The 230436-nt window shown below is 49.1% G+C and overlaps 1 protein-coding gene across 1 annotated transcript; it reads left to right on the top strand.

The window, feature by feature from the left end:
- The first annotated feature begins 52795 nt into the window (after positions 1-52795).
- On the top strand, positions 52796-227777 carry NRG2 (neuregulin 2). The gene is made up of 10 exons (XM_026508123.4): positions 52796-53680; positions 191323-191494; positions 196726-196844; positions 205978-206098; positions 212020-212096; positions 220892-220994; positions 222961-223084; positions 223414-223541; positions 224335-224562; positions 226666-227777. The coding sequence occupies exons 1-10, from the start codon at positions 52954-52956 to the stop codon at positions 227417-227419; spliced, it is 2553 nt and encodes an 850-aa protein (XP_026363908.2). The 5' UTR covers positions 52796-52953; the 3' UTR covers positions 227420-227777.
- Positions 227778-230436: the final 2659 nt, after the last annotated feature.

The raw sequence follows: 230436 nt of genomic DNA, 5'->3' as shown, positions 1-230436 counted from the left end.
GCCACGCACCCCTAACTACAATTTTAAAATTGGGGTGCAGTTTTCTTCATTAAACTGCATCAAGCTTGTGAGGACCCTGAATAGCACCTTATTGTTCACCCTCATGGAAGAGAAGAACTCTATTGGCTCCTTTCTTCACCTCCTAAATTGTTCATATACAAACTAAACCACCATTACTCAAACTCAGAGAAGTGACAATACAAGCTAAAGCATATATAAATTGATAGCAACTTACAGATATTCTGTATCTTAATTTCTGCCACAGTGTTTGAGGGTAATAAATTGTGCTGTATGGGGGCTATTTGGATCAAGTATTCTCTAAGTAGAACTTTGTCATAATTAATTTTATATATTTACAGTAATTCTCCTTGTACCCCTTTATCCAAGCAACCAAACAAAATTGAATTTACATGTATTTCAAAATAGACTGTGTTACATTTACAGTATAAACAAAACTACCAAAGAATGTAGAAGTATGACCATCAGGAGTGGGAAATCAAATTATTTCTGGGTAGAGGATGAAGTGTTAATAAAGTCTTTATTTATGGCAGCTTCCATCTTTCTCAGGTCAAACTTGGAGAAAGAGTCTCAAGCAAATTGGTAGAGCTCAAACTCAGCAGTATTAAGATTTTAAGCTCTCTGGTGCCAGCAAATCATGCAGCCTGGGGGCCTTTGCTCCAAACTTCTGCCAACTCCATTTTGGCAGTAAACTGTTCTGTTGAACAAAGTTTGCACGTGTTTGGGGTGTGAAGTGGTTCCTCAGGCATTTATCTGGTTTTATTCCAGTTTGGGGACTTGAAGACAAGAGTCAGAAGCATGAGACTTGTAGAGTTCGTATGTGCCCTGACAGACTACGTTAGTGATCTTGAATTTCCACCTAAGCAAGGGCAGCTTTTATTTTGTTAGTGTAGGATTTATTGAAGTGGATCATTTAGTTTACTCCTTAAATGTTAACATGATATTGAACCAGTTCTCAAAAGCAGGTAAGCAGGACCCTCTCTGTTGAGGGTCCAGAGCTGTGGCAAATCACTTCTGATCCTCCTACCTACAATACCACCACATACCACTTGACAGCAAAGAGGCCAGTAATTATTTAAACTTGATCTCACTGTCATACGTAACTATGAGTCTCTGATCTTTTTTGGTATTGGTTGTCTGGTTTTATCTTTTTTACCTACTTTTTCCCATCCTGGAGTCGTTGGTTAACAACACTTGGCCCAGTTATATGTGCTAATTTGTGTTATTTCAGAGGGTCCCTCTTCTTGTGGGAAATATATACATTCTCAATTTCCATTGTTTTTTCAAATAATTCTAGTAGCAAATCCTTGCATAATCCGGGGTAACAGTTTGAAAGCCACTAATCTGCTATTGGAATATTTTCTTTTTTTCGTTTTCTTCTTCCTGGTTTAAGAGTAATGGAAAGAAAAAAGTGCAAAAGTAAAAGTTACAGATGTTGAAATGATACTATTTTAACCATGATCAATGGAATGTCAGTTTGTGAGATACAGTATGGTAACTTGAAAATGGTAATTATTTTTGACACTTTTGCCAAGAGTGTGGCCTGACTTCCTATTTGCACCTGTCCTAAGTCAAAACTGACCTATGGATGAGGTTAGAAAGGAAGAAGAAACCTGGGCCGTTCCAAAGACTGAATCTATCTGGACTGAAAGTACTCTTGAACATTGTTGCACATTTTATGGTGACCCCAAAATTCCTTTGTTTGCTTACTTTAAAATATAAATCTGTTGTAATTTTACTATCTGGAGCAAGACTAAATACAGGCATACGTAGGTGAGTGTGTACATACAACCAGGTTGCTCTGCCCTCTGAAGCTAATTTAGACCATTTTTATAACCAAATGCAGCAGCACTTTGCGATTAGATGATCAGTTGGTTTCTTTCAGTGGTGAGTGAAATATGTCAGGGGAAAAATCAAGATAATCCTCCATGGGAAAAACACAAAGTAAGTTCTTTAATGTTTTGTGCTCTATTTTTATCTTTAAGTATTTTTATTTTTATCTTTAATATACTTTTAGTATACTTGTCTAAATCCTGAAAATTAAGTATTATACTTACTTTTATACTTTATTATTATTAAATAATTTTATACTTATCTTTAAGTTTACTCTAAGTATACTTTTTCTTCTTGTCTAAATACTGAAAATTAATTATTAAATGTAAATGTAAGTGTAATGATTAGTTTTTACTTCCTAGAGAGTAAATCAATATTTATTTGATATGTATAGAGAAGAAATGTTTTTATTTATTTTTAAAGTTTATTCTTTTTTAGTAATCTCTACATCCAACATGGGGCTCAAACTCATGACCCCAAGATCAAGAGTCACACGCTCTTCTGACTGAGCCAGCCAGACGCCCTGAGAAGAAATGTTCTTAAATTACTATTCTGGAATTCTATTTATATATATATATGTATATATATATATATATATATATAACATAAATGTATTACAGCTGATGTTTAGATGGCATTTTATGTATTTATTTTGCCTTGAATTTCCTTTTGGAAAGTAATTTCAGGACTAATTCTTAGAACCCACCACTGTTTATGAATCAGGCTTACTTTCTTAAATCACTTATTGGACACTGTCTATCAACCACCTGTTTGTCAACCATTGTTCCAGGTGCTTGAACATAACCAAGTCCCTGTTCCCAATGAGTTTCCAGTCTAGTAAGACAGATAACAGACAAATATATAATATAATGCTGGATAGTGATAAGTGCTAAAAAGAAAATGAAGTAAAGGGGCAAGAGTTCACTGTGTGATTGTGTGTGTGTGTGCCTCCCACCTGATATTTTAAATAGAGTGATCAAGGAATCCTTCTTGAGGAAGTAACTTTTGAGCAGAAACCTGAAATAGTCAGTCATGAGAATATCTAGGGAGATGTTCTAGGCATCATGAAAAATTTATGCCACATAAAGTCTCCCAACTCTAATCCAGGTACCATCCCATGTGATAACTATGTATATGTCTTTTTCTTTCTTAAGAGAGAAAAACTCATCAAGTTTCCTGGGTACACATTAGGTTTTCAGAAATGTTTATCATTTAATATCATTATTGCTCTATACTTCCCATGTTTAGTATTCCATTATTTAATACAGTAAGATTTATGTTAGACAAAGCTTCACAATTCCTTATCTGCAATTCCAAATTCCAAAACATTTTTTTCTTAATTTTTTGGTGTAAAAAAATCTGATCTGAACTGACATGACTCTATTTAAAGTCTTCATTATTCCATTTGGTGTGACTATTGATGCATTTCATTATGGAAATATGTGTTTGATTAGAGGCCACTGTCCAGGACAATATAGGCTACATAAAATATAGATGGCATAATATGTTACCTCCTAAAATATATTTAAAAAATTAATTCAGAAACCTATCTGGCCCCAAGGATTTTGGATAAAGGATTGCATATCTACCAGATTTCTTCTTGATTCTCTGATTAAATATCACTATTGATATTAATCTTTAGATATCTTTTATTCAAAGTGTAATGTTTATATAGTGCTCTTATTATGTACCTGGCACTATGTAAACACTCTGTATATTAGCTCATAAAATCCTTACAACAGCCTTATGAGTAAGTTTTATTTTCCTCATTTTACAAATGAGAAAAATGAGGTGCAGACAGATTGAGGAAACTGCAAAAATCACACAGCTACTAAGTGACAGAGCTAAGAATTGAACCTAGACAATTTTCCTTCCTAGCTTGCATTCTTTGCCAATAAACTAACTCTCCCTCTCTCTATTCCTCTCTCCCTTCCCTCTGCTTTGGGGAAGTTTTAAATATCAGCCCTTTCCAAGAACATGGGTTTTTACTTATACTCTGAAATATCGGACATCAAAATTTTACATTTTCTTTACGAATACCCTTCAACAATTTTTTTCATTTTATTTTATTTGCTCCTGGTATAATTTCAGCCATTTCTATTCTCAACTGAGATCACAGATTTACTTGTCCTTATTCTCAGTCTGATAGGTTTTCATGTTAACCTTATCTTTCACCTTTTCTTCACTGAATATCCTTGCATAATTATGAGACACCTCCCTTATTATTATGGCCTTGTCAGATGTCAGATCACATTTAAAAATTTGCATCTCGTTTATTGAGAAGTACCACCTGCTAAATAAAGCTCTGTCACCGATTTGTAGGTTTTTTGCACTCAATGAATTACATAACTGCCTCAGATAACTGTATTCTAAGCATATTAAATTCACATTTTTGAATTGGAACTGGCTTGGTTTTCATTACTGTGTCCTCAGGTAAGAATTCTCCGTAAGTAATTAGAAACCGAGATCATTTTTGTATTGATTCATTGACTGATTGCAAGATTGAGTATATTTTATGAAGTTGGGCAAAGACTATTATAACTGTATAACATATGTAGGGTCAGTTTGAGTAAGTATATCATATTGAACTTTCTTTCCAAGCATCTATTCTTGCTCATCCTAGAAATCCATTGTGAGACATTAAACAAGTCACTTTAGTTGTTCTCTGTGGAAATTAATGTGTTGCCCTTGAATACAAAGATGAAAGATCTGACACACACTCAGTAAAGTATTATCTTTTGTGTAATGTTGATAGACTTGTTCTGAGCCAAACATAATTTCTCAGGAGTCACTCAACAGCTCATGTTTGCTAAATTTAGGGGTGCAGTTCATGGCCACCAGAGCTAAAAAGGAATTAAACCCATCAATTTTACCTCATTAGCATCCTGTTGAACCAATTGAGCCACAAGTCAGTTATTAAATTGCTGAGAAGGAAAAAAGAGACTAAATACATACCTATGTGCATTGAGATTGGTTATAAAGTACATCGGTTTATTCTATGGAAAATCGAGGGCTTTGCTAAGGATTACCTTTCTGCCTCTATCTCCTGAGAGATAACGATGACATTTTCTCCTGAGACCATGTTTGGGAGACACAGCTTTTCTCCAACTAGTTCCTCTGCAATATTCTACATTGATAGTATCCAATACAAAACCTTTGAGGCATGCCATTAATATTTACCAAAGTGTAACAATGTCTTAGGGGTAAAAATTTCGTATATATAATTCACCTCAAGTGAATATAAACACACTTCAATGAATTCAAGTGATGAATAACTGTTTTAGCTCTTCTGCTTTTCCTAACCTTTAGTTAGGAGATCCCTCTATTCAATGTGGCAGTCAAGAACGTGGTCGGGGTAATCCAATCTTTCGGATTCAAAACTCTGCGTTCGAATTCCTAACTATGTGATTTTGGGCAAATTACTTCATTTCTATAGGTCTCTTTCCTCGTTTATCAAATAAGGATGCTAATGCCAGCAGCCACATAGGTATATTATGAGGATTAAATTAGTTAATTCATAAAAAGCATTTACAAGAGGATCGGGCACATAATAAGTGCTCAATAAATGTGAACTCCCACCCCCTGTGGCACTAATTTTCTTGCCCTCTCTCAAGAACCAAGCCAAGTTCTTTCTTTTCTTCAGATTTCAAGTTCACAGGTCTTGGCCTAAGATTAAAACTATCCTCTTCCTGAGGTGCTTAGTTGGCTCAGTTGGTTAAGCAGCTGCCTCTGGCTCAGGTCATGATCCCAGGGTCCTGGGATTGAGCCCCACAGGGCTACCTGCCCAACAAGGAGTCTGCTTCTCCCTCTGCCCCTCCCCGCTACTTATGTTTTCTCTCAAATAAATAAAATCTTTTAAAAAAATACCCCAAAACTGTCCTCTTCTTCACCACTAGATTCATCAACTGCATTGTTCTTAAAAACCTTCAAGAAAACTCTCCTTTTCTTGGTTTTAGACCATTATACTTGCTTTCTCTATCTGAGAAGGGCTTTTGTGGCTTCTCTAGGTAGTATGTCTTTCACGTACACATTGAAAGGTTTTTTCCTCATTACTACAATATTGGTTCCTTGAGAATACGGACTGTGTCTCAAATACTCTATTACTCCGGTCCTTTCCCCTTCCCTGCTGCATAGTTTACTCTATAGAGAAGTTAGTTGAATAAATAAATCAATTCATTTAGCCTTTGTATTTTTTTCCTATTTTATCCTGGGTGTTCTATTCTGAACCTTCAGTTTTCCTGAAAGTTCTCTTGCTCCTTTTATCTCTGGAAATTTTAAGTTCACCTGGTGATGCTGAGATTCCATCCTGGATCATCACAGTTTTCTGACTGACAGGTAAGAGGTTCATTTGGCCACACAATCCATGTGTTAGAATGAAAATTCCCATTTAATTCACCTAGATTTAATTTCACTTATAATCTTGTGGCTCTAGCTAAGCTGATTATTCTCTTAAAAATCTATCAGTATCTTTGAGAGAGGGGTTCTATTTTGCAGAACTCTTTGTCTCATTACTTATTTGAAGTTAGGGCTATACTACTTTCAGTTTCTTTACATGCAGAATAAGCATCAGCTCCGGGCGCCTGGTTGGTTCAGTTGCTGGAGCATGTAACTCTTGATCTCCGGGTTGTGAGTTCGAGTTCCACATTGGGTGTAGAGATTACTTTTTAAAAAATTTAAAAATCTTGAAGAAGCAGCAGCAGCAACAGCTCTCTCTCACTTGGAGTAAGTCAGGATGAACTAGATCAATCTCAAAACATTTTTCCTTTTAATACATACGAAGGACCTATGTAACACATGTATTAGCTATAAGTCTTGGTAATATCATTAACTACCCAATCAAGATCTAGAATCTTTCCCCTGTAACTTGTATCTACCTCTGCCTGGGCTCCCCTCTTATCTCTTCCCCCATCCTCAAGGGTACCCAGTATCCTGAATTTTATGCTTATCTTTCCATTGCTGTTTTCTTTTTAAAATTTAGTTTTATGACAAATGTATCTATGCTAAAACAATATGTTGTTTGATCTATATGTTTTTGAGCTTTAGAAAAATGCTGCAAGAATGGGAGAAGATATTTGCAAATGTCTTATTAGATAAAGGGCTAGTATTCAAAATCTATAAAGAACTTACCAAACTCAACACCCAAAGAACAAATAATCTAATCAAGAAATGGGCAGAAGACATGAACAGATATTTCTCTAAAGAAGACATACAAATGGCCAACAGACACATGAAAAAATGCTCCACATCACTCAGCATCAGGGATATACAAATCAAAACTGCAATGAGATACCACCTCACACCGGTCAGAATGGCTAAAGTTAACAAGTCAGGAAACAACAGATGTTGGCGAGGATGCAGAGAAAGGGGAACCCTCTTGCACTGTTGGTGGGAATGCAAGCTGGTGCAGCCACTCTGGAAAACAGTATGGAGGTTCCTCGAAAAGTTGAAAATAGAGCTACCCTACGACCCAACAATTGCACTACTAGGGATTTACCCCAAAGATAGAAATGTAATGATTCGAAGGGGCACCCGCACCCCAATGTTTGTAGCAGCAATGTCCACAATAGCCAAACTATGGAAAGAGCCCAGATGTCCATTAACAGATGAATGGATAAAGAAGATTATATATATATATATATATATATATATATATATATATATACACACACACACACACACAATGGAATGATGATATATATATATATATAATGGAATGAATATATATTTATAAATATATATAATGGAATGAATATATATATACATATATATATATAATGGAATATTACTCAGCTATCAAAAAATGAAATCTTGCCATTTCAATGACGTGGATGGGACTAGAGGGTATTATGCTAAGTGAAATAAGTCAATCAGAGAATGACAATTATCATGTGATTTCACCTGTATGTGGAATTTAAGAAACAAAACAGAGGAGCATAGGGGAAGGGAGGGAAAAATAAAACAAGATGAAACCAGAGAGGGAGACAAACCATAAGGGACTCTTAATCGTAGAAAACAAACTGAGGGTTGCTGAGGGTCGGGGAGATGGAGTAACTGGGTGATGGATACTAAGGACAGTACATGATGTAATGAGCACTGGGTGTATTATAAGACTGATGAATCACTGACCTCTACCTCTGAAGCTAATAATGCACTGTTAACTAATTGAAGTTAAATAAATAAAAAGAAAGAAAAATGCTGCCATCCAATATATAGTTTTCTGGGATTTGCCCTTTTTACTCAATACTATGTTGCCCAGATTCATTCATGTTGTTGTGTATAATGACTTCTTGATTTTCAGTACCATATATCATTCTGTTGTATGAATATATTGTAATTTACTCTCCTATTAATAAACAGTTGTGTTGTTTCTAGCCTTTTAAAAAATTATAAACACCATTGCTATAAAAATTCTTATGTATGCCTTCTGGTAACACATGCAAAATATTTTTCTTGGTTGTATACCTAGGAGTAGGACTGCTGGGTTGTGGAGTATACAAATATTCAACTTTGTTAGGTAATTAATGCCAAATGGTTTTCAATTCTCTGACAGTTTACAAGAATTCTACTTACTGTCAATATTTGGTATTATTACATGTAACTTTTGCCAATCTAGTGGGGGTAAAATGTTATATATATGCTTTTTATAAGATGGAAGAAGAAGTCATCTCTACTTAAAGCTTTTTAAATTCCCTCTTCCTTTCTATATGAGGAGCTTGGAGCCTCATTTGACATTACTGTGCCTGGGAGTTCCTTTGAGAGAAAGCATCTATTTGTGAGATAGTTTCTGCTAATGGTATAGAAACTGAAATGGGATGGAGGCTGTAACTGGGTAGTTTGCATGTTGCTTTTGAGTTGGTCTTGCACATACACAAACTAAAATTTCTCGTTAATGCTCTACAGAAATGGAAATTACATTCTTTACTATTGGCCCATCACAGACTAATCCGAGTGCGTTTACACCTATCTGCAAAACTATTTTAAATAAAAGCTTTCTTCATTCTGTTGATCTGGAATATTTCCACGGAATCAAGTTTAGTAAAGATATCTTTGTGTATTTCTCTGTATTTTAATTGTACCAAGGAGACCCAACTTACCTTCTTTTGATGTGGTTACATTTACATAATGTAACACAAATTAATCTCTCAAAGGAGTTTTAAAACTACAAATGATCATCTTACTACTGTTACCCACCGAACTGACCTCCACATGTCAGCCAGGGAAATAAGTCCAAACAGATGGTGTTGCAACACTGTGCCCTAAAATGTGCTTTTTTTTTTTAATTGAAAAAGTCATCTTGTATATAAACAGTTTCCATCAATAACTAAAAACATATGGAGATGAAAAAAGAGAATTAAAGGCAAATGGCAATATATGTGTATTTTAAAGAAGAACTTTTATAGCTCTTAGTGTTTATTATCTTTAAAAACAAATACCAGTTTTGTCATTTGTCTATTTTTTTTCCTTGCCTTTGAGTGAAAGATTTTTGAAGGAAGGGACTGTGTATTTGTTTTATGCGTCTTATGTTTTTTATTATATTGTTAAATATAGTGTCATATCCCAAAGGGGAACTCAGAATATTAATTGAGTGCAAAAGTCCCTGCTGTACCATTAATATTTTTTGACTAACAAAATGACTGAGTGAATATTCATGACCAAACTATAAGAAAGCTGCAGTTACTTTCTTACCTATGGTACAGTAGCTATTATTGGAAATAATCATTCACCAGGGTGAATACATTTATGCCAGGTGAGTGTTTTTCAACTTTATTTATATAGCTAACGCTGTATTTAGTCACGTTGCTATCAGCCATTGGTTTCTTTTAAAGCCAAGTGTTAAGCTTCATTTCCTCATTTCCATGGTGCCAGATATTCACTTTCTGTATTGATCAAGGGACCTCAGGTGCTGCTGAAGTAAGACTGACTTCCTGCCAAAGCTCCCTCTAAGTGAGGGCTTTTCTTTGTATCATGCAGCATACATGAGCTTTTTGTTGTGTTTTTTTTTTTTTTGCTTTTGTTATTTTGTAAGTGGTGATCTATAAGATGGGGCAAATCTAGAGGTTAAGTGTTTACTTCTCACATGGATTGCAACATGACGACATCCTCCCTGTGGTAGGCAGCCTCCAAGATGGCCCTCAGTGATTCCTGCTTTCTGGTATTCACACCCTTGTGAATGTTCTGTGTGGGTTGGTCTGTATAACCAACAGAATGTGGCAGGAGTAGTGGTGTGGCACTTGTAATATTAGGTTATAAAAGACTTTAAGAACCCAGGAACCACAACCAAATTAGAACCTCAGCTAGTTCTATAAGGCACTTTTTCTGAGACTGGGAAGTGCCAACCCAGATCCTGAGCCAAAAAGGCCCAAGTCTTTCTTGGATCTAGGAAAGTAAGAGACAGGAAAACATATATGTAACTAGAAGCAAGTAGGAATTTCACTAAAAGATAGTGGGAAAAAAGAAAGCACCTAATGTAAAGAAATGAAATACTGACAGAGGTTACCACATGGTTGAACCTTTAAAACATACTAAGTGAAAGAAACCAGTCACAGAAGACCAGATATTGTATGATTCTAATTGTCTGTAATGTCCCGAATAGGCAAATCTATAGACACGGATTGAGAGTTGCCTGGAGCTGCAGTGGTGGGGGTGCGGGGAGCTTGGGGTGTGAGAGCTTGGTTCAGGGTTTCTTTTGGAAGTAATGAAAATGTTTTAACATTGGTTGTGGTAATAACTGCACAACTCTGTAAATATACTAAAGCCATTCAACTGTACACTTTGAATGGGTCAATTGTATGGTATATGAATTATATCTCAATAAAGCTGTTTTAAAAAAGACTGCGGTTTCTGTCTTGGGCTTTCTATCTCTTCCATCACTTCCATCACCCTGGAGGAAGTCAGCTGCCATGTCTTGAGGACACTTAGACAACCCACTCATGGAAAGGCTTATGTGGTGAGGACATTTGTGAATGATGTTTGCTAGTTAATTTGTAGTTTCCTATTATGAGTGATATTAGGCATATTTAATATATATTTTTTAAATATTTATTTATTTTAGAGAGACAGAGCAGGGAGAGGGGGAGAAGGAGAGGGAGAGAGAGAATCCTCAAGGAGACTCCCCACTGAGCGTGGAGTCAGTCATAGGGATGACTGAGTTCATGTACCTGAGCTGAAATCAAGAGTTGGCTGCTTAATCGACTGAGCCACTCAGGTGCCCCACAGCATATTTAATGTGTTTAAAGGCATTTGTAGGAGGATAACAAGAAATATAAGCATGAAATCCATATTCAATGACACTGGGAGATGTCTCTAACCCCAAGATATAGTACGTGAAGGCTAAAAGTGCATGGAGAAATGATGAATGACTTAAGGAGTCAGGATGGTAAAACCTAGGAACTGCAGAGAAAGAAGACACCAGTAACAAGCACACAGATTTGTACCATGGAACCTGAGAAAGCCACAGGAATTGGAGGGGTGAAAACTATATGCAGGCATACCTTGGAGACATTGTGGGTTTGGTTCCAGACTGCTGCATTAAAGCAAGCATCCCAAGACTTTCTTAACCAGTGCCTATAAAAGTTATGTGTACCTTACACAGTAAATGTGCAATAGCATTATGTCTAAAAAAACAATGTACATACCTTATTTTAAAAATACTTGATTGCTAAAAAATGCTAACCATCATCTGAGCTTTCAGTGAGTCATAATCACTGATTACAGATCACCATAACAAATATAATAAGGAGAAAGTTTGAAATATTGCAAGAATTACCAAACACAGAGGCATGAAGTGAGCAAATGCTATCGGAAAAATGGTGCTGATAGACTTGCTCAACACAGGGTTGCCACAACCCCTTGATATGTAAAAAACACAGTATCTGCAAAGCACAATAAAGCAAAGTGCAATAAATCTGGGTTCTATCTGATTCCTAATCTATATAGGAATCTATACAGGTCTCGATCAGATTCCTATACAGATTAGGAATCAGATAGAACCCAGATACTCACCCCCCATTCTCACTCCCAAGTAGTCAGATGTTTCCTCTCCCTCACCAGGCAGGAGAAGGAAGTCATCTTCTTTGGAAAAACTGAATTGGGAAGGCTCTGGTCTTTGGTCTATCAGGCTCTGAGGACTGGGTATGAAAACAAGGGTATGGTATAAAGACATAAGTCTGTATCCTAAACAGGACATTCTGCTCTTTTCCCTACCCAGCTCCAGAAAGCGTGCAGCCAGACTGTTGTGATCTCCAGGGAGGAAACAGGAGGATTTTTCTCTGGAAAATTGAGCTGATACAGAGAAAATACATATACTGAGAATCCCTAATTTTAAAAAAAGCCAGCTTCATAGTATAATAGAATTCATAACATGTCTGGGGTATAACCCACCTTCGCTTACTATCATCCTGGGACTCGCTACTACCATTCCTTACTTGGATTCTTGCAGCATTTTCCTATCTGCTTGCTTACTTTCCTACCTTTACCCCTAGAGCTAATTTTCGTCCTAGTAGTCAGAAGAATCTTTTTATAATGGATGTCAGATCATGCCACTTTTCTATTCAAAACCTTCTAGTGATTACAGGTCTCGATCATAATAAAAACCAAATTTCTTACCATGGCTTACAGGTCATACATGATCTGTCTTCTCTGCCCTCTGCCTCTCTAACCTTGTGTTCTTCTAGTCTCCTTTTTGCTTATTCTATGCCCGCCATATTGGTATCCCCGAAAATATGGGCTCTCTCCAATTTTAGGACCTTTGTATTTGTTCTTTTCTCTACCCAGAACTCTCTTTCCCCAGACATTCTCTTGGCTAGCCCATTCACTTCTTTTAGGTTTTGCTCAAAAGTAATCTTAACTAGGGCACCTGGGTGGCTCAGTCCATTAAGCATCTGCCTTGGGCTCAGGTCATGATCCCAGGGTCCTGGGATTGAGTCCTGCATCTGGCTCCCTGCTCAGCGGGGAGCCTGCTTCTCCCTCTCCCTCTGCCTGCCACTCCCCTTGCTTGTGCTCTCTCTCTTTGTCAAATAAATATTTTTTAAAAAAGTAATCTTAACAGTGAGCCTTCCCTGATCACCCTATACTAAATAGCATCCTTCTTATCATCATCTTAACTTGCTTTATTTGAATCATAGCATATAATTATTACAGATGTTATATATTTATTTACTTAATTATTGTATATCTACCTTGACTAAAATGTAAGCTGTTGCCAGCAAACACTTTTGCTATTTATGCCCACTGCCATATCTTCAGCACCTGGTACACAGTGGATGCATAATGAAAATTTGTTGGCTGAATGAATCAATCAATAAATCACTCAAAAGTGATGATAATATGCTTTTTCTCTTTTGATTTGTTAATATGGGTGATTATCACAATAAATTCCCTGATGTTGAACTATTCTTGCATTCCTGATATGATCCTACTTAGGTGTTTAATTTTTTAAAAATGTTTTTGAATTTTATTTGCTAGTATTTTAGTTAATATTTTCTCAGTAGCTATTTAAAAATTGTGGCTTTGTCAGTTTTTGTTCTGGTATTTACTTTGGATTGAAACAAATGAATGTCTTTTTTTTTTCCCCTCAAGGCAGCCCAGATTTATTTTGCAAGCAGAAGAGAGAAGAGTTTGCTCCAATTTATAGAACCAGGATTATTTCAGCCCATATTTTTTTCCACTGTCTGAAGCTGAGGTTCCTCTCAACTTTTTAAAAATGTATTTCTTTTTTTTAAAGATTTTATTTATTTATTGAGACAGAGAGAGTGCATGAACAGGGAGAGAGGCAGAGGAGGAGAGGGGAAGAAAGAAAGAAAGGGAGAGAATCTCAAGCAGACTCCATGCAGAGCCCAACATGGGGCTGCATCTCACAACCTTCAGACCATGACCTGAGCCAAAACCAAGAGTTTGACACTAAACTGACTGAGCCACCCAGGCGCCCCTGAGGTTTCTCTCAATTTAAGTCACATTTCCTGATTGTGTCCATCAAAGATAGTAAAAAATTCCCTGAAAAGTTTATCTCCCTCAGAAGATTCTGGCCTTCCCATTTGCTTGGTTAGAAATAGTCTACATTGGGGCGCCTGGGTGGCACAGCGGTTAAAGCGTCTGCCTTCGGCTCAGGACGTGATCCCGGCGTTCCGGGTTCGAGCCCCACATCAGGCTCCTCCGCTGTGAGCCTGCTTCTTCCTCTCCCACTCCCCCTGCTTGTGTTCCCTCTCTCGCTGGCTGTCTCTATCTCTGTCAAATAAATAAATAAAAAATCTTTAAAAAAAAAAAAAAGAAATAGTCTACATTGCATCGAAAACTGGGGATGTACTGTATGGTGACTAATATAACAAAAAAAAAAGAAAGAAAGAAAGAAAGAAAGAAAGAAAGAAAGAAAGAAAGAAAGAAAGAAAGAAGGAAAGAAAGAGTCTTCTAGCTCTCTGTTAACTACAGAGAACAAACTGGTGGCTACCAGTGGGTAGCTGGCAGGTGGGGTGGGGGTGGGTGAAATAAGTGAAGGGGATGAAGAGTACATTTATGGTGATGAGCTCTGAATATAGAGTTGCTGAATCACTATGTTATACACCTGGAACTAAATAACACTGCAAGTTAATTATACTGGACATTAAAAAAAAAGGAAATAGTCTTCCTAGGACCTTAGGTTTCCTCTCATTAAAATCTTTCTCTGGGATAAAGTTCCTGGGAGAGGGGCCTCTGGTTTGAGGCTTGACCCTCTCTTAAACGGAGTGTTGACTGTAATTTAAGTTTTCTTTTTAAAGATTCATTAGTTTATTTTAGAGAGAGAGAGAGAGTGGAGGGGCAGGGTGGGGGGGCAAAGCAAGAGGGAGAGAGAGAAACTCAAGCAGACTCCGTGCTGAGTGCAGAGCCCAATGTGGGGCTTGATCTCACGACCCTGAGATCACAACCTGAGCCAAAACCAAGAGTAAGATGTTTAACCTGCGGCGCCATCCAGGCTCCCCCATAATTTGACTCTTAATTGATGACCCAGGATAATTATTAGGAATATCAGTTCTATGTGCTGGCACAGTGATACCCTCCTTGGCTGTTGTAGTATCTATGTGTGTTTGCTAGGACCTAAAAGATACCCAGACTTGCTGTGCATTTTAAATTTTAATCAGCATTCTCACTTTTTTGTTCCTTCTCGACTTTTCTCTCAGAAATCAGCGTGTTTATTTGTTCCTCACCATCCCCCATGGGTTTTAAAAATAACATGCTTATTAAAATTGTGCCTAAGATAAAAGTCAATAGGCCTTGAGCCTGAGGGAATCCCTTGTGGCAAAATGAAAGACATTAAAAAGTTTTGACATCTTTTTTGGCTGTTCAGTCTTTTCCTTCATGCTTACTATTCTATTCTAGGTTACTACAGTATTAGATAGAAGAAGATAAGAAGAAAGGCAATATAGAGTTGCTTGGGTTCAAATCAGGGCTAGCTGTGGGCTTTTGGGCAAGAATCATAACTTTTCTAAGCCTCAGCAAAATGGGGAGAATAATTATATTTACCTCGTATGGCTGTTGTAAGGCACAAGTGGTTTAATACGCGTAAAACACTTAGAATGGTGCCTAGAACAAGTAAGTACTCAATTTTAACTTTTATTATTATTCCTATATTCCCAGAGTGGCTTTGCCTGATGTTCTTCAAGTGCCTGATGAACGTGGATGAAGATGTTCAAGGCCCTGTTGAAATCTCTTTGTATCTTAAGTTTGGTATTATCATTTTACAGTATTAACAGTGTCCTTATCATATGACCACTAACCCTCTATAAATCTCCACTCAGCTAAGCCAGTCTATTTATTTCTCCTAATACATCATGCACATTTGCAACTTTCCCACTTAGGGGGATGTACTCTCCTCCAGTTTATCTCCAAATGCTACCCATTCTTTGAATTCTTCATGGAATGTATCCTGGATACATCATTCTTTCCCTCTTGAGAATTTGTAACTGAATCTCTCAAGTAAATATACAGAAGGATGCAAATAAATGAAAATGATGTTGTCTAAGAATTATCTTCAATTCTGTACATGTGCTTGTGTGTGTGAAATAGTGTGCAAACTCTGACATCTTAACTATTAAGGGTACACAGTGTCATGCTGCACAATTTATGGTTACATGCCACTGTACTGAGACACCATCACCGAGAACTGCTAATCTAGACTAATCATCTGGTTCTGGTCTTAGGTCAGAGCTCTTGTGCTGTTAACTCATACTGTATTATTTTTTCTAATGTATTCATTTTATATAATTTTAAAATGTATCACAAAATTGGAAAGTGTTATTGAGAGTTTTACAGCTACATAACTCAATCCCAACCAGATGAGAAATTTCTTTGCATCAAGTAGGCAATCAATAAATATTTGTAAATGAAGGGATTCAAAGATAAGCTGGTAATGGGGAAATACTATAACAAATAGTTTCCAGATAATTATAGTAGAAATTTAACAGATCCATTAAGGAAAAAAAGGAATATTCCTATTATTAAACTTGCTGCACTCTAGTGTTCCTATGGTGTTTTATTCATATTTTTATTATTGCACTTACAATGTTGGATTATAATTTATCTTTAAGAATAACTGTCTCCTTTTCTAAACTGCGAACAATTAGAGCACAGCATCTGAATCATATTCCTTCTTATAATCCTGGGACACATAATAGGCATCCAATTAGTGTGTGGAAAGAATAAATGACAGGTGACTTTGAGATTAAAATATTATTTTTACTCCCTGCTAAAAAGGATGTATCTCCTTACTCCTTTGTTCTTGAATATATTTTAGCTCAGTTTTCCTTCTAATCCATCTATTGTAGAAGCAATGGGTAAGGTTGGCTGATTATTTTACGCTAAGAGGCACTGATGACTGTAGTTTGGTGGGTAACTATGCTCTGAGGTCTAGTCACCAGTTAATACTTTAGTAGTAGTAATCTGATTCACTTGGAAAATGTTATTGAAAGTTTTACAGCTATATAACTCCATCCCAACCAGTTGAGAAACTTCTTTGTCTGCATCAAATAGGCAATCAATAAATATTTATAAATGAAGGAATTAATAACATGGTGGTAATAAAAAGATGTTCTGGGGTGCCGGGGTGTCTCAGTTGGTTAAGCATCCGACTCTAGATCTCAGCTCAGGTCTTGATCTCAGGGTCGTTAGTTCAAACCCCGAATTGGGCTCCATACTGGGTGTGGAGCCTACTTAAAACAAAACAAAACAAAACAAAACAAAACAAAACAAAACAAAACAACAAAAAGAGATATTACTCTGCTCTGTCACTGATAGGCAAGATAATTAGAAGACCATTACATCAATCTGAGTATGAGGGCATAAGAATCTAATGAAAAGTTGTAGAGAAGAAAAGAGGAAACACATTCTCACTCTACTTTTTTATTACTCTGGTTGTGTTTTCTGATCTTAAAGTGATACTTTGATTTTCAACAAGCATTCCAAAACGATTCAGTGGGGGAAAAGAATAGTCTTTTCAACAAATGTTGCTGGAAAAACTGGATATCCACACGCAAAAAAACAAAGTTGGATTCCTACCTCACACCATATGCAAAAACTAATTCAAAATGGATCAAAGAGGGGCACCAACTTTTGGTTTTGGCTCGGGTCATGATCTCAGGGTGATGAGATTGAGCTCTTGGTCGGGCTCCACATTGAGTGCAGAGTCTGCCTAAAGACTCTCTCTCCCTCTCCTTCTGCCTCTCCCCCTGCTCTCTCTCTTTCTCTCTCTCAAATAAATAAAGCTTTTTAAAAAATGGGCAAAAAACTTGAATAGACATTTCTCTAATGGGTATGTACAAATGGGCAACAAGAACATGACAAGATGCTCAACATCATTAGTCATTAGGGAAATGTGAATCAAAACCAAAATGAGTAATTACTTCACATTCACTGGGGTGATCAGTAAACAACAAAACAGCAAATTAAAAAGGAAGGGGCATCTGACTGGCTCACTCAGGAGAGTGTCCAACTCTTAATCTTGAGGTCATGAGTTCGAGCCCCATGTTGGATATAGAGATTACTTAAATGAATAAAAAACGAATTCAAAACAACAGTAACAGAAAAAAACAAGTGTTAATGAAGATGTGAAGAAATTGAAACTCTCCTACATTGCTGATGGGAACGTTAAGTGGGTGAAGCCTACTGTGGAAAACAGTTTGGCAGATCCTGAAAAATTAAATATAGAATTACATATGATCTGGTAATTCTACTCCTGGATATATATCCAAAAGAACAGAAAACAGAGGTTCAAACAAAGACTTGTACACGAATATTCAAAGCAGCCAAAAGGTAGAAACAACCCAAATGTCCACCAATAGATGAATTGATAAACAAAATATGACCTATCCCTATGAAATACTACTTAGTCATAAAAAGGAATAAAATACTATATATGCTACAACATGGATGAAGCTTGAGAACACTATGCTAAGTGAAAGCAGCTAAGCACAGAAGGCCAAATATTGTAGGATTCTATTTATATGAACTATCAAAAATAGGCAAATCTGGATACAGATGCAAGTCAGTCTGTATGGCCCAACAGAGACAGAAAGTAGATTAGTGGTTGCCAGGGACAAAGGGAAGGAGGGAATGGGAAATGACTGCTTGGGGCTCCCGGGTGGCTCAGTTGGTTGAGGTTCTAACTGTTGGCTTTGGCTTGGTCGTGATTTCGGGGTCATGGGATTGAGCTCCATGTTGGGTTCTGTCTCAACGTGGAGTCTGTGCATGCTCTCTCTCTCTCAAATAAATAAATAAAATATTATTTAAATAAGGAAATGAGGGGCACCTGGATGACTCAGTCAGTTAAGCCTCTACCTTTGGCTCAGGTCATGATCCCAGGGTCCAGGTATCAAGTCCTGCGTAGGGCTCCCTGCTCAGCGGGGAGCCTGCTTCTCCCTCTCCCTCTACCCTCCACTCATGCTGGCTCTCTCTTTGGTGCTCCTCTCTCAAATAAATAAATAAATAAAATCTAAAAAAAAAAAAAAAAGGAAATGACTGCTTAATGGGTACAAGATTTTTGTTAGCAATGATGAAAAAGTTCTGAAATTGGATGATGTTGATTGTTGCACAACTTTGTAAATGTACTTAATACCATTGAATTGTATAATTTTTTTGAAAAGATTTTGTTTTTTTATTTAGAAAGAGAGAGAGCGCACAAGTGGGGGGAGAGGCAGGCAGAAGGAGAAGCAGGTTCCCCGCTGAGCAAGGAGCCCAACGTGGGACTCGATCCCAGGATGCTGGGATCATGACCTGAGTGGAAGGCAGATGCTTAACCAACTGAGCCACCCAGGCATCCCTGAATTGTATACTTTAAAAGGTTTAATGGTAAATTGTATGTTATATATATTTTACCACAATAAGAAAAAGTAACACCTTACACTTTGACCCAGGAACTTCAATTTTAGGAATCCACCCTGAGGAAATAATGGGGTGGATATAAAGATATAGTCAAAAAAATGCCCAGTTGAGACAGTCCAGAAGTAGAGAGTTGACCTAGTAAATTATGATATCTCCATAAAATGGAATACTGTGAAGTTATCAAAAACCGTATTGGATAATACTTTATGTACCTAGGGGAATGTTCTGGATAATATGCCTAACAAACAGAAACACAGATCATGGAACAGATATAATGATCATCTTTTTATTTTTAAGATTTTATTTATCTGAGGGGGAGGGGCAGAGGGAAAGGGAGAGGGACAAGTAGACTCCATGCAGACCCTGACATGGGGCTGGACATGGGGCTAGATTCCAGGACCCTAAGATCATGACCTGAATTGAAACCAGGAGTCAGACGTTTTACCACCTGAGCCATCCAGGTGCCCCTATAATGATCATCTTTTCAACAAGATAAAAACCTGCAAAGGGTCTAGAAAGACATACACAAAAAGGTTAGCCATGGTTATTTTTGGCTGCTGAGATTATAGGTGAATTTTCATAGTGTTCCTTTAATTCTATGTGTATTTTCTAGGTTTTGTACTTTGGAAATGATTTACTTTTTTAACTTGAGTGCTATTTACAGCAAGGAAACTATTCCAGGATCATTATAAAAATCTAGAAAAAACATATGTAAGGAAGAAAATAAAAAGCACCTAGCATCCAACTACTTAATGAGAAATACTGTAATTGTTTGGCATGTTTTCCTTCATATGTATTAGTGCTCACACTTGCACTTACTTTGTGTGTGTGTGTATGTGTGAATTAGTAAATCATATAAATATAAAATATGTTAATATTCTATAAATATAAATCGTATAAATATAGGGTATATTAATATATAGAATATATTACTTCAGTTATAAATTAATCACTACAAATTAATATTCAATATAAAAGGACTGCATGACCATTGTAAACATGGTTACAGAAATACTTTATAAAAGTCTACTGGTCCTGCAATCCTTCCCAAGACCACTTTCAACAAGAAACTACTAATACTGATATTGTTCCAGAAAGTTTTGATCATAAACAAATATCATACACACACATACATGTATATACATATATATACTTCATTTTACATAAATTGGATCATAATACTTATACTATTCTGAAATGTAGATTATTTAATAATACATCTTAGAAGTATTTCCATATTGTTATATATAAATCTATCTTACTCTCTTTAGCAGTGTTGGGAGTTTCACATAGTATGAATTTACCATAATATATTTAACCAGTCTCCTAATGATGGACATTACATTACTTCCAAGATTTTTCTGGTGCCTATGAGCACAATGGCAAGAGAGCCCATCTGCTCCTCTATCCCTGCATGCTTGTCATAGTATTTCTGTAGATGCACGTGGCATTTTAAAGGAAGAAATGAGCAGGCTTAGTGACGGTTTGGTCAGAAGCTTGATTTGATCAATTCAACCAAGAGTTGAATTGGGCATCAATTCCTACGAACTAAATTTACAAAACCAAATTATAAACCAGGGCCACTACAGTCAATTATACAGAGGTGTATCTGTTTGAAAATAGAAATTCATTGTCCAAAGCACCCCTCTTCTTGGTTACAAATTTTCCAATAACCAGAAAATAGCTTCAAGAATTGGATATTTTAAAATAAGGCTAAATGAACTAATGGAATTTTTTTTTCAAGCTGTGAAGGGTTTGAGTCATGCTTCTTCACTGAACTCTCTGTCATACAGATTGCAAGGCTCACACCCTCTGGTTCTCTTAGACAGTGCTGGAGGCATGTTGATGTATTCTTACTTACCTGCTCTACTTTTTTAAACAACTGTGTAATGAACTTGCCCTTATTGCTTGTGATATCAATTTTCATCATTTTGAGCTCCATTTTATTTTGCACTCGTAGTCCCCAGTCCAGCGGTTTGTTTCTTTAGATGAAATTTTGTGCAGTGTTCACACCAGACTGCTCTTTTCCTTTCCTGCGTTCTTTCGCTCAGCTTCCAGAAGGAGGGAGGATGAAGAGCAAAAGTCCATCTTCCTTTTCTCCTTTGTAACTGGTTCTTCATCCACTTCACCCCAAATGGAGCAATCAGGGAAGTAGAACCATCAGGCTTCCCACCCTCTAAGTGGTGACTTGGAGAAGGAAAAGTAGTTTTAGCTTCTAGGGGCTCTTGGCCCAAATTTCTACAAGAATGGTAGTGGAAGGGGGTGGGGGGCTATTTCAGTCATGAGTGATTTCTCCAAGGCTAAACCCATAAATATTAAACGCCAATTTTATGGTGGTAAATGCCACCAAACTGAATTGCTTTTAAAACTACACATAACCCTGGCAAATATAATTTCAGCTCCTTCTCACACTGTGGTATCCTTTTACTTACGCCATACTTTGACAGAGGAAGAATGGAACAAGCTTCATTTTGATTCATGAATGTTGTTTTTATTCTAAATGCCCCATGTGAGGGGAATGCAAATGGACACAAGATATATGCAAATTCACTTGCATACCCAGAGAAGGCAAATGAGGCTTAGTTCTTAGATTCCTTGATCAGGCTCCCTGGGTGAGAAGGCTAAGGAAAGAGGTGTCTGTAACTGAATTACAGAGAACGTCATGTTTGAGAAGGGAGAGGAGAGATGTTGGCTGCCGTACAGCGCCCAGCATTCCAGGACCTGCATATAAAAGTGAGTGCAGCTGCCAAGCCAAGGGAAGGAGCTCAATGAAAGAACGGCCTTCACTGGCGCGAGGACGCCCAGGGCACAGAATGCATACAGCGCGATAAAATGGAGTCTCCCACTTTTCTGCTTTAGGTCTTGACCCCAAATCCCAGCATCAGTTTTTAAACCACTGTCTCTTCCTACTTCCTCTCTCTCTTTTACAACCCAGGCAGGACTAGGGGGTGGTGAGTGAGGCACAAAATTTAAGGGCAGCCCCAAACCCCAGCAATCAAAGTAAATCACGTGTTAATGCAATGTTCTTTAAAAATTCAAAATCAGTGCAAAAAGTCCACGATGCATAAAACGTCAACATTTTAAGTAAGGACGGAATTCTGTCTTGCTGAGTTCTACCTATCCTGCCTCAGTCAGTCACTTCACCCTGAACCTGACCCTGGTTCCAATAAAACTTTATTTGCAAAGCTGGCGGCTGGCTATAGTTCGCCAATTTGATTTTTTAAACTATTGCATTACAATATTACTTATTTGGTCGCTGAGTCTTGGGGGACACCTCTTCGACGTGGTGCCCAAGGGGAGCGTGTCACTCAGCTTATCCTAGCTCTGGCTCTGTTTCAGCCCCTCCTTTTTGCTTTTTTAACCTTATAATGATCGTATTTGTGAACGAGCTCCCTCCTGAACTTGGCTTAATATGAGAACTGGAAATATGCAGGAGGTACTGGTTTTTGCAGAAAGGTTTTCCCATTCTATCTTCTTTTTTGCCTTCTTTCTCTGAGATCAGTTCCCTGGGAGAACATTCTTAATTGTCCTTTCCTGTCCTCTTGTGGCTTTACTTTTCTTTTCCAGGCAGTGGTTCCTCAATTTCTTGATCCCAGCCATGTCCTGTCATCTGTTGTCTCCAAAAGCACCTCAGTTCCTGTACTGACTTTAGACAGCTAGAGGAGAGGGTAATTTGCCCTGCTTGTGATAGGGGTTCTTATGCCTGATTCGTGTCCATGCACACGGTGGGGTAAGGTGGCTAAGGAAAAATAGGCATTGTGTTTACACCATGACAGAGACACGTCAGAATACCCCGGAGGTACCTAACGCTTGTGCTATGTTTATACAAAAGAATTTATTAATGTTTTCACTTTGGTTACCTTAGCATTTATGTTCTGCTCTAGGTTTGTATTACAGTGGACTAACATCACACGTTTTTAAAAATTATGTACATTCAATTCTACAGAACCACAGAGAGGGAGGAAAGGAGAGAAAGGGAGGAGACAGATTCGAAGCTTTGAAGGGAACATTCCCCTGACTGAGGATACATCCCATAGTAAGCACGAGAAGGGAGATGTGAACCTGTTGTGTCTTCAGGAGACTATGTACTTCAGGAGCAAGTTTCAGGAACTTTGGAGTAATCCGTCTAGTTTAGTTTTTCCCTGGCACGTTCATTTAGGAACCACCCCCATTAGCTGCTACCCCACTGTGCGGTAATGAAGGATTGGTGCTATTGGGTTTTGTAAGGGTGATTTCCAATTGTTTAATGCATTTGAATTCTCTTCATTCAACAAAACTGACCTGCTCTGAAAGAAACTGTGAGGTCACAGCTATCACACAATGTTGCACTTAACCTTTTCTCCTCTGGGCTGGCGGAGGGCGCTGGGCAGGACCACGGGCTCCAGCAGTCAACTGCCAAGGGTCAAATTCTAGCTCGGCCACTTAGTAGCTGAGCGACTTTGGATGAGCTACGGACCGTCAGTTTTTTCCTCATCCGTGAGATGGGGATAATAACGCGGACCGCACAGAGTTATTAGGCGGATTCTGAAGGAGTGTGTGTAGCGTATTTACCGCAGCCCCTGGTGTTCAGCAGGTGTTCAGTAAATGTGAGCTATGATCGCAGTAGGTCCACGCTGGCAGGGCTGCGTGGGGAGCCTGCAGTGTGAGGAGTCGCCACTGAGAATAATGACTTCCGACTATGATGGTAAGACCCAGTTAGGCTTCCTTCTAACAGACATTTGGTTAGCTTGTGGTTCTGGTCAGATATGAGTTTTTTCATAATAATTTGTTTGGTACGGATGCCTGGGTGGCTCGGGGGGTTGAACGTCTGGGTCTTGATCTCAGCTCAGGTCTTAATCTTAGGGTCATGAGTTTGGACTCCGTGTTGGAGCCTACTTAAAATAATAAATACTACTACTACTACTAATAATAATAATAATAATGTGTTTGGTAAATTTACAGGTCCGAACAAGTCCTGACTTCTAAGGATCATAAAAAAGAATATGACATACTTTGAGCATAATGTTAAGAAATAGACTTAAGTAAGGTTTGGGTCCCTTTTTAATTTCCACTAACAGTTACTAGTCCCTTGTTCTTATTTCTAGTTGTTAATAGGAAATAATCTTCCTGCCACCCCAAATAAGCTTGTTTTGCATGTTTAAAACACCAGCTCTGGCACAGGTGCTCACAGGTTTTAGGAGGTTGGCAAAACCCAGAAGAGGAGATTTTTGTATTTTCTGGTTGGTGCTCAGTCCTCATTCTATCAGATTTCTTAGGGAAAAAGTCCCATCACCCTTGCAATTATTTTATGTCTATAACCTCTTGGCAAAAGCTAGCAGGGAAAGATAAAAGAGAATCGTGATGACATTGTGCACATTGCCTTTCCTAATCACGGGTTTCCCTGGTACTTGGCTTTGCAACCTGAAGCTGAAATTTCCCCCACTTTCTACCACTCTTTTCTAAACGCTACTTAATATCATTAAAATTGCTTTCTCTAGACCAGAGGATGGCAAACTGGCCTACAGGCCTGCCACCTGTTTTTGTAAATAAAGTTTTATTGGAACCCAGTCATGCTCATCTGTGTTGTGTGTGTCTGCTTTCCTGCTACAGCAGCAGAGGTGGGCCACTGCCATGAAGATCCTATGACCCCACAAGCCTAAAACATTCATTGTCTGGCCCTTTAAGGAAAAAGTCATGGACCCACCGCTCTAGAGGAGCTAAAGTTGTCAGCTTTGTATTAGTTATCTATTGATGGATCACAAATTACCCTCAAATTTAGTAGCTTAAAACAACATATTTACTGTTTCACAGTTTTTGTGGGTCAAGAATTCAGGAGTGGTTGGGATGCCTGGGTGGCTCAGAGGTTGGTTAAGCATCTGCCTTCGGCTCAGGTCATGATCCCAGGGTCCTGGAATTGAGCCCTGCATCGGGCTCCCTGCTCAGCGGGGAGCCTGCTTCTGCCTCTCCTCCCCATGCGTGCTCTCTCTCGCTATCTCTGTCCCTCTACCTCGCAAATAAATAAATAAAATCTTTATTAAAAAAAAGAATTCAGGAGTGGCTTAACTGGGTTATTCTGACTCAAGTTCTCTCATGAGGTTGTAGTCAAGCCTTGGCTAGGGCTCCAGTTATTTGAAGGCTTGACCGGAACTGAGGGATCCACTTCCCAGACGGTTCCCTCACGTGGCTGTTAGTAGAAGGCATTATTTCCTTGCTAGCTGTTGGCGAGAAGTTTCAGTTCCTTGACCCATGGACCTCTCCACGGAACTACTTGAGTGCCCTCACAACATAGCAACTGGCTTCCTCTCACCAAGTGATCTGAACAAGAGTGAAGAGGAGGCTGTAACATCTTTTATGATCTAATCTCAGAAGTCACACACCATTATTTATGCCATACTCTGTTTTTCAGAAGGAAGTCACCAAGTTTTGGTCCACACTCAAAGAGAGGAGAATTAAGCTTCCCCTTTTAAGGAAAAGTGTATCAAAAAATTTATGGACATATTTTAAAACCATCAAGCTTAATTCCAAACCATTTTTAAGATTTTTTGTTTTGTTTTTAAGTCCTATGACAGGAGGTGATAAACTTTTTCTGTAAAGGGACAGTTAGTACATATTTTTGGCTTTGGGCCAAGTGGTCTCTGTTGCAACTACTCAACTCTATATCAGGAAAGTAGACATAGACAATTGGTAAATGAATGTCCATGGCTGGGTTCCAATAAAATTTTATTTACAAAAATAGGCAAGGAGTTTGGATTATGCTCCATAAGTAGAGTTTGCCAACCCCTAGTCCGGAAGATTCTTTTTCTTATTTCTTATTTATTTTTTAAAAAGTAGGCTCCACAACCAACGTGGGGCTTGAACTCACAACCCTGAGATTAAGAGTTGCATGCTCTACCAGACACCCCTGGAAGATTATTTTTCAGGAACACAAATCAAAGAGTTGAGTCACACAGAAGACACAAAATTTAAAGCCAGAGACATGTGCATCTTTGACCTTTCCCAAGCAGGTCATATGCTCCTCCAGGATAAGACATGCTTTATGCTACTTTTTATTCTCCTTTATAATTTAATAAGGTTCTAGGAATGCAGCAGCTATTTAATTATTAATTGTTATTTATTTATTTTTAAAGATTTATTTATTTGAGAGAGAGTGAGAAAGAGAGTGAGAAAGAGAGAGGTGGGTGGAGAGAGACAGAGGGAGAGGGTCTTCAAGCAGACTCCCTGCTGAGCACAGAACCAGATGGGGGCCTTAATCTCACAACACATGAGTTCATGACCTGAGCTGAAACCAAGAGTCAGATGCTTAACTGACTGAGACACCCAGGCGCCCCAATTGTTTCTTATTTAATGAATTGATAACATTTCATCATATGAGTATGCAATAATATTGAACCAATTGTTTCTAGTCTTAGTACAAATAAGCTGCAATAAGCATACACACACACACACACACACACACACACGAGTATATTCTGGGACAGATTCCTAGAAGTATAATAGTCAAAGATCATGTGTAGTCTGTGACAAAAAAGAGTTTCAAGATAAAGTTAATTTACTTCACATAGTATATGTACAATATTTCAGGATAAAAAAAGATATAAAGTGCCTTGAACTTTCTTCACAGACTTGTAGTTGCTGTGTGATTTTAAAAAAGATTTTATTTATTTATAGAGAGAGTGAGCGGGAGGAGGGACAGTGGGGGAAGGAGAGAGAGAATCTTGAGCAGACTCTGTGCTAAGCATAGAGCCTGATGTGGGGCTTGATCCCATGACCCTGAGATAATGATCTGAACCAAAATCAAGAATTGGATGCTCAGGGACGCCTGTGTGGCTCAGTTGGTTAAGCATCTGCCTTCGGATCGGGTCATGATCCCAGAGTCCTGGGATCGAGTCCTACATTGGGCTTCCTGCTCAGTGGGGAGCCTGCTTCTCCCTTGTTCCCCCTGCTTGTGCTCTCTCTCTCTGTCAAATAAATAAATAAAAATCTTGGAAAAAAAAAAAAACTGAACGCTCAACTGACTGAGCCATCCAGGCACCCCAAAGAGTCATTCTTGATTAAAAGAATTATTGAGGGGGGGTGATGCCTGGGTTGAGTGTCCCACTCTTGATTTCAGCTTGGGTCATGGTCTTGGGGTCAGAGATTGAACCCCCTCATCTGGCTCTGCACTCAGCAAAGAGTTTGCTTGAGATTCTCTGACCCTCCCTCTGCTTTTCAGAGAAAAGATAAAAGATAAAGAAATCTTAAAAAAAGAAAAAAAATTATTGTGGGCAGGGGGAAGAAAGGGATGGAAATGTATTAGGTACTTTCTAAGTTTCTGATTCCTCGTGCTTCATGTTCAAATAGATGTTATTTTCTCTTTCACAGATGAGGAAACATGTTCAGAGGATTTATTGAGTTTCTGGTCAAAAAGCTAGTAAGCGGTGATCAGAATTTATTTGAATTGGGGTTTTCCTAACTCCAAAGCTCTTTCTCTCATGTGATGCTGTTTCCCAATGTGCTCAGAATGCATTGATATTCTCAAGATAGAAACAGAAGACTTCAGGGCACTGATTTGCCCAGACTGGCTTTGTGACACTAAGGAATTTCAGGAAAAGTTTAGTCATTGCTCTGTTTTGCTCCATCCAAGAAGAAAGAAGTAGGAGCTGTTCCTCAGAAAGCAGACTTCCCAGTAGGTGAAAGGAAGCTAGCAGAAGAGCTAGATGGGTTAACAAAAATAATTACTTCGACCTAGAGTTGAGAGAAACGGGGTGATTTAATTTAGCCACATTCTCTGGTCATTATACTAATTAGAAGGGAAAAAAGGAAAGAGAAGACAAAAGAAAGGTTAGGGTTAATGATTAGGGGGATAACCGAGAAGAGCAAAACTAGCTGCTATTTATGGTTCCAGCAAGGCAAAAATCAAATAAAACTGAAATTTCCTTGCTGTGCCCTCTTCATGATTTGACTTTAGAGGGGAAAATCTATTTTACTGTATTTCAGTTTCTCCACCCAATAAATAATAGAGAACAACGTTGTGATTCTAATAACAACTTTTCTTCCTGTCCTAGCAGATAGCCCCTGGATTGTATTTCTTCTTTATCCATGATATCAGGTAGATAAACATATACATTAAAATGAAAAAGCTAGGGTAGAACTTCACTCATGTGGACTCTAATAATTCAAATGCATAATAAAAATCACTACTGTAGGTTGTGCTGAAATTTACATCACTGGAAATATAGATTTTTTAAAAAGGCAATAAAGTCATTGAAAAAAAACAAATGGGGATATTCAGCTCATGGAAAGGAATTAGTTACCTGTGAACAATTTAACACCTATTTCATATTTATTACTTCGGTCTGAATTTGGAACAACAACAAAAAAAGTTGATTTTATTCAGTAAATAAGCTCTTGTTTACATGACATTAAATAAGGACTGAATTAATCCCTAAGGGAATACTATACAGCCTTCAATCAGTTTTTTGGGAATGTTGAAAGTAAGAGGTTGAAAAGTAATTTTTGGAAGGAAGGATTATCCCAAAAGGAAGTAGAGAATTAGGGTCTAGAAAATTCTTGAAATTGACATGTAAGAGGTTTTTTGGTGACATCCAGAGGTTAGTTTTGGTAGTGTGGTATGAAAGGATGCAAAATTTCAGAGATCTAAAGATGATGAGGTAGTAAGGAAATGGAGGCTTCCAGAGAATATCCATTCCATTCCGAATATCTGTCAGAGAAATAAAGAGAAAAAACCTACGGGAACAATGGGTGAACGGCAGGAAGTGCAAGTGAAGATTTTTGCAAAAAAGTGGGAGAATTCTGCATGATTGAATGCAATGAAAGGCGGCCACGTTTGAAAGGGGTGGGAAGGAACAGGATTAAAAGGCTGGGTAGAAAAAGAAAAAAATAATAAATCAGGTTTTGCAAGATAAAAACAAATCCTGATCTTTGAAAGACAGTCTGAGAAAAGGAAAAGACAAGCCACCCACTGGGAAGAACCACTTAAAAAGCACATATCTGAGGGGCACCTGGCTGGTACAGTGGGTTAAGCAACCGACTCTTCACTTGGGCTCAGGTCGTGATCTAGGAGTTGGGAGATTGAGCCTCCGTGTCATGCTCTGTGCTCAGCGCAGAGTCTGCTTAAGACTCTTTCTCCTTCTCCTTGTCCCCCTCCCCTCCGCGAGCGCGCTCTCTAAAATAAACAAATAAATCTTAAAAACAAACACATAACTGATAAAGGATTGGTAACCTGAATATGTAAAAGATTCTCTAAACTCAATAATAAGAAAACAATCGAAAGAAAAATAGGCAAAGCACTTGGACAGACACTTCACAAAAGAAGACAGATGGCAAATAAGTACATGAAAAGATGCTTGACGTTTGTAGTCAGTGGGAAAGCGCGAATTAAAGTAACAATGAGATACCCCTGCACACCTAGAAGAATGGCTTAAACTACTACGGCAGGAATTAACACAACTGATAATGCCAAGTGCTGGTGAGGATGCCGAGCAGCGGGGACTCTTACCCATCGCTGGTGGGAATGCATTGTGACACAGCCAATCTGGGGAACAGCTTGCCAATTTCCTATAAAGTCAAACTTGCATTCACTTTATGATCTAACAATCCCACTCCTAGGTGTTTACCCAAGAGAAACGAAGACCTGTACCCACACAAAAACCCTAATGGTAATATTTGTAGCAGCTTTTTCTGCATTTTCCAAAAACTGGAAACAAAGCATGGTACACCTATACAATGGAATACTGTTCAGCAATAAAAAGAAACAAACTAGTGATACATACAACATAAATCACTCCGAAAAGCATTATGTTCTGTGAAAGGAGCCAGACTGAAAAGGCTACATACTATATGATTCCATTTATGTGGTATTTGGAGAAGGAAAAACTATAGAGACGAAATCCAATCAGCAGTTGCCAGGGGTCTGAGCCTAGGAGGGGTAGAAGGAGGTAGGAGGGAACTTTGTAAGGTGGTAGAAATACTGTATGTCTTGATTGTTGTAATGGTTACATGCCTGTATAAGTTTGTCAAAATTCATAGAGCTATACACATTAAAAGAGTGATTTTGCTATTTTTAAATTATACCTCAATCAACTTAAAAAATCTTTTAAAGGGCCAGGTAAAGGTTATTTCCTTGACAAAAGTAGGAACACTTGAGCATGTAGGTTTTTTCTTGCTTTAAGGTTTTGCATACATGTTTCCTCTACCAAGGCGTCTCTCTTTACCTTACTTCCTGAATAACTCCTTATTCTCCTTGGGGTTTCAGGAAAGCATGACTTCCCCCTAGAAAGCTTTCTCTGACTCCACAGACTAGGTTAATTTTTCTTGCTATGTGCTCCTAATAGCACTCTTACCTAATCCCTCGGGCAGGGTGGGTCAGACTCTATTGTAACCGCATATTGAATTGTCTTTCTCCCCCTTTATGCTGTAAGCTTCGTGAGGGTATGGATGGCATCCTTCTTACTTAACTACTGTATCCCTGCATTCAGCACAGAGCCAGGAAGACTATTCGTTGAATGAATGAGGGCAAAGCAGAAAGTTTGAATGGCTCGATGAGAAATTGATAAGGGCTGACAAAAGTGTAAGTTTTCCCTCCAACTGCATCCCTGGTCCTGACCTCTAACTTACATCCCACCAGCATAATGCTGATTGTCCTTGTGACGTCTTCACATGGATGTCCTACTGTTAGTTTAGCCCTAATATTTCTAAGCAGAAGTCATTTTCCCCTTTCCTCAATTTCTTTCAAATGGAATTCTTTTCCCAATTACTCTTTCTGAAAGTAGCATCTCTATTCTTATAGACTTTCAAAGAAGAACCTTAGAATTGGATTTAAGTTTTCCTTCTATTTGCTCTCTTACCTAATTTGGTATAAAAATGTGTAATTCCTTCTTCTAAAATGTTTCTTATTTTCATTGGCTTTTCACTCCCAGTGTTGTTCCTATAGAGCCCAATCTGGGCAAGAGAGGCAGGCACCAAACAAGGAAACACATACTCAAATATGTAATTATGACTTGTGATTAGTACATGGAGGAACAGAGTGCTTCTATAGAATTATGAGATGGGAAGGACCTAATCTCTCTCGGTGGCAAAGGAAAACTTCTTTGAGAATATCATTTAAGATCATTACATTTCGGCTAAGAAGAAGGACAGAGAGCCAGCAATAGGAAGAACAGAGAGAACACCATGCTGAATTGAAGGAAAATAACGTGCCTAGGGTTTGAGGCGGGAAAGAAATTGGTGTTCAGTTATAGCCTGTTCCCGGGGCTGAAAGAGGACGATGGTAGCTGGAAGGCAGGGAGCAATGGAGAAGAGTGGCATGGGGGAGACCTGAGAAGCACGCAGGGACCAGATCATGCTGAGTATCTTAGGCTATGGCAGAGGACTTGGTTACTAGTCTTTCTACTGTGAAGCTACTGAAGGATTTTAATCAAGGGAATAACATAATCCAGAAAGTAATGCTAAGCAAGAAAATCGTTAAACACGACAGCATCTCTAAATAAGCATTGATTGTAAACAAGATTAACAGTGATACTAAAGCCTAACTTGAGAAGATGTTGAAACTAAAATACTAGATAACAGAAATTAACAAGATGAGAGGGAGCATGATTGGAGATAAAGCTTTCTAAGGCTTTTTTTAAAAAAAAGATTTTATTTACTTATTTGAGAGCAAGATCACAGAGCTCCATGCAGGGCTAGATCCCAGGACCTTGAGATCACAGCGTGAGCCAGAGGGCAGATGCTTAACTGACTGAGTCACCCAGGTGCCCCATCTAAGGCTCTTGATTATTCAAGGAAGAGAATAGATGAATTAACTTTAGACTTCTTAATATACGTGTTTAAAATATAAGGATAATTACCAAAAGGAGAAAAACATAATATGAAGACTCTAAAACAATGAGGGTAAAGAAAAAGAATAAAGAGAAACCACATCAACCCATTAGAAGGAATGCAAGAAGGGGGGGAAAAGACTCAGAGAAATAGCACTGTCAATTAAAAAAAAGCATCAGAATTGTCGTAATAAGTCCAAATGTGTCAGTAAGTTCAATATATAAATAGATGAAGCTTGTCACTTAAAAGTCAGAAGTGCTCATACTAGATAATAGTACAAAAAATGTAGCTATATACTGTTTGCCATAGACACAGCTAGAACATAAGCCAATGAATGGGAAAATATTACCCCAAAAGATGTTAGTATGGTAATATTAATGCCAGACAAAATAGCCTTTAAGGTGAAAAGTATTATTAAAAGTAAAGACTTTATTTTATTTTTAAAATATTTCATTTATTTATTTGACAGAGAGAGAGCACAAGCAGGGGGAGAGGCAGAGGGAGAAGCAGACTTCCCCACTGAGCAGGGACTCTGATGCGGGCTCAATCCCAGGACCCTGGGATCATGACCTGAGCGGAAGGCAGACACTTAACGACTGAGCCACCCAGGAGCCCCAAGAGTAAAGATTTTAAAAAATAAAAGGAATAATAAAACAATAAAGGAATAATACAGGAAGGAGCTACAGCAATTCTGAATCTGTATGTAACTTACCATATCTTTTCAATAGATATAAAGCAAAAATGCCATTGACAGCATTGCAAGAAATCAACAAATCTTTAACTGCACTGGGAGATTATTTTTTTAACTACATTTTGTATAGAAACAGAAAAAACGGACAAATTATTACTAAGAATAAAGAAGATACAAAAACACAATTAACAAGCTTGATTTAACGGAGATAGCCAGAATCCTTCACCTAAAAGAGAGTACATGTTCTTCTTAAGAACACATAGAGCACTTAAAAAATTTTTACTGCAAAGCCAGTCTCAAGAAATAACAAAAGAGTTGATATCATACAGGCTACTTTTTTTTTTTTTACCATAATATAACAAAACTAGAGATCACAACACAAAGCTCTCTGCCACAATAGAATGACTTTTAGTTTCTGTCGTCAGCAGTTAGGTGGGTGGTAGTGCTGTCCTGTTGTTTACTGAGGTGGGGAGGTCTGAAGGAGGAAAAGGTTTCTAAGCTGGGTTCAAATGAAGTTGGAACAACGATGAGTAAGTTCAGGGATGTCTGGCCAACCTAATGAGGTATTGGGATGGATGTACCTCAGCTGATTCACCAGCCATAGATGTAATGTGTCTGCTGTGACCACACTTCTTTTCAAAGAGCCCTCTTTCTATTTCGGGATTTTGTAAATTTGAGTTTGAAAATCACCTATTTACATTAATATTGCCAATTAATTGGTAATGCTGCCACCTTGTGGTATACTTTAGGATAGCAGGAGATGTCTTCTCGGATTGTGAGCTTTCTTTAAATTAAAGAAAGCAAGGAACGGGAAACCATTGGTGTCATTGTTCAGAATATCACCACCCCTATGTCTACATGATGAATTCTTTCCCATATTCAAAATATTAGCATTGCCTTTACATTAAACTGTTAATATTGCAAAAGGTTAGATTCCCCCCGAACATAAAAAGCTTAGTGCACAAAAATTATACAAATAGCCTATATTTGTTGCATGCTTACTATGTGCTAGGCACAGTTGTAAGTTCTTTACATGCACATCTCATTTAATACAATAACCCTGTGAATAGTGTTATGCTTACTTGAAGAAATTGGGGCATAGAAAAATAATTGACTCAAGCCTACATAGACAGTAAATAACAGAGTTGAGATTTCAAAATACATAATAAGATTCTGCAACTCTTAGGCTTAAGTACTGTAAACATGGTTGAAATCAGGAAAATTTTTAAATAATCTAAATATTTAACAATAAGGAAATGGCCCTCAAACTCTGAGTGCAATTTGATAGAATATTTATAAACATTTAAAAAATATATTTTTTACTTATTTGTCAGAGAGAGAGAGCACGTGCACAAGCAGGGGGGAGGAGCAGAGGGAGAAGCAGACTCCCCCACTGTGCAAGGAGCCCAATGTGGGACTAGATCCCAGGACCCTGGGATCATAACCTGAGCCGAAGGTAGATGCTTAACAAACTGAACCACCAGGGGCTGGATTTATTGTTACTACATTTATTTTTCTTTTGATTTTTTGTTTTAAGTAGGGTCCACACCCAGTGAGGACCCCAGCATGGTACTTGAAATCACAACTCTGAGATCAGGACCTGAGCTGATACCAAGAGTTGGACGCCTAACCAACTGAACCACCCGGCACCCCAATCTTCTGATTCCTTCTAAAAGAAATAAAAATTAAAACACTTTCGTGGGCCTTTAAAAGTATCCCAGGCTTTGGGGTGCCTGGCTGGTTCAGTCCGTGGAGCATGTGACTCTTGATCTCTGGGCTTTGAGTTTAAATCCCACGATGGGCATGGAGCCAACTTAAAAAAATAAGTATCATGGGCTTTGGACACTGTGCTTAATGGAAGAGAGGGCTCCCAGCATTCTGTTCTAAGTAAGAGTCCTCCCTTCTCCCTCATTTATCTATTAGTGATGTAGGCTCCTAGATTGTTATTTCTAAATAGTTTCTAATTCATTACTATTTTTACTTAGTTTGGTGCTTAAATTGTCCTAGATTTGGCCAGGGGGAGCCTCTTCAAATTAACCCCCAAGTCCTTGCAATGCAGTCCCATCATCTTTTCGCATTTATTTTCTGGCATAATAAGATGTTCTGGGTTCCAATTGTACTTACCTTGCCCCAGCCCTGGATTCAGCCATTTTTTGAAGGAGTCCAGGTTCTCTGGAGTGGGGAGTGGTATTGGTAACCAAGATCTGGGCAGTAGGCGTGCTCATTGCTATTGGGTTGTGTTGCTTCTTGGAACTTTGAACAGCCAGACCTGGGAGATACAGGCATGTAAATATACATACACACATATATACACATGCATGCTCATATTTTAGAAATCATGAGTTCACACCAATTGCCTTAATTCCAACCCATCTCCACAGGATTCTTTCTTGCCTTCCCCCATTCCATACTTCCATGCTTTTTCTACAGTGAGAAACTTGGCTCCTGAAAATAGCAACACATTTACTCATTTGTTCAATCCTAGACTACATCTAAAATAGTTTCAGAATGCTTTGCCCATACCAGGACAATGAACAGCCCTCCTAAAAAGACTTCAGGATTTGTTTGCACTTTTCTCTCTCTACCCTCTTTGAAACTGAGGCTATATTGTGTCCATAAATTCCTTGGATTAGTTCATTCTGTTTAATTTTTTCTCCATTCAGTGGGGTCATAGTAGTCATTTGAAATAAACTACGTTCATTTGTTTCATTTGGCTTTGATTTTAGTTTTGTCTTCCCTTCTTATTGATTTGATTTTTAAATATGTAAGATATTAACATGCTTTCCGAAGTCAGTACTATACAAAAAGTTACACTCAGAGAAGAGTGACTCCCTTCTGTGTCCCTTCCATTAACTCCCCTACCCTTACTCCTTGTGGGAAACACACTTCACTGATTTCTAGTTTATCCCTCCTGTGTTTCTTTTTGTAATGGTAATGGGTATTTTCTTATTGTTCCTTTTTCCTTATACAAAAGGTAACATATTATATATGCTCCTTTGCACATTGCCTTTTGGGGAAATATTTGGCCTGTTTGTTTATTTGAGGTGGGGGGGAGAGCAGGGGAGAGGAGCAGAGGGAGAGGGACGAGCAGGCTCCACGCCCATCACAGATCCCCATGCAGGGCTTGATTTCACAACCCTGCGATCATGACCTGAGTAGAAATCAAGAGCCGGATGCTTACCCAACTGAGCCACCCAGACGCCCCTGCATGTTGCTTTTTGCACTTAATATGTCCTGGAAATCATTCCAGATCAGTTCACGGAGCTCATCCTCATTCTTCTTCACAGCTGCATAGTACTCCAATATATGGATGTACTATCATTTTGAAATAACCTCCTTCACTTAGATATTTAGGTCCTTTTCAATATTTTGAAATTACAAATAATGCTGCAATGTTCATGTGCATTTTTATGTTCTTGTTCATGGATATTTTTATATTATTGAAGTTGTACTTCAGGATAAATTTCTACAAGTGGGATTGCTATGTTAAGGGGGAAATTTGTATGTGGTTTTGCCATATTTCCCCCCAGAAATCTATGAGAACACCTGTTTTCCTATATCCTTACCAACAGAGTGCCTTGTCAAACTTTTAATTTTTTTTGCCAATATAATGAGAAATATCTCAATATGCTTAAATAATTTACTTATCTCTTGTTATCTATGAAGTTGAACACATTTTATATGTTTAAAAGCCATCTTTGTGTGTTTCTTTGTGAATTTTCTGTTCCTGCCTCATGCCTATTTTCCTATAGTATTTTTGGTCATCTTTTTTCTCCATTTTTAGGAGGTTTTTAAGAAGTAAATTTAAAATATTAGCCCTTTATCTGTGATATATATTGTGAACATTATATCCCATTTTGTCATTTGTCTTTTGACTTTGTTCATAGTGTTTTGTCATATAAAACATTTTTGTGGGAGTACCTGGGTGGCTCAGTCAGTTAAGCATCTGCCTTCAGCTCAGGTCATGATCTCAGTGTCCTGGGATCGAGCCCCGCATTGGGCTCTCTGCTCAGCAGAGAATCTGCTTCTCCCTCTCACTCTCCCTCTGTGCTCTCCCTGCCCCTCTCTCTCTAAAATAAATAAGTAAAATCTAAAAAAACATTTTTATGTTTATGTGGTCAAATTTATTGATCTTTTATTTTTCTTGCTTCTAGATTTAAAACTATAGTTATAAAGCCTTTCCCTATACAGAAGTTAAAGAGGAATTCACCCAAATTTTCTTCTAGAACTTATATAGTATTTATTTATTTACAGTTAAAGCTCTGATCCATTTAGAGTTTATTCTTGTGCATTGTGTGAAGAATGGGTCTCATTTTACTTTTTTTTTAAATGGCTCTCATTAAAAAAAAAAAGACTTTATTTATTTATTTATTTGAGAGAGAGAAAGGAAGAGAGAGAGAGAGCATGGGGGGAGGGGCAGAGGGAGAGGGAGAGAAAGAATCCCAAGCTGACTCCACTCTAAGCACTGAGCCTGTCAAGGGGCTCAATCCCACGACCCCGAGATCATGACCAGAGCTAAAATCAAGAGTCAGATGCTTAACTGACTGAGCCACCCAGGTGCCCCATCAGATGCCGCTCATATTTAAAAAAAAAAAACAACAACACTTAGAAGATAATTCTTTGAAATACGAACAATCGGTTTTGTTTTTCTTTTCTCTTTTTCTCTATTTTCCAAGTTTTCCTTAACGAACTTTCTCTTTTTCTGAGAGAGGAGGAAAAATTTTTAAAAAGAAACACGAAGTTGTAACAAGGACCTTGGTGTTCTGGAGGTCATGAGTCCCACATCAGCATTGCTTTCATCCTGAGAACATGGAGAGTTTTTGTGGCATAGCTCAGGACTTCATTTACACTTTCTTGTTTTATTTCTATTGTGAATTTCTCGAGGTCAAAACTACTGATAAAAGTAACGGTGACCAAGTATCTCATAAGTGTGCTGGGCAAAATTCTCCAATTTTTCCTTGACTACATATGGTAACTATTTTTACACACGCTTGAACACTTCAGCGTATCTAACAGCGCCAGATAAATAGCGGTATACTTGTTAGTTGATTTAGATGTTCTACCTGGACCAGAGAGAGTGGCAGGATTTAACTTCATTTTTTTCCTTTGCCTGGGCTCCAAACAATATTTGTACATATGTATGTATTACAGCTTTAATAGAGAGATTGCACGTTCATTAATACGCTTTCACAGGTGAGAGAACACAGAGAGTTAGAAAGTGGAGGACATAGTTTTTAATGTGTTTTAAATTTGAGCCCTATCTTGCTTAAACTGAAATTTAAAAGTTTATTTATTACACGTTTCTTTATGCAAGAGGGCATTCTATAAAAGTTTTGTGTAGGTAATTTTTTAGTTAACTGTATCATAATCTCAGTATTGGCCGACTGGTGACAGACAAGAGTGTGCATGTATGTATTAGTACATAGAAGCTCACACACATACACACAACCCATCACCAAGACTAACTGTGCTGCTTTTTCTCCTCTGCAAACCTAACTTAAGTTTCATGTGTTGTTTATACTTTTTCTCCAGGGCTTTTGCTATTTCTTCAAAGGCAATGGCACCCATAAAAAATTTGAAGGAGGACACATAGCGTGATTTATCCAGGGACCTGCGCCCCTTTAGGAATGCCACTTTGAGGTTGTCTTTGCCTGATACACTTTTCTCCTTGTCCTCCTGATAAGATCCTGTTTATCCTCTAGAAACACTCCTCATCACCTCCTTTGTGTTTCTTGAGAGAATTAATTCATCTTCTGTACTGATGCCTGGGGAATGCTAACAATTTGAGTTTGATCAGAGGAGGAAAAACCAGAAAGGAGACTTTAAGCAAAATGGTGTGGAAAGAAACCCAGAGGGAGTTGGGGGCATAGATGAAAAATGGAGACAACTGGGGCGCCTGGGTGGCTCAGTCGGTTAAGCATCTGACTCGATTTCAGCTCCGGTCATGATCTTGGGGTCATGGGATTGAGCCCCACATTAGGCTCTGGGCTCAGCAAGAGTCCACTTGAGATTCTCTCTCTCCCTCTCCCTCTGCCCCTCCCCCTGCTCTCTCTCTCTTTCTCAAATAAACAAATAAATCATTTAAAAAAAGAAAAATGGAGACAACTGATTCAAGAAGTTTTGATGAACGGAAGCAAGAAAAGGGGACAATGGGTGAAGGGAATATGGAGTCAAAGAAGTTTGCTTGGTTTTTTTAAAAATAGGTGATATGAAGGCATGTTTGTCTACTGAGTCAAAAGATGGGGGAAAATAGATGATGTAGCAGAAGAAAGAACTGAGTGAGTCCTTGAGAAGGCGGGAAAGGAGGGGATCCGGAACACAACTGGCAGCGTTGGCTTTTGACAGCAACAAGAACAGGAACGGTTAGTAGTTCCCGAGTGAGAGAGGGAAGGCAGAGGGTGTGAGTCCAGCTGTGGAAAGGCTGGTATAGCTGGTAGTGGGAAGACGGGGGGTGGGGGGGGTGGGGGGGTGGGGGGGAAGGCCTGTCGGTTTTCTTCCTCCTGCCACAACACAGCTGAGTTCATCAATGCAAAACATATGCCTGCCATTACCTGTAAGGTACAGAAAGAAAGGAAGCGACCTAGGCTTCAAACTGTTATTTCTCACCATTCTGTGAATTGACCAGGTGGTTCTGCTTCACATGGTGCTGGCTGAGGTGCCAACAACGGTGCAGTGTCCCAAATGGCCTCGCTCTCGTGGTGGCTGTGCACGCCGGCTGCCGCTGGAAGCGCGCAGGCGGGGCCGTGGGCCGGGGGCCCCGCCTTTCCTGCCTGTGGGCCTTTGCACCTGTGTGGCTTCCTCACAGCGTGGCGGTCTTAAGGGGGAAGGACTTCTTATGTGTCGAACCGCTTGGCTGTTTGGAAGGCATTCAATATTGGGGTCGTTTCAGCTTTTGGGGCTGCATTTTAAAATTAAGCCATAAATCTATAGCTGGAAAGCCATATGCATATTTTGTCTGGCTAATTAAAACTGACTGATAAGAATTCTTTGTTTTAAAAATATTTATTGTTTGTTTGTTTATTTTAGAGAAAGTGAGAGAGAAAAAGAGCATGCCCGTTGGGGGTGGGGCAGAGGGAGAGAATCTCCAGGTAGACGCCCCGCCCAAGCATATAGCGCAGGGCTGGATCCCACTTCTCGTGAAGAGTCGGAGGCTTAACAGACTGAGCCACCCAGGTGCCCCACAAGTTCTTAACAGTAGCAACAACAGCTGTGATTTTTCTTAGACCCAGAAAATAAGCAAAGCTTCATATCTCCTTTGGTGACTTGCATTTCTTTTTTCAGGTAGAAAACTGCCACCTGTCACCAAGATTCCTCTTATTTTTCTGTGCACATGGCAGATTTATCCTGAATGAGGAATTTTAAAGTCTCATCCCCCCCCCCCATACTAGTAACAGCATTTTTTGGATGACTTGTCATATACAAAAAATAAGGGGAGCATTGAAAGAATGCACACAGGGGAAATGAAGGGCTCTTGCTTCTGACTCCACAGATAGAAACACAGTCAATGTGAAATTAGACTCAAAGCTTTGTGTTCCTGAGAGAATGGTGAAAAGGAAAGGTGAAAAAGTTGTATGTTCACGAGAAAGAAGCAGTGGAGTCAGGAAGATATGAAAGAGAGCTAAATGATAGATACAAAAAAATGTAGCTTCTGGGAAGAGCTACTTGGCACCAATAACTTTCCATTTCAAAAAACAAAACAAAACAAAATGCTGAATTGTAAGCATTATAATTCATTTTAAAGGGCATTCTGTTTTCCCCTGGATGTATATCACAAACTTAAAAATACCTGAAACTGAATATAAAGTTCCACTGTAAGCATGTCATTTTGGTGAGGAAGTGATTGGTAGGGGAGATAGTCCATGTGATACTGTAAACATTGTACGATAGTACAATTATGTACAGTTATGTTTACTAGAAATCATGGTTCAGACTTGGAAAACTTTATCCCTGCCACTGTTTCTATAATGTATAGCACTTTCCCTACTTTTGCCTGCAAAATCCCCTTTCCAGACTGTGTGAATTTCTTTCACATTTGAGGTCCCCAGCAGGGCATGTCCAATAAAACTTTCTACAGTGATGGAAATCTTAATTTTCACTGTTTAATATAGTAATCTCTAGTCATATATGGTGATTGAGCGCTTGAAATATGGCTAGTACAAATAAGGGACAGAATTTATAATTTTATTTAGTTTTAATTGCTTACAGTTACTTTTTAAATAGCCACATAGGGGGAGTGGCTACCATATCAGACAGGACAGCCTGGCGTGTCACTTGTTGCTCATAAAATTCTGCTTATCTCCTTTTTCTTAGAATCTGAAAAAACTGAGCTGTAATGTCATAATTCAGTCATGGACATTGCCCTATCATAGTTTTTATTTGTGGTAATTTGATTGATGTCTCTATCCCTCATTGGATCCCAAGCTCTTAGGGGCAAAGGCTAAGTTTGGTTTTTTCTCAGCTTTATGCTCAGCGCCTAGTCCAGTAGCTGGAACATAATAGATGTTCAATAAACAAATTAGTACATGAATGAATTCAAAGGATCCGTATACCTTTGGTATAAATGATGCCTCCACTATCTACCCGGTGTGTGTGTGTGTGTGTGTGTGTGTGTGTGTGTGTGTGTGAGAGAGAGAGACAGAGACAGAGACAGAGACAGCGACAGAGAGAGGTTTCTAGAGAAGGATCTAAAGATGTGGACAGGAGACCAAGGCCAGGTTATTACAGAGTTAGAGTTGGCCACAGGGTACTTTGGAATCAGAAACTTGGCTTTATTAATAACAAGACTCTTCTTAAGCGTTCACTACATGCCAGACAATATCCAAAGTACTTTACATGAAGTGTCTTATGTAATCCTTGTAAGATGACCCTATGGAATAAGTGCTATTGTTATCCCCATTTACAGATGGCACAGAGGAAAAGAGGAGTCACCTACCAAGGTAAGTAGCAGAGCAAGCATTTAAATCCAAGCCATCTGACTGCAGAGCCTACCTTCTTAATCACAATGCTGTATTGCTTTCTGTTTGATTGTGTCCATATGGTGACAGAAGCTTAGTGACCTCAAATGTCTGCATCAAGCCTTTGTCTAAAATTAAGTCTCAGTAAGCCGGTGTCTGCTGGAGGTTTAGGCCTCTTTCCAGTGGTGCAGGTGGAAGGAGGTGGGGGTAGTAGAACCGAGAATAGTAGGATATGAAAATCTGCCCAGGATTTCTTTGCTAAGCAATCAAACAAATATTTTTATTTTTAGGATTTTTTTGCCTTCTACATAATCAAGAGGAAATAAACCCCTTTCTGTAATTAAAAAAAAAGCACAAAATGATCAACCCCCCACCCTTCCAAATCTCTGTTCTATTTAGAAAGATCAACGGAGGCTTGAAACCTCAGAGTCAATACAGCCTGATTGTAAATTCCAGTTTTATTTAGCCTTCCCTCTGCCTCTCCCCTCACCTCTATCCCATACTTAGTGCTCCATACACCGTCCAGAGTTGATAGTCCTATTTAGTTGTTTAATTGTTTTGTGTAAGGATAGCTCCTCTTCCTGTGCTAATTATACTCTGCGTGCCCCCCCAACCATTTCCACCTACCACCCAACCCCCCACCAGATTCAGCCCTGCTCCAAACCCTGAGCACCAACTCTGTGGACTGTCACCTCTGGCCTCCTGGGGGCTCAGCGGAAGCTTGGCATAGGGGTAGGAAGAAGAGGAAGAAAAAAATAGGGGATTTCTTCTCCCCTTACCCCTTACTTTGGTGCCACGTTTTTGTCCTCGCTGCCAACAACACCCCCCACATTGTTCCAGCACTCCCTGGGATCCCGTGACCCCTTCCTCACCTCGCCCCTGCATGTCTAGGGAAGGGAAGGTTTTAACAAACTCTTGCCAGTCCCTGGGTGCCTCGACCTACCTGTTGTTTCTTTTAACTCTGCCCACATCCTTGTAAATAGTCCCTTTAGTAAATTATTTTCAGTAAACTGTTTCAAGTAGAATCTTATTTCCTGGTTGGGATCCTGCTTGATCTATTTCCCCCTTGGTAGTCTTTCAAATTTCTTCAAGGCATGGAGGAAGCCTGGACTTCCAAATGGGTGTAAGTTTAAATAGGCTTCAGGTAGACCGTCTCACAGAGTGGATCAGGAGATTTTATCCCTCTGTTTCCTACCCCGTTCAGGGGAGAGAGACTGAATATGACGGGCAGGCATAGCCTGTTACAGGTGTCAGAGAGAGCGCGTCTGCCTTTTTCACAGCGTGCTGAGATGACCTCGAGATGGCTCACTGCCCTGGGACGGATCATCAAGCAACCTTGCGATTACTAAATGGGTTTCCTGGGTAACTGGATCCAGAGACAGGGGTACCTTGCAAGGTGGATGCCAACATTCCAGACCCTGCAAAAGTATAGTCTTCTCTTCTATTCATCAAATTGTCATTTTCAAAGAGGGAAGGGAAAAAGAATACAGTTTTCCATCTTTCCCTCTCCACACGCATACTACCTTTTTACTTTCTGGCTTGCATTTCTCAAATATGTATCTTTTGCTGCTGTTGTTCTGTTTTGCTTACAGCTCGAGCCTTATGTTCAAATGAAGATTTCTGTTACCCAAATCGATATGCCAGTCTGTTTCTCTACTCTGACACCGTATCCACATTCCTGTCTTCATTCCGGTTATAGTAGACAGAGCGCTTTTCCTGTCAAAGAGCAGCCCCCCTCTCTGCGCTCTTATGCTCATCTTCTCTTGTCTTCTGAAGGACCTCCCTCTTCACTTATGCCCTTTCTTCCACAATTTCTTCCTTCTTACTGGAACATTCCCATCAGCGTACAAGCATCCAGTAGCATCTCCTGTTTTGGTAAAAACATTCCCTTGACTCCACATCCCCCTCCAACTAGTGCTTCATTTCTCTGTTTGTCTGCCCAGCAAAACTTTTTGAAAAAGTTGTTTTTACTGGCCGTCACCACTTCCTTACCTTTCATCGACTCCATCCTGGCTTCCTTCCAGGAAGCCATCACTCCACTGAAAAAACTTTAGTCAAGGTCACAAGTGAACTCCATGTTGGTGAATTCTATTGCTCTTTCTCATCCTCAGCCTCTGATAAACATTGGACACAGATGACCAGCCTGTCTTTAAAATACTTTCTTCTCTTGGCTTCTACGGCACCATTCTCTCTGTCTCCTTTCCTGACTCTTCCTCCTCTATTCAATCTCTAAATGTTGGGTTGCTCCAGGGCTAAGTTCTAGACTTGTACCACCCGCATGTGGCTAGTGTGAAATAAGATTTGCTGTAAACATAAAATGCACTCTGAACTTCAAAGACTTAATGTGAAAAAAAGTATATAAATTATCTCATTAAAATTTATTGTATCTATTGAAATAATATTTTGCATACACTTGAGTTTTTTTTTAATAGAGAGAGAGAGCAGGGGGAGGGGGGCAGGGAAAGAGAGAGTGAGAGAGAGAGAGAGAAAATCTCAAGCATGCTCCATGCCCAGCATAGAGCCCCATGCGGGGTTCAATCCCATGACCCCAAGGTCATGACCTGAGCCGAAATCAAAAGTATGCCCAAGTGACTGAGTCACCCAGGTGCCCCTGAATATATTGGGTTATTAAAATTCATTTCATGTGTTTCTTTCTACTTTTTAAATGGGGCTATAAGGAAATTCAGAACTACATAGTGCCTGACATATATGTCTATTGGACAGTAGTTCGAGATCATTTTCCCTACCAGATTTCTCATTTCATCATTACCCAGTCCCATAGCTTTACATAACATCTATATGTTGATCCCCCGGTTCAGACCTTTAACTCTGACCTCTCGTTTGAAGTCCAGACTCACCTGTGTAGCTGGTACTTGAACTTCCATCTGAAGGTCTAACAGGTGTCTGAGATGTTAGCATGTCAAAACTGGAATTTTCTACTTCCTCCAACTCCATTATGTTACTTGCTACGTTTCCCATCCCGATCTGTCCAGTTACTCAAGCCAAAATTTGAGTCATCCTCGATCACTTTATTTTCTGTACTCACTTCACCCGATCTTCTAGCAAGTCCTGTTGGTTCTACCTTCAAATTCCATTTTGAACTCCACGCATTTTTCACCTCCTCTGCCACTACCCCAGTCTAAGCCAGTGTCGCCTCCTACCCACAGTACTGCAACAGCTTCCTAACTGCTCTCTCTGCTTCCACTCTCGCCATCATTACAGTCTCTGCCCCATATCTGAGAATGATCCTTTTTTGCACATAAACCAGACCATGTCATTCCCCTTCCTTATGCTCCCCAGTGACTTCCCATTGTGCTTAGAATAAAATCCAAACCTATCATAGCATCCCAGGCTCAGCCTAAGTCTGATCCCTACCGATCTCCCTAACCTCGTTCCATGCCATGCTTTCCCCTTGCTGTAACAATTTCCAACGTCGCTGGCCTTCCTTCTATACTTTGATCGTGTCGAGTTAGTTATTACCTCGGGCCCTTTGTGAGGTGCTCTTCCCTCTGCCTCAAAGGCTCTGCTCCCAGAGTTTCGTGTGGCAACTGCTCTTCCTCCTTCAGATCTCAGCTCAGATACTGCCTCCTTAGAGAGGCCGTCCCTGCAAGCGGCAGTCTGTCCAAGTCACTTCCAATCGAGTCATACTCAAAAACTCTCTCTTCCTCTTGTCTTTCTCTTCCTAAAATGTTTTATGTCATTGTTTCCTTTTTAGCGTCTATCCCCCTTTAAGAGTCGAAGCACTTCAAGAACAGGGACCTTGTGTGTTAATCGAATGGATTTTTTAAAAGAAGGAGTGAACGAGACCTTTTTGGGAATAAGAAACTTCATTTGGAATGAATAACATGGTGTGTCTTAGAAACCAAGGCACTTAGGAAACTTAAGGAGATGATGCATTAGGCCTTAATAGATATTAACTCCTTAGTGGAATTGAGCTTGTCATGTCCAACAAATATTGAAGACCCAGCATTTGCATGGCAAACTCTTTCTGCCCTCAGAACTGGGAAAGCTGAAGGAATGGCAGGTCACTGAGCCTGTGAGGCAAAGAGGAGGGTGACATTATAGGAGAATAGTGTGTGTTTGTTGGCAGGGGCAGAGAGAGGACAAGGGCAAGTGCTAGCTCCTGACTTTATGCCTAGATTTTAGCTCTAGCTTAAAGGAGCCATGCTAATTATTTCTTTAGCGTCTGGGTCAGTACGCATAGTAGGTTTTCAATAAATGCTTTCTGGTAGAATGAATAAATGAGCTTAGGAATTGGCAAGAAAATTCAGGAAAGGTAAAGTCTTAACATTTCTGACCTGGAAATTATGGGGTAGAGACAAGGTTGAATTGGACACTCGAAGGCATACTAGCCTGAGGATTTGGGAATAAGAGAATACTTTCTTCTTCTCGTCCCGCTTCACGCCCCCAGAGTTGAATCAACCTCAGAGTTCCTGTTGACCCCAGGAGAGGATTCCAAATACACAAATCAGGAAAACAGAGGGAGGCAAATCTCTGAATGTTCACCGGTAAGAACGTGTAGCTGAAGACATCTCATTTTCCCCCAATCCCAGTTCGATATGCTCGGACATGTAAAAGAAAACCTCTGATGGTGTGAAGTGTGAATGTATTATCCGATAGTGATAACACAAACTCAATAGTCTGTGTCCAGATGATACCTCTGTTATGGTCTATTTTAGGGAGCTTCTGGATTTGAATCTAAAAGTGATCTCTGGAAAAGAGATAATAATTTGGGCTCACATAGCACTTTTCACGTAAAGGTCTCCAAGCACTTTACAGAGAAATAAGTATTATTATCCCAGATGGAAGAACTCAGACAGAGGGGTTGCTGCCCTTTTCAGCAAATTGGACAGTGGAAGCCCTTGGAGTCCTGACATAGCCCTAGGCTAGCAATGATTGAATCATGTGCTCTTCATTGGGAGCTGGGTCTATCAATGATGTGACTTCTTATAAATGCATCCATACATACATATAGAAAGTAGAACGTCAGCCTCTACTCTTGAGAACTTCAGCATGTGTTCAAAACATCTGAAAATGGGCGGTTTTAAAACTGGTGAGTTGGGGGTAAAGTCTAGCTACTTAAAATAAGAAAAGTGGTGAGTCTAGCTGGACTAATAATAGCTCACATGAGCCAGGCATTATTTTAAGTAGACTACAAGTATTATTATATTTAAGACTCACTACAGTTGTAATGAGGTAGAACCTATTATCACTCTACCCATTTTACAGTTGAGGCAACTGAGACACAGAGAAGTGAAGTAACTCGGCAAGTGGCAGAGCTGGAATTCAGACGTAGACAGGGTGAGCCCATCGCCCACACGCTTGGCCAGTGACTCTGCGCTGGGGACTGTAAAGCATGTTGCATGAATTGTCTCACTGAATCCTCACAAAACCCCTAAGAGGTAGATACACCGTTACCCCAGTATTATTGGGGGGAGGAAACAAAGGCTTAGAAAGGTGAAGTGATCTGCTCAAGCTCACATTCTAGAAGGGGCGGAGCCAAGATTTTGAACCGTGGCCAGAAAAGCACCAGGCAAGGAGTGGGGCTGTTAGTGCTGTTTCTGCCACTAACTAGGCTGCGTGACCTTGAGCAAATCAAACCACCCCTGTGGACTCTGTCCACCTCTGTGAAAGGAAGACATCGGACTACATGGACGCCAAAGTCCTTCCCAGTGCTAATATTCTCAGATTCTCAGTATCTGTTTTCTATTTAGTCCCTTGTTTGAAAATCCTTGGAGGAAAAGAAATTAACCACACAGAACCTGAGAGTGACTCTGGAAGCCAAATTTAGAAAACAGATCTCAAAAGGAGAAAAAAAGAAGTTTACAGAAATGTCTTTATTTAGAGAACGAGACTGTCCTGTCGTGTTGAGCTTGATTTGTGAGACTCGGTGACCACATAAAGGCCGTACATCTCCTTAACAAGCCAGTTCTCCTGGTCATAGCGACTCATGTAACCTGGTTCAGTGGCCATTTTTGGCCACTGAATCGACTAAAGCTGGAAGAAGCCCATCTTGTGTAGGAGGGATCTGGAAGAAGCAGCCAAGCTTTTCATGTGGGTGTTCTATCTTGAATTCAGAATGTCTATACCATTCTGTCTACTTCTGTTTTTATTCTCAGTGATTATTATATAGTGACACAGCCTACTGCTACCATGAACCAGTTTTTTCACAACCTGGTGGGGAGCCATGCTGTAGTCAACAGGTCTGGCTTTCCATTTCTCCGTGTTATTCTGTTCAAAAATGTGAGCTTGATCCAAAGGAAACACATTTATTATCTTTAAGACATATCTTTACTGCCGTGTTCATTGCAGTGTTGTTCACAATAGCCTCAGTATAGAAACAACCCAAGTGTCCATCAATGAATGAATGGTTAAAGATGGGCTATATCCCTCTCTACAAAGTTATTATCATTCAGCCTTAAAAAAGAAGAAAATGCTTGGATTTGCAACACCATGGGTGAATCTGGAGGGCATTATGCTAGGTGAAATGAGCCAGACAAAGACAAATACTGCATGGTGTCCTTTATGTGTGGAATCTTAAAACAAAACAAACCAAGACAAAATAAAACAATGAAATAAAATGAAATGCAAGTCAGACTCCTAGAAACAGAATAGAATGGTGCTTGCCAGGGGCTGGAGAGTGGGGGAAGGGAGAGAGATTGGTAAATGGGCACAAGCTTCCAGTTATAAAATGAATAAGCTCTTAGGATCTAATGTATACATGGCGACTATAGTTGATTACATGGTATTGTATAATGAAAATTCATTGATGGAATAGAATTTAAATATTCTTACCAGAGAAAGTAAATATATGAGGTGGCGAATGTGTCAATTAACTCGATTATAGGAATCCTTTTACAATGCATATGTGTATCGAATTACTGCCTTGTACACTTTAAATATCTTACAGTTTTGTCAATTATACCTCCATAAAGCTGAAAAAATAAAAACAAATAAAGAAGAGAAAAAATAAAACAAGCCAAAAAACCTCCCAAAAGTGTGAGCTTGAGTTTGTGATAATCCTTGGCCCTCTCCATGGCTTTTTGATCTTGGGAAAGTCACTTAAATTCTCTCAGTGTCTCAATTTTCCTCATCCTTTTTCGAAGTGATGCCTACACTCCTTGAGCTCCAGTGGTATAAATTTCAATAGTCTGCCACGGGCGGAAGTGGTTGGGAGAGATCGGAGACCTCTCCTCTCGGAGGACACGCGGTGACGCGGAGGGCCGGCGCGGTGCTGTGAGCAAAGCGTTTTGGCCATGGACAAGCCTGCGTGGCAATCCCAGCGCTGCCTGTCATTTGGGCAAGGTATTAAATCTCTAGAAGCCTCTTCAGTTTGTAAAATGCAACGTTGTTGAGGTACGGCTATATAAACATGAAGCCCCTGACAGTCAATAGGCCACTAATAAGTGGTGACCATTATTATTTTTATTATCAATTACTGAATTATGACGAATAGTTAGCAGGTTCAGAATACTCGAGATTTATTTTCTAAAACATGCGTACTCATTCACTTTGATCCCCAGGAAAGAGCCAATACAGAATTGGGCTGTCCTAGGAAATTGAATCTTGTGCTTATCTATACTAAATGCTTGAGGCTAATTCTGGAAGCTTATCCTCATACACAGCACACCTTGAGAAAACCTGGGCAGGTACTTCTCTTCCGCTTAGAAGTCTCTGCCTAAGTCCCCACTTCTGTGACCCAAGGAATTCTGGGAGTCTGTTTGGATCTCAAAACTTACCTTGCGTTCTAAAGAGGGCAAAATTATAATGCACTAATTCCCAATGCTTTTTAACATGAGAATCTCATTTTAAGGCAAAAATAATTTCAAGGAATCCCATAAAATAACGGTTCTATTTTAGGTAGCTTTTGAGTGAGAAGATATGTGATAAAAATTTAGCAATGGTAAGAAGTTAGAGAATCCTCTCAAACATTTTTTTTGAGTAGGTAGTATACGAGCCTGATAGAAAATTCACAAGGTACCGAAGGGAATAGTACTCTACCCGTCTGTCACTCAGTGTCCTTCCCAGAGCCAACCGTTGTTTCAATTTCTGCTGTGTCCTTTCAAAGGTAATCTATGCTTTACAAATAAATACAGATTTATCCTTCGAAAAAAGTAAAAAGCATAGCAGATCTTTCCACTGTTCTTCGTACTTAACAATGTCTTGTTATGCTTTAAATGGGCTATGTGAAACACAGAGAGAAGAATGTGTATTTTTATTCATCACAGTGGCATCTACTATTGAAAAGTTAGATTGTATTTATTAATATACAGAAAGTCCAAGTGTACCTCAACTACACACCGCCTAGAGAGTCTCAGCTCTAAGATTGGGAACCACCGGCATAAGAAAGTTATCAGTGATATTCAACATTAATTGCGGCCCCTACTCTGTACCAGGCATTGTTCTAAGCCCTTTGCACTGGTTATCTTACATAATCCACAGCCTTCAAATCCTTCTATTCTCGGCTTAAATGTTATCTCCTTAGAGAAGCTTTCTGTGATCCAAGTATACCTGCCCTCTCCCCTTTCCATTATTCTCTATCATTTCATCCTGTTTCTTTCCTTCAGGACACGAACCACTCTACGTAATTAGTCACCTATTTGTCTGCTTTTTTACTCTTGTCTTCCCAATAGTATGGGCTTTAAGAGCAAGGGCAGAATCAGTTTGGCTCCCTGCAGTCTATCCATTGGCCAGTACCGTGTCTCAGTGCTTGGCACAGAGGAGCCATTCATTGGATACTTATTAAGTAGATCACGAGCAAAAACCAACTTTATGAGGTAGACCCTATTATTATCTCTGTTATACAAATGAGGAAAGCAAGGCCTAGAGAGAAAAACAGCCTCATTCCAAAGTTAGTAAATTACAAAATTAGTTTGAAACCCAGCTCTGCTTGACCCCAGAGCACAAGCTCTTCACCACTACTCTGTTGTCAGCAACGGAAGACTGAGTACGGTCCTGGCCGTGTGTGATCTTGAGTAAGTCCCTTTTCCTCCCTAGGACTGTTTGCCCCATTGGAAAATAAGAGGGTGAAGTTAGCAATATTCCTCACAGTAGTGTTCTGTGATGGAGGAGATCGTGATCTATGAAAACGTAAAGGGGGACATTGAAGCGGCCAACAAGACTGGCCTGATGCCTTTAAGAGAGATGACCTTCGATTCTTTTCTTCCTTCCCCCCTTCCCTCACAGAAGATTTGCTGATCTTTATTCTGTGCCAGGCACTGTGTCGGACATCCCTTTGGATAGGGCTCCAAAGACTAATAGGACATAGTCTCTGCCGTTAAGGTGCCTGGTCTGATGGGTCTAGTGCAGACCCACTAACAGCTGCCTTTTAGTATAGTCAGTGCCATAATAGTAATACGTATGAGGCACATGGTTACACGGAAGAGGAAGGGATTAATTCCATGATGTTATATGTACAGTGTTCGGGATGGAGGTGGGTGTAAGGATGGGAAGGATGAGGTATAAGGCTGAGCTGGGTCTTGGGGAAAGAATAGTTTCCCAGATGGACAAGGCTGAGGTGAGGCTTCTGGGCACGAGAGACATTATATCGGCAGAAGCCCAGCAAGAACGGCACAGTGTGCTGGATTCCTAGGGTAGGCGGGTGGTTCCCACAGTATGGAGCTGGTTAGGTAGAGGAAGCCCAGGAGGAGTCAGCCGAAGAGTTTGGACTTGACTCCTGAGAGCAGTGGCATGGCCAACTCATATTTACATTTTATTTTTAGAAGGATGACTCTGACAGTGGTAGGACTGGAGGAGGCTGGCGAGGCACACAGTGGGAAACTAGTTAGGAGGCTTTGCAGTAGTCCGGGTGAGAGACGATGAGCACTCAGACCTGAGGCTTTCGCTGCAGGGTTGGAGAAGAGCTAGATACACTGCAGATTTTTAAAAGGCAGAGCAGAAGGACTTGGTGATTGATTGGATGAGGGCGAATAAGAGGAGACTAAGGGACTTCCTGGAATGGATCAGGTGGCCAAGCATAAAACGCTGCTATTAACAATTACAGGGAATTTGGAGAGGGGTGGGAGAAATAATGCTGTTGGCTTTGGATATATTAAGTTTGAGGTGTCTCTTAGACAGCCAGCAGGAAAGGTCTAGCTATGTCCTTCCTTTCCAGAATAGCAGTCCAAGCCTGAGCCAGACATCCCTGGGCCCATTTCCTGCGGGGCCCAGGCAGGGATAAAATTCTCCAAGACCTGAGTGGAATTCCTGAGTTCCACATCCTTCAAGGACCTAAGCTGGGAATTGAAAACTCCCTAGATCCTTATTGATGGGAGGAGAATGGATCCTGGATTTGCTTTTTAAAATGAGACATTGGCTCCAGTGGATCAAACTCTCCTGTCCCTTGCAAGGACCAGACTTTTTAAAAAGAAACCATTTCCTATGAAGCAGCCTCTGGCCCTGACAGGCTCAGGCTCTCAAGTTGGCTCCCAAGAAGCCCCCACTTCCCTTAGGGAACAGTTTTTTTAAAAGAAGACGAGGTTGTACGGCGTGTAGCCTGGTCCAGCCTGGCCGCTGCAGAAAGCACAGAGTCTTGGGGACTGGACCCTCTCCCAGCCACCACCCTTAGTTAGGTGTCCTCAATGCCGAGACAAGACTGCACGTAGCCCTCTTTCCAAAATGACGGGACTGGACTCCTTTCCCACCTCAACTGGAATGCCTAGAGCTCCCCAGGCGGTGGCAGGGCCGAACACGTGGGTTCCATTAGGGGCCGGCTTCTAGGGTCCTCCCGGGGAAGGGGACAACCTAGGAGGCGGAAGGCTGGCTCGCCACACGGAGCGTGGTAATCTCCCTGGCTGCTCCAGTCCATGGCCAAAGGCAGGGGCACGCCCTGTGTCCCACTCCCACGTTCATAGGACCGTGCCAGAATCCCTTTTCTCTACTCCGCCCTCTCCTCACGCACTGTCCCACTGTCCTGCCTAAAAATCGGAGGAGCAAAGGTAGCACGATTCCTCCCGCGCCCCTGCGGGCCGCGAAATCGGGCGCTAAAGCAGTGCAGTCCCCAGCTTCCCCTGCAGAAGCCGCGCTCCTCGCTCGGTCCGGGGGTAGAGGGGGCGCGAGAGAGCAAGTGGGCGGGCGTCCTATTCTCCGCATCCTCCTCCAGGTCCTGGCGCGCAGGGTGGGTGCGCCGCGCCGCTCCGCGCTGCGCATCGCGGCCCGCTTGCCGCCTGCCCCCTGCCCTAGCTGGGCCGCCTCCCCCGGCTGCCGGTGGAGGGCTACGAGGCGCTAACGTTACGCTGTTTCCGGTTTTCTAGCGGGCTCTGTTTCCCCTCCCAAGGCGGCGGCGGCGGAGCGGCGGAGCCCCCCAAATGGCCTGGCCAGATGCGGCAGGTTTGCTGCTCAGCGCTGCCGCCGCCGCCACTGGAGAAGGCTCGGTGCAGCAGCTACAGCGACAGCAGCAGCAGCAGCGGCAGCAGCAGCAGCAGCAGCAGCGAGAGGAGCAGCAGCAGCAGCAGCAGCAGCGGCAGCAGCAGCGAGAGCAGCAGCAGGAGCAGCAGCAGCAGCAACAGCAGCATCTCCCGTCCCGCTGCGCCCCCAGAGCCGCGGCCGCCGCAACAGCCGCAGCCCCGCAGCCCCGCAGCCCGGAGAGCCGCCGCCCGCTCTCGAGCCGCAGCCGCCGGCGGCATGAGGCGCGACCCGGCCCCCGGCTTCTCCATGCTGCTCTTCGGTGTGTCGCTCGCCTGCTACTCGCCTAGCCTCAAGTCGGTGCAGGACCAGGCATACAAGGCACCGGTGGTGGTGGAGGGCAAGGTACAGGGGCTGGCCCCAGCCGGCGGCTCCAGCTCCAACAGCACCCGCGAGCCGCCCGCCTCGGGTCGGGTGGCGCTGGTGAAGGTGCTGGACAAGTGGCCGCTCCGGAGCGGGGGGCTGCAGCGCGAGCAGGTGATCAGCGTGGGCTCCTGTGCGCCGCTCGAAAGGAACCAGCGCTACATCTTTTTCCTGGAGCCCACGGAGCAGCCCTTAGTCTTTAAGACGGCCTTTGCCCCCATCGACACCAACGGCAAAAACCTCAAGAAAGAGGTGGGCAAGATCCTGTGCACGGACTGCGGTGAGTCGCCCCCTCCCTCGGCTAGAGAAAGGGGGGAGGGGCGAGGTGGTGGAGAATGGGGGTGGGGCGGGGAGGTGCTGCAGGTGCCCAGGCCTGGCAGCGCCCGGCTGCTGGGGGGGTGGGGCCGCCCCTGGGCAGGGCACCTGGCACGGGTGGGTGAGCGGTTGGTGTTGGGGAGAAGGAGGATCAGGCCCAAAGTGTGCCAGGGGTGGGGGGCGGGGGAAGGCGCTGGCCTGTGCCAGCAGCGATCTGCGGCTGATGTACGGCATGTGGAGCTGGAAAGCTGCCATCATAGCCCAGTAGCGGCAGGAAAAACGGAGAAGTCCGGGTGGTGCTGGCCCGAGGCTCGGTGAGTCAGGAGTGACCCTCGGAGGCCTTGCCCGCTCTGCTCCCGTGGGCCTGCCTCACTCAGGCTGGCCAGGGTCTGCAGGAGCAGCTGGGCAGACACCCCGGCTGGGAAGGCCTCCGCTTACAAGTTCTCCTAGGGAATGATGGCCCCCGCCCCCTCCTTCCTCTCCTGGGCTCCGGGTTCTGCTCGTCCACACCGCTGGCGCAGGCAGAGTTGGACTTTTTCTGCTGTTTTCCGTCCTCCATGTGGCTCGGGGTGTTTTCTCCGTCGTGATTGCCTGTCTTTGCCAAGCGGTTAGCACAGCCTTCTCTTACCCTCCAGGATCCGGGAGCAGACGCCTCTTTTGGCCGTTTCTGGGAGATTTTACTAGGTCTGTTGATTGTGATGACAGTGAAATAGAGTAACTTACTTCTGCTGAATGCCAAGTTCAAGCTCTGACATCTTACTGGCAGGATGTGTTGACTGCATCGCTCCTCTTCATGATGTTGGGCGCTGCACGGGAATGCAGGTGATCAGAAACAGAACGGCTCAAGTCTGTAGACCTCTGCAGCCGGGAGTGGAGGGCTCCCATGTCCAGAGTCAAAGAAATAGCAGTTTACGAGCTTTTGTTTCTCCTCCCTCGACCCAGCACTTACTTCTCAGTGAGATATTTCAGACCAAATCGTCCCCACACTGGAGTATTTGGTGTGGGCTGGTCTTGTGCTTTTCCTATTGGGGTTTCCTTTTATCCCGGCTGAGGCTGAATTTGGTGCTTGCTGTGTAATCACTGAATTATGAGAGATGTTCTGGACGTCATCGAAATTGGCATATTTACCAGTTTACCAGTCGGTTCTAGCTAGGCTTTGGGAAGCAAAGAATGTGTAACAGCTCATAGGAAGTTTTGCTGCCCTCACCTTTTTAGATCGATGCCTTTGACTTTTGGAAGCTTTCCTCCTCTTACTCCCTCCCCCACCCCTGTCCTTCAAGAGACAGATTTTAATTTAGCAGTGGTAGTGTATCTAGGCATTATGTTAAACTGTGGCCACTTTAATCAAAAGAATCTTGAAGTATCTTAATGAGGAGGGAAAAACTTTGGTGGTAACAAGGATTTATCTCTCTGACATTGTTCTGAGGAATATTGTTGACCGCTCTTTAATGTTGCTTTTATGCTCTTAAATGTTTTATGATGACAAGTCGGGACCGGTTAAGAATTTCTAATTTTTTATTCTGTTTAGTGTTTTATCCGAGATCCCGTGGGGAGCTGTGGAACTGTATTGTGCAGTGGGAAATAGATAGTGAAAACATTTACTGAACCTTGTCCAAGGACAGCTTCTGTTTTGGTTTTCAGTGAGTTGCTCCTGACTGTGCACAGTGCACATCAGCACATAATCCCTAGTCTGGTCCACTGAGGCCCAATGGTCTTTGTCAGATAATCCCCCGTCTTCCTCCTCTTACTTTTCCCCTTGCCTCCTTCCATTATACCTTGTTTGTTTTGATGAGAGTTTAAGAGTTGAATAGTTGAATGTGGAGATCATGAGAGATGGGGACGTCAGAAATATTGTCTGCTTTCAGGTTATGATCACCTCATGTTATGGAAGTAGCATGTGTGGGTCTGGTTCTCGGGAAGTACTGCAATCCCTGCTAAAGGGAAGGCCCTCCCGCACCGCCAATTGTCAAGAAGCAGGACCGACTATGGAAGTAAACACTTCAGGATGCAAACAATTTGGCTTGGAGTTAATGGCCTCTAGATCTGTGTTAGTTGGGGGGGGGGGCTTTATATAAGGGGATTAGAAATTAAAGGACATATTTGTGGGAGGAAACTTGTGGAACTGCTGATTATATGCCGGAAGAGCATAACCTACATTTTCTTATTTTCTACTATGGGGTTAAGGAAAACACGCACTGGGGATGGCATATTAAACAAGGAAACAAAATCATCCTAACTAACCACAACACCTTCCTTGTGCTCAGCAGGAAATAACTAACAAATTCATTTTCTGTTTTCTATCTCTAAAGAAAGCCCTCTGGGCCACAGGGTCATTGGGAACATTTTCTCCTTGGAGCAGATTTGCCCATTGCAAAATAGGGAAACTGGCACTCAGAAACTGTCATCATGCCCGTTATATTGAGCAACTGTGGTTGAACTGTTACTTTGTTTAGCCAGTTTCAGCTCCAAATGTGTCTGGATTCAGAGAGCTGTGGTTCCTAGGGAGATCATCTAGAAAGGTGTATTTCGTGGGTTTAGGACTTTGGGACAATGTATCATATGGAGGGATATTGAGGTTAAAAGTTAACACTTGCCTCAGTAGCATCAGTGAGGGGTCATGCTGGACCCTTTCGAGAAGGTCCTCCTGAATGGCTAATTTCACTGCAACTGTCTAATATTGATTTGAAGCCTGTGAAGTCTGGCTGGAATAGCAATATCTGTCAGAGGGGTATTTTTACAGATCTCATGTGTATCATTCACCCAAAACTACTACCTCTGGTGGTAAAGAGTTGAGTAAAATCTTTCCATTTCTGAGAAGCTTGCATGCAGGGAGGTGTTTTCTGTGCCTTCTGTGGAAAGGAGAGGAAAAAGAGTGAGAAAGGAGTCTTAGGGATTAGCAACTCTGTACAATGCTATAAAAGCATCCTGTTCTGCAAATAGTCCTGCATTTTTAATGGTGGTTGCGTATATTTTGGTATAATCACACCCTATCTTGTTGCTTTACTATATATATGGTTTTTAGCCGTTTCCTTGTTGCATAGACACAGTAGATAGTGTAAAAAAAAATTATTCTTCCTTTGGGACTCCCTGATTTGCCATTTTCTTCCAGTGTATAGTGTTCTTTGTTGTTAAAGATGGAAAAGGTGTATTCCGGGGGGTCTTTACATCCTTCAGGATAGTTTTTAATTAATTTGACAACCAGATTCACATATTTGAGGAAGGTGGTTCACAAAATTCAGCATAGCAAAAGCGACTGCATATTTTTAAAATGCTGTTTATTTAAAGAATCTTTTCTTCCCCAGCCAGCTGGAAACCCAGCTGTGTTGCAGCTTGAAGATGGGAAAGTGAAACTAGTCTAGAAACTGACCATTCCTAGGGGGGAGGACGAGGCTTGGTTATAGATTTAGGGGAAGAATCACCATCATAATGTCAGTAGTTCTTTCGGTGGCTGCTTTCCTCAGCAGACTGCAATTCTTGGGGGCGGGAACCATATCTTATCTTTGAGGTCTTTTTCCTACCTCTCCAGGCCCCGGTTGTTGGTACTGGGCCTGGTGTCTACAGGGACTCTCCCTTAAGTGTCTTTTGAATGGATGAAGTCAAGTGAAGTTAAAAAAGCAAGCCTCCAGATTAATACTAAAACAATCTTAACTCTCGCATCTGTGACACCAAGTCGCGTTCTGAAAAGCTGAGTTTGATGATAGCCTTTACCTGTCGCTATGGGAACCTTTTTTCCAAAGGAGTCGTTATCAACTAGAGTACTTAACCACAATGTGCTTAATCATTGTGCTGATTAGTGTTAATGGGATTTGAGAAGCGGAGAATAAAGGTTTTGCTGGAGAGGACTTTTTTTTTTTTTTTTTTGAGAGTAGATTACCACTCCCTCATCCTCAAAACAAAAATAAACAAAAATAAAACAACTGTCCAGTTCGAATTAACAAATATTTTGGGAGCTAGAGAGGGTGGTATATTAACCAACTAGGTGACTAACTTCTTGGTCCCAATCCTCTTTTCCATCTTTTATCATCTAGGACATGTTCATTTTATTTCCTAATAGCAAATGCATCCTTAGGTTTTTCTTTTTCCTTTAGAAAATAGTATTTACTTTTTTGAATGTGTAATATAGTTATATGCCTCATTCAAAAAGTGCATACGAATATATGGTCAAAAGTCTCCCTCCCACCCCTGTCCTCCGCTAACATATTCTTGAAATGTGTACTTCTCTAAGAGCAAAATGTTTGTCAAAGTAGTCTTATGTTTTTCTCTTAACAGATGGAGAATGTTAATTTTGCCATTAAGTCAATTTTATGGTAAATTCTTCCCAAGTTTTGTGTATATATATATATATATATATATATATTTAACTTAACCCAAGATCTTAGTCACTACCCTGCCTCACAGATAAAACCCTAGGGTCAGGAATGAAAATACCAAGTTGTTTTTCAGATACTCTGCCTTTAAGAAGTTTTCTGTGACGGTGAATTTGGTGAGGAGTCTGCACTGCCATGCTCAAAGGAGAGATGCAAGGATTTGTCCCTGTGCTTTAGGGCAGCTGGGCCCGTACCACAAGTCCTACTGTTTCACCCTTTTGATAATCTCACAACAGAATCCATGTGGAAAATCACATGATTCCATATGTGCAAAGAGAAAACCCCACAGTGCGTGATTGCTTTGATTTTCATTAGAAGTCAAGCCGAAGACTCCAGTTGCGAAGAGTTTCATTTTGACCGCATTGCCATACAGCTGGTACAATTCTAGGGGGAATTATCCACTTGAAGACTACTTTGAAGTATGTTTAAGGTAACCGGTTTGAACACAGTGTTAAAATTTCAGAGTGTCAGGGAATTGCCACTTGAATACTTAGGGGGAAAAAAGCAAATATGGAAATCCAACAGTGGAGAGTTTTAACCCTCTAAATCCGGGTGGCTTCGTGGCGTCTGGCAATTTGCACATTGCTTTGGAAAAGGAATGACAGTATCAGTGAAGTTTCCCCTGTGCTGTCTTCAACAACTGGTTCTGGGGTCTTTCTTTTGAAGGTCTGAAGGGGTGGTAGTATAATTTGAACCAAAGGTGAAAGAAATTTCCCTCCAGATTTTGAGTTTGGATGGATATGTATGAAATGGGGACTTTGTCTTACTTGTTTCTAGAACTTAACCCTCCCTTCCTACTCACTTATTGGAATTAGCACATAGAAATAAAGTCAGTTTATGAATTTCAAGAGATGAAGTAGGGAACTGTTTAGAAAACTGGGGAAGGCAGGTGAATTGGCTGGTGGAACTGCTGAATTCTGACAAGTCTGTGAAATTAGACTCCTTTATTTTTTTTTAATTTTATTTATTTATTTGACGGAGGTGGGGGGAGAGAGAGAGAAAGCAGGGGGAGGGTCAGAGGGAGAGGGAGACGTGGGTTCCCCGCTGAGCAGGAAGCCCGATGTGGGGCTCGATCCCAGGACTCTGGGATCATGACCCGAGCCAAGGGCAGGTGCTTTACCAACTGAGCCACCCAGACGCACCCCTAGACTCCTTTAAAAACAACAGTGCGCACAGGTGAAGGTTGGTGAAGTAGAGCTCCATGTAAGGCTATAAGAACCGGAGCAAACCCAGAGGATGATTAAAAGGCGTTAGGGTGAAGTGCAAGAGACATCCTGTACTCAAAGAGGGAAGCTTTTGCCAATCTGGGGTCAAAAGACAGAGATTCACACTGATGGAAGGCATTTGTTGTTAATCAGCTGTGATATTTTCTGATAATTATGAAGTGAGGTTAAGTTAAGGAGCCTTCTTTCCCTGGCTAGTTGCAACTGGCCAAGTGTGGCATGTGAGCTCCGTTCTGCAGCAACATTCCCTTCCCACTCTGTGCTCAGAGTGAGATCCAGGGAGCCTCTCCAGGGACCTTCTCTGGGACAGAGCCGGTTAGCTCCTCCCTGTGCCTCCGCTCAGGACCTGATTGTGCCGCCCGCCTCCTGGGCTGGGCTGGGCTGGAGGTGGTTAATATTCCATTTCCCCTTGCAGATGTTTTCAGAGTGGCAGGGTATCCTAGAGGTTCCCGTCTTCTACTAGCAACACAGCCCCCCAAGGTGTGATGTTCAGGTTACTTTGTATTCTGTCTTCAGAAGCAAAATTGTTAATGCTTCTCTTCTGCTCTCATAGATTTCCTGCTTTGTGCTGATGACATTGACTTCCTGCTCCTCTTTCCCTCCCTGAGCTATTTATTCAAACTGAGGCTCTGTCTTTGTCCTTTAGGCTAGGGTGTTTTACTTGGTCCTGATCTTGATATTGGTCCAACTAACTGAAGTCAAACTGAGCTAACATTCCTCAGAACTGAGTGAGAGGGGAGTTACCACATGGCTAATACCGGGGCCAGCCCCTGGGAGAGTCAGGACATCATTATTTCGACTGTGACAATGATGCATTTTGGTATCCCTGAAGCTGTATTGCTAAAAGAGCTTTGCTTCAATGCCATCTTTCAAATCTTTGCTTCAACAAGTATTTCTATAGGTGCTCTGTTTAAAGAACTAGGTATTTCAGGGTAGTTGTATCAGACACAGTCCCTGTCATCAAGCAATTTACAATCTTGAAGTACAAAGGTAGAGCGGCACTTCAATCCAAAATGTGATAAACGCCATAAGATTTACCAGCACAGCGCTTTGGGGAGCAAGGGAAGCTGGAGGAAAAGAAGATCATATTTAGAGGATTAAAGGAAGTTTCTTGCAGAGGTAGTTTGAGATGGGATTCGAATATTCAGAGATAGTTGAGGTAGATGTGGTTTAAGGATAGAGAGAGATGAAATGATTGATTAAATTGATGGCATGCAGAGAGAGCGGCGTTCTGTTCAGCAGAGGGGCATACTTAAGAGTATACAAAATAACCAGGATGAAAGGGAGAACTGATAAGGAGTCTGGAGAAGTAGATGTGGGTAATATTTTCAACTGCCTCGAATGCTAGGCTGATGACTTTTTTTGTAATTAGGTAAGTAGTATTAAAAGCAATTCAGGTATGTTTTGTAGTTATCAGTGGATGGGTCCTCCACACATTTTCTTAAAGTTATCCCTAAGTATTTCCTGTTTTCTGGATGCTACTGTAAAGGGTATTTTTGTTTAATTTTGTTTTCCAGTTATTAATTGCTGGCATATAAAAAGATAATTTATAAAATACTGAGTTTGTATCCTGTGACCTTAATTAATTTGCTTATTAGTTCTAGTAACTCTTTTGGGTAGGTTTCTAAGGATTTTTTTCTATGACTAAGTTGTCAGTGAAAAAAAGACCGTTTTAGTTTTTCCTTTCTAATCTGTTTGCCCTTATTTCTTTTTCTTTCCTTATTGCACTGGCTAGGACTGCCAAGGACAGTGTTGAATAGAGTAGTGAGGACAAACATCCTTGATCCAGTCGTGGTGGAAAGCATTCAGACTTTCACTATTAAGTTTGACGTTAGCTGAAGGTTTTTCATACATGCCCTTCCTTTAAAAAAAAAAAAAAAAAAAGTCCGCTAAGTGTGGTGTAAAGACTAAGAATTTGGGCCTTACAGCCACATGGGCCTGGATTTGGAAGCCAGCTTATGCATTTTCTAGCTGGGCGATGTTGGGCAAATTACTTTCTGTGTCTTAGTTTCCTATAAAATGGGGATAATGATAGCATTTAATAGGATAGCTGTTCGTATTAAATGAGATAATACATGTAGAATGATTAACACAGAACCCAATAATAAATGTTTGAAAATAGCTAATTATTAACAAAATCTTACTAGACCAAAGTGAGCAAGAAGACTAGTAAGTGAAAATTTTAAGTTCTAGAAGGGGACTGCAGGCAGGCAAGGGGGGAAATTTTCACCAACCACTATATTTTTAACCAGATGTTCCTACTTATCTCAGCTTGAGAGTCCCTGGGCTGGGCTGGTGGAGGTGGTGATGAGAAGAGAGTGGGTTACGTGTGCAGTTTCAGTGTCGGGAAGTTCATTTGAGTTCAGGATCTGAATGCTGGTCCTCTGGAGGTCCCAAGTAGGCTCTCAATAATCATGGATCCCTGGGTCTCTGCTGGTCAATATTCCGAGAAGCCTACAGATGGATACTGCTTTTCTCTGTTTCACAAATGGAATGACTAAGATCCGTACTCCAAAGTGTCCCTTTCAAAATCTCAGCATGCTTGTGGGGTCAACCAAGGGTCCAAGATCTGGAATCCTGCCAGGCGTGCTCTTTGACTATCACTGGTCTCATCTGTTCTTAGGAGGAGCTGCTCAAAGTCCCTGGAAAATGGCTGAAAGTGTCCTTCTCTTCCTTCCTTCCTTCCTTCTCTTCCTTCCTTCCTTCCTCTCTCTCTCCTTCTCTCCTGCTTCCTCTCTTTCTCTCTTCTTTCTTTCTTTCTTTCTTTCTTTCTTTCTTTCTTTCTTTCTTTCTTTCAAGAAAGCAGGTCCCTGATTCATCCTGCTTTGATTTGGGGGTCTCCAGCATTGGGCATAGGTTCACGCTGCATCACTCATAGTCTCTCTTTCCTTGTTTCTATACTGGGTTGGTGTGGATCTCATGGCTGACCAAGGTCAGAGGGGTAAAGGTGTGGGCATATAACAGGTGGCATCTTTGGAGTTTGTGGGGCTGAATTTTAATTTTACTTAATTGATTGATGTGTGGAACCTGATGAAAGTATGAATCTTTGCTCCTAAAATGTTTGTAGGACAGAGACTCCTCGCTTTGGCTTCTTCCTCTAAATATTTGTCGGGTATTATTAACCCTTAGATCCTGGGCTGGACACGCATCCCCAAACTCAAGTTCTCCTTGTTATTTTCTTATTCTTAGAGTTTTAGTATTTATGGCCTATACCACGTATATGACACTTATCATTTAATGCCAATCATTGTTAGTTACCTTTTGATGGGTCCGTGTCTTATCTCCTTCACCTGATTGTAAGATCTTTAGGGGCAGTAACTTAACATATGATAAAGTAAATATTTGATTAATGGCTATTGCCAAGAAAGAAGGGAGTGAGAGGGCCTTTTTGCTTTCTCTACTGACTACTTTTGCCCTGGATAAATTTCAAGGTTCCTCAGATGACAGCCCACACTAAGGGACTAGAGCAATTGTAGAAAGTATCCTCAGACATTTTGATAAAGGGCAGAATCTGTTATGTTTCTGTTCAGTTTTTTTTTTCCCTTGATAATTCATAGCGTGTTACAGGTAATTCTTTTCTTTTCTCAAATTTTAGAATTATGACTGAGTGCTTTTCCTCACACATGTTAATATTTTGGCTTGTGTTTCCTTTCTGTCTTTTGGTTAGTTGGCATTCTGCAAAAAATTCTCCAGTTTCACTTTGCCATAGGAGCTTTCGGGGTGTTCCCCATTCGGGTTTCTCACCGGAGTGTCCCGTTGGACTTGGTTACTTTGCTGCAGGCTGAATACCTCGAGGGCTGAGACGTATGACCAGGTGTCTTCTGTAGTAAGCGGAGACCACAAATTAGGTGTTGTTGTACCCCGTTGCCCAGTAGGCAGCTTGGCGGCGTCTGAGGCCAGGACTGGTTGTTTCCTCAAAGGGTGGGGAGTGGGATCTTAGTCTTTCTTCCTGTCTCTCTTTGGCATTTTCCTCCTTTACCATATCCTTGAAATGAGGCATTTTCTTCTGTCTGCTTGGCTAATGTATTGGGGGAGGGTTGGGGGTGGCTTTCAAGAGGAGGTGCTCTTCTAGCTCAGAGTGCCTAAGGACCACTTGTCGCCACTTTGCACAAGGCTGTGGCACGCAGCTTCCTCGGCTCAGTCCCTTCCAGTGGTGCCTGTGGCCATGAGCGTAATCTCAGTACAGTGGCTCACTACAGTTCCTTAGGCCGGTGATGAACGTCACAAACGCTGCCCAATCGGGGACGGTCTTTTGGAGGAACTTTGTAAGGTTTTAGAGAGGAGAGTTTATTCATCAGTCAGGATGGAACAGGTAGGTTAAGGAGATCTGTCATTTCTGACTTCCCGTCTCTGAATGAGAAAAAGAACAGCAGGCCTGCGTGCAGTGCAGCTTTCCCAGTATTGTCATCGGTTGATTGGATTTCAGGGAACAAAATAATAAAAAGAAGAAGAAGTTTTTAAAAAGAAGAAATGAGTCTCAGACCACAACGTGATCCAGCTGTCATAGAGTGAAGCTAAGGCCCACCAAGTGAAGAGTTTCTTTCGAAGGACACTGGAGCTTCCAAAGGCAGCCTGTCTGACTGCTTACTCTTAGTTGGTTTCCTTTTCATAGTCTATTCATGTAGATTCACTTCTGAGAACCCTTTACCACGGGTTCCAATTCTCCTACCTTACCCCTCTGTACTCCCTACTTAGGTCTGCTGTCATACTTGCTTTTGTCACCATCGTAATAGCCGGTCCTCAGTCCCTAGTCCCAAGCACCAGAGAAGTTTCCAGAAATTTCTAATGCAAACTTTTCAACCCTTCCTTTGACTTTAGGTCTGATGGACCTGGTGGAAAGACAATGAACAAGGCCTGGGAGAGGGACCTGTGAGGCTAGAACCACATATGACAAATCTGGCTGAGTTTCTCTCAAGTCCAGTTCTTTTGGATAAAACATGGTGTTGTTTTTTTGGGGTTTTTTGTCTTTTTTTCCCAAGAAAGCCTCTCCCATACTTACAGGTTTCATTTGCAAAAGGAAATGCTTTCTCTAAAAGAGATAGTAACATTCACGGGATCCCCTAGTGACGTGCATGTTAAATTGTCTTGGCCAAGTACTGGTAGTAATCCTTTCGGATGGCACCTCCCAGGGCTCGACCCAAGTGATTCAGGCCATTACTGAGAAGATCCTAGGGTGTGGAGCCAGGGTAGAATCATCCTCTAGGCCAAGCAAAACATACCACCTCTGAGAGAAGCTTCTTGCTACTGGAAAAGAATCTAACTTGTAAGTTGAAGGGAGGCACATGGGTAGCCCCCAGATTGGGAGAGAGCTTCCTGTCTTTGTTTCTCATTATGCAAATTATCTGAGTAGGTTTCTGCTCTGCGTGGTATGCACTCTTCTACCTGAGAGGGCAAATGGGAGCTGGAGCTGAGACTAGTTCCCTTGGGAATATTGTTTTCACCTCTGCCAGTTTCCTCCCCCCTCCCCCCCACAGCTTCTGCTTTTCCCACACGGGATGTGGGCTCCCTGCTTCTTCTGTGTGGTGTCACAGCCTCACAGCCTCAGGTCAGTGAGCCTTAGGCCTAGAGCTTGCTGTACAGAGTAAGGATTAAAGACGTTGGTTTTAGATTCGTCTGTGAAGGGATCACATCAAGTGGATAAAAGGTCCCAGAGGTTTGATGGTCTTCACTGGGCCAAGCTCGCAAAGCATATATTTTTTAAAGTAAGTACAAGAGTTTACTTTTCTCATCTCTGAAGTTAAATAATAGCCTAGTCATTCCACAGGAGGAGTGCATGTTGTTATTGTTTTGTTTGTTTGTTTTTAAGATTTTACTTATTTATTTGAGAGCGCGAGAGAGCACAAGCGGGGAGGGAGGCATAAGGAGAGGGAGAAGCAGACTCCCCGCTGAGCAGGGACCCCCCCCCCCCCACACACACACAAGGGCTCCATCCCAGGACCCTGAGATCATGACCTGAGCTGAAGTCAGACATGTAACCAACTGAGCCCCTGATGCATGTTGTCATCTAAGAGGAAAGTGGACATGCGCAATAGTGCTGCTCTGGCCCCATGTCTCAGAGGGTAATCCTCTGTGGGTGCTACTCTTTCTTCTATGGGTCAAAGATTCCTTTCTCTGGAAGGGTTTGTGATGGACAGCTGTGAGCTTGGGGAAAGGGTTGTGGCTGAATTGCCGTGGACCCATTCACCCTTCAAGCCTGAAGCCGCTCTGTGCCTCCTGCCGTGGCTTCCTCAGTGATGTTGTGCGTGTTGTGTTTGGTTCTTTCCCCTCCCACTTCCTTCTGCCGTTCCATCCCTGGCTCTTCTTTTGACCACCTTGGAAAGGGTACAGTTCCTAAGGGTCCTTGGTTCTCCTCTCAACGTATGGAGGCTGTTCTGCCACTTCAACTGTGTGCTGCGTCGTGGTTACTCTGGAGGGCGAGCCTCGGCTCTGTGACTTACTAGCCATATAGCTTTGGGCAAGTTAATTAACCTCTTTTTTTTTTTTTTTTTAAGATTTTATTTATTTATGTGACAGAGAGACAGCCAGGGAGAGAGGGAACACAGCAGGGGAGAGGGAGAGGAAGAAGCAGGCTCATAGCCGAGGAGCCTGATGTGGGACTCGATCCCGGAACGCCGGGATCACGCCCTGAGCTGAAGGCAGATGCTCAACGACTGCGCTACCCAGGTGCCCCTAATTAACCTCTTTTTGCCTCAGGTTCCCCAACCAGAAAATGGGGCCACTAATAATACCTACTTCATGACATTGGGGTAGGGTTTCAGTGAGTTCCTCATGTAAAGTGCTCCAAAAAGCGCCCGCATGGAGAAAGAAGTGGGCAGGCTAGCTGCCATTAGTGTTATTGATGTGTCTGTTGTTTGGAAAGAAACTGGCTTTGGGTTCAGCCTGATAGTTATTAAAATCCTGGCTCTGTTCCTCACCAGCTCTGTGAACTTGGGAGAGTCGCTTGGTTTCCTGAGTCTCGGTTTCCAGCTGCCTGGGGCACCCCGTCTCGGGTATCTCTTGCTGCTTAACAAACCGCCCCCAAGTGCAGGGGCTTCAAACAGCAACAGTTCTGTGTCATTATCTCTCACAGGCCCGGGGATTGACTGGGCTCAGCCAGGAGGGTCGTATCTTTCATGCCGTTTCTGGTCACAGGGTGGCTGAGCAGTCAGACAGTAGCTGAGACCGGGTCACTTCAAAGTTGCCTCTTGACATGTCTAGAAGTTGTTGCTGGCTGTTCTCATCTGGGAGCTTAGCGGGGGTTAAGGGCCCGGGACCTTGCCTGGGAGTATCCCAGGAGCGGGCCAGGCAAACGCTGAGCTGTCTTCTATAATCTAGCCGCAGAAGTCACTTCTACCACGTTCTGTTTGTTAGAGGAGAATTAGTTACTAAGCCCTGACCTGGTTCAAGGGGAGCAGAATGAGACTACTTCTTGGTGGAGGGATTGTCGAAGACTTGGTGGATATGTTTTGAAACCATTACAGTCTGCTTTCTTTTTTTCTTTTCTTTTTAAAATTTATTTGAGACAGAGACAGAGAGACAGAGGGAGAGGGAGAGAAAAGAGAGAATTCCAAGCAGATTCTGCATTGAGCATGGAGCCCAAAGCGGGGCTCAATCTCATGACCCTGAGATCAGGATCTGAGCCGAAACCAAGAGTCAGAGGCTTAACCGACTGAGCCACCGAGGCGCCCCTACGGTGTGCTTTCTGGTCACAAGCTAGTGATATGAAACATACGCTCATCCTCACCCCAAATCTTCCTCCTTCAAAAAAGTCTCCTCTATTATGGCGCCAGGCTCAGGCTCAGCGGCCAGGGTCTCACCCTCTAAATCAGGTGTAGTTGCAGATGAGGCTTCTCCAAGTCACTTCCTTGGGGACAGTAACTTGAGTGTTGCTCCTCTTGACTCGAAGAAGTGAACTATAGAAACAAGTTATCTGACTCCCCCCCCCCAACACTTCACTGCCGTACAATGCTGGAATAGAGGTGGGGGAACTGCTATCGAGGCCCCTTTTTAAAAATTGGTAATACGTCAACATTTTGGAGTGGCTTAAGTTTTGAGATAATTTGAAACCTACAAGAAAGTTGCACAAGTAGTGCAAAGACACCCCTTTGCCAGCTTCCCCAAATTACACAACCCTGCGGACTTACCAAAACCAGGACGAGGATAATAGTATCCATGTACTACTAGTAACTAAGCTATAGACCTTATGCAGATTTTGCCAGTTGTCTTGCTAATGGCCTTTTCCTAGTCTAGGATCCAATCTAGAATCTCCCATCACATTTAGCTGTCATGTCTCCTTGCAGTAGATATTCCCACTTAGAAGGGGGGAAACAGCAGCCAGCCACTGTGCGTTAGCAGTTCTGAAATCCGGCCGGGCACGTGAATAGACTCAGTCCTACTGTCTGGGGATGATTCTCCACTCTTCTTGGTTGTACCCTGTGGGCTCCTGGTTTTGCCTTCTAAATCATCTTTCCTTTCTTTTTCTTTTCTTTTTCTTTCTTCTTCTTCTTCTTTTTTTTTTTTTTTAAGATTTTATTTATTTGACAGAGAGAGACACAGCGAGAGAGGGAACACAGCAGGGGGAGTAGGAGAGGGAGAAGCAGGCTTCCCGGTGAGCAGGGAGCCCGATGTGGGGCTCGATCCCAGAACTCTGGGATCATGACCTGAGCCAAAGGCAGACGCTTAACGACTGAGCCACGCAAGCACCCCTTCATTCCTTTTCCATAAGATAGGGACTGTGTTTGCAGCTAAGGACTTGTCTCAGTGTTCTGTGTTCTTTCAGGTGATGGTCAGTCTGGTGCAGCCCCAAGAGGAGACACGGGAAGGGCACAAAAAAACAAAGGTTACTATAGTCACAGGTCCTAGAGAAGGGGTCACCGCATGCCACACAGGGTGAAGAAGGAGTGCCACGTTTTGGTCAGGTGGCACAAGGCAGAAAAGCACAGACAGCAACAGGCCAGAGCCCTTATTGGGATTTCCCTGGGAACAGAGAGCCAGGGCAGGGTGAATTGTTTAGGATTGGCTAGTTTGAAGATTTCTGCAGGACGCTAAGCTATAGGGATGGTTGGTGCCTGCTTGCCTGGTCCCTGGTCCGGGGATGATTAAGGGGGAGATAGAAGAGGTGTGGCTCGGAGTTGGTTAGTTTGCATATCAAAGGCACGCTCCTGATTGAGTCCTTCACTATCTCTAAGAAGTGGCTGGCCCTGATGGTGCAGTCTGTCCATACAGAAGGGGTTTTTAAGATGTCAAAACATCATATTATATAGAAAATAAAAACTCTATACAGTACACTCAGCCTGCTTCCTACTCGTAGATGTTTGGCGGCCCAAAGGCTTTTCATTTGGTAGTGCGTGGTCCCTTTTAGACCGTGTTCCTGCTAGTACACTTCTTCTTAAAAATGTACGGATTGCCTAGGAATCTTATCGGGGTTCACTACCTTAGACAAAAGCCACACTCTCGAATCTGACCAAGATAAGCTCTTCTCTACCTTGAGCTCTCTGTGGGCTGCTGTTTGACAACACCCTTCAGTTTAGTGGAATCCCTGTTCTTGAATGGAAAGGACCTGGGAGATACGCCCTTAAGAGGGCCTTTTGTCTGTCTCAGAGGTTCTTTGAGACATTGCTTCTTGATTTTTCTGAGGTCTTAACAAAGGAGACAGTTCAAAATGCCTCACACTGAGTTCATTATCCCTTACCATATCCTGCGCTGGATAGGACACCCCCATCTTAGGGAGTGGCATTGATCTAGTCTTCCAAACCATTGGGAACCTCAAAATCCGTCGTCTATGGTTCCTTTCTTACCTTCATCCCCTGTGTCCTATACGTTGTCAAGTTCCTGACAGCTTTTACTACTGCAAAGCTTCTTCCATCCAATTCTTTCCATTCTTGTTGCTCTAGTTGAGTACTTGTGTGTCACCTAGACTGTCACAGTAGCCACTAAATGGAATTCCCCACTTTCAGAGTCTCTGCTCTCTTCTCTCTCTCTCCTGGAATTAGCTTTTGAAAACAAAGTGATTATGTCCACCGGATCCGGAAGTCTTCATTCGCTTCTTACTGCTTACAGAGTAAAGTGAAAATGCCTTCACATGGCATGCAGGGCCGTCCACAGTTGGAGCCCACCTGCCGTTAAGCCCGCAGCCCACTCTGCTACCCTTACGCTTCGCTGCAGCAGGATGGACTGTTTGGAAAATTTGGGAGACCTTTTCCATTTGTCTTCTTAGCGCTTTTGTGCATTCTGTTTCCTTGGCTTGGTATGCTTTTCCTTTCTTTCTCAGTCAGTTGCTAGCCCCTTCATCCTTCACAGTTCAGCTCAGACCCCACTTCTCCTCAATGCTTTTTCTGGTCCCCTTAGTCTGAATGAAACCGTGGCATCCTTTAGGTTTCTGTAGCGGTTCGTTGCTCTTCTGTCATTGTGATGGTCTGTTCTATCATTTAGCATAGTCAGATCGGGAAGCAGGGTTTGTGTGTGGGGTCCCTGGACTATGAGCTTCTTGTGAGATGGAACTGCAGCAAAGTCTGTATCTGACTTGGTTTTTTTGTGCCTTAGTTAAGTCAGATGGCCAACAACTGCCTGACGACTTGAAGAGAGAATGAATTTTACTTTAGGATTAGAACTGGCCATTTAATAAGCATCTGGTTCATGGAAGGAGATTGGCCTAGGTGTATTAGATGTTGGCGGAGATACACGAGAGAGGTAAATTGAGGCAGCTGCTTTAGATGAATAGGGGGTTGGTTTAGTTACAGAACCCTATGCTGGACTCTTTACTAGTATTGTTGCTGCTGTTTATAACAATAAAAACCAAATCTCTGAAATGTGGACTAGAGTCTGTATTTTATTAGCCTCTGTGGGAAACACCTTGATTATTCGGGGGTGCTGATGACTAAGTACCTAAGATTATTCAGGGATAGGAGAACTGGGCTGTTTTGTACGCCAGCGTACCCCATGGTTCTTGGGGTGTCATAGGATCTTAATAAATATTACTTGAGGGGAGAGTGAGTGAAGAAGTGATTTCTTCTCCTCCGTGACTCTAGGGTACCTCCATGTGCCATTCCCACGGATCCTAGCTTGGGGAGCCGGATCAAAGTCAGCCAAAGTTAAGAGAAGCCTTATTGCTCACAAGTGATTTATTCGGGGTCCTCTTGGTATTCAGAGCTTTCCGCATTGCCACGGACGAGTGGGGGACGCTGGGGCGTGGGGATGGAGACATACGTGGTCGGTGGCAAGTGAAGGGCAGCATTGCAGCCGAAATCGGGCGGGCAGAAGTGACAGGAGCTTCTTTCAGGTGGCCAGGGGGAGAGTCTGCGCTGTGTCCAGAGTCAAGGAAGAGAAGACTGTTCAGGCATTGTCAGGTGTGTGGTGGTTGTTTTGCTTTTAAATGATGAGAGCCCTTCCTGGAAATCGGTCTCGGGCCCAGTCTCGGCCCAGTGCATTCTGTGTGACCCGTGCAGCCCGTGCTGGTACCCTGGGCTTTGTTTTGAGCTGACAGATGCTGGTTTCTCCTTCAGCTGTGAGGACTGGGGAGGAGAGTGTTACAAGCCAACTAGGTAAGTGGCATGGCAGCAGAATAGAGCCTGCATGGGTCTATAGCTTTTCTTTGGAAATTTTAGCAAAACCCCAGACTGAGGGACAATCTGGACGTCTGGAGTGCTGAATTTCTCTCTTGAAGCTGGACTTCCCTGTCTTCCATTCTGAGTATCAAATCCGAGCAGCCTCCCTAAGTCTGTGATTGTGATAATTGGATGGGAGGGATTGGGGCAATTTAGGAAGATGATGGGGGCCTGACCTCTTCCTGCCTTTGAAATCCACAAAGGAAGGAAAATGGGGAAAATGATAAATAGTTGATCAGAAAATGGGGAGTGCCCCTCCTTAATTAGGACAGCTGGCTCAGTGATAAAAATATTTTGCTGTTAGTGGCCCTCAGGACCAGATGCTGTGAAAACAGAAGTTAAACTCTGACTTTGGGCAGCTCTCTCCATCCAGGGAGGGCAGTGTAACCTCTTCTCTGCCCTTGCCTGGCCGCGGGTTCCTCTAAGGAAGTCTCAAGAGCCTTGAGAGAGGAGACTCACTGGGTCCAGGTTACTGGATTCCGGGGGAGGGGTAGTTTCCGTTGACTGGGGCCTCAGGGCATGTGGGTTTTGCATCTGCTTGACCTTTTGCTTGTCCTTGGAGACTCTGCCTACCTGTTTTCAGTAGGGCTAGCTCAAGGTGACCTCCCTCCGTTCCGTAGATAGGAGAGTTGGCCTGCTCGGTCTCTCCAAATCCCCGAGAAACCGATTTTGCTACAGGACCGGGTGAACCATATGGCAGCCTAGATTACAGCGATTGTTGGCGTTCGTCAACAGAGAGAGCAGGCTTTTTGGCTATGGCAGATCCCCCAGGTAGGGTTGCCGCACCATCTGTGAACACAGCATATAGGATTGGCTAGATGGGTACACGGTCCCATTCTCACTCACTCCCTGCCTCCTCCACAAAAGGAGCGGTAAGTTTGCCACCAAATATTGGCGGATATATACTTCAGCTCTTTTATTGTTATTTTCTTTGAAAGAAGCTAGAGAGGTCTGGTAGTCATGTATCTTACTCTTGAGAGGTTTACAGTCTAGTTGAGGATGTCAGATTAACATGAATCAATAGCACGGGACATAAAGCAAAAGATATGTAATAATTGCAAATAGGGAAAACAGACGATAGAATTCAGAAATGGGGAGGATCCTTTTGGGGCTGAAATTTTCCAGAACAGAGTTAGGACTGGAGGTTAGTCTTGAAGAATGAATAGGTTTTGGGGATTTAGGAGGATAAGGGAAAGGCTTCTAGGCCCGAAGAACAATATGAACAGAGGTAGAGACAAGCAAGATGTCTTTACCGGACCATGAGGAGATTAGTGTGGTTGGGGTAGAGATACAGGGGAGATAAGATTAGAAAAGCAGGGCAGGACCAGATGAAAGACGGTCTCCAGAGACAGGCTAAGGAGCATGGACTTGGTTCTGGAGGTGATATGGCCCCATTGTAGGTACTGGTGCAGAGATATGATATGAAGGGAGGAACGTTTGCAAATACATTATATGCACAATTCAGAGTAGACTGGAGTCGGGGAGAGATACATGTTCCAGAGATCAAGGAGGGAGTTATAAAGTCCTTGAAGCCATGGCAGCTGGGGAAAGAGGCAGGTAAACTACGCAGTTTCTTTCCAGCATCTGTAAGATTTCATCAGGAGCTGGGTGGTAGCTGGGAAAGGGGTCATGAAGCAGAAAAAAGGGGTCAAGGTTTAATTTTGGAAAGCTGGGAAAAACAATAGTGCCATTGGCAGAAATGGAGAAGTTGTGAGGAAGAGTAATTTTAAGGAGGAAAATGATGAGTTGGCAATGATTTTATTACTTAGCAAACACTTACGTGACACTTATTATGAACCTGGCACTGTACTAACCACTTTCTAAATGTTAACTCATTTAGCTCTCATCATAACCATATAAAAGAAGCACTTTGCTATTATCTTCTTTATCACCAAGGGGAAAACGCAAGCAGGGAAAGGTTAAATAATTTGGCCAGCTTCACGAAGCTATCAATAAATGGCAGAGCCAGCATTTTGGACCCAGGCCGTTCCTCGAGGCTCCCCCTTGTTAATGGGAGACCCAAGTAGAAATAGAAACTGTAATAGACAGTAGGACATCAAATACTTGTTAAATGCTTCTTTTGTGCAGAGTTCTTTGCAGGAAATAGAAAAATGGACATGCGATGGATATAGCATAAAGGAGCTGGGACAGTTCTAGGAAGCGTGGGGCACTTGTCTAGTCACTGTTGAGGGGCACTGAGTTTTGTGCTACTAGAAAGTAGCACGTAAAGAAACGGGGGCGGGGGGGGGCAAATGCATATGTAGTTAGAGATACCAGAAAAGACTCGAACAAGGAGATGGGATTGTAGATAGACCTTGAAAGATGGGTCAAGTTGGACTTTGATAGTTGGTAGTAGGAGAAGACCATTCCAGATAGAGAGCAAAGCTTGAATAACATCATGGAAGAAAGAAAGTTGAGAACATATTTTGGGACCAGCACTGGGCCCAGTACCTAACTCAGTAAATGTGTGCTCTGGGATGCGAAGTGGTTTAGCGAGACTGCAACACAGAGCTGGACAGCAGGGAGAGAGGGCTGGGGGCCCATGAGAGAGGAGCGCATTGGAGACCTCGAATTGCAAGCCCACAGCATACAAACGAGGAGGGGGTAGCTGATGCCACGAGGACAGAGGACTCCTGGAGGGAAGCTGAGAGCTGAGGGTGGAGCATTTTTGTTTTCTGCCTGCAGATCTGTAAGCTATTCTTCCTTTGGGATGAGCCCAAATAGTTCCTAAAATAAGGCTTGTTGGCTTGTGGGCTGTGGTTGTCCGTCTCCCGGATTGGGAGACCATTTCTGGCTCTCTGCCTCTGCTCTTCAGGGGTCTCCCGGGCACCTGGAGTACGTGCATTTCTCATTGTCGCTGTTCCCTGAGTAGATATAGACCGGGGATCCTAGGCCCCTTCTGCCTGCACTGAGGAAGGGATGAAGCTTTGACACCATAGGCACGGTACCGGTGCAGAGGTGGTATTTCGGGGACTCGTGGGTTCCCTGTGTGGCATGAAACTCACGTGGTTGAGATTGCTCTCTCTTGCATCATGGGCAGTGACTTCCAGAATTCCATTGCCCTTTAGGCCTTTAAGGATCGTTCAGCGTTGAGTAGGGACCGAACTTAAAAATACAGTGGTCAGACACTTTGTGGACTTCCTCAGTGGACGTGCTGGCATGCTCCTGACCTCACACTTCATTTCAGGAAACAGAGAGCACAGTCCTAGGAGCGAGATGTCACTGTAACCCCCCCCCCTTCCCAGTTTGCCACTTACTAGCTCTGTGACCTTGGGACGACTGACCTTTATGAGCCTGTCTCCTCAACTGGAAAATAGGGTTAATGGTATTTGCTTTTCTTTCCTAACAAGGATATAAATCGTGTCTGTGAAAGCGCTTCGAGATTGCAAAGTGCTGTATCAGAACAAGCTGTTAATATTACAACTACCAGCCGTTCACTCAGTCCTCAAGATGCATGTCCTGAGAGTGCCTTTTGTGTAAGCTCTCCATAGTCCCTCGCCAAGGACTGTCAGGACAGGGCCCCGGAGCGGGGGTCGGAGGCACAGCGAGGGGGGTTTCCTCAGGCAGACGTAGCCGATGCCATTGGCGGTGTGAACACGAACCATCTCTGAGCCTAGGCTGCGGCCAACAGTGGATGGCATAGTGGATGTGATGAAATCAGCTGACTCTTTTCTTGGAAGCAGACGAGCCACATACACAAACTCTTCTCTTTTTTCCTACATGAAAAGCTATTTTATCTCAACCTTTGCCGGAGAAGATCTCGCTGAAATGCTCGGGGGCGTGGTGCTGCCGCCGCCCTTGTAGCGCTCCCCCTGCCCTTGACGATCTTGCTGGCTGTCACGGGAAGCCCTTTCTCAGGGCCCAGAGCTCTGCAGGCACAAGTTCGGCAGGAACGCATCTCTCCTGATCTTGGCCTGTCTCCTGCTTCTTGATCGAGAAAAAAAAAATCTCTAATGACAATTTTGCCATCATTTCCCGCTTGCTCGAAAAGTGCAAGGCGAAGTGTGTTGTGGTTAATGGGACGGTTTCTATGACCCTGGGTTGGACTGTGTTGGGTTCTGGTGTGTTAGCAGGTGAGGAGCTGCGTCTCTGATCTCTGTCCTGCAGACCCCTACCCTAAACCCTTCCCGCGCCAGGACAACCACCACACCCTCCGGGGAGCTTCTCTTCGGTACGAGTTCTGTTCCTGTTGTCTGACCTTCCGCAAGATCTTCAGATTCAATGGCAAATTCAGCACTTCTTTCTTAGCCCCGACTCTGGTGATTTCAGTCTTTTATTGAGGGTTTAGGTATGGACTTTCCACCTTCCTGTCGCATGGCAAGGCGGTGGCTCAGGCGCGGGGGCCGGCTGCTGCAGGCTGCGGGAACGCGTAGGCGCTCAGGCAAAGATGGCTAAGAAAGGGGCGCTGACCTTTGCTGGGTGTGTACTTGCACAAACATTACTTCATTCGATTCTCCCAACCGCCTAGGAAGGCTGGCCTTCTCTTCCACATGGCACATCCAGGACCCTGAGGCTCAGAACAATCGGGCGAGTTCCAGGCCGGCCACACTAGTGAGGAGCTGCGGAGCTCATCTGAAGCCATGCTCTCCAGGCAGAGCCAGGCCGGAGACAAAGAGGGTGATAAGGGGATTACTTGCACGTACTGATTACCTAGATATTACCCCTGGCTAATGTGGGGGTCCAAGAGATGACTGGACAGGGTTCTTTGAAGAATTCTGGGTTTGTTTTTCTCCCCAGCCTGATCCTGGGAATGGGCTGGGGACCATGCCCCTGGTTGGAGCTGTCCTGGGTCGCTCAGCCTCTGATGGGCCCTCCGGCCTCTGCTTCCAGAGCCTCCCGATTCAGGTCAGATGTTGCGTGGTGCCCTAGAAATAACGGGGTTTCTAGCCCAGCGTGCCTCCCTGGAGCCCCTGGGCCTGCGAGGCCAGCGTTTGCAGCACCTCTCCCCCCAAGCTGTGTTTATTTCTGTTATGTCATTTGCTTATTATGGGCAACTGCTAAGTGTCAGCTATCATTTCCCCGAGGTTCCCGCCTTTTCTTCTCTCTGTCTTCCCCAGTGCTTTGGGGACCGTGGGCGACAGGGACCCAGGAGGCAGCATTCTGAATAGGTTCCTTGTACATTTCTTCATTAGGAATTAAGCTTTTCTGTTGATTTTCCCTCGGGGATGAGCTTTTGTTAGAAGCACTAGTGCTGTCAGTGAGGACCCTCTCAGTGGGCCAGGGAAAGAGTGCCTCAAAGGATCCAAAAGAGAGCAAACTGCAGGGGGGGAGGGCCTGGAAGGGGAGGGGGTTGGTTTGGATCTGGGGGGGGCAGTGTCAAGTGGTGACCTGGGATTGGGCAGCTTCTGTGTTTTGGTCTTCTGCTTCCTGTGACCTTGGTAAGCACTTGTCCTTTTAAATCTTTGCATCCTTGTGCTGTTTGCGCACTTTGAACTAAGAGATGCTTACTGAATTCTGGCCCCAGAGTCCTAGCCATAGTTACAAGACAGCAAACTGGAGAAACTGCCCCAGAGTCCAGGCTGGAGGGAGCTGGGAGGTCAGGGGCCTGGGCAGTGGCAGGGGAGGCATCACACTCTGGACTGTGCCGTGTGAAACAAGAGCTCAGGCTGTCAGGCTGCAGGGCGGCCTCTGCCCCTTCCAAAGTTACCGGGGGAAGAAGTGGGCTGGTTTTCCCTCCAAACACGCCCATCTGAGCCCTCTGTATGCTGGTGCTTTATGACTTCTCTTCTACCCCATTGCTGTTTTCAGTCATTTCCCCGATTGGACCTGGTTACACGTGGGCCATCTCCCAGAGATCCCTTGGCATCCCCTGCAGACTGCTCGGCTCCAAGCGGCTCCTGTTTGGCCTCGTTCTGATTCAAACCCAGGGCAGAGGAGGGCGTGTGTTTCAGACCAGGTGTCAAAATGGGGCCCACAGAGGTTGTTTGCTTCCTGGGGTCTCCATTGCTCACTAGCCACGCATGGGCCTCTAGCTTTGGGGGTTTTCTCTGGAAAGCGTTAGCACGGCTGACTTGATGGCTGCGTGTTTGGAGGGATGAACCAAACTGACTTGCATACTTACTCATCCTCACCTCCTCCCTCCTGATGCATAGAGGAGCTGCCCTGGTTGTCCGAGGCCTGCACGGCCCCGGAGCCCATCCCTCCCACCTTCTCGGGATCCACACACTGTCCACTTTCCTTTCTCTCCACTGTCCCTTCGCTCGCTTCATCTCTGCGGAATCCTCTCTATCCACTTGTCAGCATACTGACGTCTCTCCCACCTGCAGCGCCGCCTGGCTTTCTGCTCTCTCTTCAGCCAGACTCCTTGGAAGAACAGTTCCTGCACCTCGTCTCTGTTGCACGAGCTCTCCTGTCCCCCTGTTTGGCGTCCTCCCCGGTCCCCACTCCAGCAGAACTGCTCCAAGTGAACTGCGAGTCCCCGAGCCTCACGTCTACAGTCCTTCCCCATCTCACCTCCTCTCTCCGTGCTCCGAGCCCACGGACTGCCCCTGGCTTCTGCCGCCCTCCTGTCACCCTTCGTTTTCCTCCTGCAGCTCTGGCCATCCCTTCGCATTTCAGCTCTTTCCTTTCTACCCCGTTTTTGAATGTGGGAGTTCTTCTAGTCTCCATCCTAGGTTCTCTTTGTTTCTCCTACTGCCTCTCTGTATGCAGCTTTCTGCCTTCGGTGATGTGTCTGCGAGGACCCTCAAATTCGTGTGTTTAGCTGGAGCCCTTTGAGCTCCAGGTCACACTCATCTTCTCTGTTTGACATCTCACAGCGATCTCACAGCCCGCCTGTCCCAGACCCCCCCCCTCATAGTACCACCTCCTTCCCAAACCTCTAAGTGACCCTCCCCTCGGTTAACCACTTGGACTGTCTTCTTTCTTACCTGAACACAGCCCACCCCCCTTCTTATTACTTTTCCCTCCTAAATCTTGCTTGAATCTGTCTCTTCACTGACATCGCCCATGTCAAACGCAGATCGTCTTTCACCTGTTTTACCAGCGTCGCTTCATTACAGGCCTTTTTATTAGCGATTTGTGCCCCTTAGAGTCATTCTTCACATAGTGGGCTTTTATTTTTTTTTAATTTTTTTTAATTAAAAAAATTTTTTTTCCCACATAGTGGGCTTTTAAAAACACACGTCCAGTCAGATTTCACTCTGCCACCCCTGTGTCTCTCCTGTGTCAACATCACCAATGTCATCTCCGCCCCCTTCTCTTCACTCTGCACTTAGGTCACGCCGGCCTTGATGAGACATGACTCCTGCCTCAGGGCATTTGTATGTGTTCTTTCCTGTCTCAAAATGCCCTTCCTTCCGTCCTTCTGCACTCTGCTGAGATGTTACTTCCTTCAGGAAGGTTTTCTGAAACCCCAGACAAGGCGACAGGTAGGCCACATTTGCTCGCAGATGAGACTATCATTTCCTTATCTTTCTAGTTCTTACTCATGGTTATAACCAAGACATCACTTGACATGAGAGATCTATCTCCCTGCTCGACCCTCAGCATCTGAGAGCAGAGACTGCGTGTGTCACACTCAAACAGTCCTAGCACAGTGCGGGGCACAGAGGTGGCCCCAGGATTGGTTCTTCTTAGGAATGAATGGCAGTGAGCTGGGGAGGAGGGGATTAAGATAATTTTGAAAGGGAGGGTGTACTCAGTGTCGTCCTCCCGAACGTCAAGTTAGAGAGGTCACTAGTAGTTCACTTGATAAGAGTCACCTAGTTAGCTTAGCTGGTTCAGAATGTTGTTTTTAAATATGCAGACATGAAGGCCCAGAGACTGAAGCCACTTGCTCAGGGTCAGAGAATGAGGTAGGAAGGGTTCAAACTCCTCCTGCCCGACTTCCGAGTTGGCCCTCACCCTCTTCTGCACCCCCTTCCCGCCTCTCAGACAGGCGACAGCCTATACGTTCCCAGGTGGCGAGCAGGGCTCTGGAGTCAGGAAGGCCAGTCGCTTCCCCGCTGCTGTGAGGGAGGGTGGCCGGTGGGAAGCAGCCTGTCCCACAGCTGCGGCTGTGGGGGCCCCGGCACTCCCCTACCCCCGGGGGCAGCAATGAGTGATGGGCTACAAAGACATCTGAGCCAACAACAGCCTCGCCTGTTGAGATGTGGAGCCCTGAAAGCAGAAACACAAGGGATGTGTTTGTTGAAGTAACTTGATTTTCCAGTTTCTAGGTTATCCGAATTTGGGGCCTGGAAGCCTGACATTGGAGCTAAAGCTTCTGGGAGCCTGGCTGGTGTCTGTGACTTGTGGGCTCCCTGTGTGCCCGCCTGGGACCTCCAGCTGTGCGCGGGCCGAGGCTGAAGCCTTCATGGAAGTGTGCAGGGAAGCCCTTCTGCCCTGCGGCGTCCCTTCCTCCATCGTGTTTACCTGACCCTGTCCTGCTAGTCCCTGAGACGTCCATCCTGCGAGATCTAGAGATGGAAAGCTCCAGGCTGGGAGTGGCTGTGCAGGAAACTTAGAATATAAACCGCAGAATGCTGGCACCTCACATTTCCAGTCTCCCCTCACTCATTTTCAGGTTTGTTTGTTTTTTCTGTTATTTAACCATTAAATCTCCATGACTGTCCTGGGTATGGAGGACGTGGAGATGAGTAAGTCACATCTCTGCCCATGGGAAGCTCGTAGCTAAGGGATGGACCATTCATTTATTCATTCACTCATTCATAAAATATTTGGTAGGCATTTATCGCGTGCTAGCATTATGCTGGGCTTATTCACTCATTCAGCAATATTTGAGTTCTTCCTGTGTATCAGGACTCCTTCCAGGTGTTTGGAATACTGAACAAAAATCTCTGTCCTCGTGGAATTTACTCTCTCATGGGGAGAGACCAATCATATCGACTATACATAATAAATAAGTAAATTAAATAGTGTTTAGAAGGGGTAAATACCATAAAAAGAAAAAAAAAATGAATGGGAAGGGGTAAAGGGAGTGCATGGCGTGGGTTGCAGGTTTAAGTAGGGTGGTTATGACAGACCTAACTTACAGGAGTGACATTAGAGCAGAGACTTGAAGGCGGCTAGGGAGTTAGACATATGGACAACTTGGTGAAAGGAATTTCAGGCCGAGGGACTTCCACTTAAGGTGGAAACATGCCTGTCATGTTCAGGGAACAGCAAAAAGGTCCATATGTCTGGAGTGGAATGAGCCGAGGTTAGAGAGGCAACGGGAGCCGGATCATGGAGGGCCTTGTAGGCCATTGTGAAGATTCGGGGTTGTCTTTTAGTGAAAACAAGATCCACTGGAGGGTTTCGAGTAGAGGGACTATTTGATCTGATGCATATTTGAAAGGGATCACGGAGTCTCCCATATTGAGAACAGACTTTTGGGAGCAAGGGTGGGAACACAGAAACCGGTTAGGAGGCCGCAGCAAACATCTGGGAAAGAGATGGTGGTGGCTGTGAGTATTGTGGTAGCAAAGGAGGGGATGAGATGAGGTTGGAAGCTGATAGAGGAAGTGGAATCAGGAGGGTTTTATTATTATTTTGTGATGGTCAAATATGCGTAAAATTTACTGTTTTAACCATTAATAAGCATATAGTTCGGTGGCACTAAGTACATTCACGTTTTTGGGCAACTATCACCACTATCCATTTCCAGAACTTCATCTTCCCAAACTGAAACTCTGTTATTTATTAATTTTTTTAAGATGAGAGAACTAACATCGTGTTTCTGTGCTGGTGGGAACGATCCAGCTGAGAGGGGGAAGTTAATGATGTAGGAGGGTGAGGGGAGATGTTGGAAGGATGTCCTAGAGCAGGGGAGTGGGGAGATCTGGGGTACAAGCGGAGGGCTTGGCTCTGGGGCCACGGATAGTTCATCTTCGTAACAGGAAGGAAGGCAGACTCACGTGTGTGGATGCTGATAGGCGCATCAATGCTGCGGTGAGAGTCTATGGAAATTCTCTGGTTGTTCCCATTTTCTCAGTGAAGGAGGAAACAGAGTCATTGGCTGAGAGTTTCAGGGAGGCGTGGTAGAGGTTTGAGGAGAAAGAAGGCGTAAAATTAGTCATCTAGGTGAGTGAATAGAGTAAACTAGGGAGTTACAGTATAATGTAGGGCCCACTGTAAGGGCCCATCTTTGGATCAGGGTCATGTATTCAAAGTGAGGCCAGCCCTTGTGGTTGTGGGCTCTTCTCCAGCTGCATTCAATTGCATGGGTGCAAATACTGGGTTGGACTTAACTAGGATTGTGGTTTAAAATGAAGAAGGGGAATTATTATAAAGACTGATCATGAATGTAAGCTGGGAAAGAAGAGCAGAAGGGGCACCATATTCACTCTGAGGACCAGTGAAAAGATGATAGCATCAATAGATTGGAGATTCTGTTAGGATAAAAGAATTGTTGGGATCCCAGTCCTAGAGGGACTGAGCTGGAAAGTGGTTGGAGAGTGGGATGTGTACATTCAATACATGGCGGGGTTGCAGTTTCTGGTGACAACAAGGACTACAGTTGCTCGAGAACAGAGGCGCACAAGATCACTGGAGAAGAAGAATTCAAGGAACCGAGAAGCTGAGACATCAGCAGGACCACTTGATCAGGGTAACGGCATTTCTAAAAGTTAAGATAAGACTCGTATACATACACATATGAGTAGTAGACATGTGTCCTGCCCTCAAAGAGCTTGCAGTCAGAGCCCAGGAGATAAGCAAGTCAGAAGCATAATGTGATATGTGCTGTGACTGGAAGCGTGCAGGGAAGGGCCGTGCAAATGAAGGACACTGAAGCCCAGCCTTGGGGGCTGGAAAGTCTTCCTGGAGGAAAGAGATTTGTGTGGGGACTTTGAAGAACAAATGGATGTTAACGAGGGAAAGGGAGAGGAAGAAGTACTCCAGAAAAGGGGAAGAGCATGTGCAAAGGGATAGACGTGAGGCCGGGGCACGCCCGAGTAAGTGAAAGAAGATCTGTTACTGCAGGTGTGGGTGCAGGGGTGCTCGATGAGGTTAAGAAGGTGAGGTGAAGGGAATCATCATGTCGGGCCTTGGGGGCTGTAGTAAGGATTTGGCTCTTTCCCACGAGCTGTGGAAGAAGTGTAGACGGACTAGGGGACAGAAGTCGGTGCTGAGGAATGCTTAACAGATGAGGGACATTGAGCTAATATGAGCTATGGCTGCGTAACAAATTACCCTGAAACTTAGCGGCTTAAAACAACAAACATCTTTTTTCTTTTTCTTTTTTCTCTTTTTTTAAAAGATTTTATTAGAGAGAAAGAGAGAGAGAGCACACACACAAGCAGGGAAGGGGCAGAAGGAGAGGGGGAAGGGGCAGAAGGAGAGGGAGAAGCAAGCTCCCCACTGAGCAGGGACCCTGATGCAGGGCTCAATCCCAGGACCCCGGGATCATGACCAGAGCCAAAGGCAGACAACTCACTGAGCCATCCAGGTGCCCCCAACAAACATCTGTTTTCTCGCAGTTTCTGTGGGTCAGGAATCCAGATGTAACTCGGCTGAAACCTCAGACGTAGGAATTTTATTACAAGACTACAGTTAAGGTGGCAGCCAGGGCTACAGTGATCTCAAGACATGAGAGGCTTTCAGGCTCACTTACGTGGCCATCAGCAGGCTTCAGGTCCTCACTGGCTGTTGGCCACAGACATCAGTTCCTTGCCACATGGGTGTCATCACAGGGTAGTTCACAACATGGCACCTGACTTCCTTCAGAGCAAGCAAGGGAGAGGGGGTAAGAGAGTGGGCAAGTTTCAAGGTGCAGTCTTTTTATAACCCAACTACAGAAGTTCGCATATCGTCCCTCTTGCTGTGTTCTGGTTAGTAGAAGTGAGTCACTGGGTGCAGCCCACACTGAAGGGGCAACACTGCATACAGGCAGTGATACTAGGAGACAGGAGCTTTAGGGGCCATCTCAGGGGCTGCCGTCACAGGCCTGAAGGAGGGCTGAGGAGTTGCCAGAGAGATGAGCAACAATAGGAAAGATGGCACAGAAGTATTTTAAGGAAGAGGGACTAACACGGGCGGTGACATGGACGCGCTCGATGCACGAAGTGTGCAAAGTGCTGGAAGATGCCTCTGTGAACAACCATCGGGAAGGGTCTTGTGTGCCGTGCTGTGGAGTTGGGTCTTTACTCTTTGTACAGGGAGAAAATCCCTTGAAGGCTTTTCCGTAGGAGAGTGACCTAATTAGTTTTTGGTCTCCAGCTGTGTGGGGGATGGTTGGGACTGGGAGGGCCGGGTGACAGAGAGCGCCCTCCAGTGGGTGAGGAGGGCCTGAATGGGGCCATGGCAGGGGGTCTTGAGAAGGGGAGCCGGACTCAAAGGATTTTTAGACGATAATGAACAAGTCTTGGAGACTCTCCCGGGAGAGCAAGGATGTGTCAGATGCTTTTGAAGCTCTCCACCTGGATCACGGAGGGTCCTGGCTGGAGTAAGGCAGTGTTCTTGTGGATGGGACAGGGAGTCACGCCTGGCATCCCGGCTGGCACCCGTGAACCGAGGTACCCTTTCCTAGCTCTGTTTGCAGACAGTAAGGAAATATTTAGTTTAAAGCCTTTTTTTTTTTTTTAAGCTTTTCCCGTGTGTAGGATGTCAGAGTGTTAGGGGGAATATAGAGTACAAGGCTCTAGCCTGAAGAGGCTTCAGCCTTGTTCAGGAAGAAGCGATCAGGCTCGGATTTAGGGCGGCGTCACTGTGAGGCAGGGTGGGCGAGAGCCTCCCCGAGCCCCACGCGGTGGCAGCAGCACCCTGAGATACTGCCGGTTTCTCCAGGGGTCTCCGAGGCAGGTGAACCCACACAGTGTCGGAGGGCTGCTGGGCTTCCACTTACGATGGTGTGGTAAGGGCTTTCATCCCCGCCTTACCACCTTCCAGAACAGCCTCCCAGGACTCCTGGGTCAGGGAATGTGAGCCCAAGAGAGCCCTGGGCTCCAGGTCAGCGTTTGGCCCCAGCAGGGTTCCTTGTGCCTGAGAGGATGGAGCAACACAGTGGTGTTCCTGCGCACTGCTGAGAACGCTGCAGCCTCAGGACATTTGCATGCCCTTTTGGAGGATCTTCTGGGGGAGCGAGTAGGATCAGATCGGAGGGTGAGCTCTAAGTGCCTCCCAAATGCCAGAGAGAATTGGTACTGAGGCTGTACCTGTGCTGTGTAATTGTTTGGCACACATTACCTCATTCAGTCCTCACAACAGTCCTAGGAAGTCGCTACTGTGGCTGTTATCCTATATCTAGATCCTCCATTTCCCCTCATGGGGAAGTGAGACTCAGAGATGCTAAGTGACCTGCTGAAAGCCACACAGCGAGTTAGAAGTACAGGCTGGCCTGTCTGACTGCAGAGCTCATATTCTAACCGTATTACCATACTCCTCCTGTCTTCGTGCTTTTATTTATTTATTTATTTTGAGCCCGTCAGTCTTGTCTCTGATCCTATCATTTGTCAGAAGATTATTTTCCCTCTGCTGCTGGGGTAAATAGGCTATTCTTTTTCTTTGTAGGGTTTAATTTGGCACTGAGTGCTGACCTCTCTGGAATTGATTGCAGTATATATAAATTTCATTCGGTTATGCTCCCTTGGTCACAAGCCAAAGTTAGATCCTCCTGGGCTAGCTCGGGTAAGGATGAGCTTACCGGAGGGAACCGTGGAGTGCCAAGGAGTAAGGGATCTCAAAGCAATCCGTGAATAAGGCCGACCTACAACAGGGCTGGACCTTGCAGAGACCAGATCAGACCCGAATAGCATGTGCCCAGCTCAGTTTCTGGCACAGACTAGGTGCTCAGTAAGTATTTATTGAATAGGTGCAACGAACAGTTGAGTGACCCACTATCCAGTGAAAGGGGCCTGTCGCAACCCCAGGGGGACCAGAGCCCTTTTGTTTTGGCTGAAATCAGGGTGACCGGGCTCCTGGAAGAATATGGTAGTAGCGACGCTAGAGTCTCATACTTGTCGTGGGACACAGCTCTGCCTTCCTCACACATCTTCTGCCTAGACTCTGAGCTTATCCTCAGCGGCTGCGGCCAAGTGGGAGACACAGATGACCGTCTGCCCATTGTGTCCACATTCCTGCGTGGGTCCCTCCACACCTGTTCTCATGTGAAGTGTCACTAGAGGGTAACAGCGTCCTCTGACAAGACTGTGGTCCCCCAGCCCTGGACTTCCTGATAACTAGAAAAAGGGAAGGACTAGATGGATGGAGGACCTGGGTTCAGGTATTGGCTCTATCAGAGCTGTGTGCCTTGGGCCTGATATGCAGCCTTTCTGGGACTTGGCTTCCTGATCTGTAAAGGGCAGAGTTTGGTTGAGGTTCCTCCCGGCTCTTGAGTCCTGTGAGTTGCTGGGTCGGGCTCAAGGTCACAGGGAAAGGAATGCTGGCATCACATTCATCTCCCCTGGAAACCCATCAGTAAGTCCAAGTCCAGGTGGCCCCTTTGATGGAGGACGGTTTCCAAGAGAGGGAAGAATCTTTCTCAGGGTTTGGTATCTCTCAAGATCCTTGGAAGCGAAGTCTGGCATGGTCAGCAGGGACTCGTACGGTGCCCGAAGTGAAGACGCAGAGGAAGGACACGCAGACAGGCCTCCACTGCTGAGTTGGGCAGCCTCGCGCGCTCCGTCTGCCACTTCCGCCCCCGCCTTCCCTTGGCTCATCTCCCCTGTTTGAGTTCTTGATCCTGAGCTGTGTCCCATTGGTGTTCGTTATGGCTCTGGAGAAAAATACAATTTATTTTTCTCCAGCTGGAAGTGGAAGGTTGCTTCGTGTTCGTGATAACGTCCTTGGTGCTCTGCACTCCGGCGCGTTCACTGCCGAGGCAGGTCCCGTCTGAAGCAGGAGGCCCTTCCGCTCGCACGGGGTGTGAAGCAGGTTGGAGGTTCCTGATGTATTTCTGAGCCACCCAAGCTTTTTCAAAGTGCAGTGGAGAGGGAATACATTTGTGGTTCCCTTCTCCCTTGAGCAAGGTTTTTAACCGTGGCATTGGCGTTTTGAGCCAAATCATTCTTCATGGAGGGGGTGCTGTGTTGTGCTTCGTATGATGGTTAGCAGCAGTAGCACCCCCCCCCTCCTGCAGTTAGGACAACCAAAAATGTCTCTAGACGTGCCAGCTGCCCCCAGGGGGCAGAATCGCCCCAGTTAAGAACCGCTGTCCTGCCGCACACACGCTGGTACCTTGTGACACAAGCTAGGCCTTTGAGGATGCTGGTCTCTGTTTTTGGTTTCACTTCTGACTCACCGAAGATCCTAGGGCCATGAGGCTCTGTAACTGTTTATTCACCTATAAAATGGGGCCATCCGTTTTCCTTATAAGGATAGTAATAGATGTTTGTTGAAAACAATTTAGGAGCAGCATTAAAGTATAAAGAAGACAATCTAAAAAGATTTGTCAGCATCTCAACTACCTAGAGTTAACTACCATTAAGGTGTATTTTCTTCCTACATTTTTAATTTGCATACCTCTCCCCTCCCACGCCACACAGAGACGAAATCAGGATCACATCAGAATATATGGCAAACCGTTCCTGGGAAATGTGACTTTTAACAGACACCTAGAAGGCCATCTTATGACTGTCATGTACTTTATTCAATCAGAGTTTGGTTTCTGACATTGATCGTGTCGATTTCTTACGACAAGAGCTAATACTGGGCAGCGACCTCGCGCATCAATCTCTGTGCACAGCTCTGATTTCCTTAGGACCATTCCTAGAAGCGGAATTGCTGGGTCAAAGGCTGGGAACATTTTTAAGGCTTTGGGTGTATATTACCTGGTTGCCTTCCAGAATGGTTGTGCCATTTCATACCAGCAGTGTACGAGAGAGCCAAATTGGGGCAATCTGTACTTAAAAAAAGCTTTCTTCAACACCTCAGGCTCCTGCTGAAGCTGTTCAATCCCCATTTTGTGTGTGACATTGCACAAGAGCCCTAAAAGCACAGTGGTGGTCTGCGCTCAGGGTACGGCTGGGCACAACGTGTGCTGACCACGACGGGTGACGCAGGGCGGATTTTAGAATTATCGATGGAACGAAGACCCAAGACTAGAGGGCCCACAGCCTTTTGAGAGTCCTGTCTTTTTGGCGTGGTCCCCCGAATGGGGTGTTGTGCACCAATGGCCCTGTCCTAACCAGTCTTCTGAAGGGGCCACTGATTTTCAGAGCCTCTGACCTAGACATCTTTAGCATGTGGTTTTCTAGAGTAGGAGTCCAGCGGCCTATGTGGAAGGTTTAGAGGGTCACATCTGAGGTGGAGCTGGCTAGAAGTAATTTGACTAGTGACGGCATTCCCTCCCTGCCCCTCACCTGCACCTAGAGGCATTCTGGGGGCTCTTAGTGAAAGAACGTGCAGGAAGTGTAATTTCTCATCTTGACATGCGCTCGAGATGTTTGAGGTGCTGGGGATAGACTGGGCGATGGGGTGGGCACATGACGCCTGAGATATTGGGTCCGTGCTGTTGCAGGCAGGACCTTGATGGCCCTTCTGGTCTCGGCGACCCAAAGCACTCCTGCCATGGCTGTCTCTGTCTAAGAATGTAGTCCCTGGGGGACTGGAAGGTAAACAGAGGCAGGCGGTGATGCAGGCAGAGAAAGAGGTTTTGAGACCAAGTGCTTGCTCCTTTGTTATAGGGGCGGATACTCGGAGGAAGGTCAGTGTTGGCTCTGCCACACGGCTGGGGTGACCTTGTCTGGGCGAGCGCCAGCTTCTAGTCCACCTTTCTCTGGCTGATGGAAGAGAAGGTGAACTGTTGACTGGTACTCATTAACGGTGATTTCACCTCCATCATCAGGTCCTTTGATATTCACAAGAGGAGCTCTCTTACTGGGAAGAGGGATATTTAAAGCTTGGGGATCTTTCCTTTCAAATTCTTACTTCTGCCCATAGAGAGCTCAAGGGAGACCCACCCAATGCCACATTTCCTGAGACAGTATCAGATTCACCTTGTCCTGCAGTAAAACCAAGGGAAAGGTGGCAGAATTTGTGGGGTGGTGTTTAATCCATGGTAAATCTAGAGACATAATCTTTCTTTTAAAATTTTGTATTTTGAACTAATTTTAGACTCATGGAAAAGTTGCAAAAATAGTACAGAGAGATCCCGTACACCCCTCACCCAACTTCCCCTATTATTACCATCTTACATAACCGTAGTAAAATTATCCAAACTAGGAAGTTAACATCGGTACGGTACTGTACACCGCACGAGACGCCTTAAATTTCCTCAGTTTTCCATTCATGTCCTTTTCCTGCTCCACGAACCTCCCTAGGATCCCACTGCGTTGCATTTAGTTCTTATCCCTCTGTCTCCTCTAATTTTTTTTTAAAGTTTTTCAGTCCCTCCTGGTTTTTTATGATCTTATGATCAGTTATTTTGAAGAATGAACCTCAGTTTGGATTGTCTTTTTTCTCATCGCTGAAGTGAAGTTACACCTTTTTGACAGGAAGTTATCACAGAAATGAGGTTGTGTCCTCGAGGGCGTCTTACAGGTGACGGTAACCTGGATCACTTGGTTGGGTGGTGTGTGCCGAATCTCTCCACTGGAACGCTACTATCTTTCCCCTTAGAGTCAATAAGTATCTTGGAGATACACTTTAAAATGAGGCATACTCTTTTGCTCCTCCAACTTTTGACTGCTAATTTTGGCATCCATTGGTGGATTCTTTTGGCAACAGTTGTTTGTGGTGTTTGCCTGATGGTGCGTTTCTATTTCTGCATTTATGAGCCGTGGAATACTATCTGCAGTAAAGTAGAGCTGAAGTCATAGTCTTGTAGGCAGATATTGTTCCTTGATTAAGTCTTCATTCAAGAGCAGTAGCTCCTTCCAAACCGTGACGTAGTTGTTTTTATACCCTTGTTTTTTGTTCCCTAATGGTACTCACATAATATTTGCAAAACTACTACAGAGGGTTCCTATACACCCCTCACCGACTCCCCCTAAGGTGAACATGTGACATAATCATAGTAGAATTAGTGAAAGTAGGAAATTACCGACTTTATACGAAGGCTATTGCAACAATGAAGCAAGAGATACTGGCGGCTTAGACCGAGTGGGTAATGGGGGAGATGCGGAGAAGTGGCCGGAGTCTGAATATATTTCGAGGGAGAGCATACAGGCTTTGTGAAAGGACCGGGCGAGGAGTGAGAGGAGAGAGGAGCAGTGCACTTCGGCGCCAAGATGTTTGACCCGAACGACTGGTCCTTACATTTTTTGAATTGGGGAAGGTGACAAGAGCCATCCAGGCAATCGTGCCCATCAACTGACAGACTCCCTGTTTCTCATCACCTCCCTAATTATCCACTTGATCCAAGCTGCCATTATTTCTTGCCTCGTTGTTTTAATAGCCTCCAGATTGGTCTCTCTGCTTCCGCTCTTACCCCCTCTTCCGTCGATTGTGCACGCAGCCGCAAGATGGACCCAAAAACGAAAAACAAGCCAGCTCATACGATTCTTCTGCTCAGAGCCTCATCTGGCTCTCCTTGTCACTCAGGGCAAGGTGACTAAAGGCCCACGTGCATGTTCTGGTCCGTTACCTCTGACCCCTGCTCTGCCTTCTCCCCTCATTCCTCCCTCTTCACGACTCACGGACCTCCTTGTTTTCCGAACCTGCCAGGCTTCTTCCAGCCTCTGCACTTGCGTGTTTGGCGTCAGCTCTGCTCTGTGGTTTTATGCGCTGTGTGCTTCCCCTAGAAATCTGCGGGGCTGCTCCCTGACTTCCTGCACTCTCCGGATGTCACCCCCAACACGAGCACTTCTCAGGCCATCCTCTCTGCAGTTGCAACTCCCATGTCACTTCCTGTCCCTCTTTCTGTGTTCTCACCTTAGCTCCTACCATTTTCTAACATTCCTGGATATTTTACTGCTTCACCCTCTCAATGTTGTCTGTCGCCTTCCACTAAAATCACAGACTCCGGGAGGACAAGGATTTTCGTCTTTTTTGCTCTCTGCTACACCTCTCCTGTGTAGAATAGTGCCTGGCAAACAGCAGGTGCTCCATAAATACTTGCGGAATGAATGAATACCTGCTTTTAGAGTTGGGCTCTGTATGTCTCAGTTGCTGTCTGAGGTATACAAAGCATTACGGTATGTAGTTAAGCAGATAAAAAGACTTAAGACATGCTCTCTGTCTTCACGTTGCTTAGAATTTGGTGGGGAAATATGATACCCATGTGTGAAAAGATGACTGATGTATCCTCGTGAGCTATAAATGTTTATTAAATATTGTGTAGGGCCCAGTGGTGGGTACAAGGGCAAACAAATACGTCAGACAGTTTCTTCTTTCAAGCTCTTCTCGCCTAGTGGTGATGACCCAAAGGAAAACAAGCTGTACCAACTGGATGAGCCGAGTGCCCTCTGTGACATCGAGGCCGCCCGAAGAGCAGCGGGGCTGAGGCGGGGTTTCCTCAGCCAGACCGGCAGCGCAGGCTGCGCGGAACATCTGCCCCGTAACACCTTGGCTCTAGAAAATCCAGGGAATCCGAGAGGTCTCATGTAGCCAGGACACGGGGTGTGGGGGTGGGGAAGAGGCAGAGATGAGGCTCGCAAAGCAGGTCACCGAGAGGTGGTGAAGGACCTTGAGTGCCGTGTTCGAGTTTGAACTTCTCTCTGTAGGTGTGAGGAGCGCCCCGATAAAGCGCCGGAAGAGGGGATGGGCATGGTACCCCGTGCTGTGGGAGCCGTCGATGACATTAGAGAGGCCCGAAGATAGGGAGGGCTGTTCGGAAGCTCCTGCAGTAATCCAGGAAAGATGACGAAGCCCAAAGCATAACAAAAGGTGTAAAAAAGAAAGAAGGGGATGGACTGGAGAGCCAGTTTGAAGGGACGGTAGGTAGATGCAGGTGAACGACGACATGCGGGGTAAGGGAGGGTTTATTGAAGGTAATGCTGAGGCTTCTGACTTGGGTGACTGATGGTTCCCGGAACACGGAAGGGTAGGGCTGGAGGTTGGGCGTGCAGGAGTGGGGAGGGTGGAGGTGATGGGAGAGAGAAGGGCGGCTGTGTAGTCGTCCTGGGAGGTCTGCTCTGACCCGAGTTCCCTGTGTGGCTACAGAATTCCTATGGTCACTGAACCAGGGGGAAGCGAGCCTGTGCCCAGGCTGACTCCACGAGCCCCGGGTCAGAGCTGCTGTTCTCCCCACTGCCTCCAGGTTCCAGGAGCAGCACGGACAGAGCTAATCCTGGCAGCAGGCAGGAGGAGGTGTGGCGCCTGGGGAGCATCTCTGAGGCCTCGGAAGGGAGCCGACAGGGAGCAGGAAGGAGGCTTGCAGTGCCTGGGAGCCAAGTTCAGCTCAGCTCTATTTTGGGTGACAACATTTACAATGTTCCTTCACCCAGAATCATTCCGCCTGCCTGCCCGCCTTCGGTGTTTCCAGCTGATGGGTTCTCACGCCTACTTAACAACTGGCTTGGTTCAGGGGCTCCTGGCTCCCTGACTGCTGCCCTTCAGGCCCCTCACCCTTCAGCAGGGTGCCCAAGGCCCTGGGGTGAGCAGAATACCAAGCTTGGTCACCGCTGGCTCTTCCCGGGAACCGAAGGAGAGGTGCAGAAGCTGGAAGCAAAGACGGGTGGGGAAGGCGGACGTCAGGGTTCAGGCCCAGAGGTGTGTAGGCAATTGACTTGTATTTCTGTGCTTCACTTCCTCTGAGAGACCAAGTCACGGAGAGAGGAAATGCTCGATAAACGAGAATATTTTGTGTTTCCACATCTCTTGTCTGAGAGCCTCCTGGAGCAAGCTCTGGAGTCTGCTGCTGTCCCAGATTATCCCCTTATCAAATCCGTGGACATTTATAGGTCATGTTTAGGGCTTTGCAGATAGAGTGTGCAAGGGACAAGCGTCATTCTTTTACAAATAAAAACTTAAGGGTGTTACACGTGCATGATAAAAATACGTGAGAGTATAAAGAAAAGAGTCAGAGTGACCCACAATCCCATTACTCTGAGAGAACTATGGCTGATGATTTTGATAACCGTTTCTTCCTGCACGGCTGTGTGTGTATTTTGCTGGGTATGCATGTGTTTGTGTGTGGCACACGTGCGTGTCGTCTTTCCCCAGGCTTCCTTGAATGGGTACAGAATGAGACACACACTCTCAGCCCCAGAGTGTTCTCACCCAGAATGTATTTCCCATGTCGTCTGGGAGATTTCCCTCCTACGACTCTCCTCCTTTTTCCAAAATGAAATCATGCTCCTTGTAAAAGACTGTTGGTGCTTCCAGGAAGGGGTGATGTTTGGCAGAGCTCAGCATGGGACGGTGTGCAGTGGGGAAGACGAAATGGAGGTTGTATCATAATCTTGTCTCCCGAATAATGATTCCAAGGAGCCCCAGAGCCCCAGCAAACTTGGGTCCCTCCTCTCCATCTGTGAGCCCTGCTTGGGAGGGCAGCGGCGAGCTCGATTTGCCATCCAGTCGAGTAACCAGACCTGGTGGTGAGCAGAGAACCAAGATTTATGAGAAAGCTTTTCAGAGTAATGTGTCATGCCTTGAATAAAAGATGCCAAGTCACCACAGAACTCTCTAACCAGCTCGGGAGCACCAGATTCTCGGCTGGTATTTTTGGTGTGGGTTCACCTGAAAGCAGAGTCTGAGGTGAGGACTTGGCCACGGATAGTTTATTGGAGAGGAAACGCCACAAAGCAGGAATGGGGGGAACAGCATGAGTGCGGGACGAGGCAGGGCAGCAGGGAAGGCCAACACAAGGGTGTAGTACTTAGGGATCCTACTATGGGCGAAGGGAACTCGGTTCTTCCGGGACTTTCTGGACATCACAGGGTGCCTCGTGGAATCGTCTGCTGACAGGAGGCCCGGCTGGAGCATTTACCCACTAGCTCCCACTCCTCACTGACTGAGCATTGTCCTTACGTGTCAACAACTTTCCCTCAACTTACGTGTCCCTCAACTTTCCCCCGTCTTATCTCTTCTTCCTATCTTCCCCATTCCTGCGTGTCTCTGTTCTTACCCCATATTCCAAGTGACAGTATATGTCTTTGACTCTGGATGGTGGATGGTGTTGGTTTTTTAGTAACTCCCTAATTCTGAAATCCTGAGCCATAACTCTTATTCAGCTTTGTCAAGAGCAAGGGTTGGGCCTCCTGAGAATTTCCCCCACCTGAGGGGGGGGCTCCTGAGGTTCCCCGCAAGTGACTGAGTTCTGCACTTCTTGCCGCATCACTGGTGGAGACCAGACTTGGAGGAAGACAGGGATGAGGAGAGTAGAAGGGGGAGACAAGTCACCGAGAGCTGCTGTCCTCGGCTGGGTGGGGCTCCCGTTTGTTTATGGAACAGTTACTGTGGGACTCTGCTGTGGGGCTGGTCTGCCGGGAAACCCGACCAATATCTGAATGTACCTGAGGTGGAGGCATGGCTGGCTTTCCAGGGCTTTCTTGGCTTCTGATTTGGTTTAAATATATAAGTAGTGACCACAGTGAAGACATTTCTGCAGCCCTCTGAGGCTTTTTTAGAACCATGTTCCGACCTGTTAGCTTTTTTTGTGGGCAGCACTGAGATTAGTGTGTCGTTCTTTGAGTATAGGAACTAGAGGCCCAAAGAGGATAAGTGATTTGCCCGAAGCTGTGTCATTTTTTTCCCCGGTGGCAGAGCGTTCTAGAACCTGGGCCTCCTGACTTCCTCCTCCAGTTCTTGACTCTCCATTCCCCACCTCCACCCCAACACCTGCCCACCAACACAGAAACACAACGTTTTATTCCTGGCTCTCTCTCTAACTTCAGACCTCTAGCCAGGTTGTAGTTCTGTGGGGACGGGGCCTATGCTTTATTTCTCACATAACTCACTGCTCTTAGCCCAGGTCTAGGGCAGCACCGGCGCCTAACAAAACCTCCCTCGTGTCCCTGGATGTACAATGTTCTGAGTAACTGAGCACCAAAAAGGAGGATTAACTTTGGCCCCTCACCAGGCAGGATCTGGCCCATGGCACCCCATAGGCCCATTTAGGGGGAGCCCGTACTTGGAAGGTCTGCCTTCTTGCTAAATAGGATTCACCTACTACCTTCTTCTGCGAGTTTGCTTCATTCCAGGGTCTGTCACGGGCAAAGGGAGGGCATCCTCATGGACCACTGAGCCCTTGCTCTGGGGGGCTGATTCATCTCTTTCTGTTGTTCGGTACATGATGCCCCACATAGCAGAATGGCTCTGCTGCGTCTGTCCTTCGCCCAGGATTCAGCAGGGCTGTTGTCCCTTAATCTTTGGGGCCGGTCTGCTTTGTTAAAGTCTGTTCTCCTCCCTCCTTCCCGAAAGAGCATGGAAAGTGCTGATTGGGGACGGAGGCAACTCACTGCTTCGACAGACACCCTTACAGCAGTGCTGGCAAAGCGTGTGTTAGATGGTCTTTGTAAGATGATTCCATTTATTCCTGCTGGTCTTTGAGTTGCCAGAGCTTTGAGTGTTTAGGGCCAAGGAGGTGAGGCGGGGTGCTGAGCTCCAGCCGTGCCTTTGGATGGGCAAAGGAAGGGTGGGTTCTTTACCCTCTTCCTCATTCCCAGGCTTGACCCATAACCTCTGATTAAAATTAAAAGAGATCCCGCCCCCCCCACACACACTATTTCCCATCAGACTTTTAAATGAAATAACTTCACAAAGATTATTGAGTGCTAATCACAGGTGCCATCATCTGGGGACTGCAAAGACGTATTCAGCGTGTTCTCTGCCCTCAGGCAGCTTCTGGTATGACTGAGAGACAAGGACACACGACGAAGACCAGGCCGGGCAGGTGGGGAATGCCAAACGAAGGGCACGACCGCTGAGCAGGAGATCAGAGTCCTTGGAAGGGAGAGGAGGCACTTTGGATGGATAGGGGACAAGAGAAGCCTTCCTGGCAGAAATGAGATTTCAGTCAGCTCCCTGAAGTCACACGCTTTCCTTCAGTAAGTGTTACAGGTATATATATCCCTTCGGAGTAGGACTTGATGGCACAGTTTTAATACATCCACCACCGCCACCCCCGCTGGGATCCTAGAGATGAGGTTATTGAGTTCCTGGAGATTCACCGTAGTATTGTTCGTAATAACCAAAGATTGGGAACGAGCTAAATACCAAACAAGGGGACAGTCATTAACCAGGCTGTGGCCTCTCATATTGCCCATGTTGTGGAAAACCAGGCAACCATCACGCATCGTTTATGCAGAATTGTACTTATTTACATCAAAAAACGCTCGCAGTGGATTGCTCAGTGAAAAAAGTGAGGTTCTAAGGTAATATGTTCAGTATGCGTCCATTTATATTTGTTAACAAAATAATGTGCTAAACCATGACCGTTTCATTCATCCTCTTTTTGCTTCTCCATTTTCTGGTTGTTGCTACATATGCGTTAACTAGTAAATAAAGTCACCTCTGATGCTTTCCCTTTTTTTAGGTAACAGAGGTGGAACGTCCTATAGCAATTGTGGGGGGACAGGTCCAGTGGGGTCACGTGTCGCTTATTCAGTGGGGACAGGCCCTTGGCTCACTCTGGTCCTCAGTTCCTGAAAAGACAAGTGAGCTGGCTGGGGGTGGGGGACTCTGGGCAGCCGGCTTCTTTCTGGTTCAGGGAGTCGTGCCTAAGTGCGCCCTCTCGTTATGGAGGCCTGCGTACTTCCTGGACAGCTGAGGCTGAGGTGCCCTGTTGGCATAGGGGGAGCCATATTGTTTAAATCCAGCCTTCTTTGCACTTTGTATTTTAGTCAGGGAATCACTGCTGCCCACTGTCTAGCTCATTACAGTGCCGGGAAGAAAAAGGTGCTTTTGAGATTGCGAGCCTCTCTGGGAAAAGGTTACGAGACAAGAGGGACAGAATCCATCTCTTCGCAGTAATGGTGGGGGCCGGGGTCTCTGTTCCCCGAAAAGCTCCTTCAGATGACCTATTTGGTCTAGACTCTGTCTGTCGCAGCAATAGCTGTCATCTGAATGTCACATTAGGAGATTGGATGCTTCCTTTTCCTTCCCCGTCAGCAGGTTTGAGATTAATGTGTACTATACTCTAATTTGAATGCTAATTAGTGTTTTTAAAATCCCCTTTTTATCACCTGATTTCCCAAAACTAAAACCTTCCCTCTCTTCTCCTTGCCTCTAGGCTCAAGTCCAGACTCCTCCGCCTGGCATCCAAAGGCCTTTCACATTCCGACCCAACCCCCCTTCATACCCTTATTCCAACTACTGACCTTCTTAAACGGTTCTCTGTAGTTGGTCAGAGCCAAACCATTTATTCACCGCCCCCCAGTACATTTGTATGCTGGCTCCTCTACGCCTCCTCTATGAACTGTCCTTCTTCATTTTGTCGAAGCCGGTTTTACTCTTCTTTCCCAGGCCAGCTCAAGTCCCCCTTCCCCAAGTCTTCCCAGACCCCTGGGGTGCACAGCGATCCCTCCTGGGCCAAACACTTCCAGCACAAGGGTCTGTGCTGCTTTCTTTGGCATATTTTTTAAAAATTGTGGGAAAAACCAAATCACGAAATTTACCATCATAATCGTTTCTAAGCGTAGTTCAGTAGTGTGAAGTCGGCTCGCGCTGTTATGCAACCAATCTCTAGAACTTTTTCATCTGGCAAAATTAAAACTCTGTACTCCTCATTACACACCAACTCCTCATTTCGTTTTGCTTGGCATTTTATCAAGGACCGTGTTGCGGTACCATAAAAGCTGAGCGGTTTCTTCCAACTAGCATTCAGTGGGCACCAATGTTCCAGGCAAATCCTTCGTAGGTTCTAGGGGAATATGAACCTGCCTGAGACACAGCCACCAAACGGGAAGGGTTCACTTTATCACTTGTGTATGTCTCCTCCCTCCCTCAACAGGTGATAAGAGAGGGACCTTCCTATGAGCCACAACGGTTCCTTTTTTTTTTTTTTTTGGAACAAGGCAGACTATTGTGACTAAATACACACAGATGTGGCCCTTGGGTTCCTGCGATGCCCAGGATGGGGCTGGTGGGTGCACTTACTACGTGTTACTTGCTAGTTGCAGAGGCTGATGTTGATTCTTGAGGATTCGGGCGGTCTTTATGTGCTTTGAACTAGACTGTGAATTTTTTTAAAAGAAAGAATTTTGTGTGTTCTTTTATCATAACAAGGTTACTTTTATTATTTTGTCTTATAATAAACACAATATGTGCTTGTCAAAGAAATTTAAAAAACAAAATACAGACAAGCAAAGAACATCAGTACTAGTAGTAGAGTCTCTCCAGACATGACGGCCACTAGTTCTGTGCTTCTGCCCTTCCAGCCATTTCACTCTACAGATTCAGACACGCATACAGATGTATTTTTTAACAACAACGACGACAAATCCTATCGTGGATACATACTCCTTTGATCAGCTTAATATGGCTTGTATATCTTTACCTGTCAATAAATTCCTTTAACATGCCAGGCACCAGTTTAGACATCAGGAATAAAGCAATGAACAAAACTTGCTTAAAGCTTACATTGTGGGTTGAGATGAGGGGTGGGGTAGATAACAATAAAATGAGCAAATGAACAGAATAATTCTAGATACTGATAAGGGTTATTAAAAGCACGTGAGAGTGACAGGGGAGCTTCCTATGTAGAGATCAGAGGAAGAACATCCCAGAAATAGAGAACAGCTAATACAACGACCAAAGCTTGGGAGTAAATTTGGCATGTGTGAGGAACCAGAAGAAAGCCAGAGTGGCTACAATAGTGAGGAAGAGGGAAATTTGTGTATTAAGTCAGAGAGGTAGACGTAGATGGAACTTTCTATGGGGCCCCTTTGGGGCCTTGTAGACTATGGTCAAGAGTTTGGATTTTATTCTAAGGTCAATGAGAAGCTGTTGCAGGGAAGCGGCATGATCTGATCTGTTTTAGGAATATTATTCTCCATAAATGTAGTTTATCTCATTAACAGATTAAAAGAGACAAAGCCCCCACATAATCATTTCATTAGATTCAAAGAAAACTTTCGATAAAAATCGACACCCAGCCAAGGAAAACAACACACAAGAAGCCATCTGGCGTCTTCACCGAGTGGATTGTCAGGGGCAGGGGGGGAAAGGATTCAAAAGACATATTTCAGAATTAGGCAAATGCATGTTACTAAGTGAAAGAACCCAATCTGAAAAGGCCACTTACTGCATGTTCCAACTACAGGGTATTCTGGAAGAGGCAAAACCATGGAGGCAATAAAAAGATCAGTGGTTGTCAGGGCTTGGGTGGGGAAAGGAATAAATATGCAGAGCACAGAGGATTTTTAGGGCAGTGAAAATACTGTGTACGATACCATAATGATGGATACCTATCATCAAACATTTGTCCAAACTCATAGGATATACAACACCAAGAGCGAGCCATAATGTAAACTACAGACCATGAGTGATAATGATATGTCAGTGTCGGTTTATCACTTTAACAAATGTACTGCTCTGGCAGACGATGGTGATAGTGGGGAGGGCTGTGCACGTGTGGGGGCAGGGAGCAAACGGGAACCCTCTGGACCTTCCCCTCCATTTTGCTATGATTCTAAAAATTGCTCGAACAAAGTAAAGTCTTGGTAAAAAATAAAAACTGAAAAGACTGAAAAAAATTGGTCAAAACTAGGGGTGTCTGCGCGGCTCAGGTTTTGGCTCAGGTCACGATCTTGGGGTCCTGGGATCGAGCCCCCTATGGGCTCCGTGCTCAGTGGGAAGTCTGCTTGTGGATTCTCTCTCTCTTCCTCCCCCTCTGCCCGCTCCCCTGCTCATGCTCTCTCTCTCTCTCACTCTCGCTCTCAAATAAATAAATAAATCTTTTTAAAAAATTAGGCAAAGCTAAACCATAGTGTGTAGAGATTCATGTTTTGGTGATAAAACTACTCCTCAGAAAGTAAGGAGGTGATTACCAAAAAGTCAGGAGAACAGTTGCTCTTAGGTAGGAAGAGGGAAGAGCCTATAAATTGAGGAGAGACACGTGGCAGGCTTTTGACGTGGCTGAGTTTGTCTTCTTTCATGAGTGGTGGTTACAAAAGTGTTAGTCTTATAATAATTAAGCTGCTTATTTGTTTTGTGCTGTTTTCTATATTTGTGTTATTTTAGCTATAAAAAAAAGTTTTAAAAAACTCAACAGCCACTCATGATAAAACGGGATGAAAGGGAACTTTTTTCCACCAGATAAGAGTGACTATAAAAATACTAGAGTAAACATTTTCCTAAATGGGGAAATGTTGCAAGTATTCACTTTAAGACCAGGATTGAAGCAAATATGCTCGTTATCACCAGTGCAAAAATTCAAGAAAAAGAAATGAGAGGCATAAGAATTAGAAGAGAGGTAATAAAAGTCAGTATTTGCATTACGTGTCATTATTTGCATAGAAAACTCCGAACAATGTGCAGATTATTAGAAATAGAATTTGGCCAGTTAACTTGATAGAAGATTAATATGTAAAAGTAATTTGCATTCTATATGCCAACAACAAGCTAGAAAACATCAAGAGAAGACGCATTAAAAATACTGTCCGAGAACATCTAATACTTAAGAATAAATCTAACAAGAAGTGTTCAAGTCATTCACGGGGGGAAAATGTGTGTAATTTCATGAACAGGTATTAAAAAGAGAACTAAATAAATGGAGGGAGATACTGCACTCCTAGGCTGGAAAACGTAATACCATAAACATGGCAATTCTTCTTTTCTCCTCTGTTTGACCTACAGACTCCAATGAAAACCCCAACAGGGTTTTTCCTGTTATCTGATAGGAATTCTGAAATTTTGAAGACAAAGTAGAGAGAAAAGACTTGCTCTGCTAGCCACCAGGACTCAGCGTGAAGCTAAGCTGATCATGACGGTGTGGTCTTGGCATGAGAATAAACAAAACCACCAATAAAATAGATTATAGGGCTCAGAACCAGACTCACACAGAAAGGGAACTTTGGCGTACGACAGAAGTAGAATGTCGAATCAGTAGGGAAATAAAAAACGGTATAATAAATGGAACTTGAAAAAAATTCATATGCAAAAAAGGTGAAATTGGACGCCTGCCTTATGCCATATGCAAAACATCAACTCCAGATGGTTTAAGGATTGAAATATAAAAACCCCACAACTTTAAACCTTTTAGTAGGTAATGTAGGTGATTATCTTTTAGAATTTGAGTAAGGAGGGATTCTTAAATAAGACACAGGAACTAGTGACTACAAAATAAGAGTAGGCAAGTTTGGCCATAGTAATATTAAGCATTTTTATCTATCAAAAGACCTTAAAGGAAGTGAAAAGGCAATTTATAGACTGGGGAAAGATCTCTGCTGCACACATAACCAGCAGAGGATTAGTGTCAGGGAGGCACAGAAACCATATCAACAAATTAATAAGAAAAACCCCAAATTGGGGCACCAATAGGTGGCTCAGTTGGTTAAGTGCCTGAATCTTTATCTCAGCTCAGGTCTTGATCTCAGGATCATGAGTTCAAGCCCATGCTGGGCTTGGAGCCTACTTTAAAAAAAAAAAAAAAAAGCCCAAATGACCCAGTTTTTAAAAATGGGCAAATGACATAACAAGCATTTCACAGAAAAGGAAACATTTAAGATCAATAAAAATGGGAAGAGATGTTCAACATCATGAGTGATGGGGGTACAAATTAAGACGACAACTAGGAAACTTTCAGCACCCATTTGATTGGCAGAAATTGAAAAATTTTATAATACCAGGTGTCAGAAAGGAATTGCAGCCACGGGCTCTTCGAAATTGCTGCTGGAAGTGTAAATTGTTGAACAGTTACAGTTTGACATTCACATATCCTGTCATGAAGACATTCCATTCCTAGGACTATGTCCGAGAGCAACTCTTGCACATGTACAACAAAGGACACGGACCAGACTGTATTGTTCAATAATAAAAACCTAGAAAGCCTTACATGCCTATCGATGAGAGATTGGATAAACTAGGTCTATAGACACAATGGAATATTAGACAGCAATGTAAATAAACGAACTATAGTGAAATGTGACAATAAGCATGAATCTTAGCAGAATACCGTAAGTGCAAAAAGTATTGCATACCACGTGATGTTATTTTTATTAAATTATAAATAGCTTTAATAAAAACCTACATATTTAGGCATTCTTATAGATGCAACAACACTACATAAAAAAGAGCAAAGGAATGAGGATTCAGGATGAGGGCTGCCCGGCATGGGAGGAGGTAAGGAGATGGGTTGCCTGGGCAGCCAAATGCCTGGTTAGATGCAGGGGATTGTCAAGTTCCTAGCTTTCACTTTAGGTGGTAGGTTTATGTGCGCTTATTGTGTTAAAATGGGTACCTAGGTAGCCAGTCAACAAGCTAGCCAGCTCTGGCTGCTATGTGGAGAATGGGTTAAAGGGGGTAAAAGTAGAAGCAGGGTGACCAACTCGGAGGCTGGTTAGTAGTCCAGGGGAAGGGTGGTGCTTTGTACCTGGATGGTGGCGTTTGCGATGGAGAGTAATGGACAGAGTCAGAATATATTTGGGAGGTGATGGCTTAGAGGTGGGAGGTAAGGAATATTCCATTATATGAAGCTATCATAATTTATTTAGCAATCAGCTCTTGTCATCTTGATTGTTCTCAATATTTTTTACTCCATAAAAAGGTCTAAAATGAATTTCCTTGTAGCTTAGTCTTCATATATCTAAATTAATTTCTTAAGTGCAACTTCCGGAAGTGAAATTGTTATACCCAGGAATATGTGCGTTTAACGAGGCTTATGCTACGTATTCCCAGATTACCTTCCTGAAGGGTTGTAGTGCTTAGCTACCACTAGCAGTATGAGGCATACCCACCCTTCCTTTTTTTCTCCATCCAGAGCTCCGTATTAAGAGTGGTCTCATTGGCAGGTGAGGAAATGTGTATCTTTCTAGCAATTAACCCCAGAATGATTTTTGCGGTTGTTCAGTCTCCCTCTGGCCAGGATCCTTAACCATCCAGAGAACATTTCCCTGCTTCCTACAGTGGCCATCCGTAGAGCTTTGAATTCATGCGTGGGTCCTTCCACGGAGCATGTAGTCTAGGATGTGAGATGGCACAATCTCTTCCTTGGGAAAGGCTCCTTAACTCATGGATCAAAGAGAACTCTTCCTTTCTTTGATGCCTAGAGTCTTCCACTCAGACTCTGCCTACCCCCAACCCTCAAAGAGCCCTAGAGATTTCTAACAAACCTAGCAGTTTTTCTGAGTCATTTGGGTAAAGGTTAAACAGGCATATAAAAGAATTAATGAATTAATTACTCAAGTTCATGTCCCCTCAGAGCATCTGGAGCCGCACTATCCAAATATAGTATAGCCACTAGCCACAGGAGGCAATTTAAATTAATTAAAAATAAATAATTTTAATTTCAGTTCCTCAGTTACACTAAACATTTCAAGTGCTCAATAGCCACACGTGCCTAATGGCTACCATATTGAATAACACGAATCTGAAACATTTCCATCATCATAGAAAGTTCTATTGGACAGCACTGCAGAAGTTGGGTTACTCGGGATATGTTCTCAGGGGTCCTTTTATTTTTTATTTTATTTTATTTATTTGGGGGTTGGAGAGGGAGAGAGAGAATGAGCGCGTGCATGCACAAGAGTGGGGGGAGGGACAGAGGGAGAGGACGCAAGGTATCCGCATGACTTGCTAGATGGATAGATCCTTTCTGATCTGGAAATCAGTTCTTATTATATCTAGGTTGTTTTTACCTTTTCCTCTCTGTCCTTGAGCAGGGGACTCTAGTTCTGTGGCAGTTACGTCTTAAGAACTGTGTGTATGTATATTTTATAAGAGAAATCTGATCGCTAGTTCATGACATTGACCGACCTAGGCCAAAGCCATTTTCCTCTAGGCAAGGACCTGGAAGGGAAATCCCAGGGGCAGTGCCTGATGTGTAGGCAGGCTGTGGTTTTGCCTGGGTTTGCAGTGGCTGGAGGGAAGAATATTACAGCGGAGCCAGGGACGCAGAGTTCTAACTCCTTCCTGTCACCTCAGTTTCTTCTCGCACAGAACGAGGGTGACGCTGCTCCCGAGCATTCTAGAGTTGCAAGAAAGGGGTGCTTGAGGGCGATGAAGCTCCAGATTCTGTCTCCTTTCTACCATCCTGGGGCTGTGGTTCGTTAGCATCTGCCTATGTCCCTTCCCTGCGTATGTCCAGACCCTGCTGTGAGAAGCACTCTTCCCAGTGGCCTAAATATAGCCCTGGGAGCCCCAAACGCCATATTCTAGTCTTGGCTTGTGCACTGACTCATGGTATGAGTCTATATAAGTCACTTCCCCTCTCCTCCCAATGGGTCATCAGGGGTGGAGGAAGGATAATGGCCCTGAGTCACCTCCCAGAGAGGAGTTAATTAGGGCTCATTGGGCAAAGAAGTGGCAAGTTGAAAGAGCAACGGAAGGAGTGGGACTCGAGTGGGGCTCTGAGGAGGGGCCTGGCCTGGCTTTCTCGCTTCCCCGGGCACTCTGCCCGCTCAGACCCAGAAGCCGGGATCTATGGTCAGCTTCAGAAGGTCTGTAACCCTTCATGAATTATGTACAAGAGTACGTGGATAGCTGCCTGCATGCATTTTTCTGCAGGGGGTCCCTAACTTTCATCAGATCCTCGGAGAGTTAAGTAACCCCCAAAAGGTTCTGAATCACTGCCTTAGGAGGCCTGACTCGTTGGGCCTCTCGGGTGCTGAAGAGAGGGGATGCGTTCTTGCTTGGGGAGGGGCAGTGAAGGCCTGGAGGTCAGATGGCAGCCACTCTGAGAACAACGTGTGCGGAAGGGCCCGCCAGCCAAGGACATGCTGAGCCCTTACCGACTGCCTCGCGCTAGGGCAGGCCCTTGAGGTGGAATCAAAATTCGTTTTGGCTCCCAGCCCCTCCCCCTGAGGTCTGATCGTCCCAGATTTTTGGCCCCGAGTGAGGTTGGTGTCTGTGTGGGCACATCCCAGAAGACAAAGGTGGAGTGCCTGTGCCCAAGTAAGGTAAGCTGAGCAAGTCTCCAGGCAGAAAGTAAAAGGCCGCCTAAGTTATAGGAAAATGGTCATCTAGGGAGGCCGTGGACTGCAGCAGCAGGGTCACCAGCTAGGTCTGAGGACACCGGCGTCCAGATCCTGATGTTGACCTTCAACCACTTTGTGACCCTGGCTGTTGCTTAGTTCTCTGCATGTATCATGCTATCTGTAAAATGGGTTAACTTCCCCTGTCCTACATACTGACAGTGGCCGCTAGGGAAAATAAAAAAGAATTTAACAAAAATTAGCATTTGTCACATTTTCCTTTTTTAAAAGTATAAAATGCCCATTGTGGGAAATATTGAAAACATAGAAACACATCATGAAAAAGAGAAGAATGATTCACAACTTTACCATGCCAAAATACATCCTCTTGTATAAGTCTTGGTAATTTTCCTTCCAAATTATTTTTCCACGCATATATTTTTTTCTCCTTACTAGATCTTGATGTTATAATTTTACATGTACATTTTCTCACGTAATATTAATGGTGACTATATGCCCATGCCTTCAGTTGTTCTTCAGAAACCTGAACTTTAATGACTGATGTTCTGTCATTTGAAAGAACCAAACTTTATTTAACAAACACCTAAGGGTAGGCCATGGATAACGTAGGCCATTCCAAATATTTCCTTGTTATAAGTAAATGCTTTGTGGAACAACTTTGTATATAAATCTTAGTATTCATTTCTTTCCTTATAATAAATTCTTGGAATTGAGGTTTTAGGGCCAAAGTGTAAAGCTGATACAGTTAAACACGGACACACACGTGCAAGGCGTCGATGCAAATGAGGATGAATTCGTGTGGACGTGATATCTTTATATAGCTCTTGCAATCGTGGCATTTCTGGGTGTCTGAGGGAGATGTCTCCATGACCCTGGCCTGGTGGGGATCTAGGAGTGGGGATAGAATTTTAAATAGAATTAGTGCCTACTTCTCTCTTGTAGAATTGTCTAATGCCAGGAACACAAATCATTTATAGTAGGAAAGTTTTCAGTATGAGAGGGCAGAAAGTTTAGGCCACACATCGTTAAAAAACAACAACAAACCTAAGTGTTTGAAACTCTGGGATCCAGGCAGTACCCTAATAACTTGTTAATAACATGAGCAAGCACATTATTTCTCAGGCTTGGGGAGACGAATCCTTAACCTCTCTGTCACGAAGGAAAACCGGGGACGAGTAATGAAACTCTGTGCATGTGAACTCATTGAACATATCACAACGTGGTAAAGGCTGTTCTTTTGCCTTTCTCATCACGAGACTGAGGGCTGACAGGAGAAACAGAGGCGATGAAGGCAAGTTGTCTGAGGGACCGAGAGGGACGTGAGGCTAGGAAACCTCACGAGGAGCGTTCTAGAGGCTCCACGTGGAAAAGCCTTCAAGAGGAGCAGCCCCGGGATGGGCCAGGCCTTTCGGCTGGGCCTTGCACGGGATCCACTCTGACCTGGGGACCATTCCCGGACTGAGACATTGATGCCTCCCACGAAACTGAGACCTTGTCATCCGACACTGGGTACCTTGGGGTTCAACTCTCTGGAAGGCAGTTTTAGTGGCTTGTCTGGTCAAACTCACAGCCACCTTCTCTTTCAAATCTTAAGATAGGCCGGCTGCTGCCTTGTGGGAATGGGGGAGAGGAAAGGAGGAGGCCCCTCTGACCCATCTGCTTACCTTCAGCACAGAGACTGTGAGAATCGTGACAGAACATCTTGCATGAAGTGGATCCTCCCTGTCCACAGGAATGTGCAACCCTCCCTAGCCTGCAGCAGCCAGAGACCCAGCGCCATAAACAGAGGCTGTGGTACTGAGCAGTCGGGCCGAGTTAATCCCCCAGACGTCAGAGTTGGCCTGGTAGAGCTGGGAGCGGGGCTGATAACGCCTGATGAAGGGGAGGGAGCGCGAGGGCAGAGGCGTGGTGGGCAGGCTGGTGTGCACCCCTGGTTAGGGCAGTTTCTGACTGAGGCAGATGATAAAGGCCCACCCATGGACAAGACCCCTTCTCAGCCTGTTTGGAGTACCAGGCCAAGGGGCTGGTGTAGCAGGGGCAAGCAAGGCACCTTGCAGGGGATGGGGGGAGGGTAGTACCTGCAACCCAAAAAGGAAGGATTGTTGGCATTTACTGAGCCCACCCTGAAGGCGACACGTAGTTCAGTCCCCGTACGGCCCAACTCCCAGAGAACTTGAACCTGGCCATGCGGTCCTGATGGGCACTCTGCTGGCCCTCGTGTGGCTCTCCTGTTCTAGCTGACTACGACGAGAAGAAAAGCAACTGATGAGCCAGGCGATGCTATAAACGGGCTCGGTCATGTGGTGCAGGCTAGGAGGGCTGGAGGAGTTCAGAAGAGGCAGGGATCGGTGTGGGCTGAAGCGATCAGAACAGGCTTCACAGAGAACGGGGCCCGGACCCCGTGCTCGCAGGTTCGGATCCACTGTGAAGAGGGAGGGAGGAGGCAAGGAGGGCCCTTCGTGGGGAACGGGAGCAGACAGGACAGCAGAGAGGCTGGCGCCCTGCATACCGAGGACGGAGGAGGGATGCTGGGGGTAGAGGAGCGGTGGGAGGGCGGGGAGGCAGCCAGATTGTAGACTGTTTTGAATTCCAGGCAGAGGAGTTTCGTCTTGATTCTATAGCAAATAGAGAGTAGAAAGAACCCCTAGTGTGAGGAAATGTAGGAAGCCCTGCCTTGCTGATTACTCCCACTGAATTAATTCCTTTTTGCCCTCAGTGAGGCCTGCTAAGCCCCTCCGAGGCCTCTTGTGAGAGCCGAGCTCTACGGCTGTTACGCTCTGGCTGCCGCGGCCATGGGGGCAGCTGCAAACCCGTCCTTCTCCAGCACGCCTCCAGATGCCTCTCAGGTCCTCCTTTTCCTCCACACTAGTGTCTCCTCCACGCTGGCGGCCTGGGGCCTGTCAGCACTGGGGGCAGGGGAGAGGACAGACATATTGGCGACGTGCCCTGGGCCAGGCTCTGTGCTGGGGCACGGACCTGAGCAGGACCCAGCCTCTGCCGTGGGAGCTCACAGCTTGGTGGCACCAGATGAAGTACCACATGGAGAGCGTGACAGGTGGCTGCCTGCCTCCAACGCTCAACAGAGTCTTCCTCACAGCATGCGGGAACCATGGAGCCCTCGATGGAGTCCGAGGAGTTCCGAGACTGTCCCTTGACTAATGCTTTACTCCTGAGTCACCTGGGCTAGAAGCAGAACTTCAGCCTGTCTCTGCACAGCCACCTGGGCTCTCTGGATTAGCACCCCTGTGTTGAGGGAAGGGGGAGGGTGGCAGTGGCATGACTGACACCATCCAGCGTGGTAGGTGAAGGTTCTAGAAGAGTCCCCCTCGAGGAAGATCCAGAGCAGGGAGGGAAATGGCTGCTGGGAAGACTGGCACTCTCCCCGCCATGGCCATGTGAGCTACATTTTCCTGCCTGCGGTTTGGGAAGAATGGTTCAAGCCCCTTCTGGGAGAAGGGGATGTTGGAGGAGCAGGGATGGTCAAGGCGGCAGCGCCCAGTCCAAGAGAAGCAGGCCTGTCAGGCCACGTGCCCTGCCGCAGCTCTCTGCTGGGCCCGAGAACGTGTGCAGCGAGCCCAGCCTGAATCCCTTCTGGGCCCTCATTTCTGGATCAGTCACACCACAGGAAGCCCTGCCTGGGGAGCTGTCACCACTGTTGATGCTTCTGCCAACTCTTCACAGCCACGGCTGCACCCCAGGAGCTAAGGCTTAGCATCTCCTTCCCTCTCCTGCTCCCTCAGAGAAGCAGCTACAGAAACCTCTTCTCCGCACACCCAGCTGCTTGTAGGGGGTAATCAAGTTGAGAGTTGCATAGATTTCAGCCATTTGGGAAAGGCAAGTAGGAGGGAGATTCCCCAGGGAAAAGGAGCTGCCTGGCGAGCCCAGAAAGTCTGGGGAGAGGAGCGCTAGGAAGAAGAGACAGGGAAAGAAACTGGGAGGAAAATTCTGTATCGAAGCCAAGGAGCTGTGGAGGTTGGTGTTGGCGTTACGTAGAGTCCTTCTAGTCCGAGGAGATGGTTTTCTCCCCTCCCAGTGACCCCAACCTTTCAAAACCCTTCTTTCCCCACAGAGCTCTTTGGAGTTGGGGGTGCTGAATGGCAGCCAGAGAACTTGGACTTCTCTTGGAAGATGGACGGTCTTCCTGCTCCTCACCCTTCAAGGCTGTCTGCCTAGGAATGGCGGCCATGAGAGTAGCGTGGCTGGCCTGGAGGGGACATACTGCAACCTGCCTTGTGCTGGGAGAACTTCTTTGCCTGTTCTTTCCTGTGGGTCTGAGGGTCTAAGGGTTTTACTTTCAAGAGGGTCTTTTGATCTTGGAGACAGCCTTGGAAGGAGAGCAAGGTCAAAGGAAGATAGAATAGGGGCGCCTGGGCAGCTCAGGTCTCAATCTCAGGGATGTGAGTCTCAGCCCCATGTTGGGGTCCATGCTGGGCATGGAGCCTACTTAATAAATGTTTTTTAAAACAGAAGGAAGATTGAATATTTGGGGGGATACAGTGAACATGCTGTGAATTAGAGAAATCCCCCCAAATTGCCGAGGCCGAATATTTTTGGGACAACTGTTTGGCTTGATATGAAGCCAGGCCCCTGCCTCAAATCAGGGGAGAGCTAGACTGCCTCACCTGAGTGTCTCTGGACCCCCAATGGCTGGGTTCTTTCCAGTGTGGGGAGGGGCTACATCACCAAACCCACCTGCCTCCAGCAGCTGTTCAGGGAGCAAGAGGAAGGAAGAGACAGTGATAAGCAGAAATGGCCCAGAAGGTGGCTATGTGGAAGGGCTGCCAAATCCGATGGACCTCGGGATTTTGTTTTGTTCTGACTTTCCTAAACTTTGTAGTTTTCCATAAAGTATTCTCATAAGTAATGTTTTATATTAGTTATATAATATTGCATTAAAAAATTACCTCGAGGGGCATGTGGGTGGCTCAGTCGGTTAAGCGTCTGTCTTTGGCTCAGGTCATGATCCCAGGGTCCTGAGATCGAGTCCCACATCAGGCTCCCTGCACAGTGGGGAGCCTGCTTCTCCCTCTCCCTCTGCCTGCTGCTCCCCCTGCTTGTGCTCTCTCTTTCGCTCACTCTCTCTCAAGTAAACAAACAAACAAATAAATAAATAAATAAATAAAACCTAAAAAAAAAAAAAAAAGATTACCTCCAAACTTTGTGGCCCCAAACAGCAAAAAACACTTGTTATCTGGCAATTTCTGTGTACTGAGAATCCAGCTACAACTCGGCTGGGTGCCTGTGGCTCAGTCTTCCAGGACAGGGCAGGGCAGGGCAGGGCAGCGGGCATCCAGCACCACAGGGATCTCGAAGTCCGAGTGGGGCTGACGGGTCTGCTTTGCAGCTCGTTCGCATGTTGGCGGGAGCCTTGGCGAGATCTGCTTCCAGGCCGCGAGACTCTCCACAGGGCTTCCTTACAACACGGCAGCTAGCTTTCCCCAGCACAGGAACGAAGCCCCCCCTTTTTATACCCTAATCTCAGACCTGAGATCCCATCACTTGCCATTTTTTGTTTGTTAGCGGCAAGTCAGTAAGTCCAACCCACGCTGACAGGGAGAAGATTACACAGCGTGAATGCCAAGAAGCGGGGATTATTGGGGACGCTTTATTTGTTTATTTTTTTTTAAGATTGTATTTATTTATCAGAGAGAGAGTGAGCAAGAGAGAGAGGGAGAGCACAAGTGGGGGGAGGAGCAGAGGGAGAGGGAGAGGCAGACTCCCCGCTGAGCAGGGAGCCCGGTGCCCGGGCTCAGTCCCGGGACTCCGGAATCATGACCAGAGCCGGAGGGAAAGGCGTAACCGACTGAGCCACCCAGGCGCCTACTGGGGACGTTCTGGAGGCTGCCTGCCACACCTCTCATTTCAGCCCCATGACACCTGTGCCCTGGAAGGGAGAAACTGTCCACAGGTAAGGAGGAAAGGAGCTTGAGAGGGAAGGGTCTCTGCCCAGGACCACAGAGATGCTAAATGGTAGGTTAGAATTGGAACCGTACCCTTGGTGTCCGTCTCACTTCCGATCGAGTAGTCTTACCCCGATGCCTCCATGCCTGTCAGTCCCATTGCTGACTGATACTCGTGCTTGGCCATTGGTGCAGGCTTGAGCTGACTGAGCATTCAGGGCTTTGATGCTATGCCACTCTGATGCTGCTTGACACTTTCTGGCTGTTTCCAGAGTGTCAGGAACGTGGCTCATAATCATTTCCTTCAATAACAAGCACAATTTCTCTCTACTCCTTTTTATTTTTTTTAAGTAAACCCTTCATTTTAGAAGTTTTGGATTTACAGGAAGATGGTGAAGATAGTCCAGAGGGTCCCCACATATCCCAAACCAGTTTAAACCAGATGTTAAAAATAACATCTTACATTTGTTACAATTAATGAATCAGTATTGACACATTATTAACCAAAGTCCATCTTTTATTCATATTTTCTTATTACTCCTTTGTAGTTGAGCCAGGCAGTGGGCTAGACATTACTGTGATGAATTCTTAGAGCGGTCCTGTAAGCTTGGCACTATTATTATCTCTGTGCTGCAGAAGGGGGAAGTGAGGCACAAAGAGATTAAGTCACTCGGCAAGATCACAGAGCTGTGTGCAGAAGCAAAGTGGGCATTTGAACTGCCTTCTCTCTCAATCCCATGTAGCGCTCCTGACCATTTATACTTCTCTTCCTCCCTCTCACTCTGACTCCTGCTTCTACAAAAGGAATTGTACACATAAGCACTGACATCTGGCTCTACCCTTAGGGCCTAAGCTTCTGGGAAAGATAAGAAGATGCCAGGAGACTGACAGGCTTTTAATGACCTCCTTCAGCCTCAGCCTTCTCGTCTGTGGAATGATAGGATTAGATTTATGGCCCTGGGTCTCCTCTGCCTCCGACTTTCTGCAACCTTGTCAGTCTGTCCCAGAGCCGTTGTCCAGGGGATCTGGGGGCTGCCAGTGGGAAAACTGGGGAGGAAATGGGCCCAAGCTTCTTCCCCAGGCACCGAGTGTCACTGGCATCTGGGGAATGAGCCTGAAGGTTAGTGGGATAGATTCGCCTTCGCGTAGAATCCATCCCTGGGCTGCCCAACGCGGGAAGATGCCAGTACTATGCCTCTGGCTTTGAGCTCACTGCCACGAGCCTTCAGGAGTAAGGCCTCTAGGGAAGCCACTCTGAGCAATATTTTTTTTTTCTGAAACATCAAAGAAACCCACTCTTGGAGGAGCATAAACTCTACACAAAGAATTCCCTTATTCATAAAAAGGGCGACTGGTCAGGATCCCAGAGGCAGTGTCCTGGAGTGGTGAAGAACATGGACTTGAAAGTCCTGTAGACCCGGCCTGCCTCTTGCAAGCTGGTGACCTTGGACAAGTCTTTCAGCCTCTCTCTGTGTCCATTTCCACATCTGTAATGTAAAGAAGGTATAAGGAGAACTACCTCACGGAGCGGGTTTTCAGATTAAATGTAATTTATGTAAAATGCTTACTTAAGCCCATAATAAATACTTAGTAAATGGCAGTTATTCTTAGGATTTATTTGAATAGATCTATTTTACTTGCAGCTCCGGAAAGTATTCTTTCTGGACTCTGAGGTCTGTTGCCCTTTTGGAGTTCCAAGTAGTTAGAAAGCACGGATTGCTGAGAAGCACGTCAGCCCTGGGATACGGAGGGCCTTACTCAAGTGTGCTGAGGTGGGGGTGGGGGTTGGGGGGGAGGATCTAGTGAGCCCCACTGACGGTTTCCTTCTCCACCAGCTGCAAAGGAAGCCTGTAGCCCGGGCGGGACAGTCCCAGCCCAGTCCTGACCGCCCAGCCGACCTGCCTGGTGCTGCCTGAAATTCCCCGCATGGCCCTTGGGCTCTGGAGGGCCACTGTCCCTGGTGTGATGAAGTGAGCAGGACTGTGCACAGGGCTCCTCCCGCGGTGTACCTCCCAGACCTGGCACCTGGCTCTGTGTCAGCCTCTCTGACTCGGCTCGAATGCTGTAGACTGGCCCGGGGTCCTCGATATCATGCTTAGGAGGGGCCGCAGACAGCAGACATCATGACAGCAGAGCTGGGGCCAGGGTGGAAGCTGGGGCCCAGCTGGGCCACACAGCAGGGGCCGCTCCTCTAGCAGGAGGCTCCCATCTGTGCCTCTCAGCCCTGGGAGTTGGCAGAATAGGGACAGAGGGAGCTCACTGTGAGATCTTGCAGAGCTGGGAAAGGTGTTTAGACCAGCTCTTTTTGTTTTCCTTCTTCTTCCTTTTTACCAGAAGGTAGAGCATCAGAGAGGCTGGACTCGATTTTGATTCCAAGTTCAAGGCTGCTAGGGTTAGAACGGGCTGAGTGATTCCAAGCGATTGAAGAAAGAAGAGCCGTGGGGACGTCCCTGTGTTACTGAGGGTGGCCTGCACATTCATACACACGTAGTGCTGATGATAAATAGACATTCGTAACACACACATGAGGCACTGGTGTATCAGCATTTTCAAGAAACCTCTTTTCCAGAGGAAGGTTGGCTGCCAGCCCACACAGGAGGCCCGTGGCCCACATACAGACCAGGAAATGGGTTTTCCACATCCAGGGAACATTTATGGCATCTAAGGAGTCATTCTGTGGGTCTGTCCCCCTCTGGGTTTAGGGAGGAAGTGACCTGGACCTGTGACCTGGCAGCAGAGGCCCTTTAAGGGCAGGAGCCCCTGGCCCTGTCTCCTTTGGAGAGCTGCTGTCCCCAGGCTTAGTGCTGAGAACGGTTGGTCCCGAGGTTGGGGTGGAGATTAGGCCATTTCTGAGGCCTCACCCGCCTGTGGAGAAGAGGTGGGGGATAGCAAGAGCTGAGGCAGAGGAGGAGTTTGGAGTTTTAAATTTTTAATGATTTGGACCCTGACTGGCAGAAAAAAACTACTGGTAAATTATTCTATTAAGAAATATGTAATAATGGGGGGCGCCTGGGTGGCACAGCAGTTAAGCATCTGCCTTCGGCTCAGGGCGTGATCCCGGAGTTCTGGGATCGAGCCCCACGTCAGGCTCTTCTGCTATGAGCCTGCTTCTTCCTCTCCCACTCCCCCTGCTTGTGTTCCCTCTCTTGCTGGCTGTCTCTCTCTCTGTCGAATAAATAAATAAAATCTTTAAAAAAAAAAAAAAAAAAAAAAAAAAAAAAAAAAAAAAAAGAAATATGTAATAATGACCCTAGATGAAAGGGTGATTGTCCTGCTTCTACCCCCAGCCCGCAGGGACCCTGCCCTTTGCTCTTTTATGGTCTAGATGGCAGCTCACAGCCCTCAGATTCATGGGCTCCTGACTTAACCCAGATCCCCATCTTTGCTGGCCCAGGGCCCTCTCCCCCTCACCTGTTTGGCTGAAGCGTTTTGGGGTACCCTGTTGCCTCCCACGGCCGATTTTGTCCCCAGTTTGCCAGGGACAGAGATACTCCCCTTGGGGGTGGGGCGAGGGGAAGGGAAAAGGGGGGAAGCTGGAATCCTTTTTTGCATTATAAAAATGGCAAGTTTTCTCAGTGAGGAGGGGGAACCCGAGTGAGGAATTGGAATGAAATTTTTCGGGGTGGGGGCATGTATTTCTAAGCCATGGGATCATTTCTCCTTCGTGAAACTTTATCCCCCAGTCCACCCGGGGCCAGGGAGGACTGTGTATCTGGGAATTGCCAGCTCCTAACTTTTCTTTTCCTTTTTTTTTTAATTTAAAATTTTAATTAAAACATTACACAAGAGGGGCACCTGGGTGGCTCAGTCGGTTAAGTGTCCGACTCTTGATCTCAGCTCAGGTCTTGATCTCATGTTTGAGAGTTTGAGCCCTGCACTGGCCCAGTGGGGAGCCTACTTAAAAAAATAATAATAAATTTAATTTAAAAAGAAAAGAAAAGAAAAAATAAAATTACACAAGTGCTTAATTGAGATAAGTTAGAAAGTATGAATGATGAAACAGAAAAAAACCCAGAACATTTATCATCAAAGCACCTAGCAGTGAAACTGGAAACATTTTGGAGTAAATTCTTCCAGACCTTTTGCTGTGTATTAAAGACTGTTTTTAAAATGGGACAATTCTATACCTACTGTTTCCTAACCTAGTCCCTTTTTTCATTTGAAAGTATATAGGCGCATCTTTCCTTGGCGACAGCCTTATTTTGATGCCATCATTTAAAAGTCACGTAGTATTTCATTGTATGGATACGACTATAATTTATCAATTATTTACTAGAAATTTAGTTTGTTTTTAATATTTTTGTTATTCCAGTTGTGCTTCTAGATGATTTTTTTTTTTTTTTTTGGCATATTCTTACTTCCTCAGGATGAATTCCCAGATGGAACCGTAGAGACTAAAGATATACACCTTTTAAGGCTTGCGATGCCTGTAGCTAAATTACAGATCAGAAAAATCGTACCCATTCATGCTTCATCAGCCGTGTTGGTCTCTTTGTGCACAACTTACTCGTGTTCTTTTTCACCTTTAATATCTGATACGCACAATGTTATTTTTCATTTTAATTTGCTTTGATTAGCATTTAGACTGAACATTTTAGTATGTTCATTAACATTTTGTGTTTATGCCTTTGTGCATTTTTCTCTTGAGGTATTTATCTTTTCTTAGTGTTTTGCAAGTTTCTTCTTCTCACAAGAGCCCTAACCAATTTCCTCTGATAAATGTTGCATACAGTTTTTCCAGGCCGTCATTTGTGTTTGGTTTTGTGACATTTTTTTGACATGAAGATTTACATTTTTTTAAAGTGGTAAATACCTTGATATTTATTTGGGGGCTGCCTTTTGATCTATGCTTAAAAAGACTTTTCTACTTCTGTGTTACATAAACATCCACCTAAATGTTCCAGTGTTTTAACATTGTAATCTTTTAAGTATCCAGAATTTATTTTTGTCTAAGAATGGTATTTTAAAAATCTTAATTTTTGATCCCAGCACCTTATTGGACAATCCATCTTTCCTCTCTTAATATGAAATTTCATTTTCATTCTGTATGTATTTATAATGTAACACTTTAAATGTTTCACTTATTTGAGAGAGAGAGAGAGCATGCACGGGTGGGGGGCGGGGGGAGAGAATCTTGGGCATACTTTGCAATGAGCTCAGAGCCCGACATGGGGTCCAATCTCATGACCCTGACATCATGACCTGAGCTGAAACCAAGAGCCGGACGCTTAATCAACTGAGCCACCCCGACTCCCCTATAATATTACATTTTATATAAGCAGTAGCACCCTTAATGAAGACACAATTGTTTCTTGCCTTTATAATATGTTCTACTGATCTGTCTATTCTGATGCCTCATCCATACTTTTTAAAAAAATTCCAGTTGGTTAACATCTGGTTACTATTAGTTATAGGTGAACAGTACAGTGATTCAACACTTCCACACATCACAGCAGGTGCACTCCTTAATCCCCATCACCTGTTTCACCCATCCCCTACCCACATCCCTTTTGGTAATGATCAGTTTGTTCTGAGTCTGTTTCTTGGTTTGTCCCTCTCTGTTTTCCTTTGCTTGTTTGTTTAATTTCTTAAATTCTGCATATGAGTGATATCATCTGGTGTCTGTCTTTCTCTGACTGACTTATTTCACTCAGCATTATACCCTCTAGCTCCATCCTTGTTGCAAATGGCAAGGTTTCCTTCTTTTTATGGCTGAGTAATATTCCATTGCATATATGTACCACATCTTCTTTATCCATTCCTCAATAGATGGACATGTGGCTGTTTCCATAATTTGGCTATCATAGATAATGTTGCTATAAACATCGGGATGCATGTATCCCTTCAAATGAGTATGTTCGTGCCCTTTGGGTAACTCTCTAATATTGCAGTTACTGGATCGTAGGGTAGTTCAATTTTTAGCCTTTTGAGGAAGCTCCCTAGTGTTTTCCAGAGTGACTGTAGCAGTCTGCATTCCCACCAACAGTGCATGAAGCTTCCCCTTTCTCCACATCCTCGCCAGCACTTGTGGTTGCCTGTGTTGTTGATTTTAGCCATTCTGACAAGGGTGAGGTGGTGTCGAGGTGGTAGTTTTGGTTTATGTTGCCCTGCCTCCCCCACACTCCCTACGTTATTGTAGCTTTATAGTACATTTTAATGACAGTGCAAGTGCCCTTTTAAAATTTTTCTTGGCTTTTCTCAAACGTTTGTTCTTCCAGATGAGTTTGAGAATCAGTTATGCCCTTGGGATTTTGATTGGAATGGTGTTAAATTTAGAGATTCACTTGTCAAGATTTACATCGTACAGCCCTGCGGTCTTCTGCCAGTCCGTGTCTTTTTGTTTCCTTGAGCCGAGTTAGAGCACGGTTTTCTGTCCGTAGAGCCCGCACATTCCTTACTGACTTGATTCCCGTCGCTTCATGTTTTCATTGACATTGTTCGCGGCGTGGTTTTTCGTCATATTTTCTAAGCGTACGTTGCTTATGTACATGAGGGTTCTTTGATTTTGATCCGTTGATTTTGTAACTGGAAGGGAAACATGCTGTCTTCCGGTTTTTCCTTTGGTGGGTTTGTGCCAAAGGCGTGTTTGACCTAATTTAAGGCTATTTAATTTCCTTCTGGATCCGGGCCACAGCTCCTCCCTGTCCTTCCCCGCAGTTGAGCATAGAGTTTGGGGAAGGAATGGCCGGCACGGCTGGCTCCCCGTCAGCTGCCTCCCGAGGACGGGCGCGTTGTCAAACAGATGCCCGCCGCGTCCTCTCCCCACTCCGGCCCCAGCCATTTGGAGGCCGGGGAAGAAGGGACTTAGCATCCAGTGCAAAATTAGGGGCACGCATCCAAGCTGCGGCAGGCAGAGAGACCACGGGGGAGGTAGTATTTAGATTGCGTTCGGTGCCAACCCCGGGAGCTCGCAGGAAACACTTCAGGGCCTATAAATGCCATACGCTTGGCATCTGGGGTAGCTGAAGGCATCTGAGGTGGTTTTTACTGTGACTCAAAGGCAGGGGCGGATCAACTTCTTTTCTCATCGTGTTCGAGAAGCTGGGTCAGGCCGATTGCGCGGACTCCAGGATGGTGCTGTAGCAGCTGTGTGCTCCCTCTGAGGAGGAGGGAGACTCGTCAATGCTCAAGACGCAAGGCGAGACAGGAAAACTGGTTGGCCTCGTTTTTACATCTCAAGCAAATATATCTGAACGATTTCGGGGAGAGTGTTAAGGAGCCCATCGCGTTTTACACACTCCACTTTGGTTAAATGTCAAGATTGACCATGCCGTCTCTCTCTGATTTTACCACTTGGGGTTATTGCCCAGGGATGACCCCCTTTCAACCCTTCTACCTTTGCACCCACATCACCCCCCTCCCCCAGCCACAGCCTCTCTTCCTTGCTCTTTGGTCTTTCCTGCATAGGCTGACGCCAGAGGAGAAGATGGCCCCAGAGGTACCCTAGAGAAGGTCAGCCAGCAGAGGGGCACAGGGGCTAGAGTGGTTAGGAAAAGACGTGGAGGGATTTGGGGAGGGGACATGGGCACGGATGGCTGGAATGGGAAGTGAAACTTAGAACCCTGATTTGGGGCAGGGCCCAGAGAAGCCTTGCCTGCATTTTCTGGTGCCTGGCTCTGAGTGTCCCTCTAGTGGGAGGTGGGGACATTGCTCTGGTCCTGGTGGGCCTATCAAGGCCATCTCCTTAGGATACAGGCTTTTATCATCCTGGCCTTAAAGGTCAAGTCATGTGCCCAGACCTATGGGTGTCCAAACCAGGTTATTTTCTCTATTCCCTTCCTTTTACCACCAGAACCTAATGGAAATCCATGTCACTCTCCCAGTCTTCCAAAGAAGGAAACACCACAGCCTTCGTTGGTATTTTACTCCAATGTTTTGAACCATCTTGTTCCCAGAATGTTCTATTTTGCAGCTAGCCTAGTCTTCTTGCAAAAGAAAACCATCATCCCGTGTCATGACTTAGACAATGTGGAGAGCAGACACCTTTTTTTTTTTTTTCTTGTAGAACCCTTTAGGGACTTGAAAGATTAAGTTTGCCTTTGAACTTTTGCCGGCACAATTAAGTAAAAATCATATTTGTAAAGTGACTAGTACACTGCCTGGAGCAGAGTAAAATCATGTGGTTGTTTTTATTTATTGCCATTATTTATACTATTATTCTTAGATCACAATAGCACACTCAGTTTTCAATGTTATTTGTCCCAGGGAGGTAGAGAATCGTTCCAATAAGGACAGAAAGGAAGCATATTTTCCTCGCCCTTCCTGTTTGAAAGGCAAAGGTAGTCTAAGCCAAAGGCCATCATATATTACTCGGGTGGGCCTCAAGGCTCATTACCCCTCTAAAGTCTGAAGTCTTTGAGGGCAAGTGTTATGTCTTGCATTTGCAATCTCCGTTACCTAGCAGAGGGCTGATTCAATAAATGTTTGTAAAGAAAGGTGGGGGGAGAGGAACAAGCTGTTGTGACATCCTAGCTTTGGAAGGGACAGTACGATCCCTGCACAGAAAATGGCCTTCTAGCTTTGCTGCGGGCTCGTGAGTCTGCCTTGCTTGGTGCCTCTACTGCCTGAGAGCTCACCCTTTCTGAAGGCTGCCCGGGGTCGGGGGGTCAACTCGAATTAGTAGGAATATTCCTTCTGTTGAGATAGAATCTGCTTCCCCTTAACTTTTACCTGTTAGTCTCATGTCTGTCTGTTGAACTCTGGGAATACGTTTAGGCCTTCTCCCAGGTAACAGCCCTGCAGATACTTGAAGATAGCTGTCATTCCTTACTTCCTTCTGCCAAATCTAGAACTTGCTTCAGGAAAGCTGTAGGAAACTCTGCCATTCAGAATGGGTTATGGAAAGAAGCCAAGCAAGTTGGCCCTAACCTGGGAGGTTTCTGTTAGAACGGTCCTTTCTTACCACTGCCTTAGGGCTGGGGTCTACTCCCCGGGTCAGAAGACCATGACATGGCTTCGGAGCTTCTGTTCCAGAACCTCCCCTCCTTCTACCCCAGCTCAGTCCAGCATTCACCATAGCCGTAGGGCCATACAGCTTCATGGTCAGGGGTGCAGGCTTTGAAGCCAGATTGCCTGGATGCGTGTCTCGGCCCTGCCAGTTAGTTTAGCCTCTTTCTGGTTTGAGCGCCCTCATTTGCAGTGTGGGGTTAATACTCCCTACCTCACCGGGGCTTCAGGGAGTAGTTCCCGCAAAGCAGTGAGCACAGTGCCAGCACTCAGTAAACATTAGCTGGTACTGTTATTGTTAAAACTGTAGCCGCCCCGCGGTAGAGAGAGCTCGTGTAAGCTTCTGCCTTAGCCTTGCCCGGGATCCTCTGTGTACTTCTGGGTCTTTGTCACTCACCGGACTGGGGGTCTCCCTTGGGGAAAGGACATTTCTCCTTCATTTTTGCTACCACAGTGTCTGGCATGTATCAGGTACTGGACGAATGTTTGGCAGATGAAAAGCCCTCGGCTTGTACTTAGATTCAGGTACTTAGCAACTGTGAGACTTTGGACAAGTCATTTGACTCCTTGGAGCTTGAATGTTTCCATGTGCCATGTGGAAATACTACATACCTCTCCGGGTTTTGGAAAGGTTAAGGGAAGTGACAGCTGTGAAAATCTTCGTTAAAGAGGAAAGTCCTAGGGGAAAAAGTCTTATGCAGGTTAGGTCAATAGAGCTTAGCTCCCTGGGGACCGGGATCGGTCTTGTCATTTCCTACCTTCGCAATCTCCACACTGCCGTACAGATAGGAAGCCATTCTAAGGACTGGGCTGGTTGCACAGATGAATGGGTGCTTGGGTGGGTGAATGCACTGGATTGAATGACTGAGCATATACCATTGTAGTGTGTAATCTTTCATGTAAATGCGCTTTGTTTCACCCCCAGATGTCCCTGAATCCTTAAGGACCAGGGTCATGCCCTCAAGGGCTACATCCTTCATATTCTAGCCTCGGACAGGCAGCAGGCAGCCGTGGGGCTGAGTGAGTCCGGGTGGTCAGCCGTTGGGGCTGATGGCGCGCGCGCGTGTGTGTGTGTGTGTGTGTGTGTGTGAGAGAGAGAGAGAGAGAGAGAGAGAGAGAGAGAGAGAGCGCGAGCCCGCTCCAGCTCCTCCGCCCCTGCTTTCCACCAGGTGGCAGGGCACTACCTGCCGGAGCCTTGTCTCCCGCACCTTCCTCCTCTGTCCACCAGGTGGCGGGGCAGGCTTTGCGTCCCGTCTTGCCCTATCCTCTGGAAGGGGGGCCCCCTCCTCCCCCGCAAAGGCCACAGGGAAAGCCTAGCAGGGCTGTACGTGCTCCTGGAGCTCTCCTGCTTCCCTCCCCATCTAGGGCCGGCTGATGCCTCTGCTGCCCTGTGGGGGCGATGGAGCAGGCTCGTGGTGGCCTTGCTGCCTGTGTCCTGTGCAGCCAGTCAGAGATCTACCATGCTGCTCATCAGAGTGGTTGGTATCTAGAATACTGCCGGATGGGAGCAGGCCCTCACTGCAGGTTGGCTGAATGGAGATCTCCTGGTGTGGATGGTCTACTGCTGCTGCAGCTGAGAAGTCCCCCTCCTCCCTTCCCAGCCTGCCTTCCTCTTTCCAAATCCCTGCAGGTCTTGGAGGGCAAGCTGCTGCTGTCTCTCTGGCCCTCCCTCCTCAGTGCTGACCGACAAGATTTCTGACTTTAGACGACTGAGATAAAGGCCAGTCCTGGGGCAGGCCTTGCAGGGTGGGACATATGACAAGTTCTCCTGGGCTCTTCCCTGGGGAGGGTGTTCAGATCCTGGGCTGCCAAACTCTTGGGGCTCCAGGTCCCAGCTGCCCACCTCATCCAGCCCTTTCAGCTCAGGGCACAGACGCACCGAGTCCCTTTCCTTTTGTATTCTGTCAGTGGCTTGCTTCTAACTTCTTGCTTCCATGTCCCCCTCCTAACTTCTAAGTCTAATAGACATAATCCTGGGCCCGACCTTGGCATTCCATCCAGGCATTCCATCCGAGAGGGAAGCCATCAGAAGAGGCTGTCAGTGCCTGCCTCTGTCTAGGGGTATTTCACTCAGTGGCCTTGGGGGTCAACACAGCCTCCTCCCCACTGGATCGAAGCACCTCAAGGACACACGTGACCGTGTAGTCCTGTTGTCCTTCTATAGGTACGAAAATCAAGGGCAGGGTTGAAACATGTGCCAAAGCTACATGGTAGGTTGGTGGCTGATCTGTGACTGGAGCTCAGGCCTTCCCCATCTCTCATGCGGCCTTGCTTCTGAAGCAACTTAAGTTACTAGTCTCTCCTTGCAAATGTCTCTGCTTTTCCTTGCACTGGGTCACCCATGGTCTCCTGGGCCCACGTCATACACGGCAGCGTGTTTTCGCCACTTTTGTTCCCTGACCTAGTGGGAGGACGTCTTTGGCCACGGTGGCCTTTGCGGACTGCAGGATATGGAAGGAGGGGAAAGGGTCTTGCTTTTCATCTTCAGTACAGAGACTCTCCTGACGCAAGGGGAAGGATCTGTATCCCGAGCCTGTTTGATGGGCTTCTCTTCCTCTGCCGGGGAGGAACACTTCTTGGGCCACTACTTTGTGCCCAGGGCCGAGCAGCACATGAGATCAGTGGCAGTGGTTCCTGGAGGTGCTGGGAATTGAGGGAGGAGGCTGACTCTGAATAGTTCGTGGTTCCCACGTTCCTGGGCCCAGCACCACTCTGTGCCTCCTCCCTGCTCCAGGCACTGCCGTTCACCGTGTCCCCATGCGCTGGCAGGATGGAGGCCCCCCCTCACGTGGCCCACGGGACTGACTTGTCGGGTCTCCTGCCAACTGTGGGGGGGGGGCACTCAAAGCAAAGGGTAAGAGAGTATCTATTCACCCGGAGCCACTGGGGCAGCCTGCGTGCCCTGCGCAACCCCGTCTCCTCCCGGGCAGCTCCCTACTCTCCTGCCCTCCCTTAGGGAGGGAGGCAGGGCGACTTGCCCTCTGCTGAGCAGCTGTGCTCTGAGCTCCATTCCTGAGTACTTAGGGAATTTTCTAAATCCCAGCTTACATTCTTTTACTTTTCTGCTTACAGCCCCTCGGTGGCTGTCCATACCAACCTCCAGGGCCTCCTGCTTGCCTTGCCAGCCCCTACCCCCCGCATCTCCTCACCGTCAGTGGCCACACTGAACCTCCCTGCCCCCCTTGCGGAAGCCCCACGGTCTCTCACTTCTAGACTCTTGCATGTACTCGTCTCTCTTTGTAAAATCTCCTCCTCCCCGTTTCCTCCCCCCACCTTTGCTGGCTAATTCACACCTCTCCTCCGGGAGACCTTCCCAGCTCCCTAAGACTGGCCTAGTCCTTTGTTGGAACCTCTCATGATGGCCCTTGTCAGACTGAGTTGTAACTGTTTCCTGATGTGTCTTCTTACCAGAATGCTCTGTCCTTAAGGGAAGGGGCCAAGGTTTTGGGTGTTGTTTTCGAATTTCGTGGAGGGGCCCCCTGCTTCCAGGGTCACGTAATAGGTGCTCAGGATTGATTGTGGAATGTGGTATGAGCTGATGGGTGGGTGAGGAACAGGTGGGCCTTCCTTGGAAAACTGCCTTCCATGCCTGACCTGGATTGTCTGCGTCTTTAGGGGCTTCACTCCCGTATTTCTGGACAATGGAGGTTCTGCGGGCAGAGACCATTCATTCATTCAGTAAATCGTCCAGAGCCCCTCCTGTGTGCCACGCACCATGCTAACACTGGGACGTGACAGTAAAGTAAGACATAGTCTTATTTTATAAGCTCCTAAACTCACAGAACTTATATCCTAGTGGAGGAAACAGATAATAAACAAGCAAATATGAAAACACAATTTCATAGAGTGACCAGTCCTAGAAAGGACTACATAGGCTGGTTTGGGTGTCAGGACAATCACAGGAGGGGCTGTGCCCCCAAAGCTCTTTCCCTGGGGGGCTTCCTGTGCAGAGGCCTTGAGCTCCCGCACTCCCACCTCTGCTGGGTTTACGTCGGAGTCCTTCTGTCCTCAGCAAGATCTCTGCTGCTGAGCGCCCCGAGGAGATTTTCCTTGTAGTGCTGACTGCCTGTAGCGTGAAGGACTCCCGGGTGGGAGGCCCATGGGTCTGGGCAGAAAGGATAACCCCTTGCTTTGCTGTCGGGGGGCCTGGACTCATCAGCAGAAGGGGCAGAGTCCTTCCATCTGGGTCTGGTTGGGTGAAATGTTCGGGCCCTGCGGACACCCCAGAGCATCAGCAGGACTGGTGTGGGGCTGGCATGAGAGCCGTGGCCTCCTGGTGGCATGTGGAGCCACTGGCGCCAGCGCCCTTGGGAAGTACCGTATCGCTGGGTGGGCCCAGGGTGGGCTGGAGAGTGTAGCCCTTCCAGCTCTGCCGGCGGCTCAGCAGGCTTGGGCTGCTTTCTCTGAACAGCTGTTTGCCTTCTTGGAAACCCGGTGGCTTTTGCTTGGGTGAACTCATGTGAGAGAGTTGGGGTGCCCCTCTGGGGTGCTGTCCCCTGGCTTGGAAGTTAGTGCTGGATTACTTGGAGGCTGGGGGCTGAGAGGGGAGCCCGTGCTAGCCCATGTCCAGGGCAAAGGGAACTTCGGTGCATGCAGGCGGGGAGGCTGGGGTGGCAGCCTGAGCCGTGGGGTTAACAAAGGTGGCGGCAGAGTTCCCGCCCCGGGGCAGCGCTGACGTGTCTCCTGCCACCACCATCCATCGGGCCCTTGCATCAAGGTACCTTTGTTTCCCCTTCAGCTGGGAGAGTGGATGCCAGCTGCAGGTGAGAGGCTCCTGCTGGCCCAAGGCCAGAAGCCCCACTCTCTTCTGGGGACACACAGTGGCGTAAGCTTGGCCTCTGTTGGCTCAGGGTAGATGGGCTGTGTTTTGGTTCAGGGGCCACAGGGCAAGTTGGGAAGGGCCCTCCCCACTCCCTGGTGTGGATGGGACCCAGCCAATTGCTAACTTCAGACTGAATGGAGTGGTGGTTGAGAAACAGAGATCCCATAAACTTTGGGGACCCCCTGATTCCAGGGTCTGGGTCCAGCCTCCTTTGTCCTTTGGTCCTGTCCACAAGTGCCTGTGCCCAGAGAGCTGGTACGCACTCCCGGATCGTACATGTGACGATGTTTGTGCCTAAGAGAAAGGGCCTGTTTATGGTAGCGTTTGGAGACATGTGATCGTGAGTCCATGTGCTCATGGTTATATGTGCTCAGCCTCCAGGGGATTTGTGTCCCTTGAGGCTCCGAGTGCCTCTGTGAATAAGACCAGGCTGTTTATGACAGTCTGGTGTGGGCACCCACATGTGTGCGTGTCTTTGTTTCGTGTAACTAACCACACATTCTCTCTGGAGCTGCTCCCCTAGACCAGAAAGTGTATACACGGCAGAGTCCCGAGAGAGGAGGGCACGCAAGGCAGGGCCCCCGTGTGGGAACTAGAATGTGCTAGCATTTTCCGGTGCTTTTCCTTGATCTGCTTTCCTTCCCATCCTTCCTTGCTCTCTCACCCTAGTCTTGGCCTGAGGTACATGGGGGAAGAGAAGACCCTAAAAAGGCTTTGTGACCAATGGTCCTTCCAAATTTGGGGGCCAGGCATGGCTGGGCTTGTCCGAGAGTCAGAAGAAGTGAGAAACTGGGCAGCATAGAGAGAGAGAGAGATTACAGTTCCTGGAACAGAGCTCCTTTTTTTTTTTTCCCCTTGTTCTTTTTTCCTGGCTTGGAAATAATAGGTCTTCGAGCTGAGATTAGGAGAAAAGGAAACAACCAGAAAAGGAACCAGTTTAAACAAAGACAAGGTGCTGGACGCAGACAGCACCCCTGTTGCGATTGAGTGTTCTTCCCTGGATGTGGCTCGGCATGCCAGGGTGGGGGGCGAGGGAGCAGGGAGCGGCGCGGGGGCCGTCCAACCTCCCCTTCACCACCGGGCTAGGAGAGGGAGGACAGCAGGCGAGACAGGAGGTAGGCTCTGGAGTCAGACCTATGGTTTAGCAGCCAGACTTCACCTCTCCAAGTTGTGGCTTCCTCCCTGTGACCTATCCGGTGGTGGTGAGGATCCACACGTACAGTGCTTGGCACAGTGCCTCGCACACCGTAAGCATCAGTGATACATATACGGACAGGGCCTGGTTCTTTCCATATATCAGGATCACAGGCGCGAAGACGAGGATGATTTTCGGCGACATGGATCTTAACAGTCTGCAGAAGTAACTGTCTGTATCGAAAGGTGCCGGCAGAGATGCCAGCCTGGTTAAGATGGGGATGGGTTTGCTCGCAGGGCTGGGGCTGATGCTTTATCTCTACGCACAAGCCTTGTGTGTATGAGGCTCTGAAGACGCAAAAGCACTGAGAAAGATAAGGAGGGAAGATACCCATGGGTTTTGTTTGTTTGGGTTTTTAAATTTTTTGGATACCTGTGTTTTTAAAATAAGAATATGGCCTGAGAAGCTCTCCAGACAACCTACGCAATGGGTATATGTCTATCCCATCAGCTTGTGAGGCGAGTTCAAGGGTGTCAGGAGCCGGCTGTTTGGGATCTTTTTCAAGGAGGTCGGAGTGTTGTGCTCATCTGGAAACCAGTGGTTGGTCTGCCCATTTACTCACTCTCCTTTCATTGATTTGATGACTATGGAGCCCTCGTGGATACACCGGGTCACTCGTGGGAAATGTGGGCCTGCAGAGAAGGAAACTGTTGAGATCGAAACTGGAGGAAAGACATCTGGGGGTGGGGAGCCCCAGAATAACCTTCTAGTCCATAGAGGGCTTTTAGATGACTCCACGTTGCCTATGCACTGGAGAAGTTGCATATTGAAACCGCAGCAGGAAGGATTCAGGCTGGATTTGAATTTAACAAATACTTGGCCCTGGAGGTAAAGAACAGCTTCCTGACATGGTCAGGCATAGTCAGCTGTCCCATTTGTTGGGATCCGGCCTGCCTGGAGCAAGCAGTGGAGTGGGTGACCTCTTGAGGACCCCTCCACACCCGGGCGTCTAGAATATTCCACTGGCTTGGTTGCTGACTTACCCTAAGACCTTGGGCAGATGACTAAGCACTAATGAGCCTCAGTTTCCTTCTCTGTGAAATCCTGATGGGAGTGCTTCCTTTCAGTTCCTCCCTGCCTTCGGGGGCTCGGGAAGGTCAGGGAGCCCACCTCTGTAAAGTTGCTTACGTTTCTGAAGAAGAGACCCCTATTTTTAACTCCAGGGAGTTTCTGTGAGCTGACTTCCCTGGCTAACCTCACACCGCACCCTGAATCCCCTCACTGCCCAGGATTCCCAAATCGCCCTCCATCTCCCCCAGGCCTGTGTGCCCTATAGGAACGGGTTCTTTTGGACATGCCACGCGACTTCCCTCCTCCATTTCTCACTGCTGCTGTGACCCCTGCCTAGAATGCTCTCCCCAATCTGCTTTAAGCCTGCTGGTTTGGGGCCAGCCCTTTTCCCACTGGAGATTCGATCCTTTCCCCCCTCCATCCTCCATAGCTTGTCTCCAAAACAACGTTGCTCTGTCCACGCTCGCTTTAGCTATCCCCAGTCCCGGCCCTCGTGTGTGCCACGTGATCTGCTCTCGGGGCTTAGTAGCATTGACGGAAGGAACGACCATCAGAGCTTGTGCACCGTTAGGAGCTTGAGGCGGGTGGAGAGGCAGGATGGGTCCCTGGGAGGTCAAGGACTAGTTCATAGGACCAGAGAGACAGAGAGATTGGAAGATGCCTGCAGGCGACCCTTGCTGCCAGTGCCTCCTGCCATCTGGCCTCCTGTGGCCAAGCAGTGACCTGTTGTTCTTGGGGTTGGTTAGAAAAGCCAGCACTCTGGTAAGGAGGAGACACTTTGGGAGGCCAGTTGGCATCTGCCTAGGGCTGCCTTGTCCTCCTGTCATCCCAGGAGCTCGGAGGACAAGTTTGCACGTTCCCCAGGCCAGGGCTGAGGTGCGGCCTGAGGCTTGTTGCAGAGGCTTCCTGGAAGTGGACTGAGCTGCCAAGGAAAGAGCGCGTCCTACGGGGGCTGGGGACGTCAGCTGCTGTTTGGTTTCACCAGCCCCCACCCCCCGCCCGCCCAGAGGGACCACGGGGCCAACCCCAGCCTAGAAACTAGATTGGTGATAGAAAACAGGAGTGGGGCTTATTTATGAAAGCTTCCCTTCCCTGCTCAGCCTCCCATTAGAAGCTCCCGAGGGGGAGGGAGGGACCTGCAGCATCTGACCAGATGTGGAGGTCATGGAGGGAGTCTGGCCCGTGCTCACTGTCCCCTTTTGGGTCTCAATCCCTGGGCTGGTGAGAGAGGGAGGACCTGGCCTTGGGGAATGTTTTCTCCTTCTGGCTGCTGCAGCCCAGGACCATGGCTTCCACATGTTTCTAAGCGGGCTTGATTGTCCTCCGGAGCGATGTGTCACACACATATCGGAGTCCTGGCAGAAGGGGAGGAGGCGGGCAGACATGGGGGCGAGGGGCGCTGGGATTCTCAGGGTGACAGGGCAGTAGGGGTTCAACCCAGAGAGAGGACGCCCTGTGGGAAGCTTGGCCACGGCAGATGCACTAATATAGTGGGGCAGGTGAGGGCACCAGCCACGGCTCCCTCTTCTCCCCAGACCGTGGACCCACTCAGCACTCCCCCCCGCCCCGCACTGGCAAGGCCTAGAACCGTAAACAGCCTGAGTCAGAGCTGGGCACCAGCTTACGAGCGTGTCGCTTCTGTCATTAGCCGTAATAGCAGCATCTCAGCCTGCTGCTGCCGCCTTTCATCCACGCCTCTCAAAGAACTTGACAGAGCTGCAAAGGGTTCTATTATCCCCACATTACTAATGGAGAAACCAAGGCCCAGACGAGCCTGGCAACTTTTTGAGGCTTAAATGGAGGAGGTGGCAGGAGGCTACAAATGGGCAGGTTCTGTCCAACTCGGAAGTAGATTCTGGGTTCTTAGGTATCCACTTGTTTATTCTTTCTTCCCCATAGCTGCCGATTTTGGACAGCTAACAGCAGTCATGAGAGTTACAACGTACATAGCGCTGTGAACCAGAGGCGGGAGGTGCTGGTATTATTTCCATTTACGGATGAGGAAACTGAGTCACAGAGCAGTTAGGTAACTTGCAGGTGAGACAGCTAGTAAGTGATAGCGTCGGGATCCAAACCCCAGAAGTCTGGTGCCAGAGTTTAAACCTTAGAATGATATTACCGTTCTGGACCGTACCTAGGGCTAGCCAGTTATGCCGAAGCACAACTCCAGCCTCAGCTCTGAGGAGAGGAGAGCCCCTGTCCCCTCCTTCCACTTCTGGGGAAACCGGTCTGGGGAGTGACGTCCCCGGAGCCTTGGCCTGCACGGTGGCCATAGGGATGTTGTAGTGGCGGTTCCCGATTTGACCTTGTTGCTGGTGACTCAGAGCCTGGGACCCAGGGGATAGGACGCAGCATCACCAACCCTTCTGCATTTCCCCTCGATGCTGGCTGTCCAGGAGTTGGGGAGGGTGGGGGTCGGAGCTCCCTGGGGTAGTGCTGGGTACAGCAAGTGTGCCCTCGCCGTCTAAGACAGGGAAGGAGTCTTTGTCCCCGTCTCCAACCCTCCCGTCTCCGATGCCCACCTCATTCTCAGGGATGTGCACGGCCAAGCGCAGCCCCAGGTGGCTTCTTGTCCCGGCTTCCCAGAAGCGCAGAGACCCTGCTTCAGTCTTTTCCGCAGCATTTCTGGGGCGGGGGGTGACAGCGGGGTAAAAGCCAGCCTGGGGATCTGGTTCCTGCCAGAGCTCACCGTGGGGTCTAAGGCGAGTCGTTTCTGGCCTCTGACGGGCCTCCGATCCCTTACCTGTGAAATGAGGATGTTAACCCAGTGCTGCGCCTGGCAGCTTGGTTCTTGGATGTTCGGGAGAGAAAGTCTCTTGAGAGCTGCCTGGGTACCCCGCAGACATGGGCGGTGGGCAGAGGTGGGGGCAGGAAATACTGGGGAATCGTGCTAGGCAAGGCCGCTGGCCGTTTCTGGTGCATGCTTCCATTTCAGCTATTTGCAACTTTCTGAAAAGTTCATGGTTTGGGGATTTGTGTTTTTTTTTTTTTTTGGTCATTTTTTCCATATTTGGTCATGGCCTGGAGCAATGATTTTTGGAAAGATAGAGTAAAAACCCCTTCAGCTGTTTGTGAGCATTGCAAACACCCACAAAAAATATCCTTTTTCCATTTAGAAGAAACAACAACATAGTTCTGTTTTCTTTTTCAGCTCAAATAACTCGCAAACAACTCCAAAGACTTCAAACTTGGCTAGTAATTAATCCTTAATGAAGGGGACTGTACAGTGTGTGCTTTGCGAAGTTGGGGAGAGTGGTTTCAAATTCAGAAAATTATTGATGCTTGAAAAAACTCTGCATTCTTTTCTTGCTTGCTGGCCCTCTCCCCTAGACGGCAGCCCCCTCGTAATAAAGCCAGAGTGGACCCCACGTCTAGAACCATAGCTCATGTGGGAGTGATTCTGGAAGGAGGTGGCCACACCTTCTGCCTGAAGATGCCAACCGTTTCCTTTCCTATGCTGTGTGGTCTTTGCCTGTTGCACAGACTGACAGACTGAGGCTGAGCAAAGTTGGAGTCAGGCCTCGCCCTGCTTCCTAAGATGAAATGAGCCGGTCTTTGGAAAGCTTACGTTTGAGGTCCTTATCCCAGGAAGTTTCTAGGAGGCACCTTATAGTCTAAAGCAGTCACTAGTTCCAGAGTCCTGGGACCCAGGCCTCTGAGGAGTGAAGTGATGATGGCTCACATGCCCAGAGGAAGTGGGGGGCTCTCCCTTGGGTGAGCAAGGGATCCCTTGCCCATTAGGTCACATCCTCTGGGCTCCATCCCTCAAAAACTAGTGCTGGGGGCCTCCCTCCTCTCAGCCACCCCCTCTCCCAATCCCTCTTGGCTCCTCTCAAACTCTTTCTAGCCCCGCCTACTCCAGCTCAGAAGAGTACGTGCAGTCTTCTGAATGCTCCCTCTCGCTCTGGTCTCTGCACATCCACACCCGCCCCGGATGGCAGTGAGAGCCTCGACCCTGGAAACGGGCTCTCTTCGCTCTGCAAATCAAGACAGTGATTGGAGCTGGGTGTTCTAGGCCCTGGGGTGGAGTGACAGGAGGTGGCCGTGTGGAAAGGAACTTGGAAGCCTGATGCCCGAGACCTAAGTCCGCTAGATCCAGCACCTGCCCCTGACAGACCTCTCCTCTCCTTCTTGGCTTCTGTCCCTGAATAGTGCAGGGATGGGGCTGCACCCTCTCCAGAGCCCAGGGATCTGACTTGGCGTCGTGCTCTCAGGGCTCTCGATGTGAATGTGCGTGCACACACGTGTGTATGCACACACGCGCGTGCCAGACTTTTTACTGATTTTTGACCTTTGGGGAGTGGGGCCCTGCGAGTTCCTAACTCCAAGGAGCGAGAGAATAAACTGATTCTGGGGTGGGCCGCGTCCAGACATGAGGAGCCACTTGGCCAACCCTGAGAGTCCTACAACCAGGGATACGAGACCAAGGGAGTTAAGTGGGCAGGGGCATGGATAGAAAGGACTTCAGAAGGTTTTGCCAGCTGGGAGGGTGGAAGACGGCCCTTGAACTTGTCTACCAGCCCGTGCCAGGATGTCATTTTCTCACATCTGGTCCCACATCTGGAACCAGCCAGATGCTCCTTTCAAAGTGCTGATGAGGCCTGCCCCGATTGCCTCAGGGAGAAGGCCATTTGGTGACACTGTCTCCAGACCTCCTCATCTCCAGATGGTAGCCCATATTTCAGCTGGGATTCTCGGGGCACACCCACTGGGCCATGCAGCTGGGGAGAGCTTTGGGGCAGCTGCCTGGAGGGGGGGCTTTGCCTTAGACCCCTTATCAGGCACTAGAAGCTGCAGTGCGTTGCAGTTTCCTGCCGGGCAGCTGTTGGCCTCCCTGTCTTGCCTCCTGGAACTTACACTTCTGCCTGCTGCCATTCCAGCACTTGGCGCCCAGCTGCTTCAGCCTTTTCATCTGACGGCCACATGACCGCGTCTCCCAGCTGCTGACCCTTGACTGGAAAGCAGAGTGGGTGTATGTCAGGAGAGGCCACTCTTCTCCCCCTCTCCATCCCTAGGACCCAGCTCTGGCCCATCCAGACCCTCAGATCCTCTTCCTCAGCTTCACAGGGGAAGGAGCAGGAAGCAACAACCCACACCTTTGAGAAGCCTGGTCTATGGACCATGGAGGAGCGGCAGCCGGTGGATCCTGCCCTCAAAGAACTTTGAGTCTTGAGGATGAGAGGGGCCCTCGGAGGACTGAAAGGCCTTAGAGGGAAGTCCTAGTCATGTACTTCATGAATGGTGATGCCTGAATGTCCAAAAAGTCCGAGGAGGGAGAGGGCACTGTGAGTTGGGAGTCAGGGGAGGCTTCCTGGAGGAGGTGCTAACTAGTCAGGACAGGACAGCCTGGAGCCTCCGAACCTGACTTTTTTAGGGCCCCAGTTCCTGCAATATGTGTCAGGGCAAGGGTGACTGGGTGGTCTCCAGGGGTGACTGACAGTGATTCCCACCAGCTGGAGAGAGACTGGGGAACACAGAGGGTGCTGTGGATGGGTGGGGGAGTTGCCGAGGTGCACACAATTGCTTGACGTTCTCCGTTTGGGCTCCCTTCCTCAGCCTCCCGAGCCAGCCCTGGAGCAGGGCCCGCGCTCCTGTCTCTGTTTCAGCAGCCGCTTCCTCTGCTGTGTCGTTGCAGGGCTTTCCTCCGCGCCCCCAGGTGTGGCCAGCGGGGCCACAGGTGGCGTGATTCTCAGTTTACAGAGGAAGAAACTGAGTGTCAGGGCATCCGAGCGCTTGTCCCCAGGCTGCCAGCTTCCACCCCCCTCTCTCGAGGGCAGTGCGCTCCTGTTACAGCACGGGGCCCCAGCACAACCCAGCGCGGGCCACGACCTGCTCTAGGAGCCTCCAGTAGATAACCTGCTTATTTAGAGATCGAAAAAAGCCATGTGGGGCGGCAGCAGATTATGAATCTGAGACTCACGTCCGACAGATGTGAAACAGTTAAAATAGTTCCAGGCACATATGTTGACGGCCAGAGTGAGCAGTGCAGCCCCTGCCACGATTCCCTGTTGCGCACAGGACTCGGCCCCAGCATCCCAGTCCGGTTTACGCAGCCTCTCCAGATCCCGCTCCTGCCAAATCTCTCTGGCCTCAGCGTTCCCGGTCTTTCTCCCAGTCATAACCCTAAGGAACTCACTGTGGTTTCCAAATCCCTCTTCTCTCCCCTCACGCTGTACCTACTTCTTTGCAGCACCTCTCTTTCCATCCACCTGCTAACACCTATTCAGCTTTCAGATGCCTGCTTATTCATCACCTCCTCCAAGAAGCCCTTCCTGATCCTCAGTGCTTGTCTTACTTCTGCTCCCATAGTGCTGTGTGCGTGGGCACCCTGAGCCCAGCTCCCGCACACCCCCTTGGAACTTCCTTTTGCTTTGATTCTCTCTGGACTGTAAGCTCTTTGAGGGCAGGACAGCAACCACCCTATTCCCCATGTCCCCCTTGTGCCCTAGTATGGTGCCTAGCATCGTGTGGGGTGCCCGACACATCCTGTTTGAACAGAAGGAAGCTGAGCTGGTAAATACACAGAGGAGGGTGATAATAGTCCCGGGTGGGTGGGCGGGGAGGTGATGCTCTAGAAAGAGCGTAGATCCTGGACTCGGACCGAAAGGGGAACGAAGAGGACAATAGTCACTTTACTAATAGCTAACGTTTACTCTGTGCCGGGCACTGTTCCAAGCACTTTCTAATTTTATCTTTACCAAAATCCTATGAGGTGGGCACTATTACTGTCCGGTTTTAGAGATGAATGGAGTGTAAAAAGGGAATAATCATGAGTTGGTAGAGACAAAAAGGCGTTTCATGTTAAGAAAACAGCATGAGCAGAGATAGAGGAACTTGGTAGGGCACACGCAGGGACCTTTGTGGAGGGTGGCTGGAGCAGAGGGCTTGGTCAAGGGAACCATGGGAGTGAGAATGGATGAGGTCCAGGGGAGCTAAATCACAGAGAATCTTTACATTTGGGCTCGGAAGTCTGTCTTGATTCAGGCCTTGGAAAGCCACTGCCACTTTCTCAGCAGGAGACTGGTGGGGCTGGATTTGGCGATGATACTGATGAATGAATGAGGAGGGAAAAAAACAAGCCAGCCAGCCAGAAGGATGTTGGCATAACTTCCCTCCCTTCCTGTTCCTCCAACCATTTAAATTCTTCCCTTTCTTCACTGCCCACTGTAGGTGTTGACACGGACGGCCTGGGGACCCCAGGACTGGACGGCAGCTGTGGGTCTCCCGTGGCCCCAGCCTGCCTCCTCTCTCTGGCTTGGCTAAGGCTGGCTGCTCGGGGCTGTGACCATGACCCGGGCTGGGCTGGATTTCTCCTCCACGGTCACTCCTGCTAATGAGAAGCAGTTGTGCTTGCCTCAAGCATGTAGGAGGGAGAGGGAGAGAACGGACAGCCCAGCCCCTTGCGCACTCCTGCTGGTCTCCCCCCACCCTCTGGGTCTCATTCTTCTGCAGCTTCCAGCTGGCACCTCCTCTTTCCCCCTAGGTCAGCAGTCTGCCTGCCCTCAATGCTGGCCCATTCTTTCGAGGCTGTCTTTGGGGTTCCAGGGCAGAGGTGCTGCCTGGGGGTGGGGGTGGGGTTCCCCAAGTGGCTGTAAGCCCATTCAGGGATCCCTTTCACAACTTCCTCCTGCCGGCTGCCTCTTTCTCCTCTTTCTTCCTGTCGTCAGATAAAGGGCTTGGGCCACATGGGCTCTGAGGTCCTCCTGGTTCTCATATGATTTTTCTCTTGCATCCTTGCTTTCTGCGTTTTCCCCTCTCTACTGCAGCTTCTCAGGGGCCTGGGGCCTGGGGCCTGGGATCTCTTTAGCTGAAGAGGACATGTCTTGTCTTCTTCTCATTATCTAGTCAAATTCCTCTTATCTTTTGAGACTCTTCCTCCAGGAAGCCTGCCATGACCACCCCATCTTGTCAGTGTTCCGGAAAAAGCCCAGGCCCAATGCCCCCAGGTGGGAAGGTGGTCCAGCCTCCATATCCTGGCTTTGCATCTCTGTGGCTCTTCTGGACGGTTCTCTCAGGTTGGGGAAGGTGGAAAAAGGGGCGGAGTACAGATGGGAGTGAGGATAGAGGAGAGGGGATGAGTACAGAGACATTCCAGTGCTTTTCCTGCTGGAAGCATCCAGAATACCTAGTTTCAGGAAGGCTGAGGAAAGAGGCCCAGAGTTATTCTCTGGCTCCCTTCTAGCTCTTCCTAGACTCAGGCACCCCCTTCCCTCAGATCCATTAACCCTTAAAGCTCACAAAGCCTCTTTTGGGCCCTGGCCATTGCTTTGGGCTCTCAGTAGCTCCTCTCCCGGATGGGAGCCGCCCCTCCCCGCTCAGCCCCCCAGTCCGCCCAGGCCGGGCGCTGCCAGGGCCCAGGGTTAAGCGCGAGGTAGCCCAGACTCTCTCCCCAGCTCGCCACTACCCCAGAAAGCGTGTCAGAGGCCTGCTGACACCTCTCAGGACCTTGCTCTTTCTTCTTTTCTCTTCACTGAGGCCTTTTTTTATGGCAATGCTGTTGACGGTGCACATATTCCAGAGTAATATGTTCGGGATTAGGCCGCACAATGAGGTTATGACTCCCTCCTGTGCAGCCCCCACCCAGGGGAGCGTGCCCTACATCTGGTCGGTGCACATCTGGCTCAGGCTCACAGCTGGCCAGATGTTGCATCCCTCTGAACCCAGGCCTGCAGCCTCCCCTGCTAGGGGCTGGAGCCCCCGCGCGCACACACACACACCCCACCCCCTTCTCTTTGGAGCACCGAAGGGCTGAGGTCATCTGGCTTTCCAAGGGGAGCTTGGCCTCAGTGCGATGAGTCCTCCTGCACCGGGGTGGGGCAGGCAGGCTGTTGGGACACAGCTGTGGAGGTGTGCAAATATCAGGTTCCCTGCCTCCAGCCCAGACAGGCTGGCGGGAAGGACCTGCTTGAAACCAGGCCCTGAGTCTGGAGCCTCCCCCCCCCCAGGGCCAGCTGCTCTCAGCAAGTTCCCGGGGCACTTATTTTGAGGTCCTCCGGGCCCTAAGCCGCACGAGCTCTCCTGTCGCATGCTGAGGCTCCCCTCTGTACCCGTCTGCTGCTCACCCTCCTTCTTCCCACCCTCGTCTCATTTTCCTCTTTGCCACCTTTTGTAGTCCACAGCTTGTGCAGAGAAAGGATAGAAGGTCCCAAGAGACAAAGCACCCTAGACCCTCGAATAATGGAGAGGGGATCGGCCAGGTTTGTTTGCCCACCAGTGCTGGCAGCGGCTGGGCAGGAGATCGGGGAGGGAAGGAGACAGGCATGGTTGGGTGCCAGCTGTGTATCAACACTGACCTAGGTGCTTTCAGTATATTACCTTCGCTAATCCTCGCAACCGCCTTGCAACCAGCTGTCACTATCTCTGTTTCACACATGAGGAACGCGTGGCTCGGAAAGGTTAAATCTCTTGCCCAAGGTGACCTGGCTGGGGAGAGGTAGAGCCTTACGCCATGCCGTCTCCCCCGCAGCTTAGCTGGTGAGTGCCTCTACCCTTCCGCAGGTCCTCCTCCTCGGCCACTGTATTCCCTGGATCTTCCACAGCCGAGACGCTGAGGCTGTGAGCTTTGGCCTTCCTGCCAAGCCAGGCAGGGCTGCCAGGGTAAGCCAGGGCGGGCGGGTGGGGGGCGCGCATGTAGCAAGGGGTGCCGGGCTGAGGTCGTAGTGTTGTTTGTAACCAGTGGGTTTTCTGCCTGGTTGGTCAAGGGCCTGGGGACTGAAGTCTCACAAACACAATTAGGGGTTGAGAAAACTGGGTGGTGTAGGATGAAAGGCAGGCAGATGGGCCGAGGAGACATCTGCGGGGAACTTGGGAGCTTTCCATGGCTGTGGGGCAGAAGGCACCTCATTAGAGGGAAAGAGGGAGCCACAGAGCCCAGGCTGCTATTGTTGCCTTATCATTCCATCAGCCTCCAAAGGGTTCCCAGCAGATGGAGCATTCCAGCAGCACCTCCCGGGGGCTCCTCTTCCTGACCGCAGAATGTGGGACCCTAGAGGGACAGCAGTTGGGGGGGGGTTGTGGACAGTCAGCCTCCAGCCTGACCATGACTGGCTGGGTCCCGTGGCAGCTCCAGTACTTGGCTGCTTTGGGCTTGGAGAGCAGGAACGGTGGCCTCACCCCTCCTTCACCTGATCCCAGTACATAGCCACAGACACACACACACACACACACACACACACACACAAATTCCCTCCCCACCCCCGCCCCCAAGTAAAACCTGTTCTGTATCTCTGCCTGCCTCAAACAGAGCTGTCACTGCAGAGACGAAGCGGAAGCACAGAGAAGGCAAGTGACTTGTCCAAGGTCACGTAGCCAGCAATTTTGCATGTTATCTTCTCAGTCTGCATCCAGAGCCCAGCCCACCATAGGGAGACCACGGGGCAGTGGGAACAGCACAGGCTGGGGAGGTATCTGGATGAGATTGAAAACCCAGCCCTACCTCTTCTCTGCTCTGTGACTCAACATTTCAGAGCCACAGTTTCCACTTCGGTGAACTTTCATGTTTGCGGTGAGGATGAGAGAAAACGTTACAGGTGTTCGACAAGTAGGAGCTGCCCTTCGCAGCAGTGGCCGGGATATTGGCTGGGTCAGTAGTCGGAAGGCCACTACGCTGGTGGGCGGGAACGGTGGCGATGATATTCACAGTGCTGGTAACAATGATTTGTGGGCTTCTGTTTTGGGGACGAGGGGTCCATTCAGGTGAGGTCTCTGAGGAAGTCCAGAGCTGAATTCTTCCCCACCTCTACGTGGGTTGGTATATGCTAGCCCCAAGGTTGGATGCGACCAGATGTCAGGTGCAGTGAGATGTTTGGACCCTCATTCATTTCTGGCCGCGGAGAGTAATTTGCCCTAGGAAAGGAGGCAGCTGTGCCTGCAGTCATCTGCAGGGGGAGGAATGGTCAGCCTGGGGATGTCCACGCCCACCCCCTCCCCGGCTCCCTAGCTTTGGAACACCACGACACAGCTCTGGGACCAGCACCTTTCTAAAGAGGTGGGAATGGGGAGGTGCTCTTAGGTTTTAGTGAAAGGAGAGACTTTAGCTCTCTCCACCTCAGGAATTTTCTACTTGGAAAGAAGCTAAGTGTGCTACAGAAGGCATATTAGACCCTGGGGTGTGAGGGAAATATTGGTACCTCTAGGGCTGCATTCCATCTCCCAGGGGATGGGCAAACACTGCAGCTCTCCCCTGGGGCAGGTCAAGAAGGTTCAGCCCGTCAGGGACAAGGCCAGCGTTGACCATCTGTGTCCCTGGCATTGGGAGTCGGGTCTCTGGTGTGCAGCTCACTCCAGCTGACCTTTTGGGGGACATGTTAGAAGTGTTGAAACAGCCTGGCTCAAAGGCAGCTCTACCCTGGGGAGCCTGAAATTCTTTTTCTACTAATGATCCTTTGAAATAATCCTTTTAATCAGGTTTCCCCTAGGAAGAGTCGGGGACGCCACTCTCTTAACAAATTTTCGCTCGTCTCTTTGTCACAGATGGGCCAGTCCTAACAACAATTTGCTATTTAGACAGAGCAGGAGCCATGCAAAGAATATAGCAATTCTAGCTGCCCTTTGGGAGACCTTCCCCACTGACCAGCCCCTGCCCTAACTTTGGAGGTGTCTGTTATTTCCTTTTCTTATACTGAGGGGGGCAGGGCTTGCGTAGAGGAAGTTGGTAAATGTGAACACAGAGCCATGGCCAGGCACCCGGCAGAACCTCATTGAGAGACATTCACGTACGCTGGAAACCTGAGAGATGGGACTTTGCAGGGCTTGAGGAAAGCTCTCTGCACCGTATATCAGCCATACTGGGTCATTCTTTAGCCCAAGATGCTCTTCTTAAGTAAAATGTAAGTTCCCTAGTTAAAACGAAGAAAGAAAGAAAGCGTGTAGTCTGGCAAGACACTGGAGCAACATGTTTATAATGATTATCTTCAGGCGCTAGAAGTTCTAGTGATTTTTATGTCTTATTTGTATTTATCTGTAAATTATTTTTTTTAAGATTGTATTATTTGAGAGAGAGAAAGAGCGAGAGAGAGCGCACACAAGTGGGGAGAGGGGCAGAGGGAAAGGGAGAAGCAGACTCCCAGCTGAGCAGGGAGCCCGATGTGGGGCTCGATCCCAGGACCCTGAGATCAGGACCTGAGCTGAAGGCAGAGGCTTAACCAACTGAGCCACCCAGACGCCCCTGTGAATTACTTTTAAAAGAAGAATTTATTGCAGATTTCCCTAAAGGAAGACCACATTATGACATCATTCATTTGTGCTTCAGTAAAAGTTAGTTCTGGGTCTTTTCCTAAGTGCAGGATAAGCTAGAGTGTTGAAGGTCATTTCCGAATCCTTAAACCTAATATGGTATACCACACCTGGTAGAGAACAGGACCATCAAATGTCTGTGGAGTTGATCGATGGATTTTTAAGGACTGTGGAGAGGTGGAACAGATAGAAATTTGGTAGAGGAAAGACTGAGCCTCCTGGAGATCCTTTGATATGCAGAGAGACTAGTTCCTCTTAAAGGGAAAGAGGAGACAGGAGACCATTTCTCTGGTGGTCAAATGAGTCCTATCAGTTCCATTCTTCCCTGAAATACCTACATCATGGATCTTTGGGGAACCCTATTGATAGACTTGAGTGGTCTGGTCTTGGGAGCCCCAGGGGCATGAGGACTCACGCACTTTGAGGGTTAGTTGGACCCGGATGCCCGTGACCACCTAACTTGCCTGTGCTGGGAGAATCTGAAATCAGATTCTATATATTCCGCCTTCCGAGCAACCCTCTGTTCTACCAGTTGTCTTCATCCTCACTGTCACCACACTCATCTCACCTGGACTTCCGGCAGCAGCCTGCTGACTGCTCTAACTCCGGTCTTAACATCTATTCTCCAGGCTACAGTCGGAGTAAATGTTAATATGCAGCTATGACCTTCTCATGATACTGCTTAAAACCGTTCCGTAGCTTCTCAGAGCACTCAGGATCGAGTCCAGACTCCTGGGCGTGCAGGTCTGCAATGCCCAATAGAGACAACATAGCAGGTGCCCGGTAACTGGGAGCCGCTGTTGGCAGCACAGGCCAGGATATTGGCTGGGCTAGTCGTCAGGACGCAGGCTGGGACAGGGGCTGAGAGGATGCACGGGAGCGGTGGCAGTGATAATTAAAGTGACAGTAACAGTGATTTGTGAAGTGAACCTCTGGTTTGGGGTCAAGAGGGGTCCATTCAGGTGAGGTCTCTCGGGTCGTGCACAGGCAGACCTCTCCCCCACCACTGGAAGCATGGATATGTGACAGTCTTGAAGTTGGACGTGACCAGACGTCAAGTGCAGTGGAGATTGTGTGGCTCCTGGCTCAATTCTGGCTGTGGAGAGTACTGGCCCCAGGAGAGGAGTCTGCGGCCTGTGTGGGTATGGCCCGGCAAGCCATGGTTTTACATCAGGTAGAGTGGGGAATGGCTTTATTGAGATATAATTCACGTACCATGCAACCCATCCTCTTAAAGAGTAAGATTCCGTGGTTTTCAATATATTCACAGAGTTGTGCAACCATCACTATAATCAATCTTAGAGCATTTTCATCACTCCAAAGAGAAACCCATGCTTTTTAGCTTCCTACCACCCCCCCAGCCCGGCCCTAGGCAACCACTAATTAGCTTTTTGTTGCTATAGATTTGTCTCTTCTGGACATTCCTTAGAAATGGAATGATGCAATATGTGGTCTCTTGCGACCGGTTTCTTTCACTTAGCGTCATGTTTTCAAAGTTCGCCCATGTTGTAATTTGTATCAGTACTTTGTTCTTTCTTTATTGCTAAATAATATTCCATTGTATGTCTGTGCGTGTATATATACACATTTTGGTTATCCCTTCATCAGTAGATGGACACTTGGGTTGTTTCTACCTTTTTACTATGGTGAATAATCCTTCTTTGAACACTTGTGTGTCAGTTTTTGTGGTGTTTCCTTTTCTCTCTCGCGTAAACCCATCAGGTAGCGGGCAGGCTCAGTCAGATGGGAACTCTGTGTTTAAGCTTTTGACGAACTGCCAGACAGTTTTCCAAAGGAGCTGCTCCCAGCGGCGGAGTGCGAGCGTTCCAGTTTCTGCACCTTGCCCGGGTGTTTGTTACCTGTGTTCTTTATCCTAGCCATCCTAGCGGGTGCGAGGCGGCGTCTCCTCGGCTTGATGCATTTCCCTAGTGACCAATGCTGTTGAGCATCTTGTCACATGCTTAATTGGCCATCTGTTTGTCTTCTTTGGCGAAATGTTTACTCAAGTCCTTGGCTCATTTTTTAATCCGGTTGTTTTTGTTGTTGTTGGGTTGCTCTGTGCCCCTTTAAAAAATTTTTTTTTAATTTTGAACAATTCAAAATTGAGTTGTTTGCCTTTTTACTGAGTTGTAAACATTATGTGTACGTTTGGGGGGGGGTGTTGCCATCTTAACAGTATTAAGACTTCTGATTTATGAGCAGAGGATGTGTTTCCATTTAGTATTTCGATGTTTCTTTTCTTTCTGCAATGTATTTTGTAATTTTGAGAGTTTAAGTCCTGCACTGGGTTTGTTACATTGATCCCTAGATATTTTACTCTTTTTGATGCTATTATAAAAGAAAGTGTTTTCTTAATTTCACTTTTGGATTGTTCATTCCAAGCATATAGAGATACAATTTCTGTGTCTGTATACGTATATTATTACAAATACAAGGAATCTATATTTTGTACCTGTAAACGTGCTGAACTCATTCATTAGCCCTACTAGTTTTTCTTACTGGATTCCTTAGGATTTTTCTCTCCAAGATCGTGTCATGTGTAAATAGAGATAGGTTTACTTCTTCCTTTCCAATCTGGATGACTTCTAGCAAAGTTTCTTACCTATACATCTTTTGTGGTTGAAAAAGATCTAAGCATACTATTTGCAACATGTGAAAATGTTATTCAAATTTTAGTACCCATGAATAAAGTTATGTTGGAATGCATAGCCCTGCTGCCCATTTGTTCACATATTTTCCGTGACTGTTTTGGCCTTACACTCGCAGAGTTCTGCGATACAGACCACATATGATGCTGCCCTCACTTGGCTCTGCTTGACTACAGAGCAGTGATGTACTCATAATTTGACAGTGTTTCAAGTGACACGTGTATCGCTATTGTGCGGCATTTTATTTACTATTTTTTTTAAAGATTTTATTTATTTATTTGAAAGGAGAGAGAAAAAAGAGCACGAGCAGGGGGAGGGGCAGAGGGAGAGGGAGAAGTAGACTCCCTGTTGAGCAGGGAGCCCCATGTGGGGAATCCGTCCCAGGACCCTGAGATCATGACCTGAGCGGAAGGCAGACGCTTAACTGACTGAGTCACCCAGGCGTCCCCATTTTATTTACAATTAACGGTGCACACTTGTCATGTCAAAACAAGAAAAGAAGAGTAAAGTGGGCTTGGAATGTCATGCTTCTGAGGCCCCAGTGGACTGTGAATTATTTTGTTATCGAATTAAATGATGAGGAATATTTATTATGCAATGACATTATAACGATGCTAAAAGAACACAATATACATCAACATTACCAAACTAAATATTCCTCACAAGATCCCCAAGTCACAGGAAAACAATGGTTAGAAAAATGAGAAAATTTAAAATGGACTATCTCATCACAGCAGAATTCTTCACAAAAATAAAAAATGAAAATCAAGCTGCAACCAAAGCAAGTTTCCAAGAGGCTCATTTGTTAGCAAAGCAAAGCAAGCTGTTTACAAATGGCAAGTTAATTAAATCGTGTTTGATTGTCGCAACCAAAGAATATGTCCAGAGAAAATAAACACACTTAAAGACCATTAGCCTTTCGGCAAGAATAGCTGTTCAAAGAGCTGAGGACACGGGGAACAACGTAACGAGTAAACTTAGAGACGAGGCAAATGATTCCAAGTGGTTTTCCTTGGCTCTGGATGAGTTGACAGATGTTAGTGATACTGTCCAGTTACTATTGCTTATTTAGGGAATCAGTGCCAAGTTTGAAGTGACCAGAGAATTGGCCCCAAAGGATAGTCTGCGTAGAGCAAATCCAGGTGAGATAGTTGAGAAAACACTCATTCAGTACAACCTGAAGTGGAACCTGCTAAGATGTGGTATGACTCATGACGGCAAAAATACGTCCAGAGAAGGGGCGCCTGGGGGGCCCGGTCAGTTAAGCGTCTAACTCTTGATCTCAGCTCACGTCTTGATCTCAGGGTTGTGAGTTCAAGCCCCATGTTGGGCTCCACTCTGAGCATTGAGCCCACTTAAAAAAAAAATTTTTTTTTTAAATATATGTACAGAGCTTAAAGAGGTTTAGTTGGGCAAATTCACAAAACTCTTGAAAATGTAAAAGGTGTTTAAAGCCTATAGTTATTCATTGTATTATTCATTGGTGGGTACTTTGAGGAAAAGATTTAATCCATCGTGTGTTAATCAACGAGTAGTGTCAACAGAGGACTTCATATGTATATTTATTTATCTATAGAGATATAAATATTGATATAGATAGGATATCTGCACTCTTGCGAATTTAACCGTTGACAGTTCTGTAAATTTGCATCAGCAACAAGAGCCAAATCTACAACCTCTCCTATCACAGAGCAGTTTGATGGCTTCACAGTAGTAAAGCTTTATTGTGATGTTTTTGAGTTCAGAGCTGAGCTAGAAATTTTTCTGAATCAGAAAAACTGCCCCCCGGCACTGTTATCAAACACTGAATGGCTTTGGAATTTAGCTTTTGCCGCAGACCTGATAATAGTTATTGGTGAATCGAGCCTCCAATTACAAGGCAAAGCAATAGTTATTTGTGAAATTTTTATGCCGATGAAATGATCTCGACCACAGCGAATGTTGTTTGAATCACAAGTAATGTCAAGCTGCCTTATATACCTCTCGTGCTATCAGAAATCAGAAGCAGGCTATCTCCATTCCCACACAGATTTGCAGGAAAGTATTTTCTGAGCTCGAACTACGGGCCCATCTGTGTTTCACCTAACTTCGATGCAAGCGCAAAGGAAATTTCCATATTTCAAAATTCATTTAGCTGTGCAGTTGAGGGGTTCCCACCTAGCCTTCAATTGGCCGTGACTAATCTGCAATGTAATGACAGGCTAAGAGGCACATAGCAAGAGAAGAATCTAATAGAATTCTATAAATCCGTTCCAAGTGATGAATATTGCTCAAGTAAAATCACGTGCTCGTGGACTGGTATCAGCATTTGGCAGTACTCATTTGTGTGTAGAGACGCTTTCAAAGATGAAATACATCAAATCTCATTACAGATCAGCACCACCAGGTGAAGGTTTGCAATCAGTTTCCATGGTAAGAACGCTAACGTTGCATCCCAATTAAGTGAAGTGCTATCCCCCACACCCCGCCCCGGAAAAAAATTCTGTCATTCTCATTAGCAGACCTGCATTACCAAATATTGTACTCAATTATTATATTTTGAATTTCATCAATAAAAAGTATAGAGGGGCGCCTGGGTGGCTCCGTCAGTGAAGTGTCCGACCCTTGATTTCAGCTCAGGTCATGATCTCGGAGTCATGGGATCGAGCCCTGCATTGGGCTCTGAGCTAGGCTGGGAGTCCGCTTGAGATTCTCTCTCTCTCTCTCTCCCCCTCTGCCCCTCCCCCTGCTCATGCACGCACTCTCTTTCAAATAAATAAATCTTTTTTTTAAAAGTATGGACATTAATTTTTTTCTCTTCTTGTATAAATACTGACAATATATCATTGATTTTTGCCTCTTGTCCCACAAAGTCTAAAATATCTACTACCTGTTGCTTTATAGAAGAAGTTTCCTGACCTTTAGCTTGCAAAATGAAAACCCAGCCCCCCCGCCCATTTCCCAACCTCATCCTTGTCCTTAACCTTCTAGCCTTCTACCCTGTAGTTGCCTGATGTCATTTTTTTTTTTAAGTAGGCTCCATGCCCAGTGTGGAGCCCAACCACAGGGCTTGAACTCATGACCCTGAGATCAAGACCTGAGCTAAGATCAAAAATGGCACACTTAAGTGACTGAGCCACCCAGGTGTCCTGTTACATTTTCTACACCCAATCTGGGGTAATCTCTACACCCAGTGTGGGATCTTTGCACATGCTGTTCCTTCTGCCTGGAATGCTCTTCTACTTTTCCCCCACTTCTGTTGGTTGACTCTTTACCATCTCTCAGGTCTTACCTTAGATATGACTTTTTCAAGAAAGTGTTTACTGACACCTCCCACCAATGTGAGATCGGTATCCCCTTCTGTGGACTTCCTCAGCACCCTCTGCCACCCCCACGTCATCCTTTTAAAAACGTACATGGCAGAAAGTACAAGAATGCATGATGGAAAATAAAGTTTCTGCCCGTTTCAGACTCCGGACACTGAATTCCCCTTTTTAGAAGCTACCACCATTACATTTTCTTGGGGATCCTCCTAGAGGTTCTTAGCCTATGTGGGGTATGCATATGTTTTCCTTTTTTTTTTTTTTTTCTACAAGCAATAGCACACTATACACATAGTTCTGAATCTGGGTGTTTTTTCGCCCACCTGCTGCAAACTTAAAAGCTTATTCTGTGTGTAGAACTGCATCATCCTTTTTTAAAAAAAAATTTAAGATCAAAAAAAATTTGAGACAGAGTTTATATACAATAAACACCAATTGTAAGTGTATGATTCTATTCGTTTTGGCAAGTGTGTACAGTCATGTGAAACACTACCACAATCGTGTTCTAGAACATTTCCATTACCCCAGAAAAGGTCCCTCACGCCCCAGGCAATCACTGATTGGCTTTCTGTCACCATAGCTTACGTGTTTATTTCTAGAATTTCATTTCAGTGGAGTCAGCACGTATAGATCACTTTGTGTCTGGTATCTTTTGATAAGCGTGTGTCTGAGACTCATCCGTGGTATTACATGCGTTCTGTTTCTTCCACTTTTTTGCTAAGTTCTGTTCCATTGTATGGATACGCACAATGTGTTCGTTCATTCACCTGTTGATGGACATTTTAATTGTTTCCAGTTTGGGGCAATTAAAAACTACTATGAACAGGTGTGTATAAGTTTTCTTTTTCTTGGATAAATACAGAGGAATGGCATGCCAGGGTGGCATGGAGGTGTATGTTTAATCTTTTAAGAAACTACAAAACCTTACCATTTTCCTTTCCTAGCCCTTCCGCATCCTCCCCAACCTTTTCTGTGATCATTCCTTCTCATTGGGGCCATTCTGGTGGATATACAGTGTTACATCATTGTGCTTTTTTTGTTTGCAGTTCCCTGATGGTTAATGATGTTAAGCGTCTTTCCATGTGCTTCTTTGCCATCGGTATATCTTTTTTGGTAAAGTGTCTGTTCAAATCTTTTGCCCGTTTTTTAAATGGAGTTGTTTCTCTTTATATTGGTTATAAGAGTTTTTTCTGTTCTAAATGCAATCCCTTCGTCAGGTAGGTTTTGTAGATTTCCCCCCGATCTGCGGTTTGTTCATTTTCGTAACACTGTCATTTGAAGAGCGGAAGTTTTTAATTTTAAAGGCCAATTTATTTTTTCTTTTGCATTTTGTATTTTTGAGTCCTGTTTAAGAGATCTTTGCCAAACCCAAGGTCACTAAGAATTTCCCCTATGTTTAAGTTCTATAGTTTTAGCTCTTATACTTAGGTCTATGATACATTTTGAGTTAATTTCCATAGATATAATGTGAGGTGAGAGTCAAGGTTTGCATTTTTGTGTATGGCTATCCAATTGTTCCAGCACCATTTGTGGAAAAGGTTATTCTTTCCCCCCAATTTCCTTGAATTGCCTTGGGACCTTTGTCAAAAATCTATTGATCATATATGCGGGGATCTATTTCTGGATACTTCGTTGTGCTTTACTGATTTATATACCTTTTTTATGCCAGTATCATATTGTCTTGCTTATTATAGCTTCAGAAGACGTCTATAGGAAATCAAGTAGTGTAAGTTTCCTGATGTTTTCCTTTTTTTTTTTTTCTTTCTTTTCTTTTTCAAACCTTGACTTTGGCTATCCTGGGTGCATTTCATTTCCATGTACGTCTTAGAGTCAGCTTGTCAGTTTCTACTAAAAAGTCTCCTGAGAGTTTGATTAGGATTTCATGGAGGGGCGCTTGGGTGGCACAGTGGTTAAGCGTCTGCCTTCGGCTCAGGGCGTGATCCCGGCGTTACGGGATCGAGCCCCACATCAGGCTCCTCTGCTGGGAGCCTGCTTCTTCCTCTCCCACTCCCCCTGCTTGTGTTCCCTCTCTCGCTGGCTGTCTCTATCTCTGTCAAATAAATAAATAAAAATCTTTAAAAAAAAAAAGGATTTCATGGAATTGATAGGTCAATATAGAGAGGAATTACATTTTAGCAATATTAAGTCTTCTGATCCGTGAACACAATCTTTTTTTTAAATGTTAATCCCAGTAATTAATATACAGTGTTAGTTTCAGGTGTGCGGTATAGTAATTTAACAATTCCACACATCACTCAGTGCTCAGGACAGCAAATGCACTCCTTAATCCCCATCGCCTATTTCCCCATCCCCCATTCACCTCCCCTCTGGTAATAATCCGTTTGTTCTCTATCGTTAAGAAAGAGTCTGTTTCTTGGTTTGCCTCTCTTTCTCTTTCTTATATTTTTCTTTGTTTTTTTTTAAGTAATCTCTACACCCAATGTGGGGCTCGAACTTACAACCCCAAGATCAAGAGTCACATGTGCCACCCGCTGAGTCAGGCAGGCACCCCTCCCTCTCTCTCATTTTTTCTCTTTGCTTGTTTATTTCTTAAATTCCACTTATAATTGAAATCATACGGTATTTGTCTTTCTCTGACTTATTTTGCTTAGCGTTTTATTCTCTAGCTCCGACCATATCATTGCAAATGGCAAGATTTCATTCTTTTTGTGGCTGAATAATAGTCCATTGTATATATGTACCACATCTTCTTTATCCACTCACCAGTCAGTGGACACTTGGGCTGCTTTTATGGTTTGCCTATTGTAAATAATGCTGCCATAAACATAGGGGTGCGTGTATCCCTTTGAATTAGTGTTTCTGTGTTTTGGGGGTAAATACTCAGTAGTGCGATTGCTGGATTATAGGGCAGCTCTATTTTTAACTTTGTGAGGACCCTGCATGTTGTTTTCCACAGTGACTGCACCAGTGTGCCTTCCCACCTACAGTGCAAGAGAGTTCCTTTTTCTCCACATCCTCACCAACACATGTTGTTTCTTGTGTTGTTGATTTTAGCCATTCTGACAGGTGTGAGGTGATATCTCATTGTGGTTTTGATTTGCATTTCCCTGATGACGAGTGATGTTGACCATCTTTTCATGTGTCTGTTGGCTGTCTGGATATCTCCTTTGGAGAAACGTCTATTCATGTCTTCTGCCCATTTTTTAATTGGATTATTTGTTTTTTTGGGTGTTGAGTTGTATAAGTTCTTTTTATATTTTGGATACTAAGCCTTCATTGGATATGTTATTTGTAAATATCTTCTCTCATTCTGTATGCTGCCTTTTAGTTTTGTTGATTGTTTCCTTTACTGTGCAGAAGCTTTTTATTTTGAGGTAGTCCCAATAGTTTATTTTTGCTTTTATTTCTCTTGCCCCAGGAGACAGATCTAGAAAAACGTTGCTATGGCTGATGTCAGAGACATTACTGCCTGTGGTCTCTTCCAGGATTTTTTATGGTTTCAGGTCTCATATTTAGGTCTTCGGTCTACTTTGAGTTTATTTTTGTGTATGATGTAAGAAAGTGGTCCAGTCTCATTCTTCTGTGTGAGGCTGACCAGTTTCATGAACACAATCTTTATTTCCTTTTTTCTGTTTATTTTGGGTTTAACTTCCTCTTTTTCTAGTTTCTTAAGGTGGATGTTTAGGTCATTGATTGAGACCTGTCTTTTCTCACACAAGGGTTTAATTCCATAATTTTTTCTCTAAGTACTGCTTAAGCCGCATGCCACAAATTTTGATATGTCCTATTTTCATTTGATTCCGAATATTTTCTAATCTTCCTTGTGATTTATTCTTGGATTCATGGGTTATTTAGAAGTGTATTGTTTAATTTATAAGTATTTGAGGATTTTCCTTATAATTTTCTATTACTGGTTTCTAATTTAATTCTTTTTTGAATTGTATGATTTGAATCTTTGTATGATGTGACTCTTTTAAAATTTATTGAGATTTGTCTTATGACCCAGAATATGATCTAGCTTAGTCAATATTCTATATGGACTTGAAACAAGTATGTTCTGTTAGTGCTCAGTGGAGTATGCCATGAATATTCATTAGGATTATTGGGGGTTTGTTCTAGTTGATCGCTGTTTCCAAACTTTTGCTATTAAAATTATCACTGAACATCTTTAGTTCCTATAAGTGAAAAGTGCTTGATCGAAGGGTATGTGCATTTAAAGTTTTTGGAGATATTACCAGATTTTTCTCCATATAGGTTATACCCATCTACATCCCACCAGCAAGGTACGAGAGCGATCGCAGCACCCATCTCATGGCTTGCTTTACCCACTAGACTCGTGGTTCATCACTGCACTCCCAACACCTGGCACAAGGCCTACAAACCTTGTCTCCCCCCTATTTTGTTCTTCTTCAAAATAACTTCGTTGTTCCTGGCCTTTGGGGCTTTACTCTTTAAACTTGGCCCCGGCATTTCCCCTGTGGCCTGGGAAGAGGGGAAGGGCCCACTCTCTGCTGTTTGCCTTCGTCCTCTGCATTCAGGGACTTACTTACTCTCATCCTACCTTGGCCAGATTGACTTTCTTGATGACTGCGACCCCCAGGGATCTTTATGTCTGAACTGCTACATTTAAAGTTATGCCCTGCAATCTAGTGCTGGCTCATAAGTGATTTGCTTGCTAATGTTCATGTAATTTGTATTTCCAGCAAGATGATAATAAATCCCTTGAGGACTTGTGATTATATATATTCTTCCTCTAGAATATCAGCAAATTGAGCTCCTTCTATGTGACTGATCTTGTCCTAGGCACTTTATACTATCGTTTCATTTCATCTTCACAACAGCCTTCTAAAGTATCCTTTTCCTCGTTTAACGTATGAGGAACCTGAGGCCCAGCAAAGTTAGATGGTGAGTCTTAAGTTACCGACTAGTGAGAACGAATGACAAGGCTGGCATTCACACTCACGTCCATCTGAGTGAAAGCCCGTGTGCCCTTGGCGTTTTATTCTAGTTGGATTTGTAACCTCTTGCTCTTGCTGCCCACCAGTCTATCTGTCACCATGTGGAACAGACCCAGACAAATTGGTTCTTTGGGTGGTATCTGGTGGCCCAGCATTCTCGGCAGACCTCCTGTCACTGCTGATAGAAGCCCATGGCCTCCGTGTCTGCTTTAGTCCAGACTGCCCTTTCCATCAGGATCCGCCCGTGGGCTGCCCCTCCCTGAACCCCTCCTTGGTAGCCCAGATGGCCTTTCTTGTCCCCTAGTGGCTTTCCGCAGCCATTTTTGGCAAGTGGGGCCTCGAGCAGGGCCCGCAGCGGACAGTGAGCATCCGAAGTCAGTGAGGCGTGTACTTTATCGTCAGAAGCACAAGTGTGATCTACAGAGATGGAAAGCAGACTTCCTGGCAGGAGAAGAAACACAAACCGAAGGGAACCTGTCTGAAAGTTTGACCTGAACTCTGCTACTTTTCTGTCTTTGAGACCTGGAGGACTTTTGTTCTCTTGTTGAATCCTTTTCCAAACATACCCTACACGTGGCTAAAACAGATAAAACATAAACGATCTCTTTGCAGATAGCTTCCTAAAGAACAGGAAACATCTATGCTTTCAGTGCCATGTACATGCGATCACCTCTTCACTGTGTAGCCAAGTCCTTTGGTTTATGCCAGCGAACTGGAAAAGAAAACCTCTTTTTTAACTCACTCACCTCGCTTCCCCCAGGGAAAGCATGAAACAGCAAATTTGTAGAAACAGGCCAGTCATGCTTTTAGCCTTCCGTTTGAGGGGGAATAAAGCCAGTCCTGATGAGGAGTGGGAGAGATTTAGGAAAGGGGGAAGGTGCTATGGGAAAACACTCTAATCCTGGGTTGTCCCACCAACAACCTTACTAAATTGTCAGGACAGAAGCCCTCCCTGAAGCTAATGGGATATGTGGGGTTAACGGTTATGTTGAAATGGCTCAACCTAAGCACCATCACGGATTCAACAAATGAGCAGTGAATGTCCCGGCTGGTGATTGCTTTTCCCCAAAGTAGAGTCAGAATTGACTAGAATATGGAGACCACTCTTCTCCCAGACAGAGTGACCCCGCAGCTGATGGGAGACTTGCCCTAGAAGGGCTGATGAGGTACCACAGCCCATCCAGGCGAAGGAGGCTGGGTGTTGGAGGGATCCTCCAGAAGCTATGGTACCCAATCTTTTGACAAGGAGGAGAAGCAATTCTGTGGTTAAAAACATTTAGAGAAAAACTTACAAGTAGCCTCCTGTGGGCACCATTTCCTTAGGACTCAGGTGGAAGTGTGGCTTCTCCGCTTGGCAGACATTTCCGTACCACCGTGACCCCTCTTCACCCCTCTTCCTTCTGAAGAGCTCGTAGCCCACACCCAATCTCATGTACTCCCGTGCATTCCCCAGGAAACAGGAATTATAAATTCATTCATTTGACAGACACTGTGAACATCCCCCCCACCGCCGTGTAAGGTGCTAGTAGTACAATGAGGAATGAGAAAAAGGTCCTGTAAGTTCAAGAGTATAGTCTGCTTAGAGCAGTGAGGCCACAGGAAGCATCGTAGTTCAAGGCAAGACATGCTTCACTGGAGGGAAGGAGCAGCTGATCCTGTTCTTCAGGGATGGGTAAGTTTAGGAAGAGCCAAGGGGTGCCTGGGGGGCTCAGTCGTTAAGCGTCTGCCTTCAGCTCAGGGCGTGATGCCGGTGCTCTGGGATCGAACCCCACATCAGGCTCCTCCGCTGGGAGCCTGCTTCTTCCTCTCCCACTTCCCCTGCTTGTGTTCCCTCTCTACCTGGCTGTCTCTATCTCTGTCGAATAAATAAATAAAATCTTTAAAAAAAAAAAAAAAGGAAGAAAGAGCCAAGAGGGCATAAAGAGTCTAAGGGCCAGAATAAGCGGTGTTGGGAAGGCCTGGGGTGTATTTGCCAGAACAACGAGAGAAGACACGGCATGGGCGCCTTGAATGGCCAGCCATAGGATATGGACATAGGAGGGCTGATGGAGCATTCAAAAATGCTATTGAGCGGAGGAGTGACAAGCTAAAAGCTTTTGGGGGAAGATTAATCCAGCTATTTTATATGGGATTTTTTGGGACTGCAGTGTACTAGAGAGCTTGGATGAAGTGGCGAAGTTGGGAGGCTCTGGCAGGCCTGATGGCGGTGGTGGTGATGAGAATAAGGAGAGAGGCAGGGGCAAATGTGTTAGAGGAACACCATGCTGGCAGGATTCGCCGGACACAGCCAGTGACTAGGTGTGCTGCCAAGCTGTCAGTCAGACACAGTTCCTGATTTTCAGCTCCGATGGCCAAGAAAATGCTGAGGCAGGTAATAGAAGTCAGAGAGTCAAGAATGAGAAGGCGCAGGCTCTGGGGGAAGATGCTAAGTTCCATCTGTAGTGTCGGAGCTGCGTCTGCCAGGGTCAGGTATTCAGCTGGAGTTAAGAACACAGGGCTGACCATCAGGAAAGGCCAGAGTGGGAGACACACTTGCGTTCTCCTAGGAGAAGTGGTGGTTATTGCTGTGGGACTTGAAGTCCTTGAGAGGTGGGGGTGAGAAGTAAATGGCCAATGCCCAGCCCAACACCTGGCGCAGAGCAGGGCTGAAACACTTAGGGAAGGGAGGAAGAAGTGAATGGGTGAATGAGCCAAGGGCAGAATCCTGAGAAGCATTTGCGTGGACAGAGTGAGAGGAAAAGGAATAGTCTGTTAGTGAAGAAGAGAGAGAATAAGCCGTCAGAAAGCCAGTAAAGGGGCGCCTGGGTGGCACAGTCATTAAGCGTCTGCCTTCAGCTCAGGGCGTGATCCCAGCGTTCAGAGATCGAGCCCCGCATCAGGCTTCTCTGCTAGGAGCCTGCTTCTTCCTCTCCCACTCTCCCTGCTTGTGTTCCCTCTCTCGCTGGCTGTCTCTCTGTCACATAGATAAATAAAATCTTTTTTAAAAAAAAAGAAAGCCAGTAGAACCAGGGGAGTAGCCTGGCAGAAGTGGACGTGGGAGGGGAAATTTCAGGAGGGAGGTGGCCCACAGTGTTTGTTGTTGCAGAGAAGTGGAGACCCTGGGAAGGCTGTCGGGGTGGCTGGCTTCCTTTCTATGAAACTGGGCAAGTCTCATATCTTGCCTCAGTGGTGGGACTCAGGGCCTGGGCGTTCATGCTCATCTTGTTACCTTTCCTGCTTTGTCAGGATGGCTGCCCCAGACATGAGAGTATTGGCCGTGGGGGGCTGACTGATGGCCAGAGAGCTCTTCCATGGCCCTTACCTCTGCCGGTGGTGGAGGGCTGTAGGGCAAACAGGGGGTGATAGTGTGAGGACGGGGATGGTTCCATCTTCAAATACAATGAGGCTTTTCCTAGGACAAGGGGCAGAGTAGAGACATAGCCTCTATCTCTCAAAGTCCACATCTTGGCATCCCAGAGAGAGGGTAGACAAAGCTGTGCGCTGGTAGCCATCCCATCCAAGGCCAGTGAAGTCATTCTGGGGATGGTTTTCTTTGGACACGGGAGAAGGGGGAAGTGGGGCCAGAGAGTATTCAAAAATCGTCCTATAGCCTTTGCCAGATTTCTTTTTCATAATTTTCATTTTCCTGTCTGGTGTGTCCTTTGAGGAGTAATCCCACAGCCTCTGTGGGATTGGAGGGAGTGGAGGGCTTCAGGTACAGGAGGGAGATAAAAGGTGGGCAGAGAGGAGGGGGGTGGGGAGAGTCGTTGCCTGGAACTCACTGCCACGAAGGTTCCAAATAGGATGGGGTAATAGGGCAGGGGTGAGGCATCTGGGCCCAAAGTGAGCCAAGAATAACCACAGTAGGGAACGGGGCGGGGAGGAGAGTCTGCTACTCCCACTCGCCAGCTCTCCCAGTATGGTCTCCCAGAGAGGCAGCTGTGACCCTTGCCAGGTACCACATCCTTTTATTGGGTTCTTCTTGGCCTCTTGCAAGAGCACCGTATGAAAATTTGACTCTGCAGAAGAAAAGAAGGTCAGGCTACAGAAGGGACATCTCAGCCGTGGAGTCCTGGTAGTGGGGGGCTGGCATGAGGCCCTCAGCTCCATCCCCTCAGGAGCCAAGCAGCTTTTCTTCCTTCCATGGTCACAGAGGGTGCTGTGTCCAACTGCCTGGTGGAAGGCCTGGATGGAATGTGCTTGGAAGGTGAGCTCAGGTCGTACACCTAACGGAGGGGGCCCATTGCGTCACTTCGGCTCGGAAGTGGTTCTAAGTAGTGACATCAGACCTCGCAGAGGAGAGGGAGCAGGGATTTCATCGCTGGAGGGGTTTACTGAGCGCCCACAGGTCACCTTTGGGCTAGAGGCAGCCTTGCCTGAGCGTGGAGTGCGGAGGCGCCGCTGGTAGCATAATGAAGGGAGAGAGTGGAACCCGACGCTCAGATCGCTTTCCCGCAGAGGCGTCCCTGCCCAGGAGCCCCGCCCATCCCTGCCATCCCTGGGGGAGGCCGCGCCTGGGCCCTCGGTGGAGACCACGTAGACTGGGGCCACGCTCCCGCTCCCGAGGTCGTCAGCATAGCACCGTCGCTCACTGCAGCCGCCGGGGGTCCGAGAAGCAGGGAGTGCCGGGAAGGGGTGGCTGCCACGGAGGGCCGGGGAGAGGCAGGCGACGATCACACGGGACCGCCAGAACCTCGCCTGCCCTGTGTGCACGGCCGAGGCCTCGGGCCTGTGGGTCTCCTACCCCGCCGCCTGTGTAGTGTCACCATTCCTGGGTGACCCTGTGCCGGCCTCAGCTCAGAGGGAAATGTGGGTGCAGAGTGAGATGCCCACACCCGGGCGGACCGAGCCTGGCGGGGAAGCCAGAGCATGTGGGACCCAGCTCATTATCTCTTGGGGACCCGAGGAAGCCCATCTGGTGTGGGTGGTAAAGGCTGTTGTACCCTCCTCCTGTGTCAGGAAGGCCTGGGCCCTCGCCACACTCTGCGGCCATGGCAGGGGTGATGGGATGACTCAGAGGCTGCAGTGGCCACATTTGCCCTACCTGCTGGGTGTGGGAGTGGGGGCGGGGGTTGTGGGGGTGACTGAGGTGGCAGGAAACAGGGTGAAGGTGTCCTGGGTAGGGACAATGGGCCCTGCCAGCCGGGGCGGGGGGGGGAGCAGACTCCCTGCACCCACGGATGGCGGTTTGGAAGACCTGGTGGAGGGGTTGGAGTGGTGGGGCCTGCTGGGCTGGGCTGGCAGAATAGTGCGCTCCCATCTCCCTTGAGCGCACCCCTGCAGAGCCGTCCAGAGGCCCTCAGGAGCCTGGCTGCAGGCTTCTGCGTGAAACCCCCGCCCGCTCACCTCTTGCCTCGGCTGGGTTTGGCTGCTGGGCCCTTGCTCTTCCCCCCGCAGGTTGGCTCAAGGGCTGGAACTGCTCTGTTCTCAGCAGCCCCCCGACACATTCCAGGGGCCTACCCCATTGACAGAGTAGAAGGACCTCTGGAGAGGCTTCTTGTCTGGATGGTCATAGCAACCAAAGAAAATACCCACTGGGAGAGAGAGGAAGCTGTTCCTGGCCCCTCGGCTACAGGTTTGCCTCCCCATGACCTTCAGGGTCTGCACATTCAGTGGTCCCCAGACCTCGGGATCTGGGTTGTTAGTGCTTGCGGAGCATTGGCTCAGTTTCCCACCCACGTAGGAACTCCTCGAAGGCAGAAGTGGGGTCCCCCCGCCCCGCACACACAGTGGCAAAGCTGTGCTGAGTGTGTGTGGAGCAGATGGGCATCCGGTAGATTCTCCGGTGCAGCATCATTTTGGACAAAGGGCTCTCACTCTGTAGGACTTTTGACACTGGTTGATAGTCAGGATTTAGCTGCTGACCAAGAAAACAAGAAAGAAGACAACCAGACCCTGGAAGTTAGCGATGAACTGACGGGCTGCACCACCCCTGCTTGCTCTGGGTACCTTGCTTAGCCTCATTCTTCCTTGGCCTCTGGACCATCCCCTCATTCCTGCCTCCCAGGGCCTTCCTGTGGGCTCCTCCTGGTCTTCACGCATCCTGCGGTGTCTTCTCAGGACCCCCACACCAGTGTCGTTTACTCTTCTATCCGACCCCGCACCAAAAAAGGTGTGAACAACTCAGTGCCCTTGCCTTCCTCCGAGCGACGGACTCCAAGGGAGCCATGGTCCCTGTCCCAGAAACAGCAGCGAGGAGACATCAATGAGGCCCCGGGAAGGGAGGTAGCCGGTGGAAACTGTGCCAAGCCCCGGCGGCCCAGGGAAGCCTTACAGAAAGATTCTTTCTGGAGGAAAGAGGAGATTAGCTGAGCCTCCCCAAAGAAGACAAGTAAAGAAAACGGAGAAATATTTCCTTTAAAAGGGAGCAAGAGCAGATGGAAAGAGGGTTTATATTAATGAAATCTCCGGATATTAAGGATGAAATGAATGCCAGAGAAGGTTATTATCATTTCATTAGAACACAAAGGAAGAAACAAACACGTTATTATGTGAAACCAAGAAGTTATGAACAAGGGAATCCAGCAGGGAAGTTATTAGCTGGGTTAATTAAAACAGAACAAGCCGGTTGAGTAATTCCGTCTGTAGGACACAACAAGGAAGGCATAATTCATCGCCCTTAAGAAAAATATTCAGGGTTTTTTTTCTTTTTCTCGTTTACCAGAAATTCTGCACTCTTGATATTGTCTCGCAAACCAGAAAGATTTATTCTTGTCAAAACTTAATTGATTTAGCACCAGGGTATTTTATTAAAGAGAGTTCAGTTTTTTTTTTTTTAAAGATTTTATTTATTCATTTGACAGAGAGACAGCCAGTGAGAGAGGGAACACAAGCAGGGGGAGTGGGAGAGGAAGAAGCAGGCTCCCAGCGGAGGAGCCTGATGCGGGGCTCGATCCCAGATCGCCGGGATCACGTACTGAGCCAAAGACAGACACTCAACGACTGAGCCACCCAGGCACCCCGAGAGTTCAGTTCTGATCAGAAGAGATGGAAATCCACCAGAGGCCCTTGGGCCCAGACGGCTATAGCCCTTCCCCTCTCCAGTGTGACGGGCCCCTCAAGGATCCTTGCAGTGCCAGGCCTGCAGGGTGATGGGAGGTGGCGGCGGAAGGTGCTTCAAGGCCTCCCTTGCCCATCCCGGGGATCCCGGGTAGGGCTGGACCAGGCCTGGTCTGCTTGCTGTCTTTTCTCTGCTTCCTCCTGCCGTGCTGTGGCTGGGAGTCCTTGGCACCGCACATGCTCCCTGGAGCTGTCAGAGCCAGTCTTTCCAGCTAACCCTGTTGGCAGCCAGCTCAAAGGGGAAATGACCAACAGGACTGCTGGGGCAGCATGGAACCCTCTGCTCAGAGGGGCCTGGGATCTACTTGTTGGGCACAGCTTATGTATGTGAGCAGCTGCCCCCTTCAAGGAGCTCAGAGGTCCCACGTGTGACCGTCCCTAGCAGACCGAAAGGATCCTATCAGCCCTTAGGGTTTTGCTGCTCTCTTGTTGGCCTTATGAATTACCACTGGGGCTCTGCATTGGCTGCATTGGCTGAGCGCTTGCAGGTTGATCTCGAAGGTCTTTTTCTCAAGTTAAGTACCAGGGAACCAGAACTCCCAACATACTTGGCACAGGCCTGGGACGTGAGAACTGGAAGGGGCCTTGCCAAGGGGGTAATCCATCCAAACGCTTTGTTGCGGAGGAGGCAACTGGGTCCCAGAGAGAGTGTGTGAGACCTGTCTGAGGCCACAGAGTTAATTAGTGGCTGAGCAGGACAGGCACTGAGGTTTCTTCGCAAGTCCTGGTCGCTCTCTTCCGGCCCGTGCGCATGCTCTGTCCTAGTTCAGGAACATCTACCGCAGACATGCCCCAAAGACCAGGAAGATACGGGATACATGATAACGAGACATAAGGTGGTATAAACATTGTTTCATAATTGTCATTTGCTCTAAGTTAACAAATTTGATGTTTCAGAGCAGTTTTAAGGGCATAGCAAAATTGAGCGGGAAGTACAGAGATGGCGCTTGTATCCCCTACCCACACGGGCAGAGGCTCCCCCGCGACTGACATGCCCACCACAGTGGGACCTTTGATGAACCCACACGGACACAGCATTATCACTCCAAGCCCGTAGTTCGTGTCAGGTTTCACTCTTGGCGTTGGTCATAGTCTGGATTTTAACAAAGGCGTAATGACATGTAACCACCATTGTAGTATTGTATATAGAATAGTTTCACTGCCCCCCAAATCCTCTGTACTTGGCTTATTCCTCCCTTCCTCTTCCCTACCCCCTGGCAACTCTGATCTTTTTCCTGTGTCCATAGTTTTATTTTTTCCCAGAATGTCATATAGTTGGAATCATACAGGGTGTAGCCTTTTCGAATTGGCTACTTTGATTCAGCAACATGCATTTAAACCTGCTCCAGGTCTTTCCATGGCTTGATCGTTCATTTCTTTTTAGCACTGAATAATGCTCCCTTGTCTGCATGTACCAATTTATTTATGCAGTCGCCTACTGAGGGGCATCTTGGTGGCTTCCAAGTTTTGGCAATTACGAATAAAGCTGCCGTAAACATCCCTATCCTGGTTTTCTTGTGGATGTAAGTTTTTAATTCATTTGGGTAAATACCAAAGACCACGACTGCTGGATTATGTAGTAAGAGTATATTAGGTTTTGTAAGAAACAGCCAAACTGTCTTTCAAACTGGCTGTACCGTTTTGCATTCCCACCAGCAACGAATGGAGAGTTCCTGTTGCTCCCCATCCTTGCTGGCATTTGGTGTAGTCAGTGTTCTGGATTTGGGCCCCTCTGAGAGGTGTGTAGTAGTATCACGGGGTGTGAATTTGTAATTGCCTGATGACATATGTTGTTAAGCATCTTTTCATATGCTTACTTGCCATCTGCATATCCTCCGTGGTGAGCTGTCTGTTCAGGTGTTTTGCCCATTTTAAAATCTTTAAGAGTTCTTCGTATATCTTCCATAACAGTGCTTTCTCACGTGTGTCTTTTGCAGATATTTTTCTCCCAGCTTGTGGCTTGTCTTCTCATTTTCTTCACATTTTCACAGAAGTTTTGTTTTGTTTAATTAAGATATAATTCACATAACATTGTGTAAGTTTAAGATCTCCAACATGTTGATTCGATACATTTCTGTATTACAATATGCTTACTGCTGTGGCATTCGCTAACACATCTATCACTTCACGTAATTATCACTTTTTATGATGAGAACGTCTAGAAGTTTTTAATGTTCATGAAGTCCAGCTTATCAGTTATTTGTTCATGGATCAGGCCTACAGGGGTGTATCTAGAAAGTCACTGCCAAACCCAAGGTCATCTAGATTTTCTCCCGTACTACCTTCTAGGAATTAATAGTTTTACATTTTACATTTAGAGCTATCATCCATTTTGAGATCGTTGTGAAGGGTATAAGAACCTATGCTTAGGTTGATTTTTTTGCATGTGGATATTCCAACAGGATTTGTCGAAAAAACTATTGTTTTTCTATTGTATTGCCTTTTTTATTTTTTATTTTATTTTTTTCTTTTCTAAAGATTTTATTTATTTATTTGACAGAGACAGAGACAGCCAGCGAGAGAGGGAACACAAGCAGGGGGGAGTGGGAGAGGAAGAAGCAGGCTCCCAGCAGAGGAGCCTGACGTGGGGCTCGATCCCATAACGCCGGGATCACGCCCTGAGCCGAAGGCAGACGCTTAACCGCTGAGCCACCCAGGCGCCCCTATTGTATTGCCTTTTTTTAATTTGCCCTGTCATTTGCTTTTAAAATAGAAACCTTCTCAGAGGATTGTAGCTAAAGCTTTTGTATGTACTTTCTCTTCTCTTTGGGCTTGCCTGTATGCTGTCTCCTCTGCCTGGAACAATCTCCTTTTCCTCCCTTCAGTCTCTACTCCAGATATCCCCTTCTTCTTACTTGATTCATGTCTTCAAGCCTCAGAGAAGCCATGTTTTACACTGAGAAGGCTTCCCTTACCCTGGTGAGCCTGGGTAAACTGATCACACACCCACCCACCCCCACCCCACCCCACCCCCCCCCCCCCCCCCCCCCCCCGCTTCCTACCTTCTCTGAAAGATGGAATCCCTACCCTGAACAGACTGACGGTTTACTTGGGAGATAAGCCACAAAGATGAAAATAATAATAATAAACAAACATTTAGCACTAATCTGAAGACTTCGCCTGGGGGCACCCGGGTGGCTCAGTCGTTTAAGCGACTACCTTTGGCTCAAGTCCATGATCTCAGGGTCCTGGGATCAAGTTCCGCGACGGGCTCCCTGCTCAGTGGGGAGCCTGCTTGTGTTGTCTCTCTCAAATAAATCAATAAAATCTTTAAAATAAATAAATAAATAATAAATACTTGTCCTAAATTAACTCATTTAATCCTTACCAAAGTGAGGATTAATGAGAATCAGAATCCTCCTCAGCCTGTAACATAGAATCTGGACGCCTTAGGTCAACACATAGCCTTCACATCAGGACCCACATCTGCTTGTCTAAGCTGAGCTGAATTTCTCACTATGCCGTGTTATGGTCTGCACATTCTTATCTCTGAACACTTGTATATGCTCTTCTCCCTGTTTGCAATAGTCTCTACCCTCTTTGGTTTGGGTGAAATTTACCCGTCGATCGGGACCCAGCTGGGGCCTCATTCCGCCGTGCCCGCTCCATCCCTGTAGTTCTGCAGCACTCAGTCTCCAGACCGCTCATTTTTATTACGAACCTAAGCCGGTTTGCAGGAAGAAAACTTATGGGACACCAAACATGTCAATCCTTACTGCCCCTCTGATTCTGGCTGAGAGCCTTGAACGGCTGTCTCTGGTGTGGTCTCTGCCTTGTTCAATTGCTGTATTTTGTATATAGTCTTTGTACTTCGACGTAGCCAACATATTTGCCATTGAAGTGGTCACCTAGTATTCCATGGTGTACATTCATGGCTTCTCTTTTAGAGCCCTGCATTGTGTACGCTAATTCGATTTTGTTTTCACAAATATTTGCGTGTCAAGTATGTGCCAGAGACCACAACCCTTGTCTGTGAGTATGGCAGTTGCGAGAGCCCCAAGACGGGGCTTATCTTCAGCAGCACCGTATCCCCCGCTGTGCTTAGCTTGCGTATGCTGGGTGCTCGGAGAGTTGAGTTGAAGTAAACGCTCGTAAAACTGGGCATTTAGCCATGTAACTGGCCCCCCACCTCTACCCTGATACAAACTAAACCCATAAGGCCTAAGATGTGGAACAAGAGAATATCCAGTACCCTTAGATGCTTGATCACTCTAACATTGTATCCCTCCTCCTGTCACCTCCCATACCCCCCCCCCCCGCCCCGGGGTATCATTTTGCTACAAGGATTCAGGAACCTTGAAGATCCTTTTCTCAAGCAGCTCATGAGTACAAACTAAACATAAGGACCAGGTGCCAGTGCTTCTGCTCTTAGCCACACAGAGCCATGCGGGGTCCAGGGGGTCACGGGGAGGGGAGAGTTAGTGAGCCCATACCTACACTTCCCTGACTTGGAGTGTAAAGCTCCAAGTCAGCATTGCCTTCTTCATCTGTGCTCAGACTGAAGAAACCTGGCCTGGACCCTCTGCCCTCGGGAGGGGAGGCATTTTGGAAGCGCATTGTTCTCTCGTCCACAGGCAGGCATAACTAGCTTTAAGCAAAAGTTCTATGTGAACAATGATTTCGAGAGAAAGGAAAAGCGGTATTAGAGAGCAATCATTTGCTTTACAAAACAATTCAGGAAGGGTTTCCTTCAAAGTAACACAGTCCCATCAGGCACAGACGTGTGATCCAGGGGCCAGCTCTTGAGAGCAATGATCTGTGATCTTGCTTTCCAGCCCCCACCAGCCACCTATCCCCTTTCAGAGGTCTTCACCCTTCTGGCTATTTATTCGTTGTTTGCTAGTAGTCGGACCGACCTCCGTATTCTCACAGAATTCTTCTAGCTCTTTTCCCACCCACCGTCTTGATTCCTCCTGGCCTCTAAAATAGGGGCTTGCTTCAGCCTCCCTTTCTCTGTCTGCCCTTTCTCCCCTTTAATGATGTTTCTCAGTAGCCGCTTCTCAAACCCTATCTTCAACCCCGACCTCCGACCTCCGGGGCCCGCTCCAGTGCCGCCTCTTCAGACGTCTGCTACGCAGGTCCCGCTGGCAGCCCAAATCCAGCCTGTCTAGACGGCTCCAGCAGCTCTGGGTCCCATTTGCCCGGCTTCCATCAGTGTCTAGAGTCATGACGCTTGCCTGGGATGCTGACTGACCACACCTCGGGCCCTCACTTTTCTCATCTGTTATATGGAGCCGGTCATGCCCTCTCCACCGCAGTAAGAGGACTGAATGAGACAAGGGATGTGGAAACGGGTCTTAAGCTGCGGAAGGGCATAGCAGGAAAAAGCATAATCATGGTTTTTTCATCTTTGGATTTTTATGGGTCACTACAACCACTCCATCACCTTCTGTTACCCTGTCCTTCATCCTTCCCTCTGTCATCTGTCCTTTTATCTCACTTCTTGATAGGACCACCTAGTTTAAGCCCTTTTATGCCCTGCTTAGCCTGGTTCTGCACCCTCTCAAGCAGGGGTCCTCAGACTGCAATCTGCCTAGGATCACTGAGAGGAACGGAAGAGAAATGCCACTGTAGTATCTTTAACAATAGTGCGGGGACAACTGGACAGCTGCATGGAAGAGACTGTCTCACACTCTATACAAAAATGAACGTGGATCAAAGATAAAAATGTAAGAGCTAAAAGTACAAGACTCTTAGAAGGAAAAGTAGGCGTAAATCTTTATGACCCTGGATTACGTACCGGGGTTTCTAAGATGTGACGCCCAAAGCACAAGCAACCAAAGAAAAAACATGCGGTATATCCACACAGTGGAATATTATTTGGCCACGAAAAAGAATGAAGTGCGCCACGTGCTGCAGTATGGATGAACCTTGAAAACAGCAATGCTCCGTGAAGGGAGCCAGTCGTGGAAGGTGACATGGGGTGTGATTGCGTTTCTATGAAATATCCAGAATAGGCACATCTGTCAAGACAGAAAGCTGATCCGTGGTTGCCTAGGGCTGCAAGACATGAGGGAAGAGGGTAAAGAATAGAGCGTTTCTTTTGGGAGCGATGATAAAGGTCCTAAAATAAACGTGGCAATGGTGAATATACCAGAAACAGTGAACTGTACACTTTCAGGTGGGTCACTTGTATAGTATGTACGTAATATCTCAATTAACTTTAAAAATACAGTCAGAAGTGGGAGAAAATTGGCGGGGAGAGGTTACAGAAAGCTTTAAATGCCAAGCTGAGCCGTGGGGCCTGGGGGATCGAAGGCCAGTTTCCTCCCAGTGTGCTTCACACACCATCTGCTCGGAAGAGTTACAAACACCAAGCCTGGCCCCACCCGAGGGCCTGTGGTTCAGAAGGTGTTGTATGGGATCAGGAGTCCGCATTTGCAGCGAGCGCCCGCATGAAGCTGTAAACGGTGGCTGCCATTGTGAAAACTGATCAAACTTGCTGCTTCCAGACCCCCCTGCTCCATTCTGCCCCGCACATTGCTGCCAGATGAGCTTCCAAGAGAACTTCAGCTGGGTCACCTCTTTGCTTAAAAACCGTCCATGTCCTCTCCTTTTCTTGGCACGAGCTCTAAGAGCTCCAAGCCATCTGGTCCCCATCCTCTCTGCCCAGGCTTATCTCCCATGACTCCCTACATGAGTCTTTTATGTCAGGCAGGCTGGAACGTTCATCATTCCGTGAACCCACTTTGTGGGCTCCCACTCGTGGGCCTTTGCCTCAGCTGTGCTGTATTCCAGGAAAGCCTTTCCCATGTTCCCTTCTCATCTTTTGCAAAACAAATGTTACCCCGATCCTTTCACTTTAGCTAGATGATCATCTGGAATTTACCACCCAGCCTTTCATAAACATTTGAGCTACGTGATTCTGCTGGGAAGTCAGACGTCAGTACTCGGAGTTGTTACAAGAGAGCACACGTCGATCAGGCGGCCAGCCGGGCTCACGGGAGGAGTGCGGTGCCCAACAGGTGGCACGTGAGCAGGGCCTTCGGCGCAGCCGGTGCGGGCGATGGAGGTGGGAGCACTGGCACGCCGAGAGCGGCCCTGGGGCGGCAGGGTCTCCCGAGGAGTTCAGTGTCCTCCCTGGACCCAGAGATCAGGGGCCCGCCTCGGGCACCACTGTCACAGGGACAGGACCTGGGGGGCCCTGGCCATCACCCTGCCTGTCAAGCCTTCATGGCTCAGCTGGCGCCGGCTCCTCACAGTAGCTGGAAACGGCTCAGCAGAATCCTCATTTCAACTGGTGACCCCAAGCACAGAAGCTCCCCACCCCATTGTCCACCAAATCACCCCGTCTCTGCGGCGAGAGAGGAGGCTGGAGAGTGAATTACAGCCTATTTGTTAACGAGCTCTTAAAAATAAAATAATGATTGTCAGATAATTATTTTACGGTGCAACAAGAGCCCCCTTGCAACCATTTCAGTAATTACATTAAGCCGTTCTATTGGTAAGAAGCTAATGGGAAACAAACCATTAATTAGCATTTTGTCTTTCCTCCCACTGCCCCTTCCCCCCTTGAGTTGGAGCCCGGGTGCAACCATGGGGTAGAGAAGACTAGGACATACAAGAGCCAAGGCTCCCCGGGGGGGGGGGGGGGGGATGGAGAGCAACGGCAGGTACCAGCATTTTTGTGATTCCAGTGTGACCAGCCCCAGGACCTCCCGTGGCCTAGGACCCAAGTCCTGGGGCCCCGGTTGGGCTCTGCGTCCACTCCTTCCGTGCTGGAGTCGAACCACCAGGAGCTGTGGAGCCAGCTGAACCCAACGTGGGCATGTTCCCGGGGCTTCAGAGCCCGTGGGTGGGGCGGGCGGGCACCTGGGCAAACAGAACTAAGCAACGAGCAGGAATGAATCAAGGACAGCTTAAATATGCAGCAATGCTGCTCATACCTCTGGGCAAAAATAATCCCGGAGTTATGTAATAATGGATGGGAGGGATAGGAGAGGAGGGGTGAAGAGCGCACCAGTTTGAGTGAATGAGATGGTGAGGGAGAGAGGGGAGAGGAGAGGACGGCGTGGGAGGATCCTCGGGGACTTGGCAGAGGAGCTCCTAACGCGGCTGTCTTTGGGGCGGGTGTGCGCGTGTGTATGTGTGCAGATCGGGTAGCGGTGTCACTCTTCGTGGAACCCCGCGCACAGCCAGAGGAAGGTAGCTCGCAGCAATGCCAAGTTCCATGCCTGGGGTGGCCTTAAGGCTACTCCAAACGGGTGGGCTCCCTATTCCTGAGGCAGGAGGGACAGGGACAGGGCCCAAGGGCGCAGGTGGGCGTCTATGTACCAGTTTCCCCCCTAAGTCAGTGCACCTCCCACTGGCCTCCCCACTCCCACCCCCAGCTCCCATCCCACCACCAGCCCTTCCTGCTAACTGGAATAGTCCCCTTCTTCTTATAGGAAGCCCGCTTTGACTGACCACCCCAGGTCACTCGTAGCTCTCTGCCCAAGGAAATTCCAGGGTTTTTGGTCTCATCCTTCTGCAGCAAATTGTCCATAGATTGCTGCTGCTGTCTTCGGCTGTGATTTTTGTCCATCCTTGAAAGTGTTGTCCTCCCTCTAGATTGTGCGCTCTCAAGGACAGGGCCTGGTACCCCGCAGTGCCCAGCACCGTGCCCATCACACAGCGGGTGCTGAGCGAGCCATGTCTGACCCCAAGGAGCAAAGGCAAGGTAGAGGAGCGGTCACAGAGGCTCCGGTGGGGCTCCCCTCAGGCAGCTGAGCTGTTGAAGCCAGTGGCTGCTAGGTGAGCCCTAGAGACTAGGGGGTGGGTTGGTGGTGTTGGAACTGCCCACTAATTTAAAGGGGAGGATTGTGTATAAAATCACATAAGAGAAGCACTTGGCTGGACATCAGTCAGAAGCCCAGAACAATATGCATAATTAGACAAAGGCTTGTAGGAGACACTTCACTGACCACAGTTCCCAGAACCCACTGCTCTGGAGTGGCTGGGAGAGGGCGTCAGAATCACCAGAAGGCTGATTATGACTGGGGGATGGTGTAGGAAACAGATTTAGGGCTTGATAGGGTCCAAGAGGGCCAAGAAGGTCATCATCATCATCATTCTCCTCCTCCTCATCGCCGGTGAGTCAGTGCTGTAGCCTGGAGCCCTAGAGAGACTAGAGGAATTCTGCAATGTCCAATGGTCAAGTGTGGTGCTCAGAGCTCCTGAGGCCATGTGTGGGCATGCGGGTTCCCATGGGCATCCCTACACGCATCCATCCACAGGCTGAGTTAGGAGAGTAGAGGTTTCTGGAAACCAGAGGTTGACCTTCCAAAAGTAGGACGGAGGCTTCTAGATGGCCAGCTACAAGGGCAGCAGCTCATGGCAAGGGATGAGGTTCCCAGAGTTGGGAACAGATTTGGAGACAGAGCTCTTCTCTGAAGGCTTATTGCTAGAACAGCCCCTTGGAGAGTACTTCAGTTTCCCTTGGTTCACAGGTAAGCGGCATTGAGGCCAAGAGGAGAGTATTACTTCCCAGGAACCACCAGCAAAATGTGGCTGAGCCGAGAAGAGAACTCCAGTCTCCTGGCCCTATCTCGACTGCATACCTACTTGGCATTTGTACAGCCTGCTCCCGGGTGAGCTGTGCTAGTCGCAGCTCCGCGTGTTTAGCCAACAACCTCGGCGTTCTGGTGGTGCTTGCTTCGTAGTTAGTGCTGGAACTTCCATAAGCTGGGAACAGGGGCCCTAAGGAGATGGAGAGGGCGGATCTGGGGTAAGAAGAAGAAAAAGGACAGAGCCCGAGTTGGGTCTTCTGGCTCCTTGAGGCCAACCGCAGCCCCCGGGAAGTTAGTCTGTGAAGTCGTCCACTGGGAATTCCCAAGAGTTCTGCATGGGAACCAGTCTCCTGGCCAGGCCAGGCAAGCTGGGCTGTGGTCCCAGGACCAGCCAAGCCTAGGGTGGCAGGGCTGAGCTGGGTAGGGCTAGGCTGGGCAGGGCTGGGAGAGAAGAGAATTTTTTGCCTCCAGGCTCATAAATGCCTATATTGGGCAAGGCCTCTTGTTTCCTTGTTTCCAGTCTCTCCAAATTTGCCAGGCTGGCACGAATTTTCTCCCTCTGCCCAGAAGGGGGCTGCAGCCTTCTGGAGGAGCCCCCTCAGTCCTCAAGGTGATGGGTGTGGGCGTCGGTGCCTCCAGCCTCACCTCCTAGAGTGGATGGCGAGATGGACGCAAACTCCAGGTAAGAGGGCCGGCTCTTCGTTACCCCTGCTGGACAAGGACAGCACCCCCAGGGCTGAGGACGACCGCTTCTGGGAAACACGGCTCCCAGGAGGTGCGGATCCACGTAGTCACCGCGTCCCCCGGGTGGTACAGACGAGCAGCTAAGCCTTGCACATGGTCCCCACAGCCCCCAGGCCGGCAAACAGTCATTATGTCGTTACATAAATAAATTACGTACTTAGGACTTGGTGTGTAAGAGCCAGTTATTATTATTGCTGTGTAATTATGCAGTTAACTTGAAGAGGGAGCCAGGCAGGAGGACTGAATCACCCCCGACCCTGGGAAAGCTACCCAGGCTCCCCCTTCTCACCCCAGGGAGAATGTGGCTCTGGGTCACAGAAGATGAATTGCTATCGTCTCCCAGGTATTTCAGTGCAGATGGGGCAACTTACCCCAAGGCCTTATCCTGGAAGAAGCTGGCAGCAGGAACCCAGGACGGCTTACTCACTTGCAGCCGGGCCGATACCTGGCCTCGGGCTCTCTGCCAGCACAGTCTGTCCCCGCAGCCTAACAGCGGGGCTCACAGACAACTCAGGGCTTCTGCCAGGCCAGAGGCCATACAGGAAAGGGCTGAGGGAGAGCATGGGGCTGGGAGAAGGGTCTGTGAACCAAGAGTATCTCTTCCCCATCTGTGGGACTGGGGGCCACGCCCTCACCTACTCCCAGCCGTCTCCCCTCTTGCTGGCAAGCTTGGAACCCTCCAGTACCTCAGATGGGGGAGCTCTGGAGATCATCTGGTCCAACCTCGAATTTTCCAGAGGAGGATGCCGGCCAGAGAGGGAAAGGGACTTGCCCAAGAGCACCCAGCAGGTCCCTGGGGACACTGGGAGTAGTGCCCGGGCTGCCTCCTTCCTGCCTCCCTCCTGCCTCTCTTCAGCTTCCCTTCCTTTGTCTTCTCCATCAATCGCACTCCCACCTCCTACCCCTCCCTCATCACTGGGCTGCTCTACTTTCTCACTTCCTCTCCCTCTCCTGCTTCCAGCCCTGCCCGGGCCTGCCTGTCGCCTCACCTCTCCCCTCCTTTGCTCTCCCATTGCTGCCTGAGCTTTCTTCTCCCGGCCCCTGGAGCCAGGGGAGGCTCCCCACCCTCTCTTTGGCCAATGCTTTCTTCTCTTTCCTGGTCCCTCCCAGGGCTCATCCTGGGTTGGGTTAGCCCTCTCCCTTCTACCGCCTTCTCTCTCCTACGAGGGTCCAAAACGAAGGAAAGACACTCAACTCTCAAGCGGGGAGCGTGAATTCCCTTCTGGGCTTGGGGTTGGGTGGGCTGAAGCAAGGGGAGCCTCCTAAAGGGTGAGAATGAAGACAGAGGTGCCCACCCACAGCAGCACCCCCCACCTCCCCGAAGCCTGGGCCCAGCTCAGGCTCTGGACCAGCTGATCTGGGTCCCCCAGGAGCAAAAGGACAGGGGATGGGGTCAAAAGGGCATGGCAGGAAGGTGTGGCTCGTCACCTTAGCACCATGGGCATGGCCTCTGAGCCTAGGGAGCTGCCCAAGGCCCAGCCTTGGCATTTCTGGAAGACCAGAAATGATTTCCTTATCCGCTTAGTGAGATTCCTATGGGAAAGTCCTGTGGGGCACACACACCCCTTTTTATTTGGAAGGAGAAATCAGGTCTTGTTCAGAACATCCCAGTCTAGGGAGGACTGGTTTGGAGCCTGAGTGGGTTGACTGAGTTCAGGCTCTGCTGGGCCCAAGGCTCAGGGACGTGCGCGCACCAAGGTGTGAGCGTAAGTGTCTGTGCTGAGCAGACGCAACTCTGAGGGGCACGTCCAGGGCGTATTCTGTTTTGGCTCCAGAGGCATTCACACCCAGCAATCAAGGGCTTTTCTCCAAGGATCTCGAGCCCCTTACTCCTTCAGTCACCTAGATTCTTGAGGCCTTCCCGGGCTGGTGGACAGAGGGATCTAGGGGCACTTCTCATTGTGCAGCTTGAGTCCCTGGTATAGAAAGTGATCTGTTCAGGTTAACCTAACTTCAGGGGCAAAACTGGGCCCAAGCCAACATGCCCTAGCATCTAACCCAGCCCTTCTTGTCCAGCCCTTGCAGCCCCCTTCTTTTTGGTGGCTCTGTTCTCTGCAGGCTGTGTGAGGGAGAGGGAGGCATGAGTGAACTTGAGTGAAGGAGAAGAAATCCATCAGGGATTTCTGAAGCTACAGGGATGCTGAAGCTGGGGCCAGGGTGCGGCTTCTGCAAGAGGCGCTCTCCAGGCCTGGTGAGCAGGGACTGGCCCTTGCTTGCTCCCAGGGGGCATGTGGGGCTTCAGCCAGGGTCACTGGCGGTAATGGGCTTCCCAGGCCTTGCATAATCCCCCGGGGAGCAGGGATTTCTCTGGTCCTGCAGGGAGTGGCGTATTGATCTCTTTCCTCCTCTGACAGCCTGGCTGGGTGGGGAGTGACGAGAGGAGCCTCGGGAGCCTCGTGACTTGGAGACACTGAGGTGGGGTGGCTGAGGGTAGCCTCATCTTCAAGGGCTTGGAATGCCCGGGGCAAACATAACTGTGGCTCTGGGATAGCTCAGGGATGACTTTTCCTGGGGCAGGAGGCAGTCTTTAAAGGACTGCATTGTGGTCTCCCCAGCTGGGGACACTGACTTGCTTCTGGACGATTCCCCCTGAGCAATGGGTCCAAAGGGAAGGGGCAAAGCCCATCTTGGTTCCAAGACCCCTTTCCAGGGAAATTTATAGGTAATCCTCTTGGAGCCCCAAAGTCTCAGGTGGGGGTAAGGGTAGTGTGGGTTGTTGTGGTTTTTTTTTTTTTTCCTCTTTTCACTCAAAGGCATTTTTGCACATGACTCAAACAAGTCTAAACTTTCCTAAACTTCAAAGTTTGCCCATGGCACAGCCTCAAAGTGGAGGAGAGAACGTTAGAAAGGAAAAAAGAAGTTCGTAAGCCAGTTAAACATTGTGTTTTTGCTCCTTAAAGGAATTGAATTAACTTGTTATGTTACTATTAGTGTCTCATTGTGAAACTAGGGTCGGGGAGAGGCTTCTTCACTGGGCGATGTGGTCTCTAGGCCCATCCAGGGTTCGGCTCCCTCCCATAGGACATTGTGCAGGGCATTGCACAACTCGTGGTAGGAGGAAGGGGTTCTCCCTGGGTCATTTTCAGGCTCCTGGCAGGAGCCCCGGTCCAGGCTGAGGGCGCTCCAAGTGCCTGCTGTCCTTCTTCACCCGAGCAGCCCCTGCTGCCAGGGCACGCATGCCTCATGGCACCACGGGGCGCTCTCCACCTGCCTGTGACCCTGGCACTGAGACTTGGCCACGGGGCTGTGGGGACTGTGCGGGTCCTGAGGCCAGTGGTTGGCCTTGAAGAGGCCCTTTTCTACTCTCTGCCACTCTCCACATCTTGTTGAGCGAAACCATGGACCTGTGCTTAGGGATACGGGCTCTGAGTTCCTAAATACACAGGCTCCTAATTCTGCTCCGCGCCTTACTAATTGTTCAACCTGGACAAATGAAAATTACTTCAATGATCTGTGCCGGTCTCCTTATCTGCAAAACGGCGTGTATCAGTAGACTTCCATCATAGTGCTGTTGTGAAGAAGTGTGTACCAAGCATGATGTTGGCGGCTCTTACTACTGCTGTTTTCACTCCCTTACCCCCTGCTTCAGGCCCTCCTTACCTGACTGACCCTCACGATGCTCATGGCCTGGCACATGGTAGGCGCTACAGAAAGATTTAATAGTTGATCTGCTTAACTGGCTCCCTTGCCTCCAATCTCTTCCCCTTCCATCCGTCCTGCACACTCCAGTCGGATCGATTTTTCTAATGCACATGTCCCTCCCATGCTCGAAAAGTCATCAGTGACTTCCCATGATTTCTCAGTAGTCCCAAAGCACCAGCCTGGCAGGCGGAGCGTATCTCTGGCTTGCAGAAAGCAGTACAGCGTAACGGTGAAGGGCACGGGCCCTAGTGCGGTGGCTACAGTGGGACGAGTCCTTGCTCTGTGGCTTCCCAGTGACACGACTCTGAATGAATAATCTCATCAGCCGTAGTCTTTGTTTCCTCTTTGTAAAACTGGGAGATGACCACACCTACCCCATGGGAGTGTTGTGGGGGTTATAAGAGATGAGACGGATGGCATGCTTCGCACTCTGCTCTGAGCTCTGGTACGCTACGTGTCCAGAAGGTGTTCGCTCTGTTCATTATTAGCTCCCCTATTTCCTGCCATGGACCTGCTGTGCACACAGTCTCCTGAGCCAGCGCCCAGGGAAGGCACCGTCCGCGTCTTTGCCATATCTCTGCCACTGGAAGTCCCTCGCCTGCCCCATCGAAATCCTCCCCCTGCCTAAAGACCTTCTCCAAGCCCCACCGATACCCCAGCCCATGGGCAGTGCTTGTGCCCCTTTGAATTACCAGGGCTTTTTTTTTTTTCAAGGTTTATTTATTTATTTGAGAAAGAGGGACAGAGAGAGAACAAGAGCAGGAGGGGCAGAGGGAGAGCAAGAGAGAGAATCTCAACCGGACTCCATGCTGAGCGTGCAGCTGTCACAGGTCTGGATCTCACCACCCTGAGACCACGACCCAAGCCGAAACCAAGAGACGGATGCTTAACCGACTGTGCCACCCAGGCGCCCCAAATTCCCATGGCTTCTCTGACTCTTAGGCACTGATGCAAAGCCATGAGCGGTCTTGGACTGCGGGGAGAGCTCTACCCAGGAGAAGTTATCTCCAGCTGGCCTGCACTTTCTGCTTGGGGCCCTTTTGTCTTGCTGCCGCCCTCCACCATTCTTCACTAGCAGGATGGGTCACTCATCTGTCCTCCAGGGAGGTACTGACCACCTCCCATGAGCCGGGCGCAGGGTTCCCAGCCCTAAAGGGGCCTGACTCCAGTGGGAGAGACGGAGGTCATGAAAACCACTACAAAGTGATGGCGTTCTTATAAAGATACGTGTGCATTACTGAGGAAGCAGAGGGTCTGATCATTGCCCTCTCCCTCCCTGCTTCAAAGCTCGCGGTAGCAGACTATTCCTCATAGGATGAAGCCCATTGTATGCCCGGTTGTTGGTTTTTTACTGAGCCTACAATGTCCTGTTTGAGTTAGCCACTGCTTGCCTCCTCTCCAGGTTCCTTTTGCCCCGCTGTGCTACACCCCCCCACACACCTCCCTCAGCACACTAACCATCTTTTTGTTTAGCAAAGGCAAGAATGCTCCTTCCTGCCCCACAGCCCTGGCAGTGGTATTGCTTCTGCCAGAAAGGCTCTCTCCTGTGTCCAGCCAACTCCTCATCATTCTTTGATTCTCACTTTAAATGCCTCCTAAGGAAAGCCTTCCCTCACTGCACTGTTTCCTCTAGCGACCTGTATGTCAAGATAAAGAAATGTTTGTTGAATATGTCCCCTTGATATTTAACACCAAGTTTCATGAATTTGCTGTTTATGTAATTAGTTGTCTATCCCCACAAAGACCGTAACCCTCATGTAAGCAGGCCCGTGTCTGTCTTGCTCACCGCCAATCCCCAGCACTGTGCCTGAAACATAGTAAGCCTTACGACGTATTTGCTAAGCACATGAATAGAGAGGTTGGCCAGGCCAAGAAGGGGGAAGGCCATTCTGGGCAGAGGGATGAGTATGTGCAAAAAGATAAGAGAGGAGACAGTGTAGTACGCGTGGCTTATAGGTAAATGTGGCTGAGGCCTAGGATTCGGGGCTAGAAGGCTGTGAGCTGGGACCCAACGCAATAGGGCTCCGAATACCGGTGAAGAGCTTAGGCTGAACCTGCAGGTAATAGTGAGTGATCGGGCTTGTGTTTCGGAAAGCTCTGTCTGATGGCCTTGAAGAGGTCAGAACTGAAAGGGCAAGACTTCAAGCAAGGAGATCAAAGTGTAGGACAGGAGGAGGGAGTGAACTGAGGCGGTGGTGGTTGGCTGGGGAGGGGTGGATAGGAGTGCCATTTTAGAGGCCGAATAAGCAAGGGGTTGGAGCAGATGAGACCTGGGTTTGGACTCTGCCCAGGACCCCTCTGCCCACCTCATAGGGAGCCATGCTGCATGAATCAAGGTGAGTGCTCACCGTGGGATGGGGGGGCGGATAGCTCTTCTACTTGGTCCCTAGAACTGGCCCCTGTGGGATAGGCTTGAGGCCTCAAGAGCACCAGAGATCAGCCCTCTGCATGGGCATTGCCTCCATCTTCTCCCTTTCTGTGTCCACTCGCTCATCCTCAGTTTGGCCTCAAGGTCTGGCCAGGCCCCCCGGCAGCCCTGGAGCCCCCCTAGCCCCTGGCCTTGACCCAGAGTCCCAGCTTGCTCCAGGCTCTCCTAAGGAGGACCCTCCAGAGAAGCCTTGGGACCCTGTCGTGATGAGGCAGAGGAGTGGCTGAGATGATCTTTGACTCGGATTCCAGTTGGGATGGCTGTAAGGGGACACCTCAGGCGGAGAGAGGCAGGCAAACCGCAGGCTCAGGCTTTCTGGGAGCCAGAAGAGGGAGAGCCTTTGCTGTGTAACCCTTTCAGCACCACACCCAGGCTGGAGCCAGGACGCTGTCCTTTCTGGCAGCTCTTGCCCAGTGGCTTGTGGGAGGTGGAGGGTGGGGGTTGGAGGGGTGTCAGTGTCTGAACTCACCTTCACAGGCCTTAAGAAAGGAGCCTGCTGGTGCTGGCTGCCTGGGCTGTCAGAGTGTGTATGGCAGGGGTGCTAGGAGCCACCTGGGACACCCAGGTCGCTTCAGGCTGCAGCCCACCTTGGCTGGGAGGGGCTCCAGGGCCACAGACTCCCGCAGCCAAGTATAACAAGTATTCCCCCAGAGGGTGGTATCCCATGGGGTTGAGGCCAGACCTTCAGAGATGAAGAGGCACAGGCAAACTGCCCGTAAGACTCTGGGGGGCCCACAAGGAGGTGAAGAAAGACTGAGAATCAAGAGCAGGTCCTACCTTACTGGGGTGGCCAGTGGGCTTCATTTTGGTTCCTTCCTGGCCCCTACTCGGGCTGTCTCTCCACCCCCATGCTGTCCTTAGCCTGGCCCTCGCTGGGGGATCTCTACTCCCCCGTCCCCAATCGTGGCTCAGCCCCCCAGCCCAACTGAGCCCCCTCTCCGGTGACGAGATCTGTGGCGCTCTGTTTGGGCACCGGTCCTGCCTCGCTCCGTGGGCCGAGGAGGGGGTCCAGGGCGCAGACCCGGCTGCCCACAGCCCCCCCGCAGCCCGCACGGGTCGGGGGGGCGAGGGCGGCGGGCGCGGGAGGGGAAGAGTTAAGGCTGGCTGCTCCCCTCCCCCGGAGGGTGTGACCGCCCTATAAGAAAGGCGCCGCGCTCGGGCACTGGGGCTGCAGGCAGCGGGGGCGCAGCGCGCCAGCGGAGAGCGAAGGCCGTCCCTGCCTCCCGCGCCTCGAGTGCGTCCCACCGCCGGGGACCCCAGGCAGAATGTCGGAGTCCAGGAGGAGGGGCCGAGGCCGCGGCAAGAAGCACCGAGAGGGGAGGAAGCGGGAGCGGGAGCCCGAACCGGGGGAGAAAGGTAGGGCACCTCGGAGCACCCAGAAAGCCCGTTTCACTGGGAGAAACCTGCCACCCGCTCACCCGCCCCCAGCTCCGCGCTGGCGAGTCTGGAGCTGTGCGAGCCGCCACCCGGGTGACAGGCGCCGGAGGAGCGTGAGTGCTTGCGGGCGAGCGGGGCTCCGTGGCCGGGTGGGCATGGGACTGTGCCCCCGGAGTCCGCGGGTGGCTGCGCGCGCCTGTCCACGGGCCGCCGCGTCCCGACGAAGGGGGCGGCAGAGAGGCGCTGCCCCCTCTCCCCTCGGGGACCGGCTTGCAAACGCGGAGCCCGGAGTGAGTGGCAGGATGGAGCCGGGGGCACGGACAGAAAGCGGACCAGTAGACGCGGGGACCTGGCCTGGCGTGGCTCAGAGCGCTGAGGGAGCTGTCACTGACTCTCCTGCTCCGAGTGTGCTCTGGGCGCACTTCCACCCATGTGCCACACCTCCGTGAGTTCTGCTCAGCCATTGGAGCAAGGGCAGCAGCGCCTGCCAGCTCCGGAGACTCGGAGGGGATGCCCTGTTCAGCTGGCGAGTCCAGGGAGCAGGGAGCCACAGCTCTCCCCCAGAACTGGACTAGGCACAGGCAATTGTCTCCCTCTGGTCTGCAGGAGTACTCTCGGGCCCTTGGGTTCTGTCCCCGGGGGAGGGAGTGGAGAAGGTGCCCCCGGCGAGCAGAGCGCTGTGCTGACACCCACTTGGGTGCCCTCCCTGCGCAGCTGCAGGGTAGAGGAGGAAAGATCTCACTGAGTGCACCGGTCTGGGGCTTCTCGGGGTGGGTCTAGGGGTGAGCAGGTCCTCCCTTGTAGAACGAGGCTTGTGTTGTCGGGGCACAAATCGGAAAACCCTGGATTCTCGCTTTTCTTCAGGCAGGCGTGTTATTAATGACGACTGTGTACTAGTCAGATGGCGAGGCATGCCTCCCTCCGTCTTCTCCTCATAACAACTCTGGGGGCAGGTGGTCCTTGTCCCGTTTTACAGAGGGAGCAACTGAGGCTTACTGAGGTTAAAGGCCCAAAATAAGTTCCAGAGATGGGTCTGGAAGTTTCAAATCGGCATTCTCTGGACAGTGATGTCCATTTTGCTGGGTCTCTGGAGACCACTCACAACATAAAAATGGCTTCAAAAGGGCACTAGATTGGGAGTTGGGAGGCTTCAGTTGTGGTTGAGGATATGGCCAAATCTCTTTCCTTTTCTGCATTTCTATATAATAAGGCAGGAACTATAGCGAGGTAGTCTCTGAGGTCTCTTTGTTGGGGAGAGCCCAGGAGTCTAATGTTGCCTTCAACCTGGTAGAAAGTAGGAGCCAGGGAAATTTAAAAGCCAGGGCTATGTTGTCTTCTTTATAAAGAACACCCCTTGGGGCACCTGGGTGTCTCAGTTAAGGCTCCTAGTCTTGATTTTGGCTTAGGTCATGGTCTCAGGGTCGTGGGATCGAGCCCTGTGTCAGGCTCCATGTTCAGTGGGGAGTCTGCTTGGGATTCTCTCTCTCCCTCTCCCTCTGCCCCAACCACCCCCCACGCTCACACTTTCTCGCTCTCTCAAATAAATAAATCAATTTTAAGAAAAGATGAAAGAAAAGAAGAAAGAAAAGAAAAAAGAACAAGAACACCCTTTTGCCCATCTTTGCTAGGCACCTGTGTCTAGGAGCCCACCCTACGGAAACGGACGCTGTTGGTCTGCCCTGAGGAATGTGTGTGTATCAGCTTAAGCTGGGCACGTGTAATGTGGGATTAGCTCCAATCTGAGACCTGAAGAAATTCAGGGTGCCTATTTTCAGGGTCAAAATTTATCATTTGGCTCAGTGAGCCACCCATTTTCTCCCCCTCCCCTCCCCAACCCCAAACACATCCTATCATGGGCACCTTGGAAGGCTGACTAGTTAAGGGTACTTTCCTGACATCAAGAAAGCCACTTGGTGGGCTTCGATGGGTGAGAATTAATAGTGCCTGGAAAACGAGAATGCCTGCTGCCAAGGGTAGAGTATGCATTAGGGCACAGGTGGGAGTGGACTAGGAGTATGAGATTCCACAGACCTCTCAGTGATCTCTTCCAGAATCTTCTACTCCTGTGAGAAAGCCCTTCTTGATGGCTAACTATAATCTTTTCTGCTTTTTTCTTCTCTGCTTCATCTTATTCCCTGCTTCCCAGTGGGAAGCCAGCTCTTCAGAATGCCTTCCTTCAGGGACCTGGCTGGTGAGCAGATACCAAACAGACCCAAGGTCTGGGCTAGAGGAACTTTGGAGAGCTGGGACACTCTGGGATGGGGAAGTTGTGGGGGAGGGTCATGCTCCAAAACAAGATATCTAGAGAAGGTACCACGTCACTGAGAGGCAACAGTCTGAAGTCCATGATGTACTAGGGGGTCTGATTTCACACCCAGTAGAATCTCCCCTCCAGGCCCGCCTGAGGCTGCAGGGTCCTCTTATTGCATGCTCAGAGCACCCCAGTGGCGGAGAACATGGGCACTGGGCAGCCTAAAGGGAGGTCTCAGCCAGGGTGGGGCCACCTTCGGTTGAAAGACGAGGAGGTGCAGACATGAAGAGTGAGCAAGTTATCCACTAAAATCTTCAGCTTAGATGGCAGAGCGGGGTTGGGGGTAGGATCTGGAAAGTGGGAGGGAGAAAGGAAGAAAGAGAAGATGATGTTAATTAATTGGCTCCCCACCCACCCACCACACATCCAGCCACCTCCATCTCCTCCTTGGCAAACAGCTGGAGGAGTCCCCCAGACACACACACCCAGACCGGCATGGGGAAATAGGCATTTCTTCTGTCTCAGTGCAGGAGGGCCAGGTGGGGCTGAGCTGCAGGTGTGACTGCGAGTTAGTGGGGCTGAACCTGGTCTCCCTTACCTGGGGCCACTTCCCCCCTTTTCCCTTTATCCCCGGGGATTGGGGAGGGGGGCGGCTGGCATGGCCTTGCCGGCCTTGGCAGGAGCATTGAGGCATGGGTAATAAACCCACTCTTCTCCTGGGGTCTACCCCCTGCTCTGCCTGTATGTGACCCCAGGCACTGCCCGCCCTCTGTCTGGGCCCCTCAAAATGGGTTCTGCTCTCAACTCTTACTTTCTCCATGGCCAGGCCAGAACCTCAGCCCTCAGGCCCTGTGTCTCCCAAGGGGAGGAGAGCTCCGAGATTGAGGTGGGGGAGGAGCTGGCCCCCAAGAAACTGATAAGCCCTGAGGCTGCTATATGGTTTTGAAGAAGGACTTTGAAATTAGACTCTAAGTCACCGGCCTTTTCTGTGTGCCCCCTGAAAGACCAGTCAGGGATGGGTGGCAAGGTCCCCTCCGTTGAGCTCCCTGTGAATTGGGAAGTTGCGTCTGCCCACAGGAGGGCAGGGGCCACACTTTGGTCTTCAGCTGGGTGTCCTAGAGTATGAGGGTGGGTTAGCATCACCGGCTGAGACTCTGGACACACCTTAGTTAAATGGGCCCAAAGCAAGCCTTGCAAGGTCTTTCTCTCCCACCTTTCCCATCTCCTGCCTCTGGTTAAAAAAAAAAAAAAAAAAATAGCACCCAGATTTCGAGGACAAACTACTCTTTAGGCTGTCGAGGGTCAGGTCAGAGGTGGGGATGTGCCCACAGGCACAGGTCGGAGCCGCATCTGTTGATGGTTCTGGAAGTCTCCAACTCTGCCCTTGGCCCCAGGCTGACCCTGCTGAGCCAGGCACCTAGAGCGGTCCTCCTGCCAGTCCGGCCTCCGCGTGTGCCTCACGCTCTGCTCCGCTCCCTGGCACCGGGGAGTTCATTAGGATACATAACAGCAGAAGAGAGGGACCTTGTACTTGCCAGCAGTCTTTCATCCTGACAGCTCAGAGCAGTTTACAGACCAGGACTCATCAGCCCTTAGCCCGGGTCTCAGGCATGCAGCAGGGGGTATGAGGGGACGGAGAGACTGGTACAGCAGTAAGGTTGGAGGAGGACAGTGAGTCACCTGGGGCAGGGGGATTGGATGGCCACTAGGTCTGGGATAGAAGTAAAATTGGACCGAGGGCTTCAGGCTGCACACAGAGGGGATGTTCTGCCTTTGAAAAGAAGGAGCAAGTCCCTTCTGACCTGTGCGGACCGCATGAGCTCGCTGCTGGAGGAAGCAGCACCAGCGTCATGGGCAGCAGAGGCCCTTGGACTCAGAGGTTGGCAGGAATCCCCAGGTGACCCGTCTTACTGCCCTCTGCCCTTGGTACGGGAGCTCCAGGGTCAGGTCAGGACAGCCCTGAGCTGGCGTGCTGCCAGAGTGAAGAGTGTGTGCAGGAAAAGTTGCTGGTCCAGCATTGGCGAGCCCCAGCCCTGGCTGGAGGTGGGCTTCCCCCGATGGATACCCATGCCTCGTCCGCCCCACTCATCTGTCTGGCTTCCTCTGCTCTCTGGCCCACAAGGCTGGCCTGCAAGGACCATTGGCATAGAGAAGAGAGGGTTGTTTTTTTTTTAAAGCTGGCAAAGCACTGCCAAAACTTGAGACCTGGAGCCCATCAGAATCACGTTCCCATTGTGTTTTCCCACCATCTCTAAGCCTGTAACACACCATTTAAAACTTAGCAGAGTCGGGGGGCGCCTGGGTAGCGCAGTCGTTAAAGCGTCTGCCTTCGGCTCAGGGCGTGATCCCGGCGTTCCGGGATCGAGTCCCACATCGGGCTCCTCCGCTGGGAGCCTGCTTCTTCCTCTCTCACTCGCCTGCTGTGTTCCCTCTCTCGCTGGCTGTCTCTCTGTCACATAAATAAATAAAATCTTTAAAAAAAAAAATAAAATAAAAAAAAATAAATAAAACTTAGCAGAGTCGGGGGCACCTGGGTGGCTCAGTCGGTTAAGCATCTACCTTCAGCTCAGGTCACAATCCCCGGGTCCTGGGATGGAGCCTCGCACCGGGCTCTCTGCTCTGCGGGGAGTCTGCTTCTCTCTCGCTCTACCACTCCCCTCCGCTCATGTGCGTGCTCTCTCTGACAAATAAATACATCTTTAAAAAAATTTTTTAAAGATAATGCAGCTTCTTAAAAAGATAATAATTTAGCAGAGTCGAGTGCAGTGCATCCTCCCTGTCTTCCTCCAACCCAGCCTTGGCATAACCATCAAGACTTCCAGGTCGTGGCCACATGGTAACTATACAGGCTGCATGTGCTTTCACTCAGTTTTATAAATTCCGTTCTGCAAACTACCACCGAGCGCCTGCTGACGGCTCTGTCCTCAGGAAGCTCCGACAGATCTTGACACAAACCCCCGTGATTAGAACCAAGTGTAAAGCCACAGAAATGTACAATGTATGGTGAGAAGAATCATTTGTTCTCCTGGGAGGCTGTAAGGAGGGCTTCACAGAAGAGGTGACATTTGAGCAGAGCCTAGATGGTGAGTAGGAATTCAGCACGGCGAGAAAGGGCCTAGATCGTGTCCATGCCCAGCCTGCACTGGGGAAAAGAGGGAGCAGCTATCATTCACTGAGCACTCACTATGTGCCAGGACTGGTTCTGTGAAATCTAGGAATTATTTTATCGTCCCACTTTACAGATGAGAAAACTGAGGCAAGAAGAGTTCGTGACTTGTCTGGGATACGGCCATGAATTAGTGGCAGGCTCACCAGGTCCAGGTCTGCCGCCTGCACTGCCTCCCCAGGGACACTTCACCTGTCTCTGGGCTCTAACAGTTTGTGTCCCTCAAGAAACAGCAGCGAGGGGCATAGGATACCCTGTTAGTCTGCTTGTAGGAACAGGTCCTTCTTGTCACATCTGCCGGTCGGATATGAGCTTCCTGGGCCCTCGGGCAGGGTTTAGGGGGTGCAAGGATGAACAGGTTGTGGCCTTGCTCTCCACAGGAGCTCGTGGTGTGACTGTGGCAGGAAGGTGTGAACAGGAACCGAGGAGTGCCGACACAGGAGGGCAGCTGCAAGGCCCTGAGGTCGCACCCCTAGGGCGGTGTTCCTGGGAAGATTGAGGTTATTAGGGTCAAGTGGCCAAGCCAGAAAACAAGCAAGGGGTCCAGAGAGTCCAGCTAGATCTGGCACAAGTCTGGGTGGTTTTCTTGTCCTATCGAGTCCCTTGTGCCAAAGGTCAGTGTTCAAATAAATCAGTGGGAACCTGATTTAAGGCATAAACTGGGAACTCGCTTGAAATGCAAATTCTTGGGTCCCACCCCTGACCTACTGAAACAGAAACTGCAGAGCTGGGGGGCCAGTGTGTGTGTTTTAGCAAGTCCTCTGGTTGATTGTGATGGTGCTGAAGCATGGGAACCACTGATGGAGCTGGGCAGCTAGCCTCCTGGAGCAGAGCCCCTTAGGGAGCCTGTCAGGCCCACTGGCATTGAACCAACATATCCGTGCCAGGCTTGGTGGCTGGGGGCTACAGGCCATCCTCGGGGAATGGGGTTGCCGTCTGTGGGACAAGGTAGGTGTGGACAGACCTAACTGCAATTGCAAGACTGCCCTGGCCAGGGCTGCCACAGAATGGAGAGGAGAGACTCATTCCCATCAGAGGAATCTGGGAGGCTTCCTGGAGGAGATGGGGTTTCAGTAGACTTTGGAGGATGAGAAGGAGGAGGGCCCTGAAGGACCGGGCCTGCGGGCTAAGGAAACCACTTGAACAAATGCATAGAACAGAGGGTGCTGGGAGATAACATGCAGTCCTGAAGATATGCTGCCCTACATGGTGTGTGGTCAGGAGAGACCAACCAGGCCCAACAGTGGGTTCGCTGAAAGTCAGTCTAGTGACTTTAGACTTATCTGAAACAGTCGTATCTGCAATTCTGGGGCAGTCAGGTGAGGCTGGATCTGAGCTCATGGTGCAATGCCTTTGCTGTACAGTTGGGTAAACTGAGGCCCCGAGAGAGAAGTCCACACACCAATGAGGCAAAGGGTTTGGCGGCTCTAGGAGAGCAACAGCCCTGTGAGGCACTGTCCCCTCCCTGGCCCGCTGTAGGCTCACGTCTCCACCCTCACATATAGTGATCTAGTCAGAGAAGATTTCTCACAGTTCCTTGAGTGCGCTGCGGTCTCCTGCCCAGTCCCTTGCACCTGTCGTTCCCTTTGCCTGGAGCACTGTTTCCTTTCTTTGGGCTAACTCCTGTCATCCTCCAGCTTTGCCTCCTCCACAGAGCACATCCGGCCCCAAGGTGAGGAGGCAGGGCGAGGCGCATCCTCCGTGCCCGCCCCCAGCCCCTCCCCGTCACTGAGCCCACCCCACTGCATGTACACTCCACTCAGCTAGAGTCTCCCCCGGGGCCAAGACCAGCTTGACCCTCAGCACCTGACATGGGCCGAGTGTCCAGTTCCTACTTTAGTCTAGGAACAAAGGAGAACATTCCCAAGCCCTTTCACTCCTGTACACAGAGACCCCTCCGGCCCCTCTCTTATTTGAAGAGGGCAAATAAGCGGCCGGGGGCCCCTCGGTGGTTGGGCAGCCTGGTGGGCTGACCAAGAGTAGTCCTGGGTGAAGTCCCCACCTTATCCCCTGCTCTGCCGTCCCGGGCCGGATGCCCGTCTGGATGAGGGGGAAGGAGAGAGCTGAGTCAGGGGGCAGTGTCCGGTGGGACAGGGCTCAGAGCGTAGCTGTGGAGGGGCCCCACGCTCCCCTGAGTGCTTGCAGCAGTCTTGCTCTGGGCCACTGTGAAGCACCAGCAGTCACAGTGCAGCCCTACATCGGTCATTCATTTGTTCGGCCAGTGAGCAGCGAGCACGTGCTCCGTGCCAGGTGCCAGAAACACAATGAATCTCCAACACATCCTGTCCCCGAGGTCCCCACAGTCTAGAAAGCTAAGAACTCGGTTTCCTCCAAGGTAGGAAGCCCCAAACAGGGCAGGGGAGAAGCTCAGGGAGCCTGCGTGAGGCAGGGGTTGCCCTGGCTGCGTGGTTTAGAGAAGGGCCGTGGCCCTGGAGGAGATCCTGAGGCTTCTAGATTAAGGAGAGCAGCCAGGTATGGAGTTCTCCATTCCCGGGACTGTGCAGTTCTTGACAGACCGTACCCGTGTTTAATTCCAGCCACAAGGATAAGAGGTGGGCGAGATGGTCCCTGTTCCACAGACAAGGAAATAAAGGCTCCGAGAGCTGAGTAGCTTTACTAGTTACACAAGGCAGTGGGCGGAGCCAGGATGCGTACCCAGACCAGTGTGACCCCAAGGCTGTGTGTCTGAGCCTCTCAGCTGTGCTTGTGTGTGGGGAATGGCACGGTGGGGGAGCAGAGGGCGCAGAGGCAGACCAAGTGCTGAATAGGCGTAGCTGGGGAGCAGCCAGTGATTTGGTTTGCCTGGAATATACAATTCCTGAAGGGAAGTGATAGGAGAAAAGCAGACAGGTGTGTGTGGGAAGGGGGCCTATTCACTGACCCAGCAAGCTTCCCCCAAAGGCCCCGGCTGTCGGCCGGGTCAGGCGGGTGGCCTTTCTTCTACAGACATCACAAAGCCAAGGAGGTTTCGGAATGGGAGAGAGGCACATAGAGACGAATGTGCCCCGTGGTCACTGCTAGTGGGTTGGTACCGGGGGTGGTGGGAGCTGAAGCAGGACCTGGCAGACAAGGGAGGGTTAGGAGGGTAAGAGGGTTGGTGGAAGGTGAATGGTCTCAGCCTGTGGAGAGAGTCAAGAGAGAGACGGTTGTCACAGATGACAAGGAGACTGGAAGAGGGAACCCAGGAGAAAGGGGTCTTGAGAGAGATGGGGACACTGTTTTCCCACATACTCTGTTTGCGTCAGTGACTAAATATCCAGGCAGTCATTCCTTTTGGGGTGAGCTCCTTCCAGCCCCCCCTCTCATTAGCCTGGACCACAAGGCCTGTGTTTCAGCCCTGCAAGCCCCCCAGTGCCTGTGCCAGGCTCTCCGTGCTTGTTGGTGGACTTGCAGGAGAGGAGGCTGGGCCTCTGGCAACCTGCCCCCCGCCCCCACCCCCCCGCACCCACTGTGGTTTCTGCATTTGCTGAGCGCATGGGCCTGTCTGTACCTTTCTTGCATTGTGCCTACTAAGACCTTCCCCATCAAAGCCAATGTTTCTTGGAATTCTTTTATTTTTATTTTATCTTCAAAATCCCCATCATATGTCTGTTTGCTTTAATACAAAGATGTTGCTTTTCTTACTAATGAGCTTGGCGGAGCCTTCAGAAAGCGGCCCTGAGATCATCCTGTGGCTTTGCGTGTGTCCCGGTCTGAGAAGCCGGTCTTGTCTGGTCTATGAGGTGCCTCCCCTTTCTCCACCCCCACTCCACGGCCTCGCGACCCAGACCTTCAGAAACAACTTTCTCCAGCCAGGCTGAGGAGGTGGGAAGTGCAGGCCCATGCTGAAGGGGATCAGGGCTCTGGGATCTCCTCCTTGGCTCTCTCTCTGGGTTCCCCCGAGCAAGGGGCGGCCTCGTGCAGCAGCTGCAGGGGCTCCCCACCAAGGCTTCTTCGGGGCTGGGCCCAACACTTGGGCCCTGAGCCCAGCCTTCCCCAGTGGGGAGATTAAACAGAGTTTGGGCAAATGTAAAGGCCTTCCAGGGATGTCCTCTCCGCTCTGTCCGAGCTTCTGCCCCCAGCAGTGGAAGGGGTGACGATGGTAAGAAGCCTTCCATCCCTCCGTAGAGACCCCTCTCTTCCTCCCTTCCTCCGAAGTAGGCAGAAAGCGGTTTACAGAGGAGTCAGCTGAGGCCCAGAGAGGCTAAACCACTTACCTAAGGGCAGAAGCTAGAAAATCAGGAGGCGGGGACAAAGAGCTGACCTGCGCTGTCCCCAGCTGCCACCCTTTCCTCTGTTGCTGTGCCACTCCCTCTGCGCCTCACCTGTGCGACTCTGGGTGTCTGGGGCCCACGCCCCGAGGACTGGTAAGAACCCAGGGAGACTGCGTGTCTGTGCGATGGACCGTACGCTGCCCGGCAATAGCCACCTCTGTCCTGTGAACCGGGGCGGTGTCCCCCAGACGTGGGTGACACCCCGGCACTCCCCCATCTCTGCTGCTCATGTCCCCGCCTCACCGCCCCGAGCCCACTCGAGGAACGGCGGCACATACCTGCCTGACTCGGGGGGCTGAGCACCTCTGCCTTGGAGGGGCCCCAAGGAAGCCAGCGTTTCTGGCAGGGGGGGCAGGGGGGCTGAGGGGGCTGGGGTGGCCACAGTGTTAGCCCTGGCGCTCAGACCAGGCCTGTCGGTGCCCCGCATGCGTCCTGTAGGGTTGGGTGTCAGTGGATGGGTGCGTCTGAGGGGCAGGAGAAGCTCTAAGGCGCGCACGGTTTCTGTTGGCGCTAGAGCTCCCAAGTTTTATCCCCTCCTCCCGTTCCCTTCCCCTTCCTCTGCACCCGCCCTCCCGGAACAGGGCCTGCCTCCCCTCTTAGCTGCCATCCCCAGCTGGCCCTGGCCTCTGCTCTCTACCTTGTAGCTGAGGTGCCAGGTGTAGAGCTGAAAGCCCAGCAGGTCGGGGCTGCTTCTCACCAGTGCAGGGAAACTGTCCTCTGTGAGGCTCTGCCCCCTGCGGAGCCCTAAACGGGAGGCAGAGCCCAAGCCAAGGCGGGAGCCATGTTGCCTTGCTCAGCACCATATCCCTGGTGTCAGGTGGGTGCCTGATACATCATAAGGGTTGTTGGAGGTGGATATTTGTTGGATGGTTGTGAGAATAGGGCAGGGCAAGCCCAGGCACCAGGCTGGGCCTGGTTGGCTGAGGAAATGCTGCTGGGGGGGAAGCCAAAAGGCCCGGCAGGGCACACACTCCGTTTGGGAGGCCAGGCCGTGAGTGTGGATGGCTCTTCTGCAGGCCACAGGCAGGATACCTGGCTGCCCGTTTCACAGAGAAGGCCCTCCGTGCCCACTTAAACCAGCTGTGTTTTTAGTTGTTCTTTTCTTTCTCATTTGAACTTGGAGTCTGTAATTAACCTCCAATAGGCTGCAGTCACTTTATGGGTCGAGCGGGGTGGGGAGGGGGCCAGGCCGCAGGCCGCCAGCAGCACGACAGTGGGAGACTTTGATGCCAGGCATTGTCTCCAGGTGTTGCCCTGCAAAGGGGACGGCTCAGCCTTAGTCATGAGGTGAGGATCATTAACCCTTTTAAGAGTCCGCTGCCCCTGCCCCCTGGTTGCTGGGAGGGAGGCCGGGCCGGGTCCTTCCCGGCTGGGCTGCCTGGCTCTGTCCTGGGCGTCTGTCTTGCCCTCAGATCTCAGCAGGCTCCGCACCCACCGCCCACTGCCGGGAGGAATGAGGTCAAGCTGCTGGCAGCAGCATACCTCCCGGCCTCGGGGCTGGGATGTGGGAAAGCAGCAGCCCTGGTTGTTCGTGCTGTTGTTATCTTCAGTGTGATGCTTGGTGGGGATTCCCTCTCAAACAGGCACAGCCTAGAAGCCCTGGCTTGGCATCAGGGGATAAGGAAGCAGAAGCCACCAGATACCCCATGGGTGGCCCAGCTTGTGGCCACTGTGGAGGTCTGTCTGGAGGTTTACAGGACCCGTCCTCAAGGGAAATCTTTCTGTGGCAGTCTGGGTCATCCCTGAGAGATCGTCCTCATATTGTTATAAAGCTGCCAGAGGAGACGTCCCCACAACCCCCCTCCAGAGAGCCCTAGTCCTGCTGCTCAGGTGGGCACTGTGCCAGGAGGAAGGGAGCTGGATGGCTGAGGAGCTCTCAGGGAGCAGGGGAGCTCAGCAGAGAGGGCTGGGTCTGAGGAGGAGACCTTCAGGGAGGTAAAGGGAGGGCTGCCCAACAGCCAAGGGCCACCCAGGCCATCAGCTTGCTGCCTGCCCTTTCACCTGGGGGGAAGGAGCAGCCACAGGGAAGCAGGGTAGCAGGGACAGTCCTGGGACCCCCTTCTTGGGCACACAGATCTTCCTCTTCCTTCTACCCGACGTCTCTCATCTGTGTAGTCTCCTATGTGCTGGGCGGCCTTTGAGAGTGCCTCCTCTGTGTGGGGAAGTCCAGACCCTCCAGGCTGTGGCTCTTCGCTTTGGCTACAAAGCCGAATTTGTAGAGAAGTTTATTGCAGTATTGTTAATATTAGCAGAATGTTGGAGACGACCTAACCAATTCATCGGAACAATGAGACAGGACACAGACATTGAAATGATTTAGATTTGTATTTCTAGATTTAGGGAAAATGTTTTTATAATATATTTACTAAAGGGTAGGATATAAAACATTTTAGAAAAGTCTTGCAGGAGATATTTGAAAATGTTGGCCTTGGTTTTTTTTTCCCCCTGGTGGTGACTGAATGGATTTAAATGTGCTTTTCTTTTTCCTGACTTGTGTAATTTTTCTACAATAAAAATGTATTTATGTAACAAAACAATAACAGAGAGGGACAAACTAAACTCGTTGAGGAGTGGGAGGGGCTGCTTCATACATGGCCAGATCATTTCTGTCTAGGACAAAGCACCGAACCTGGCATACAGTAGGCACTCAGTAAATGCATGTCAGCTGACTTGGCGGTGAGCGCTTGCCCACTAGGGTTGCTCCAGCTCTTGCCCTGACAAATCCTGTCCATCCCAGGAAGCCTGTTCCTCTGCTTGTTTTAGCCTTGCCCCCAAGACACTCGTGGGACCCGTACAGTGACCTCCATACCTCACACTAGCATTGCATTCTGAGCCCTGGGCCATAAAATAGACCCAGACAATACTAGACCCAGTTCCGAGAGAGTGCCCAGGCAGGAGTCAGAGCTGGCCCACTCATGTCTTAGGCCCCATAAGCACTACCTCCAGGTCCTCAGAGGTCTGCTGTGTAAACGGCCTCTTAGCTTTGTCCTGGGTGCCCCCAGGGGCTGGTACGGGATCCAGCGGCTGGGAGCCATAGTGGGAGAAGCCCTGGTGACTCAGCTTAAGAATGACTCTAAAATGTACAGAGTAAGGTCAGGTCATTCCCCAACGTGTAAGCCTCTGAGGTCACGTCTACCAAACAAACCCGGGCCACCTTGGGGAGCTTGCCCTCACACAGAAAGCCTAAGGAGGCTCTGGGCCCAGGAGTGAGGGTGCAGAGGTCCTTTGGGTGTTGTTGGGAGTGCCACCTCAAGGGTCTTCTCTTTCCTGCCCCCTGAGCTTCTTCCCCTCACCTAAAGGGACTTGCCTGCTGGGGGAAAAAAAAAAATCAGTCTGTTCTCAGAGTCCTATTCCCTTTCAAAAAGCCCATGTTTGGCTTTCAGAGAGCTGGGAACTAAGATTTCTGTGAACAGGGACCAGGACCAGACACTGTTAGAGCAGGAGGCATGGTTTTTAGTATCTTAGATGAGTCTTGTGAGGAGCTGTTAATAGATGCAAAAGAAGACTCTTTGTAAAGAGCACGGCAAAAAAAAAAAAAAAAAAAGGAACATGGAATGATTCAAATGTATAGTTATTTTTATTTTGTCATCCTCTAAACCAGTCCTGTTGACTAGGAATATAATGCAATCCAAATATGTAATTTAAACTTTTCTAGTAGGCACATAAGTTTAAAAAGGGGGGGGGGTGCGCAAAACAAATCCAGACTTCTCACCCCGGCTCACACAGCCCCACGTCAGTCACTGGGCCTACCTGTCCAGGCTCCCCTCATACTACCCCTGCCTTCCAGAAGCTTCCAGCCACATAAGCCTCTTTTAGCCCTCGAACTCACCAAGCTCATTCCCACCTTGAGGCCTTTATGCAGCTGCTTATTACCACCTCATAGTCCCTATTGATCATTTGCTGTTGTCTCTCCTCCTCACTAAAACTCTGGTTCCCTAAGAACAGGAATCTTATTGGTCTTGCTCACTACTGTGTACTCGGGGCCCAGAACAGTGCCTGGCATACAGTAGGTTGAATGGATGAACAAATGAGGAACACATGAACTAGATGGGGTTGTTCTGAAGTGAGGAGACTATCAAGAAATGGCTCTCGGGTCACACAGAATCCTCACTAGACAGTGGGCTCCTTGTCATCTGAAGTGCAGTCCTGGAATTTCCACTGGTGACAGGGAACACCTCTGGAACCCCCAGTTCCTCAGACACCCTAACATGGGCTCATGCCTGCTGTTTCTGGGGTCAGTCTGTATGTCAGCACGCCCTCCCCATCACCACCGCCATTCGCAGCAGCCCCAGGCTCGGTGCATAGAATTGTATCAGGACTCGCTCGGGAAACAAGGTGGTAGAGCGACCACCATTTCTTCCCACCAGGTGGGTGGAAGGCAGGAGGCCCCCTTGTCTCAGAACTGCAGGAAAGGTCAACATTCCCTGTGTATTGGGGGGAGGCACCCTAGAACTTGAGAAGAGCTCTGTGTGTCCCCGGTTCACGAGAAGACTAATTGGAGGTCACCCATTAACAAGGAGGTTGTTAGATCACTGGGTGTCAACCCCACTTTAGAGGAAAGCCACCCATGAAGGTGTTTTTAGGTTGGCGCCAGTCAGTGAGCTGTCTGCTTAAACACGTGCACGTTCCTTTATGTTATATGTTTTTAAAACCCACACCCCCAGACCCGCTCTTAGAGGTCCTGCTTCAGAACATCTAGGGTATGTTCCAGGCACCTACCTAACTTTTAAAGCTTCCTTTGTGGTCCTCAGTGGCATCTAAGGTTAAGAACTATTGATAAGGAGGGGCGCCTGGGTGGCTCAGTCGGTTAAGCATCTGCCTTCAGCTCAGGTCATGATCCCGGGGTCCTGGGATGGGGCCCCGCATCGGGCTCCTCGCTCAGTGGGGAGCCTGCTTCTCCCTCTGCCTGCGGCTCCCCCTGCTTGTGCTCTCTCTCTTGCCCTCTGACAAATAAATAAAATATTTTTAAAAAAAAAAGAACTATTGATAAGGAGTGACTAGGGACCCCAGAGCAAGCGGATGAAGGAGAGCGTGGTGTAGGTGAGGCACAAGGATGCTGAGACAGGACTTCAGTCACACTTAGAAGAATGATCTTCCAGAAAGTCCAACACACTGATAGGTTAAGACACATAAAACCTCTGGGTGTCCAAAAAAATACCCCCAAACCAGCATTAAAAACTGTAACAAGCAGGTAATTGGGAAAAATATATATAGTAAAAGGCTAATAGCCTTAATATTTATTTATAAAAACTCTTACAGATCAGTAAGACGAGCACGCAGTAGAAAAACAGAGGACAGGCATGAACAGACAGTTCAAAAAGAAGAAATACAATGAGCCAATACATTTATGAAAAGTGGTCAGCCTCACCAAGAACCAAATAAATGCAAAGTACAACAACAAAGAGACGTTATCTTTGCCTAGCTAATTGGCGAAGATTAAATCTGTGATAATACCTCATGTTAGTGAGGGTGTGGAAAAAACAGGCCCTGTCATTCACTGGTGGGAGTGCAAATTGGTGCAACCTTTCCAGAAGGCAATTTGGCAACGCTTAAAGCTGAGGAAGCTCGCATACCCTTTTGATGCAGCAATTCCCCTTTCAGGAAGATTGCCCTAGGAAACTGTGGTGGATAATAATAAGCAATCAGAGCTAAGCTCCGTTCAATGCTCTGTGCAAGCCAGACTTCACGTGCGTTGTTTATACAATGCTTACGGCTGTCAGCCCGAGAGGTAGGAGCCCTGATTATGACCCGTATTTCACAGGTGAGGAAACCGAGGCACCAAAGGATTAGGGCAGTGACCTGAGGACACAAAGCTAGTAAGTAGCCAAGCCTGGATCTGACAGATCCAGGTGGTCTGAGTCGAGAGCCACGCTGCCCACCCAGCAGGACACGCCAGAGGAGTGCGAAGGAGAACACGGCGTGCCCTGGGTGAGCACACTGCGTGTATATGCTGGACCAAGCGGGGCCCGTTTGTAATGAGGTGGCCGCGGGGAGAAAACATGCAAAAAAAACCCCAGGGTAGGAAGTGGTTACATCAATTAGGATATGCTGATAAAAGGAACATTACGCAACCACGAAAAGGAGAAAAACACGTGTGTGAACACTAGGGGTTTTTATATATGCACAAAAGGTCTCTGAAATGATATAAACACAACTGGTAATCTTGTCTCCTGCAAAGACACCTGCGTGACTCTGGTCAGAAGTTAGAGGGAGACTTGTTTTTCAAGCCGTATACCCTTTTACACTTCGTGAATCTTGAATTATGTGAAGATATTGCTAAAAGGTGTGTGTGTGTGTGTGTGTGTGTGTACACGCACACAGAAGTTACGCTGTAGAGCGATTCCTTGTAACTTTACTTCTCTGAAATGCTACCAAGGGTTCTGAGAAAAAAAGTTCTAAGACCCTTGCTTGGAGAATCAGACCAAAGTCAATAATGATACTTCTTGAACTCTCTTACCCAAACTGGTTTGCTCGTGGAACCCTTTTCTCAAGTAACATCTATTATCATCTCTCTGGATATTCGTGTCCTATAGAATTCAGTTTGGGAAATGCTCTCGTTAATATCGCCAAGCTCAAAGGCTTACATTTCTTTCATTAAGTAAAAGAAACGTGTTACTGACGCTGATCCCGTTTATTTACAATGCACGTGTGTGCGTGCGTGTGTGCGTGCGTGTGCGTGTGTGTGTTTTACTTCTGAGTGCTAGGGGGGTGGAGGATTTTGTCTTCTTTTATCTGTCTGTATTTTTAAACGTTCTAAAATGAACAAAATCGTTTCACAAGCACTGTTGTTTTTGAGTCTCTGTAATCATCTTCGAAGCTTCAGGAGCCCTTTCTGCTCTCTCCGCCCGGGCACCCCACGCCCATCTACTGCCCGCTTACGAGCCGCCGTTCAGGGGCAGGTCCAGTGAGGGAGCCCTAGCGATAGCCAAGCCCTCTTGGCTGCCTTCGTCCGAGTCAGCCAAGACGGGACCATTCAGTCCCCAGACAACTCCCCAGCCTAGCAGACCCTGGCTTCTGCTGTTGGAAGAATTTCAGTTATGTTCTCCATTCCCCGGAAAGAGACACAGGCTGTAAAAGCAGACACCAGCCTGCTCCAGGCCTGACGTGTTACAAACACAGATTCCTGGGCTTCGGTCCCAGCTCTGTAGCTGCCTGGCTGCCTGGCTATGTGACCTTGGGCAAGTTTCTTAACCTGAGTCTCGTCTTCCCCATCTGTGTCAGCAATGACACTTGCCTTACAGGGCTCAGGGACTGAACGAGAGCATGCATGAAGGCATTGTGTACCCTGTCAAGGGCCGTCCCGGTGGAAATTATTACATACTCCAGCAGGGAACACGGGCTTGCCCTTACCTTCCTGAGAATTGAGCACTTTTCCCTTTTTTGGTAGGTTGTTGGGGGAGGGGAGCAAGGAGATGAGGCATGGGAGATCTGCGCACGTGGAAATGGAATTCTGTGTAAGAAAAATGGTAGGAGCCTCTCAGCTCGGCATTTGCAGGCCCTGTGTCCCCCAGTAGAGCCCCAGGCCTTGCCCCCCACACAGCTGCTCCACTGGCCCCATTCAAGTCAGCTCGTCCCCCCGGACCACATGAGTCCCTGACGCGACAGCGCTGACTCTGGCTGGCTCACCTCCCTTCCTACCCCTTCTAGCCCCTTAGCACCCTTTAGCTCGTAGCTGAGTTAGCTCTTTCCCCAGCCCGGATTGGGGTCGCTCCTCTAGGTCTCAGCACCTCCAGGCTCCGCGTACCAGGCACAGCTCTCCTGCCGCACTGAACTTTGAGGGCAGGAGCCGAGTCGGTCATCTTGGTCCTCCTGTGTCCTCTGGGCCCGGCGAAGGCCTGGCCATCTGGGACAGGAGTTCGATCATGAGCATCGAAGTTAAGGGGACCCAGGTTTGAGTCCCCGTGCACCCTGAGAAAATGACTTCACCATTCTGAGCCTCAGTTTGCCCCATCTGTCAAGGGGTTGCATCACTGCAGGGAGTTCACAGGCTTTTCTCATAAGCTAACGTAGGTAAAGCTCCCAGTGTCATTCCGGGTGTGAAGGAAGCGCCATAGGTAGCAGCCACATTGATATCACTGCAGACCCTCGGTGACCGAATTGAAGTGGGGAATGACCCCGGGAGAGGGGGCTTCCCCGGCCACCCTTCCACCCCTGAAGACAGGGGCCCTCCCTCCACTGCGCACACTTGGCACCTCGCCCCCACCCCCATGCTCACCTCCCTGCCTTGTACCCCACAGCCACCCGGCCCAAGCTGAAGAAGATGAAGAGCCAGACGGGACAGGTGGGTGAGAGGCAGTCCCTGAAGTGCGAGGCAGCGGCGGGCAACCCTCAGCCCTCCTACCGCTGGTTCAAGGACGGCAAGGAGCTCAACCGCAGCCGCGACATTCGCATCAAGTACGGCAACGGCAGGTGAGACATGCCCCTCCCTCCCTCCCTCTGTCCAGCCAGCGGCCCTTCCTGCACCCTGAAGGGGGGGGCGGTTCCCGTCGCCCTTCCTGGCCACATCCCATTTCTTCGTGCAGCTCTGGGTCCCTCTGGTTATGGTGGCCCGGTGTCTTGCAGACTGTAGATGCTTATGAACGTCTCCGGATGGTTGAAGGCAGTTTGATGGTCAAACTCAGCTTGACCTGTGAAAGTAAAGGGACCTCTTGTCCCTAAAACTCCTCAAAGCATCTGCCTCAGTGTCGGAAAGCCCCCTGTTTGGCAACCTTTGGTGAAAGACCGACTCCAGGAAGCATCTGGGAAGTCAGAGTGGTGACTTCAACCTTCCTCCACTGCCAGCTCTCTTTCATCACGTCCCTTCTAAAAGCTTTCCCTCCATGTCGCGGTGCCTGTCCCTCCTCCAGCTGTTGCCCATCCCGCTTCTCCCCTGTGCTAGCAGGGAGGGTCGGTGTCCCGTCCACTGACGCCCGTCGTCCTCCAGGCCTCTCTGCCCTGCTGGCAGCGGCCTTCGCGCTGCACTCCTATGCTGCCTGTGCCCGTGGCTCCTAGAGGCCTGCGACCTCTGAGCTTCCGAGCCTGGGGCCTCCAGGCCTCTCTGCAGCCCCGGGCGTGGGTGCGACCGGCTCTGGGGCCTCTGCAGCCCCCCTCCTGGTCCTTCTGTGCCTCTAACCACTCCTTCAGTGCTGGAACTCTCCCGTCCTGGGGGCTTCCCTCCTCTCCTCCCTCCCTCTCCACTTGTGGGTGATTTTACCCTCTCCTAGCTCATCACCTTTTCTCTAGTTTGATGGCTTTTCTTTTTATACCTGAGTTCCAGACCTGTGCTGCCAGCTAAACACTAGATCCCACCCCTGAGAAACCGCAAACAGCTCTAACCCTGTCTGCCCCAGTCTAGCCTCTCCCCCGCGTCCTCTCTGGCCCTGCTGCACCCGCCTCTGCTCCCCTCCCGGCGGCGGCAGACCAGACCGTGACCGCCCGCTGCCTGGCACCTGCCCCCGTGCCACCCCGCCAGCAGGAGACACGCTGCTCTCTGCCCTGCATGTTCTTATCTGCTCTCCTGCCTCCAGCTTCTTTTCCTCCGCTGTCGCCACTCTTCCTGGGCCACAGGCCCCTTTGTGAGCTCATCGCTGTGTGTAACGTGTGCGTATGGAACATTGGCTGTGTGCCAGGCACTGGGCCAGAGGCTGGACGTACACCAGAAACTGAACCACGCACGGTCCCTCCCTACCTTCACAGAGCTTCTAGCCTAGCTCCCAATACACAAGGTGGTAGAGGCCTCCCGGCTTTCTTCCGAAAAAATATGCCTCATCTGCCCAGTTTTGTGTACAGTTCTAGAGGCCCGCTGACCCCTGTGACCCTGGCAGGGGATGAGCTTTCTAACATGGACACATATCTGAGTATTCATTCACTCACTTACTTGACAGATCTTGAGAGCCTGCTGTATGCCAGCTACAGCCTGGGCCTCGGGCCCTTCCACCTCCCCTCTTCCTCCCCTTAAGTCACTGCCATGCTTCCCCAACACCTCAGTGCTCCTGAGCCCTGCTCATCAAGATTCCGGACGTGGGCCCAAGCTGTTCCCTGTGCTGGCAGCTCCCCCCTCCCCAACCTTGTCCCTAGCAAAGTTCTCCAGGCCCAGGTTAAGTGTCATATCCTCTGACCACCTTCCTGAACCCTCCAGGCAGCTCTTATGGTCCCCGCTCATGGTGCCTTGGACATAGTTTCATTGCATTTTGGGGGGTCGTCTCTCCCTATAGCATGAGAGAGCCTCAGAGGCTGGGTGCCGCCTGTCTACACCCCTCTGCCCTGTATGGCCAGGCAGAGATCTGCATTCAGTGTTAGATCAATGAGAATCTTGCAGGACTAGCTCTCCTCTCCTGGGTACAGGGTGACACTAGGATAGCACAGGGCACCCCTTGGGTTGACCTAGACTTTGAGCAAGTTACTGTCCGGGTCAAGCCTCAGTCTCATCTGACAAATGGGTTACCCAGTCCAGAAACAGGGCCTGGTCAGGTCTTTCTATCCTGGGTATTGGGGACCTCTAAGAGCCTGAAGCATGCCCCCTGCTTCCTATTAGGGCTGCACTCCTGAAACTTCCTCGATCCACCCATCCTGCCCCTGGGCTCCCAGCAGTGAGTTGACAGGGTGGAGGAGTGAGCCATGATGGAGAACTTCTCATTGCCTTGCTGTGGCAAAGAGGGCTGCTGCTGTCACTTACACACACACACACACACACACACACACACACACACACTCTCTCTCTCTCTCTCTCTCTCTCTCTCTCTCTCTCTCTCTTCACCTGGCCTGGGGGCCAGGGACATGAGCAGGAGTCTCCTTGCTGGCAGAATCTTCTCTTTCCTTCCGCCCACGCTGCAGCTTGCTCTCTGGCCATCCTCGCACTCCCTCTGCCAGGCCACACTCCGTCCTGACCCGGCTGCTCGGTCTGCAGCGGCCCCCTCCCCTGGCTGGTGCTGTCTGTCTCTGGGGCCGCCACACTGAGGTGTCTCACCCAAGCCTTCCTGTGCCGGAAGGAAACCAGCCCCCCAAGCCCTGGGCACAGGGCCCTCCCCTGCAGAACCACATGTTCCCTTATTTATGAGGGGCAAGCTGCAACAGGCCCCTCGGGCAGGCAGCAGGAGCTAGGCACTGAGGAAAATGTGCGGACGGGTGGAGGATGCGGCCGCCCAGGCCCCGTCCCTGCCAGCGTAAACCTGGCTGAGGGAGCAGGGGAGGGGCACCCATCGCAGGGCCAGGCCTGGGTCAGTGTGGCAAGCGGGCAGCGGGCCTACCAGGAAGAGGGGAGAGGGTCCCGAATCCTCAGGGTTTCCGACTGGAGCTAGGAGTGACAAGGGAATGTAGCGGCCCCTGCTCCTTCAGGGCTGAGAGACCCGGAGAGCCCCTACCCTGCAGCTCTGCCCCCAGGACCTCTTCTGCAAGTCTGGGGCCCCCTCCCCAGCACTGGCCAGGTCCTCACCCAGCTGAGAAACCAAGGTGCCTGCAGCCAGCACACCGACGCGCTGTTGTTTCTGTCCACTCACCTCTTGCCAGCTCCTCAAAGGAGCAGACCTCTCTCTGAGCCCTGGACTGACTTTCCACAGGCCTCACACACCTGTGCGAAGGTTTCCTTCCGTTTCCAGCCTTTACCCCTCCAGATACCTGCGAGCCTAGCTGCACCTTTCCTGCTCCCTAGGATGTGGTGTAAGGAAAGCTCCTGTGAAATCAGCCATGGGCGACCCCCATCCCTTGACCTTGCGACCCTCAGATGGTCCCGTGCTCTGCTTACTAGTGTCAGGGAATTGCTGGTGGCCACGAAGTGAGGGAAGCCTGGTCCTGGGGCAGCCGGGCTTCGTGGCACTGGATTAGATGGAAGGCAGGAAGGAGATGCTGTTTTAGCCAGAGGGGCCTCCAGGGCTCTGTTTAATGAAAAGAGCAAACTCGAATTGACAGAAGAGTATTGTAGGCAGACAGCAGGCCAAGGAGACAGACTGGCTTGAGCGGGGAAGGGTTGGAGGGACGGGGCTCTCAGACAGCTGTCACCGAAACATAGAAACATCGGTGAGGACATCACCACGGCAACGGGGCCTATTGACAAGACAACCCCATGGACCCTCCTTTGGAGGCTCTTGGAGTGAGGAGGTCTGGGAAGAGGCCCCCGAGGCAGTGGTGAGCCCAGGAAACAGGTTCCCAAAGCTCGGCCCCCGTGGGGATGGGGGTCACTTCGCTGGCTTCTGCACCTGCGGCCTGGCCTCGCCTCCCCTGTCCTTCCCCATCAGCGTCACGGCTCTATTTTTCATCCCTGGGCTTCGGGCAGTGGCAGCTGCACTGCTCCCTCCTGTTGCACCAGCCCTCCAACACACTACACATATTCTGGGAATCTGGTGTCTTAATTTGGGAGTAAAAAGAGGAGGAGGTTACATCATGTAAAGAAATTTTCATGCTACCTCTTGTTTGCCCCTGGGGCCCAGGCTGGGATAGTAGGCTTTACCCAGAGCTCAGAGGGGCCCCTGGAGAGCTCTGGGGCAGAGGGAGGGGTGGGAGGTGTGAACAGACCCCGCAGAGCTCAGGCACCCTGGGACAGGTACAGAGAAACCCTGGGAAGGAAGGAGAGGTTTGGCAGGGTCTTTGGAAAGAAGAGGGGAACCAGGGCCTGGTGGCCTGGAGTCACACACAGTCCACAGGCCCTGCCCAGGCCTGGCCCCACAACTCCCGGCATGCAGGGACAGGAAACAAAGCCCTTCGCAGAAGGGGCTAGCCCCCCAGCCTCTGGCTCTGGGAAGTGGTCCATGAGCCCCTGAGGGGCCCGTGTCCTCACCAACTCCGGCTCCTCGCCCCGCTCTGCTTCTGCCTTGCCAGGTCCCTTTGCAGTCCAGAAGCCCCTCTAGGACTCAGTTTTCCCATCTGTACTGCCTGTCCATCTCCAGGTTAGCCAGGAGGGTCAAGTCAGGCCATAAGGATCAGGATCTGTTTGTTGCCTTGAGGGATCCAAGCTTCCAGCTCATAGAAGGCACTCAGTAACCATTTATTAAATGGGTGAAGGGAGGGAGGGAGGGAGGGAGGGAGGGAGGGAGGAAGGAAGGAAGGAAGGAAGGAAGGAAGGAAGCTAAAGCCCCTGGGAGAAGTCACAGAGAACCTCTAGTGGCAGGGTAAGGTGAAGGTCAGGGGAGCCACCTGTTGGGACTGGGAGGCTGGGCACAGGTGTCCTGGGCGCCTGTTAGCTCGGGGGCCTGCCCAGGTACCTGGGACCAGGCCATGCGTATCTAGAGCAGCAGGGCTGCCAGTCCCGAGGGAAGGCCCAGGTAACTGGTGAGGCAGTGGCTGCCCTGTTCTGAGGGGAACACGGGGCCTGGGGGAGGGACACCGAAAGGAAAGGAGAGAGGTGGTCATGTGACTTCCTTAGGAGACCCCACTTTCCTCCCCCCAGACAAAGCAGGTCCAGCCCCGGGAAAGTGGACAGGAGGCTTCCTAGAGGAAGAACATACGTGCGGCCACTAGCTGTGCCCTGTGCTCTCCCGAGCCCCCAGGTCTCCCTCCGGCTCGGGGGACTCAGCATTCCACCGGAAGCCCAGAATCTACTTCCCATCCACCCCGCGCCGCCACTGTGGCTCTGCAGAGGGGAGAGGTGACCGCCGGGTGACCGCTGGGGAGCCACAGCCAGCCCAGGCCTTGGCTCACGTCTCTCCCCCTCTTATCCCCTCCCTACCCAGAAAGAACTCGCGACTACAGTTCAACAAGGTGAAGGTGGAGGATGCTGGGGAGTACGTCTGCGAGGCTGAGAACATCCTGGGCAAGGACACGGTCCGGGGCCGGCTCCATGTCAACAGCGGTAGGTGGTCCCCCACCAAAGGGATGGGTCCTGCAGGGGTTTGGTGGGGCAGGCCGGTTGCCCCCCAGCCCTCAGGAGGCCCGCACATGATCCGTCTTGCACTTGACTCCCCTCCCTCCCGCCGCTGCCGTATCAAGCCCCAAGATCTGGGCCGATTCAGAGAAATGCAGTCGAAGCATAAATGTTTAGCTTTGTTATCTGGGCCTGGAAGAGCCGCCAGCTCTCATTTTAAATATCCTGAAAACTAAATATTTTGAAATCAAGAGGTGGGGGTGGGGGAAGGATATTTTTAGAAGGCAATTACGGGAGGCTGGGCTGCCAAGAGTGGGGCTCCAGGGAGAGGCAGGCCCTGGGCGTGTGGGAGCTGACTGCCTGTTGCTTTGCTGGGACCCGGGTGCAGGCAGCCATGTCCCCGGGGCCATGGCCGGTAGGCTTGGCTGTGTTGGCCCCTGCGGGCAGCCTCTTTTCAGGGACAGCAGACCCTTCTCCCGCAGGGGGCCCTCCCCCTTAACAACGCGCAAGGTCAGAAGCCCACGGCACCCTCAGCTTCCCCCTCCACTGTAGCAGCCTCAGTGTCGGCTCGCAGGCAGCCTGCTTTCCCTTGGCTGGAAAGCGGCCAGAGCTGCCTGTCCTCAGGCCGCACGCCTCCACTCTAGCCCAGGAACTCCAAATCCCACAGATGGCCTGTCTCCTCCCAACACCCACACACAGAGCATATCATTTGGCTACCTGGTTCTTTGGGTTCACTTCCAGTCCTGCCCCTGTCAGTCTAATCCTGCATCTGCCTTCTCCTGCCTGTACTTCCACCAGGCAGCCCTCCAGGACTCCCGAAGTCCAGCATTATCTGAAGAGAATGTGGAATGCTCCCTGTCTCGGGACCCTCAGAGGGAAGCCTGGTGCAGACCCTGTCTGTCCTGTACTGTGAGGGGTCTCTGTTCTCCCAGCGTCTCCGGCTCCTCGCCTCCCTTGTCACTGTATCTTAAAGGTCCAAGCCTCCAAATCCTGGTCTTCTTTCTGGATCTTTCTCACATCTGTACGTCCCACTCCAACCTTACCTCAAAGGCAACACAGCCCAGGTTTCAGCTCTTTTCACCTAAACCACAGCAGTGGCCTCTTAAGAGGCTTTCATCTTGTCACGCCCCCACCCCGAGGTGCCACGGAACAAGACCTTCGTCCCACAGCCCAGCTCCCACCAACCCGGCCCTCACGATCTTTCCAGCCCTACTTGTGTCAGTCCCCTACAGTCTGTTCTCATTCTTCCTCTCGTGCCATCTCTCCCAGGCTACCAGCTTCCCCAGCCCCTCCATCCCAGCACAGCGTCCGTCCCAGCCCAGGTCCTACTCCCAGGCCACTTCTTGGCCGGTCGCGGTCTTGTGTACTTCGAGTTCTGTTAGATCGTTTTCAAATCTCATCCTGTTGCTGAACTTGCCATGCACGTGTGACCTCGCAGTGGAATTGTGAGCCAGGACTGGGGAGAGCTGGGGTGAGGCCTCCTCCAGAGTTACAGTGAGAGCCGCGGTGCACGGAGAGCGTGCTCCAGGCCCCGTTCCGTACTCCCTCTTGAGCCCTGACAGACCCATGCAGTAGCTCATAATTTCTAAGACTGAAGCCCAGAGAGGTTAAATATTATGCCGCAAGTCTAACTGATGGTTAAGGAGAGCGCTATGCAGTGTAAAAGTAGTTAGCAAACACTGAGCCCGTGAGCTCCGGGGGGGGGGGGGGGTTGTCTCGCCTGATCGCCTAACACAGTGCCTGGCACATAGTAGGCACCTGGTAGATAGTCTAGAAAAGGACTTACAACCTGCTCCAAGGCCTTACTGACTGCCTCAGGCCGCAGGGGGTACCTGATTCCCGCCCCCCTGCTCCTCCCCACCTGTCCCAAGGCCAGGAAAATGGACCATGCTAGGTGTCCAGCACCTGTTACTTCCAGCCATAGTGGGCAGACATTCTTAGATCCACTCGGGCCTTGACGTTTCTTGTTTTTAAGATTTTCTTGGTTAGAACGGACAGAAGGAGCACCTGGCGGGCTCATGAGTTTGTTGGGGGTAGAGATCACTTAATACTTTTTTAAAATACATGCCTGACAAGAATCCAACTTAAAACTACCTTAAGGAGTGTATTTATTGGTTTATAAAACTGAGAAACCCAGAGATAAAACCGGGCCCAGACATGACAGAACCCAAGTACTCGGAGTAGGGTTCAGAATGCCCTCTCCCACGGTGTGTTGTCCTCGTTCTCTCCTTCTATAAAATGGGCTTCTCCCATGTTTGGGGAACAAAGAGGGAAGAAGAGGCCAGGGCCTCGGATGGCTCCAGGTTTTACATCGTCCCAGCCTCCCACCCAGGGGAAAAAGAGAGAGCTTTTCTCTGCATCACTGGCGTGATCGCAAGGATGGGTGCCTGTGAATCCTGCTTAGTTCCCCGCTTGGCCCAGTCACTGGCCTCAGGGTACGGGGTGGCATCCTCACCAGGCTTGCGTGTGTGCGGAGGGGTGGAGAGGGAGAGTGGTGTGAGCGATGACCCTGCCCAGCCTGCAGAGGGTCGCTTTCCTCGAGGGGTGCTGTTAGCAGAGGAAGAGGGCAGGGCTCCCGTGCAGAAAACTACAGTGGCACCCTCTTCCCCCAGGGCTGGGCTTGGGGAATGCGGCTGCAGACCATTGGAAGACCCCTCAGATACGCCGCAGCCCCATGCAGCACAGGCGCTCCTGTCCGCCCTCAGCAGCCCGTGTTCTGATCAGTCAGGGACCGGGCAGTGGGGGGTTGGCCTAGGTGCTGCCCCCAGGGCTCCTGGCCTCTCCTGCCTCCAGCCCAGCAGGAGGGCAGCAGGGGGTCCCGAGCTGTGGTCTCTTCCGAGCTCTGGGAGCCCGGGAGACCTACTCCACCTCGCTGGTCTTCCATTTCCCTGAGGCTGAGCCAGGTGATCTCTACACTCTTCCCCGTAAAATTCTAGGGTTCTGAGTTCGATGTAGAGGTGGACATCCTATGCACCTAGCCCCTGCCCCCCAACACACACACACGACCTCTTCTGTTGCCCTGTTCAGTCCATGGCAGGCCCCACCCTTGATGTGGGCTATGAACAGGGCCACTGCAGGGAATCTGGAGGCCCCTGTTGTGGGGAGGGGGGGGCGTTTCCACAAGCAGAGATGCCCAGGCTCCTTGTTTACCCACAGAGCCCAGGAGACCTGCAGCAACCACGCCCTGGGGAGAAGGTGGAGGGCGGGGGGCAGGCAGCTGCGCCTGCCCCCCCCCCCCCCCCCCCGTGACTCATCCCAAGGTTGGCCCGGCCCGCCCAGGCCCCAGGGAAGCCAGGGCTCCTGCGGTGTGGTGGCCAGAAGAGGGCATGGGAGGGCGGCAAGGAGCAGGGGCTGCGCCAGGGGCATCGCTGGGGCCCTTGGCAGCCTGCTTTGGCTCTGTTCCTGCGGAGCCGGAGGCCCCTTCCCCGAATCAGAGCAGACGCTTCTTGCGGTCCCAGCCCTGCCGGCTCACAAGAGACGGCCTCCCCGCTTGCCTGGGAGAAGAAGGAGTCAGCAAGGAGTCTGTGGTGCTTTTTAATAAAACAATCAGCTTGGTCCAGCCCACCTCAGAGTTAGAGAAACCGACTGCCTCACCCCCAGTTGAAAGAGAACTAGGGAACGTCCGGAGGTGGCCGCACCAGTCCCAGGATGTCAAGCTGGGCTTCACTTCGCCCCAAAGGGGAAGCAGATTTGACCTGGGGTGTCACAGGTCCACGGAAGCCCTGCAGAGGCTTCTGGGCCTGTCCCTCACCTGGGGGCTTAGAAAGGCTGTTTCATCTCTCACACACACGCATCTGCTCTCCCGCTCACCTAGTCAGCAAGGCCTTACTCAGAAAGACCGGGTTCAGAGCTCTGGGGAGTCATAGTCTTGGCTCCCAGCGAAGTCCCTCCAAGTTCCTGGCAGGACGCCAAAACCCCAACTCAAAGCATCTGCCTGTTCTAACACATGAAAGAGGAAAGGCAACTTTACCCACAGGAAAGGGGCATACTGGGCAGGCGGGTGGGAGCCTTGACGAAGGAAGATCACTTGATCGGGGCCTTGAAAGTAAGTGGGGGATCCTCCATGAGCAGTGGAGAAGAGCAGTTGCACAGCCAGCAGCGGGGAGAGCGTCTCCTGGCCCTTCCCGCAGCGACCCTCAAAAGCTCACGGCCACCAAGACACTCGTGGCTGATAAATGCCGGGAAGGGTAAGCCCAGGAGGCCTCTAATTCCAATGAAATTAACGTGCATTCCATCAGCTTCAGGTGTACCATAGAGTGAGTCAGCAATCCTTTACCTTACCCTGTGCTCACCGCAAATGTACTTCTCATCCCTTCACCTATTTCCCCCATCCCCCAGCCACCTCCCCTCTGGTCACCATCAGTTTGTTCTCCATAGCTAAGAGATTTCTGGTTTGTCTCTCTTTTTCTTTGTTCCTTTGGTTTTGTTTCTTAAATCCCACATGGGTGAAATCATATGGTATTTGTCTTTCTCTAATTTCGCTTAGCACTGTACCCTCTAGATCCACCTAAGTTGCAAATGACAAGATTTCATTTTTTAGGGCTGCGTAATATTCCATTCTACAGCCCATCTTCCCTATCCATTCGTCTAAGGATGGACGCTCAGACTGCTTCCATAGCTTGGCTGTTGTAAATAACACTGCAGTAAGCAGAGGGGTGCACATATCTTTTTGAATTAGTGTCTTCATATTCTTTGGGTAAATACCCCGTAGTGGAATTACGGGATCATATGGTAGTTCTATTTTTCATACTTTCATACTCTTTTCTGCAGCAGCTACAGCAGTTTACGTTCCCACCAACAGTGCAGGAGGGCTCCTTTTTCTCCCCAGCCTCACCAACACATCCTGCTCCTAATGTTTTTGATTTTAGCCATTCTTCCAGGCACTTTTTTAAAAAGATTTTATTTGGGAGAGAGAGAGAGAGAGATAGCAAGAGGGATGACGAGTGGAGAGAGGGGCAGAAGAAGAGGAAGAAGCAGGCTCCCCACTGAGCAGGGAGCCCGTCGCAGGGCTCGAGCTCAGCACACCGGGTTCATGACCCAAGCCGAAGGCAGACACCAAACCAACTGAGCCCCCCAGGTCCCCCCCCCCGGCATTTTTTTTTAAATCAAATTTTTGGGGGTATAATTTACAGACCATAAAATTCTCCTTTTTAAAGTACGTCATTCGGTGGCTTTTAGTGTATTCACAGGGTTGAACAACCATCACCACCAATTCCAGGACATTTTCATCACCTCCAAAAGAAACCCCATGCCCGTTAGCATTCACTCCCCATTCCCCCACCCCTCTGCTTCTGGCAACCACAAATCTGTTTTCTGCTTCTGCGGATTTACGTATTCTGGACTTTTCATATAACTAGAGTCATACAATATGTGGCCTTTTAGGACTGGTCTCTTCCACTCAACCGTCATGGTTCTGAGGTTCGTCCATATTGCATCAGTAGCCCTTTACTTTTCATGGCTGCACAACGTTCCACTACACGGCTATTCCACATTTTGTTTGTCACATTCCGCAATGTGGGTTGTTGGGTCATCCAAGCTTTCCCCCATCTGGGCTCTAATGAATAATGCTGCTGTAACGTCCGTGAGCAAGTTTTTATGTGCACATAGGTTTCCAGTTTTCTTGGGTATATACCTAGAAGTGGAATTGCCTGGCCATAGGGTAACTGTTTAATTTTTTGAGGAGCTACCAGACTGTGCTCCCAAGCGGCTGCACCATTTTACATGCCCCCCAGCAAGGTGCAGGGATTCCAAATTCTCCACTTTTCTGGTCCATCTTTTTGATTATAGCTATCCAAGGGGCTGTGAAGTGGCATCTCACTGTGGTTTTGATCTCCACGTCCCCGGTGCCCTTCCAGGAAGATTTGCGTATAATAGGAGACAATGCTTTAGTCTAAAGAAAAGTTATCGTCCTCAGGCCAAGGTGACCAGATGAGCTCCTGGGACGGTAGTAGAAGGCACCTTACTCCGAAAAATCAGATGTTCATTTGCTCGTTACAAATATTTGTAAATGCTTGTCAGGCACCTGTTGCCTGTGACACGCTGCTCCAAATACTGGAGTTGGTTGGTGAGCCAGACAGACATGGACCCTGCCTAGATGGAGCTTACATGCTGGTGAAGGAGCTTGTCATTTAATTGTTAGAATAAGTCCTGTAAGTGTACGCAGCTAAGAGAAAGAGTAAGGGGAGAGCCTGGGCAGCCTCTCTGAGACATTGAGATTTTGAAAGTCCTGGACAGGAAGACCCCTGGCTTGTTAGAGGAGCTGGACTAAGCCGGTGCAGTCTGAAGATACTGCAAGAGAGGGACAGGACATGAAGTGGGAGAGGAGCTGGGGGCCTTTATTCTGAGGGTAAATGAAAGCCATTGGAGGGTTTTGAGAATGGAAGTGACTGACCGCTTTTACCTATTTTAAAGACCACTTTGATGGCAGGGAAGCAAAAAGGTGAGAGATGAAGGCGAGAGTGAGGGCAGAAAGACCAGTGAGGAGGCTGTCGTGGTCATCCAAGAAACAGACCATGGAGGCCGGGGCTGGGAAGTGGTAGGGACACGTGGGCAGAGCCTTGGGAGCAGGTAGAAAGGCAGCCTCAGTGATAGATAGGCGGGGAAAACAAAGGAGGAGAAGAAATGGAAGATGCCCTCCAGGTCTTTGGTCTGTGCTGCTCAGTCAGTGAGATGAGTAAGCCTAGGGAAGCAGGTGATCGGGAGCCCCATCTGGGGAGACTAGGAGCCATCCCAGTGGGGGTGTCAAGGGAGCAGCCAGACTCTCCAGCCTGGAGTGTAGATGTCACTTTCCCAAAGTCGGGAGGACGCAGTGAAGAAATACAGACACGCTGACAAGGGAGCGTAGGCGTGCTGCCTTGGGAGTGCGCATGCGCCCGACAGCGTGAACGCACGTCTGCAGTGTGGGAACCTTCCTGGCCTGAGCCTCCACCACCAGCGGGGCTGGGCTGCAGTGACTAGAGAAGGCCCTGCCATCACAGGGGGTGGCCTCCAGGTACTCCTTTCTGAAGAGGGAACACCTCTGGTCATTTCCCTTAACCCCCTCTGTGACTGGCTCCCCCACTGCCCATGTTTTTTGCCTTTCTGCGCCCCGGCCCAGTGCCCATGATGACACCGCTCTGGCAGCATGGGCCGCGCATCCCAGCTGAGGCCCCATCTCCTTTCCAGAGTCGCCCTCTGCCTCCCAAGGCCTCCATGAGCAGAGACATGCGTGCGGACAGGCCCAAGTATAGAGCTGTGGCCCCAGCCACCATCCTCACTGCTGGCCACTGCTCACTCAGTATAGCCATGGGCGATCTCTGCCACCCACAACCACAGAGGTAATCAAGTTGGGCTGAGACCTCTTGGCCTTAGTCAACGCCCACAAAAGGACCCAAGCCTGTGGTCCACATCGTATTTGCCTTCGTCTGCTCATGTCAAGCCTTGGTGCTGATATGTTCTTCCACGAGGGACTAGCTGGCTAGTGAGAATGCTCAGCCAGGCGTCAGGAGCCCTGAGGCCTTGTCGCAACACACACTGACTCTGGACAGGCGTTCCCGGGCTCTATTCCTTCACTCCTCCTTGGCAACATAACCGAAGGGCAGGGCAACCTCTGGCGTCCTCCAGAGTAACGGATTTTGCAACTCGCAGGCAGGGTCACCTCAGCTATTTCTCTGCTCTGTCCCTTTCTTGGTTCCCTGGGTCTCCCTGACCCAGAGTGGGCAGAGACCAGCAGAGGCCTCCTGTCCCAGCTGAGTGTGGCATCATGTGTTGGGAGGAGACTCCGCAGCGGTGGGGCTCAGGGATGCCGGCCCGGCAGCGGGCATGGTGTGGAGGGGACGGTGGGAGCGGGCCCTGCCCGCCGGCTTTTATCAGCGAGCTCCTCAGACATATACAGAGGCAGGGCTGTGTATACACTCCCAGTCCCCGCGCTCCATCTGTCTCCCACACGTCTAAACACTGAGGGCGCCAAGTGCCTGCCCTTCTCCTCCTCCTCTCAACCCCATCGCCATGGGAAGGGGGCGGGTAGGGGCTCGGCACCCCTGAGGAGACAGGAGCAGCCGGGGTAGCGTGGGCCACCTCAGGCAGGAGGCCGCCGCTGGGTGGGAGCCAGAGACCCTCGGAGCCCCTGAGGCTGAGGTGCTGCCCAGCCTGGAGACACGGCCTCGGGAGTCAGCTCGCAGATGAAAACCAACACTGGGGACAAGACTTTTCCCTTGAAAGCAGGTTTCTAGATGCCATCCCCTGGGGGAGCAGAACCAGAGTTACTTTCATTTATCACATGAATCCCACCCATCAGCTGCGCAGGCTGGGTCAGCAGCCTTAAGGCTCCGTCTCACGCTCACCCAGTGTCCACATCCCAGCGACCCTGCGGGCCTCTTCCCCAGCCCACCTCCTCTCCAGCAACCTGACCTCCAGGATTTATAGCCTGGGCTGTCGAGGCCTAGAGGTTCCCTTCAGACGCAGTAGCTGACGGGGCGGGGGGGGGGGGGGGGAGCGGATGGGGCTGAGGCAAAGAAAACCCTGGTGCTTATGGAGAGGGGCATAGTGGCCTCTGTAGCAGTCCTGAGAGGCTTGTCCTCTCTGGGACAAAGGAGGAAGACACGGGAGCTAGGGCTCTCCTCACGTCTCTGGAGATCTTAGAGAACGCGTGTCCGAAAGGGGCCGCTCCCCTCCAAGCCCAGCTCCCCTCCAGCCACCTCCTAGCCACCTCGAGATCCCAAGCGGTGCAGATGGATGTGGAGGTCTCCTCCCTGCACCCGTGACTTTGTTCCCCACAAAAGACATGATGTCTCATCCGCCAACGGCGGAGCCCCAGAAAGGCAGGCAAGACACGGGCTCTTATTTCCACCAGCTGCTTATCTCCCTCCCCAGTATCGCACATCTCCCTGGCCTTTTGGGGTTTGAGCACTTCGGGCCAGAGTACAGGTGCAGGCTGGGGCTGGGCGAACGGTCCGAGCCCCTGGCGGCCTCCCCTCCGCCTTGCTGGTGACTGGGAGGAACCCCAGACCTTCCCCTCCAGCTACTCCTGCAGTTCCTGATCTTCCAGCTTTGAGATGGGCCGTGAAGGGCCCGCAGAGAGGTGGTTCCTGGGGCCCAGAGGTGGTCTCAGTGGGTCATTGGCACGTGTCTCTCATACCTCCAGTGAGTACCACCCTGTCATCCTGGTCGGGGCACGCCCGGAAGTGCAACGAGACAGCCAAGTCCTATTGTGTCAATGGAGGCGTCTGCTACTACATCGAGGGCATCAACCAGCTCTCCTGCAAGTAAGTGACCAGTGGGGGCGGGCAGAGGGCAAGAGTAGGGCGAGAGAGGCTGGGGCAGAGGCGGAGGGCTCTAGGCAAAGTCGGCTTCAAGCCACGGACAGGGGGTCCCCAAGGGGTGTAGACAGGGAGGTTTGCCCCTCTCCCTAGCCCTTTCTGGGAATCTAGGGAGAAGTCAACCCTGAAGAGTTCGGGGCTTCTGCAGCGCCAGTTTCTCAGGCCCCAGCCCACCCCATCTCCCAGTGTCCACGCTTTCACCAACACTTTTAAGGAGATGGGGATGCCAGTCTATGCCCTAGGCACTGGGTTCTCGCTCTTTCTCTCCCCTTCCCGCTCTCTGTCTCCCCGCCTCTTTCTCCCCCCATCGCTCAGCAACTTTCCAAACTGTGTTCTGATGAACATTTCCCAGGGTGTGTCTTCCCCAGCAGTGAAGAGTTTGGCAGGGTCAGGCAGAGCACAATTCCCAGCACCCTTGGTAGTGGAGGGTTTGCTCTCCTAGCCTTGAGGGGAGACGAGAACTCTGCATCCAGTGCTCGCCTCAAGACCTGGCTGCTCTCTCTGCCTGGTGTCCAGATATGCCCTGGGTGCTGCTTGTTCCATTCCAACCCCAGCCCCTCTCTGTGGGGTGAAAGGACACCAGTGAGGATACCGCTCTGGGTGTGGCCCAATGGGGGCGATGTCAGGGTTGAGGAGAAGCTCAGGCTGGGGCTCCCAGCAGGATCTCCATCCTGCTCCCCTTAGCGAACAGGGCAGATGGGGGCACAGTAACCCAGGAGGGCTTATTCAGGCCCAGCTGGGTCCTATCCGCACAGCTGAGCCCACAGTAACCCAGGAGGGCTTATTCAGGCCCAGCTGGGTCCTATCCACGCAGCTGAGCCCACAGCGAGCCCTGACAGACTCTGGTGGGTGAGTGAGGAGCTGGAGGGAGAGCTTGGTGAGGGCAGCCCAGGTTCTGGCCAGACTGGGGAGGGGTGGGGGGCACTAGTTAACTTCGGGTTTTCAAAGCACCCCAAGCCTAGGACCCTGGCGAGGTGCCACAGTTGCCCCATTCCCATGGCATCTGGGCAGAGGCCACCAGAGTATTGGTGGAAGCTTAGAGAGAGGCGTTTGCCCTCCCCACAGACAAGGTCAGATTCAGCACTTCTCAGCTCTCCTGCCTCTGGGCTCCAGTTCCAGAGCTGCATCTCCCCATTGACTACAGCCTTAGCCCAAGACCCCTCCACCTCACAAAGTGATAATGAGGGGCCGTGCCTCCTTGACACTCCCCCCTCAGTGCTGGGCCAGGTGGGCCCGGACTGCCAGGCGGATCTGTGCCTCTTGCCCCAGCGGGCCTCCTTTGCTGGCTTCCCCCCCCAGCCCCACCCTTCACCTGCTGCCATCCCCTTACTGGCCTCCCCCATCCTGAATTTCCGGGGACTGTCCCAGCAGCAACAGCAGGTCCCCCAGGGAAGTTCTCAGCCTGGACTCAGCCCCTCATCTTTCTCCTTCTGCCTCTAGAGGCTGCCACACATTCATGCAACAGACCCCAGGGAACATTCTAGCCATGAAAACGCTCTGAGCTCTCTGCAGTTGATCTATAGAAACTCATAAAGGTTCTGTATACCTCACAGACATCCCCCAGCCCTGTCCGCTCCTCTTCTTTTACCCCCCAACACACACACACACACACACTTTCCTTGGTAGTGGAGGCCTTTCCTCTTCCCTAGCCCCTCGGACACTGAAACCTTGAAGGAATCCAGCAGCATCACTGAGATCAGCCCTGGCTCCAGGCTGGGAAGGTTTCAGCCACCCAGGACAGGTGCCGGGGCTGAGGAAGGCCATGGGGGCCCAGGGCTCCAGTGCTAGTGTTTAGTGTGGAAAGGGGTGTGATGAGCAATATGGGTTTCCACAGGGTCCTGCCACAAGGCTGTACCCCTAGGACCCTCTGAGTCACACCCAGCTAAGTCAGAGAAGCAGAGGGCAGGAGCCTCAATCGTTGTGAAGATGGTGTCCCAGGGGCAACTGGGGTTCACTACTTAGAACTTGAAGTTGGTACCCAAAACCACGACCTCCCCATTTCAACCTGCCCCACATCAGCCCCAGCCAGGGCTCCTGGAACCAACTTCCCTGACTCTCTGAGCCCTCAGGGGAGAGGGGTGTCCCCGGTGAGGCTCACTTTCAGGAGGGCAGGTCCTCAGAGCTGTGCTGGAGAAGGACAGGGGGGAGGGGGGCAGGGCAGAACCCAGAGGCCGTTCTGGGGGCGGGTGAGCCGGGAGGGAAGGGGGGGCAGGCCTCTTGGGATTCCTGATGACACCCGCACGGATTTGAAAGGAGACAGTCTAGGAAACGGAGCTCACGTCTTACCATTTGTGCTGTTTGTTTACTTTTTATTTTGATTGTTTTGCATTTCCGCTTAGCTTGGATAATGAAACTAGACTGGTCAGTTTCATGCCAGTTTCTATAAAAATCAGTTTTCCTTCCTGGTTTTCTGACACTTGTTGTGTATTGGTTCAGAGCCCCGCAGGGAGTGTTGAAAAGCAGGCACACTCCGTCCCTCCTGTTTTTCTGGAATTCAGAGCCAAAATAAACAGTGGCACGGATGCTGAATTTTGTTTTAAAAAAGAAAACTTAGGGGGATTTGAAAATGGGGGTCCAAATCCAGGTGACCGTCCCCTGTCTGGGCCAGACAGGGGCCTCTGCACTTCTCGCTGCTTTCTCCTCTTCTCTCCGTGTTTTTGTGGAGCACGGTTGGTGCGTGACTCTTGGGGACTGGTTCAGGGGATGATGACAGAACAAGACTCTTTCCAGCCCTGTGCACATACCAGCGGCATGCCTCCCTCTCCCATCAAGCTCATCCCCCGCCTGCCCCACCCCATGTCCAGGTGGGTCTCCCATCCCATACCATCTGCCTGCTCATCCTCTCTACATCTCCGCCCCACCCCTCATGAGGCCAGAGACCCTCCACCCCCCTCCAGTGCCCGGGGCACACCCTCATCCTTCATCCTCCCCCTCCCCCGGGTGAGGGCAGCACACATGGCATTATCCCCAGGCTACCAAAAGGAGAAACCGAGGCCCGGGAGGTGGGTGGGAAAACGGGGAGGCAGAGTCCCAACCTCTGTCACCCCAGAGACAGCCCATGGGCTCTCCTCTCTGCCCCTGTCTCACCTCTGCTCTTCTCCAGCCCTGGGCACAGACCTTCCCATAGTCACAGTGGAGGACTTGGGGGAGGGCTAAGAAAGCTATGACCTGCCGCTCCTTCTCATCTGTCCCCTGTGCCCCTGAAACTCAGAGGGCGCATCCCTGTTTCAGTGGGAATGTACCCACTACCAGCCAGCTCCCCACATGGAGTCAGACCCCCCTCGTGGTTGATAGGTTTATGTAGCCCATACCCCGTTACCTGGTCCTGAGCACAGGGTAGCAAGGCTATAGGCCCACCCCCAGAATCTTCCCCAGCGAAGCCCCAGGCTCCTGGACATGGCTCATTCTCAACAAACAGGAGTAAGGAGAGCCCAGAAGCCTGCTGGAAAGATCTAGTACCCAAAGAACAGTATGGGCTGTCAGTCCCCCAACCCCTGCACTGTGCCCATCCCCCACTGCCTTTTTTCTTTCAGCCAGTGGGGAAGACACTTTGCTGGGGCAGGAAGATTAGGACCATATTACACAACTCCAAGGGACACATTCGTATTTGAGACCATACCCACGGTGCCACCTGGAGTTTTGTACAAGTCAGTGGCCATGAAAGATAGATTACAGTCAAGTTAGTCCAGGCTGGGTGTGGGATCAGGGACGCCAGGTTGTCCTCCCTTATCATTGGTCTCCAAGAGCCATGGGACAGCATCCCTAACTGTCAGCAGTGGAAACCGATTTCCCCTTTGCCCCCTCCTGCCCCCGCACTACCCCACTCTCTCTCTTAAACACCTACACACACACACAAGCCGGGCTAATCTCAGACATTGGACACAGTCAAACCTATCTCTTTCCTATTCCTCTGGATTCCAAGAGTCATTTTGGCAACTTCCTGGGTCTTTATCCATCCCAAAGGTGCTGCTGCTTTAAAAATCACTTCCCCCCTCCAGCCCCCACCCCAAGCGGACATCAGTCTCTGAGAGCTGAGGAAGGAGAGCTGAGCCTGACTAGAGCTGGTTGGGAAGCCTTAGCAACTACGTGCATTTTCCTGGGATGGGATGCCTAGACCAGAGAAGGATGTACTGACAACAGTAGCCTCCTCCCCCGAGCCACCCTGTTCAACAGGACGAGGGCGCATCGAGTTCCATTGTAACCCCCACCCCCGCCACACTCTCCAGACACTCCCCAGCCCTCCACCACTACCCACAGGCCAGGCATTCCCACATGCACACGACCACCACTGCAAGGACCAGCCTCCCGCCTCCCCTGCATCAAGGCCTAGAGCGACTCCAGCTGCCTGCCCACCCCCACGCCCCCAGGCTAGACTGGGGGCAACAGTTCCGCGAGTGTATCACAGCCAGAGGCAACCATCCCCTCTGAGCTGCCGGGGCTGCTGATGGTCGGTCGGTAGACAGGATGCTAAGAGGTGGAGTACGCTCACCTCTCAAGGAAGCTTACTGACTCATGTGGAATAGCTACTTATTGAGGGAACTCTGGTGACGGGGTTACCCAATTTCCCAATAAGGAAGAGACAGAGGCAGCCTGAACCCATCTTTGAGTAGGGGAATAAGGGTGGTCAGTCTGGTCCTGTCTGTAAGCTTCGCCTTAGGTATCTAGCCTTGCTGGGGTTCAGAAGTCCAGGGCTGGGCATGTCTCCCCCAAACCTGCAGGCCAGGGACTTGAGGCAGCCAGAGAGCAGAAGACAGTGTACGTGGGGGTAAAGACAAGGTCAGGGAGCGTGGGTGGTGCCGGGCAGCTACAGAGGCCCCAACATGGGAGAACGCACTCCCACCAGAGCCAGGGAGTGATGGAAGAGCAGGTCCCGGGAAAGGACAGGCGGCCCAGGCAGCCAGGAGCCCCCCCAAGTGGAAGAGGTTTCAGGGTCCTCAGGGAGCCTGCTTCGGCCCTCCCCCGCAGTTGTGATTCTTGCCACCTGAGGGCAGATGCCCTACACCTGGCCTCAGCAGGCCGGCTTTGAGATGCTGGTAATTCCAGCTCCTCTCCAGCCTCACCTGTTCCCGCTAAGCTTTTTTTTTTCCACGTGTATTGCTCCAGGGCAGCTTTCCCCAAACATGTTTACAAGGGTTCCTCAAAAAAACATCTTCCATGGTCAAATAAATCTGGGACAGACTGGAATATTCAGCTCTTTCCTCCAAAATTTTTCCTAGCTTTTCCTATGCCAGTGCGCACTGCAACTCTACAAGGAAACCTGGGGTTGGATTTCCTAAATTTATTTGGCCACAGAACCCTCTTTGAGAGAACAGATGAAACCTCTCCAAGGTCACTTTTGTCACAGGCACACAGTCTAGAAACAGCGTTCCGGTGTTCTCCTTTGAGCTTCCTGGGGGCTGTTTCATGGATGAGAAAACCTGCCCAGGGCCCTGGAGAGAAGCCGTTGGTAGGGCCTGGAAGGAGTGGCTTCCCAGAACCTGGTATTCTGGAAGGCTCCCGGCACCCTGCCTGCCACTAAGGGGCTACCGTTCGGGCTTCACGGGGTCCCAGGCAGGTCAGAAGGGAAGTCTCACCGACCACAGGACAATTAGGCATGAGGTTTTCCAATCTTTCCACCCACTTTTCCCTAAATCATCCTCCTTTCCGCCCCACCCCTGCCCCCCACCACCTACAGAGCAACATCTAGTAGAGAGATTTGGAAGATTTCTGAGCCCTTCCCCCAGCCCTGACTCCAGCCCCTGCAGCGACGAGTGTGCCCCAGCGCCCGACTTGGTTTTCTCATTCATCACTGTGCACTTTGATTTCTAACCTAAGCCTCGCGGATGATGCCAGTTTGTTCTGTGATTTTTCCCCTTTTCCTTCTCCAGATGTCCAAACGGATTCTTCGGACAGAGATGTTTGGAGAAACTGCCTTTGCGATTGTACATGCCAGATCCTAAGCAAAGTATGTTTGAAGATACAAACACAAGTCCCTGCTCCTTAGAAAGCTTCCGGGTGCAGTCCCCCGACGTAGGGCATAGGGCCAGGGGAGTTGGTTGTTTTGATCTTTGGCTGTTTGGTTTTTTTTTTTGTATTTTGGTTTGTTCTTTTGTTTTGCTTTGTTTTTCATTTTTGGCCTAATCCTTGGGTTGCAAGTTCAGGGCTGCAGGTAAGGGGCAGAGTGGCGAGGCCAGCACAAGTGCTAACGGTGGCAAGGAACCCAGCTGGCATCGGCAGGAGCCCGTGCCGGGGTGTTGCCGTGCCTGTGTCTCGCTATCCTGGCTCTCTCTTTCTGGTTTTCTTTCTTTTGGTAGGTGTCCTGTGGGATACACCGGGGACAGGTGTCAACAGTTCGCAATGGTCAACTTCTCCAGTATGTCTCTTTCTTCTATTTCTTTCCTTCCCTGGTGACTGATAATCTCCCCGAGCGGGAGGGCTGGGGCCTTGCTTAGCAAGACTTAGAGGGGGCTTTGGGAGAGGGGAGTTTGGGGAGGGAGTGGTGGTTTTCCTGGGCTCCTGTCAGCCCTCAGGGCTCACTCGAAGCCCATCTGGAGGAGACGGATATTCCCCCTGCCACCCCCACCCCACCCGCCTCTTCCCCTTCTTGGGGGCTACTGGGCGCGATAACACCGCGCCCTCTCTGCAGGCGGCCGCAGCCGCGCTCAGGTCTGGGCAGCGCTGCTCAGGTCAGGCTAGCAGTGCGCGGAAGCCCGAGTGGGGCCCTCACCTGCCTTATAAGGCCTGTTGGAGGAGATCACGTGCTCATGGGGCCAGGCAGCAAGTGCGTGCACGTGTGGGCGTGCACGTGTGGGCCAGAGTTTGAGAGAGAAAAACAAGTTCTCAGCCTGTCTCGGGGTCTGGCCAGAGTTTGTTTGGTTTTGATTTGGGGTGATGGAGAGTGGGGAAGGGGGGCTGAGGGAGAACAAGCCCCAGGGCAGTGGTTTCCATGGAGGCCAGAGACCAGAGGCATTTCTGCGGCTCTGGGGTAGGACGGCATGGGGGTTTGCTGCCTGCTAAAAGATAGAGGGAATGAGGACTCAAGGGATAATGGGTGATTCTCTCCAGGCCCTCTCTGGGCTGAGTCCCCCTCCAGAGCTTCATTCCCTTCCTTTCTTCTACTTGTGAGGTTGAAGCTTTCTGGTTTGCATAGTTCGCTGAAAAAAACGTGAGCCCTGCAGCAGAAAGAGGAGACCGTAATGGTGGAGTGTTTTGAAGCTGGGAGCAATTTCTGCAAGGGCCACCAGGTGGAGGTGGAGCAGAGAATAAGCCCCGGGCCAGGCCCGAGGACTCCGGGCCTCGTGCGGGGCCCAGCTGTCGGCAAGCCCCGGGTTCCCATCCTCCAGAGCGCTCTAGGCCCCCGCTCGGCCCAACCCCCACCTCCTCCTCTCCAAGGAGGACAGCTGGGTCCCATGAAGAATTAGGAGCCAAAGTGGCGGTGCCTGGGTATAGAGAGTGGGGTTCCAGAAGAGGCAGAAAGCAGGATGGGGGCAGGGGGACAATTAGGTGGCCCTTGAGAGAAAAGGCGTTTGCGGGTTTGGGTCTCAGAGTGGAGTGAATGAGTCTTCCCAGTCCTCCTTAGGCCACAGCACAAAAGCCTAGAAATCATCACCTCCTTCTCCCTGCTAGAGCCTGGAAGCTAAGACAAAAAGAGGAAAGTAGAGGCCCCAGGGAGGTGGGGGCTGGGCCGAGATGGCCCAGATGGTCAACTGTTTTCACGGAGTGTGGGAGGCAGCACTCTCCCCAGGCCCCCCAGTTGGAGGCCAGGGTGGAAGGCTGTAGGGATAAGAGCAGAGCTGTGGGCAGGGCATGTGGCCCAACAGAATTCTTCAGAGTCCAGGCTCCAGGAAGAATTGCAGAGTCAGATCCAGCCCCACTGGAGGGCCGGAGGTCAGGAGGGGCCTCTGGAGGGAACAGAGCAGCCAGGCTGAAGCTAAGGACCAGGGGAGAGAGGCAGTGGAGGGCCTATTCCTTTTCACCCTCAGTCCCAGAGCCTCCCTGGCTTACAGGACTGCTGTGGACAGGGAGTCCCAGCCCATCGTGAATCAGAGGAGCGGAGCCTCCAGAGCTCGGCCACTGGCCAAGCTTCTCTGCCAGCTGGGCAGCTTCAGCTTTCGGCTCAGAGCTGCTCAGAGGATCAGCAGGGCCCCAGGAACCCAGAAAAAGCCGAGAAATGCTGCCACGGGGCTTTCGGCCTGGTGTTATCAGGATCCTTGCTGTTACCTTTCCGTGGAGGGTTTATATTGCTCATGCACTTGGCCCAGAGCTCTCTGTGTCTATCAGATACTTATTGAAAAGGTAGTAGAAAATGCTAGCTTAAATGTTCAGGCTTTGGATCCAGCCAGATCTGAATGATGACGGCAGCCCCTGAGCTTACCGGTTCTGGGGCCTCATTGAACCCGAGTTGGTTTTCTCATCTGCGAAATGGGGATAGTTAACAGTTACGCCTCGAGGGTCGCCGTGAGGAAGAAGGGCAGTGACGCTTAGGAAGGGCTTAGCAGAGAGCCAGCTGCCGTGGTTGGAGGGCAGCTTAGCACCTCTCCCGCTACAGCTGCTGTGGGGCAGGGGCTGGGAGGGCCGGCACCAGCGCCCTGGACGCTGACTCCAAGCACGTCCTGAGCAAAGTGTCTGACTTTCCGCCCAGACAGCTTCTAGGCCAGATTACCTTTTGCAATGGCCACAGAAACGGAGCCTGTGGCCACAGTAGCACTTTGAAGCTTCTCCTTCTTCCCCTGACAGCCCCTCCACTTCCCAAGAGTCAAACCTTGTGCATCTGTATACCCCCCAAGTGAAAAACACACACACCTACGGGGACACACACACGCAAGCATATACTCGCACATGTTCAAACACACACGTGCTCACACATACTCAAACACAAGCACATGCCTGCACTGGTGTGAAACACACACATCTGCTCACCCCCCTGCACACACCTGCACAAACACACGAGCATGTGTTCTCATCAGGGGCCCACATCATGGCCTCCTCAGCCAGGCCCCCGTAAGTGTGTGTCGTTGGACAAGGCTAGGATGAAGACTTTGTATGTTGTCTGGTAAACCTGGCCCTCATGGGAGTCCGGCATCAGGTTGCCATGGTTACTGGTCAGTATGCAGATTTCTGCCCAGTGGGACCTGTCTGTGATTCAGTGGCGCCGCTGCATTCTGGCTGACAGGCAGCCTGTGCACATGAGGAGCTGGAGACACCTTTGACAGGAGCAGACTTAGCCACAGACCCCTCCGAATCTGTCCCTGGTGAGAGGGAAGCAGGGCTGCCTCCCTGGAGACTGGGCAAGCTCTCAGTGACCTCACCAGTCCTGTCGGCCACCGCTGGTCCACCCCAAACAGGCCTTTGACTGAAAGGGGAGGTCCCTTAGGAGGCCTAGACCCTGCTGCTGTGGCTGCTACTTGGTTCCCAGAGCTGGGAAGCAGAAGAAAACTCTTCAATGGCTTTGGGACCCCCACTCGCTTCTCCAGGTGGTCATTTTCCTCATGACTAGGCAGTGGGGCCCGGAGACTCAATCGGCAGGAACAGCACAAGACCTCCTGCTGATGGGCCGCACGTTCTCCTTCCTCTGGAGGAGAGGAGACACCAGAACACAGTCTCCCCTCCTCCCTGGATCTCGAGAGCTGACTGTGCACGCAGGGAGGCCGCAGACTGGGCTCCCGTACACGCACTGCGCCTCCCGCTGTCCAGGCCGCTCGCGTCTCCCTCTCACTGTGGACAGCCACTTTCGACAGATGAGGAAACCGAGACCAGACTCGCCCACATGCACACAGCACGTTAGGAACAAAACTGAGACTCGGAGCCTGCAGATAGGTGTTGGCCACATGAGAATGATAGGGGAGCTTTCAGAAACACTGTTGAGATTTCTGGGCTCCCACCTGAGACCCTGATCCCGTTGTCTGGGATGATTCTGAAGCACAGCTGGGTAGCAGAGCTCCCAGAGATCCGATTTTAACAGAGCCTGAGAGGTGGCTAGGCCGGGTGCGCTTGGAGACGCAGTGGGTCTGGGGCAGGGCTGACCCTCGGGCAGGGCCCTTTGATCCGCAGCCCCTCTAGGCTGTGGGTGCCCACCTCATAGGGCTCTGAAGACACACATTTACAATACGATCCCACTTCAGAAAGTGGCCCACCATCTGACACACGTGTTCCGCAGCTGAACCCACCTGGCTCTTCCCACAAGTTGCAGTTGGCTTTTCTAAGTCGTGAAATCAGGCTCAAACCCCAAGGCCTAGGCCCCGTAGGCTTCTAGGGTGTTGGTGGTGTCATGTGAAGTGACCTGCTGCCTGGAGCCTCTCCCCATAAATGCAGGAGTCTCGGTGCCCGGGCTCCCAGTAGATGGGCAGGCCAACCACGCCTTTGGACGCAGGACACGGACAAAGGCCAGTCTGGGCCCCCTACGCCCTCGTTCGGAACAGAGAAAAGGGCCCCGTGAATGAGCTCAGGGCTGAGCAGGCAGTCTGCAGGAGGAGTGTGAGAATGCGGAAGGCCTGGCACTGGAGCTGGGGGGCGGGGGGAGAACAGGGACTCCTCGGACCGCCACCCCCACTCACCTTTCCTCCCTGGGGACATCTGCCAGCTGACTCTCGCACCTCTGCCTCCCCACCAGGTACTAACCCCACAGCTCATCTCTAAACAACCTGCCCTGCTTGCTGATCCTAACGTCTCCTCTCTCCACCCCCCTTGGGGCTCTTGGGACTGGGTGCCAGGGCAGGGGCTCAGGAGGCCGGGAGGGGACACCACTAACCTGCTTTCACCTCACAGGCTGACTGCTGGTGTCTGAAGAGTCCTGACCAACGTTTCTCTCTCTCTCTCTCTCTTTCTCTCTCTCTCTCCCACCCTCCCTCACCTCCCCGCTCCCCCATCTCTCTCTGTATCCCTCCCGCCATCCCTCCCCCTCTCTGACCCCCCTCTCTCCTGCACTGCCAGAGCACCTTGGATTTGAACTAAAGGGTACGGAGCTCTATGTATCAGTCAGTGCCGTCCACACCGCCCCTCTCCGCAGCCTCTGACACCATGTGTGCTGGACGCTTCGTCTCCTTTCCAAAACATGGAAAAGGGATGATTCCAAAAATCTCCCCTGGCCCCCCCAAGATGTCCTATCATAAAGCACATTGATTTGGGGGAGACAGCAGCTCAGACGAGCAGAGCGCCCCGGGGCTCAGACTGTGCGCCCCGGGGAGAGCGGCACCCCCTGGCCTGAGGCCAGTGGCTGGGAGGCCTCCCAGGGGAGGAGCTTCCCGAGCTGTGCTGCCCGGTGGGCTGCCGGACGAGAGACGCCCCGGGGGAGCTGGTGTCCGGAAGCCACGGCACCCTGGCTTGGAGACTCGTGCAGAGAGGCAGCCTCTTCCGTTGGACTCTAATCCTTCCTGTTCCCACTTCATTTCCATTGCTTTTCATCCTGCCCTGTGCCGGCAGCTGATCGCACCCATTCGTCTCTGCCCCCTGCCTGGGGTCTGTCTGCCAGGCTTTGCCATCTGCTTGAGGCTGTCACTCCCTCCGTGATCTGTCTCCACAATGGCCCGCGTGTTCTTCGCCCATGGGCAGGGAAGCAAGGGTCTGGGTGGGCGGGCCTCTGGTGCTTGCCCTCCTGCTCCCCGGCTCAGAACCTTACCTCCCTCCCACTACCGCCCCCGCCCCGGCCCCTGGGAGACACCTTGAGCGGGAAGGGACCCGGAGGGGTCGGTCTGTCCCCTCTCTGTGCTGGGAGGCTCCACCCTGGCCTCCGATGTCCAGACATGTTACAGCAGGAGAGAGGCAGGGGCTCGGAGGGGTCAAGGCTTCGGCGGGGGCAGATGTCAGATGGCAGTGCAGAGCCTGCAGTGTGAAGAGGCTGTTCTCGAGGCAGGTCTGGAGAGGCCCTGGTTCCCTCACCGCCTCGGCCCTGTCAGCTCTCCTCAGGAGACGAGCTCAAAGTGTGGGCGCGAGTGTGTCTATCTGCTGCCGGTGACGGCTTGGGAGGAGAGGGGCCGAGTCCGCGTGGTGTGCGTGATCGCCGCAGGGTGCGGGAGGTGACCTGCGGAGGGGGTGTGCCGTGGGGGGTGGAAACGTCACACACCTTGTCAGGCCCCCGGTGCGGGGTGTTGCGTGCGTGAAGGCGCGCGGCAGGACATCTTTGTGTCAAGGCTGAGCGTCGTGCAGGTGGAACCGTGAGGGTGTGGAGGTGAGCGGCAGCGTGTGCCGATATGTGTCTGTAACGGTGGTCTGTATGTCCATCCATGTCCTGACTCGACAAACATCTACTGAACCCCAGAATTTGCCAGACTCTGGCGATCTGGCGCACAGAGCCCCTGCCCTCCTGGCGCTCAAATTCCCAGGATGAGACAGACAACAAACAGGAAAGATATCAGGTGGTGGTAAGTGCCATACCAAAAATAAAAGAAGGTAATGGGAGGGTGCCTAGCTGGGGAGGGATTTACCTTAGCTGAGGGGCCAGGAAAGGCTTGTGCAATGGGCTAACATCTGGGTTAAAACCTGATGGAAAGTAGGCAGCCCTGCCAACAACGGGGGAGAGTATGTGAGGAGGGGGCGCAGCAAGTTAGGGATGGTGGGTGGAGTGGGCTTGCCTGATTCAGTGGACGGAAGGAATGGCAGCATCTCTGGGCACAGCAGACATGGGGACTGGACCAACGATGAGATATAAAGGGAAGGCTGGGACAGTAACCCAGGCCTCCGAGGCCAGGGTGCGTGTGTGGGCTGGAATCGAATCGCAGGGCGAGGCCGTTGTGGATTTTCAGCAGAGAAGTAAATGATCTGCTGGCTTTGGGGCAGAGAACACACTGGGTTCGGAGACAGGCTGGGGAGGAGTGGAAGCAGAGAAGCCGGTCAGAGGGTGCCCAGCTGTCCAGGTGAGAGGTGACATCATTGTGGACTGAGCTAGAAGTGGTGGAAGTGGTCAAATCCAGAATCTACTGGGAAGGTGAAGCTGGGAAGATTGGCTGAAGCGCCAGGTGTCAGAGCCGGTGGGGAGAAAGGAGTCCTTGGCAGTGATTCCAAGGTGTGGGGCCTGAGAAACAGGAGAGGGGGTGCTGCCACTGACGAGGTGGGAAGGGCGGGGAGCAGGCTCAGAAAGAGGCTGGGGAATCGGCACTTCTGCTTGGCCATGGCCCTTGGAGCTCAGGGAGAAGTTGGCAGGAGATACAAATGTGAGAGTCACCTGCATACAGCCAGTATGCAAAGTCTGAGCTGCGTGAGATCATGAGACATGAGAGGGCAGGTGGGAGAAAGAAAGAAGCCGGGGAGCCCCTTCTACCTTGCGGCCCAAACAGAAGAGTAGGAAGCAGCGACTGAACAGGTCAGCCAGTGAGGGAGGAGGACACCCAGGAGAGCAGAGCCACCCAGGGGGAGTGGACCCAACAGGGGGAGTCAGCTGGAGGGGAAGCAAACGACCAGGGGACCTGGCAGTAGGAGGTTGTCGGTGACCAGGACCAGAGTGGTCTTGGAACAGTGACGGAGACAGATGTTGCATTGGAGAAGATGAGGGGGTGGGCAGGGATGAGAACTGGAGGCAGGACGTGGACCTCCGAGCCCAGAGATGGGGTCCAGGGTGGAGGGCTGTTTGAGACCACATGATTGCGTGTGCGCGTGCGCGCTTCTCTGGACACGTGCGAGTGCACCTTTGCGAAGGCGTCTGTCTGTGTACAGATAGGCATAGTCCTAAAGGTATGTGTGTCTAGAGGGTTTGCGCTCCCGGTGTTTACTGGTGGGTGTACGCAGGACGTGCTGCAAGCCCGAGGGCTTCGGGACATGTGCCCGGGCTCTACCCGGGTGTTGGGGTCTAGCCTCCACGTGTCGCTGTGCTGGGGAGAGGGAGCCATGTGGAGGGGCCAGCTGGCAGGTGCAGGTTGGGGCAGAGGGTGTCCTGCTGCTGTCACCTTTTTCCTTTTCTTCCTCCTGGTTTTCTTTGCTCTAGGAAGGCGGGAGTTGCCCCACCAAGAAGTGGGAGGTGGAGGGGATAGTTGGTTCTTCCAGGGCTTTGAAGCCCAGCCTAGCGCAGCTCCTCAGAAAGGGTGGGGGCTGCTCCTCGAGCCCGAGAACTGTCCTGGGCGCCAGGGGCTACGCTGTCTCTTGTGGGCTTCTCAAAAGCCAAGGGAAAGGCTGGAGTGGGCCAGGGCCACGTGCTGTCCAGGCCCAGGGACAAACCAAGGCCTTTCTCTCCATGTCCCACTCCATGGGTCTGGTCTGCTCTGTCCCCGCTCCTGGCATCCCTCCTGGGTCCAGCCTCTGGGTCTGATGTCCTGTCACCAGCCCAGAACAAGCCAGTCTCCAGCTTCTTGGCAAAGCTGAAATGGCAAGCCAGACCTTTGCCCAGGGTCTACACGTTCACTGCCATGAAGAACAGCTCTCGCCCACCCATCCAGGCTCTTTGAAGCCACCAGGCCATTGTGGAGTAGGGCAAGGTTGCTGGTCAAGCTGGGTTGCCCTCCCCTATGGCCTTTGGAATTTCACCTCCATCCCACCCACCCTCATCCCCCCTGCATTTGCCATTCACACGCTCTGGGCAGGGTGTAGGGTTTGGGAAGGTGAATTCAGGGGTAGTCACTTGGGACCAGGTCCGTGGGTGGACAGATTTCGGGGCAACAGGAGGCAATCCAGGAGGGAGGGGCTAGCTGGGGAAGGAGGAGATGCAAAGGAGCTGGGAGGCCCTGGGCTGGAGGGAGCCGAAGCTTTGGGGGTGGCGGGGAGGGCATCTTTGCACCAGTGTCCCCACAGATCTGCCTGCTGCCCTGCCCGCTCACATCCTGTCCTCTGCCTGTGCAGAAGCCGAGGAGCTGTACCAGAAGAGGGTCCTGACTATCACCGGCATCTGCGTGGCTCTGCTCGTAGTGGGCATTGTCTGCGTGGTCGCCTACTGCAAGACCAAGTGAGTGTCCGATGTTCAGGCCTGCGGGAGGCCAGCTACGGAGGACAGTCTCTTCCCCCCCGCCCAGATCCCCTCTTCTATGCCCCAACAGCCCCTTCAGGGGCCTCTGCAGCTGGCGTGGGGCCAAAGGGCTGGGCCAAGAAGCAGGAGCAGAGGATAGAGGAGACAGGCCCCAGAGCAGTGAACAAGAATGGTCAAGAGCACAGGTGTTGGAAGAAGACAGATCGGGGTTCGAATTCAGCTCTCCCATGTACCATGACCCCAAGCAAACCGAGTCCTCACCTATAAAGTAGGAATGACCCTAGTAAGTCCGTCGGAGGGCGCTGTGAGGGAGAATCTCCCCTGTCAAGTCAGGGGCAGTGCTGGGGGTGGGGAAGCACGGAAAGGAAGGCTACATTCCCAGGGGACAAAGAGACCTCAGGAGGCACTGTCTAGCCCCACCTGGGAGAGATCTAGGCCAGAACAGAGAGAAGATGGAGCCAGGTCACCTCTGGGCAGAGGAAAGGTGAGGGCAGAACCTCAGGGCAAGGAAAGAAAGGTGCAGAAAGGGGGCTGGGCAGTTCCTAGATAATAGTGCTGACAGACAAACGCTGGAAAGGATCCGTTGTGTTCCTAGAGCATAAGCGGCCCAGACTAGTTGGAGCAAAGGCCTGGGGTCAAGAAAAAGAGAGGCATGAGTCTAAGGAGACAGCTGGAATCCAGATGGTACCATGGGGCCTTGAATCCCAAGCTAGGCAGCCTGGGTTTGCCCTGTAAATGATAGGGAGCCCATGAAGGTTGTAGAGTGATGTAGTACAGAAAAAATGATAGGTCTGTCCCATCCATTCTTATCTAGAAAGCAAGGGTGGGGGCATAACCACGACTTAGGGCACAGAGTCCCTCAGTCTTGACTCCTGCTGAGCCTATCTATGGGATCTAAGCCCTGCCAGCCTTGGGAGTTAGGGCCCAAGGACTGAGGTCAAGAACTCGGGGAAAAGCAAACCCCTATTCTAACCTCCAGTGCATTTATTCATTTCTTGAACAAACTTTCATTCGATGCCTGCCGAATACCAGGCCCTCTGCCAGGCGCATGGCCAGTGCTCTAAGCAAGATGTCCAGTGTAACGGGGTACGTTTCAGGGGTGCCTAACCTCAGCTGGAGGGCAAGAAGGGTCTCCCTGAGGAAGGAGCTCTTAGGCTGAGCTTGGGAGAAGAGCAGGAGTCGGCAGGGGAAGAGGCCGAGTGTGTTCCAGTGGGACGTAACAGTACGTGCAGAGCCGCAGAGCCCGGAGAAGGCCGGCACGGGAGGGTCGGAACCAAGCCCTCCAAGGATACGGCGAGCTGGGGCCGAGAGGGCCGTGGGAGAGGGCCCGTGAAGGGCGTTCAGCAGGGGAGGGACACGGCTAGACCGGATCATTACAGAACAAGCGTACTGGGCACTTCCTGTGGCCAAAGTAAAGCAGTCCCACGAGCCCCTGATACACAGCTCCGTGTTTGATCGTCCTTACCGCACTTTACTGAAAGCACCTTGCTCATTCGTGTATGTGTTTATTATCTGCCTCCGTACTGGCCTGTGAGCTCCCTGAGGGTAGGGATTGGGTCCTTCTCCTTCTCTGTTCCGAAACAGCATCTGGCACATAGTAAAAACCCAAGAAATAGCGAGCGAATGAGTGACCAGTGCTTGAGTATTTTATCTCAGTTCCTAATTCTCAGTGGACTTTGCAAGGGGTAAGTGGTCACCCACTTTAAGAGGAGGAAAGTGAAACACGGCGAGTGTAAGGAACTGGCCCGGGTTACAGAGCCAGGAAGTGGTGGCATTCTAGTCTCTCGGAGCCTGAGCTCAGGACTGCTACGCTCGGGTCCTGCCGGCTTCCAGCTGCCCCGGCATCCTGGCCAGAGGTTAGAAGAGTTCCCCTGGAGGGACAGCCCGGGAATGTCATACCCAGTGTGGGGGCCGTGCCAGGCTAACACGCCCTCGTCCTATGCAGGAAACAGCGGAAACAGATGCACAATCAGCTCCGGCAGAACATGTGCCCGGCCCACCAGAACCGGAGCTTGGCCAACGGGCCCAGCCACCCCCGGCTGGACCCCGAGGAGATCCAGATGGCAGATGTGAGTGGTGTTCCCAGAGCCCCTCGCAGCCCTCACTGGAGAGCCAGCCTCGTCATGCCCCCTGCAAGGCTGGGCCAGGGCGGCAGCTGGCCCACGCCATGCTCAGGCAAGGGCCTGCTAGCCTAGCCTCACCTCGGTGACCGGCCTCTCTTTGCCCACTTCCTGAAGGGGTTGGTTGGCTGGGGCCATTGCTGCCCTAACACCAGCTCACTCACGCAGTGGACCACTGCCCAGCCTGCAGCTTCGCGCGTGGCTTCCCCATCCCCACCAGGAAGGAGGGCCGACTCGGTGACCCGTCACTAACTCCCGCCCAACTGTGTCTGTTGCAGTACATCTCCAAGAATGTGCCGGCCACGGACCATGTCATCCGGAGGGAAACCGAGACCACCTTCTCTGGGAGCCACTCCTGTTCTCCTTCTCACCACTGTTCCACGGCCACACCCACCTCCAGCCACAGGTGGGCACCAGCCAGGCGCACACAGATTTGCAGACCCCTGCATGCACACGTCTGCCTAAGGACACACAGAACCCCCCCAGCCAGGCCCGGCTCAGCACCAAAGCTCCCTCTGAGTCAGAGGAGGGAGGTGGACTTCGGACTAGAACCCACCACCAAACGTTCATCCTTGCCTCTTCCAGTCCCCAGGGGAACAATAGCCTCCCTGTGCCCCCCTGACATTAAGTCTTGGCACCACGTTATCCAGCATACAGTGCCTCCTCGTTCAAACACCCGCACCTGTTTGATGCCCTCTCCTGAGTTTGCCCATATGAACTTAGTCCACCTTAGCTTCCTTTTCTTTAGAGTGGGGAGGTCTGTCCGCCGAAGCAGAAAGGTTCTTAGAGCTCAAGAAATAACATGGTTGGCCCCCTTCTCCCCTGGGGAGCAGCATGAACTAGGCAGGTCCCCCAGATATTGGCCACTGGGGCTGTGCTCCTGAAATTGGTGGCTAAGGACCATGGGAGTGGAAGGGCCCTAGACGGGGAGCCCCGGGCTGAGGCTGGGGGCGGGGGGCGGAATGGTTGCACAGAGGAAAAGAAGAGGCTCGTGCACATGGCAGCTCACCCACCCATAGGACACTCAGCCCTCCTCCCTAGATCTTGATATGACTTATCGGCTCAGAGTGGAGAAGGGCAGTGAGCTGAGGGTGCCTGAAATGAAATGAAGAACCAGGGAGGGGGTGGGCCTGGGACTACACCTGCTGGGCTATTCTGCCCCTTCCTGATCTCTCACGTCTCCTCCACTTCTTCTCTAGGCATGAGAGCCACACGTGGAGCCTGGAACGTTCTGAAAGCCTGACCTCTGACTCCCAGTCGGGCATCATGCTGTCATCGGTGGGCACCAGCAAGTGCAACAGCCCGGCGTGTGTGGAGGCCCGGGCGCGGCGGGCAGCGGCCTACAGCCTGGAAGAGCGGCGCAGGGCTGCCGTGCCACCTTACCACGACTCCGTAGACTCCCTGCGTGACTCCCCACACAGCGAGAGGTCAGTTCCTGCCTCGTGCCCTGTGCCCCACCTTGGCCAGAGAGCTGGCACCACTGACCCAGGGCTGACCCTTAGGGCACCTCAGAGACATTCCAAAGATTCTCGGGTCCATATTTCAGATTGGCCAGCAAGGTCCCCGAGGGGTTCAGTGATCGGCTCAGGGTTATCCACATGTTCATGACAGACTGGGATTGCAGCCGAGCCAATGGACCCTGGTGTGCAGTGACGACTAAGACACTTTTCAGAGTAGAAGGTGATGTTAATAATTGCACTAGGAACATCAGGAACAAACGGGGGCTGTTCCGGACAAAGCAGAAATACGGTAGCCCTGCCCTGGTGTCACCCAGAGGCCCCGTGTCCCAGCGGGAACAGAAAGACACCAAGATCGAACAGAGTGGAGGGTAGGAGGGGAGGCTGTCTGCAAGGAGACTGACCAGTGCAGGCTGGGCACGAGCCAAGAATGACTGCAGGCCCTGGCAGTATCAGCAGCAAGGCCCAGGGATCAAGACACCATTGAGTTTCCGAGCAACGGACGGAATGAGAACCAGGAAACTCCCCTTCTTCCCTGACTCCACGCCAGGAGTCACAGGAGGCCAGCCCTCCACCTTGCTCAGCCCTCCAGTGGCCCTTAGCAAGTGGGGTCTGTGGGAGGAGAGCAGAGGAAAACGCATAGTACTGGGAACTCCAGGCTGGAGTAGAGGGAGAGGAAATGTCCTCCTGCTCTGAGCCTACTCCATGCCAGCCCTCGCCGAGCAGGCCTGCCTGGGGACCCAGAGATGGCCCCCCGGGTTCTTGCTCCCGAGGAGCCGAGCCACGGACACAAACCACTGACGCTCACAGCCACCTAAGGAACGCCTAAGAAAGGCCATCCTACCAGGGCAGAGGCCCAGTCTGACTCCAGACTCTAGGAAGTGGCCAGTTTTCCAAGACCAAACTTTCGAAGCCCAGCTCCACCACCTGTGTGATTTGGAGCAGATTAGTCACCCCCGTGCCTTGTTTCCGCAGCTGTAGATCATGAAAAACAGTACCTGCCAGGCATGGTTCTCGTGAAGGCCGTCAGAGGGCGTGCCTCCCAGCCAGCGGCACTAGGTGTAGCTGTCGTTCTCGGCAGCAGTAGGCCTTCTTAATGGTTGGGAGGCAGAGAGACAAGAAGAGCTCTCCAGGCACGGGAAGCCTCCTGAGCGAAGCCAGCAGAGGCGTTTAAGAACACGGCTCGTGAGTGAGGTGCCCGGAGCAGGGTGAGCTGTAGGGAGAGTGGAGCTGGGTCTGAACAGGTAGGCCGGGGCCAGGTAAGTGGCTGGTGGCCCTGGACGGGTAAGCAGGAAGGGCCTCCTAAAGCAAAACAGTGATGTTAAAAGATTGCTCTGGAAGGTGCATACAGTGGAGGAGAGGCCCTGGAGTGGGGTCATGACCAAGAGCAGAGCAAACAACTAAGCCCGGGATGGGGTAGAGCAGGGCACAGGCTGTGTTCCAGGAGACGGGGAATGGCCACTGATTGGATGTGCGTGTGGGAGAGGGCCGAGAGGGAAGGCAGGTGATTCCGAAGGAGAGTAATGGGAACTCTGGAGAGCACTGAAGTCGTGGTTCCTGCCTGGCATCGGTTCAGATCCCAGCTTTACCACTTCCAGGTTGTGTGAACCCTGAGCAAGTCACCTAAATGTTCTGAGTCTCAGTTTCCTCATGTGTAGTATGGGCCCAACATAAAGGTCTTAGAGAATTGCTGTATTAGATGAGATGGTACATGTCAAATGCCCTGCCCTGAGCCTGATGCAAAGTAACCACTCAGAAATACCGGTGACTGTGAGCATCCCCCACACCAAAGGATCGTTCAGGGGGGGTCATCAGGTAGGCACAGGCACTCCATTTGATACGTTTATGGAATCAGCCCAACGACGCCACGGAATGAGCACTGTGGCTCTCCCCGCTTAACAGATAAGGAAACTGGGCCTGCAAGAGGTTAAGGAAATTGCTTAAGGACAGTGAGGAGTGCCACCATGATTCCTGCAGGCGGGATCCCAGGCAAGACCGCTGGCTTCTGTCGGGATCCACCCCTTCCACCGCAATCGGTAGCCCCCACGCCCATGCCTCTGCCTCTCCCCGCAGGTACGTGTCGGCACTGACCACGCCCGCGCGCCTCTCTCCCGTGGACTTCCACTATTCGCTGGCCACGCAGGTGCCGACTTTTGAGATCACGTCCCCCAACTCGGCGCACGCAGTGTCGCTGCCGCCGGCGGCGCCCATCAGCTACCGCCTGGCGGAGCAACAGCCGCTCCTGCGGCAGCCGGCGCCCCCTGGCCCGGGGCCCGGGCCCGGCGCGGACATGCAGCGCAGCTACGACAGCTACTACTACCCCGCGGCGGGACCGGGGCCGCGGCGCGGGGCTTGCGCGCTGGGCGGCAGCCTGGGCAGCCTGCCCGCCAGCCCCTTCCGCATCCCGGAGGACGACGAGTACGAGACCACGCAGGAGTGCGCGCCCCCGCCCCCGCCGCGCCCGCGCGCCCGCGGCGCGTCCCGCAGGACGTCGGCGGGGCCCCGGCGCTGGCGCCGCTCGCGCCTCAACGGGCTGGCGGCGCAGCGCGCACGCGCGGCGCGGGACTCGCTGTCGCTGAGCAGCGGCTCGGGGGGCGGCTCGGCCTCTGCCTCGGACGACGACGCGGACGGGGCGCTGGCGGCCGAGAGCACGCCTTTCCTCGGCCTGCGCGCGGCGCACGATGCGCTGCGCTCGGACTCGCCGCCGCTGTGCCTGGCGGCCGACAGCAGGACTTACTACTCCCTGGACAGTCACAGCACGCGGGCCAGCAGCAGACACAGCCGCGGGCCGCCCCCGCGGGGCAAGCAGGACTCGGCGCCCCTCTAGGGGCCCCCGCCGCGCGCCGCCCCCTCCGCCTCGCCTGCCCCACTGTCTTTAAGAAGAACAGACACCACCGCCTGGAGAGAGAAAGGAGGAAAAAAAGAAATAAAAATATTTTTATTTTCTATAAAAGGAAAAAGGTATAACAAAATGTTTTATTTTCATTTTAGCAAAAATTGTCTTATAATACTAGCTAACGGCAAAGACGTTTTTATAGGGAGACTATTTATATGTAACATCCTGATTTACAGCTTCGGAAAAAAAAAAGAAACAACAAAAAAAAAGAGAGATGGGCCAATTTTTTGACTCTTTAATAGAAACCTATATTGTGGTGCCTTTTGCTGTACGCTAATCTGGAGCTCCTGGAGAGAAGTCGGGTTGCGTGGTGGGGTGGGGGTGAGGGGAATGTAGGATCCCAAGCTGGTGGGGGTGAGAGGAAGCTGGCAAGGAAGAGGCTGCTGGGTGCTCGTGGGGGCGGGGAGGGGATTGGCCCTGAGGAAGGAAATGAGGACAGGAGTAGCTTTGCCCCCAGGCAGGATCTTGAGTCCCTGACCCCCTGAAGAGAAGGCAGGGATCCTAGGCTTGGAGCTAGAGTTGGGATCAGGTAACATTCAGGGGGAGACTTGAGGCCCAGCGACAGCAACCAGAATGGGGAGGGGGCCTCCCCGCTCCTTACAGCTGCTAAGGCAGGGGGCACTGAGAAAGAGATCTTCCCAACAGTCCCGGCCCCAGGGAGGGGGCAGCTCTGCCAGGGCCCCAAAATTCCGGCTCCTCCTCCCCTGTGGCCTCCAGGATGCCCTTCCGTCCACTGCAGCACTTTCGTTTACAGGTTGTCTTTTCTATTTTACGCCTGCATGTCCTTTGCATTTCAGATTCTTTAGATTGGATGCATGGTCACGCTGGGACCGAGAAGAGCCACTCCACAGTGTATTTGATTCCCTTTTTAGCAATAAAGTAACATCATTTCTTCCAGACCCCAAGCCACCTATGACTTCCACTCCCTCTCCAGCCCTGTCCTCCCCATCCCCGCAAAACTGGGTCCACTGCTAATTTGTCAAAAAGGTAATTGTTTAAAACAAAAACAAAAACCAAACAAACAAATGGGAACCCTGCCCTGAAATGTCCAAACACCTGACTGTTGACACTTGAACATTTTTATATTATAAATAAAATCAGAAATAACTCATGTTTGACTGTGTGTGCCTAGCCCCCAGGTGAGGAGAGAAGACAGAGAATGAGGACCTGGGTGGAGATGGATGGATGCTGGTGTGGAGATTGGAGCGGGCCAGGGTATTCCCAGGGTGGAAGAGACTGTCCGTCTACTCTCCCTGGCTTCAGCTCCTAGCACAGGCTGCAACCCTCCTGCCTCTTCCAAGAAGATTCGCAAGGTATCCCCCTTAGCTGCTGGGGAGCCGGCCAAGGGGCTGATGCTGACTGCTTTGCTTTGAGCTCAGCCTCAGAACTCTGGCCCAGTTCCTGCCCTGGCGCTACTAGGGCTGCGCTTCGAGGCAGCAATTTCCGGCCTACGTGGGTGAGGAGGGAAGGGTTGTGGGGTTGGCACCAGGGCAGCTGAGGCAAGATGACCCTTGGGGCCTCAGGCATGTCACAGGCAAAGCCCGGACATGCAAGATGGCATAATGGGTACCCTTGGCTGCCAGGAAGACCACAGCTGCTGCAGCTTGTAAGCCCGCGGGGTGTTGTGCTTTTTCCAACTTTATAGCCCCTCAGAGCCAGGGCCTGTCTAAACCTGCAGCCCCTGATGAAGGCATGGAGAAGGCAGATGGAGGTCCAGGGTTAAGAAGCCTTTTCCCTCGTTGATTCATTTATTAAACCGGTGCCCAGTGCCAGGAACCCTTATGTTCCAGCCAGACACAAGGGAGTCTTGTATCCAAAGGGCTCAGGTGGTTGACTTGGGTGCGCGCATGCGCAAATGCCCCCAGAACGTGTGTGGTCAGTTTGGAGACCTGCAAATGGGAGGCACGGAGAGGCTTGAGGTTGAGAAGGGCTGAGTTCCAGTTCCAGCTCTGCCCCTCCGTGGCGGTGTGACTTCTCTAGGCTGCTGTTTCCTCAGCTGTTCTGTGGTGATGTTGATACCTACCTCAAAGGGTTGTTGTGGAGATCATGTAGAAAGCGCCCAGGATTGCCTCTGGCACATGATGCCTGTTAATGGCTAATTTGATGATGACGATGGTATCCTGTGCCTTGCATTCTTGAGTCACACAGAGTGGCAAAAACTGGATTTGAAAGGGAAGTGACGGGGAAAAACAAGTCATTGTGTTCACTGTGGGGTGCTGGGGGGGAAAAGCACCTGTTATAAAGAAACAAAGGGAATAGTGAACTAAATGGTATATAAACCCGCAAATCACTGATCTCTCCCAGGCCCCACCTGGTGATGTCATCCAGATCCCTTTGCTGGCTCTGAGTTAGTTTGCTGTTGGCTTTGAAATTTTCTGGCAGCCAGTAGTTCCTCTATGTGACTTCTGACCTCTATGTGAACCCCAATAATTGTGAACAACCTCTTGGTGACACCCCTGGCCTTTTCATGACCCCAGGTAATTGTATCAAATAATTTGATAGCTTGGTTTTCCGCTTTAGATTCTAAAACACCTACCAAGAGTCTAAGGCCAGAACCTAATGGAATTCGTCACCCATTCATTTCACAGGTGTGAATGGGACCTGGGAGAGGCGTGGCCAGGCTCATTTTCCACTCTCAAATTTCTGCCTTGGGGTGTCTTTAGTATAGCCCATCGGGAAGAGGTGTAGCCCTGTTAAGTCACTTCCCTACTATCACCCTGGCCCCCAGGAGCACTTAGGACATTCAGGCAGCTTCCTGAGTCAGAGTCGTCTTGCCCAGTCCACCAGTTCTCTCTTCTTCTCTCTGCCAGGTAGTTTTGGCTTTCTCCCCAGTGCTCCCAGGGTCCCAAATGGTAATGGTGACTGCCTGTTCCCTCCCCACTAGACTGTGAGCCCCATGTGGACAGGGAGCTGCTCAGACCTCTTCTCACCACACTGTCCTCAGCACC

The sequence above is a fragment of the Ursus arctos genome, unplaced genomic scaffold, assembly GCF_023065955.2.
Source record: "Ursus arctos isolate Adak ecotype North America unplaced genomic scaffold, UrsArc2.0 scaffold_5, whole genome shotgun sequence".
In the NCBI taxonomy this organism is placed as follows: domain Eukaryota; kingdom Metazoa; phylum Chordata; class Mammalia; order Carnivora; family Ursidae; genus Ursus; species Ursus arctos.
Note: the sequence above shows the minus strand (reverse complement) of the source record. Positions and strands in the feature narration are given on the sequence as shown.

Bases quoted from the DNA above. Each gene is read 5' to 3' on its own strand.
- NRG2 (XM_026508123.4), top strand. From the start codon at position 52,954: ATGCGGCAGGTTTGCTGCTCAGCGCTGCCGCCGCCGCCACTGGAGAAG. The intron at 191,495-196,725 runs GTGAGACATGCC...CTCCCTACCCAG, and splicing joins ATCAAGTACGGCAACGGCAG to AAAGAACTCGCGACTACAGT. The intron at 212,097-220,891 runs GTATGTTTGAAG...CTGCCTGTGCAG, and splicing joins CATGCCAGATCCTAAGCAAA to AAGCCGAGGAGCTGTACCAG.